This window comes from Megascapheus bottae, chromosome 6 (genome assembly GCF_031878675.1).
Source record: "Megascapheus bottae isolate mThoBot1 chromosome 6, mThoBot2.hap1, whole genome shotgun sequence".
In the NCBI taxonomy this organism is placed as follows: Eukaryota; Metazoa; Chordata; class Mammalia; order Rodentia; family Geomyidae; genus Megascapheus; species Megascapheus bottae.
In genome coordinates this window covers 19,555,333-19,842,070 of record NC_143514.1, presented here as the reverse complement: position 1 = coordinate 19,842,070, position 286,738 = coordinate 19,555,333, and the positions used below count along the sequence as shown (strand labels likewise).

General features: G+C 46.4%; 6 protein-coding genes, 1 non-coding gene and 1 pseudogene across 12 annotated transcripts in view; 2 read left to right on the top strand and 6 right to left on the bottom strand.

Moving 5' to 3' along the window:
* Window positions 1-3,503, bottom strand: part of Rbm15 (RNA binding motif protein 15) — an 8,201-nt gene extending 4,698 nt beyond the window's left edge. The window contains exon 1 of one of the 2 annotated variants that reach the window (XM_090334388.1): window positions 1-3,503. This exon is cut by the window's left edge and continues 367 nt beyond it. In XM_090334388.1, the coding sequence (XP_090190514.1) occupies window positions 1-2,501 (2,501 nt within the window). In that variant the 5' untranslated portion in view covers window positions 2,502-3,503. The other variant, XM_090334387.1, reaches the window with a different exon arrangement.
* An 8,956-nt stretch (window positions 3,504-12,459) lies between these two features.
* On the bottom strand, window positions 12,460-12,566 carry LOC150061483 (U6 spliceosomal RNA). Its single transcript, XR_016536082.1, has one exon. It is a non-coding gene; the product is annotated as a U6 spliceosomal RNA (small nuclear RNA).
* A 58,455-nt stretch (window positions 12,567-71,021) lies between these two features.
* On the bottom strand, window positions 71,022-71,414 carry LOC150061482 (transmembrane protein 126A-like). The gene has a single exon (XM_090333961.1). The coding sequence runs from the start codon at window positions 71,397-71,399 to the stop codon at window positions 71,022-71,024; it is 378 nt and encodes a 125-aa protein (XP_090190087.1). The 5' UTR covers window positions 71,400-71,414.
* A 35,302-nt stretch (window positions 71,415-106,716) lies between these two features.
* On the bottom strand, window positions 106,717-129,562 carry Kcnc4 (potassium voltage-gated channel subfamily C member 4). 3 transcript variants are annotated; one of them, XM_090334390.1, is made up of 4 exons: window positions 128,532-129,555; window positions 117,167-118,103; window positions 114,565-114,768; window positions 106,717-107,855 (listed from the first exon to the last, which is right to left on the bottom strand). In XM_090334390.1, exons 1-4 carry the CDS (start codon window positions 129,222-129,224, stop codon window positions 107,794-107,796), a joined length of 1,896 nt encoding a protein of 631 aa, XP_090190516.1. In that variant the 5' UTR covers window positions 129,225-129,555; the 3' UTR covers window positions 106,717-107,793. The 3 variants fall into 3 exon arrangements, with proteins under 3 accessions (XP_090190516.1, XP_090190517.1, XP_090190518.1); XM_090334391.1 differs by having other exon boundaries at window positions 107,779-107,917; XM_090334392.1 differs by lacking the exon at window positions 106,717-107,855 and adding an exon at window positions 111,241-112,393 and having other exon boundaries at window positions 128,532-129,562.
* Window positions 129,563-142,322: 12,760 nt separating this feature from the next.
* Window positions 142,323-190,191, bottom strand: Slc6a17 (solute carrier family 6 member 17). Of its 3 annotated transcripts, none has more exons than XM_090334384.1 (12): window positions 189,791-190,191; window positions 172,722-173,097; window positions 166,895-167,052; window positions 164,714-164,840; window positions 163,839-164,020; window positions 161,819-161,929; window positions 151,856-152,097; window positions 151,407-151,599; window positions 150,361-150,553; window positions 149,527-149,686; window positions 146,428-146,590; window positions 142,323-146,004 (listed from the first exon to the last, which is right to left on the bottom strand). In XM_090334384.1, the coding sequence occupies exons 2-12, from the start codon at window positions 173,008-173,010 to the stop codon at window positions 145,636-145,638; spliced, it is 2,187 nt and encodes a 728-aa protein (XP_090190510.1). In that variant the 5' UTR covers window positions 173,011-173,097; window positions 189,791-190,191; the 3' UTR covers window positions 142,323-145,635. The 3 variants fall into 3 exon arrangements, with proteins under 3 accessions (XP_090190510.1, XP_090190512.1, XP_090190511.1); XM_090334386.1 differs by lacking the exon at window positions 189,791-190,191 and adding an exon at window positions 175,802-176,036; XM_090334385.1 differs by lacking the exon at window positions 189,791-190,191 and adding an exon at window positions 175,808-176,036.
* A 44-nt stretch (window positions 190,192-190,235) lies between these two features.
* Ubl4b (ubiquitin like 4B) lies at window positions 190,236-228,566 on the bottom strand. Its single transcript, XM_090333960.1, has 3 exons — window positions 228,388-228,566; window positions 227,967-228,263; window positions 190,236-190,285 (listed from the first exon to the last, which is right to left on the bottom strand). Exons 1-3 carry the CDS (start codon window positions 228,398-228,400, stop codon window positions 190,236-190,238), a joined length of 360 nt encoding a protein of 119 aa, XP_090190086.1. The 5' UTR covers window positions 228,401-228,566.
* Window positions 198,276-198,392, top strand: LOC150061479 (U6atac minor spliceosomal RNA; annotated as a pseudogene).
* Window positions 228,567-272,218: 43,652 nt separating the features above from the next.
* On the top strand, window positions 272,219-283,118 carry Alx3 (ALX homeobox 3). The gene is made up of 4 exons (XM_090333691.1): window positions 272,219-272,495; window positions 277,699-278,018; window positions 282,142-282,270; window positions 282,810-283,118. The coding sequence occupies exons 1-4, from the start codon at window positions 272,219-272,221 to the stop codon at window positions 283,116-283,118; spliced, it is 1,035 nt and encodes a 344-aa protein (XP_090189817.1).
* Window positions 283,119-286,738: the final 3,620 nt, after the last annotated feature.

Sequence of the window (286,738 nt, the reverse complement as noted above, 5' to 3'; positions counted from 1 at the left end):
CGTTGAGTGATCTTGAGCTGGGCCACTTTGCCTCCAGTTGAACCCTCCACAAGAAGACTGCTAGCCACTTGGAGGTCACCCTGCAACAGATGCATATTTGAAGGAAAGTTGCTGTTCTTCAGAAGAAGCATGCCTTGCCAGGCCAAACAGAGTTTGGGAGAAGCTGCTGCCACAGGAGCTGTTCCACCATCCTGTTTCTGGGATGGTGACTTAAGCTTTGATGAAGCACTGCTGGCACTGGGTGCATTCCCATCGGACCGATCTTCTTTTTTCAGAGGGCTTTTTCCCTCAGTGGGAGCAGCTGTCCGGTGCTTCCTATCCCGTTCAGCTGATGCAGAGTTTTTACGATCTCGCTTATCACCTTGGCCCTTCTCTAAACTACTTCGTTTGTCTCTGATTGGAGAGGGCCTTTCCAGGAGAAGAAGACGGGAAGACCTATCATTGTCACTGTTGTAACGGTCCCGGCTACTGCTCAGTTCTGGACTGCGATCAGGAGAAGGCGCACAGTGCCGTTTCCGTGGCCGGTCACTCTCAGGGGACCTATCCAGGTGCCGTCCTCCACTCTCCTCAGGTAGCCGTCGCTTCCTAGGCTGGTCTCGGCTGCTGGGCAGATCTCGGTCACCTCGGTCCCGGTCCAAGGACCAGCCATCCCGCCTTCGATCCAAGCTATCCAGTGGTTCATAAGCAGTAACAGCAGCAGCTGCAGTCCGAGTACTGCGTTCTCGGACTGGTGGTGGAGGTGGCACCCAATCAGAATCAGAATAAAGGTCCCTATCACGATCTCTGTAGAGTAAGGGGGGTGTCCTATCCCGTGCACCCCTCAAAGGGTCAGGAGCCCGATGCCCAAAAGCATCTGTCACCAGTTCATAATGAGTTAAGGGCAAAGGCTGCAGATATTGCTGCTGGTAACGATGCTCTGTGTCTGCAAAATCTACTCTAAGGCGACGATCAGGGCCACCAAGTGGGAACCCTCGCATATGGGTCCAGGCAGCATGAGCTGCATCCAGGCTTTCATACTGGATATATGCCCAACTATCACCTTTTCGGTAATCTATGGTGCGTATGGTGCCAAATCGGTCGAATTCTCGTGCCAGAGCAGCAACAGGTACCCAAGGTCCCAGGCCACCGACCCAGAGGCGGGTAGTGGGTGTAGCTTTCCCGTAACCAATTTTGATCGGATTCCGAATTATAATTTTGCCAGACATTGCTAATTTGGCTCGGTGAGACATGTCTAGGTTCTCAAATTTGAGAAAGCCATAGGTACTGGTCTGGCCTCGAGAAGGCCTCTTGATGTCTACTTCTGTGATGACTCCAAAGCGATCAAAAGCCCTTCTAAGATCACTCTCTGTCACAGTGATGTCCAAGTTGCCCAAGAAAAGCGTCCGGTTAGCACGCTGATCGTCCTCGGGTGAAATCTCATCCACTTCTCGGAAAGGAGCGGCACCTGCTCCAGCTCCCACCCTTGGCTCAAGGCTGTACGCTGGGCGCACTCTCTCATAGAACGCATAATCCCGTTCTCTCTCCAGTTCCCGGGGCAAAGGCGGCGGAGGTGGAGGAGGTAGGCGACCAAGAGCCAACTGCTGCAACCGGTAGTCTCTGTATCCCAGAGCGGCGCCACCGGGGGAAAGCGATCGCTGGCCTCCACCCCCGGGCGGGTGCCGGTGACCACCTACGGAGGCCCCGACCACGCTGGCCGACGGAGGGTACGAATCTTTGTCTAACGGGGAGCGGCTGCGACGCCGGCTCACGTACACGGCCTCTATCTTCAGAGGCCGATCGTAGAGCACCAGGCGGCCTCTGGCATGCTTGGCCGCCCGCGCGTCCTCTGACCGCCGGAAGTTCACAAAGGCTACCCGCTCGTCCCCGCTGCCAGAACCCGAGAGATGACTGATTTTCACACTCACATCACCGAACCGTTTGAACTCGTGGAACAGCCCGTCCTCCACCGCCTCGTCGCTCAGCTGGGACCCCAGCTCGCTGATCTTCAGGGTCTTGTATTCCGCGCCGTCCCCGCCGCCGGGGACCGAGGAGGCGGCCCCAGAAGAACGTGACTCCCCGCCTCCACCCCGGGAGCTGCTGCGCGACTCGCCCCCGCCCGAGGAATTTTTGGTGCTTGGGGAGCTGTAACTGTGCAAGCGGCTACTGGAGCTGCCCCCGCCAGTGTCGTACTCGCGGCTGCCGCCTCGACTGCTGGATTTGTCGAGGTGAAGGCTCCGCCGCGACCCGCCGCCGCTGTCGGTCTTCCCGCTGCTGCTCCCATTGCTGCCGCCGGAGCCCCCTAACTTCTTGCTGCGCTCCCCGCGGGAAGTCGAGTCCTCACCGCCGCGGGAACGCTTGGGCTTGACTGGAGAGCGCTCTTTTCCCTTCATGGTTGCGGGTTGCCGGAGGTAGTCTCCGCGGAGCTGACTAACCCGCCGCCCCGCGCTCGTTTCACACAGCGGAACCGCACGCCGCCATCTTGGACTCCGCCGCGGCAAAGGATCCCGCCCCGCCGATCTCATTGGTCTACTCGCTCACTTTTCTACAGTCTCATTGGGAAAACTGTTTGTCCGTCTTCACATCTCCCCGCGCTCCAGGAAGGCGCCCGCCCAGTCACTGTTATTGGGTTCCCAACGCCCCGGTCAGAGTACCTCATTGGTCGTAGTCGTTGTCTATCTTAACGGTTCCTCGCGCCAGGCCGTAGCTCCGCCCCCGGCACTCTACAGTCACCTGACTCAGAGTCTAGAGGCGTTGATTGGACAAGAAGTCTGCCCTGTAACGGTACTCCTTACGCGGTGTACGCGGCGGTCCCGCCTCCTCCTCCCTTTCACTGGCATGTGACCCCCCGTCCTTTAACCTATTACTTGGGAAGCTGGGTCATCCGTTCCGTCGGGTTTTTCTTCTTCTGAGAACTAGGCTCCTATCAATGTCCCGAGAGACAAAAGAGCACGCTCTCTCTTTCGACCCCTACCTTCCAACTTCTCCGGCGGCTGACGGAAGTTTAAATCTGATTGGACACTGGAGATGGAATTGATAGGCTGAAAGCCCTGTCCGTCACTCCCTTAAAGGAATAGGTGCAGACCCTGAGGAGGCTGAAGGTGAAAGACTAGAACGCGCGCCCGCGAAGCGACGTCACTGGAGTGTCGCGAGATGGTGACGGCCCGCCTCCCCGCGCTTTCCGCGTTCTCTCAAACAAGTGTCGGGCCTGGCGGCGCCCTTGGCGCTGCTTCTCGGTCCTCCGAGCCGGGAACTTCCGAGCTTCCTGGTCGTTCTGCCGGCGCCGAACAATGGGCCGAACCTCTGACTGCAGGGGTCGGAGGTTCCCTCAGGCAACCGTCCCGGACACCATCTTGGCTCCTGTGGGCGCTGCGTAACCGCCTGAGAAAGCTCCACCCCTGCGCGAGGAAGTGCGGCCCGGCCGCGGTTTTCTAGGGCCGGCCGCGGAGGAGGGTTCAGGGTTCACCGCCCCCGGGGTCAACTGACGCCCGGGGCGGAGCAGGCCGGAAGCCCCGAGAGCTCCGGAAGAGGCGCCGCGGAGCAAGGCAGCGCTTTAGCGAGGGTACCCGACCCCCGCGAGTCGGGGGTCCCGGAGGGCTCCCGGGACCCGAGTGGGCGGCAGGCTTGCAGATCGGTGTGGATCTTGTATTCGGTAAAATGCCCACGCCATCTCATCCGGCTGCGTGTTTCAACTATGTAATTTTTATAAAAAAACAAAAACAAGCGAGCTTTTCTCCTCAAAGATAAGTCACTTTTCTCTGTGGTTCCCGGTGCTTCCTAGCGACCGTACTTAATTAACTTTGGAATTCAGTGGTGCCGCCACCCTGCCCCCTCCTAGGAGTCCTTCCGTCATTATCCGTTAGAAAGCAACTTTTGTTCTTCCCAAAGACCTTAATTTTGTCAGACATGTACCTGTTTCCAGGTGCTGGTGACACTGGATAGACCCATGTGGCCCACGTGCTGGCTCTTCACGTGAAGGCCTATAGGCTTTCTGCCGGCCTCCCAAGTACGAGCCACATCACCACATCGTCCCCGATCTAGTCTGTAGTCGAGGATGACAGGTGTTTTAAAACCTGATATTTTTCAAGGAAACAATACTCCCAAACTGAAATCTAAATTTGAAAAAAAAATTTTAGTTCTTTCAATATGTTCAGCTCACTTATCACACTTTATTTTTTTTAATTAATTTATTTATTTGCCAGTCCTGGGCTTGAGCTCAGGGCCTGAGCACTGTCCTTGGACTTTCTCAAGGCCAGAGCTCTACTACTTGAGCCTCTGCACCACTTCCAGCTTTTTTTCTATGTATGTGGTACCTAGGGCTCAAACCCGGGTCTTCATGCATGCTAGACAAGCACTTTAACCACTAGGCCAAACTCCCGGCCCCTGTATTTGAAAATTTTTAAGATTGAAAGTAACAACTTCCTTACCTTTGACTGAGCCAGCCTTTATGTTGATACAGACCAGATATATAATTCTAAGGATGAAGATGTTGGCGTTTTATCTCTTGATTAGATCAAAGAAACCTGAAAGAAGCCCATTATGTAAAGTATAAAAAGCCCAACCTTTGTAATATGCACACATCTTTATTGTCTTAAATGTAGCTACTAAAACTTAGTGTCAGTGGCTTATACCTGTATTCTTCGCTACTCAAGAGGCTGAGATCTGGGGTATCACAATTTGAAGCTATCCTCAACAGGAAAGTCCAAGAGACTATTTCCAAATAACCAGCAAAACACTGGGCTAAAGGTGTGGCTAATGGTAGGATCTCAGCTGTGAGTAAGCAATTTTGAGGGAAAGAGTTCAAGCCCCAGACTGGGGATGAAAAAAGAAAGGTGATCATAATAATGTATATAATTGATTACAGCTTTTTCACATGTGTCATATATATATGACACGTGTAAAAACCACTATATATATATATATATATATAATACACACACACACTTTTAAAAATATTTTATTTCCTTTTTTTTTTTTTTTTTTTTTTTTTGCCAGTCCTGATCTTGAACTTAGGGCCTGGGCACTATCCTTGGGCTTTCTCAAGGCTAGAGCTCTACCACTTGAGTCACAGCACCATTTCTGGCTTTTTTTTTTCCTATGTATATGGTCCGGGGGAATTGAACCCAGGTCTTCCTGCAAGCTAGGCAAGCACTCTACCACTAGGCTAAACTCCCGGCCCTTAAAATATTTTAATAAGAAATTTCCCTGATGAATATCTGTGAAATTGCTAGGATGAATTTCAGGAGAGAAGCTCGAATCTGAGAAGAAGGGCTTTTTAAATTTTTTGTGTGACTCCTGGGCCTTGAACTGAGTGCCTACCAGGCCTGGGTGCTATCTGAGCCACCTGAGTCAGTGTAAGTTACTTGAAGTTAAGATCCTCCAGCCCAAGCTGGCTTCAAACCTTAATCCTTAGATCTCAGCCTCCTGAGTGGCTGGATTGTAGGCCTGAGACACTGGTGCAGGGTGGACATTTTATTTTTGGCCTTGCTATTATTCTTTTTAAGGCATAGAATTTTTTAGCTTAGTGTCTTTTGGGAAAAATGTTTAAAAAATACAGAAGCAAGAGCTTAATTATAAGTGACTGTTATTATTTATGTATTATGCTTTTCTCTCTTGTATTGTCCTTTGGTTAAGCTCATATTGTTACAGGATCCCACTTTGTTACCTGGTATATTATATACATATTTACTTGCTTATTTGAAATAGGAGGGGAAAATGAAGGGAGGGGGTGTGGGGAGGGAAATGGAGACAAAAACATGAGAAGGGATATCAATGTGTGAGAAGTAATGCACCTTCTACCTGGTGAATATAACTATGACCCCTCTATACATTAAAATTAAAAAAGTATTTTAAAAAACGCAGAAGCCAAATAAGATAAAGAACTCAAGTACCCAAAAACTAGTTTCAACAGTTATCAGATGTCAATATTTTTTCATCTACCTTCTTCCCAGTCCCCTGCTTCATTAGTGTATTACAGGCTTACCTAATGCATATCTTGCCTTAGGCACAGAACCTGCCTTTTTTCCAGAGTTCTGGTTCCTTTTAGGGATACATTATATTGAGAAATAAAGATCTGGATGCTAAGAAATAAAGGGAGAGTGCTCACACACACACACACACAATTTGTAAAAGCACAGAAGGAGAAGCTCTACAAGGTCTAAAGGTTATGTAAATACTACACAAATTAAACAAATTGAGCCTTTATCTGATTACTCCTGGTAACAGCCAATCCAGATGAACTTGAGTATAGAGCTTTTTATTTCCCCCCTAAACTGACTTGTGAAGGTAACTCACTGGTCCAAGGAAAAAGTAAGGACCCAGTCACTGTAATTTTCCAAACCTCATGTTAGGGATTTGAGGGAGCACAATACTGAGGAAGAGAATTTGAAGAGCTGAACTGGTACTAGTATTTGTGGCACTGCTTGAGGCACACCAAATTTGGTGGCTGATTATTTGGAAACCTAACTGAAGCTACTGCTTATAGTTGGCAGCAGTGAAAAGGCTTGCCTGAGAGGACTAGTATCTTGCCTGGAGCCAAGGGGACTGGTAAATTTAATGACAAAAGCTCCTTAACCAGTAACCATGTCAAAATGTACTCTAATAAGTGTCTTGTCCAGGCCAAAACAGAATAATAAAATATTGATAACACATGCTCCTTAAAATTATGTTCTTTTAGTTTTGCTAGTACTTGACTTTAAACAAATGTTAACTAAAGTAGCAAACTATACAGGATTTATGCTACAATGAAAATGGGTGTTTGTTTTTTCAGTTGGTGAGTTTAAAGCATGAGTTGTTTAAAAGATTGTGGCAGCCTGTATTTACACAGGCTTTTAAAAGTGACTATGGTTTGGGAAGCCAGGGCTTTGAACCCATCTTTGGATATTGGTAATGGAGTTGTTGAGATGTAATTCAAGTTTTCATCTTGTCTCCTTGTAGTTAGGAATTGTGAAAGTAGTTAACTTGGCTGAGATCTTTTAGTAGATATAAAAACAGAGTAAATCCAGGCCCTGATGGCTCACATCTATAATCCTAGCCACTTAGGTATCTGAGAGTTAAGGATCATAGTTCTAAACCAGCTCAGGCCAGGAAAGTCTAAGACTTACATAAAAATTTCAGAAAGTTGAAAGTGGAAGGCCGAGAGTTTGGCCTAGTGGTAGAGTGCTTGCCTAGCATGCACGAAGGCCTGGGTTCGATTCCTTGGTACCGCATGCATAGAAAAAAGCTGGAAGTGGTGCTGTGGCTCAAGTGGTAGAGTTCTAGCCTTGAGAAAAGTTCAAAGACAATGCTCTGGCTCTGAATTCAAGCCCCACAACTAGCAAAAAAAAAAAAATTGAAAGTGGTAGAGCACTAGCCTTGAGCAAAAGAGCTGAGGAACAACACCCAGGCCCTGAATATAAGCACCAAGATCTCCCTGCCCCATGCCCCGTGGCCCCTCACACACACATACACACACACATGGATCAGTACACTGCAGGGTCTATTGATAGCTTAACTCTATGTGTGTGTATATGGGTGTGTTGATAGTTTAATTTTCTCTGTGTGTGGGTCTATTGATAGCTTAACTCTGTGTGTTTTATGTGTGGGTGTAGGTGTAGGTGTAAGTATAGGAGCGCACAGACTGGTCCTATGCTTTAGCTCAGTGCCTGGAGCTCGACCCTGAGATCTTTTGCTCCAGGCTAGCTGTGTACCACTTGAGCCACAGCTCTACTCCTGATTTGTTTTTTGTTTTTTGTTTTTTAATAATTTACTTTCTTTGTATTATAGAGATGATGTACAGAGGGATTACACATTGCATGAGTCAGGTAATTAGTGTATTTCCTTTTCTACTGTGTCTTCTGTCCTCTCATTGTCTCTCAGTCCCTCTGTCTCTGCCTAGGAGTTGTATAGTTCATTTTTATCAATGTCGAGTAATTGAGCATCACCACTGCACTTTTTCACCCTTTTCCCCTCAAGTTCTGTACCCTCCCCCAACCCTTCTGAAAATGTATACTTGAATACATAAGGTAAAGAAGTTGAAATCATGAAAAATATTTTTAAAAAGCAGTCTCATTTCCATATCTTGGGATTCATTTTATTATGTATATTATATAAATGTGAAGAAGCATTTACTCATTGTGCCTTTGTGTTTCTCTCCTAAGAGTATCTTTTTTTTTTTTTTGGTCTCGCTGTGCTTGAGTATCTAGATTCCTGTATAATTTATCATATCGTGGTGCATTTTACATCTAATTTCCACATTGGAGAGAACATAGACTGTTTGTCTCACTTTACATGATTTGTTCTTTGTCCATCCATTTACCTGTAAATAACATTATTTTATTCTTTCTCATGGCTGTGTAAAATTCCGGTGTGTATAGGTACCACATTTTTTGGATCCTCTCATCTATTGTGGGGTATCTGGGCTGTTTCCATATCCTGGCCATTGTGAATAGTGTGACGTTGAACATGGATGTGCAGGTATCCTTATCATATCCCAGCTCACAACATTCAGGGTAGATGCTCAGGACTAGTATGGGTCACGGGGAAGGTCTATGTGTCGTCTTCCGAGGAACGTCCATTGTGGTTATACTAGTTCACATTCCATTCTTACCAGCAGTGCAGTATACTCCTCGTTTTTTGGTAGCTAATTAAAAATAAAGAGTTTCAAAGTTTCCTGCCTGGGCTGGTTTCAAACTGTGATCCTCAGCTCTCATTCTCTTGAGTAGCTAGGACTACAGGACTACTGGCAGCTGCTATCTTTCCTTTTAGTGTTCTGCCAAAAACCAAGAAATAGTGTTAGGGGAGCACTGCCATAGGCCATTTAGACAACAGTGTTAGTCCTTTGGAGCTGTACAGTTCAAAGACCCTAAAGACATGGCCAAGTAACAACTTGCTTTCTCTATGAAGCATTTTTTCTACCTCCTTTAAAATCAATTCTAGACTAAAAGGAAAAGGAATAAAACTGCACAATTAAAAAAAAAAAAAGCTGGGCACTGGCCCTATGTTTTAGCCCCAGGGCAGGCACTAAAAAAAAGCAATATGCCCTCATTCTTCATAGGTTTTTTTGTTTGTACAGTATATCCTCAATGTATACAATTATTATTATAGTATTTATCTTTGGAGCTAGAGCTGTCTGATTTTCTGACAGATGTGAAAAGAGCTAAAACTTAAAGTTGAATATTTTTCTTATAATAATTGATTAATTTTTTTCTTTTCTTCATGGGGCTTGAACTCTGGCCTGGGTGCTGTCCCTGAGCTCTTCAGCTCAAGGCTGCCTCCCTACCCCTTGAGCCACAGCCCCACTTCATGTTTTCTAGTGATTAATTGGAAATAAGAAACTCACAGCTTTGCTTTGTATTGCCGGGGATGACTTTGAACTGTGACCCTAGATCTCAGCTTTCTGAGTAGTTAGCATTACAGGTGTGAGCTATCACACCTGGCTTTTCCCCGCCCTGTTTTATCACTGTTCATAAAGTGAGTGGTATCCTGACAGTGAGATTTCTTTTGTTTAGCATTCAGAAAGTTACCTGTGAGTATATATTAACTTCCTAAAATAGTAAACAATAACCTAGGACCCCAGTTTGCATTTAAAAGTGACATTTGTAGTCTGTGGGTTGTTTTTGCTTTAAAAAAATCAGATTAAGTTATAATATACCAAAAAGTTTGCCCATTACAAGTGCATAACATGGTGGTCTTTAGTATACTTGCCGAGTTCTGCATATGGTTCCTGCTTTGATATTGCTATAGAAAGCACTGTCATAATTTCTTTATGACTAAACTGTAATATCTATTCAAATTTTTAGATACATATAAGGAAGTGATTAAGAACACAGACTCAGTGCTGAAGATGTGACTCTAACAGTAGATCAATTGACTAGCAAGTTCAAAGCTCTGAGTTCAAACCCCACCCAGCACTGGGAGAAAAAAAAAGCACAAACTCTTAAGATAAGCCAGTCCAGTCTAGATTAAAGCGTGGCTTTTTTGTGGCTTTGGAAGAGTAACTATTATCCCCTTATTGTTTTAATTTTCTCATCTATAAAGGGGGGATAATCATAGAATCTTCTCAGAAGAATTAGATGGGGTAACAGGTACAAGTTGCTTAAAAACTTCCACATGGAGGCTGGGAGTTTGGTCTAGTGATAGAGTGCTTGCTCTATCATGCACAAAGACCTGGGTTTGATTCCTTGTACCACATACCTAGAAAAAAGCCAGAAGATGTGCTGTGGCTCAAGTGGTAGAGCTCTAGCCTTGAGAAAGCTCAAGGACAGTGCCCTGACCCTGAGCTCAAAGACTGGCACCAAAAAAAAAAAAAAAAAGAAAAGAAAAAGAAAAATTAGCCAGGCATGGTGGCTCACACCTGCAATCCTAGCTACTGAAGAGGCTGAGACCTGAGGATCAAGGTTCAAAGCCAGCTCAGGCACAAAACGACCTGAGGCTTATTTCCAGTTAACCTCTAGAAAACCGGAAATGGGGCTTTGCTCAAGGGTAGGGAGGTAGCCTTTAGCTGAAGAGTCAAGGTCCAGGGGTAGGGTGGTAGCCTTGAGCTGAAGAGCTCAGGAACAGTTCCCAAGCCAAGTTCAAGCCCCATGGCCCCCCCCCAAAAAAAGAATTAACATGTATGTACAACGGCTGGCTGTGTGGCACATGTGGTAGAGATTCGGTATATTAAGCATAAAATCTTTTTTTTCAGTTATGGGGCTTTGAACTGAAGGTCTGAGCACTGTCTCTGAGCTTTTTCTGCTCAAGTCTAGCCCCTTACCTCTTTGAGCCATGCTGCTATTTTCAGTTTTCTGGTGGCTAATTGGAGAAGAGTCTAACTTTTCTGCCTGTTTTGGCTTGAAACCAAGTTTTTTGTACCCAGAACTTTTGTGTTCAAGACTAGAATTCTAGCCCTTTAAGCATTTCCATTTTGGTAGTTAACTGGAGATAAGAGTCTCAGGGACTTCCTACGGTGGGCAGGTTTTGAACCGCAATCCTCAGATCTCAGCTCCTGAGATCTAATATTACAGGCATGAGCCACTGGCTCCCCACCTTAAGTTGATTTTTAATGAACAGAAATTTATTTTTTAAAAGGTTGGCTTTGTTAACCATTTGTAGTTAGCAATTTTTATATTTTAAGATGTTCTAATCACTTCACCCAGCCAATAGTATTCACTAATATTAAAGTTTTATTCTTTCTTTTAAATTTTATAGACAATTCATCAAAATCTTATGAACAGCTATCTGTGAATGGAGTTTATTTAAATCTATGAGTTAATTTAGAAAAAAATATTAAGACTTTCTGTGAATGGGAATCTTTTTATTTAATTAGGGTTCAATTCCCTTCAACAAATTTTACTTTGAGAATTCTTCCATGTCTTTTCTAATATTAAAATTTGTTATCATTCTGAATTATACAAATTGTGAAAAGGTTATACTATAGCTGTTTGAACCTTACATATTTAATTTTGCTTGTAATTTATTGTAGGATTTACTTCCCCAAAAATATTTGTTATAGCTAGATTGGTAAAGAATATTTGAGAACTGTAGCACTGTAGCTTACATAAATATCCAAAGTTATTTATTTGCCTTTGTAGAATTTCAGAGAAAAGACCAAGCACCAAAAGCTATTGGGATAAGTTCAGATGCTGAAGTTAAACTGGAAAGGGAGCTCAGTTGGGCCATCTATGGTCCTAGGTACTGAAAAGACTGAAAGCTGAGGATGGAGGATGGAAGCCAGTCCAAGTAGAGAAGTCCATAAGACACTATCTCCAGTTAACCACCCAAAAAATAGAAGTGGAGGTGTTGCTCAAGTCATGCAGCAACAGCTTTGCGTGAAAAGGCTAAGGGACAATGTCCAGGCCCTAAGTTGAAGCCCCAATATTCACACATACACATACACATACATACACACACACCCCACTAGGAAAAGGAAAGACAACCAACTTTGATGATATAGAATGCCATGCATTTAATTTATTCTTGTCTGCTTTATAGATGGTTTGGGGAAATGAACAGTTTTTTATTTTGCTGGAACAGAAACTGAACTACAATGGTAGTTCCTGCTGTTACTGTTGCCCTTCTTTTATAATAGTTTGTTACTACCATTAGTGATGTCATTTCAAGTTATGCTTTGAGTTTGTTAGTACTTTGAAATTGAGCCAATTGCTAAATTTTCTTATTTATGTTGATTTAGTACAATATAAGTAATACTATATATACTTATCACATAAATACTATATATACATATATATTGATTCCTGTTTTGTTTTTTTTTTTTGCCAGTCCTGGGCCTTGAACACTGGGCCTGGACACTGCCCTTGGGCTTTCTCAAGGCTAGAGCTCTACCAGTTGAGCCACAACACCGTTTCTGGCTTTTTTTTTTTTTAATGTATGTGGTACCGAGGAATCAAACTCCAATCTTCATGCATGCCAAGCAAGCACTCTACCACTAGGCTAACTCCCAGCCCTCCTGTTTCTTTTTTATGTAGACAATTACTTAGCACTGTTTCTTCTTTTTCTTTTTTTTAAAATATGGAACACTTCACAAATTTGCATGTCATCCTTGTGCAGAGGCCATGCTAACCTTCTCTGTATCATTCCAGTTTTAGTATATGTGCTGCCAAAGCAAGCACAACAGTCTTTCTAGGCAATCACTACTACATGGCCACATCTATAGCCTTATCTTTTCTAATCTTTATTATTTTGTTTTTGTTGTCTTATTTTGCTACCTAGAACATTTAATACAGTGATAGAGTGACAGTAAACTCTCTTATATTATTCCTGGTTTTAATGTTTCTCCATGTAAGAAGTGTTTACTGTACTTTATTATTATTATTGTTATTGTTGGGGTGATGTATAAGGGGTTACAGTTACATTCATCAGGTAGTGGATATATTACTTTTTTTATTCTTACATTTAGTGAAATTCAATTCATTCCTACTACATTGGGAAGTTTTTAATTATAGATGGATATTGAATTTATTTCAAAGTAAAGGAAGCCAAAGGGACAATACCAATAAAATCAGTGCATGTTGCATATTATATTACTTGGTGAAAAATGCTGTGAAAGACAATAATAAGACAACTAGTGAAATGTTAAGATACATTGTGCATTCATTACTAGTGATATACCAGTAATATAGTTCCTGGTTTTGATAATTAAAACTGAGGTTATGAAAACAATGCCTTTGATCATAGAAATTAAACTGAAACATTTAAGAGTAAAGGGATATCTCCAACTTTAACATGTTCAGAAAAGTGTCAGGAAACAGATCATTTCCTACCATTTTGTTCCCACTGATCCTTATGCTACTTTACAATCTATTATGACTTTTCAAGTGCTAGCTATTATACGCATCCACTTAGCCAAAATGGAAGAATGAGGAACAACAGCATACCCTCTTTATTATTTGTTTTTTTAAACAGCTCTCAATATGTAGCTGACAGACTGGCTTCAACCTCTTCCTCCTGAGTGCTGGAATTGTAGGTGTGTGCCACCATACCCTCTTCTTCTTCTTCTTTTTTTTTTTAATTTTTTTAATTGTAATTAGTAAAAGGGTTACATGATATTTGCCAGATAGAAGGTGCATTAATTCACATACATTGATACCCTTTCACATGTCTTGGTACCCATTTCCCTCCCCCCCCACACACTCCCACCCTTCTTCTTCTTTTTTTTTGGTTAGTCATGGGGCTTGAACTCTGAGCTTGGGTGCTAACCCTGTACTCTTCAGCTCAAGGCTACTGACCTACCCCTGGGCCTGGTGTTGTCCCTGAGCTCTTCAGCTCAAGACTACTACTCTATCCCTTGAGCCACAGCCACTCTTCCCTGTTTTCTAATGATTAATTGGAGATAAGAGTCTCACAGACTTTAGTGCTCAGACTGGCATTGAACCATGATTCTCAGATCTCAGCCTCCTGAGTAGTTAGGATCACAGGCATAAGCCACCACGCCTGACATCCTCTTCCTTTTAAGACACCAGTTGGAAGTAACAATCCCAAATTCCATTTATATATCGATCGACATTGACCATACTTAGCTACAGGGGAAGCTAAGAGGTATATTCCTTATTTTAGTACAACTGAAAAACATTAGTCTTACTTGTAAGAAAAGAAGGAAGAAAGTTATTAGGCCACTCAGTCTCTTCATGTCTACTTACTGGGTTAATTACATAACATGGTGCACATAAACTCACTGCATTTAGTAGGATTCTATTATGTCATTTCCTCACTTATATTATCTTATTTCTTCCTTATAAAAATATATGATTATGGGCCGGAAGCGTAGCCTAATGCTGGAGTGCTCACCTAGCACACACAAATCCCTGGGTTCAATTCCTTGAATTGAAGAAAAAGCCAGAAGTAGTGCTGTGGCTCAAGTGGCAGAGCGCTAGTCTTAAGTAAAAAATTTTCAAAGACCACACCCAGGCCCTGAGTTCAAGCCCTAGGACTAGCCAAAAAAATAGATAGATAGGTAGATAGGTAGGTCGATAGGTAGGTAGGTAGGTAGATAGATAGATAGATAGCTAGCTAGATAGATAGATAGATAGATAGATAGATAGATAGATAGATAGATAGATAGATAGATAGATAGAGGGGCTGGAGTATGGCCTAGGTGTAGAGTGCTTGCCTAGCATGCACAAATCTCTAGATTCAATTCATTGGTACCACATACACAGAAATGCCAGAAGTGGTGCTGTAGCTCAAGTAGTAGAGTACTATTCTTGAGAAAACTTGAGGATAGTGCATAGGTCTTGAGTTCAAGCCCCAGGATTGGCAAATGTGTGTGTGTGTGTGTGTGTGTGTGTGTGTGTGTGTGTGTGTGTGTGTGTGTGTGAATGATTAGGCCAAATATTTTGTGTCTTGCTTTGTTTTGAAATAGGAATTTGCTGTATTACCCAGGTTAGTCTTGAAGTTCTGGGTGCCATTGATCCTTTGCGTTGGCCTCCCAAAGGCTGGATCTGCAGGTTTAAGCCACCATGTCAACTCTATTATGATTGCTTTAATTGCAGATTAGGAAACTAAGACTGAGAATCTACATATGGTTGCAGGTGTTGGAATTTGTTTCTTCAATTTGTTTTCAGAGGCAGTAGAGTCATAAAGAATGCAACATTCTGGAGTCCTCTATTTTTTAGTCAACATCTACCCTCTAATTCTGTGTTCTGTGATTTTTCTAGTCAGGTGTGTAAACCTGTAAGACATGGGACAAAATCCTACTCTACTTACCACCGCCATGGGACAATTGCCATTTTGTCCTGTATGAGCCAGGTTGTTGGAAATGGGAAGGCTCTGAAACAAATAGTTTGCCTGAGTGAATTGAGCTAAGAGCCGACCACCTCCTCCTCACCCCAAACCTGTTAGGTACAGGGGGAGATTTCTAGTGTAGTAGACGGATGTCTGGGAGGTATGACAGAGCCTATTCTGTGTAGAACAGCTGCATTCTACACAGAAGGACTTGATATGCACACAAGAGAATGGGCTCTTTTCTGCATCTCTACCTACCATCACTGTATGCTAAGTGATATCACCCTGAAACTTCTGCCTTTCAAACAGTTCACCTGGGTCCACTTTGGCTCACATCCAATGAGTTCTACACACAGCAGTGTGAATGACATTTCCAAAACACATTGGCTCTCAAATGCAGACAAAACACCAGGCCCTTCTCATAGGGTCCTGTGAGGCATGGCCTCTGCTCCCAGTGAAGCCTCACATCATCCCAGGGCTTTTGTCCTGTCTTCACATGGTCCCTGAGCATTTCCCAGTTAAGGGCAAATGCTCTTCTCTGCTCTCATTATCATATGACCCCTCCTCATATCAGTTCTGGGCCACCTTCCCTGGAGCCTTCCCTGACCAAACTGAAGCCCCATTATTGATGTTCTTATTTGACAATGGCTTGTGCCTTCCTTAACTGTACTTGACACAAATGTAATTTTACATTTGCTGTCATTATTTGACTTCCAGTTTAATGTCTTTGATTCATGTCTATCTCATGCTAAATCTCAAAGGGTAAGATCTGTATATCTGATTAAGATATTTTATCCTAAAGTCCTCCACACACTGCCAGGCAATTACTTGGCACGTAAAATTTTTTATACTTTTTAATATCGAGAATTGAATCCAGGGCCTCATATGTGCTAGGCAAGTGCTCTAGCACATCAGTTACACTCCCTAACCCTTTTTGTGTGTATGTACTAGCCCTGGGACTTGATTTTGGGGCCTGAGCACTGTCACTGAGCTTTTGTGCTCAAGGTTAGTGCTCTGCCACTTGAGCCACAGCTTTACTTCCAGCATTTTGGTGGGGAGATAAAAATCTCATGGACTTTTCTGTTACAGCTGGTTTTGAACCACAATCCTCAAATCTCAGCCTCCTAATTAGCTAAGATTACACATACGAGGCACCAGTGCCTGGCACCGTAACCCTTTTGTTTTAATTGCTTTGTTTTTGAGACATGGCTCATTCACTACTTTTGGCCTGGGCTGGCCTCAAACTCAGGATACCCTTGCCTCTACCTCTGAAGTAACTGAAATTGTAGGGATGTTTCATTAGGATGTTTCCCTATCCCATAAAATGAATGTTAAAAGAAAGTCAAATGAGTTTAGAAAATACTTCATACCATTTCATTCATAAATCCTTTGGGCATCTGTCCAAATAAAAATTTTTAGAAAATTCAGCAGTAAAGATACCTCCAACTCATTTAACCACAGAATACAAACTAGAATTCCCCAGAACATTCTCTGAGCACTATTTCTATCCACTGGACATTCCAGCAGACCATGGAAATGTATCTGGAAGTAGTATGTGGCAAGAAAGGTTTTCTTGAAAAGGATGGAGCTATAGCTCAAATGGTAGAGCACCAGCCTTGAGCAAAACAGTTAAGAGACAGAGCTCATGCACTGAGTTTAAGCCCCAGTATCATACAAGAAAAAAAAGTGAAATATAGCCACAAATACAAACAAGCTGTACAAGTGGGAGCTGCTGCATGAGCTGAAGATGTGATCTGCTTAGTGTCCTGCCTAGCAAATAGTTGCTCAGTTAATGTATATAGGGAGAAGGTAGCTGAGACGAATAACCCTCTACTTTTCTAGTAGTCTCATCTTTTCATAGAAAGGATATTATATGGTACGATCTAAATTCCAAAATGTTGTTAAGCTTTAGTAGCTGTTGTATGGGACATTTTAGCTAACTAGGTGGTGAGCACTATGACATAATAAACCTTAAGGGTTCAAAGGCATTTACCCAGTAACTAGATTTTATCAGGAACCAGAGCAAATACTGATCTTCATTTGTTGGCTTTGTGATAGACATTTTGTCAATTGCTGTTTATTCTAAGATTTAATATTAACTACTCTTTTGTCAAATCCAGTGTTTCTTTCTAATTTCTTTGATCTTTTGCTACCCTTCATGTGTGTGTGTGTGTGTGTGTGTGTGTGTGTGTGTGTGTGTGTGTGTGTGTTTGTGCTTGAATTCTGGGTCTCATGCTCAGTTTTTCTTTTCATGTTTGGCACTCTACTTCTTGAGCCATGCTTCTAGTTCGTTTGTGCTTTTTTTTTCTTTTTTTCTTTCTATTTTTGTTTGTTGTTGTTGGATGTAAGGCTTGAACTCTGGGCCTGGACATTGTGCCTGAGCTCTTCAGCTCAAGGCTAGCATTCTAACACTTGATCCAGACACCACTTCTGGTTTTCTGTTGGTTAATAGTTCAGGTCCTATTGTGCCCAGGCTGGCTTTGAACCTTGATCCTCAGATCTCAGCCTCCTGAGTAGCTAGAATTACAGGCGTGAGCCACCAGCATCCAGCTTTTTTTTTTTCCTGAAAGCGTGTTTAACACTACCTCCTAATTCTCTTTGCCTTTGTTTTTATGATCTGTGTTTTCAATTTAATTTCATTCCAACCAGTATTTATTGGTCATCTGCCATGTGCCAGACACTGGGCTATCATCATTCATTTATTAACTCATTCATCAACATTAATTGAGTTCCTACTGGATCTTGGGCACTGTGCCAGTCCCTGGGATACAAAGATGGGCAAGCAAGTCCCCTCACGTAAAAACTGGAAGCCTGGCAAACCACATCCTGGAGTGGTGAGGTGATGATGTGAGCTGAACCTAAAGCCTTGGCCCTTAGAGAAAGAAGCAGCTACTTCTCCACAGGGGAGTGATACATCACAAAGCATGGTGCTTGGCACATGCTGAATCTTTAGCAAATGTTTATCAAAGGAACAAAAAACGCTTCCAAGCAAAGAAAATAGCACAGAAAAGATCTTCAGGGAGTCCTTGGTAGCTAAATATTGGATTTCAACCCACTATTGATGGGAATGATATTTGTCTGACACTCATTTTTTCTGATGTTACTATTTCATTTACAAGTTTTGTGCACAAGTACAATACTTAGAGTATTTATAGATTCCATTTATTTTAATTCCACATCTGGCCTTTTGGAAATAAGAGTCTCATGGACTTTCCTACCCAAGCTAGCATTGAACTACAGCCTTCAGATTTCAGCTTCTTGAGTAGCTAGGATTACAGGTATGAGCCCATGCCTGGGATGGGTTCATATAAATAGCATTAGAAATGGCATTGTCTTCAGAGGGTGGTGACATTTTTTGTTTTTAATTTTAAAAAAGGGGGGGTAAGCTATTGGGTTATGAATGAATCCTAAAGTTTACGGTTTCTTAACTAGTTTTAGAATCAAAGTCACCTGAGAATCTGATTTTGAAAGCAAATTCTTAGGCCCCACTTGTATCGGCCAGAGTTCTCTGGAGAAAACAGAACCAAAAGGAGAATGCCACATGGTATGTTTTTGTTTTTGTTTTTACCACATGGTATGTATGGTATACCATATCACATGCAAGAATATTATTTTATAGAGTTGGGTCAGGCCAGGTGTAATGATCTCAGTTCTTTAGGAGGCTGAGACAGGAAGCCCAGGGCTTCATACATACGAGGTAAGCACTCTACCACCAAGCCACATTCCCATACCACTTTTCAACTCCCCTAAGCTTATCTTTCTCATAGATTCTTCCCTGCTTTGGAGAGAAAGCATTCCCCAGTGTACTGCCAAACACCACCACAGGGGTAGCTTCAGGTGGGTGACCTAGCTCTGAAGACTAATTGTGGGGACCCATCTTCCCTTGAGTTGCAAGCAAAGTTCCTGCCACCTCTGGGGTGTCTGAAATTTAGCTATAGCCTCTGCAATCATAACACATTAGAAATAAAGCATTTTGGGGCTTTTCCTTAAGTGGAAAGTTTTACGTGGTTTTTATATTTAGAGTTTTGTTTCTCCCTCTGGGCAAATTTTATAAATAACCATTGGGAATGCTGAACAGAATTCAATTTCCATATTGATTCTGTTTCTCTTTTCATGTAAAAAACATCAATTTTATATTGTGTGACCTTTCTTCCTGAAGGCTTATAGAATTAGATAATGTAAATAGACATGTTTGCAGGGAAAAGGAACCAAAGGTGTGGAAACAATACAAGCAATAATTTATTTAGAATGAAGTGAAATTCCATATTATATCTTTGATTTTCCTTTACTTTTCTGCCTTTTTTTCTTCTTACATGCTAAGCAATTGCTCTGCCACTGAGGTGTCCTTCCCTTTCTCTATTACATTTGAAGATAAATACAAATTTGTTTCAATATACTAATCTTCCATTGTAAAAGTTTCAAACTATGCTAGTTAATATCAATGAAACATGTTCTGTGTGTTCAGCATTAGCCTAAGGCACTTCATACATTATGTCTTTTACATCTTACTTTAACCTTGGAAATAGACATTATTATTAACTCATTTTATAGAGGAGGAGCTGCAGCTTTCAGAAATTAACTAACATCCCAAGTATCATTCTGCCTCCACAGGGCTTCTAACAGATGTGATGTCTGTCTGCTTGCAACACTGACACACCATAGCATGTAGGAAGGCCATTTTTATAAGGGAGAGCCTGCCCCATAAGGGTCTGGGATCAGTAAGGATATATCATATCACCTCACAGTAGAGAAACACTTTTCATCCTCTTTGTCAAGAGGATTCTCTACCTAAGTAGTTTTTCTCTACCTAAGGATCCTCTTGCAGGAAATCTGAATTAAGTACTGAACTTCTGAGTAGAATTTGAGTCCATGTCCTTTCTTTACACTCAGAAATAATCTTAGAAGCCAGGCACGGTGGCTCAGGCCTGTAATCCTAGCTACTCAGGAAGCTGAGACCTGAGGATCATGGTTCAAAGCCAGCCCAGGCACTAAAGACCACAAGGCTCTTATCTCCAATTAATCACTAGAAAAGGGGATGTGGTGCTGTGGCTCAAGGGGTAGAGTGGTAGCCTTGAGCTGAAGAGCTTAGGGAACAGTGCCCAGGCCCAGAGTTCACGCAACATGACCCACCAAAAAAAAAATCTTCGAAAAATATTTTCATTCTTTTCTGATATACTACCATCAGTCTAGGAAAATGCTGGTCAAGAGCATTCTGAACTTTTCCTGCATAGCAGTGCTTGTAGTGTAGGACTATATATTGCTATGACTATTAGCCTAGCATCTCTGCCTCACCAAATTGTCAGGTTCTTTCAGGGCAGAAGAACCAGCAAACCAGGACCTCATATAATGACTAACACCAGACACCTGCCAGGATGCTGTGGCAGGTACCATTTCATCCTGAGAAAATGCTGTCACAAGCCATGAAAGAAACCTTTAAAGATTTTTCAATGCACAATTTCAGTAATTTTTTAGGGCAATGGCTGACTCTCCAATGTAGTTAAGAATATTTGTCCAAACATGCAATTCTCAATGAGATTGTACCAAGCTAAAATGGTTATTCACAGTAAAGGACATTGTCACTAGGCTAAAGACAGCCTACAGATTGGAAAGAGGGGCTTTATCAGCTATACATTAGACAAGGGTCCAAAATATACAAGGAGCTCAAACTAAAACTCCTTCCAAACCAATAAATCAATAAATGGAAAAAGGAGCTAAATAGAGTCTTCTCAGAAGAAGTAGAAGTGCCAATAAACATATAAGAAAATGCTTAATATCCCTTGCCATAAAAAGTCACTGAGAATGCAACCTGGCGATTCCATCTCACCTCAGTAAGACTGTCCAACATGGAAAATACAAACAGTAACAAATGATGGTGGCAATGGGAGAAAAAAGGGACCCATTACACTGCTGGTAGGAATATAAATGAGTACAACCATTCTGGAAGGCAGACTGGAGATTCTATACATAGAACTATCCAGTGATATCCAGTATCCAGTGATACTGCTCTGCCCAGAATATTACATATTGGAACAGTGAAGACACTACATCAACTTCATTGCTGCATTATTCACGATAGCTAAGTTATGGAACAGCCTAGATAACCTACAGTGAATGAGTGGATCAAGAAAATGTGGTACATATAGACCATCGAATTTTATCTATCAGGAGTAAATTTTCATATGTTAAGTGAAGTAAGTCAGACTTAGACAAATGGCATGTATTTTTTCTCATATATGGAAGCTAGATCTAAAATAGAAACATCCATGACAACATAAACAGGGTTTTATTCATACACATACAGACTGATAAAAGGTGCTATATTCCTCACCTTAGGAGAGGAATCCAAAAATGTAACTCCTCTGAACAACTAATGAACTGGTTAGCAAAATGAATACCAGGAAATGGAAAAATATTGTGAGGAATAGTCAAGGGGAGAGGCCCACAGGAAAACAGGAAGAGAGAGTGAGCAAATGGCAGTCATAATGTTTAATGCACATTATATAAAAAAATGAGCTGTTTAATTTGGGGCAGGGATGTGAGGGGAATCGTGGATGGAATGGGGAATAATGAAAGCAGTAATATTGATTGAGGTACACTGTACTTGTAACCTGACTTATGGAAGTGTGACTCCTTTGTACAACCACTTAATAATAAAAAATGGGAGGAAAAAAGAATATGTTTCCTGAAGTTAGAGGGGCTGACTCTCATCCTCTACTTGCATCACTCAAGTATTGGTAGCTGTCAAGTATTTGAACCTTAATATGTTTCCTATGAGGGAATGGGGCCAATACTAATGTCAAAATAACTATGAAAAATTAAATGCATAACAGATACTTTCAGAATCAGATCTGGTGCATGGAAATCTTTCATATATGTTGACTGATTATCAGGGTGATACTAAACCTACAGGTTTGCAGTACATTTGTATTGTCCCTTAGATAAGTAGAGGCCAAGTGGAAAGTTATGTGGGCCCTAGATCCCTGCTATCCAGTATCCTGAAAAGACAGAAGAGAACCCCTGCTCCCCAATGTCCTTCATGTGAAGCAGTGTACCCCCAGCCTTGGGAAGCAGGGAGTTCTAAGTCACTAAGGAAGACTCCAGCTTGCTTAGCAGCCAGAAATAGCCATCTTGTTCAGAGAAACTGTGACTCCACTAGAAGTCATTCAGAGGCTATATCAGTTTCTCTCTCCTCTACTTTACTCCCTCTCCTTTTCCAGCAGATTCCAGGACCCCTCCTTTATGTGTTTTACCCTCCAGAGTTTGCCCTAGTCATTTCAAACAGCTACAGGTCCAGATTTAATTTAAAAAATTTGCTTTTCTAACATTACAAAAACATTAACTCTGAAATGGAAACCCAATGAGATAAATGTTAGTTGCATCTCCATTTTATGGATGATGAAAGTAGAGAGGAGGAAATGCTGAACCCATTACTGGTCCATCGTGGGAAATAGCAGAGCCAGATTATGCGATGGCTTCTGAGCCCTTGACCATCACACCAGGTTGCTTTGGAGGAACGTTCTGTACTCACATCCCTGAAGAACTCTTCAGACGACTGAGAGGAATGGAGAAATCTCAACAAAGATGTATACAGGAACCCAGGCAAGAATGAGAAGCTGTGGTGCAGCCGGTACGAGTTAGCTCCAGCAAGGGTTAGAGGGTTGCGTGAGGTTTTGATTTATTAACCTGGAAAGTGGGAATCATGATTATCCCAACAATAAAATACAATAAATAATAATTGACTATACCTTATATAGTGTTGTTTTGTTTGTTTTTTGAGAAAGGATCTCATTTATCCCTGGCTCACCATCCTTCCTGCTTCTGTTCCCAAGTGCCAGAATTACAGGAGTGTAACACTATGCTAGACTATATAGACTCTGTTTGAATATTAAATTAAAACATAGAAAGCTTCTACTCAGAACAGTGTCTGGCATATAGTTAGTACTCAGTTCTTTTTCTCTGCCTTTTTGTTTGTGTGTGTGTGTGTGTGTTTTCCTTTTGTTTCTTTCCCTCCTGATGCAGAAGCAGCAGTGCTTTTGCAGTAAAAATGATAGCCTTGGAGTTAATCAGGTATGAGTGCCCATAGTTTTTTTCTTCCTATATAATCACAAGTGAAGTATTTTCTCTTTTACTCTTTAATTTTTTTAGGTTAGGCGGGAAGTATTTTTTTGTAACCTCACTTTCCTCCTATCCTAAAGGCCTTTCTCAGTTCTGTTACCTAGGACTTTCCTAGATCCATGTTTGCCTTTCGGAAGAGCTTCAGAACAGTGACACCTTTTACCTTTTAGAATTCCACCCCTGGAGGGTCATTCTGTGGATCTTCCAGGCCTTTTTAGGTTTTCTTGACCTCCTGTTAAGATAAAATGGCAGGAAGTAGAGGGCCTGATATGCTTGGGGCCACAGAAGCCCTAAAGATGTGACTGTGTACATCAAAGAGCTATGTCAGAGTGCATAGGTCAGACTTCTGAGCCATCATCTAAGTGCCAAGAACCAAAGCCAGTGATCATGTCAAGGGGTAGATTGAGGGTCAAGAAGAAAGGAAGAGTGTTACTTTAAACATAGCCCAGGAAAGTGAAAAACATGCCTAGTAGAAAGTATAGGCTCTGTCACTGGAGGTAATCAGAGAGGGACATGAATGTTCATTTAAAAGAATGTGCTAGAGGAAACTATAAAGGGATGGTGGCAGGTAAGAGTTCATCTGGCCTGAGCATTCCTAAGAGTTCATCTTAGGAATGCTGCAGATAGTGAGGGAAAGGAGAGGAGATGCCTGCAGGAAAACAAGGAGGCTGATGGGATACTGAGGGAAGTTCCCGTCTCCTTGGCCATGTTAGGCCTCAGAGCCTTGGAACGGAACATGATCCACTCACCCTCTTAGTTTATTTAGCAAAGGTCTGAGAGAATTCCTGCAGCAGAACTAGGTGAACTGCCTGCACTGGAGAGCCTTCTGCCTAGGGACCAGCAGAGGGCAGAAAAGACACGCCATTATCAAGCCCTGCATAGCTCAAGCTGAACTTCCCTGCAAGGGAAACTGGGTCACTTGGTCCTGCCAAGCGGCAAACATGGGGTGGGAATGGGAAGTAGATTGAGTCTCTCTGAAGGCCTGTGAAACCCACTTGCCACCTATCAGGACTCTCAGAGGCCTCAGTGTCTGGGCTGACAGTAGTCACCCCTGTCTGCTGAAAGAAAGGTAATTTGTTTTGCGAGAGGGCCTCTTTATGTAGTCTAGGCTGACAAGAAACATGAGATCATCCTGCTCCAGCCTCCTGTGTGCTAGGACTACAGGAATGCACGTGCTACTGTTGTTCCATTGAGATTGATAACAGGAGATGCCTCAGGGTTGGGGAGAGAAGACAGCAAAGGGTTTCAGGGAGCTGGGCATAACTCAGGCCAAGTTTTAGAGAAAGGGGAGGGCTGGGGAGGGCTGGGGAGGGCTGTACCACTGAGGAAATCAGTAACCTTCACAAGGAAGAGTTCAGAGCTTTCTTTTTTTGCCAGTCCCAGCCCATTGTCTATGGGCTTTCTCAAGGCTAGAGTTCTACCACTTGAGCCACAGCACCACTTCCAGCTTTTTTTTTTTCTATGTATGTGGTACCGAGTCTTCGTGCATGCTAGGCAAGCACTCTACCACTAGGCCAAACTCCCAGCCCCCAGAGTTTGCTGGGCTAAGATCTCCATTTGGGAAGTAGGAAAAGACCAAGTGGCTGACTGTTATTCATGGGTAAATGCTAGATTTGATTCCTTAGTGGTTGAGAGGCAGGTCTATAGTCAGATGTGTGTGTGTGTGTGTGTGTGTGTGTGTGTGTGTGTGTGTGTGTGCTGGTACTGAGGTTTGAATTTAGGAGGTCCTGGGTACTGTACTTCAGTTGTTTTTGTTGGTCTTGTTTTTCTTTTCTTTTTCTTTGGGGGGGGGAGGCTTGAACTCAGGGCCTGAGCACTGTTCTTGAGCTTTACCACTTGAGCCACGGCACCACTTCCAGCTTTTTCAATGTATGTGGTAGTGAGGAATCGAACCTAGGCCTTCACGCATGTTGTTGTTTTGTTTCCTGTTTTTTGTTCAAGGCTGGTGCTCTGCCACTTAAGCCATAGCTCTACTTTAAGCTTTTTGCTGTTTAATAGACAAAAGTCATGGACTTTCCTGCCAAGACTGTCTTTGAATGGTGATCCTCAGATCTTGGTCTCCTGAGTAGCTAGGATTACAGGTATGAAGTACCAGTGCCATGCCAGATTTGCTTTTGGTTCTGTTCTTCTGCCATCTAGATAGACTTCATAGGACCTTGGCTCACTCATTTTTCATATTTTCTTTTCCTTTTCTACAAACTGATGGAACTGTTCGTGAAGCTAAGTAGCTCAATCTGGAATAACATCCGAGGCAGATAGTTTCTGAGCAGGGCTTTGAGGATGCCCCCTGCACTGCTAGAAGGGACAGAGAAGTTCTTCTGCTAGAACACACAAGCCTCCCCCAAGCCTCTCTCTAGTCAGCTCCACTATCCCCTTCTACAGAGAGATGTAAGGGCAGCATATATCTCTGCTCCTCAAGTCATTGCCCTCAGAAGACCACAGTAATAAGGCAAAGAAACTTTCCCTTTGTTGCTGGCATCTTCCTCTGGGACTATTTGGAGAAAGTGACAGCATTCCTACAGTAAGCTACCCCAGCCTAGGAGACTTATGGCTTATTTTATAAAGCAATATTTTAAGCACCAGGAATGTAAATAGAGAAAGGGACAGAAATGCGATCTCAACAGGCCAACAGGTTTTATTTGATTCACCCTGGGAAGGGGGACCATGTTTCCTTCAGCCAGGCCGAGGAAGAAATGGTGTGCTTCCCTTACAACTGAGATCTCTTTTTGTTTGGCAGAGAGAGTGCAGTCAGTGGGGCAGGAGTCTGGGAGGTAAGCAGGATGGGAACAGGGGAAGTGGATCCTTGTGCAGAGATGGAATCTTACCTTGAGTTATAGGGAATGGTTAGTTTTTATATTTAGCATCTGTTTTGAAGCAAAGATAGCAGCAAACAGAGGGTCTCCATTCAAAAGGTCTACAGTGAGGGCAATTCTAGCATAGGGCTTTCAGGGAAGCTGTATGACATTATCCTAGTTGCTAGTTGGGCCTTAGTACTTCTCTGAACTGTGTAAGATTGAACATGCTGATTTTTAGTCTTAAAGGTCCTGCATTCACTAAGGCTCTCTGCCCCAGGGTGGAGAGCCAGACCCTTTGTTCTCTGGGTTGCAGTCTAGGCCTAACACACCCCAGCAGTTAAGGAAGCCAGTGGGTCCTGATGACTCACATCTGTAATCCAAGTTACTCGAGAGGCTCAGATCTGTGGATTTAGGTTGAAAGCCTGGGGAGATAGGAAAGTTTGTGTGATTTTTATCTCCAATTAACCATCAAAAAGTCAGAAGTGGAGCTCTAACCTTGAGCAAAAAAAGCTCATAAATAGTGCCCAGGCCCTGACTTCAAGGCCCAGTACCAGAAAACACACACACACACACACACACACACACACACACACACACACACACAGTTAAGGAAGCGGACCTTTGATGGATTCTGGCCCACATCTTAGAGGCCATAGGGAAGCCCCTGGTTTGGATGCTAAGAAGGGCCAAGCATTAGAAACTTTGACATTTTTTTTGGCATATGATTCCAGCCAAGGTTTTTCAGGCAAGGATGAGAACAAACAGCAGTGGGTTTAGCAAAAGTGGTGAAAAACAGCCTGGAGCTCACATTCTGTGGCCTTTTTGAAATCTGTCTCAGCTACCTGGGAAAAGATAAAGTCCTGAAAGGAAACAATGGTCTAGGACCCCAGGGGAGTTTTCCCTTTGAAAAGGTCTGGGTAAGGAATGGATTTTTTGTATTATGGGAAAGTATTGTCTGGAAAAAGCTCCATAGGGAAAACGAGCAGGGGCAGGAACAGGTACCCCATCACTAAGTCAGTCAATAAGCAATGATTCAGCATCTGACCATGTATGGCACTGAGAAACAGCTGTAGTGTTATTAGCAGAGAATTCAGACTGGGATGGCTAAGAGTACTTGTTTACACAGTGTAGACCCCACCTGAATGGGAAGGGGCTGGAGACAGAAGGACTCACTCCCACATGACTGCAAGGGCCCCCAGAGGTGTCCCCAGAGCTCTTTTCTAACAGTCCAGGGAAGGGTCTGTTTTCTTCCCTTATACAGGGAGCTCTGTAACAGCATCTAAATGCCTGGCTACCACTGATTCTGACTCACTGAATCTCATGACCTCTCCATCAGTGGAGGCTGGTGTGACTTACGATCATCCTTGTTTGGAGACATAAGACAGAAGCAGGCAGAAGTGCCTACCCAGGGTCATCTACCTTCTGAGGCTTGGAGCTGACATAAGATCTATGTCCATCTACCTTCGAATCCAGTGTCCATTCCAACAAGATGTAGAATCCCAGTGTCTTCCAATTGCCTCAAAACAAAGAGAAACAACACTCCTACCTCCCTTCATAGAAAAGGGACAGATTTGGGTAAGAATCAAGGCACATTCAGGAATGTCCTGGTTATCTATCCCACTGTAAGCAGGAAAGCAGCCCTATTCACAGGATGTCAGGCAAAAGCCCAAAGGCTCTTAGAGTCCCTAAGTCTTCTCTTCCCATAATACTTTAGTTTGGGACCTGCTATCCTTTGAGATCCCCTGATCTTGATGCCTCCATTTCCAGTTAGGGACTCCACTCCAGGACTTCTTGGTGACTCATGCAGAAGCAAGATCCTGGCCTTGCTTAGGCAGTCAGAGCCACACAATTCTGGTGAAGGCTTCTCAGTAACCAGATGACCTTGAACAAATTTTTGAACCCTCTGGGTCTAGACTCCTTCATTAAAGGAAAAAAAAACCCCACAACCAACAGCATCAAACAAAACTTCACTTTGAGATTTGAATTGTGTTAACTCATGTGAACCCACCTAACTATGAAAAAAAATTCAATAAATGTTATTTTTCATGGTATAGAAACAGGGGTTTCATTACAGGGAAAAAATTATGAGACAGATTTAAAAAATAGAACAAAACCTGATCCTTAAACATATGCCAGTTGTACTTGATCCATTACTTGCATGTATTATTTCAATTGGTCTTTCTCCTCCTGGGAGGCATGTAACATGTTTCTCCCACTTTGCAGAGGAAATTAAGGCCCTGAAATATTAGCATCCCACCCAACAACAAGATGCTCACAGCTTAAGGGCTGAACATCTAAGGTACTCTCCAATAATTTCTGCTTTCCAGTGGTGCTTTCCCTTCCCTAAAATGAGCTCTGAGGTAACACAGGCTGGCTTCAAACTCACCATCTCCTGCCTTAACTCATAGGTGCTGAAATAACAAGCATGGCACCATTCTACCTGGCTCCCCTCTTAGAATTTGTTCTGAAAAAGAAAGGATGTCTTGCAGGAGAGTTTTATATCTCTTGGGCTAATAGTTACTCATTTTCCTAAGTGCTCAGAACACTATGATTATATATATTCCTTCCACTTTTCTTGTATTATATGTCTGTCTTCTACAGCAGGCAGATGCTCTTAGAGGGCATATGCTTGTCCTATTTTTTCCCTGTCTCCTTCTCCCTACATAATTATTACAGGGCTTTTAATCAATACCTGTTGACCCTGAAGTATGCATTAAGCTGAATGAGTAAAGTGTAACAGACCAGATTAGAATTCTTTTTATGTATTTATTTATTATTATTTTTTGTCAGTCATGGGGCTTGAACTCTGGGCCTGGGCACTGTCTCAAGGTTAGCGCTCTACCACTTAGAGCCACAGTGCCACTTTTGGTTTTCTGGTGGTTAATTGGAGATAAAAACTCTCACAGACTGTTGTGCCCAGGCTGGCTTTGAACCTCAGCTCCCAGATCTCAGCTTCCTGAGTAACTAAGTTTATAGGCATACATCACCGGTGCTGGCTCCTTCAGTTTTCTTTTCTTTTCATTTCTTTTCTTTAATGAATGGGAAGGGCCCAGATTCAGACCCTGAGCTCTTGTCTAACAGCCCAAGGATGAGTCTGTTTTCTTCCCTTAGGCAGAGAACTCTGGAACAGAAATGCCTGGCTACCATTGTTTCTATGAAGTTGTGGTGACGCATTGAATCTAATGACCTCTCTATGGTCAGTGGAACTACTCACTCTCCTGAGTAGCTAGGATCACAAGTGTGAGCCACCAGTGCCTAGGCAGACTTGAAATTGATTCTCCAACTCTAGGCAAGTTACTCAACCTCTCTGGTTGTTGTCCTTCAGCTTTGTCACTAGGAAATGAGATGCTAGTATCCATTAACAGGAGGATATTAGAAAAAAAATGAAATGAAATGAAAAATGCGTGCATAGCATTTGCACCATACCTGACACATATTACATATCTAGTCAATGCTGTATGTCCTCACACTCTAGAGTGGGAAGACTGGACAAGGTAGATGGCCATGATAAAAAAAAGAGGTAGTCCCAAGGAGTTGGAGGAAAAAAGGGCACTGGAAGGATGAGACTTGCTTACATCTTAGAGGATGGTAGAACAAAGATAGATTTTTTTTTTTTTAGAAAAAAAAAGAGTTATTTTTAGGAAAGTTCAGTAATGTGGAACAGAGCCAATAAAATGAGTGTAAGTCTGCTGGGACAAGGAGAAGGCTGGTTAGAATCAAGATAAGCTTGGAACAGAGACTCTGTCCAGAATAAAAGAAGAGACCTAGAAAAGAGACTCCACCCCAAGAAAAACACAAGAGGTAGAGAGTGGGCAGGGGGTAGCTGGAAGGATGACATTACAGTCTAGGGTGGCTGTGGAAGGAGCAATAACTGCCTGGATCCAAAAAGAAAATCTGAAAGCCAAAAAGGATGAATAATCCAGACATTGGGCTCAAGGCGGGAGGCAGCTGTTCATTTGTGGCTTGATGAGCACTTGACTAAGCCTCTTAGCTACTTTAAGAAGCCACTTCTCATGCAGTTTGGCCTGAGCTGTCTTTCTCTAGGGCACATGCCTTGCTGAAGACCTCGCCTAGAAGGACCATAAAGTAATGCAAGCAGGAGGAACATATCCTCAGGTTCCCGTGAGGCAGCAGGAAGGTGTTGAAGACAAAATAGGGAAGGACTTGAGTCAGGTGTGCCCTAGGCTCCTTTGGCAAATCAAGAGACTTTTTTTTTTTCTGAGTATGAAGCTGATCTCTGTAAATTAAATCAAAATTTTCTGGTACAAGGATTTCTGTTAGCAAACCATGCAGTTAAAATGGCCAAGATTAGCTGAGCACTGATGGTTCGCACCTGTAATCCCAGCTACTTATTAGGCTGAGATCTGAGGATCAGGGTTTGAAGCCAACCAGGGCAGGAAAGCCTATATGACTTAATCTCCAATTAACTACCAAATAGTAAGACGTAGAGCTGTAGAGTACCAGCCTTGAGTGAAAAAGCTAAGGGACAGTGCTCAGACAATGAGTTCAAGTCCCCAGTACTGGGGGGCAGGGGCATCAAAGTTAGGCCCCTCTTTGAAACAGGAGGTTGGTCTTTAAATCTAGAGTCTCTCTTCTCTGGCCATCTTTTGGCTTCCTTCTCCACAAGCAACAGAAGCTGATGTGTGCCCAGTGGCAGGAGCCAAGCCACTAACAAGACGGCAGGGGCAGAGATGGTCTTTCTGGCCAGATCTGACTGAGATTGTCCAAAGCAATTTGTAGACTAACTTGAAAGGTGAAATGGACCAGGAAGTAGCCAAAGAAACTGAAGTTCCTTCACCCAGAGAGCCTTATGGCAAAAGAGCACTGCTTATCAACTAGAAATAAGAGTGGAAGCCAGGAGTTGAAGGGAACACGTCTGGCTGTGTGATGAGGGGTAGCAGATGTGAGTACATACTGTCTCCTGCCAAGCACTCCAGTGCAGGTCCCGGTGGGTGTGGTAGGGTTCTGATCTACTCAGTCATGTGCGAACCTAGGTAGCCATGTTTTGCATCTCCAACAAAGGATGTCATAAGATTCAATACCCAGCGGACAGAAAAAGAATGTGGAGATTATGCCTGGAAGTGGTGCACATCATCTTACATTCCACTGATAAGAGCTCATCCCAAAGAATACATCTAAACTGCAAAAAAAATGCTGGGAAAGGAAGCCTAGCTGAATGCTAGAAGGTGAAATGGACTTGTTGACCAATCATCAATCTCCATCACATGCTTAATATATACAGGGAATTTGATGATGAAGGACTAGGAAGAGGATCTAGAGAAACAGATTGAGACAACAAGGAGGGCTTGGAACAGCATCTCCGGGGGGGGGGGGGGGGCCGCATTTCTGTTGCCCACTTCCTGATTTTAAGTCCAGGGTATGTGAGAGGAGACATATGGTAGGACGAGGCCAGTGAGAATAAGCTTGGAGAACTAGAAGAATGGAGAAGCTCTTGGCTCAGTGCTCTGGAGGCCTAGAGAATGTTCTAAAGAGGCTGGGGGAGGTCAAGTTAAGATATGGGAGTGATGGGGGTGTGGTCGTTCTGGTATAAGGAACTTTAGGTCAAGCTCTGCAACATCTATGGGAAATTGTTCTGGATCCCATCTTTGTGGGAAGGGTTGGAGACTCAGATCGTACAAGGAAAGGCCTAGAGAAGGAAGGAGAGATCTTCAGGAGAACAGGGAAATGGAGGTGTGGCTTAATTCTTAGGAGGCATCTTCTGCAGGGATGGGAATCTAGCCGCAATGCCCAGTGTAAAACCTACTAGCCACATGAGGCTACTGAGCACTTGAGAACGGAATTTTAAATTGTATTCATTTTAATTAATATGAGCTGCCCATGGCTAGTGGCACCACACTGGACAGCACTGGCACTCTTTCAACCCAGTAGAAGGTGGCAGACTGGCAGAGCTGAATCTTCTTTAACTGTTATTGTTCCTTGGCCCTCAGCTCCCTCCCACCTGAGCCATGTAGGTGAGTCTTAGAGGATGGTGGTCTGGTTTTACCCTCTGGTTGGGGAAGGCTTTGGTGTCTGGGATTCTCACGTCTCGCTGTGGACCTTTCAGGGAACCAGTGTGGCACTGGGAAGAGATTGGTCAGAGCACTGGATAGCCATGAAATCAAATCTTCATAGGCCTTGTTCTAGACCTCTGATGGGGGCTGGAATGCCTGGTCTCAAGGTATTGGGACTTACTTGCTGCTTCTCTGTTGGTAGGACAGTTTGAGCCATTGAGGTCTGCCTGACATGGTAGCATTCGCAAAGATGCTCAGGGGAAAAGTGGCGGCTCGAGGATAGGAAACATAATTGCATCTGTCACTCCCCTGTTTTGTGCCCAGACTATCTAATGCCACTGAGCTGCTCTGTGCCCAGACTGTCTAAATGACAAATGCTTTGATGTCCGCTGTCCTCATGCCCCCTTTCCCTGACTTCATTTTCAAGCTAGAATATACCCTCACCTGGTTAGATCAGCTAAACCAGCTCTGCTGAGAAGCCCATTTGAGGAAGAACATTATCAACAGACATGATTATCTCTTTTTGTGTGTCTGAGGGCTCTCAGGCTGTGGCTGCCTTGTCAGTACTCCAGAGTCAACACCCAAGTCCCTGGAGCTTACCCTTAAGACTCCCTCTTGTCTATCTCTTAGCCTAAATACCAAGTTAGAGGGCAGAATCCTGCTGATTGCTTTCCCTCCTCTCTCACTTCAGTTCTCTGTCTTCTCTCTCTCTTTTCCAGTTTCTTCCCCTCCAGGGAAAGCTGCCTTTTATCCTCTTTGCAGGAGCCAAAGTTGACTGGTCTAGAAACAGTTTTGGGGGGACGGTAAAAGGGAGTTTACAGAAGAGAGACAGAATACACTGTACCTATGGATTTGAGTCCAGGTAGGATCTCTCTTGCTTCCTGCCACCATTTTCAGGGTCAGCCTTTCGTCAAGTCCAGGCTTTGCTTCCAGCTTAGGCTGCCTGAATCCCAACCAAAGCTCCATGTCCTGACTCTGCTCTCATCAGATCATCTAAGCCTTCTGAGCACAGGCACCAGAGAGCCCCTTCTGAAGAGCAGAGCTAATGGTATCTTGCTCTATGTGATAACATGGCTACATGTTCTCAGTGGCTCATGAATGGAGGCTTAGCATAACAGAGGCCTGTCCCAGTCTCTTCCTTTTCTCCAGCTCAGCCAGAGCATTGGCTGGGTGCTTATTTTGCCCTGCTCTTCACTCGTGGGGCATTAATGAGCCTTGAGAGGTCTAGTCTCTGGGTAGAGCCAAAGCAATCGTGAGATGCCTTTAAGTCCACCTGCCTCTCTTATGCTTTAAAAATGCCTTATCCTCAACTGGAAGTTTGGCCTAGTGGTAGAGTGCTTGCCTAGTATGCAGGAAGCTCTGGGTTCAATTCCTTGGTACCACATACTCTGAAAAAGCCAGAAGAGGTGCTGTGGCTCAAGTGGCAGAGAACTAGTATTGAGCAAAACATGTCTAAGAACAGTGCTCAGGCCTTAAGTTCAAGCCCCAGGACTGGCAAAAAAAATTGCCTTATCCTGTGTCATTGTCCCAATCTGCTCAACTACTACCTATGTAAAATGTTCCTCCTCTCCTCAGTGCCAGATAGAAGAGTTATGACAAGTCCATTTAAGATTCTGCCACAAAGCACCTGTACGGATTTTTATAATTTTAGTTTGTTTATTGGTCCCAAATCCCATGCCCTCATCCCCCCAACCCCAGGCACCCTTTGGGCTTACTCAGAGTAGCCAAATGAATGGCCAGTTGAATGAAGCCAACCCTGACCACTAGCTAGGGAGGCTTGCTCCCACCTGAGGTCAGAGGAGAGAACGAATGCAGGACCCACAGGAGATAGGTTATGAAGCTCTCTTGCTTCACCACTTCTGCCACGAAGGCTGATGTTTTCCTCATGTGGCTCTACCTTCCACCTTCGTCTCCCTAAAAGGCAAATCTCCAGGTGCAACCAGAGCAGGCTTTCTCATAGACACCTAGTTATTGGGTGATAAATCCTCCACACTCAGGTCCCAAGATGAAGCCGACCTCACGTTTGGGTATCTTTGCTCTTCTTGTTTTATTCTTGATGATTTCTGATCTACGAAGCAGCGACGAAGCAGCGCACAGAACAGTCTCGGGGATGACTGGTGTGAGCCGCTTCTTCCCACTCACTGTGCCCTTTTCTGAGTCTGGACTTCGCCTCCCATCTCTGGACTGCACTCTTGGGACCTGCTTCCCACAGCCTCCACCATCCCGGTGATCAGCCCAGACTTCTTATTCATGGATGCTCCTTCTGTGCAGGGCTTTGGCGGTAGCTGCTCCTCCACCCCTCTGCCAGGCCCAGCCAAGCCTCCTCCTCCACACCTGATGGCATACCTGGCTGGGTTCTCAGCCTCTCTTGGAATTGTCTACAGCTTTGGCTCCAAGCTGGGTTGTCACAACCCCTCCTCCACTTCTTGGAAGGAATACCCATGGTGCCTTGCCACCCAAGTCCTTTTGTCTCTCTTTGTCCCCTTTCTGAGGTATCTCCGAAGGTACTTGCTGATGTCTTCTTGTCTTTCAGCAGTAAACCACACTTGACCTTCTCCAGCCTGGACTGTGGGGGTGTATTTTCCCTCCCTCAATTGTGTGGTGTATTCCTTAAGAGCAGTCTTGGGCTAAGTACAGCTTTGTGCCTCCCACATTCTCCGCATTCTCTCACAGGCCTTGCCCATGGTAAATTTTAATGTCTCATTATTGATCACTCACAAGTGGAGGCTCATTAGGGGGTTTGTGAGGCTTCCATTAGGCAGTAGAATTTGGGTTCTCTTTCATTAGGACAATGTTTCCCCAAGTGCATTGTATGGGTTGCAGGATAGTAATAGGTGTTGTAAGATATCATTCCATGGTCAACTGAAAAGCATTCTTGGAGCTCTAATAGATGCCCATGGGTCAGGGACAACAATCCCATGGGTCTCAGACAGTTCTCAGACATTTACTTGGCTTAGGTAAAGGATAGGAGGCCACAAATTAAGGTAAAAGCTAGGCTGTACCAACCTCATGAAGATCATTCAATCAGTGTATTCCTGAACCCAACAGCCACACTTTCCAGATAGAAAGTCTAAGTCAGCTATACAGACTTTGTCCCCCAAAGGGAACTTCCTAAGGGAGGAAATGGATTCAGCAAAGGAACTCCCTTTAAGAACAAACACAATGCCTCATGGAATTGATGCTTCTAGGAGCCAAGGTTGGTAAATATATCCTGAAGGTACACCCTTGTGCATCCTCAGGAAGGCCACATCACTTGCCATCATCAGTGTCATGCGCTCTTTGGATCTAGTTGTGGAGAAGTCACTCCCATCCTGTGAGACTCCATCTGTACTGTGGATGTCATGCCATATGCACTGAGGATTCAGCACTGTCAGTAACTTAGAGGCAAGTATCTATCTCTGAAATGGGAATACATACTTCACAAAAACACTGACAGGTTGAAGTGGAAATGTGTGTTAAAGTAATTGTGTAAACCCATCACCCTGACATCTATTTTCTGAAGCTACGCATTGTGGCTTTCCATAAAGAACTAGGACCTATAGAAGACAGTAGTCAGAGCATGGCACTTTCTATACTTTATTGAATGCATTCCTCATAATGTTTCTTACCAAAGAAAGCTCAGATTTAGAAGTTAGAGGATTTGCCCAACTTTATACAATCACAAGAGCAGTTGAAAAATGTGAACTCAAGCCATATCTGAAGCTCACAGTCCATGATTTTTAATATCAAAAGTAAGAAGAATGGCGTGCACTGGTGGTTCACACCTGTAATCCTAGCTACTCAGGAAGCTGACATCTGGCGATCACAGTTTGAAGCCAACCCCTGGTGGGAAAGTCCATGAGACTTTTATCTCCAACTAATCACCATAAAGCTGTGACTTAAAGGGTAGAATGAATGCTAGCCTTGAGCAAAAATGGTCAGAGATAGTACCAAGACCCTGAGTTCAAGCCCCAAGATGGGCACCAAAAGAAAAAAGAAATAAGTGAGTAAAGAGTTCAGTCCCCAAACAAAACAGAATTAAAGCCTACCTCACATGCAAAAGCAAACAAATAGAAAAGTTACTGGTTCAAGGCCATGCTATTCTATGTAATAAGGATTAGCAATGTTAATGTTAATCTTTGAAATTAAAAGCGGTAATTCAATGTTACAAGAACTACATCCAAAGATAGACCTATAAGTTACTGGTGGAGCAAGTCCTTTCCCTGCCTGTTTTTCATTTTCCTCCTCCAGAGCATAGGGGAAATTGCCACCTATTTCCCAAGGCTGTTGCAAGAAGAAAATTGACCTAGAATATGCAAAAGCAGTTACAACAGTGTCTGGCTCTTGGCAGACACTCAATAAGTGGAGCTGAATGAGATGCTTTGTAGTTTATAATCTAACAATGACACACATGAGCATACTGCAGATATTCTGATGTCTTACAACTAAATCTAATATGGGTAGAGATGTTCATACTCATTTTCATAATCATATTTTAACAATCAGGTGTTAAATTCAGGGCAGGTGTAGATGTGATAATCCAGAAGTTAAGAAGACAGATGTGGAGCCACACAGCCTGGGTCAGTCATTTACCAACCCCTATCGATCCATAGTTGGAGGACCTGTCTACAAGTTCACTGTCACTCTCCAGGCACCCACTGGGACACACCCTCAGAAGAGAAGTACACTGTTTCATTCAATTCACTGTGAGGCCCCCTCTAGCTTAGATAGGTAATAGGCCTGGGGTACTAGGATAAGGAGGCAGCAAGAAGGCAAACTTGAGCCTGTAAAGAGGGGCTACCCCCTCCTCTCCTAGCTCTGGCATCTGGGGTCTAACCAATATTGTCAAAGAAGGACCCCCAGATATCTTCAGTATCTGACCCACTCAAGGAAATGACTAGTGGAGCACTCCCCCCACCCCCCCGTCATTTCTTGCCCTTGTCTTTCAGTCTCTCTCCAGCTCCCTTCCATTGACATTCAACATGTGGGCCATTCTTCCGGGAGGCTACTTGGCTCAGCTATCCAAGCTAGGGTTTGGGGAATGATCAGACCTGATTTCAAATATACACTCTGCCAATTACTGTCTGTGTTTTGCTGGCCTCAGTCACTAACCTCTCAGGATATCAGCTTCCAATATTACTAATGTCACTATTCTAATTTGACTAATTACACTAAATTGTTAAAAACTGATGTGAGCTAATTATGTTACGTATTCAATGGGGCCTAACACATACTAAGTGTTCATGGAATTGTCATTGGGAGGGACAAAGTGTCATATATAATCGTGCTGTTTATTCTCCATCTTGTTTTCATCTACCTAAAAGCCAGTCAGAGTTACACCAAGGCCTGAGGCTTCCCTGGAGAGGGGAGGAACTTGAGGAGCCCTTCCCATTGTCTGGATGGCCTGGAAAACTAGGGTCATAAATTAGTGTCCAGAATTCCCACATGCCTGTGCTGGACAAGAGTGATTGGGCAGACTGAGCCACCATCTTGCCTTAACCCACTCTGAGCAAACTATCTCTTCTTCCCATTCTTACTTGTCTGATTGGAGAAAGAGACAGAACAAACAAACAAAAATACTGTACGAATGCTAGCAGAAGCAATCAATAAGAACAACATTTGTGGAACCATTTCTATCTATGCCTGGAATGTTGCATGCCCATTGATTTAGTTCATTATCACAGTCCCCAAAGAGAGGTTCTATCCCTGCTTTATAGATGAAGAAACTAAGACTGACAAATCCAAAAGCTTACCCAAGAACCCATGGTTAACATGGAAGGGATTTGACATTTGTCTGAGTGCATACCCCACCTACTGTGAACTCAACATTTTTTTTTTTTTTTTGTTTGCCAGTCTTGGGCTTGAGCTCAGGGTCTGAGCACTGTCCTTGTTTTTTTCTCAAGGCTAGAGCTCTACTACTTGAGCCTCCACACCACTTCCGGCTTTTTCTAAGTATGTGGTACCAAGGAATCGAACCTGGGTCTTCGTGCTTGCTAGGCAAGCACTCCACCACTAGGCCAAACTCCCGGCCCTGAACTCCACATTTCACTGGGTGCTTTTACTGAAACCATTTCTTTTCCATGTAACATTATTCTCATAACATTATGAGAAGAGCATTCTCTTCTCACCATTAAGAAACAAAGTTAAAGAGGACAGGTATCTTGTTAAGGTCAGCTGCTACCTGTAGAGCCAGGTCTGGACTCCTAACTTGTCCATTTCCTCCTTCTCATTCTGTATCAGCACTTCAAGTCAGCAGAGTACACAAGGTAGACACTGAAGGGAAGGGAAACCTTCATAAACCTATTGTGCACTTGTCACTTTCCCATAAAATGTCTCTTTAAAAGCCAGGCTCAGTGACTCACGCCTGTAATCCTAGCTACTTGGAAGGTTGAGATCTGTGGATCAAGGTTCAAAGCCAGCCTGGGCACTAAAGACTGTGAGACTCCTATTTCTACTTAATGACTAGAAAACCGGAAGTGGCACTGTGGCTCAAGGGGTAACCTTGAGCTAAGGAGCTCAGGGACAACAACCAGGCCCAGGAGTAGGGCAGTAGCATTAAGCTGGAGTGCTCAGGGACAGTGCCCAGGCCCAGAGTTCAAGCCCCATGACAGATGACAAAAAAAAAAAGTCTTAGTAAACCATTCCACCAAGAAGGTATAAAAATGAGCCCCAAGCTGGGAGGGGGGGTGGAATTAGGCTCAGAAAAGTGATTTGGCCAAGATCACCTATCTAGTTATCAGTAAATGCAAGATTCATACCATATGAATATACTAGCTTGTGAAGACTTACTCTTTCTATTGGGTTGACCATCTACAATATTCCATCTGCTGGCTTTGTGGTTTTGTTTTGCTCCCAGGCAAAGTCCATCTCCCATCCCAGGATCTACTTTTCTGTCTTCTCTGTCATCCAGTAGATGGATCTCCATAGAGGGTATCCCTCTCTTGTTCTCTGACTTCCAGTTTGAATTAGGTTAACAGGAAGGTGCTGCAGGGTACCAAAGGCCATAAGAGAAGGTCAGGGTACTTGTTCTACTCCATCCTCTGCCCTGCTTTGATTCTAGAACTACAGCTCTTCCAGTTAGTTCCTTGTATGGCTCCAACTCTGACTGAGTCCTAAGAACATTTCATCCACTCTTTTCTTAGTGGACATAGCCACTTGCTACCATGATGACCTAGATGTCTCAACATTTCTTGTGATTCCCTTTAGCCTTGCTGGATTCTGCCAATGGCCCTTTTGTCCAGTTGTCCATAGCCTACTATCACAAAGCTTCTGAACATCTGTCAGGGTTGCCCCTCTTGCAGCGACTTGAAAGACTAAATGGCTTCATTGTTGGTCAGATTGCTTTCCCACACATCCTTCAAATTAATTAGTAGATAGGCAGGACAGTAGCCAAAGAAGGACTTGAGGCTGGTTCTTGGTTTTGTCTCTGCCTCTGTACATCTGGAATTGTAATTTGGAGCCGTTCAATCTCTGCAAGTTTAATGCCCCCAACTTCAATATGTGGATCCACTAGAGAGTCTCTCTGCCCTCTCCCAACCCTTACACCGGGCCTGTGAACTGACCCCAGAGAGGGCAAGAGATCTGCTCTTCCCACACAGCAGTGCAGTGATATAAAACTTAATTCCTGGATCATAAGCCAATTGCTGTTTCTGTGCTTTGCTCTGGAGGGTTTCTTTCACAACTCAATAAATATTTTATCAGTGATGACTCAATACAATCTCCCCTCCCCATACAATGTCAGACAGCCTAGAAGCTCTCACTGATCTTTGACATTTTCAAAACATTGACAGCTCATATCCTCTCTGCTCTCATCTGCCCCTGGATTGTTTTTATTCCACCCAGGATAGCTAGCTAGAAACCTTTCTGTTCCTAGATCTGAATGCAAAAAAGCTGAGGGAAGGGAGAATAAAAGTTTCCCAGGGAAGGCAAGAGCAGCCACCTTTCCTGTCTGTATAAATACCAAGAGAAGATGAATGTGAGGCTTTTAGAGATGAGCTGCTTGCTTGGAGAGAAACACCTTCATTGATTAAATACATAATTTGTTCTGGAAAACATGATCTTGGAAGTAGCTCTTAGCTGCTCTTCACACTGGCTATGAAAGTTAAACTGCCTCCTGCCCCACTCCCTGCTCCCCTACTTGACAAATCAGAGGAAAGACCAGTAGGAGAAGAGAAAGTAGATCTGAGAGACTGTAGGCAGAACAGAACATATGAGGATGGGGTCAGGGATTCTATGTACAGAAAGAAACCTTGCTACCTTAGCACCTGGCCATGTTTCCCATTTAAATTTTAGGAAAGAATATCTTGAAGGTGAAGAGAACTCTAGACCCAGCTCTCTAGAAGCTCAGCTAGCAAACTATAAGAGAAAGTTATAGCCAGACCCAGACCAAAGGGAGCAGCACAGACCAATCAGTGTTGGCCCTCAGTCAGGAAAGGAGGGGTGTTCTGCAGGATGTGGGGAGGGCAGGGCCTTGAAGAGAAGCTGCTGCAGAGAGCAAATGGGGTGAAACGAATGGGGGAGCAGAGCCTCTGCATTGAAGAGGATGAGGCATTGTTTGCCCATTTTCCTTTGGGCTTTTGCTATTTAATTGAGTAATTTCTGGCCCCAGGGCAACTCAGAATTTCTCTGGCTTGCACTAGAGATGCCATTTAATTGCTTCAAAAATCTGCTTTGAATTTTTTTTGCTGTTTTTGTTTTCTTTCCTTTTTTTGTTCTGTTTATATGCCTTTGAAGTGTAAGGGGGGGTTCCAGAAATGGAGGGACAAAGGATGAAGAAATGCAGCCATGGTACTCACTAGACACTATGTAGAAACTTCACTATGTAACTTGTGGATGGTGATGGGAGGGGAAGGGGAGACATTGTCCAAAATATACTTTACCTGACTTATATAACTGTAACTCCTCTGTACATCACTTTCATAATAACAATAAAAATTAAAAACTGCTATAAATAGAAGAAAAAAGCTAAAGGAGAATGCTCTGGCTCTGAGTTCAAATCCAGTACTGGTCAACCCACAAATAATTTCTAAGCTCTGACTACAAGCACACACACACACACACACACACACACACACACACACACACGCGCGCGCGCGCGCGCGCGCACGCACGCACAGGAGACACGAGAGACACGAGAGAGAGAGAGAGAGAGAGAGAGAGAGAGAGAGAGAGAGAGAGAGAGAGAGAGAGAGAGAGGTGGGGGGAGGTGGTCTCTTGCTAGGACGACAATAAAAATCCCTTTTGAAGGGGGAGGGTGGAGGGATCAGTGTGAGCTCAGAGCTTGGGTGTTATCCCTGAGCTCTTTACTCAAGGGATACCATTCTACCCCTTTGAAACACAGCTCCACTTCTAGTTTTTTGGTGGCTTGTTGGAGATAGGAGTCTCAGAGACTTTCCTGCCCAAGGCTGGCTTTGAACCACAACTCTCAGATCTCAGCCTCCTAAGTAGCTGGGATTACAGGAGTGAGCTACCAGGGACTGGTAGCAATATTCTTACTTGGAATCTTCCAGCCCACTTTTTTTTTTTTTTTTTAACAAAAGAGTAAAGATAGGGCCGGGAGTTTGGCCTAGTGGTTAAGGTGCTTGCCTAGCATGCATGAAGACCCGGGTTCGATTCCTCAGTACCACATACATAGAAAAAAGCCAGAAGTGGTGCTGAGGCTCAAGTGGTAGAGCTCTAGCCTTGAGAAAGTCCAAGGACAGTGCTCAGGCCCTGAGCTTAAGCCCAGGACTGGCAATAGATAAATAAATAAATAAAATAAAACATATATATAAAAAAAAGAGTAAAGATAACATCTAAGCAGGCCACTGCTACAGGGACCACTGACTGTTCAGTCTGAGATTTCCAGACTGAAAAACATCCTATTTGTGTGTCTAAAACTCTTGAGATACCATCTAGGCTCGTTGTGATTCTTAGAAAGGGCTTTTTGACTCTTTAAAGAACTCTTCAGAACTCTTCATCAATTTAGGGCAGCCCAAGAGCCCCTCTCTGAACAAAGTTTCTAAAGTAAATATATATAAGAATATAAAGGAAATAATTTAATTTGGAATAGTTACCAATTTTTAAATAATTACAGCATAATATGTTTTGTTACTATTGAGTATCATAACCTAGCTTCAGATCTAAGAATTACTGTAAGTTTTGAAGAAGTAAACATATGCTATCTAAACAAATCAGGTTCTGGGGGCTGGGAGTTTGGCATAGTGGTAGAGTGCTTGCCTAGCATGCATGAAGACCCGGGTTCGATTCCTTGGTTCCACATATATAGAAAGAAAAGCCAGAAGTAGTGCTGAGGCTCAATTGGTAGAGCTCTATCCTTGAAAAAGTCCAAGGACAGTGCTCAGGCCCTGAGCTCAAGCCGAGGACTGGCAAAAAAAAAAAAAAAAAAAAAAAAAAAAAGCTAAGTTTTAGAGGATCACGGTTTGAAGATAAGTTATCAGAAAATCTGAAAAATTCCATTTCCAAAATAACTACTAAAATTCTGGGCTGGGAGAAATGTTAGAGCAAGCAAGCTAAGCAAGGGTGAAGCCCTGAGGTCAAGCCCCAGTACTAGCCCCCAATACATACATACATGCATACATGCATACATGCATACATACATACATCTGTAGTATCATGAAAATATGCATGATATCTATACCTGTGACAAAATGGCAAATATTGCTAATACCACTCGTAACCTGTGGCTAGTATCCAAAATGGAAGGATGTAAGTTAGTGGTTAGTGTAATATTGTTCCTCATTCAGGCTCATGGATTCAGGTTAAAAAGTCTCTGCCCTAGGTGGGTGCTTCTCAAACCCATATGTATATAAATCATATGGGATTATAGAATTGGGGCAAAATGCCACTGGTAGTTCAATACGATGAGATAGAGCTGAGGCACTACATTGTTAACAAGTTTGGCCTTGGCTGTGAGTCCCTGGGACAGGGTACACTCAGAAGGAAGGCTCTGGAATTGTCACCACCCAGAACCACTGTGGGCTTGACCCGTGAAGGAGTGGCCAACATGACCTTCATAGTTAAGTATTGGTCGCAAGGCTGTCCCCAGTGTGATTCCAGAAGATGCAAACACTGCCTTGGAATGAATTCTTCCCATGAAACTGCAGGGAGCCTGCAATCCCTTTAATGCTTCAGTTGGAGCCTGAACATAAGACCTTTCCTTCTGCCTGGCAGAATCCAGTCTGGGCAAGTTAGATAAGACTTGCCTCAAGGTTTAGAAATAATAGAGGGGAAAATAATCATGCACACTGAAAAATAAGACCACAGAACATGATTTCAGGATATCTTACCTACTTGGTGATGGGTAGGCGCTTGAGTCCCCTCTTGGGCAAGACCTTAGATGTGAGACCCCTGGCAAGAGGCAGTAACCAATGTCAGAAACAGCCCTGAGGGAAGATTTGTCTCTGGGAATCTTTGAGACAAATGCAAAGATGCTCAGATTCCTCATCATTGCTGGGTTTTAGAAGCCTAAGACTTGTTTTATTGTTTTCAGAGTAGGGTGAGTGAGTGTGTGTGTGTGTGTGTGTGTGTGTGTGTGTGTGTGTGTGTGTGAGAGAGAGAGAGAGAGAGAGAGAGAGAGAGAGAGAGAGAGACAGAAAGAGACAGAAAGAGACAGAAAGAGAGAGACAGACAGACAGAGAGTAAATTGTATGCATACCAGTTTGAACTCAGGGCCAGAGCACTCTCCCTTAGCTTTTTGTTCAAGGTTGATGCTCTGCCCCTTGAGCCACACCTCCACTTCCAGCTTTTTGCTGGTTCATTGGATATAAGAGTCTCTCTGATTTGTTTAAAGCCCAGGCTGGTTTTCAACCTCTATCCTCAGATTTCAGCCTCCTGAGTTGCTAGGATTACAGGTGTGAGCCACTGGTCCCCAGTTATTTTGTTTTATTAGTGGTACTAGGGATCAAATTCAGGGCCTCATCAAGGTAGGCCAGCATTCTAACACTGAGCCACATCCCCAGCCAAGGAGGTCTGAGAGATGGCAGATCTGTTCACCACTTCTATTCCTTTTCCTAATTCCGAGTAGCAGTTGCTGTCCTAGCATGCATCTTCCAAAAGGTCACATCTTATCTGCCTCCCAAGGTCCTGTCTGAATATTTGGTTTGTCCTTATTAAAGGTTATTTTGACACTAGTCACTCTGTTGAATTGGACATTTTCCCTTCACCAACCCACCACCCATACATTACAACCTTAACTCATAATCATTGCTCATTCCCAGTCCTGGGACATGAACTCAGGGCCTAAGCACTGTCCTTGGGCTTTTCTCAAGGCCAGTGTTCTACCACTTAAGCCACAGCACCACTTCTGGCTTTTTCTGCGTATATGTTACCAAGGAATCGAACCTGGATCTTCATGCATGCTAGGCAAGCACTCTACCACTAGGCCAAACTCCCAGCCCCTTTAACTCACAATCTTATTTGAATACAGCACACTAAATTGAACAGTCCACAGACCCAGTGACTATGTGAAACATGTACAGTGAAAGGGGGTTTAAGCTGTGTCAAACTTGATTCAGCACTTGAAATCTATACATCCTTGGAGCTTGAGTAGGGGCGTGATTCTTTGGTCACTAGACCTGTGTTCCATCAGTACTATGTATAAGCTACATGACCTTACAGGATTTTATTTCTTTCTAAGACTCGAAGTGCTAATCTGTAAAAGGGGGGTAATAAAGAGGCTCTACCTCATAAGATTGTTGTATATTAAATAAGATGACACCTGGTATTAGTATTCTGACTGGACATAGGACAATTGTAATGTTAGCTTCACTGCCCATGGTAGAGTTTTAGTTTCAACTATCTGGCGATGGTAGGACAAATCTATAATTCCAGTACTCAGGAGGCTAAAGCAGGAGGATGGATAACTCAAGGCCGGCCTGGGCTCTGCAGCCCTATATAGGAAAATGTTGTCTAAAAAATAAAATCACTTCTATCCCGGTGAGTACAATGCTTATCGCATGGTAGATACTTAGTAAACACTTTTTTTTTTTTTTTTTGTGGGTCATGGGGCTTGAACTCTGGGCCTGGACGCTGTCCCTGAGCTCTTCAGCTCAAAGTTACTGCCCTGCTCCTGGAGCCACAGCCCCACTTCCCCTTTTTTTAGTGATTAATTGGAGATAAGAGTCTCATGTTCTTTAGTGCCCGGACTGGCTTTGAGCCAAGATCCTCAGATCTCAGCCTCCTGAGAAGCTAGGATTATGGATGTAAGCCATCCCACCTGGCAGTAAACACTGCTTAAATAAATGAATTCATGAAGAATGGTGAAATAAGCTCATAATCTAATACTAGGGAGGCTGAAAAAGAAGAATTATGAGTTCAAGTACAGCCTGGGATATACAATGAGTTTAAAGCCAGCCTATAAACCATAGCAAAATTCTACCTGAAGAGGAAAGAAAAAGAAAAGGAAGAGGAAGAGGAGGAGGAGGAGGAGGAGGAGGAGGAGGAGGAGGAGGAGGAGGCAGGAGGTGCAGTGTGGGTCATGTTTTCAAACCTACCAACTTGGGTGGTTTAGGTGCTTCCAGAAGAGCAGGGTGGGGGAATATATATATATTTGTGTGTGTGTGTGTATGTGTGTGTGTGTGTGTGTGTGTGTGTGTGTGTGTGTGTGATAGGGCCTGGGTCTTGTCCCTGAGCTCTTCAGCTCAAGACTACCACCCTACCCTTGAGCCAAGCCCCACTTCCCATTTTCTAGAGGTTAACTGGAGATAAGAGTCCCAGGTCCTTTTGTGCCTGGGCTGGCTTTGAACCTTGATCCTTAGATTTCAGCTTCCTGAGTAGCTAGGATTACAGGTGTGAGCCACCGCATCTGGCTAGGGAAAAAATATATATTTTTTAAGTTTGCAAGGTATTTTTCCCTTCTCAACCAATAGCTGAATATGAAGGCTACATGGGAGGCTGAGATGAAGAGGATCACAGTTCTAGGCCATCCCAGGGGAAAAGGTTTGAAGAAGCTAGGTGTGGTGGCAGGAGGCTAAGGCAGGAAGCATGAACTAGGAGAACTACAGTGAAGTTAAAGGCCTGAGCAAAGATCAAGGTTCAGCCACAAAATAATAATGTAGAAAGGGAGTGGAGGAGTGGCTTAGTAGATGGGTTCCTGCCTAGCAAGCTCAAAGCCCTAAGTTCTAGCCCAATACAAAAAAAATAAATAAAAGGCCCAGTAAAAATATTCCTTTTAAGTTCCTGGTGACATTCATTCACTGCTAGGAAGCCATAGTCCAGTCTGAGCTACGACTGAGATGTGACACTTGACAATCTTTGTTGATCTTCACATTTTTTCCTGTGTGATAGTCATCAGTACTCCCAGCTAATCCCAAAGAAACCAAGGCTCATCAGATTTAGTGATTTCTCCAAGGAAGCCCAGCTAGCAAGTAGCTGACAGCCTCCATATGCACCCTGAAGCAGCATTAGAATCCAGTTTGGGATCATGTGGCTGACTTACCACTTTTAAAAGAACACTGTGTACCTACAAAGCTACAGAAAAAAAAATTCCCAGAATTTTGAACTCATCATTTTCAAGAAAGTCAAGCAGCTAAGAATTAATGAATGATGGATACACTTAGCCATTTATAGAAAAGACCTCTAAACTATGGTTTAGAAATGCATACTGTAGAGACTTTGAAAGACCCAAGTGGAAAATAGGTGACCAAATTCAGCTAGAAAGAACTGTGAGCCAATCAATAGTTCCTGACCTGACTGAAGGTTATGGGAACCAAAGGTCTGTGGTCTGCTAGAGTGAGTCCAGCCACGGCTGGGCTCTGGAGGTCAAGTTCATTACGACTTGCCATTCCATGACATAATGTCCCTTTATTCTGGGTTCACTAAGCAACCTTCAGATTAATAGCTTTCTGCCAAAAAGATACCTGCTAGTATATGTCACCCATTCTATTTTTCTCTTGTGTTTTCTTGGTTCAGTAACTGTAAGTCAATACCTCTTGAACCTGAACAACTACAAGCTTGCTTTTAAATCCAATATCTGGAACTGTAAAGCCAGGTAAGGACCATCCTCTGATCTATATACAGCAACCTTGTGAAGTAGCCTTTACTAGGAGAGGCACCCGCCTGCCACCTCCACCCCTAACAAATGTCAGGACTGAGATCCTCTTGTCCTTCGTTTTCTGTGTACAGTCTCTGGCTGAACAGGTTTACAAAGCAGAGACAGAGTTCAGGCTTCTGCCAAAGCCAAAAGAGATCCAAATAAAGCAAGCTCATTGGAAGAGACTATATTGCAGCATTCAAGGCAGAGGAAAGACAACAAAAGCCCAATTTCCCCACTTGTGATCAAATGTGAACCTTGCTAATTCCACAAAAGAGAAGGAAGCAGTGAAGCGGAAACCACATTTTTAGACTTCAGGAATGCTAAGAAATGTCTGGCCACTCAACCCCATATGCCAAATAAAGAGGCATGATGAAGGGCAGAGAAAGGAAATTTATTACATGGTAGGTACAGGTAGACAGAGCTTCAACACATCTTCACTCATTCTCAAAGGTGCAGACATTGTCTTCAGGTTAAACAGGGAGAATTGGGGGCAGTGATTGAGAATCTCAGGTCACAGGTGTCTGGCCTGATTGACCTTTTAGCTCAGTCTTTGTCCTCAGAAGAGTTCTGGAGAAGTTGTTGCTTTATTACTGGAACAGAACAGAAACAAGGTGGTTTCCTTTGCTTCTGTTTTGGCTGTTTCCTTTAAGATGGTAGGAAGAGGGCATTGCTTGTTTATAGCAGTTTGCCTTGCACACAGATAGTTATCTGAATTTTCCCTTCTCTCCTATACACAATGTGATTGCAAAGGGTCTGCTGCAGAGAATAGCACAGATCAAAAGGGACAGATACAAAGTCGGGAGACTTAATTAATTCACAGGACTCAGAGATATTTTTGTGTATGCCAGTCCTGAGGTTTGAACTCAGTACCTAGACATCTTCCAGCATTTCTTTTTGCTCAAGGCTAATGCTCTATCACTTGAGCCACAGCTCCACTTCTGGCTTTCTAGGTAGTTTATTGGAGCTCAAATTGGCTTTGATCCTCAGATCTCAGCCTCTTGAGTACCTGGGATTATAGGCCTGAACCACCAATGCCTGGCTTCCAGGGATTTTTAAGTTGCCTCTTATAATACAACATGTAGACTTGAAGTTTATGACCATTCAGGATTCAGAAACATGGAGATTGTCTCTCTTTGAGCATTAAGAGCAGTACTAAAGCTTCCAGATCCCCTCAGGGAATGCCATTTTTCTTTTATGACTCTCATTTTTTGTTGTTGCAGCTTGAACTCAGGGCCTAGGTACTATACCTGAGCTTTTACACCCAATGTTAGTACTCTACAGCTTTGAGCCACGGCCCCACTCTGGTCTTCTGGTGGTTAATTGGAGATAAGAGTCTTACAGACTTTGCTGCCCCGGCTGGCTTCGAACTACAATTCTAAGATCTCAGCCTCCTGAGTAGGATTACAGGTGTGAGCCACCAGCACCTGGCTCTCCTTCCATTCCACCCCTCTTCCCCCCCCCCCCCCGCCTCCACTCCCCCCCACTGGGATCTAGAAAATGATTGAGATAATTTACTATTTAATGTGGGCAGATGGCTTAATTAAGCTAAATTGAAAGGCACTCACAGCAGTTGTAAGTGGTGAACCTACTCTGGGTGGGACCTTGTGAGTCACATGCAGAAGTGTCCTTATCTTCTGTGTCAAATCTCCAGGATGAACAATGGTCCATTTCCTTGCTTGGGAATTCAGAATCCTGAGCCTTCCAACAGATTTCAGCCTCCTGAAATTAGTTAGGATTATAGGAGTGATCCACTAGAACCTAGCTAGAACCCAGAAACTCAATATTGTGGGTTTTTAAAAAAATATCATAAAGGTGATGTACAGTTATATAAGTCAGTTAAAGAGTACATTTCTTCTCCAATTAATCACTAGAAAACCAGGAGTGGCGCTGTGGCTCAAGGGGTAGGGCTGTAGCCTTGAGCTGAACAGTTGAGGGACAGTGCCCAAGCCCAAGTTCAAGCCCCACAATGGACAAAAAAAAAAAAAAAAAAAGAGTACATTTTCTTTTTGGACAATGGCAACCCTTTCCTAGCTGTTTCCCAATTTTTCCTTCCCACACTCACCCACAAGTTGTATAGCTCATTTCCACAGCTGCATTTGTTCAGCCTTTGTCCCTCCATTTCTGTGCCTGCCCTTATACTCCCAAAGACGTATAAGCAAACAAAAAGAACAGAAAAAAAGAAAGAAAATGAAAATTTAAAAAACCCTCTTGTTTTCATTTTCTAGAGTTCATTTCAATAAACATTATTTTGGATTATCAGATGCACATAGGCATTGCGCCTTTCTCTAATGCTGTGTTTTTTAATCTGAGACTAAAGGACAGAAGACCTGAGGGGCTAGTGATGCTAATGCAAGGCCTAGAGGCTAAATGTCTGCAAATGTGAAGTTCTCGTGTCCAAGGACAAGAATAAGAAACAATTCACCTTTTCTCTGCCTGTTTTTTGGCTGTGTTCTTTTGTTCTCTCCAGATCCTCCTCAAAATGATGTGCCTAGCCCCATGAGAGCTGGTCTTCCCCAGTCCATTGATTCTCATATCAGTTTCCTCTGGGAATGACTCACTCACCTGGAAAGAATGCTTTATCAGTTCAGCATGTATTTTTGAATCTTAGCAAGTTGATACCCAAAATTATTGTCACAATAGGCCAATAAGTCTCTGATGCTATAATTCCTAGCTCAGGAGGCTGAGATGTGAGGATAGTGGTTCTGAGCCAGTCTGGGCAAAAAACAAACAAACAAACAGTCCTTAAGACTCTTATCTCCAATTAGCCAGCAAAAAGCCAGAAGCAGAGATATGGTTCAAGTGGTAGAGTTGTGAAAATAAAGAAAAGCCCTGAGTTCAACCTAGTACTAGCAAAACAAACAAAATCAATGGATTTATAAACAGAGTGATGGATAGAATCCCTACACAAAAAGGCAGGACAACCAATTAAATATGTACTTCTGATAAGCAAATAATTTCTCTTCCTTCCTTTCTTCCTCCCTTCCTCTTTTCCCTCCCTCTCCCCCCCCCTCACTTTTTGTACCAATCCTGAGACTTGAACTCAGGGCCTAGGCACTGTTTCTGAGTTTTTTTGTTTGTTTAAAACTAGAGTTCTATCACTGGAGCCACAGCTCCACTTCCATCTTTTTTGGTAGTTAATTGGAGATGAGGGTCCCACAAGCTTTTCTGCCTGAAATGACTTCGAACCATGATCCTCAAATCTCAGCCTCCAGAGTAGCTAGGATTATGGGCATGAGCCAATGGCACCCTGCCCAATAATTTCTTTTTTTTTTTTTGCCAGTCCTTGGCTTGAGCTCAGGGCCTGAGCACTGTCCTTGGATTTTTCTCAAAGCTAGACCTCTAGCACTTGAGCCTCAGCATCACTTCTGGCTTTTTTCTAAGTATGTGGTACCCAGGAATCAAACCCTGGTCTTCGTGCATGCTAGGCAAGCACGCTACCACTAGGCCAAACTCACGGCCCCAAATAATTTCTTAGTATAAATATGTTCTATATTTTTATTTGCTAAAAGTGGCAATCTTAACCTTAGGAGAATCAGCCAGCAGAGGGGAAGGAGAGTCCACTGGGAGATACAGATCATTAGATAGCAGATCATGGAGAAGGCATGGAAGAACTGGATGCTGAGGTCAACAGCATACTACTTGTTTCTGCTGGCCCTCAGCTTCTCCCACTGATATTCCTTCCCTTGAGCCTTCTCTCTCCTCCAATCTGGCTGCAGCCACCAAGCACAAATACTCTTGCCCTTTCTACTGGAAGGGCTTATGAGTACCAGCTTTAGAGGTACTAGCTGAGCTTAATCACTCCCTAGCTGTGTATATGGGTATATAATTATCCACTCTGTGCCTTTATTTCTGGGACATGGGGGACAAAATAGAACTAACCCATTGTGATCTTCTAGTGGGTTAATGTTTACAAAGCTAGTTGGAACAAAAGGCTCACTAAATGATAGCTTAAAATTTTCTAAAGCTCTTTAATCACCACAGGAAACTAGGTAACTAATAATAAAGATTAATAAATGTGAGGAAGTGACACATGTACTAGATTTTTTCAAAGCTTTTGCAGTCATTAGTTCCTTTTAGAAATAACAGAAAGCATCAGTCTTACATTCTCCTTTTGTACCAAAGATTGGCACTCACTAAGTCACCTGTCCTTCAAATTTCTCTCTCCCCAGGATTACCTTATGCAGCAATAGTCCAGATGGCAAGTTATGAATTACAGTCTATCCATCTCCTGGAGCCAAAAAGGAACTGCAACTCCCAGGGAGACCACAAGCAAGAGGCTTTTTATTCAGTCAACAAATTGCCATCATGCCTCTGTTGTGAACATTGACAATAGACTTATGAATGAAATAGAACTTGCCTTCCTGGAACCAATCTGGCTGAAGCTCTCATTGGTTTTTCCAATCCCTGCTGTCTTCACTTGCATGGTTCAGAGACTGGAGTAGTAAATTGGTTAAAATTCAAATGGCAACTCTGATCAATTAGAAGTGGCTAAATAAATTTCAGCATTCAGAAAGAAAAGAAAAACATTCAGCATTCAGCTATGCTCTAGTTTAGTGAGAAAAGTGTTGTGATTGATTAGTGATGTCTGCCATGGTTACAGGAAGGAGGAAGAGTACTAGATGTCTCATGAATGATGATTGAGTCTTTTCTTGCATTCCACATCCTTGAATAAAAGAACACAGCTTGAATCGCAAAGTTCTCCTTGGGACCAAGAGTGAATCTAAAGAGGGGTAGTGCAAAGCGGAGTCCTCAGCTCTGGGGGAGGTGATTCTTCAGAACCAGCAGGCCTAAGACTCAATGGAATAAATAAATGGACAAGAAACCATGAAGGAGCATTGCAGCTGGCCCCTGAAAAGCTTGGCTTACAGAGGAGGACAGGGTCCATCAGGGTAATAAGAGAAACCAAAAGCTCAATGATGAGTGATAATCTAGCCAGATAACAGAGCCAGGCCATTATGGACTCTGTCCCTGATTCCATCAAGCTGCTCTAACTGGGAATGTCTCCCTTTGTGGTGGATGTTTTACAGAACCCAGGGATGACAGATAAGATGGCAGAGATGCACCTGAGTCTGCTTGGCTTGGGGAGTAAGCTCAGGAAGCAGACATAGATGCAGGATGTCCTCCTGATAGAAAAAACAAGTTCACTGGGTGTTTTCATCAAAATTCAATGATCTCAATTATGTAAACTCCCCTGAGTTTGTAACACTCATGTGAGGGGCTAATACCCATAGTTTGAAGGAAATTTATACTCCAGGGATCATATACTCCAGGATGTCTCAGCCTTGGCACAACTTGACATATTAAGGCAATTTTTGTTGTTGTTGTTGTTGCTGTCAGTCACAGGGCTTGAACTCAGAGGCTGGGCGCCATCCCTGAGTTCTTTTGCTCAAGGATAGCACTGTAGCACTTCGAGCCACAGCCCCACTTCCTGGTGCTTCAGTAGAGATAAGACTCTCATGGGCTTTGCTGCCTGGACTGGCTTTGAACTTTGGTCCTCAGATCTCAGCCTTCTGAGTAGCTAGGATTGTAGATGTGAGGCATCAGTGCCTGACATGCAAGTATTGTTTTTCTTGCTAGAGTACTTACGGCTTGTGCATCATAGGTTGTTGAAGCAGTATCCATAAATGTTAGCAGTACTGTACCCTCACATTGTTATAACAAAATATCTACAGATGCTGCCAAGTGTCCTTAGAGGGCTAAGTCACCCCCAGTTGAAAGCCACCGACTCAAATTATTACAGTGTATGGATGAAGAAATTGAGATCCAGAAAGGTGACCTGCCCATGGGATATGTAGCTAGTAAAGCATGTAGCCTTCACTGGGATCTGATAGCTCACACTGTAATCCTAGCTACTAAGGAGACTGAGATCAGAGGATCAAAGCCAGGCAGACAGGAAAAGCTGTGAGACTCTATCTCCAATTAACTACCAGAAAACTGAAAGTAAAGCTGTGGCTCAAAATGGTAAAAGTGCTAGTCTTTAGCAAAAAGAACTCAGGGACAGAGCCAAGACCCTGAGTTCAAGCCCTACAGCCAACCAAAAAAAAAAAAAAAAAAAAAAAAAAGAATAGCCTTCCCTGCAGATTTCTATAAACACACACACACACACACACACACACACACACACACACACACACACACACAGAGTGGGGTTGTTTATTTTTTTTGACTTGGGTGCTTTCCCTTAGCTCTTTTTTTTTTTTTTTTTTTTTGCTCAAGGTGACTGGTCTATCACTTCGAGTCACAGTTCCACTTTCATTTTTCTTGTGGCTAACTGGAGATAAGAGTCTCACAGATTTTCTTACCAAACTGGCTTCAAACTGCAATTCTTAGATCTCAGCTTCCTGAGTAGCTCGGATTACATGCATGAACTGTTAGTGCCCAGCATACACAGTGTCTTATAACCATACACCTAGTGCCCTCATATAACTTATAGGATAGCTATAGAAAAGCTTTCAGAGTTTGAGGAAGAGGAGGATTCCATTTAGTTAGAAGAGGTCTATTCTCTTTCCTCGTGATTCTGAGTCTAGGACCTTTCATAATATTTCTTCCCACTCAGAACTCACCAGAATCTGCTTTGTTTTGTTTTTGTTATTTACTTATATACTTAATTACAGTGATACTGTGGTTTGAACTTAGGGCCTTCCACTTGCTAGGCAGGTGCTCTCCCATTTGAGCTATGCCCCAACCTTTTTTTGTTTTGTTTTGTTTTAGCTATTTTTCAGGCAGGGTCACATGATGCTGGCCTCAAATTGTGATTCTCTTACCTATGCTTTCCTTCATAGCTGGGTATGTTCCACCATACCTAATTTACTGACTGAAATTAGTATCACTGACTTTTTGCCCAGGCTAGCCCTGAACAGCTGTCCTTTTAATAGCTGTTTCCTGAGTAGTGGGGATTACAAATGTGAGCCAAATCTGACTAGCCTCTTAGAATCTAATTCAGAATAATATACTGGGCTTTGAAGGAGGAAACTCTAACTCTCAGCTCCCACAACAGTGCTGCTAACCCAAAAAGTATTGAGAAATAGAATATCTGCATGCCCTCCTCTTTCCCTCTTAAGCTGGCATAAAAACCAGCACCCAGCTATGCTAGCTTGAATATCATACTTTATAGGTCTTCAAGAGACCTTGAAGAGAACAAAGGACCTAAATTCCATCCAGAGAGGAAGAATTTCAAGGTTAGTAAGAGATGAGCTCTCTTAGGGGTAGATAAGGAACTGAATGAGAAATGTTGTGGGCTGTCCATTTCACCAATAAAAAATTTTTATTTTCTTTTTCCCTCAAAAAAAGTAGTACCCCATTGTTAATTTGTTACATCCTAGAGTTGCCCATGGCATTCAAAGTGGCACAGAGAATTGTATTACATTGCTATTACCTTTCTAATGCAGGCATCAAGATCTGCTCCCACATTTCTTTCTGTTTCACATTTCTAACTAAAGCAATTTCAAAGATGTTTTGTCAGCCCTGGACATTTATGTTTTCTTTCTGGACTTTACTTAAAATATTGCCCCTATCAAGTGAGCCTAAGTCCATGTGGTTACTAAAATGCTAAAAGGAGTTGGCTAAATTTAGATCCTGCCAGAGTGTGGGGTGGTAGGTAGCACTGAAAGCAGAGACTTTGGAGGAAAAAGATAGCCAGTAATTCAATAAAACTCAAGTCTCTTGCCAGATAGTGGTGGCTCCTAGCTATTCAGGAGACTGAGATCTGAGACTCATAGTTCAAAGCCAGCCTGGGTAGGAAAAGTCCACGAGATTCTTATCTCCAATTAACTACCCCCCCCCCCAAAAAAAGCCTAGTGTGGTGGCTTACACCTGTAATCGTAGCTACTCAGGAGACTGAGATCTGAGGATCGTGGTTCAAAGCCAGCCCAGGCACTAAAGTCCATGAGACTCTTATCTCCAGTTAACCACCAGAAAATGTGCTAACCTTGATTGAAAAAACTCAAGGTTGAATTCTGATTCAAGCCCCAGAACACTGTCCTCCCTCTCTCCCTGCTCCCTACCCTCCCCCAAAATAAACAAACTTTATGTCTCTTGTTAACTAAAGCCAGATGGGCTACCTTGGTAAATATGTACAACCCAAGCCATGGAGGAAAACTGCGGGTTACCAGTGCACTTTTGCAGTTTTCCTTGCAGTTTCGTGTGTGTCAATCATTGGCTTGCTTTCGGCATGGTGACAGGATGCATTGCTCCTGCAGGAGATATTAAGCTGTTGGAGCTGTTAGAACACTTGTTTCTATGATGCGCTGAATACAAAGTGACCTGCTCTCTCTGCTGAAGATGATGCTCTTGCATTTAGATGTGGGGTAGAACTCACTCATGCTGACTCGCCTCCTGAGGTTTGGGAGCTGTAGCAGGACTGTTATCAGAAATGTTTCTCAAGCAACCTGGAATCAGATAGTATTGAGGCAGAGTGTGGGAATAAAATAAAAGGCTCCTTTTTGCTTTTGTTTGGATTTTTTGGGAGGGTTCTAGACTGGTATTCAAACTCAGTATCTGATGCTTTCACTCATTGGCCAGTACTCTACTAACTGAGCCATGCTTCCAACACTTAGATTGTTTTTTGCTAGTCCTGGGGTTTGAACTCAGGGCCTGGGCACTGTCTTTGAGCTTTCTGAAAGCTAACGCTCTATCCCCTGAGACACAGAACCACACCAGGCTTTTTTTGTGTAGGTGGTTCTGAGGAATTGGACCCAGGGCTTTCTGCATGCATACTAGACAAGCACTCTACCACTAGACCACACTCTCAGGTCCTAGATTTTTTTTTAAACTGTTTTTTGTTTGTCTTTTCCTTTTTGTTATTGGGGATCAAACCCAGGACATTGCACCTGAGAGGCAAGCGCTTTGCCAGTGATCTACATTCCAGCCCCAGTTTTTGCTTTTAATGATCAGAGGCAGGTGCTTGCAATCTCTTCTCTTGAAGAGTTCTGGCCAAGGCAGATCCAGGCACTGGACTAGAATAGGAACTGGCCAGGGCTCCTTTTCCATTTTCATATTTCTGGTTTGTGGGGAGTGGGAGGAGGGGCATGAGTACTGGAACACTCAAGGCCCCATACACTCTTGCTTGGCGTCTTCATTCAAGGCTGGCGCTCTACCACCTGAGCTACACATTCACTTTCAGCCTTTTGCCTGATTAATTGGACATAAGAGTGTAATGAACTTTTCTGCCCTAGCTGCCTTGAAACTGTGACCCTCAGATCTCAGCCTCCTGAGTAGCTAGGATTATGGATATGAGCCACCAGCACCAGGCTAAGTCTAGCTAATTTTTTTCATTATATTCAAAGTGCCAGGCTTAGCACTAGTTTCAGGAGAGGAAAAGAAAGAATTAACCCAGATCCCTGTGCTCTCTTCATCTCTGAGAGGAGCTTGACACAGAGCTAGGTAACTTTCACAGAATGCAGGCTAACATGAAGTCTTTGTCACAGAACCAACAGAGTGCTGCAGTGGTAGTGTTTCAGGCTGGGTTATAGCTTAGTGGCAAAGCACTTGACTAGCAAGTACATGTCCTGGGTTTGATCCTCAACACAAAAAAATCCCTCAAATTTTCCATTTCCTCAGCACCAAGCCCTGGGTTAAACCCATGTTTGGGCACAATCAATTTATGAACAAGTAAAGAACCCACCTGAGCCAGGTGCCTGTAATCCTAGTTTCTTAGGAGGCTGAGATCTAAGGATCACAGTTCAAAGCCAGCCAAACAAGAGCTTCATCTTATGTGATTGTTGTTGTTAATGTACTATGTAATTTCTCTTCTCTTTTTTTTGCCCTTTGCTTAATCTCATATTGTTACTGTATCTGACTTTGTTACCTGGTATATTATATATACCTTTATTTGTTTATTTGAAATAGGAAAGAGAATGGGGGGAAAACAAGATGATTGGGAGGGGGTGGGGGGAGGGAAATGAGGACAAAAACATGAGAAGGGGTATCAATATGTGAGAAGTAATACACCCAATACCTGGTGAATGTAACTGTAACCCCTCTATACATTACCCCGACAATAAAAAAAATTAAATTAAAAAAAAACTAAACCCAGCCAAGGCAGGAAAATCAGTGAGACCCTTATCTCCAGTTAACCAGCAGAAAACTGAAAGTAGAGGTAAGGATCAAGTGTAGAGCTCCAGCCTTGAGTAGAAAAGCTCTGAGTTCAAGCCCCATTATTGGCACAAAAACAAAGCACAAAACGAAACAATGGAAGGAATACAGGTCACTTTCTTGCTAAGGACCATGCCAAGTCAGTGAAAGATACTTCCTAGTTCTCACTAGATGTCCTCTTTTGACGGCCCTGCTCATTTTCTCCAGGAAGCTAGATCTGTAATGGCAAGGGTGCTGATTTCCTCCTTTCTCTCCAGGCTCAACTTAATGGTCTTTCGTTCTGCCAAGGCCAATCATCATGGGAATTGGAGAGACTTAGAAAGACATCACCACCAGCTCCAGGGTTTTCCCTCAGAGATTTGAGAGCAACCATTCTTATAATACATGAAATCAGATTACATGAAGATAAAGGCATTTAGGATGGATTTACTGGATGCAAAGGACAGAGAGGCACTCATGCCAACCAAAAGAAAGGATGCATGTATTGTAAGGCTAAAAGGCAGCTCATGGGAAGAAAAATACATCTGAGTCTCTCAGGAATTGAGTCCGGAAAGTATGATCTGTCCAGGCTTCAGATTCTGTCTGTCTCTGTTTCTTTTCTCTTCTTCTCTTCTCTTCTCTTCTCTTCCTCTCTCTCTCTCTCTCTCTCTCTCTCTCTCTCTCTCTCTCTCTCTCTCTCTCTCTCTCTCTCTCTTCCTCCCTCCCTCCCTCCCTCTCCTTCTCAATTTTGAGATATTCAGTTTCCCCTTCATAATAATAATGAATGAACTGCCATGAATGTAAGTAGCTAAATCTTGCATCTCATCAAAAATGGCACAATTGAGTGACTATAGCATTCTATGGAAAAAATATCTGTGTGTGTGTGTGTGTGTGTGTGTGTGTGTGTGTGTGTGTGTGAATCATGGGGCTTGAATTCAGGGCCTGGACACTGTCTCTGAGTTTATTCCACTCAAGGCTGGTGCTCTACCACTTCCAGTTGTCTAGTGGGTAAATAAGAGTCTCAGGGACTTTCCTGTCCTAGCTAGCTTCAAACCTTGATCCTCAGATCTCAGCCTCCCAAGAAGCTAGGTTTATGGGCTTGAGTCACGGGCACTGGCTGTTTGTTGCTTTTGTTGACTCAAGGTCTGGCTATGTATCCCTGGCTAGATTCTTCTTGATCTTCTGGATGACTCCTTCTCTGTCTTAAAGTATCTTTGAGTACAGGGAGACTTCAGTTCACTTTATGAGTACACCTTGATCAAGGTCACCTTCTGTCATTCTTCCCCAATGGACACTTCTGATCTTCCTATCTCTGCCTCCCAAGTACTGGACTAACAGAATACACCACCACTATATCCAGCTAGAAAATTGTTATTGGCCTTATTGTTAAAATTTTCTGGCTTCAGCTGGGTGCAGAGGCTCATGCCTGTAATTCAAGCTACTTAGGAGGCTGAGATCTGAGGATCACAGTTCAAAGCCAGCCCAGGCACTAAAGAACATGAGACTCTTATCTCCAATTAATCACTAGAAAATGGGAAGTGGGGCTTAGGTTCCAGGCGAAGGGTGATAGCCTTGAGCTGAAGAGCTCAAGGACAAGACCCGGACCCAGGCCCAGGGTTAGGGTTGGTAGTGTTTGAGCTGAAGAGCTCAGGAACAGTGTCAGGCCCAGAGTTCAGGTCCCAGGACCCACAAAAACAAATTCTGGCTTCATAACCATATACATTCCCTTTGAAATGACCTCTTTTACCTTATTGATTTTGTTTCTCTGGGGCCTTCATGGTGTCTTCTTTATTTACATGCCTGGGTCATTATTCTCTCTGCAGTTTGCTCCAGATACCTCTCTGCTTCCTAATAACTTCTAGTCACGTTGTGTGAGCAAAGCTTCCTCTAACACCAGCTACCTCCCAAAGTCACTGGACAGCTAGCAGCAAGAGGAAAGATTTCTCAAGCATTTGGGGGACAGACTTCTCACCCCCAGGTTCCAACTCACTTCTACCAAACACTACACTACAAACAACCCTGAGGCTGGGTGCTAGTGACTCTTTCCTTTAATCCTAGCTACTCAGGAGGCTGAGATCTGAGAATTCCTATTCTCAATTAGTTTAGACCAGAAAGTCTGTGAGATTCTTATCTCTATTCAAGTAACCGCCCCCCCCCCCGAAAAAAAGCCAGAAGTGAAGGTATGGCTCAAGTGGTAGAGTGCTAGCCTTGAACACAAAGGCTCAGGGGCAATGCCCAGGCCTCAAGTTCAAGTGCCAAGACTGGCACAAGAAAGAAGGAAAAAAAGAAAGGAAAGGAGGAAGGAAGGGAGGAAGAGAAGGAGGAAGGGAGGGAGGGAAAAAAAGGAAAGAAAAATGAAACAACCCTGTATGATTATCTACTTCCTGAAAAAAAAAATGAGCCTAACCATTTCCAGAAACAGCTAGCACACTTTTTGTTGGAATGAGCTCCTAGAGGAGGAGAAAATTGTTCACTGGCAATGAACTTGCAGGCTGAAACCCCTGGCTAGGAGCTATACAAGAGCAAGTATTTTGGATAGGGATGAATCAGTCCAAACAGATCTGGGCTTAAGCAAGCCTTACTCCCCATTTTTAGCTTTTTGCTCTTTAAGATATGTTTTCTAGACTGGAATCTCCTGAGATGCTGCCAGGATTCTTGATTCAGAATTGTTCAATATAAAGGCCTAGAGATCTGAGCTACTGCTTTTTTTTCTGCTACTAACCAGCTATGTGACCAGAAGCAACTATCTTGCACACTAAAGGCTTTAAATCTCTCTCTGGAAAATAAAAGTTTGAGATTTAAATGATTGCCAATGTTCTCGCTTGAGCTTTCATCCCCTCACCTTTACCCCACTGGCCACACTATAAGGTTCAGCCATCTTCACCTCTGTGAGTAGATACCTGAGACTCAAAACTATCCCTCTGCTGAAAGTCTGTTCTTCCCCATACCCCCATCTCTTTCCCCCTCTTTCTTTCTCTTTGCCCAATTCCTCCAGGGCCTGGGTGGCCCTTGGATCTTGCCAAACATAGAGAAACTACCCTTGACTCTCGAGTACTTCACTGTTTTGTTTTACATTTTTAATTGTTATTAGAAAGGTTAAATACAGAGGGATTGCAGTTACGTAAGTCAGGTAATTAATACATTTATTTTTGAACACTTCTTCCATTACTGTCTTCCAGTTTTCTCCTCCTGTCCCCATACTTCATTGTTTTCTCTTTAAAATTTTTTTTCTGATTATTTTCTACCAAACTCTGTTCTTCTACAGATTTGATCTAACTGGACTTGGTGTAAGTGGAAGGGGCTGAGTCCTCAGTTTCTTCAGAACTGTTGTCCTCGGCAATGCTCCAGGGTTTTGCGAGCCTTCCAGGAAAGATCTCCTGTGATGCTCTCCGTGTCTTAGCTTTGGTTTAAACCTTCCAGATGGAAGTGACTGTGTTTTATTACAGTTCTTTCTGTCCTTGTACCTCAACAGTCTCTTGGACATACATACCTGGGAGCATGGGATCCAGTAGCTGACACTGGAGGTAGAAAGCCCAGTCTATATTGGTTATTCCTGAAGGAATAAGGCTCATGCAGAAGGCAGCAGTGTAACAGAAAGGGATCGAGGGAGTCTGAGGAAAACATAACTCTAAAAAGGAGGTAGAAGTCAGGTACCAGTGGTCTATACTTGCAATCCAGATTTAACTGTAGAGCTGTGGCTCAGAGTTGTAGCACTAGCCTTGAGCAACATAGCACAAGGATAGCATCCAGGCCCTGGGTTCAAGCTTAATAAACGAAAAAAATTTTTTAATTGTAAAAACTTGGGCACAAATACTCCTATACTCTAGAAACTGACTTTTTCCTTTCTTCTTCACTCTTTCCCTTCCTTTCTCCTTTCCTCCCTTTCTTAGTCTGCCCACCCTTTTCTCTTTCTTCCCTTCACATATGTGGCAAAGATTTATCACTTATCTACCAAATATATTCTGTGTAGATGATACAGAAATGAGCCCAATTCCTGCCTTCATTGACTAACCCTAGGCGGAAAGAAAAATAAAAATAAATCATTAAAGCATCATGGACTAAGACATGAGAAAGGGTATCAATGTATGTGAAGTAATGCATCTTCTATCTGGTGAATATAATGTAACCCTTCTATTAATTACAATAAAAATATATGAAAAAAAGCATCATGGAGTGCATCTTTACAATATCAATGTCCAGTACTGAAAGGAGGAAGAGCAAAGTGGGTCATTCATACCTTGCTGGTAGAAATGCAAAATAAAGGAAGCCACTTGTGAAATCATCTTGGCAGTTTTCTTAGCAGCTAAATATAAACTTACCTTACAACTCAGAAATCTTTGGTATTTTCCCAGAAGAAACGAAAATATATACCCACATAAAAACTACTATAGGAGTGTTTACAACAGCTTTAATCATCATTGCTCTAAAGTGGAAACAATTCACATGTCCTTCACCTGGTGAAAGTATGTTTATGGCATGTTTATATTTTGGAATAAGTACCTAGTCATTAAAGAGAGTAGATTTACAATATATTATACAATGTGGCCAGGGGCCAGTGCTTCATGCCTATAATCCTAGCTACTCAGGCGGCTGATATCTGAGGATTGCAATTTGAAACCAGTCAGGACAGGAAAGTTTGTGTGATACTTATCTCCCATTAACCATCAGAAAATTAGAAATGTCACTGTGGCTCAAAGTGATAGAGAACAGAAAAGCTCAGGCCTTGAATTCAAGTCCTACAACCAACCAAAAACATACGGAAATTTTCCAAAGTATCATACTGAGTAAAAAAAAAAGCCAGACTTGGATTCAATTTATGTGTCAGTCTAGGAAAGGCAAAAAACAGAGGTGGGAATAATGAAACCGACTGGAACCAGTGGCTGTGAGAAGCTGGGCTTAAAGAAAGTGAGTTACTCAAAGATGCATGAAAGAAACTTCTAGGTAATGAGTTTTTTCTATTCCTTGCTAAAGTGGTTATTAAATAATGTTGTGTGCTTATCAAAACCTGAGAATTGTATTTCCCAAAGGCTGTGCTTAGGACTATGTTTATGTAGAAGCTGGGAATATGAGGAAGGATGTATAGATTCAAGGACATGGAGAGAACAGAGGAATAAAGACGAGCCCTTAATCACCCTCATTGTGTGTGTGTGTGTGTGTGTGTGTGTGTGTGCGCGCATTCGTGCCTACATGCTAATGCAGCACTGAGGCAGAAATGTACTTCCTCTAAGTGTACGGCTTGCTTCAAGAAAAACCCCTAGACAGTAACTGCAGTATAAATAGCAAACAAGCAAACACAATGTTCTTCTGCATGAGAATGGAGAGAGTTATTGGCCTAAGCAGCTGAGGGTCCAGCACCTGCACTCAGGGCCCGATTTCTCTTTGCTGCTCTCAGAGCTCCCAGAAACCAAGTGCTCTGTTCCTGGGCAGACATAGTTGTGTGAGCCAAATGCAGCCAAACTAGGGGATGTTCCTCAAGGACCGAGGTCCTGCCTCTTGCTAAAAGGAACTAGCCACCTCTGGGGCTGCTGCAGGCCCCATGGCAGAAGCTGTTTCCTTAGCAAGCTAAAGTGAGAAAAGTGGGGGGCGTTAGGATGACAAGGGGACATCAAAAGGAATTGCTGGTACTAGGCACTGCTGGTAGCTCACGCCTATAATACTAGCTCTACTAAGGAGACTGAGATCTGAGGATCTCAGTTTGAAACTAGCGTGGACAGGAAAGGCTGTGAGACCATTATCTCCAATTAACTACCAAAAAACGGGAAGTAGAGTTATGACCCAAGGGGCACAATGCACGCATTGAGTGAAAAAGCTAAGGGATAGCATTTCAGACCTCTGGGACACATACACACCATTACCAACCACAGAAGACTGTTTCCAGAGTCTCCAAAGAGCTTCGAGAGTTTTGTAGAAATATTTGTTTCTCCACATGAGGAACATGATATTCTGTGGGCAGCCATGCTGCAGCCCTCCAGGGTAGCATCTCAGTCTTCTGACTCTGACCCCCCCACCCCACCCCAACAAGGAACCTCTGGAGCCAGCCCTAACTCTGTCTAGCTACTACTGGTACTTAATGCTCTCTGTGAGAAAGAATCCAGGACCTGATATGTCCTTCTCTCTCCCTGGGCCTCTCCTGGAGCTCTGAGTGAGTACCTCTTTAGGGTTCTAGAACAAACTCTCTCACTTCAAGTGGGAAATGATGACTCCTTGAGCTCTGTCCCCAAACCACAGAAGTATGCTGTAACTCAAGAAACTCCAGCAGCCTAGACAAGAATGCAGAATGGCCTTCTTCAGTGATGCATGGGCTCAGGGAATGTTTTGGGTAGTCTTGTCTGACATGTTTTTCTTTTTCTTTTTCTTTTTTTCTTTTTGGATTCCTGACACCACTGTCTTGATACCACTCTCTCTTGACAGTCTATGATCTGACGTTAGATGATGCCCTTGAGCTGGTGTGTGTGTGTGTGTGTGTGTGTGTGTGCACTGGTACTAGGGCTTGAACTCTGGGCCATAGCAATGTCCCTTAGGTTTTTCACTTGAGGCTGGCACTTGAGTGAAAAAGCTGAGTCACAGCTCTACCTCCAGCTTTTTGGTAGTTAATGGGAGATAAGTGCCCCAGAACTTGGGATAGTGATTTATTTATGGTTGCTGCTGCTACAGACCTAGGGAGACTTGGAATTCTACCATTCACTCACTTGCTAAATAAACTATTTTCTAAGGTTTTCGAGCTAGCACAGACTTTTCCTCCCCTGGGGATTTTCAGAGTAGTAGGTTCTAAGGAAAAGAAACTACTGGGCTAGGTTCTGGTAGCTCACGCCTGTAAACCTAGCCTCTCAGGAGGCTGAGATCTGAGGATCACAGTTTGAAGCCAGCCCAGGCAGGAGAGTCCATGAGACTCTTATCTCTAACTAACTACCAGAATTCTGGGAATGGCACTGTGGTTCAAAGTGGTAGAGCACTACTACCTTGAATAGAAAAAGCTCAGGGACAGTATGTAGGCCCTGAGTTTAAGTCTCATGACCAACCAAAAAAAGAAAGAAAGAAAGAAAGAAAGAAAGAAAGAAAGAAAGAAAGAAAGAAAGTTCTTGTATAGCATGGATAAATTTTGTTTGAAACAGTCTCATTAGGAAGCCTAGATTGCTGTCAAATTTTTGATCCTTCTGCTTTAGCCGTAGCCTTAGAATGCAAGGATTGCAGGTATGCAATCCTACACTTGGCTCTAACAATACATCTGGTTTTGAACTTTTTCTTCTTTCCTTCTTTCTTCCTCTCTTCCTCCTCCTCACCTTTTTTTTCCTTTATGTGAAGAAGTAAAGGTGTGGGGGCGGTGGGGGTGGAGGACAGAACAGCCCCAATAAGCCAGTTTGGTAAGTATACTGATTATGTCTAAGTGAGGGCCCTTGGGGAACAACAAATACAGGCAGAAGCTTTCTCAGAGCTTCCCTTATCTGACTAAAGACAGACTCCCCCCAAAGGAAGACAGTTTTCATGAGTCCCTTTCCAGGGAATTTCACCCACCAGAGAAAATTAATTGCAACACGGGAGAAAAGCCTGACAGCCTACCATGCCCCACAGGTTTTGTCACATGCAATCACCTATTCTCCCAGGTGTCACTCATCTCTCTTACTGTCCCCTCCATGATCCCCTGCACATCCCATCCACATTCCTGATGAGGATCAGAGGTTTGTAGGTCTCACTGGGATTTAGATAGTCACTTTTCTTTCCTGTGACATCCTTGTGCCTATAACAAATATGTGTATCTCTTCCCCTGCTTATCTGTCTACTCCTTATATTTTATAGACTCAATTAGAAAATCCTCAGAGAGCGGAGGGAAATTTTCATTTACATATGTATAGTCCCTTCTAGAATTCTAGCCTATCTCAATGCAATATGGCAAAGAGATTTGCCTTGTTTTTCTATTTGACTGTGGGAAAGGGAAAGCTTTGTACTCAGAAGGAGAGATAACCCCCCAGAGGGAAAGGGGTCACTATAACAGGCCCTCCTCCAAACAGACCCCCCACACACCCAAAGCTTGGAAGAGTTGGATTTTCTTTTCCTGACCTAGAGCTTGAATTCTGGGCCTGGGCACTGTCCCTGAATTTTTGTACTCAAAGCTAATGCTCTACCACTTGAGCCACAGCTCCACTTCCAGCTTTCTTTGTGATTAATTGGAGATAAGAGTCTCATGGATTTTCCTACCAGACTTGGCTTTGAACTGCAACCCTCACATTTCAGCCCCCTAAGTAGCAAGGATTACAAGCATGAAACACCAGTGCCTGGCTAGATTTTATTTTTGCAAGAAAGTTTGGCCCAGTGGTAGAGTGTTTGCCTAGCATGCATGAAGACCCGGGTTCGATTCCTTGGTACCACATACATAGAAAAAAAGCTGGAAGTGGTGCTGAGGCTCAAGTGGTAGAGCTCTAGCCTTGAGAAAGCCCAAGGATAGTGCTCAGGCCCTGAGCTCAAGCCCAGGACTGGCAAAAAAAAAAAAAAAAAAAAAAGAAACTATTACCTATTAAGCCAGAATTTATTCCAAAGTAGTCTTCCTATTGCAAGACTGGTACTTCCACCATGTAAAGCGAATTTTGTGTCTGCCAGCCACCGACATGAAAACATGAAATACCCCTTCTAACCTAAGCCTCCTTTATAAAAAATTCACTTTGAATTCTAGAAATAACCATGGGTTATTTCTGGGGTTTTTAGATGGCCCTGCTTGAAGTGGCCCACATAGTTCTGGGCGTCTATCTGTCTGTACTGCCCAGCCACACTCCTCCTTACCCTTAGTAATCCTTTCTGGTCCAAGGATGCCAAGACAATATCCGTCATTCTATCTCTAGCAGCAACCTTAGATGGCCAAGGAAATGTCACTCTTAGAAAATAAACAGCCCTAATATTAGCCTAGACGTGTGGAGATGTTTCTTTAGCAGGTGTAGTTTAAAAAAAACCCAAAATTTAAAATCTCATGTACTTTTTAAAGTTTGCCTCATGCACAAAATCTCCCAGGATGTCACTCAGTGTCTTTTGGCTCAGAACAGCTGTTATTATAGTAACTCTTACCCAAGGGATAAGGCAGGATCCAGTCCTCAATTCCCTCATGGTAGCCAACTGTCACCAAAACAAATTGAGCAACTGCACCCCAATTCACCTTCCATGTCCCCTCTGAAAGGTGCAGACAGATCACCACACCGGCTCCAGATGTCACATGGTCATGGATGTGCATTTTTTCTGAAGGAGGTCAATGGGCAGTGTGTTGTTCATGGAGCTCTGTGCTTTGGTCTAGTTCTTACAGATTTGATGGTCAGATAGAAATAGCAGGACATTTTTGTGACAGGCACATGTCATAGTGTCAGACTGTGCAGGTAAGTTGGAAAACCAGCCCTCAGAGGAAGAAGGGCCCAGAGTGAACTGAGATAATTGCCAGAATCTAGGGAAGAAAGGAGGCCTGAGTGGGATCCAAACTTGGACCTCAAATAAGTAGGGAAGAGAAGGGTTTCTGGAACAGAGTTGGGACATCAGGTGACAAGGTTGATAGAGGTCAGATAAAACAGAAGCACATGTTTATTGCAAAGGAGACAGAACTCATTCTGTGGCCTTCAGGAGCCCAAAGTAGATGAAGAAATAGACTTCCCAGTGGTAGGATCCAAGATACAGGAGAAAAGGAAGCATGTGGCATCCCTGACTGTGGATTCACTTTCACAAGTGACAGAGTCTGCAGAATGAAAAGATCTATGTTAGGACCTGTGTGGTAAGGCAGAGCCTGGGATGGGGAGAGGCATAGACAGAATAGGAAACTTACTCAACTTCCACAGAATCAAGAAACTAAATGTAGCTGGACACTAGTGGCTTATGCCTAGCTATTCAGGAGGCTGAGATCTGAGGATCATAATTTGAGCCAGCCTGGGCAGAAAATTTATGAGACTCATATTGCCACCCAAACTACCAGAAAAAGCTGGAAATGGAGCTGTGGCTCAAGTGGTATAACTATAGCCTTGAGCAAAAGAAGCTCAAGGACAGCATTCAGGCCCTGAGTTCAAGTCCCAGGATTGGTACCAAAAGAAAAAGAAAAAAGAAAAGAAACTAAATGCATCCACTCGGGTAGGGAGTCCACAATAGAAAGAATCACTGTATGTGTGTATATGGGGGTGGCTGTACTGGGACTTAGACTCAGCTTTTTTTGCTCAAGGTTGGTACTGTGCTACTATTGCTGTACCTCCACTTCTGGCTTTCCAGTAGTTAATTAAAGACTCATGAACTTTCCTGCCCAGGTTGTCTTCAAAGAATTGCACTTGTGTGTCAACAGCTCCCAGCTTAAGAATAACTCTTTTGAGACAGTTTTGATTTGATTTGGCTTAGCTGGAAGTGACAGAGCTCTGAGCCAAGCAAGTGTGAGGATATGAGTTCAAACCAGCGGTACTGTTAAATTGTTTTGAAAAAGGGTAATATAGAAAATATGAAGCCAGCCAGTGGTGGCTCACGCCTGTAATCCTCGCTACTCTGGAAGCTGAGATCTGAGAATCATGGTTCAAAGGAAGCCCAGGCACTAAAGACCATGAGACTCTTATCTCCGATTAATCACTAGAAAATGGGAAGTGGGGCTGTGGCTCCAGGGATGAGGTGGTAGCCTTGAGCTGAAGAGATCAGGGACTATGCCCAGGTCCAGAGTTCAAGCCCCATGAACTACATGTGCGTGTGCATGTGCACACGAGAGCATGAGGTCACACACACACACACACACACACACAGACACACACACACACACACACACACACACACACACACACACAAAACAAGATAAAAGAAAAAAGAAGAAAATATGAAGCCAGTTCATTTTAAAGACTGTATAAAATGCCTAACTACTGGGGAAGCTGAGACCTGGAAAATTGTGGCCGGAGGCCAGTACAGTCAGAAAAGTTATGTTACTCCATTTCCAATTAAGCAACAAAATTCTAGACTACAGGCATGGCCCAAGTGATAGAGCATTATCTGCGAGTAAGTAAGCTGAAGGGATGCTTGAGGCCCTAAGTTCTTCAAGCCCTAATAATGGCATGGAATTTTTTTTAAAAAATGAATGAAAGAGAGAGAGAGAAAGAAAGATTAAATAGCATTCATTTTACTAGTTTATTCAAGTTATGTACATATCCATATCAGGATGAAGAGAAATTCAAACCTATTATAAAACTCCAGCACATTTTAAGACAAAAATATAGCAACATGAGACAAAAATACAATGTAAACTGGGAGAGAGAGAGAGAGAGAGAAGGCCCCAAAAGAAATATGCTCTTTACGTATGTAACTGTAACCCCTCTGTACATCACATTTATAAAAACAACCTTAAAAATACAATATAGATTTTAAGTGTGTGTGTGTGTGTGTGTGTGTGTGTGTGTGCGCATGCGTACGTGCGCTGGGATTGGGGCTTGAGTTTAGGGCCTGGTCGATGTCCAATAGCTCTTTTGCTCAAGGCTAGCACTCTATCACTTTGAGCCACAGTTCCACTTCTAGTTTTCTGGTGGTTAATTAGCCTTTCCTGCCCTGGCTGGCTTTGAACCATAATTCTCAGATCTCAACCTTTTGAGTAGCTAGGATTACAGGCATGAGCTACCAGACTGGTAGTTCATAACTTGCTTTTATTTATATTTCCTGAAAGAATGAATGCAATTGTTGAAGCTTCTAGTCAAAGAACAACTTAAGGAGTCAGGACATTTGTCCCTCTTGTTTTCAAGGATGTAGCTTCAAGTCTTTTGGGTAGTAGTTAAGTATGACAAGAGGGTATCCAATGTTTTTCTTTGTTTGCTTATGGATTTGTGTAATCATTGAAGCTAAAAGTTATTGATTTATAGTTTAAAAAAATCTCCTGAAGCGAGGTGCCAGTGGTTCATGCCTGTAATCCTTGCTTCTTAGGAGGCTGAGATCTGAGGATTGTAGTTCAAAGCCAGCCCGGGCAGGAAAGTGGAGCTGTGACTCAAGTGGTAGAAAAGTGCTAGCCTGAGGGGGAAAAAAAAGCCAAAGGGTAGCACTCAGGCCCTGATTTCAAGCTCCAAGACCAGCACACACAAAAAAGCTCCTGATCTTTGCATTTGTGTACTAGAATGCTGAGATACACTATTTGATCTTGTCTTTTAAGTGTTTATCTTTTAAAATTTTTATAGGATGGCATAAAGTCATAGCAACTCCTCATCTAAAAGTTTTTAAAACAAGACAGAAAATTTTATTTTGAACTCTTTAAATGTTCAGGTATAAGGGATTTGCAGATAAAATAGTCCCTTGATATTCAAGGAGCATTAGTTCCAGGACCTTCTTTGAGGTACCAAAAAAATCTGTAGATGTTCAAGTCTCTTCTAAAAAATGGTATAGCTATTGCATATAACCTACATATATTGTCTCATATACTTTAACCTAATATATCACTTCCATCTAACACAATATAAATGCTACATAAATACTCCTACTCTATTGTTCAAGGAATTCAGGAGAGGAAAATGTCTGTGCACATTCAGTACAGATGCAACTATAGTTCTAACCACATTTTTCATCCATGATTGGCTAGATCTGAGGATACAGAACACAGAGATACAGAAGGCTGATTGTATTACAAGCAGTGCTTTGGGCAAAATTATAGAATAATGGAAACATCCATTCAAATATGTGCTTTCAACTGTGCTTTAGTTTAATTTGACTTTTTCAAGGTCAGTGAAGTATTACCTTTATCGTAAAGGATAGGTTAGGACAGTTACTTAAAAATATCTGACAGCCATTTGTTATTATAGCGAGGTACAGTAAGAATGGCACCCTTGTCTTTTTTTTTCTTTTTCTTTTTAAATGTGTTCTGGTCTTAGGGAACTCAGCATACATGTTGTACTCTAGCTTTTTTGCTCAAGGCTGGCACTCTACCACGTGTGCCACAGTATCATGGACTTTTCTGTCTGGGCTAGCTTTTAATCTCAATTTTCAGATCTCATCCCTGGTTATGTATGATTATAGGTATAAGCTACTGGTAGCTAACTCCTCATCATTTTTTTTTAATGAGAAAAAGATGTAACTTGGGGCCAGGGGTATGGCCTAGTGGTAGAGTGTCTAACTAACATGCACGAAGCCCTAAGTTTGATTCCTCAGTACCACATACACACAAAAAGCTGGAAGTGGTGCTGTGGCTCCAGTGGTAGAGTGTCAGCCTTGAGAAAGTCCAAGGACAGTGCCTATACCCTGAGTTCAAGCCCCAGGACTGGCAAAAAAAGAAAAAAGAAAAAGATGTAACTTATCTTTCATGTTAATCCATCTTTTAAGTACTTGGCCAGGAGAAAATAAGTGAACTGCCCTATAAATGTAAAGATCTTTTTGGTTACTCCATATTCCAATACAAAGTACTATAAAAACTCTTTTATCTTTTAAGGCTCTTATTTTTATAAAACAAACTTTGTCAATGTCATCATGGCATTTTGTGCATGGCTGCCTTTAACGTCTTGGCTACCCAGAGGATGAATATCAAATGGGTCTCATGTGTGTAACCACAGGAGGTCCCTCTTTTTATTTCCTATAAGGCATTTTTATTAAAGAAGTCATTTATTTTTCACCCACACTTTCCCTTTAGCAGCTCTAGAATAGCTCTCTCTCATATATGTCAGTAAAATCTAGCAAAATTACATTACCTGATGTATTAGAAATTACTATATTTTTAATTGAATATATAGCATATTGTTTATAAGGCATACTCTGTCTTAATATTCATTTATTAAAATTTTCGACCATATTTTTCATGCATCTTTCAATAACATCTGCTAACAAAAGATTGCATCTTGTATTGTCATATAATTTTTTTTTAGTTTTCACCAATTTATTTTATTTGTTCTAAGTCATTTGTAGGTCAGGTTCAGGTAACTGAAGAGCCTTTATGAGTAGCTTATATTGTCTAGATCCAAGGTGTGCTGCAAATGCAGTCTGAAGTAAAATGGGAAAGAGCATCTTTCTAAAGATGGGCTTAGAAATCCTGATCCAGTAAGTTAAGAAATTTGCTGTATCTGGTAGCACTGTTGATCCATACCTGGCTGCTAGACCACCATTCATAGGAATAGCCAAGAAAATAGGGTACAGACTACCCACAATGAAACCAACCAGTCCACCCCGTGTCACAGTACAGGTTTCACAACTCAGATCACCTGTAATCAAAGATAAACTGACAAAACCTTTGTAAGAAAAATTAGCTGTCACAAATGGGATCACTGCCATTGGTAAGCCAGATGCCACAGGAGCCTATCTGTTTCCGCAAGTTGGTCAATTTTTCTGGTTATGATATCAAAAATTAAGTTTTCCTTGATAGTATCATCTGGTTTATGATTTTCCATCTTGAGCCTCCCAACAGCCGGCTCATGGTTTCCTCCTGGGCCACAGGGGTCTACTATAACCTTGGCTCCTCTGGCCTGGGCGCAGCCATCTTTGGCTGACATGTGACTCTTGTCATATTATTTTTTATGTATTATTTCAGCCACTTTTCATGGTAGTAAAAGCTGATGCTTCCCTAACCGATATGTGGCTTTCTGTGCTTAACAATTAATAAGAAACACCAAAAGATTCTTCTATGCTTATTGTTACACTTAATAAAATGTTTTTAATTACTGAATTAAGCATTATAATGACTTAAACATCAATGAAAAATTAAGAACATTTATCTTCATGGTCTGGATGTTTAATTTTTAAATATCCTACTAATTGGAAAGCTTTATTGTATCGTTCACTAATATTTCAAAGCCAATACTCTTAGGACAAGAACCTTCATTAGCAGTAATAAATGTCAACCATATTTCAGGAAATTATCTTGAAAGTGCTGGATTTTTTTTGTCAACTTCTTTTCCAATCCCATTAGATGACTGTTGGTCTTTTTCTTACAAGATATGTTACGAAAATCTTATAAAACTTGATAAAGAACTTAAAAAGGAAAAAAAAACGCATTCTAGGTATTTTCTTATCACCAAGCCATATTTCTTTGCAAGTATCTTATAAATACATTTATTCCTACTGTGGAGATTACACAGACTCATAGTAAGAACTCAAAAATATTGATAGGACTGAGGGTGTAGCTGAGTGACCATGTCCTGCCTAGTGTGCACAGGCCCTGGATTCAATTCCAACATGACAAAGCACCACCAACACCAGTTGAATTGAGGAGCATCTAGTAGAGGATACATTTATCACATTCTCTTTACAAAGATCTTTCAGACCCCAACGGGCCAGGTTCTAAAACCAACATGGCCATCTGGGCAGAACATCCTGTTGTGTGTGGGAGAAGAGTCTGCCCCTGGATGTGGAAGGAGCAAGTTCTCTAGTCTTAGGAACTCGGCATCCAAGATGCATTTTCCTGAGAGCCATATTCTCTTGTGAGAGGAGGAAATAAATATACTCCAGGGAACTTCATCCTTCCTGTTCCCCAAAGGGATGCAGTCAAACAACTTAAGGAAGCGCTCAGCCCATCAGAGATGTACACCCTGTCTACTGAGAACTCTGCTGGGAAAATCCAGCCTCAATTTCTTTTCCTAGTGAACGAGTAAGTGGACTCAAAACCAAGTCAGGCTCCATTCCAAAGCAAGTGCACCTGAGAAAAAGCCAAGATGGACCCTGCACGTAGATTGGCAAGTTTACCACAAGTTATTCATTCGGGCCATCTTTAGATATCAGTTAGGCCAGATTATGTGATTCTCATTAACCGAGACCCAACCCCTGTAGCTTACCAAATGGGGATTTTGTTTTTTATTTTCACATAAGAAGTCAAGAGGTAGTTTAGGGACATAGTCAAGAAAGTCACAAAGAGCCAGGCACCAGTAGATTACACTTGCAATCCTAGCTTCTTAGGAGGCTGAGATCTGAGAACCCAGGTTGGACTTGCTCTTTGACCTACTTGCATACTCCAATGTGCCTGTGACTCATATCACAGCCTTGGAGGAAAGTGTAGGCTGAGCTTCAGCAAGGAGACGTGGGAGTGAGTGGTAGCCCCAGCTTGAGGGAGGGCACTGGATTCCCTTTCCACAGGGAGGCTGGGGACAGCGGAGGTGCTGCTGCGAGAGGCAACTTAAAAGAGCTTATTACTGGGTCCGGGGAATTAACTCAAAAGTCATCCAGCTTTGTATCTTTGCCCTTTTATCTAAAGCTATTCCCTGCTGCAATCCGTTTACAATCCCCTTGTCCAGAAGGAGAGAGAGAGAGAGAGAGAGAGAGAGAGAGAGAGAGAGAGAGAGAGAGAGAGAGAGAGGAAGAGGATTCAGTTAACCATCTTGTGTGGAAGGCAAACTGCCCTTCAGACAAGCAATACCTTCTTTATCATCTTAAAGAAAACATTCTGAAACTCAGGAGACCACCTTGTTCCTGTTCCTGTAATAATGAAGTAATTACAGCTTCTCCAGAACTGCTCCATGAACAAAGGTCACACACTTGTGACCTGGGACTGTTCAAATTATGCATATCTTTCTCCTCGATTCTCCCTATTTAACCTGAAGCCAATGCCTGCACCCCTGTAGATGGACTCAAGTGCTGTCCTCCCATGGCTGCCATATAATTACTCTCCTTTCTCTGACTTTACCCTGTCTCTTTCTTTGGCATATGGGAGAGAGTGGCCATACCTAACTTGAGACTCCTGGACTTTGAGCTTGGGGTCTCAAAGCCTGGTTTCCGCGGGGCTGTGCCTGAGGAATGAATTCCTCCATCTTCTAGGGGAACTTGTCACTTTTGCCCAGGGCCCTTCCTGGTAGTCACATGGTCTGTAGATTTTTTTCCAAAATGAGTTGAATTGAGACTCATTTAGACTTTGGACAGACCTAGGGACCACCTATGTGCACGATGCTCCCCTCTCCCATTGCCAAGCCCATATAGCACATGCAAAAGCTTTAGAAAGTACCAAAACCATTTTGGGGGTCTCTCTCCCTCCCTCCCTCCCTCTCCCTTCCTCCCTCCCTCTCTCTCTCTCTCTCTCTCTCTCTCCCTCCCTCCCTCCCTCCCTCCCCCCCCCTCTTCTTTCTTGTGCCAGTCCTGGAGCGCTAACTCTGGGCCTGGGCACTATCTCTTTTTGCTCAAGGCTAGTGCTCTGCCACCTGAGCCACACTTCTACCTCTGGCTTTTTGGTGGTTAATCAGAGATAAGAATCTCATTGACTTTCCTGGCTGGGCTGACTGAACCACAATCTTCAGCATTCAGCCTCCTGCGTAGCTAGGATTATTGGCATGAGCCACTGGCATTTGGCTAAAAAGTATCAAAAACTCTTAAGACACAGGAAGCATAAATCTTCCATAAATCTTATGAGATGTTTATGGATAAAGATGTATAAATGAGAGCCCTATACAGGGCCTAGCAAAGTGCCTGGGGCAGAGACTACTATTCTCTCTCAGTATTGTTCTCTAGTTCCTCCTCTATCTGGGTTTTATTTAGGATTGCAATATGGCCATACAAAAAAACAATACTTCCTCAGTATTTCCTTTGTAAGCAGTAAAAGCCAATGAGTTGTAAGTAGAGCTTACACTTTCAGAAGGGACTCTTAAAAAGAAGTAGGCAGCAGACAGGGCAGACATTCATGTTCTTCTGGTCCTTTTCCCACTTTTCCTACATTGAATGTGGATGTGAATGTTAGACCAGCAACATCCTGGTCATTTTAGGATTAAAAAGACAGTAATTCTGAAAGGAAGAAGAAATCTGCTTCCCCGATGACTTAGTACATCTGTCCTCCCAGACCTGCAATAGCTGCCTCTGGACTTTTTATTTTATGTCTTTCTTTTTGTACTGGGGATTGAACCCATGGCATTGCACTTGCTAGGCAAGCGCTTTGCCACTGAGCTACATCCCAGCCCTGGCTTTTTTTTTTTTTTTTTAAAGGTCAGACCAGAACTGGGTCTTGAACTGAAGGCCAGGGCACTAACATTTAACTCTTTTGTTCAAGGCTCATGTTCTACCACTTGACTTGCACCTCTGTTTCTGGCTTCTTGGTGGTTAATTGTATCTAAGAATCGTATGGACTTTTCTGTCCTTACTGATTTCAAACCTTGGTCCTCAAACCTCAGCCTCTTGAGTAGGTAGGAAGACTGTGTAAACCATTAGCCCCAGCTCAATTTTTTTTTTTCCAGTCCTGGGCTTGAGCTCAGGGCCCGAGCACTGTCTTTGGACTTTCTCAAGACTAGAACTCTACCACTTGAGCCTCAGCACCACTTCTGGCTTTTTTTTTTCTATGTATGTGGTATCGAGGAATCAAACCCGGGTCTTCATACATGCTAGGCAAGCACTCAACCACTAGGCCAAACTCCTGGTCCCCAGCTCAATTTTTTTGATGAGAGAAAATAGTTTGTTTAATCCTCTGAATTGGGTTTCTTTAGCAACTACAAGTGTAATGTTCAGCTGATCTAAGTGTAGAATAAATGCCTCTAAAGTATATTCTAATGGTCTAATTCCTCTGAACAACTAATGAACAGTTTAACAAAATGAATACCAGGAAGGTGAAACGTGTTTTGTTGGGAGAGTGAGGGAGGAGCCCTGGAATTGAGAGAGGAAGAGTGGGCAAATATAGGCCTTATATCCAATGTCTATTATCTAAAAGTCAAACTATGTAACTTTAAGGGTAAGGATAGGATTAGAAAGCTAGGGAAGAATGATAGAAGGGTAGCATTGATCAGGACGTATTGCATGCATAACCTGACTTGCTGAATTGAAACCCCTTTGTACAACTACTTTAAAAATAAAGAAAGAATCCAGGTGCCAGGAGTGCAGCCTAGTGGCATAGTGCTTGCCTAGCATGCATGAAATCCAGGGTTCGATTCCTTGGTACTGAATACCCAGAAAAAGCTGGAAATGGAACTGTGGCTCAAGTAGCAGAACACTAGCCTTGAGCTAGGGATAATGCTAAGGCCCTGAGTTCAAGCCCCAGGACTAGCAAAATAAATAAATAAATAAATGTTTTAGGGTAAGAGAGCTGGGCCACGAGAAGAAAAATGCAAAGGAAGCTGGGAGTGGTGGCTCACGCCTGTAATCCTAGCTACAAGATTCAAAGCCAGCCAGGGCACAAAAGAACCTGAGCCCCTTATCTTCAATTAACCACTGGAAAAATGGGAAATGGGGCTTGGCTCAAGGGTAGGGTTGTAGCCTTGAGCAGAAGAGCTCAGGGACAGTGCCCAGGCCAAGTTCAAGCCCCATGACCACCCCCCCCCCGCCCCACCACACACACAAATGCAAATGATCCTAGTCCTGTTATCCCACCAAGTCCCTAAACAACAGGGTCCTGTGCTTTCTGTACACTTGGGTTTATTTTCTGTGAAATGTGAGAATCTGATTAAACACTCTGTCTCTGGACTAGACAGCCTGGGTATGTTCTGGCTCCATCTCTTATGAGCTCTGTAACTGTATGTGAGCCATGAGGCCTCTTAGAGCCTGGGATATTTTATCTCAGATGTTTAGCTATTAGGCACACAGGAATAACAGGGATAAAATTAAACAGTCCTACAGTGCTACCAAAGAAATGTTTCTTACAGTAATTCTGGGGTGACCTGGCCTTCCACATAAGCTTGTGTTCCAGGGACCTCTATGACAAAAAAAGAAGCCCTGATGCCTTCTTCCTCCTGCAACTTTTAGACTGTCTTGGATAACCGAAGCCTTGTAGAAAAGGAAATGATAAGGAGAAAAGCAAGCCAGTCATGTAGTAGGCATGACAGAGAAATAGACTCAATCCCTTCCACAAGGCAGTTGTAGACCATATTCTGTAACTTCGGACTAACCCCTTTTAAGGGTAGCAGGGTATTCTGCCACCATTTACCTTCAGGGCAGGAAGCTATGTCTATCCAAGTGCTCCTAAACTCTGATTGGCCCCAAGCTCTACCTGTGCCTTTGCTTCCTAACAGAAAGTTCGGTTGTCCTGGCACTCAATCTCCATGGCAACCTTGCTTTTGAGACACTGAATGGAAACTGCTGGCATGGGGAGGCCAGTAGCAGAATACTGATTTGCTTGGGTGTCTGTAACAACGACTGCATCTCAATACCTTTCCAGATACCCAAAGAGCTAAAAATACACCCAGCTCTGTCTAGGGCTCCCCAGCCAAGCTAAGCATCCTAAAGTACCTCTGTGCTGACTTTGGCCTGCTAATATTAGGATCCTTGGCAGCTTGGAATCAAGGGACATGGAATGGGGCTTGAATGCAAAATTACAGAACTCCTGTCTGCAGGGATGCATTGGGGAGAAGTGGAGAGGAGGGAAAGAACTTCCACAGGAAACAGTGGGGCATGGCAGGGTAATCATCAGAAAAAACATTGAACCCCAACTCCTTGCAAAGCTTCAGGGATTTTGATAATCCAGCTCAGTTCATTTAGGCATCTATTCATTTGCTTATTCAATAAACATGTATTAAGCACCTACTCTTTTCCAGGTTCTGTGCCAGGCACTGGAGTTAGAGGTGTGAAAAATGAGCAAGCATGTTTATTGCTCTTATCAGAACGCATAGAAAATCTGAAGTGTGCTTAAGAGTCAGAAAATATCGTGTATCTATCTGGGGTTTCTTCTCTGCTATGTTACTGAACTACTTCAAGTTAAAGATCGTGTTACTTATAACCCTGGCACCATTTCTAGGATTTCATAGGTAGTGAGCTAAGATGGGACTGAATGGAATGGCCCTGAGTCTCCAGCTGTGGCCTGTTCTATCCTAGTGCTGCAGCTTCTCTGTGGGCTTTGGCTGGCTCTGCAAAGTGCATGCTCAGGCTATGAGGCACTGGGTTCAGGATAGACGAGGTGAATGCTCTACTCACACCTGCTAAGGGGGCTCAATACAAAGTGACAGATGGAATTAATTCCTAGTCTCCTTGGCAGGATACACCATCCTCCCTCTACTCATCATCTTCTTCCCGTAATCGCTGCACATGTCATTCAATTAATTTGCATTTCCCAGAGCAGAAGGCTGTATAGAGTCTAAAGCTGAGAGTCCATGCCAGGGCTGTTCTCAAAAAGCAGGTACCACATACTTGGCTCCATTCACAGCTCCAACCCTAGCCTCTTCCACAAGCAGATAAAAAAATGGAATATGACCCCAATTCTTTGGGATTGTACTTGGGCATGAAGTCATATTTGGCAGGTAACTAAGCATAAGTGAGGCCACAATGAGCCTCAAGGTATCAGGAACTGTAGCTGGAAGGTGGTCTAGGATCAGAGCTGAGCTCCTGGATAACTTCCAGCTCATTCTCAGTCTGGTTGAGAATGAGAACAATTCCATGCGACTTAATCCTCTCTTCTGGCAAGGCACCTCCAAAAATGCCTGCAGGAGGCAGGGTGCCCACAGCACCAGAATGGTTTCTGGTTCCTTCAGGATCCCTGTGGCCGAAACAACAGTGACTTTATTTTCTTATTCTGCCCTATTTCCTCCAGCAAGTGTAGCAGTAGCAGACCTCATGATTTTCCTTTCTCTTCCTGCTGGAGACAAGATCCTGGAGCTGCTGGGGCTTTCCCTGTAACAGATCATCACCTGCTTTCAGTGCTAGCCAGCTGCATGGTCATAGGGTGGGGCAGGGGCTTTGTAGGCCCTTAAAATAGCTAAGGTTATTGGCTTGAGGCTATACCCTTTGGGGGATACTGACAGAGTCTTCTCTTGACCAGGCTTCAGCCTGGATAGGTGCTGGATGTTGTGTGTGTGTGTGTGTGTGTGTGTGTGTGTGTGTGTGTGTGTGTGTGTGTGTATCAGTCCAGGGGTTTTAACTCAGGACCTGTTTGCTGTCTCTAAGTGTTTTCACTCAAGGCTAGGGCTCTCCATTCTGGCTTTTTCATAGACTTTCCTAGATAGGCTGGCTTTGAAACACAAATCCTCAGATCTCAGCCTCCTAAAACTGGATTACAGGCATGAGCCATTAGTGCCAGGCTTGATATTGGACTTCTTTATTTAAAGACTTTACCTGAGATTTTTTCCCCTACCCCTTCCTCTGACTTGAGCAGCCTCAGCAAGTCTGGTAGCTGGACCCCTACTCATGGCTCCGAGGAGGAAGAAAAGTAGGGGAAAATCATCTGACTGAGGCATGTTCTGAAAAACAATTGTATGTCAGTGAAAGCGTCTTGTGCTCAATATAGAAATCAGGTCCTAGAGCTGGGCACCACTGACTCAAGCCTGTAACCTTAGCTCCTCAGGAGGCTGAGATCTTGAGGATTGTGGTTCATAATCAGTCCAGGCAGTAAAGTCCATGAGATTCCTATCTCCAATTAATCTCTAAAAAGCCAGAAGTGGTTTCATGACTCAAATGGTAAAGCATCAGTCCGGAGGGGAAAAAGCTAAGGAACAGTACCTAGGCTTGGAGTTCTAGTCAGTACCATCACACACACACACACACACACACACGTAATTTCTTTTAAACTTTTTTTTAAAGAATTTATTAATGTTGATTTTTTACATCATATTTTAAATAACAAGTTTAGCAAACAAGTGTTCAAGGAGGGAATCTCTATTTACACTCACTGGGACTTAGTATTTAGAACTTAATCAAAATTAGGCTAAGGGTTTATATGTCATAGAAACATAGTAATTTAAGAAATAAAACATTATGTCTATAGAGTCATAGGTTTTTATGTCTATATAGTTATGTTTATATTTCCATTACCATGTCCATAGCTTTGGGTATGCAGTTATTGAGTCCTCGCTCTTGTACTCTTTGGATTTAATAGCCACGTATTAGGGATACATGCGCCTTTTGTTCCTTAGGTCTTGACTTGTCTCACTCAACAACTTTTTTTTTTTTTTAAGAGCAGTCAGGTTTCTGGTTCTGTCTTTCCCTAAGCAGCTAGTCACCTTAGCTACAGCACTAGTAGTCCCTTGGAACAGGATTTTCACAAGATTTTCAGAGAAGCCCATTAGAACAGTAGACATTTAGCACTTTTGTAACACATGGCTGTGTGGCTGTCTCTAAGCTAGATGCTGTAGAAGGAAGGGAAGTGATGACTTCATTCTGAAGAAGCTTATATTCCAGAATCTATATTTCAAGGCTTGTGTTGGATACTTTTGTTTAGCTGTGACCAAAATGCTTCAGAGCAAAACTTAAAGAAATTAGTTTAGTTTGGCTCACGGTTTTAGAGGGCTCAGCCCATGTTTGCTTGGCCCATGCTCTCAGGTAGAATATCATGGCAATGGGAACTTATGGTAGAGGAGATTCTTCATCTCATGGTGGGCAGGAAGCAGAAAGCAGGGACGGTGGGAAAACAACATGTAACTTTTGAAATCATGCTTTCTCCGACTTCCTTCCTCCAGTCCTTCCTCCAGGAGGCCCTGCCTCCTGAAGTCTCCACAATTTCCCCAGATACTACTACCCTCTGGGAACCAAGTGTTTAACACAGCCTGTAAGTGACATATTCATATTCAAATCGTAACAGGGATGTAATCAGGAGACTGAAATCCGAAGATCACAGTTCAAAACCAATTCAGGTAGCTAAGCCTATGCTTTTGTTTTTGTTTTCCCTCCTCCCTCACTGCCCCACCCCCAGTCTTGAAGCTTGAACTCAGGGCCTGGGTGCTATTCTCTGAACCTCTTTGTGTTGAAGGCTAGTGCTCCACCACTTTAGCCATAGCAATACTTACACTTTTCCTGAATAGTTTATTGGAGATAAGAGTCTCACAGACTTTCTTGGTTGGGCTGTATTTGAGCCATGATCCTCAGATCTCGGCTTCCTGTGTAGCTAGGATTACAGGTATGAGCCATGGGTGCCCACTTCTGTGAAATTCTTATCTCCGCTAAACGATCAAAAAAAGCCAGTAGTAAAGCTATGGCTTAAGTGGTAAAGTACTAGTCTTGAGCAAAAGAAGCTCAGTGACTAGTCCCTGAGTTCAAGCACCAGAGCTAGCATCAAAAACAAATCTACAAATAACTATTAAAGTAAAAAGGTCATTTCTGATTGTCATCCTTTGGGAAAGCCATGAGTGGGCAGGAACAAGGTGTGCACACATGAAACAAAACCATAAGCACATTATGATCAAGAAGCCAAAGTTGGGGAAAGAGAGCAAGTTTATGATCAGCATGGCTCAGAGTATTTGTTCAGACTTCGTGGAGGAAGCCCCTGTGAGCTAGACTATAGACATACACAGTCATGAGTTACTTAATATTTCTACCAATGAAAGATTACACATATGTTAGCAGCCCCATAGGTTATATTATCTAGTGACATCACAGCCACCTTTGTCTGTAAGAACATCATTTTCTCACCAATCAAAAGCTGGTAAAATACTTAGAAGACGTCAATGTTGCCAGGCCTATTCTAGGTCCAGGTCACCATGCTGCAGCTCATTGGCTGCCTAACACAGCAAATTTCCTTTCCTGAGCTCCATATTTCTCATCTTTAGAATGGGGACATCACTTCCTTCAGAGGTCTGCTGGATTGATGAAATCAAGTATATAAAACACTTGGCACAGGATGAATATGGCCCTAAGCCAGAACCACTCTAGGGAGTCAGGGTACTGAGCAGAGAAGTAGAGCTTGAGCTGGTCCATCTACCCTGTTCTTGTAACCAAGGAGAACATTTGGAGCTGATCCAACCAGAAAAGTCCCAACTGTGCCAAGAAGGGAGAGTCCAGAGAGGACAAAGCCTTCCCACCCTTGCCCTCCTCGCAGCCTCCAGCTGGTAAGTGAAGCAGGCCCAAGCCCAGCCTGGCATGGCAGCCTCTCATTTCCCAAAGCCCAAGTGATCAATTGAATAGCTATAAGCAAGGTACAGAGGCCACTAAGAGATGATCTGCTCCAGCAGCCAGGGATGCACTGTGAACCTCATTTCCTTGATGGAAGAACAAAGAAATCATTTTTGGTGGATTTATTTTTCCTTCAGGCACACTGAGTCACAGAATCTGGACATCCTCCTCCAGACATAAAGCCTCTGAGCAACTCAAGTCACCCCTGTCAATGCTCAGTATAGTAAACACTCTGGCGTTGCAAGGCCACCTTGAGCACCTTGATTAAGAGTGGGGGTGGGATGTGGTGGACAGCACAAGCCGAGGTGACTCAGAGCTTGCCCCCACCCTTGCTCCTGGGGCCAGTCTTCAGAAGAGTTACGTGGAGCGGTAGACAGCTCATCGTCGTGGGCTGGATCTCACAATTTGCTTTGTGTGAGACCTTTGGGCCAGTGTAGCCAGGGGGCAGCCTGGTTAAGTAAGAAACTGGATCAAAAGCAGAAGCACTGTGGTCAAACCTCATCTGCTTTAAGGATTAACTGGGAAGCCAGGAAGAGGCTTTACCCTTGGATGCTTTGGGTTTCTTGGCCTGTAGGAATTACTGTTCCCATACTCTCATTGTAGAGGATAGACGAGCACACCCTCCGAGTCAATGCTGTCCATCGACTCCTTACACAGCATCATGAGCAGCTAAGTCACTTCGGTGCCTCCTTCCCTCTCAGATGCATAACTCAAAATGTGTCCTCTAAGAACATTTTAATTCTGCCTCCTTAGGCTACACAGTTTATGCTCTTGGTCCATGGAGCTTGAAACCCTCTAAACAGCTCTGAACTAAGCTGTTGTAGCTCCCTGTCCAACACCACACAAGGAAACAGCTTGGCTCAGAGCTCTTTAGAGGGTTTCAAGCTTCATGGGTCAAGAACACGAGTCCTCCCATGGAAGTCCTGCAGAGACCCTGGGCAGTGGGTGTCCTGCAGGCACTCGCTCCTCTCCTACCCAGTGGGTCTAGGCAGCTGCTGTGCAGGATTGGTTCTATGTGCCTCCAGCCCTACCTCCTCTATCTGCTCCGCAGCCCTTGTCTTGTTCTCCATTGCTGACGTCAAAGGCTATAGCCTGCAGAAGGGGAAGCCAGGATTCCTGGCAATCCAGGGGCTTAGCTTTAGGAGCAGCCATCTGCTTCCTTATCCCTTGGGCTTGGCTGGGCCTCCTCTGCTATTACCAACCCTCTTCTCTCAGGGAAACTTTCCTGGCAGGATGCTATGTCTAAACATCCGGAAGTCAGCCGAGGGTTTGTTCTTTCTTCTTTCTATTTAGGTGCCTCCTTTGGTTTTTCCCTCTAAACAATTCCCAGATGCATCTGCGGGATGAATGAGTAAACGGAGGACTCCCGATTGGCAGTGCTGAAGGTGTCAAAAGCAAATCTAATAAATCCTTGAGGATTTGCTGTTTGTTTGTTGTTGTTTTGTTTTGAACTGGCTTTGAGATTTGAACTCAGAGCCTAGGCACTGCCGCTGAGCCTTTTTGTTCAAAACTTCACTCCACCACTTGAGCCACAGCTCCACTTCCCACTTTTCTTTTTTTTTTAATTAACTGGAATAAGAATTTCCTGGTCTTTCTTGCTCAAGCTGACTTTGAATCTCAATGCTTCCTGAGTAACTAGGATTCGCAATTTACCTGCCTCTAGTCCTTAAATGCTCGGATTACAGAATTCACGACTATGTCTGGGTAGGTCTGGATTTCCAATCCACATTTCTTTCAGCCTGAGAAAAGAGGGAGTGATAGCTTATTTTTGTCCTACCCTTAAGCCAACTATAAGGGCATATTTTTACACATCTCTCCAATTCTATCACTTTTCTTGAGAGGTACTGTAAGAGGTACTTAAAGGATGCTTTTGTTGAAGAGCACTGATTACTTACTCAGGCCCATGAATTAGCTGAAAGCAGGAGAAAAACTTGGCATCTCTGCCTCCATTTTGCATGTGTCTTTGCTCTACACCACGCTCTCTACCATGACTTTGCAATCACTTCGGGTTTCCAGAAGAATAGGACTGATGGAAGACATCTTGGTGACAGGGAACAAAACTAGCTCTAAGATACAATAGAGACACTTTACATGTGCCAAAGCCACCAGGCAACAATAACTTGTTTATTCTGTTGAAACTAGGCTTTTAGACCCCACACCCAAATTGCAGGAGTCTCACCTTAGATTCAGCTACTTACCCCCATATACCAATTAAAGAGACACGGTAAAGGGCAGAGAAAGATTTATTATATAGCAGCCATGGGAAGAGAATTTCTTCGTGGGTATAGACATAGGTTAACAAGGGAGAATTGGGAACTGGGGGTAACAAGAAAGGTGTTCACATTTAAAACAGTTCCAACAGTCCCAAGTCATAAGTATGGTATGCTTGGCCATAAGCTCAGCCTTCTTTCCCCCGCCTCCCTCTTCTTTGTTGTTTTGTATAGGTACTGGGGCTTGAACTCAGGGCTCATGTTCTGTCTTGCAGTTTTTTTTCTCTCAAGGCTGGTATTCAACCACTTAAGCCACAGCTCCACCTCCAGGTTATTTGAGGTTGTTGATTGGAGATAAAAAGTGTTACATATTTCCTTGCCCAAGCTAACTGGGAACAGTTATCATCAAATCTCTGCCTCATGAGTAACTAGGATCACAGGAATAATCCAGCATCTGCTTAAGCTCAGTTCTACAGCTCTGGAAAAGTTCCAGAAAAATTGAGATTGCTTCCTGCTTCAAGATAAGGATATAGTATTACCATCTTGAGGGGCAATTGGCCTTTTGCAACAAAATGTTTATCAGTGAATTCAGTCTTTCTTGGATTCTAAAGTGATAATAAAGTGACTGAAAGAGGGAGAGACTCAGATCAAAGAACTCAGATTCAGAGAGGGGTTGGGAGGCCTGGGGGCTCAACTTTTAGTAAATTCACACACAGGTCCAGCAAAAAAATCTTTTTTTTTTCTTTTTTTATTCTTGTTCTGATCTCAGGGTCTGGGCAATGTCTTTGAGCTTTTTTGCTCAAGACTAGAACTCTATCACTTGAGCCACAGCTTCATTTTTCTGCTCTTTTGAGTAATTAATTGGAGATAAGAGTCTCTTGGACTTTCCTACCCAGGCTGGCTTTGAACCTCAATCCTCAGATCTCAGCCTCCTGAGTAGATAGGATTACAGGCTTGAGCCACCCTTTTTCAGTTGCCTCTTACACTGTAACAGTGACAACAACTTGTGTCACAAACTCCGAAAACAGGGACTAAGATAATAGTCTGGTAGGCCCAACCAATGCCTGGAACGCTTATCTTTCACCCCTCCCCCAATTCCAAATCTATCTTAGTGTAGGAGATCGGCTAAAGAACTGTTTTCTCAAGAGCTGCAATGTAATGAATCTTCCTCTTTGCTCTTCACTGTGCCTGTTTATTTAGAACATAAGGGTGAATAGCAGGCCCTGATAAGTGGAGCTCCAGTAGTGTGAGGCTAGTAAGGTTAGCTACAGGAAATCATGCTGAATCTCCTAGGCATGCCTTGGGAAACACCCATGAACTCTATCTCCTCCCCGTGCCTGCTATGGCCACCCCTTCTGGCGGGATAATTGATAGTCAGGATTTTTGTTTTTGTGGGTTTTTTTTTGGGGGGGGGCCAATTCTGGGGCTTGAACTCAGGGCCTGGGCACTGTTCTTGGGCACCTTGGCTCAAGGCTAGTACTCTGCCACTTGAGCCACGGCACCCTTTCCTTCCTTCCTTCCTTCCTTCCTTCCTTCCTTCCCTCCCTCCTTGCTCTCTCTTGTTCTCCCCCCCTCCTTCCCTCCCTCCCTCTCTTTTGTGGTCATAGGGCTTAAACTCAGGGCCTGGGCATTGTCCTTAAGCTCTTTTACTTAAGGGCTCCATTACTTTGATCCATAGCACCACTTACGTTTTTCTGGAGTTAACTGATGATAAGAGTCTCGTAGACTTTCCTGCCTGGGCTGGCTTTGAACCATGACCCTCAGATCCCACCCTCCTGAGTACCACAGGTATGAGCCACCCATGCCTGGCTGCCATAGTTCTTTCTAATAAACTTCCCTACCCCTTTCACTGCATTCATACTTGGTTTGAGTTATTCTCTTGCAAGATGTGGGGACTGAGGTTGTTTAGTTGTCTAAATTTCCTAGTTATATATTTGGTGAATTGGTCAGGAAATTAGGCTTTTTCTGGCTTGGACTCTTCAAGTGATTACTAGAGCTCAAGCCTACCATTTCCCTTAACAATGTTTGTCTTTCTCTCTCGGTGCCCCCGCTCTCTCTCTTTCTCTCTGTTAAAACTCCTTGCTTTTCCACTTTATTTTTGTGTGCATGACTTCAAACAATTTTTATTGGAGACATCAAGAATGTGGAATGTGAGATCTTCACCTCTGAGACCATCCCACCATTAACACCAGGAGGGTCGAAAAATTCCAATGTTACCACCACAAATACGGCTCAGGCTTGGGCACTGGCACCCAAGATCCCATCTAACTTATTCTGAACAGCTCAACAGCCTGGTATTCTACTGCTTATGAAGTTGGGAAGGGTAATCCTTCCTCTTTTTCTTTTTTGTTGTTCCTATCTTCCCTAGTGTCATTGATTGAATGATTCATTCTTTGATCCATCTCTTGCAGAGCAGCAGGGCTGATAGGCACAAGCTGAACAAAGGGCTTGTTATGAACTGTATCCTGTGAGCAAGTCTATAAAGCAATAGGGCAAAATGCAGGGCTACCAGACTGGGAAAATACAGAGCCCCCTCCTACAGTGTAGCTGGGCCCAAGCTCTATTAGGGATGGCAGCCTGGCTACAGGGAGAAGGAAGGTTGCCCTCACACCCCAGCAGGAGCACTGATTGAGAACTAGCAGCAAAACTATTTCATTAAGCATGAAAAAAGAGGAAGTGGTGGCACATTCCTGTCAACCACTAATTCCCACCCCCCACCAAGGTGTTAATTGTTCGGGAAGGAAAGTGTTAGTTTATAATAGCCTCAAGGTGGGATCCTGCTCCTAGAGAACTATTTGTTTTCATTGTCTTTTTTTTTTTTTTTTTTTTGTCTCTTGATTCTGCCTTCTGTCTGCTGGGATTACCAAGATTGGCTGGACATCTAGCAGACCTAGATTCAAAACCTGCAACTTGTCACTATTTGGAAGGCTGAGGCAGTCACTTAAGTTCAGAAAGTTCACTTTCCAGGGGCCGGGAGTTTGGCCTAGTGGTTAAAGTGCTTGCCTAGAATGCATGAAGACCCAGGTTCAATTCCTCGGTACCACATACATAGAAAAAAGCCAGAAGTGGTGCTGAGGCTCAAGTGGTAGAGCTCTAGCCTTGAGAAAGTCCAAGGACAGTGCTCAGGCCCTGAGCTCAAGCCCAGGACTGGCAGAAAAAAAAAAAAAAAAGAAAGTTCACTTTCCATAAAATAGAGACATTAATGTCCACCCTAGGATTGTTGTGTGGATTAAAGTAAACATCTGGAAAGGGCCCATCTCAAAATATGTATTCAGACCTGCTGCATCTATGTAAAAAAAAAATTAACAAAGATCACAAGACCCAAATTCCACTGCTAGATACATATCCCCAAAAGTGAGAACAGGGATTCAAATACATATTTGTCTACTCATATTTAGAGCAGCATTGTCTACAAAGCAAAAGGTGGAAGCCTCCATCAATGGATAAATGTGGTATTAACTGGGCACCAGTATGACCCTAGCTATTTAGGAAGCTGAGATCTGAGGAACTAGATTTGAAGCTACCCAGGGCAGGAAAGTTAGTGAGACTCTTATTTCCAATTAACCACCAAAATGTTCAAATGGTAGATTGCCAGCCTTAAGCTAAGGGACAGCACTCAGGCCCTGAGTTCAAGCCCTAGGACTAGCACAAAAAATAAAATGTGGTATAAAGTTATAACTGAGTGTTTTTGGTCTTAAAAAAAGAAGACAATTCTAATACATGGAGTCTGTTTGAACCTTCAGGACATTATGCTAATTGAAGTAAACAGGTCACAAAAAATATATATTGTACAATTTTACCTATATGAGGAGCTTACAAAAGCCAAATTCAGGAAGATTCAGAGTGCTGGTAGGCAAGACCTGAGAGGAGGGGCATTAGAGTTTTATGTTGTGTGTGTGTGTGTGTGTGTGTGTATGTGTGTGTGTGTGTGTGTGTGTTCCTAGGCTTGAACTCAGAACCTGGGTCCTGTCTCTGAACTTTTTTTTTTCTCTCTCAAGGCTCTCAAGTAGAGCCACAGCAAGCCTTAGATCTCAGATCTCAGTAGATAGGATTATAGGCATGAGCTACCCGCACCCAGCTGGGAGTTCAAGTTACTGTTTGGAAGATGAAGAGTTTTGAAAATAAATGGTGGTGATGATTGCACAATGTGAATGTACTTAATGTCACTGGTACACTAAAATAATTAGTACAGTAAATCTGTGTTTTGTATATTTTACTACAATTAAAAACAAGAAAGTTGATCACTGGTAGCTCAGGCCTATAATTCTAGCTACTCAAGAGGTTGAGATCTGAGGATAGTGGTTCAAAACCAGCCCAGCCAGGAAAGTCTGTGAGACTTTTTTTTTCCCCCAGAGCTGAGGACCGAACTCAGGGTCTTGCACTGGCCAGGCAAGTGCTCTTTCTCTGAGTTAAATTCCCAACTTTTTATCTCCAATTAATGATTCTGTGGCCCAAAGTGGTAGCATGCTACCCAGGCCCCCAGTTCACACCCCATGACTGACCTAAATAAATAAATAATAAATAAATGGTGTTTTTTATTATCTTCTTCAAGCAGGAAAGGACTATCAACTTGTCTTTAGGAAAGTGGACGAAGGAAAACTTGCTGTGATCCTTCTTAAAGGATGCCAGCCCCGAGCTGGCAGCCGATCAGACTCCTAGAGGGGGGATTGATTAACAATCTGGTCTAGATATCTATATATCAAGCTCATTGGAAGGAGCTGGCTGTGGTGCTGAGCTGGGCAGACGGAGTGGGAGGCTGATTGTATCTATACTCACTGCTCACCAGGCAAGGTGCTAACCAGATGCTGGGCATACAAATGAAAGTTTCTGTCCTCGAGGAATTTGCAGCCACCTTTTACCCTCAGTTACCAGCCAACCAGCCTTCACTGTGGACATGGCCAAGAGAAGAAAGAAGAGGAGCTTGCAATTATCAGCCAGAGATCAGGACCAAGAAAGATTTGTTCAGGGCCCCTAGAAGACCTGACTCTTGAGGCTAATGCAAATATTTTCTTACCAATAGGAATGCCCCTGTGTTCAGCCCTTGATGAGCTGTCAGATTTGGCTGCCAGAATCGTCACTGCACTGGAGTTGCCAAGGCAGGACTGGGAGCCCTGTCTGGGACACCACTTCAGAAAGGATTGCTTTGGTTAACATCTCCTTGGCATCACTGGCTCCAAGAACTGGGGTCACCCAAAGAATCTGAGTTTCTGAAGATGGATCTCATCTTTCCCTTCCTTCCTTCCTTCATTTGCTTATGAATGTTTGCATGCATGTGTATATGTATGTGTGTATGCAGGTATGTGCCCAGTACTGGGACTTGAACTTAAGGCCTTGTACTTTTTGTTCAAGGCTGGCACTCTACCACTTGAGCCATACCTCCACTTCTGGATGTTTGATTGTTAATTGAAGATAAGAATTCCATGGGCCTTTCTGCCTCTCCTGGCTTTGAACCATGATCCACAGATCTCAGCGTCTTGAGCAGTTAGGATTACAGTTGTGAGCCACTAGTGTCTGGTTAGTCTCATCTTCCTTATATCTTCCACCACCAAGCCTGCAGCTGGTAGGGATCCCATTTGAAATATGGATGACAGTACAAACATAAGGTCCTGATTCCAAACAAGTGCTTTTTATTCACTCAACATTTATTGAACCCCTGCTTTAAACTAGCAAATTAATAATTTAGTTTTCATTTCCAAACTGGATAGGAGACAGAAATCTAAGTGTAATTTCAAAAAAAATCAAGATATGAGCTTCATATAGATAAATTATGAGCATGAGTTAAGGGATTTTTTGTTGTTGTTGTTGAATTTGTTAAACAACAAGGGAATCAATAAGAAAATAAGTTTGACTCAAAAAACAGTTGAGGAACTAAGGTTTAAAGAATAGACATAACAAGCAAGGCATGGCGGCTCATGCCTATAACCCTAGCTACTCAGGCTGAGATCAGGGATCTTGGTTGAAAGCCAGCCCAGACACTAAAGAATGCGAGACTCTTATTGCCAATTAATGACTAGAAAATGGAAGTAGGGCTGTGGCTCAAGGGGTAAGGCGGTAGCCTTCAGCTGAAGAGCTCAGGGACAACACCCAGGCCCAGGGGTAGGGCAGAGGCCATGAGCTGAAGAGTTTAGGGACAGCTCCCAGGTCCAGAGTTCAAGCCCCATGACTCACACACACATACACACACAAAAATAGAATGGACATAGCAAGCTGCCATGGTGATGCATGTCCATAATCTTAGCTATAGAAAAGGAGGTAGAAATAGGACCCTATCTGGAAAACAAACTAAAAGCAAAATGGCTGGGAGTATGGCACAAGTGGTATAGTGATTTCCTAGCAAGTCTGAGACCCTTAGTTGTTCAATCCATAGTACTATCCCAATCTCCCTTTCCCCTACAAAAAAAAGTTAGATACACTCCCCCCCCCAAAAAAAAAGAGCCAACCACTCGTAGCTCACCTATAATCCTAGCTACTCAGGAGGCTGAGATCTGAAGATTACCATTTGAAACCATCTTGGGCATCAGACTCTTATCCCCAATTAATCACCAGAAAATTGGAAGTGACACTGTGGTTCAAAGTGGTAGAGCACCAGCCTTAAGCAGGAAAAGCTCAGGAACAGCACCCAGGTCGTGAGTTCAAACCCCACAACCTGTACTACCACCATCAACAAAAACAGATAGGCAAGAAAACTGGGGTTATCTTTTGAACTGGACAGAAATCACCTGATCTCTATCAGACCCAACAAACAAACAATAAAAGTACAACTTAATATAACTTCAGAATCTGGGATCCTAATAGAAACAACTGCCAAGAACCAATGGCTCATTCTGGTAACCTTTAACTACTCAGGAGACTGAGATCTGAGGATCATAGTTCAAAGCCAGCCCAAACAGTAAAGTCCATGAGACTCTTATTTCCAACTAACCACCAAAAAGCTAAAGGTGCAGCTGTGATTCAAGCATTAGAGAGCTAACCTTGAGGAAGAAAGAAAAAAGTAGCTCAGGGACAGCACCCAGACCCTGAGTTCAAGCCTCAGGACCAATATACATAATGACAAAACTAATAACAGTGGATGATGCTTTCTAGAGCAGCAGTTTATAGGAATGGGCAAATATATGGTCCAAGAATCATGTAAGCCCAAGACTCATCTAAGGACCACAAAATCATTCAGTATGTGATGGGACAGACCCATGTTTCTCATATGCTTCTCATTGGCTAACCGTGGCCCATTTGCCACTATCAATTAACTTTGTATGGCCTTTGAGTGATATCAAAACTTCCAATAGCCTTTGGCAGTAGAAAGATTCTTTACCCCTGCTAGGTATATAGCACGAGCCATGTGTGTACTTTCATTGCTTCTAGCCATATAAAGAAAAAATCTAACAGACAAAATTAATTTTAATAGTATACGTTAACCCAACTGTCTGCATTGAGTGTTCAATATCTAGGAATTGCAGTTCCAGAGAATTAAATAATCTTAGTGGAAATTCCAAATGAATATAAAGGAACATTGTCCTCTCTTGACCTCATCTCTACTTTAGTGCATCCTTCCTAACATGTCCATATAGGTCCCCGTAGATCTAGCTGGCTAAGGCTACAAGGAAATTTAGTTCATACTGTGACCCATAATGGAATTTGCACAATGCAGTTGAGCAAACCTTCTAGTGAGATGAATGCTCTTGAGAAGGCATGTCCAGTTCTGTTCAGATGGGAAGGAGAAGTATATCAGAAAAGACTGTTGAGGATAAATAGGGCACTAGACAGAGGAAGTAGAGAAATGATATCCCAAGCACAAGGACATGTGAGCCCTAAACAGGAAAAGGTACAAATTCAAAGAATACTGATATGGCTGGACACCAGTGGCTCATACATAGAATCTTAGTGACTCAGGAAGCTGAGATCTGAGGACTGCTGTTCAAAGTCAACCCAGACAGGAGACCTCATAATATTCTTTTTGTTGTTGCTGGTTGGCTGTAAGGCTTGAACTCAGGGCCTGACCACAGTCCCTGAGCTTTTTTGCTCAAGACTCTACCTCGTTGAGCCAGAACGCCACTTCCAGTTTTCTAGTGGTTAATTGGAGATAAGGGTCTCATGGTCTTTCTTGCCTGGGCTGGCTTTGAACCACAATCCTCAGATCTCAGCCTTCTGAGTAGCTAAGTTTACAGAGGAGAGTCACCAGCACCTGGCATCGTTAGACTCTTATTTCTGATTAACCACCAAAAAAAGCTGGGAGTGGAGTTGTACCTAGATTCAAGCCCTAAATTCAAGCCCAAGGACTGGCATAGAAAAAGCAATTACTGATGTGAGTGTGTTTTTTTAGAATAAGATGTGTGAGAAGGGAGAACCGGAGACCAGCTGAGGCTGGAAGTCAGGCTGGGGACCAGATGTATCTGGTGATTCACCTCATTTGCATGTAGAAATAAATGGGAATGACCACCACACAGGGTGATTGCAGGACACTCTCTCGGTGGTGTTTCTCCCATTAGCTAACTCCTTCCAGGAGCTGTGAGGCCCATGGCTGGTAGAATGCTCCAACTCCCTGCCCTCTCATTACCCCAGTTGTGAATGGGAAGGGAGTTTGTGTCATGGTTGGTAGCTAAAAATATTTTCTGGACATCAAGTGACAGAGGTGATGCCCAGATCTAGGATGAAGAAAGCATTGATGGGGGGGACAAGTGGTTTCTGAGGTCATGACAGAATAAAGTCCCCTGGGATCTAAGGAGACGGATGAGGTATGGATTGGTGGCTTAGTACCCGATACTCTGACAGATTTTGGGTCAGACTTATGTGAGATAAGAGAAGCCCAGCCTGGCATTAACTCAGACACTGGTCAAGTGAGGCAAGAAAGGGCACAACTGAACTATTTTCATGCCCATCATCTGGATAGAGATAAGAGCTGGCTTTGATTTCTCTTGCCCTTTATATCCAGAAAGAAAAAGAGTCCTCGGCAAGCATTCTCTAAGATGCTGGTCTAAGACTTCTGCAAGCAGCAGGGCAAACTAGAGAAGGTAAGGGTGAAGCAGAACCAGAGTACAAAGCCCTCAGAACTACTCTGAAGCATCCTTTGCGATCTCCTAACCCATCAAGTTCAGGAAGAGGAAACTGCCTTGTTTTACTTCAAGTTTCTAATCCTTTCAAAAACACACAAGCTTCTCGGGTTTTTTATTGTTTGTTTCTGGGTTGTTTTTTTTTTTCCAGTCTTGGGGTTTGAACTCAGGGCCTGGGCACTGTTCCTGAGCTTGCTCAAGGCTAGAATTCTACCACCTGAGCTTCAGCACCTCTTCTGGCTTTTTCTTTATATAGTACTGAGGAACTGAACCCAGGGCATCATGCATGACAGGCAAACACTCTACCACTAAACCACATTCCCAGTCTACAACAAGCTTATCTATCTACTAGCCCAAAGCTGCTGGGAAGGGGAGTTGGCAGTGTAGGGAAGTGATTTCAGAATGTTCTGCAAGTAAATCCACATCTCTGGCTGGTACATACATGAATGTGTGTATAGTAAGGGCTAAGAGGTCTTCTATCATCTCCACTCCCAGAGAGATTCCCTTCCCTCCCCGCTCTCCCCTCCCTCCCCATGCTGAGGCTTGAATTCAGTGCCTGGGCCTGGCTGCTGTTCCTTAGCACTATTTGCTCAAGGTTGGTACTCTAAAACTTGGGCCACAGCTCCACTCCTGGCTTTTTTTTTTTCTCTAGTTAATTGGAGATAAGAGTCTTATGGACATTTCTGCCAGGGCTGGATTCAAGCTGTGATCTTCAGATCTCACCCTCCTGAGTAGCTAAGGCTGGCAGGTTTTTAAGTCACCAGTCTGGGAGGCAGCAGACTGAGGCTTCTGTTCACAGTTGGAGCTTTATCTTCACCATATGTAGACCTAACCACCCAGCAGAAACAGGGGAGTTCTGATGTAATCTCCTTGGAAATAAGGCTTCACCCTGCTTCTACTGCTACACGTTTTTCCCCCCATAAAGGAATCACTGCTGATCTTCGTGTGAATGCTTTGTGATGACAGGGAGAGGAGAGAAAACCAGCGCCTGGAGCAGCAGCGGCCACTGAGTTGGAACTCAGGGAATGGAGCCAGGCCTGCCAGCTTCCAGCCCTGTGTTGAGAAATGAGCTTCACAAAATGTCAAATAGTTGGTTAAAGCCCAAATCCAGGGTGATAGCCAGCTATGTTTGAAATATCAGATACAAGTTGCATTGCCTCTGCCGTGTAAGCCACAAGCCACCAGCACTTACTCTGAGACTTCTGGCAGCTTACTCCATGTCCTTCCATCTCGTGCCAGACCTAAACCACCCACCCCAAACCTCAGTGGAGGAGGAGGCTGTGGGTGACTAGACTTTCTCCTCAGTTTGGATTTGCTCAAATCTAAATCAAATTCATCCATAAAAGAAGGGAGGAACCAAGGACATGAAGCTTTAAGAAGCATCAGGTACTGAGTTCAATAGGACCTCATCTGAGCCTATAAGAACCTGTAACGGTAGACTGCATTATAAACAGTTAAAGCTTGGCCAAGCTAAGCCAGTTTCCAAAGATTCTCCAGCCAGACTAGAGCTCAGGACTCCCAGTTCCTGTTTATATTCAGCCTCAAATATAGCCAACCTGATCACTGGAAAATCAATGATGGGTCAAAAGCCCATGGTGAGAACTTCTCATCAGCTCTGACTGAAAAGCAGCAGTCAGGACTGGCCAGCTCCAGCTGTCTTCTTCATAGCCCATGCAGGCCTAATGGCTAACTTCTCACTGAAAGTTCTTTATAGGATAGTACAGTGGAGATGAACACCTCCAAGTCTCTGAGGAAACTCCGGATCCCACCCCCCGGAGAAAGTACATTTACATAGATACATATATAATCATGGTTACAACTGGAGGAAGTTCATAGATTCTGAGAGCCGGTAAATTCTTGTGGAAGATCTCCAGCGGACTTGCGTAGAGAAAGAGAGAATATTAGTGGAAGGAAATGCCACTGGTCAAGCTGAGCAGGAAGATAAGTGCACAGAGTCACTTGGACCAGGGACCTGTGCAAAGCTCAGGAGCCCTGGAACCTTCCAGGGTAAAGCATGTTGGTATCACGTGAGATCACTCAAAGGCCCATGAAGCTCTGGAGGCCAGAGAGAGGCAATGTCCTCGACCAGCCCTGACCCATTCTGGATCTAGGGTTTGCCCTTATAAGGGAGGGAGTACACCACTCCACAGCCCACCTGCCTATATCTCCATTGAGACTTTGTTCCCTGAAACCAGAATAAAAATTCAGACAGGTCTTGATTTTTTATTTTGTGCACATAGTGGGGCTTGAACTCTGAGTTCTGTCCCTGAGCTTTCTTTGCCCAAGGCTGGCACTCTACTACTTCTAGCTTTTTGGTGGTTAACTGGAGATGAGTCTCACAGACGTTTCTGTCTAGACTGGCTTCATATCACAATCCTTAGATCTCAGTCTCCTGAGTAGCTTATAGGCATGAGCCACTGATACCCAACATAGTCTTGTTCTTAACCTTTCAACCTGCCCTAGACAGGTGGCATCAGGCGTCAGCCAGCCAGTTTAAAATAATGATTGCATAAGGAAAACATTCTCAGAAAGAGAAGTTTTAGCAATCCATGTTACACTGGTGGACATATCTTCCAGCTGACCACCTCCTGAGGTGAAGTGATCCAGTCTCCCTGGAATTGTCACCTCTGTGGTTCTTTCACACACTCGCTCAGCAGACACCCAAACACAGCCTGTAGGATTTGCCCAGCTGTTCTATTTCCAGCTGGTCAAGTTCATTTTAGGCCCCACAGCCTTGGCCCTCCAAGGCAGAGCTCCTCCTTTTGCTCATGCCTTTCCATTCTTTTTCTTATACTCTTCCTGTTCCTCTCTCTCCCCCATTCTTCCCTTCTCTTCCACCCCACTCCTGTTTCCTCTCTTCCTCCTCTTGAAACTCCTGTTGGGTTAGTCAGCTTCCTGTCACTACAACAAAAAACTGGACAAATCAACTTAAAAGGAAGAAATAAACCAGGTGCCAATGGCTCATACCTATAATTATCTGTTACCCAAGAGGCTGAGATCTGAGGATTTCAGTTGAAAGCCAGCCAGGGTAGGAGAGTCCATGTGATTCTTACCTTCAATTCAGCACCAAAAAAATAATAAAAAAAAATCCAGAAGCAGAACTAAAGCTCAAATGGTAGAGCACAAGCCTTGAGCCAAAAAAATCTCAGGGTCAGTGGTCAGGTCCTGAGTGCAAGCCCTAGTACCAGCAAACACACACACACACACACACACACACACACACACACACACACACACACACGTCAGGAGTTCCTGGAACTTCCTGCTGTGGATGTCAGGTCTGTCACTACCCTTGGCTGGTTTTCTAGCTACACATTGGTCTAGAGTGTGAACCTTAGCCAGTTGCCACTGGCCAGATAGTGTTTGAAATGTTCCACTGCCGTCCATTTCTTTTGACAAGATCTATAGGAGATGTATGATTAATCCCACAGAGGCAGGACCAGACTCAGAGACATTCAGTCATTTGTCCAAGGTCACACAGTTCACGATCAAGTCAGTGGCAGTCTAAATCAGCTGTCCGTGGGCAGTTGTTGAGTGAGCCTCCAGCTTCTACTGCACTTATGTCTAGTCATAGAGCCAGTGGTAGGAACACAGGGCCAGAGCCAGCCAAAATGCATTCAGGCCCAAGTCAGCCAGTGAAATCTACCAGCAGCTCCAGTCAACTTCTCTGTGCCTTGCTTTTCCTCTCTGCAAATGCAACGATGAAAAGAGTCCTGACCTACTAGGATCTTACCACAGATTGATCTATGTTTGAACACTTAGACCTGCCCTAAATCCTCACTCAGAGATAGCCTCTGTGACATAAGGCACCTGTTCTCTGACTCTGCACACCACCCAAGTGTCTGGGAGAGACCAGAAGAATGTGATCTCCCCGTCACCTCAGGGACCACTGTAGAGGCGTAGAGCACCAGGCAGCCACCGGCTCATTTAATGTTTGCACCATTCTCCCTATTTCTCAGTGCGTAGGCTGAACTCTTGTAATGTCATGGACCTGGCCTGAACCCCGATGGGGATCCATGCTTCTCCTTCTCTAACTCACTTGTATTATAGGAATTTTGTTCAGGAGCATAAACTAGTACCTACCCAGTACTGGGAGAGCTGGGAATGGCATGAAGCTCACAGATCACCCTTCACAGGGAAGAAAAGGGCCCAGGACCACAGACCCTTGGCTTTACCTAGTTGATTCTAGTGCAAGTCTGAAGCCAGAATGAAAGGCTCAGCTGTTTGGACCTGGGAGAACTGAGGCAGGGGCCCAGGGGCTATGAATAAATAATAGGTGGAAACTTGGTGGGGGTAAAAGAAGAGAAAGGATCTTTTAGACATGGGTGACTTCTAATTTCACTTTTGTGTTGTATTTGTTGTTTTTACAATACTGGGGATCAAACCCAAGACTTCATGCATGTTAGACAAGTATTTTACCACTGAGCTACTTCCCTAGACCCTGAATTTGCTTTATCAGTGCAGGCCAGAATTCCTCATACAGCCCTATCCTCTAGCATGACTTGCAAGAAAACTGCCCACCCCTACAACACTACTGGACATTGGTGACTCACAGGCTGAGATCTGAGGATCATGGTTCAAAGCCAGCTCAGGCAGGAGAGTCAGTGAGATTGGCTGTAGCTCAAGCAGTAGAGTGCTAACCTTGAGCACAAAAGCTCAGGCACAGTGTCCAGGGCTTGAATTCAAGTCCCAGGACTGACAAAATAATAATAATAATAATAATAATAATAATAATAATTGTTAAATAAATAATTTTTAAAATTTATCCTGCTTAGAGAGCCCTGATATTAGGACTTCTGTAACAGAAAATAAGGTTTTCATTCTGTAAATTGACAGGACTTGCAAGCTTATCTATTGGGAAATAAAACAGATTTTTGTTGTTGTTAATGATATACAGATTAGAAGATAAAGCGAAGAGAGCAGAAAAATCTTTGAAGTGTGGTGGGGGTGGGAGGGCAGGGAGGCACAGAAAGTAGGTAGTCCTTAAAAGGAGGCACCTGACTGGAGTAGGAAAGTTTGAGAAATAAGAGACTAAATCATAGTGATCAACATTTCATTCAGCTTGTCATAATCCTGCCCTGAGGTCCAGAGGGAGAATGGTCACCGAGGAACGTTTCTACCTCCCCAGTTCTCTCCCCATCCAGCCCCAGGAACTTTGGGAGGCTAGTTGCATCTCTAGTAGGATCCTAAGAGAAATGAGATCCCTAGCTGATTTGCTTTGGGTACAAACAGAATTGCTTCCTCAGGGAGAGGGAGGTGTTACAGCCACACTGGAATGTCAGGTGTGGGGGAGGGACTGCATGACTACGATTCCCTTTGCCAGGGCTACTCCATGCACCCAGGTAATTGACGGACCAGCAGTGGCCTGAGGAGGACAAAGGACTCCAGCAGCAGCTTCTCCTGGGTGGTGGTGGTGGCCGTGGCACACCTCCATTCTCCATGACAACTGGGGAGCCGCCACAGCCACCCCAGGGAAGCCACCATGGCAACAGCCACAGAGGAGAAGCTAGGAGCCTCTGAGCCTCTTGGCCTCCTGGGCTTGCCTTGTGGTCTTCCCCAGGGCTGGGCCTGGGCCACAGGGAGAGGAGACAGAAGTCCAGATCTCTCCATCTCAGCCTGCCAGACCTCTAGGTCCCAGAACCTCAAGGGAAGTACACTGGATAAAGAATTTGAAGTTGTAACTGGGCCTAAGGCCTATATATGATGGCTAGAGGAGAGAGGGACTAATGGGTAGCCAGAACAGATAAGAAAGCCTGCTAAGAAATCCTGGTCTCGGATCCGGAAGACACATCCATAGCTCCAGAGTCTGTGAGTCAGAATTCAGAACGCCCCTCGAGGCAGAGGGCCTAGGAGCCTTGCTGTCCCACCTGAGACCTGAGCAACTGGGGAAAGAATAGAAGGGGTGTTAGTGGAACTGACTAGGGGTGGATATGGGCCAAGGCAATGGACTCCCCCAAGTTCCTCCTAACTACTCCACAGCCTCGGCTCCCACCCTCCTTCCTTTCATTAACTCCTTCCTCCTTCCTTCCTTTTCCTCCATCCTTCTTTACCACCATTTCTCCATTCACTGAAACTTTTCACTGAGCATTTACTATGCATGGAGTGTGAAGCCAGGCCCTGAAAGAGGAGCCAGGATGAGTCAGCACCCTTACCCTTGAGCAGCCTGCAAGGGGGAGGAGGGGGAATGTGACAAGAACCAAAAAAAGACCAGATGGAAATGGTGAGTTCTGTAGAGGAGAGAGGAAGAACTGTGCGACTCTTTCTCCCCCCTCCCCTTCCCTCTCTCTCTCTGCCTTGCTCATTATTCTGACAGTTTTTCAGGCCGGAAATACATAATGTAAAGAGAAGAGCTTCCACATTGTTCCCCAAGGACTCCCAGGAATGCCCTAGAAGCGAAGTGTACAAGCCAGCTGGAAGCATCTTGAGAGGGGTAAGAAAGGACTGAGTTCAGTTGCTCTGGGCCAGGCCTACCCTCTGCCCAGTCACTCATTCATAAAATATGGACAAATGGATTGAGTGGCTAGCACTGTGCTAGGTCCAAGCAATTCACAAAGAAGATAGCAATAAACAAGCAGACATACTACAAGGAAAGCCAGCAGGCTGTGATGATAGGAAATGTTAGGTCCTGTTAGAGTCCAGGAGCAGTTTCCATCCTCTCAGACCTTTGAAGAGTAAAAAGGCAGAAAAGTGTTTAAAGTAAATGAGTAAGTTTATTTGAAGGTGAATGGAGAGGCATGAAGGAAAGTAGACAAAATCAGCAGACTCTCCTCCAAGTGAGGAGGAAACCTCCCTATCACCGCATGAGGCAAAGTCCAAGGCTTGTTCCTGCTGGATATTTGGCCCTTAGGCTTCTTCTTCTTGGGGTACGTACCTTTGGTTTGACTTATTAAACAGTGGTCACTCTGGTCACTCTCATCTCCAAATAACCATGCCCTGCTAGCCCCCCCCCAAAAAGGGGGGGGAAAGTTAAAATGGATGCTGGTGGCTCATGCCTGTAATCGTAGCTACTCTGGAGGCCAAGATCATGATTCAAAGCTAGATCAGGCAGGTAAGTCTGTGAAACTCTTGTCTCCAATTAACCACCAAAGAACTAGAAGTAGAGCCGTGTCTCAGGGACAATGCCCAGACCCTGAGTTCAAGTCCTAGGACCTACCAAAAAGAAAAAGAAACAGAAAAAGCTAGAAGTAGAGCTGTTGCTCAAATGGTAGAAAGAGGTAGCTAGCCTTGAGCAGGACAGTTAAGGAACAATGCCAAGAATCTGTATCTAAAGTTCTGTACTGGACCAAAAGCTAAAACAAACAAAACAACAATAACAAACAAACGAACAAACAAACCCAAAAGCTAAGCTAAGAGAATGGGCTAGAGGGAGGGAATAGAAAAGCATTTGCAAAAGTAGTCAGGGGTACTGAGCTAAAGAGCTGACAGCTAAAGGGAAAACCAGCTGCAGGAAGGTCTGGAATCTGTGGAGGCTGATAGGGCTCTCAGGCCCCCTGAGGAGTTGGGACTTTATTGCAAATGCATTGGGAAAGCACCACTCAGAGTTTTAAGCAACGGCAACCTGATCCAGGGTCCATTTTAAGCAGCTCTCTGGTGGTTGGGTGGAGACTTGGTGATGGAAGTGCAGAGGGGATTCTGGGAGGAAACTCTTGTATGTCTGGTGTGTGTGTGTGTGTGTGTGTGTGTGTGTGTGTAGAATGGAACTTCGCTGATGGAGAAAAGAAAGCCAATGAATATTTGAAGTTTACTTCAGAGCCAGGAATGTTGAACTGGTAACTGAGCTGGCAAAAAAAGAATATAAAAAAGGATGGGGAGGGTTCCCTCACCATGGACAATGCATACTTTCAGACAGGTGCAGTTTTTCCAAAAATTGCTCCAAGGCAGGGACTTCCAAAAATGGCCTTGGGATGCATGTGTATTAGGTAGACCATGGAGGTGGCTTCGGGTTGTGAAAACAATGCAGATTCCAAACAGGTCAGCTGACCAGCATTGGGGTATGAGAACAATGCAGATTCCCATCAGTAGCCCAGGTGAAGAGGAGCAGAAGGATGAAAGCAGGGGACAAGCCACCATGGTGGGCCCAGGCAGGCAGAGGTGGTGAGCATGGCCAGTGGAGGGCTTGTGTCTTTGGGCCAACTATTCTATACACCAAGCAAACAGGGCAACACCTGGAATGGGGGAGAAACTGTGTGTGTGCTTGTGGGAGGAATGAATGAAGCTGACAGGAGATCTGTAGAGTAGAACAAGATATGTGGGTGTCACCAGGCCCTAGAAATGTTGATAAGAGTTGGCATGGCTGAGGTTACCCCAGGATGAGCAAATGGAGAAAGGGAACCCCACCCACCAGCAGTAACCAGGGATTGCTGCATTAGGAAGCAGGCAATGTAACTCAGCCATAAGAAGGCCCAAGCTCTTTCAGATTATGCGGCCTCAGCATGGTCTAGGCAGGTAGGCAGAGACTTGAGTGGGATAATTGCAATGGAAGCATCCATGAGAGAGCCAGGTTCCCAGAGTTCCTGGCAGCCCTCTGCAGGGAGGCATCCTGTCCTGGTTTGGGTGTGGTGACTGCATCCCCAGAGGACTCAGCCAGCTTGTGGATGGATTCAAGAGTGAAATCTTCCACCCAGATCCTGGGAGGGGAGGGGCTGATTCACATGGAAATGTGAGCCCAGCTCATGCCTGTAATGCTAGCCTAGCTACTCTGGAAATTGAGATCTGAGGACTAAGGTTCAAAGCCCAAACAGACAATTTCCAATTAACCAGCAAATCACTAGAATAGAGGTGTGGCTCAAGTAGTAGAGTGCTGGCCTTGAATGGAACAAGCTATGCAAGACTACAAAGCCCTGAGTATGACATTGAGAGAGAAAGGGAGAGAGAGGGAGAGAAATGAAGAGAGATAGACTTAAGCCCAGGGTGCCAGTCACTGTAGACTGGAAGTGTCACAGATGTCCTTTTGTCCTGCTCTACATCTGTGATGGGTAGGCAGGAGAATGAGTCTAGCATGGAATTCTACTCTGGTGTTAAGGAATTTGGAAAATTCCCTTTGGAAATTGAGTTCATGTAAGCCTGCTTGGAAGTTCTAGGTTCTGGTTTCTAGATCTGCCTTCATCATTTTTTTTTTCCAGTTCTGGGCTTGATCTCAGGACCTGAGCACTGTCCTTAGACATTTCTCAAGGCTAGAGCTCTACCACTTGAGCCTCAGCACCACTTCTGTTTTTTTCTATGTATGTGATATGGACGAATCGAACCTGGATCTTCGTGCATGCTAGGTGGCAGGCACTCTACCACTAGGCCAAACTCCTGGCTCCATCACTAACTGGATATGTGATACCAGAAGAGCCAGTGCTTCATGGGAGGAGGTCTGCTGGTGGTGGTGGTGGTCATGGAACTTACTCAGAGCTTAAGCATTGTCCCTGAGCTCTGTTGCTCAAGGCTAGTGCTCTACCACATTGAACCACAGATTCACTACTTCTACCACCTTTTATGCTCAGCAGAAATTCTTCCCACAAACCTCTGTCTTAGCATGCTGCTGCTATCTCTCCAAACACATCCAGGGACGGGTGTTTCCCATGCCCAGTTCACTTTGGTAGTTTGTTAGAAAGCTTCTCCGTTTCTAAAGGCCTGGTGGACCACACCCGACGACCACAGTGCCACCTCCAGACAGTGTAATGGTGAGGGGACCTCCTTGTTGATTTGATATGGGCTGTATCCCAACATCTTGCATGAAATTTGCACTAGCAAAGAAAGCAATTAAGTTCTTTATTTGAACCCAATTTAGATGTCCAAAATCCCTCCCTCCCTCCCCCCCTCCCTTCCTTCCTCCCTTTCCAGACCTGGGGCTTGAACTCAGGGCCTGTGAACTATCCCTTAGCTTTTTTTCCCTCAAGGTTGTCATGCTACCACTTGAGTCACAGCTCTACTTCTGGCTTTTTGGTGGCTAACTGGAGAAAAGAGTCTCATGGACTCCCTTGTCTGAACTGGCTTTTAATTGTGATCCTCAGATCTCTGCCTCCTGAGTAGCTAGAATTACAGCCATGAGCCACCAGTTCCCAACTAGATGACATTTCTATCAGAATCAAAACCCTCTCCCCATGGCTTCCTTTATATACTTGAAGATGGAGATCAGGTTTCTACCCAGTCTTCTCCAGCTTCTTTGGTCCTCCAACAACTTGGTTTCTAGACTAGTCCTGCCTGGCCCGTATTCTGTGTGTCAGAGAATGAATTCAGTGGCATTGTACTGAATGTCAACAACTGTTCATTAATGGCACCTAAGACATTCCGTGTGTGTGTGTGTGTGTGTGTGTGTGTGTGTGTGTGTGTGTGTGTGTGTAATGCTTCAGGGGAGGCACATACATATCAAAGAATGGGTTAAATTGCTCACTTCTTCTAGCCCTGATTTTTTTAAATCTATATGAGAGAAGAAACGCTTTTGCTGTAAGAATCAATTGAGTGAAAAATGAAGAACATTAAAAGCACAAATTCCCATTATAGAGTTTATGCCTTTCGATTCTTGTTCAGTTTAGACACTGGTCAGGCTTGATTCACAGAGTCAGATGATGTGGGTCTGAATCCCAGCTTCGTCACTGACTGGTTGTGTAGCTTTGGAGAAATGGTCTGCAATGCTGTGGTGCATTTTTTCCCATTAGAAAACAAAGATGAAAACCAATTCGTTCATGTTATTTGGAATGTACTCTCTCTGCATTAAATGTATCGTCTGAAATTTATTGTATATACTGGTTATTTGGACTTATCCCCACTTTTACTCCTTCCAATGGAGATAAGGGCTTCACTGAAATGAGGCTAATTTATAGCACTGGTTTTGGAAAATAAGGCATCACACAAAAACGGGGCGCTCCTCCCATTCCCCCACGTTTACGACAATGACTGTGTGCTCAGCAGTGACTGCAAGCTTTGTTGGAACTAACTCACTTCATTACCCAGCAGCTCTGCAGGGCAGATGCTATTGTGCCTCTCTTTTTAAAGATGACGAAGGGCGGTTCAGTAAGGTTAAACATCACTCGGCGCAAGCGGCTCATGTCTAGCTACTCTGGAAGTTGACATCTGAGGATGCCATTTGGAAACTTGCCCGAGCAGACAATATGGGGAGACTCTTATCTCCCACTAAACACCAAGAAGCCAGCAGTGAATGTACAGCTGAAGGGTTAAGAGTGCTGACCGTGAGCAAAAACTAAGAGAGAGGGCCAGGAGCATGGCCTAGTGGAAGCATCCTCACCTAGCATGCATGAAGCCCTTGGTTTGATTCCCTGGAACCACATACACAGAAAAAGCCAGAAGTGGTGCTGTGGCTCAAGTGGCAGAATTCTAGCCTTGAGCAAAAAGTGTCCAAGGACAGTGCCCAGGCCTTGAGTTCAAGCCCCAGGACTGGCAAGAGAGGGGGGGGGGGAGGGAGAGAAGAGAAAAAGAGAGGGAGAGAGAGAGACAGAGACAGAGACAGAGAGAGAGAGAGAGAGAGAGAGAGAGAGAGAGAGAGAGAGAGAGAGAGAGAGAGAGAGAGAGAGAGAGAGAGAAAGAGAGAGAGAGAGAGAGAGAAAGAGAGAGAGACCCCTTTGCTTTCAGTTCAAGTCCCAGTACTAGCACAAGAAAGAAAGGAAGTGGGGGAGGGAAGGAAGAAAGGAAGAAAAGGGAAGGAAAGAGAAGGGAAAAGGAAGATTAAGGAAAGGTTAAACACCATAACTAGACAGTGATGGAGCTATCCCAGAAGTGAAGGTGTGGCTCAAGTGGCAGAGCGCCAGCCTTGAGTGAAAAAGCCAAGCAAGACTACAAGGTCCTGAGTTCAAGCTCTAGTGCTAGCACACACACACACACACACACACACACACACACATATGATCCTGAACACCAGTGTCCTTTTTTTACATGGTTCCCCAATTTGGACCCAACTTCAGCTCAGCCCAGCAAAACCTGAGCACAGCTTCCTTGAGAGCAAGGCTGCTGTCTCTGGGAGGAGAGGTGGGTGACCCCCTCTCTTCTCACCCAGCTCTGTCTTTGTCCTCTCCAATGATCTGAGGTTGATGCTTCCCCCTTCCACTTGGCCTCCAGTATCCCCCAGGCTGTTTGCTGGAGTCTCAGCCCCTAACCATGAAATGATTCCACACTTATCTACGAAAAAGCAAAGAAGAATAACAACAACAACAAAATAAAAACAACCAACCATTTTGGATGTGGGCTCTGATGCGTAATATCATTAGGGATCCAGCAGTGCATCCCATCCCATTATCGCCTGGCTGAGCCAGCCTAGCTGCAAATGGCTTTCTTCTGGGAGGGGGGAGCACAGCCCTATCTGCCCTCCAGTTGGAGGAGAGATTTTATCTGTAATTGACAACTGGCTGCCTGCCACCACCCTGCCTCTGCTGCTGGCTCAGGCTCCCAACTGGTTTTCCACTGTTGAGTTCAGTAACAGGCATCCCATTGCTTTTTCTCTCTCTGCAGAAGGCCCTGTGGTCCTCGTGCTACTCTTGTGTGCTCCCTAGATGGCTCTGGGTGTGCTTGTGGACCAAATTTGTGTGACTAGACATGGAGATCTGAGAAATCTGTGGAGAAAAACCTGAGAGCTGCAGGCCAGGGCAAGGAGGAAACTGACCCTTATTGTACAGCCGTTGCACATCACGTACACACCACAGGGCCCTATTCTCACAATGCTTCCAGAATAGGTATTATCCAAATCCCCTCAAGGGACTGTCTCAGCCAGAAAATGGCAGATAAAGACAAAGCAGAGGCTCGTGTGACTCAGTTTATGCCCGTAGTAAGAGCAAGGAAGAAGGTAACAAAGAGGCGAGACCAACCTGTAGCTATATCATTTGTAATACTTACTGCAAAATGCAACTGCAGGGCCTCTGTTCAATGATGATCCACCTCACAGCGGCCACAGCTGAGCTCCGGACCCTTCTGGGCTTCCCTGCTCCTAAGTCCACAGTGTGTGGCTTCTAGGTGAGTGGGAGGACAGTGAAGGTACTGAGAAGTGGCTGACATCCAATCTGGATGCAGGGGTGTTCACTCCCCATCTGTAAGTAGTCCCTCATCAGTGGGTGCCCTTGGCTCACACCTATAATTCTATTACTCAGGAGCATCACCAGTCCCGGGGAAGGAAATCAAATGCTTATCTCAAAAGCCAGAAGTGGAACTGTGGCTCAAGGGACAGTACCAAGGCCCTGAATTCAAGCCCCAGTACCATCACGCACACATACATGCGTGTGCACGCGCATGCACGCACACACACACACACACAAATCATGCCAGGAGTCCCACATTGATCTTGGTCTATCAGCCACTGAACGATTTCAGTGGCGGGCCTCCCCAGGGCTATGGCCCTCTTAGAAACAGCAAGCTCTCCATTGACCTCCCTGAACAAGGATGGCTTCTTCTGTGTCATGGTGTTCAGGCTGCAGCAATGGAGATCGGAACACTGCCCAAGAGCTTTGTTACTGCCTTGGACAGCTCGTGATCACTGAGCATTTGTCTTGAGGAGTTCAGTGCTGGGAAGAACCATGTGGATTCCCAGTGGGGTAGGATTAGGTCCAGGTGTGTTGTGCTGCTCAGGTGTAACAGGACGGAGGTCCCCACAGCCCCTGAGCCCGAAAGGAGACAGACACTTCCACAGAGGAGCAGCAGGACACTCGAATGTCTTTATTGGGGCTCGAGCACAGCATGACAATTGAAGGCATGCAGACAGGGCGGCAGAGCCCAGCCTAGGCGTGCCTGAGACACACATGAAGTACAGCTTTAGAAAAGGACTGACCAACACCAAGGAGGAGTAGGGAAGGAAGAGTGGGGAAGGAGGCCGAGGGAGGGGCAGAGGCCAAGGCTGAAGGGGTCACCTGGCCTCTGCTATTGCACTCATCCTCTGGCTACTGGCCAGGAAGTACAGTATTGCAACTGGTCTCCTCTCACCCAAGGCATCCCCTTCTCAGACCCCTGAGCCAGATGGGCAGACAGACCCCTTCCCTGCCCGTCTGCCCAGCAGCATCTTTGAAAACATATGACAAGGGAGACAGAAAAAAAAGGTCAAAGGTGAAAATAACAAAATGCCCTCCTCTGCCAAGGGCACAGATCAGGAGATGTTGAAAGGAGTGGTTGGGCTACACAGGAGCCCCCGGAAGTCCCCCCACAACTGGAGTGTGGGGTGGGAGGTAGAATCCCAATCTGGAGTAGGGTTGGGCTAGTGAAGCAATGACCAGGAGGTGAGGATGGGTGGGAGGAAGTCTCACCTTCAACAGATTCCAATAGGCCATCTGCTGGCAGGGGAAACACCCCCAGAGAGAGTCGTCTGGGAACTACCCTGCGGAATGGGCAGTTCCCAGGGGCACTTTTTCTGGGATATTCCACACATACAGTCAGAAGAAATGAGGGATCTGGGAAAGAGAGGAGGATGGGAAACAGGGCAGGGAGAGGGCTTGGGGAGACAAAGCCTAACACAGAAGACAGACCACCAGCAGCACGTGCACTACACACAGGAGTATAGTATGTATGAATATAGATACTATATGTGCATATATAGCTCTTCAATGTACAGTAGAACAGAACTCAGATGGCTCTGGGCCCCGAGGGTCACACAGGAGCTTTTCCACCAGTCTGGTATACAAACAGGGATATAGGAGTCTCTCAGCAAAATGATTCATGTCTGGGTTCCAGAGTTTCCCTATGTATCTGGCTTTCTGTCTGTCTGTCTGTCTCTCTCACGTTGACGCGGCTTTAAGAGAGGGTGAGGACTTCAGCCTGGGCATAGTTGGACGAGAGGGCGTCTTGGCAGGTCTCTGTGTTTAAAGAGCACAGGTGTGAGACACTGGGACGCACGCTTTCGGTTCAACATTGCCTTCTGGGAGGGGAGCAAAGAGTTCAAAAGCAAAAGAAAGGGAGAAACAAAGAAAAAGATGTTAGAAGGAAACCAGCTGCTGACCTGCAGACCGAGAGCTAAGGAACAGGCCAAGAACAGAGTTGAAGGCATAGGGATCCCAAGGCTAAGAGGCAAGAAGAGCAAAGATGGGTCAGGGAGTGGGGTTGGCCCTTCATCACCCCTCTACCAATTAAGCCTGGGGATAAGGGGTCAAGCAACCACTCCCTCCAGGAACAATGAGCTTCCGGGGTCTTCAGAGTTCCAGTATAGTGGGGAAAGGGACCATAACTAACTCTGCAGAGCAGGAAGGCAGCAGGGAAAACTGATGTGACCTTTGGTTCCTAAGTCAGGATCCCAGCTGAACCTTCAGACAAACATCTCCATCTTTCTCCACCATCCTGGGCTATTCCATTATCCCAGGTGGCTGGTGGAGAAGTTTTTGGAGCTCAAAGTCATATCATGACCAGTCCTACCCTCAGTGTGGCAGAAAGAGTTTCAGCAGATGGAGGGCATGAAGCCTTAGGAGAGAAGGCTGGAAAATAGCTTCTGACAGAGCAACCCAAGCCTGCAGGGTTCTTACTGGTACTTCTCTGCTTGGGTTAGGAAATTGACCTAAAAGTGTGGGTGTGGGTTTCAACCTCTTCAGGCCTGTGTTAGGATATAATCTGGGAAGATACTGTGTTTGTGATCCTGCACGGGGATCATCCAATTGAGCTTCCAGACCTCATAGCTTCTGCCCTAGAGTCTCCAGCCATGCTGAAAAGCCTGTTATAGTGTTCTCATCTCAGAGTCATACTGTCCATATCCTTAATACTAGGGGTCTCAGCCACCTCCTTAAACACTGCCCCTTGGTCTGCTAGTGTTCTGAAGCCATACGTACCTCCTAGAGGAAATAAGAGCTCCTCCATTTTTGTGCTAATACTGGAGTTTGAACTCAAGGTCTCATGCTCTTGTTTGGCTTTTTCTGCTCAAGCCTGGAGCTCTATTAATTTACTTCCAGATTTTTGCTGGTTAGTTGATGAGTCTCTTGGATTTGTCTTCTCAGGTTGGTTTCCAACCATGATCCTCAGATCTCAGCCTCTTGAATAACTAGGATTACAGGTGTGAGCCACTGGCACCTGGCTAGAACCCCATTTCTGAAGACAAGCAGAGAGAGCAGTGCTCTTACACTCTCTACTAGAGACCTGTTTGTGCAGCTTCAAAAATACCCAGCCACTGGCCCCCATTCCTAGGGGAAGGGGACAGTCACTGCACTACCATAACTACTAGATCCCAAGATTCTCTGGGGTGAGAAGGGCTTTAGGGGACTTTTTCACTGACATTCATGGGGCTTTCAGAGATTTGAGGATGTTCTTCCTGGAAGACTTTTATCTTACCTTAGAATCTTTATCTATATCACCTACCAGGGTTGGGCCAAAGGTTTCAAAGGGTGACTCTTGCCAGGGTAACAGAAACTCTACTCTCAGGTATTCTACGGAGGGCAGTTCTGGCTCAATGGTGCTTCAAGACTCCATGTTCTTTAGTCAGGTGCCAGTGGCTCAAGTCTGTCATTCTAACTACTCAGGATGCTGAGATCTGAGAATTGTGGTTTGAAGCCAGTCCAGAGACTTAAGCCCATAAGACTTAATCTCCCAGACCCTGGGTTCAACCCCCAGGACTGGCACAAAAAATGTCTAGGTTCTTGGCAAGTACTTGGCCTCTCCTTCCCCCTTGTCAGCCTGGCTGTAGCCTGAACGATATCTTCCCCTCTGATGGAACCTCAGAGCAACTCTTCTCAGAAATCTGGAACTGCAAAGCAGCCTCTGGAGTTTCCCAGCCCTGGGACAGATTGGAAGATGCTAACTTCTCCCACTTATAACATGCCTGTGCTCTGGAGGAAGAAACCAAGTCCCAGCTGTGGAAAATGTTTCTAAAAGCCAAAGTAATAGGTGCAAATCCAAGTCCAGGATGAGAAAAAGCACTCAGGTCTGGGTAGGAGAGACTCTTCTTCTAAGAAGGGCTGCCCACGGCCTGGGTAGGCCCAAGGCTTGGGCAGGTAGCCGCCCCCAAGCTTCTAAGACTCAACCCTTTCTAAGCTCCCCCCTAATTGGGTCCTGTCTCTCTCTCCTCTGAAGCAGGTGGGGTTGGGGGAGTGTGGGAGTCTCCCCCAGGCACTAGGGGCTCCAGCCTGGCACTGCTGCACTGTGTTGCCCAGGGACATCTGTGCCCCCCACAGGGGTGCTATGAGCATGCCCATCCCTGTAGGAGGGAAGCGGGGAGGAGGCGGTGGGTGCCGTGGAAACTTGGGCTCCTGACAACTTGAGGGCTGCCTCCGAAATAGCTGTCTTAGCTCCCCGAACCAGAACGGTATGTCAGAGAAAAATAACCGTGGTACCCATATGAAACCGGACACCTGGCTCAGCATGTCCCCATCAGACCCCAGACCCTCCATGCCAGCAGCCCAGGGGCAGGGCTGCACTTGCCGTGAGAGTGCTGGGCTCTGTCTTTGCCCCGAGTGGGAGGGGGAAGGGATCGGTTTCTCTACCCTGTCTCTTCAAGGGCCTGTCCCTGCTGAAGGTTGGTCCCAGGGATGTCCCTGCACTCCCTGTCAATCTAATGGGTCACTTCATCCTGACAGCAAGTGACAGGCAGCCTCACAAACCACAGTAGGACTGGTATCCTTTCTAGAGGGCTAGCCAGCATCTGCTCAGGGCTGCTAGATGCACTAAAATTATGAAGATACCACACCCTAACCCCAGGATACAATCTGATCTTTCTCCCCCAGCCACCTTTTGAGGTAAGCTACAGATTTCCCAGCCTCCTGCCAGATCCCTAAAGCTGTCTTGCCAGGCCTATCTTTGCTACTCTGGAGGGAGCAGATATGGACTTTCCTTAGTCACTCCCTCCACCAAGTTGCATAATCTGACTCTAAAAATTGCCAGACGCAGGGCTCTGCTGTCAGGTCTAATTCCCATCAGGTGCAATAGGAAATGTCTTGGCTTGAGGCCTGTTTTCCTCTTCCTAGGTCCTAGGCAGAGGAAGGGGCTTGCTGGGGGAGGGGGGGCTAGCTAGCAGGTGTGCGCCTCCCTAGGATTGACAGCAGCAGGTGCAGGCAGGATGGCTTCTGTCGCCTCACTTCCCCTCAGCTGTCCCTGTGCAAGGTGTACCCCTGCTCACTCAATGACTCACAAACCTGTTGTGCTCCCAGGCTCGTTAGGTAAATGAATACACTTAATTATAGAAATTAGATGAGTCCCCATTCTGGCAGGAATACAGAGCAGAGGCTGGGTGGGAGTGGCAGGTGACTCAGAGGCAGGGCTGGGAATCTGAGGGACCAGGAGAGGGAGCAAATTGTCACAGAAGCAGAGGAAGCAGAATAGAGATGGCTGTGGCACAGGGTGCAGATGATATGCTGGGTGGGCCATTGAATCTGGGCACAGGGCCCCTGGAAAAGAGAGCTCCCCTGCACCAAGACAGCCTGCTCCAGGGCTTAAAAGCCTAAGGAGCCTCCATCTGCAACCTAGGCCAAAGCTGGAAAATACCAAGCGCCCCTGCTCACAAGCAACACTGCTCAGGGACCCTAATCTCCTGAGGAAACAAACCCCCTTATTCCAGCAGAGAATGCTCCACACGACAGCCTTGTTCTTTGCTGTTCGCATTGTGGGATGGACAGACAGACAGACAGACATGCTGTTTGCTTACTTGTTAAAGGCCACTGGAATGGAAATGCATAATTAAAAAAATTAACCTAGGTTGGACACCAGTGGCTCATCTGAGGATAACGGTCCAAAGCCAGCCCAGGCAGGACAGTTTGTGTGACTCTTCTCTCCAATTAACCCATAAAAAGCCAGGAGTAGAGCTGTGATGCAAGTGGTAGAATGCAAGTCTTGAGTGAATAAAGCCAAGGAACAATGGCCAGGCCCTGAGTTCAAGTCCCCATTTGGGTACAAAAAAAATAGTAATTAATGTAGGCATAGCTCCCTGGTAAGGCTAAGTGGTTCCAGATATAGCATGTACTATCCATCAGCCATGAGATCTGAGGAAGCAGAGCCCAGATATACACATCCTAAATGTATAGCCTCAGAAGAGATCAGCTAGATGGAAGGCATGGTAGGAGGCATCTCAGTAATCTCCCCTTGTGTCCAGGCTATACTGCTAAGCATATTGGGGAGCTGGGTGCTGTGTAGGAGAGGCTTCAGGGCCTGAACACTCCTTGACTGCCACTTCTCCCCTTGCTTCTCTTCCAGCCCCAGGATGGATAGGTAACTGTGTGTGCTTGGAGTGTATATCCTTGTGCCCAGAGGCACAGCTAAGGGGCTGAGTGGCCAGGAGGGGGGCTGGTGAGGGAGTGGAAGGGATGGGAGAGTAGGAGCTTTCTTGGAGGGTAGGGCGAGCTGTACCGCGATGCCAGTGGAGACAGCCCCAGACTGGTTCCAGCCGCTCCAGCTATGTTGTTTAGACTCCGGGACTTTTCACAGCCTTAGTGAAGAAAAGGCACATGGGTCAGAAGGGCATGGCTCCTTCAGAGCAGCTCCACGGCACATTTCAGGGGAATCTAGCAGGATAATCAGCTCAAATGGAGGGATCTGCCTCCTCCTGGGAGAGGTTCCCTCGTTCTTCCTGGCCTCTCGGTCTCCTGGGTTTCTGAGGACAAATTCTAGGACCAACAGCCAAATTGATCTTTGTCCTGGCCCCAAGCTAACTTCTCCTCCGGCTCCTCCATGACCCAGCTGCACAAAGACACCTCTCCCCAGCTTCCAGAACCCTCTTCTCCACACTAAGAAGTCCCAATTTAGAACCCTCCACCTTCCTCCCAGAAGCTGATACTCTGTTGCATGGGCAGCTACAGGTTAATGAAGGGGTCAAGGCCAATGGTTTCATGAATCCAGACCGATTCTCTCCTGGTCCAACATGTAGCTGTGTAAAGAGAGGCGCAGCATTGTATGATGTGGAGAAAGTTGTTGAATGCGCACTGGGAGTTTGGCGATGTTAATTGCCACACTTGCTTAGCAGGGCCTGTTTCCCAGCAACCCACCTGTTCCCTCTCGAAGGTCACTCTAATTGGCTGAGTTACATGCTTGTTGCCAAGAAGCAGTGTGGAGGCATCTTGAAAATAGAGCAGTTGGGCCTCACAGCACCCCAGAGAGACAGGGTGGGATGCAGCCTCCATTGCCCAGTGCACGTGTACCCACTTTTCACAGTTGAGGCTGTTCCCAGTGCACTGGGGTTTTTTTAACTTAGAAACGCACACTTCTACTTCCATGGATCCCCTCAGCACAGAGAGGGAAGTAGGGCACTGGCCCTGCTTGCTCAAGTTCTCTAAGGGAATGGGATTCTTTCCCCCTACGTTTGAGGCTGTCCATTTACCAGAGTCCAGCCAGAGCCAGGCTGGATGATGTAGTGCACTGCATATTTGAAGCAGAAGATGGGAGAAGAGGGCACTTCCCAGGCCTGAGGATTGGGGTACAGGAGTGACAAGTGAGTTATGAGTTCTGATTGTTCTCCATCTGCAGCCATTTGTCTGGGAACTCTGGGCTGTCTCCTTCCAGATGTCACATTGCCGATCCCTCTTCTGCCACCCAAGACACATGTGCTAGATGTACAACATCAGGGCCTGGCAAAGTCTGGGAGGCCTGGGGATCTCGTAGGAATGGCGATACTTAGAAAGCCTGAGAAGATGCCTTGGGAGCCCACCTGGGCAGCCAGATGACATCTACAGGGGCCAGAGGCATCATACGCTCGTTGCAGCCCCTGTCACTGCCTCACTGAACCTGGTCTCTGTCTGGGGTATAGAAGAGTGGGAAGTAGAGGGTGAGAACCAGTTGGTTAAGAAGGAGCCAGAGAGCTAGGGATGAATTTTGTTTTAGGAAGGGAATTAAGGGAGGATGTTTAGCAAGGTTAGGTCACAGGAGCAGGTAAGAAAGATAAACATGAGCAGAAACCAGAGAAAACTATCTGGTCTCAAGACCACTGGCCCTTGATCATTTTATCCTCTCTTCTGGGCCAGGAGTCCCTGGCTCCGCAGCCTAACTTGTTCCCTGTCCCCATAGTGGGCTCAAGGCCTGATGTTAGAATTTTCCCCTTCCTCAACAGAGGAGGAAGATGCTGGTCCCCAACTCTCCAGATTCCTTCAGAAGGACTACCACGTCTTAGGTACTTGCAGACCTGGGCTCCAGGTCTCCAGTGCAGGGTAGGAGGGATGGGGCCTTGTATAGGCTCTCTGAAGACCTGGGGTCTGGTATTTCCTAGGACTATTGCCTTAGGGAAGGAAATGCCTCTTATTCAGGAGATGTAAGGTGAGGATGGCAGTGAACTTGTGGCCTAGTCTCAGAGGCAGTGAAGGTGATAAAGATGGAGGGGAGGGACTAGGCCCCTGGCCTAGTGTCTCCTCAAACTTCCCTAGCACTGATCTTCCCTGTCAACACTTTGGGGAGAGGGAGGGCGCTAAGGATTCTTTTGAGATTCTGGAAGCTTTTCTAATCTAGAGACTGGAAGATCAGAGTACCAGTTCTAAAAGCGGGGGTGCATCCAAGGCAGAGGAGAAGGTGGCCATGGGCTCAGGGAAGGGGGGGACCTCAAGTTCTTTGGAGAGGGTTGAGGATTCTCAGCTTTGTGGGAGCTCCCCACTTTCCCAGCCTGGGGAACCATACCTTTTCGGACACTGCCATCAGCACAGGCATAGTCCCCAGCACTGAGCAGGAAGCAGGCGGCTGCTTTCTTGTTTCTGTCCCGTGTGCCAGAGCGTCGCAGGGCCCGGCGCTCCTCAGGGGTGGGGGCAGAGGCCAGGGGCTGGGTGAGGCCAGCTCCCTCCTCATCAGACAGCACCGCATTAGCATCACCATTCTGCTTAGAGTCTGAAGGGCAGACAGAAAAGAGGCTGAGAGGGCTGTTGTAGGGCCCACCTGGGGTCTCTCAGATCCCAGACCCAGGGTTCCTTCTCCAACCTGAGGATGGGGCCTAGGGTCACTGAGAGGGAGCAGGCCTGTGTCTAGGACAGGGGCCAATGGCAGGCAGGATGCTGTGCTTGCTTCTTAAAAAAAATTTTTTTTTTTTGACCTGAGGGCCAGGAATGCAGCCTAGTGGTAAAATGCTTACCTAGTATGCACGAAGCCCTGGGTTCAATTCCTTGGTATCACATACACAGAACAAGCTGGAAGGGGTGCTGTGTCTCAAGTGGTAGCATGTTAGCCTTGAGAAAGCCCAAGAACAATGCCCAGGCTCTGCATTCAAGCCCTCAGATTGGCATTTTTTTTTGTAACTCAGGATCTTGTGCTGTACCTTGACTATTTTGATCAAGACTAGCATTCTACCACTTGAGACACAACCCCCCTTCCAGCTTTTTGGCAGTTAACTGGAGAGAAAAGTCTCACAGACTTTTCTGCCCCAGCTGGCTTTGAACTGCAATCCTCAGACCTCAGCCTCTTGAGTAACCAGGATTGTAGGTGTGAGCCACCAATACTTGGCTATGCTTGCTTCTGAACATGGCTTCTTTCCCAGTCTAGGCCTGGTCTATAGAAAATTCCCTGGACTTGAAGCATAGCACAGACACCCCATAGCTAGACTCCTCACACCAGCATGCTGAGGACGCACCAGGGGATCAGACCAAGGCAGGTGGCAGGTAGACCCAGCTTCCCCTGGGTCTGGCTCAGTCTGGCTCTGTGTCAGAAGGAAGGAAGAGGAGGCATCACGAGGGTCCCACTGCACCACCTAGAGTGTGTGTTCTGTTCACCAGGCAGCTAGGACCAAGGTTCTCTGCCCAGAGATTCCAGTGTCAAGGAGTCACTTGGGAAGAAGCTCAGATCTGGCTCCCCAGGGCAGCACTGTCAACCCTCACCCTTTGCCTCTGTCAAGCAGCTGCGTGCTAATGCTAGAGTGAGGCGGTGGAGTAGTTGGTCACAAGATGGTGGCTCTGACAGCAAGCAGCCAGGCAGGCTAAGCACAGGGATGACAGTGCCTCAGGGATGTATGCATTGAAGAGTGCACCCAACTTCTGCATTGAACATGGGGGTCTGAACGGACTTCAGAGGACGGAAAGGATTGCCTGGGATAGTTATGTTCACGGATCAGGAAGCGGTGGGAAGAGAAACCCTGGGAGTGGGGAAGGACCCGGGAAGGGTGAATACCCTGGGAAGGGGGTGGTCCCAGCAGGAATTATGGGCACAGGCCAAGAAACCAGGTGAGTGTCCTGACTCAGGCGGCTCCCAAGGACTACACCCAGTTTGTCCCAGAGCCTAGCTAGGTGTTGCTGCCTCAGTCTCTTGTTCCAGCCCAGTGCTGCTAGTCTAGTTTCCAGCAGTCCTCCAACAGGGCACTGCGCTCTTTCCAGGAGTCCAGCCCATTTGAACACTAGTGTCTTCTACCTTCTGGTCTATCCTGCATTGCTGGGAAAGGAGCCGATTTCCTTTTCCATCTCCTAATCCAGTAAGCTTTTCTTTTCCAGGAAAAGTTTCCATGCTTAGGATCTCCCTTTCAGGGATGCAGACATCAGTTTTGTCTGTCTTCCTCCCTTCCCAAAACTGTCTGGACCATCCTTTCTTGGTTCCTTTCCATGCATGTCAAACCCTGAGCCCAGGACTCACTCTGGCTTGTGCTGAACAGAAGGCAACCACCCACTGCTGTTACGTTATCACATTTATTGTGCCCAGAGACACCAGACGAGATGATTGGGAAAGAGGTGATTCATGTGTTGATGCACCTTGGAGGAACAGCTGCCCTGCTCTCTGGCTAATGGCAGTGCTCAGCTTTTGTAAAGCGATTTTAACTTCTCAAAGTGCTTCACTCATTTGGGTCTCACCAGTCTTGGGCTAGGGTACAGATATGGCATTCCTACCTTACAGGAAGTCTATGCTCAGAGAGGAAATGACCCACCCGTCTGGGGACTCAAGGCACAGAGTCCTCCCAGGTTTCTAACACAGAGCACCACACATGCCCATCCGTGTAGAGCCTGCGCTGCAGGGAATACTCTATAGACCACAGACTCTGAATGTCCAGAAAGCCACAAGGTAAGGTTTATTTCAATATCTGCCCTCCTAAAGGCACTTTTCTTTTTTGGTGGCACTGGGGTTTGAGCTCAGGGGCTGACTCAACACTTGCCAGACAGGCTCTCTTCTGCGGAGCCATACCTACAGCACATTTTATATGGAGGCCACTCTAATAAACCCCAGCACCAAATGTTCCAAGGCTGAAGTTCACTGAGGGGGCTCCCTGGGCCACTGAGGGAAAAGGGGTCCTCCTCCCCCAAGCCCTACTCACCTGCTCTTTTCCTCTCCAGCACGCCCTCTTCCCGGGCAGGGGGGCTGGTGTCACTGTAGGTGCTGTCCCGGGGCGAAGTCTCCTCTGATTTGCAGTAGATGGGAGACTCGAGCTGGGCTGGCCGGGGCACGTGTTTCTTCCGTTTCTTGGGCAGCTTCTGCTTGGCCATGGCTAGGGAGTAGTACATGCCGAAATTGTTGACAATGACAGGCACGGGCATGGCTATGGTCAGCACCCCTGCCAATGCGCACAGCGCCCCCACCAGCATGCCAGACCACGTCTTGGGGCACATGTCCCCGTAGCCCAGCGTCGTCATGGTGACCACGGCCCACCAGAAGCCGATGGGGATGTTCTTGAAATCAGTGTGGTCGTTGCCCCGTGGGTCGGAGGGCCTGGCCCCTATGCGCTCTGCATAGTAGATCATGGTGGCAAAGATGAGCACGCCCAAAGCCAGGAAGATGATGAGCAGCAGGAACTCGTTGGTGCTGGCGCGGAGCGTGTGGCCTAGCACACGCAGCCCCACAAAGTGACGCGTGAGCTTGAAGATCCGCAGGATGCGCACGAAGCGCACGACGCGCAGGAAGCCCAGCACGTCGCGGGCTGCCTTGGACGACAGGCCGCTGAGTCCCACCTCCAGGTAGAAGGGCAGGATGGCCACAAAGTCGATGATGTTGAGCAGGTTCTTGACAAAGTCCAGGGTGTCTGGACAGCACACGATGCGCACCAGAAACTCCAACGTGAACCACAGCACGCACACGCCCTCGATGTAGGTCAGAATGGGCTCTGTCTCCACCTCCCGGCGGAAGCGCACGCTGGTGACATTCCCCACCCGGTGGATTTCAGTGACGTTGCGGTCAATGTTGAAGGCCTCATGGGTCTCCAGGCAGAAGGTGGTGATGGAGACCAGGATGAAGAAGAGAGAGGCAAAGGCCACGACCTGTGGGTCAGGGAGGAGAGTTTAGGGAAGCTGTCAAGACAAGGGTGGATGGACAAGAATCTCCATTCGTGGAGAGTAAGCACCGCGGCTACCCACCAGGCAGTCTTTCAGACTAGCGCTGGGATTAGGAATTAGGGGCCCTCCCTGGAGGAGTGTGGGGATTTAAAGCATGAACTCAGGGCCTGGCACAGCCCCTGAGCTTTTTTGCTCAATGCTAGTCCTCCAGTACTTGAACCACAGCTCTATTTCCAGCTTTTTGATGCATAATTGGAGATAGAGTCTCTAGGTCTTTCCTGCCTGGGCTAGCTTTGAACCATGATCTTCAGATCTCAGCCTGAGTAGCTAGGATTAAAGGTGTGAGCCATTGGCTACCTCCTTAGGGGAGTTTTAATATACCTGTGTGGATGTTCTAGAGCAGTAGTTCCTATCTTCACAGAGTGCATAGAAGACAGAGGCTGCCCTTGGCTGGAAGCCATATGTCAAGGAATAACAGCTGGCCCTTTCTTCAGTAGTTCTGCCAACCTTAGCCTCGTTCCTGTTTCAAGGCTTCTTAAACCTTGATGGGCTACAAATCAGCTGAAAAGTCATTGCAAAGCTATTTCATCTCCAGGGATAGGGCCTGCAATCCTACCTTTCTCAGGAGCTCTGAGGCTGAAGCTGCATCGACTGACCAAGGCTAACATAAGCAGCCTCTAAGAGAGTAGATCCTCAAAGCAAGGGCACCAGATCCCTGGAAACTGGTTATGCAGATTTCAAGACCCACCCAAACTAGCGGAAAAAAATGCCAGAGGTAAAGATCTTAGCAATCCACTTTAGTACCCCTACTCTGGCAATCCTGACACCCCAATTCAAGACCCACTGTTTTCAGGGATGTTCACAGGCAAGGCCTGCTTTCTGCTAGCTAAGCCAAATAACCGCAATTCCAGCTATGGCCTACCTAGTGTGTGCCTGATGACTGTGTAGATGGTAAGGAAGTCTGTGAAAGGACAACCTGCCATATGGCCTGTGACAGAGTGGCCTGCCCAGTGCAGCTACCCTTGCCCTTCCTGGAAATGGACACTGAGCTCTACAGAAAAATGAACTGTGCCCATCAGGATCACTGTGGCTGTGACAGAGCCCAATAGCTGCTGTTGGAATTATGACAGCGGCACTTGGTAGAGGAACAGCCAGGCTTAAGTGTCCAATCATTATGAATGGAGATGAGATGCATGTGTAATAACACCAATTACGGAGCCTTCATCTGTTATTCATGCCATGCCATTCAGCTCAGTGCTGCCCTGTGGCTGGGGTCTTATCTCCTTCCCTGGCTATATTGCTCATTCTGCTTGGGTGTGGCTAGGCATCCTGAGCAGGTGACTAGGGCTAAATGAGTGGGGGGGGGGGATGAAAAAGGTCTTGTGTTCATTTTTTGCAAACTCCAGGTTTGCTCTGCCAGGATTTCCATCCAGCTACAGGCAGCTAGCTGTCTTTCTCAGAGGTTTTCATCCTGAGGAGTCTGTACCGAGAGGGGGAGGGGCAGTCTGTTCTTAGGACTGTAAAACACCAATGGTGAGCACAGGGCAATTAGACAAAGATGACAAGCAGCACCACCTCTAGGGCCTTTGGAGCTGGGCAAGTCCAAGGAGGGAACTTTGAGCACAGACATTCATCAGCTGTCATTCTGTACCGGATACTGTTAGGCACTCTGTATGCACCATCACTTTAGGAGGCAAATCCTATCATCTCATTTTATACTAGAGAGATTGAGGATCAGGCAGGTTATATATGTCTCTGATCACACTGCCTGAGAGAGATAGAAACCACAATAGAACTGAAAACTGACTTCAAAGTCTATACATTCCTTTCCTACCACTGTCTTCACCATCTTCTGGGCAAGGCTGTTTTCCAGGCCCAGGAATACTGGTTCTGAATGATCTAGCCCTCCTGTCAACTCCCTTATGCCTGCTATTTCATCTTGTGTACCTTGGACTTACAACAGATCCCTCACCTCTCACTGTGATATTTCTCTTTCACTTGAGATGGATGTGTTGATCAGAAAGAGCCTGGAAAAGAGGGAAGGGTCCATAGACAGATACACTCCCTACTTTAAAGCTCTGTGTGCAACCCATCCCGCCTGTTTCTCCCCACTAAGGGAAGTTTCCAGTGTCCTTGCTTGCCTCACAAGCCAAGCCAATACAGGTTGACAAGGCAATGGGCAAATGGTGCCAGCTTCTGGCTCTCCTCAGCCTTCAGAGATGAACTGGCAAAAACACTGCTGGTAGTCAGTGATGCTGGTGTGTGTGGGAGGGGGGTATAGTGACCCTGACTCCATCACCTTCCCCAAGAAGCACAAGGGGCTGGGGAAGGGTCAGGGGCAGCTAGGAAGCACTGGAAGTGCATTCTCTCAGGGACAGTTAGCTAGGAGAGTTGCCCCACCTGGGAGCCTGAGCCTGGGGTTAATTAGTTATGTGGAAAAACAAGTTCAGGAAGAGCTGCCAAGGGGTGAGTGAGCACAGGGAGCAGAGCCGGGCACCTATATAGTTGTCTGCCTTGGCTGCCACTGCCTGGGCTTCTGCAGTAGGCAAAAATACTCTTTAAAACTCAAGAGGCACAGACCACTCTCCTGAGGAGCACTCTCTCACTTAAGGTTTTTTGTTTTGTTTTGTTAATTCTTTATGGTGGTACTGGGGCTTGAACTGAGGGTCTGGGAGCTGTCCCTTAATTTTTTTCCATCAAGACATGCTCTGCGACTTGAGTCACAAATCCACTTCTGGCTTGGTGGTGGTTAATCAAAGATAAGAGACCCAAGAACTTACCTGCCTATGTTGGCTTAGTCTCTTGAATAGGTGGTATTAGAGGTGAGATCTACCAGTGTTGGCTTTATATCTTGTTTTTGTGAAAACAGCTGTCCAGTATATTACCCAAGGTTACAGGTTCCCTGCAGGGCGTATGGCCTATATTATTCCTCTTCCCTGAAGCATTCCCCAAGCTGCATTTTCCCTAAGTGGCTAACCTGCATGTGTTGGTGCCTTCTCAGGAGCAAGAACACTACTTTCTTTTTTTACAAAGCCATAGTTGGGGGCTTCCCTGGATAAAAGAGGCTCAGGAAGTAACTGTTGCAATGTCATCCTATAAGGGGGCTGAGCTTGTGCTTGAGCCTTAGCCCCACAAGACCACCTGGGCTAGCAAGGACATCTGAGCTCCCTGTCCCTCAGCCCAACTGAGGGCAGAAGACAGCTAAGGAGCTCTGGGCTAGAAGCCTTGGCTTGATGAGAGCAGTGAGGTTCCACTGCCTCAGTTTCTGACCCTGGTACTACGCTTAACTAGACAGAAAAGTGATGCTTTGTGCTTTTCCACAGTGGAAGCTGCCAGCTCTTTCCATGACACCAAGACACAGGCCATGAATCTTGCTAGAAACCCAAATGTTCAAACAGAAAAAAAAAAACCCAAATGTGACCTGGCTCTCCCACAGCCAGCTCCTCTTCTGTCCTAAGTACCTTCTTCAACAGGCCCTGGGAGGGCTTGCCTGTCAGGACAGCACTTCTCCCAGCAGGCCCTATGGCTGTTGGCTCATGCCAGTACCGCTTCCAAAGGCTTAGGTGTTTCCGTTAGTAGACAAGCTCTCCTGCCAGCTTCCTTCACCATTCTCTCTTCAAGCCTGTCCTGAGCTAGGTACTCATACCTACTCAGGAGGCTAAAATCTAAGGATCACAGTTCGAAGCTAGCCCAGACAGGAAAGTCCATGAGACTCCTGCCTGTAATTAATCACCAAAAACCTAGAAATGGAGGTGTGATTCAAGTTGTAGGGTGTCAGCTTTGGATGTAAAAGCTAAGGGACAGTATCCAGGTCCTGAATTCAAGCCCTAGTTCAAGCACACACGTACACACGCACACAGACACACACAGACACACAGACACATAGACACACAGACACACACACACACACACACACCTTGTCTTTGGATCAAGAAGAGGTCATACTTTGGATTCAAATCTAGTTCTTCTACTAATCTGGGTTATAAAATGGAAAACCAAGCACCTACATGTCACAGTGTTGGGAAGGGCAGGAAGCATCCCAAACCTGTTTGCAGAACACTGTTCCTAATTAAACCAGTAAAAATACATAGCTTGTCAGAAAGTACAAGAGTTATGGGAAAATATCAGAGAGATGAGGTATGACATAGAAGAGAAAATTCAAATAGGATGGTCAGGTAAGGACACGAGGACAAGGTGATCAGAGCCCTGAAGGAGGGAGGGAGGGAGTCCCAGAAAAAGCCTTCAGAATTCCTGAGATAGAAGGAGCAGACAGGGTAAGGCCTTAAGACTACAGTGTGCATGGTGGGTTAGAGGGGATGAGGGTAGGAACTACTTTCCATGGCTGGTTGATTTGAAGAGTAAATGATTCTTGTGAAACTCAGCACAGAGCTAAGAGTGTCTCAGAAATCTGGCACTGGCTGAGTGAGGGGAAGAGGTGACAGACACCAATCATTGGGAACTGAATACAACCACTGGGGACTAGGGAGAGGAGCCTAAGGAAGGAGGGCCAAGGAGACAGATGGACAGATAAACATAAGGAGACTCATACCCAAAAACCTATATTAAGGATGAAGTGTAGGAGAAGGGAAAATTGAGAACACAGCCAAAGCGTGCAGAGGAAGATCCATGGTGATGGGTGAGGGGCTGAGCCTCCCTCCTCTGGAAGTGAGATCCTCATACTCAAGTAGTGCTGGGAAGGGAGCAGGGCATCTTGGAATATGAGGCAGGTAAAGAGACAGGGCCTGTGGAAGAAGGTATCTTTCTGTTATCCCTGGATGCCGGGTGACCACCTGCACTGAGGCTCAGAACCTAGCATCAGCAGTCCCCCCGCTCCCTTAGGAATAAACCTGAATCCTCTCAGTCTGATCTTCGGATTCCAGCATCCACAGCCAATCTCTCCCTAGGCTCAGCCTCTGTGAAGCCATCACTGGGGCCTCCTAAAGCTCTACCCAAGATTACTATCTGGGAACCACTTATCAAGTCAAGTGGCATTCCTGATTATTACGCCTCCATGTCCCATTGCAAATCTAACTCTGATTGGCCTCCTGGCCAGGCAATTTCCCTTTCTCTGACACTTAAGAGTTTGACATCACCCATATCAGAAATATATGTACATATATTCCAGAGAGCCAAGACATTATCCTACAAGACCTAAACAGTTCAACTTCCATTTTCTCCGATAATCTATCTCCCCCTATTTCCACACGGAGGTAAAATTTATCATTCCTTCCCTCAACTCATACTGAACTTTTGAATGACTATCATGGCAACTCTTGTGACCATCTAATATTATTTCTTATTCCTATTTCTTCTTCTTCCTCCTCTTCCTCAGCTTTTTTCTCCTCCTCCACCCCCCTCTCTATCTGTCTGTTTGTACTCGGGTTTGAACTCAGGGTCTGCAGGTTGTCCCTTAGCTTTTTTGCTCAAGAGATACCAAGCCAAAAGTTGAGGCTGACATCTGAAGATTGTAGTTAAAAGCCAGCCTGGACAGGAAAGTCCATGAGATTCTTATCTCCAGTTAACTACCAGAAAACCAGACATGGCTCAAAATGGTAGAGTACTGGCTTTGAGCAAAAAGCTCAGGAACAATGCCTAGACCCTGAGTTCAAGCCCCAGGACTAAAAAGAGAGGGTGAGGGGTGGGAGGAGGATGACAGGGAGGGAGGGAGGGAGGGAGGGGGAGGAGAGAGAGAGAGAGACAGAGAGAGAGAGAGAGAGAGAGAGAGAGAGAGAGAGAGAGAGAGAGAGAGAGAGAGAGAGAGAGAGAGAGAGAAAACTCTGAATCATCATTACATTCTAGAACCCACAGCCTGAATGACCAGGGCTGGGATTGACAAAAGTGTTTTACACACATGGTCCTAAGACGTCTGCAGCTCACCAGGGTGGATGGAGCCCCTGCCAGGGACTGGGTAGCCCTCCCACAACTTGAAAGACACCTCAACAGGGAGCTGGGCCAGGATCATAGCACACCATTCATGCACAGGGACCAAGGATGACATAAATGTTCCATGGCCAGCATCCAGGCTGGCCTTGTCTGTGGCAGAGGTGAAGGGTATAAGAAGCTTTCTCTTCCCGAGACCCAATCGCCTGCCTACTCCTGCCTGCTCTTCTCCCTACTCTCCAAAATAGCCCAAGTTTATCCACCCCATTCCACACCCCACCCAAATGGTGACAAATAGAAACACCTCATCATCCAGAGCCAAGATGTTCAGAGGCAAATGTTGTTCTGTTCAGAATGAGAAAGAAAAACACCAAAGAGAACCAGGAGGGAACAGCTTGCCTGAGGCAGGATCTACAGAGAAGCCCTAGCCTTTTGCCTGGCCCTCTTCCGCTTCTGAGGAAGCAAGTGGACAACCCACCCAGAGTAGAATAGCACTGCTCTCCTGGGCTCATAGTACCAGTCACCCTAGCTCAGAGGGCACAGCCTATTGTGGCCATTGAACTGTGGATCCTCAGGCAATTCCAAACCCAGAGAAGCAAGAAGATCTTCAGAAGCAGGTAGGCAGGAAGACCTCTTCACTGCCTTCCTAGAAGACCTTGTTTTTGTCCCTCTGCCAGGGCTTGGGGAAACCTCACTCCTTGCTTTTTTTTCTCTTATGTAAGTCTCCCAAGTGAGAAAGAGGGGGGCTCACACCAAAACAATTCCAGGAGGAGAAGCAAAGGAAGGGATTTGAGGAGGGAGCAGGAAGAAGCTCCCTCATGGCTTGATAGCCACTGAGCTCCATGGAAGCCAGAGGCCCTCTCTGCATTGGAACTACAGGAGGCAGAGTAGGAACACAGATGTGGACTTAGGAGACTTGGGTTTGAATCCTTATTGTCCCACCAACTGTTCCACCTGGGGTAAGCTTCTCTGGGCCTCCGTCTCTGGTAATCCCTGCTACCCCTGGGTGAAGAGGTAACACAAAGAAGCACAGGCCAAGCATATCCTCACACTGACTCTTGTGCAGGGAGAAACCCAATCCTCACCACCCTCCCTCAGCAGCAGTAGGGGATGCTGTGGGTCACCTTCATTCAGAAGAGAGGGACCATGGGGAAAAATCCATCCCACAGACCGATTTAGCAAAAGAGAAAGACTATGCTCCCCCCCAAAACAGCCAAGAGCAGTTAAGGCTAATCCAGTCTGAGAAAATGGAAGGAGCCAGGAGGCCAGGCCCCATTCATTAGGCCTTGGTCTGCTCTCAGAAAAGGAAGGTGTGATTCTGCCAAGCACAGTGGCTCAGCTACTCAAGAGGCTGAGATCTGAGGATAAAGGTTCAGAGCCAGCCCGGACACTGAAGTAAGAGAGACTTATCTCCAATTAACCACTAGAAAATGGGAAGTAGCACTGTGGCTCCAGGGATAGAGTAGTAGCCTTGAGCTGAAGAGCTTAGGGACAACGCCCAGGCCCAGAGTTCCAGCCCCACGAAGGAGGAGGAGAAGGAGGAAGAGGAGGAAGAGGAGGAAGAGGAGGAGGAGGAAGGTGAGATTCTATAGCTTTCTGTGCTGTGCCAAGTCTTTCCTGGTTCCCCACAGGCTGTAGAGTCACCTTGGGGAGCACTCACTCTGCTCATCTTCATCAGGAAGATGGGGACAGGACCAGCCTGTCCCTAACTCAGGCACAGCGAGCGGAGCAGAGGTGAGCAACCTGACCAAGAGTCCGTCTGAACATAACAGCTACCATGGGCCAGTCTGGTAGCTAGGCAACAGGCTCTCCTAATCAGCTCATCTCACTTTCCATCTGTGTCTTTTTTGCTCTTGTCATAATGCACTACTCAAATGACCCAGCTGTTGTTTAGAAAGAGATGCTCTAGGGGCAGAGTGCAACTTCTCTGCCCTCATGCATACTCCTAGAGGACATCCCAAGTTCACTGCTCTGTGGGGCTACAGATCCTTTCCAGGGAGACAGTGGTGGTGAGTGAAAGAAGGTCTGCACATAGAACCAAAGAAAGGATGATGTGTGTGTGTAAGTGTGTGTGTGTGCATAGCTCCTGAGCCCCCTGCATAGCACTGCGCCCTCAGGCCTGAAGAAGTACCAGAGCAAGAATTCCTTCTGATGTTCTCATCTGTTCCTGGGTTTTCTGATGTGATCCACAGGAGGTTCAGAACCTCAGAACTCCATGCAGGCCACAGCAAGAAACTAGCCACCTTGCCATCCTGCAAGGAGCTTTGTTCCTGGGGCGGGTACATGACGATCACAGGGGCAAGAGCTTGTAGGTCAGGGAGCTCTGACTTTGAGAACTCACCATTGTCTAGAGGTGTGATCTCAGGACAAGTATTTGTCTACTCAGAACTTCAATCTGTTCAGTGGGAGCGACAGCCTTAAATGGATGATAGAGTTAAGATTAGTATAATGTATGTATCCATATGGGTTGCTCAATGGATAGTACTTAGAAATACTTTAAAATTGTATTCTTGCTGGGCACTAGTAGCTCACAACTGTAATCCTGAGATCTTAGGATCGTGGTTTGAAGCCAGCCCTGAGAGAAAAAACAAAAAGTCTGTGAGGCTCTGATTTCCAATTAACCACCAAAAACAGGAAGTGGAACTGTGGCAGAAGTGAAGCACTGGTTCAATGATAGAGTACTACCCTTGAGCAAACGCTCAGGGACAGTGCCCTGAGTTCAAGCCTGGTGACTGACACTGAAAAGGGGGGATTGGAGGGATGTGGGGGAGGGAGGGATTCAGAGAAGAGAAAATAAACACATTAGGAGAAAAATCTCTTGTAATTACAGAGGAAAGAAGCCAAGGGGTAAGTAGCCCCAAAGACTTCAGGATGGGTAGAAGTTCAGCCTAGCTTCCCTAAGCACTGCTCTCCTGTCTTTTTGGCTTACCCTCTTTCTCTTTGTCTGTGAGGCTGACTCTACCTCTTCCCCACTCCTCAACTTTAAGAATCTCAATGGTCTACATGTGTCTCTCTCTCTCCTACTGCAGCCAAGAGCCAACACTAGCAGAGTTAGCAAACTGCATGAGAAGCAGTTTACTAAGGGGCATTACTGCACCCTTACCTTCTGAACTGGTCTCAGCTGGAAAGAAAACAAGGCAGTGGGGAGCACCTGAAAAGGATCTCTACCTTCTAGTCCCAGGTCTACCTGTAATCTCAGCCAGGCCTGGCTATGATCCCTGAGACCTCCAGTTCTCCCTTCTCTTCCCGGCAGGCCCTGGTTTGGCCTTTATGTCAGTCTAGCCCCATTCTCTTCTGTTTGGGACTGGGATGAAGCTGGGCCCAGGGGTGTTTGGGGGAAGGAAGCACTCAGGTTTGTGAATAAGACAACAGAGGGTACCAGCAGTACCCATCAGCTTTAGCTTCCCAGCATAGAGCAGGCCCCAGACCACATATATCACAGTTCTTTCCTGCAGACTCAGCCAGGGCTTGAAGCTACAGCCACAAGGTTTTCTTTTGTAAAGAATGTAAAACCTCCTTCGGGATTTTAACTGTCCAAACCTAACTAGGTGTGTGACTTCTCCCCATTCCACCACCCCCTTCCATTTACAGGGTTTAAGAGAAGCTTAATTTAGGGAGGGTAGAGGCGAACTCAGGTTTTGCCTAAATCAACCTGTACTTCCCCTCCCCCCCCCTACACCCATTTCTGGCAGTAACCTGAACAAGGGCTTTCTGGGAAGCCACTCTAAGAGACAGTAGGAAGGAGCTACAACAAATCTGGTATCACCATGAGGAAGCCTGGGGCTGGCCACTGCCCAGAGAGCCTGACCGGCTACTCTTCTAGGCCCTTCCAGTCTTAGCATTCCCCCATCCCAGCAAACGCCAGGCCATGTCAGGTGTGTTGGAGGCCTCCAGGCATGGCCTATTCTCTAAAATGCATAAATGCTAGCATGAATAACTGTTGGCAGGATGTAAATGGGGTGGCACAACATGGAAGGATCTAACACACACACGTTCCTTCCTTTAGCCTCACCCTGGCAAAAGGCCAGACTCCACCTTTCCAGGTCGGTGGCCCTGAGGAGTGCTGCTGAAGATGGGGTGTTGATCAAAGGAGCTGGAAAAGCCAAACTGGGGCCAGCCCATTCACTGGAGGGGTGGGGGGGTGGGGGGGAATGCGACAGATCAGGCAGCTGGGATTGAGTCCAAGTAGTAAGTCAAGTGTGTGCAATCTCCTGATGGAGCATGCAGGGGAGGAGTGTGCAATTCCCTAGAGGGTCCTGAAGGGAGCTGGAAAGAAGGCAGGGTGGCCTGCGATGGTAAGTCAGTCTTCCACTTGCCCTGCCCTGCCCTACCCTGCCCTACCCACCACTGCCAGCACCCCTGGGAGACAAGAGAGGGGAGAGAGGGAAGAAGGGGGGAAGGGGGAGAGGGAGGAGAAGGGGCAGAGGGGGGAGGGGAGAATGGGAAGAGAGAGAGAGAGAGAGAGAGAGAGAGAGACAGACAGACAGACAGACAGACAGACACAGACACCCGGGCTCCAGCCCTGCCACTCACCCTGGCCGCCCGCGAGGAGTAGGGGTCCTCAAAGAGAGCCCACATGCGGGGCTGCCAACCACGGCAGCCCCCGGACCCAGAGCCAGGCCCCGCGCCTCCCTCGTGGGGGCCCAAGCGCTGCAGGGCCAGCTCCCGCTCCTCGTCGCCGGCCTCGTCATTGGGCCCCGCGCCGCCGCCGCCTCCGTCCGGACTCTCGAAGATGTCGAGCGCCTCCTCGGCGTCTCGGTGCTGCCGGTAGGTCATCCAGCAGCAGGGCTCCACGTCGGTCTCGTCGATGCCCCAGAAGGTGAGCTCCTCCTCGAAGAGCGGCCCGCACACGTCGGCCGGGCAATGCAGCTTGCCGGTGCGGTAGTAGTTGAGCACGTAGGCGAAGACGCCCGGGTGCCGATCGAAAAAGAACTCGCAGCCCCCTCCTCCTCCTCCTCCTCCCGCTCCGCCGCCGCCGCTGCCCGCGCCGCCGCCATCCGAGTCCGGCCGGCCCCCGCCGTCGGGATCGGCCAGCCAGGCCAGCCGGGTGCCCGGGAGGGTGCGCAGGGTGCTGCGGTAGGTCTCATGTCGCGTGCCGCCCACGTTGATGATGATCTTCTCCGACGCCTCGCCCTTGGCCATCTCCTCCTTCAGACATGTTTTGGACGGAGGCTTGTTCCCCGACTTGCGCCCGCGGTAGGAGGAGACACACACCGAGCTGATCATAAGAAGCGCTGCGGGGCTCCGGCTTGGGGCGGCCGCTGCCCTCCAAACACCCTTCCCGAGGAGGCAGCGTCAGGCGGGGGAGGGGGAGGAGAGGAGGAGGAGGAGGCCGGAGGCGGCGGCGGCCCCCTCTGCGGCGCGGCCCTGCCCCTGCCTCCCCCCCGCGGGGCGCCGAGCGGGAGGAGTTGGGTTTCCCGGGTGCACAGGTGGTTGGGATTTGGGGAGGCAGCGCCGGGGAGGGAGGCAGGGGGAGGAGGCGAGAGCGGAGGACTCGAGCGAGGGCCCCGGGGAGGTAGAGGCACGCCAATGCACGCCGCCGGGTTGAGATTAAGGGCACTCGAGGCTGGGGACACGCCCCCCCAGCCCCCCCAGAAGATGGAGAGGTGCGCGGCCCGGGGGGTCGGCGGCGCACGCTTGCACTCACACGGGCCGCCTTCGGGCTCCCAGACCGCGCCGAGCCGGGGAGCGGCGGCGGAGGGGCAGCAACAAGTCCTCCCCGCGGCTGCCGGGGCCGGGCCGACGCTCTCACAGCAGCCGCAGCTCCGCGGGCCCGGGCTGCGTGCGGTCAACACGAGGAGGCGGCGGCGGCATGTGGCCTCGTCCCCCCATTCATAAATCCAGCGCTGGGCACGGATGGCGGGCGGGGCTGAGCGGAGCGAGGAGGACCCGCGGGCCCGGGCTGCGGAGGGCGAGGCGGCAGCAGGAAAACAAGCGCGCCCGCAGAGCGAGCCCGAGTCCTGCGTCCACGGCCGGGAGCTGCGCCGGACTGGGCGCCGCGCTGCGGGGGCCGCGCCGGGGCGGGGGGGAGCCTCAGACGGGGCGTCCTGCGCGGCGCCGAGCCGGGGAGGCGGGGCTGCTCCGGGGAGCTGGGCACAGGGCGCTGGCCAAGGAGTCCTCGGGGCGGCGGCCGAGCGGCCAAGGACACCTGCAGGCTTCCACAGCGGCGCGGGGCGGGAGTCTCAGCGCAGCGCTCCGGCGCCGGGTTCCTGCGATCTGGCGGCGCTGGGAGCCGCGCCATCCACGCGTCTGCCCATCTCCGGGCTGGCCGCCGGCCTTGGCTCTCGGCAGAGGGCCGGCGGGAGGTGGCCTGGGGAAGAGGATGGCTGGCCGCCGCTGCTGGGACTCCGGGGGTTGGTTCTGCGTCTCTCGCTCTCTCCCGCGATCGCTCGGGTGGCGCCTTTTCCTCGCGGCCCCGTTTGGCCTGGGCGCGCCCTCCGCCGGGCGGGGTGGGCGGGGCGCAGCGCGGGGCCGACCCGGCACGCTGCGGGGCCCGGGCAGACCGAGCTCAGCCTTCCTCCGTGCAGCAGATCCCGGTCCAGGCGCGTAACCCCCTAGCCGCCAGTGCCCAGCCTAGCGCGCCGCCCCTGCGCGCCTCCGTTAGTATCCCCTCCCTCCCCCTCGGTCCCTCTCCCCGCCTCTCCCGAGCTGCGGCTCCTCCCACTGCAGCCCGGGGGACACCCGAGGGCTCCAGACCCCTAACCTCTAACCTCCGCCCGCCTCATCTTGCAGAACCTGTCTTCCTTTCCTCACCATCGTATATGTTGCCTTTCACTGCGGCTGATTGGAGGCCAAGATGGAAGAGAGGGGAAAGAGAGGCTGCCCTCTCCTGCCCCACACCACCTTGTCCCTATCCGAGCCCTAGGAAGCTCCTTGGCTCTTTCAGATCTCGGTTGGCCTTCCACCACCTCAGCCACACTTTCAATGAAGCATTTTTGCTGGTAAACTGGAGACAAGGTCTTATGGACTTTTCTGCCTGGTCTAGCTTGAAACCTTGATCCTCATGTCTCAGCAGCTGCCTCAGTAGCTAAGGATTACAGGCAAGAGCTACTAGTTCCCCCAACCCCTGCCCCTTTCATTCTTCATGCCCAGTCACCGCAATTCCCATCATGGAACGGGGACCAGCTGGCCTTGGGCAGAGAAGTGGCTTCTGATCTGAGTGGAGAAATGTGGAGTGGTTGGTGGCCTTGAAGATCATTAGGTTGCAGCGCTGGTCCATGAGAGGGCACACAGAAAGTGCCAGGGCCTGCCTTGTGACCATCACCCCCTGTTCCACGCCTTGCCACTTTGCCTGGGGTCTGCTTCCTCTCCTCTCCCCTCTCTAACCCTGATCACCTACCGGCTACACTGTACTTTTTCATCTTGATAGGTCCCGCAAGTGCCTGCCTCTGAGAATCTGTTTGCTGAGTGACTGAGAAGCTGCTACATCCAAAGCATTAGGCACCAACTGGACTTTGCTGGCCTCATCCCAAGACCAATTTCCAGATTCATTTGTTTTTATTTGTTTTAAACTCAGAACCTCTCTTACCTCTTTAATTAAAATCTCCATCCCTCCCCTCCTAGAAGTCTGACTGGGTTATATAAGGAGGATTTTAGGGCAGACATGTGATAGACACCCTTCCTTAAACACCTGTGTGCCATACCACTTCCTGGTTAGCCATTATGTAGCTATACTGGCTGGAAAGGGGCTTTCATGTATCCTCCCACAGTTTAAGGCCTAGTTCAAATGCAAAGGATTATTTTGGGGGCTGGGGAGATGTACGTACTAGAACTGGGGCCTGAACTCAGGGCCTGACACATTCCCTTACCTTTTTCTGCTCAAAGCTAGCACTCTATTACATGAGCCACATGTCTACTTCCAGCAAAGGATTTTTATAAGCAGAAGTCTTGTCAGTTAGGTCATAAACCCAAACATGACTATGAGTCTTGATGATCTGTACTAATATGTAGAGATATGTGCCATCCTAAAATGAACACACATTGGCAAACATCTTCTTGGTGCCCAATTCCCCCTCTCCTCAAACCTGATGTCTGCATTTTAGAGTTTAGCTGGCTTTGAGTTTGCTGCAGCAAAAACAAATATTCCTAATATGTCTGAGAAGATACAGGACTGGCTAGGGCTCAAAGGAGGAAAAGAAACTGAAAAAGATTAAAGAATGAACTAATAATGCCTTTAAAGTTGGCTCTTGACCATGTCCTGACAAGCACCTTGGAATCTCTCTCCTCTTTCCATTCTTCAGCTGGTTGACTACAGTCATTCTGAGAAAAAGGAAAAATTTCTGGGGGTGGATGAGTGAGAGCAACCATCCCACACCTGATCTATCTATCCACTCAATAAATACTGAATGCCTAGAATCTTCCAGAAGTTGCTCCAGGCACTGGACATCCCTGTGTGAATGAAAGAGCTCTTTCCCCTAGAGAACCTCTGTCCCCATTCTGTGGTACTGGTGGGTGGTGATGAGCACCTGGGGAGATGGTCGAAAGAGAATTCTTCCAGGGAAAAAGGAGGCCAGGAGGGAAGAGAAAGATGGGAAAGCTGGCATGGGAGTAGGGGAAGCCAGGACCAGCTGAAGAAAGCAGGCATCCTGATACAGGAGAACTGCTGGCCAACTCCCAGAATTGGGAGCTCAATCTCAGGCCCAGGGCCTGCAGAGAAAGCTTTGAGACTCACTGTAGATCTTCTTCTGCATCTCTGGACTTTTCTGTTAGTCACTGCTGGCATTATGGGATTTACTCCATCAGCTCTGTGTCTATATTCATATTACTCCTCTCAAAAACATGGAATTCATCTTAGGGGAGGAACACAAAGGCACAATGCCCGTGTGCCTCTGATCATATAGAATAATATTTATCGAAATGAACTCAGAAATGGGACAAGAGGTTTTTTCTTTGTTTTTGTTTCCTTTTTGTCTTGTTTATCTGTCTTTAGGAGGCTCCCAGGGGTACAGAAATGGAAAAAGGAAAGGGGGTAAATAATTGCGGCAGTGGCACTCACTAGAAACTATGTTAAAAATGAACCATACAATTTGTGTGTGGGTTCTGGAGGGAAAAACTGGGAGAAAGTAAGAGAAGGGGTGACTGTTCAAAAAGAAATGCCAGGCACGGTAGCTCATGCCTGTAATCCTAGCTACTCAGGAGGCTGAGATCTGAGGATCAAGGTTCAAAGCTAGCTCGAGCACAAAAGGACCTGAGACTCTTATCTCCAATTAACCTCTAGAAAATGGGAAATAGGGCTTGGCTCAAGGGTAGAGGGGTAGCTGTGAGCTGAAGAGCTCAGGGACAACACCCAAGCCCAGAATTCAAGCCATGAACCACAAAAAAAAAGAAAAAAAATGTATTTGTTACCTGACTTATGTAACCCCTTTGTGCATCACCTTTATAATAGCAATTTTAAAAATTAAAAAAGGGAAAAAACAAAATTCAGAACACAGAGCCCAGAAATTTGAGAGGGGATCTCTACCTGATCGCAGTATGCCTGCCTACTATAGAAGGGTACTGCCCCCTGGTGGTGCTAGGACAACTTGGCTCTGGACTTCTCCCACTCTCGGTTCCAGGCTGTGATGTTGACTAGAAAGGGAGCTGCTGTTGGGTGGGGCAAGCCAGAGGGGAGTGTTGGGCTAGTTCAGGGCTGCCCAGTGATTCTAGAACATCATGTGTTATCCTAGACTAATGCTCTCATCAGGAGCTCTGCCTGTTCTCTCTCCCTTTTCATTCCTCAATCCGTTGATAGTTAGCTGGGTGCTGGTGACAACCTCTCAGAAGCAAGGTGAGCACTCGTAGCACAGGCCTATTGTTGAGCTACTGGTGAGGCTGAAATCTGAGGATCTCAATTTAAACAAACGTAACTTCAGTTAACTAGCAAAAAAGCTGCAAGTGGAGCCGGGAGTTTGGCCTAGTGCTAGACTGCTTGCCTAGCATGCATGAAGACCCGGGTTCGATTCCTTGGTACCACATACATAGAAAAAAGCTGGAGGTGGTGGTGAGGCTCAAGTGGTAGAGCTCTAGCCTTGAGAAAGTCCAAGGACAGTGCTCAGGCCCTGAGCTCAAGCCCAGAACTGGCAAAAAAAAAAAAAGAGCTGTAAGTGAGGTGTTTTTTGAGGGGTACAATGGCAACTTGGAGCAGATAAAGCTATGTGAGAGCATAAGCCCGGAGTTCAAACCCCAGTACCAGGTCCACACATGTGTACATGCATGCGTACACACACACACACACACACCTTGGTAGCTGCCAGGTTGAAGCAAGACTTGAGCCAGAGTTGGAAATTCCTATTTCCCAAATCCTTCCCCATTTTTATCTTCACCCTCCCTGCAGAGTACCCTGTATCTTCTGGCAGTACTCAAGAGGAGGTGACTGGGAAGCAGTTCACACTATGATTTCTCTTAGTGGATTTTCTTCATCAGGATTAGGGGCCTTGCCAGAGAACAGGGAAAGGACATTTGATTCCAGAAAGACAGGCTCTTGTAATCTTCTAAAGTCTCTCAAAGGAAGCCCTTGCCTTCTAGATTGCGAGGCTTTTACCGAAGCAATGAGCCTAAAACTAATATCCCAGCCATTTTGAAGGCCCCTGAAGCCGTCCCAGCAATAGAGTCATCAGCACTCAGTGAACCGAGCTCAGAGTTAGTTTAATAGCAATACAACGGCTACCCTAAACCTTTTGGCTGATAGAGAGCAGCCCCGACCTTCAGTGGGGCTGAGCTTTGAAACACCACCCGCAAGTGGTGGACGTCACCTTGTGACGTCACCACAGGCAATAACCACAAGGACGAAACCACACGCAGGTGGTCGAGCAGGTTAAGCATTATTACAAAAACAAAAACAATTTGGCAGCAAAGTCTGCCAGATTATTACAAAAATGGAAGCTTTTTATATTTCCTTCTCTATTGGGATTTGTATGGGTTCAGCCTCTTTGGGTGTGATTCTCCTTTCTCTTTCCTTCACTTGTTTTGAGGGGCTACAGATCAAGGAGTAAGCTCCATGGGTGACCCAGAAAGGTTACATCTACTGGTACTCACACCTCTCCCTTTTGGTATTTTAGCTTCAGTCAGGGACCAACTCTTTCTCCTTCACATCCAGGCCAAGAAGCCAGCATCTTTTCCCAGCATTCCCTGAACCCTCTCAGCCCAGCAAATTGAATTGCTTTCTCTGATATCATCGCCAGGCAGCAAGGAATAGGCTTTTTCCTTCATGGGTTGAAGAAAGCAAGGGTGGGCAAGAGAAGGCTGGGAGCCTCTGTTTGCTCAACAGCTCATTTTATCCTCCCACTCCCACCCCCAGGCAGCCTGCAAAGACTCACATGCTCCAAATCAAATGTGGATTCTTCCCAGAAGGGCTCTGGGGAGAATCGAGCTTAAGAGCACAGCACAGCGTGACCCAGGTATTGTTGAAGTCAACTACAATGGCTCTGACTGAGGGTTAAAGGTAGGGCTGTGGCTGTGAAAATCTCAGTGAAGTATTTGGGGGGCTCTAAGAAGTCCAAAGATGGCTTTTGATGGCCTAGTTCCTCAAGGGACTAGAAGGATATAGATCATGATCTCAGGCCAATCCAGGACTCAGCACCTCATATACCCGTAGACCTGGGCGAGGAGGGACCTGGGTGCTCATTTCTTTGAGGGATTCTAGATCAGGCAGCTGCAAAGAACCTGGAAGGCAGAATAACCACCCAGACTGAGCCAAAGGCAGAGATGTAAGTGGAGGCTCATGTGGCCTCCACATACAGTAAAGGGACTCATGGAAAGCATAGGACCCAGTCAGTTGGACTCCTCCAAAAGCTCAAGGCTGCTGGGCTGGGGGTCTGCAGAGCACCCCATCTCTTCTACATGTTAATGCAGAGCTTGGCTGGCAACATTCCTTGGCACTCAGCATTTCTCCATCTAGAAAAGTAGATTCCACCCACCCGGGCTTAATTCCAGCAAAACTGGTTCATCCCATTAGAGTAGTTAATCAGTCCTAATGGGCTCCATTCCCTCCACCAGTGTCCTAGGGAACAGGGAAGCAGCTGTGTGGAGAGGCAGGCCAAACTCAGGACTCTCCTGGGTAGACACAAAGCCCAAGGACCCTTCCCTGCTTGACTTGGCCCTGGAGATAGGGAAGAGATCCAGAATGCTGCCAGCCAAGACCCTGGAAGCCCGAGGACAGACCTCCACGGACTCTTTCTGCTCTGCAGCTGGCCCTGTGCCTGCCATGGCACAATCTATTGTTGTTGTTATGTAGTTGTACAAAGGGATTATGATTCCATAAGTAAGATTATCAGTACAATGCTTCTTGGTCAAAGTCACCCCTTCCTTCATTCTCCCCCAGTTTCTCCCTCCCATACCTACCCTCAAGTTACATAGTCTAGTCTTTACATAATGTAAATGAAAATGACTATATTTGCTCAATTTCCTCCCTCCTTTCGGGTGCCCTTCCCCACCTCTTTGCCCATCCCCCAAAGCATATTTCCATTTCCTGGCATTCATTTTGATAAACAGTACATTCATTGTTCAGAGGAGTCATGTTTTTGGATTATTCTCCTACGAATACCATCCTATAGTCAATTTGTTATGTATAAATGCATTGATCCCAGTATATGTTAACATTCATGTTTGTATAAGGATACGGCATAATCTTTTCTTTTTTTTTGGGGGGGGGTTGTTTTTGTGGGGCTTGAACTCAGCATCTGAACACTGTCCTTGAGCTGTTTTGCTTAAGGCTAGCGTTCCACCACTTTGAGTCATATTTCCACTTGCAGGTTTTTCTGTTGGTTAATTGGAGAGACGATCTCAGCCTCCTGAATAGCTGAATAGGATTACAGGAGTCAGTCACCAGCACCTGACAATAACATACTCTTAATAATGGTTGGTTTGCTGTTGCATGAGACACACTCTGTCCATCTCCCAAGTTTATTTTCAATGATCCAGCATGCCTGCCATTGGTATTAAGAAAACTCCAAGTCACATCATGACTGCTGCATAAAGCAGAGACACCTGCCCGATCTGAGCCTTTTAAAAATAAAACCCCATGTCAGGTGCCAGTTGTGCATACATGTAAGCCTAGCTACTCAGGAAGCTGAAGATTACAGTTTGAAGCCAACCTGGACAGGAAAGTCTGTGAGTCTCTTTTCTCCAGTGAAACACTAGAAAACCAGAAGGGAAGCTGTGGCTCAAGTGGTACAGTACAATCCTTAAGCAAAAACGCTAAGGGATGCTGGGTGCCTCTGCCTCATGCCTATAATCTTAGCCACTCAGAAGGCTGAGACCTGAAGATCCGGGTTCAAAGCTAACCCAGGCAGGAAAGTCCCCATGAGACTCTTATCTCCAATTAAGCACTTAAAAACTGGAAGTGGGGCTGTGGCTTAAAGTGAGTACTACCCTTGAGCTCAGGGACTGCCACTGGCAAGGCCCTGAGTTCAACCGACAAAAAACAAAAAAAGCAGCTAAGGGACAGCATCCAAGCCCTGGTCACAAATTAGTTAATAAATTAATAGGAATAAAATAAACCCTTCTGGCTGGACACCAATGTTTCATGCCTATAAACCTAACTACTTAGGAGGCTGAGATATGAGAATCATCATTCAAGTCAGGCCTGGAAGGGCTGGCTTATCTCCAGTTAGTAACCAAAAAGCTGGTAGTGGAGCTGTAACTCCAGTTGTATTGTGCTAACCCTGAGCGAGAGTTTAGGGATAGTGCCTAGGCCTTGAATTCAAGCCCTCAGGCCTGCACACACACAAAAATAAAAGACCTTGAGTTTTGTTTGTTTGCTTTTTGTATATCAGCTGTTTTGTTGCTATTACACAAAAAAATCTAATACAGAAAATTGGTTCCAGAGAATTGGGGTTCAGCAGCCTTTGGAACTGACCTGGGAGAGTAAGTGGGAAGAGTTTGGAGGTGCAGGCTAGAAAAGTCCTAGCATGCTGTTTGCTCAGTTTAATGGGTGGGTCTGTGGAGCTCAGGAGACTAGAATGCTGATAGGAATGCAGACCATGCAGACTGCCCATGAAATTTCAGATGGGAACAGTACTGCACTGGGAAACGGAATAGAGGCCGTTCATGTTTCATTCTAGCAAAGAACTTGTCTATATTTTGTCCACATCCTGAGACTTTGTGGAGGCAGAGTTTAAAGACTAATTAATCTGCTGGAGGAAATTTCAAGATAATGCAGCAATTGCGTTGTGTCATGGTTGCATGGTTGTTGCTAACTGAAGTGAGAATTAGAAGAAGAAAAAAAGCAGAAAGACTAAAAACTTCCAGTTAAGTCAGAAAATCCCAGTGTAAAGTTGGGGAAATGTTTTACTTGGTGCCATTGTATCTTAGAAATATATAATGTTCTCTTTAATTTTATAGGTCATCCAGAGCTAAAATTTTTTTTTGCCAGTCCTGGGCTTGAGCTCAGGGTATGAGCACTGTCCTTGGACTCTACTTCCAGCTTTTTTCTATGTATGTGGTACTGAGGAATCGAACCCGGGTCTTATAAGTACAGCGCGCTAACCGATTGTGCAACTGGAGCTCCAGAACCCAGGTCTTCGAGCATGCTAGACAAGTACTCTACCACTAGGCCAAACTCCTGGCCCTAAAAAAAATTTTGAGCAGGGTGCTGGTGGCTCATTCCTGTAATCCTAGTTACTCAGTCACTGAGATGTGAAGATTACACTTCAAAGCCAGCCTCACCAGGAAAGCCTGTAAGATTCTTACCTCCAATTAATCACACCCAAAAAGCCTGGAGTGGAGCTCAAGTGGTTGAGAACTAGGCTTAAGCACAAAAGCTCAGGGACAGTGCCCAAACCAAATTTAGGGGCTCCTGGAGATGGACTAAATGTATTTCTTATGATGAGATAGCCCGGAGCATGGTGGGGGCAGGAATGGAATGCTAGCGTTTGAATATGAAGGATTTCCCACAGGCCCATGGGCGCTAGCTGTTGACTCCACTTTGGGACTAGATGGAGGAACTGGGGCCCAGAGGACTATTTCTCAAGGTTATAACTTGTCCCTTGACCTTTCTTCTCTCTCTGCTTCCTGGTCCATTACAGGGTGGACAGCCTGTGTGCTATGCACTCCTGCACCATTATACTCTGCCTCCTTACAGCCCAGAAGCATGCAACCAAGTGACCAGGAACAGATCCCTCTGAAACTGTAAGCAAAGTAAGTCATTCCTCCTTCTTCAGCTGTCCTCTCAGGAATTTTGACCACAGCCAGGGAAAGCCAACTAACTCCAACAGTTCTTATTCAGAGACCCTCGTGTGGCTGCACTTGCATGCCAATGGAGATGCCAACATCCGAAGCTCAGTTGTTCTCAATGTTTCATATGGTGTGTTGACATGGCTGGCAGTTGACACTGACTGACTGCTAGCTGGGGGCTCAGCTAAACTTTTCAACTCCAGTACCTGCAAGCACAGCCTCTAGAAAGGCAGCTGAAGAGTGGTTAGACTTCTTACATAAAAATTGGCTTTCCCCAGACTCAGTATCCCTAGAACACTAAATGCAAGGTCAAAGCTCTTGCTAACTCAGCTTTGAAGCCATATAGCCTCACTGCTGCCATCTTGTGCCATTCAGAAGAGCCATGTGTTTATGTAGAATCAAGTGGAGAGGCATAAGTTACATCGCCTGGTGAAAACAGTCAGGCCCTGGCGGCTCACACCTGTCATCTTAATTGCTTAGAAGGCTGAGATTGAAAATCAGGGTTCAAAAGCTAGGCTGAGAAGGAAAGTCCATGAGATTCTTGTCTGATTAACTAGCAAGCAACCGGAACTGAAGCTGTGGCTCAAGTGGCAGAGTCTTCAGCAGAAAAACCTAAGGGACAGCATTCAGGCCCTGAGTTCAAGCCTTAGCATTCCCATAAAAATAAATAAATAAATAAGCAAGCTCTAGGAGGCTGTCTGGCTCATTGCATGGCTGATGAAAAGATGGGACCTTTGGAGTAAAACAGACTCATGAGCTCAACCAGGGTAACAAGAGAGAAGGTAATATATTTAATGAACACCTGCTACATTCCTATACAGAAATAATCCTTATATTCTAGCAACAGCAGCTCATTTATCCCTTACAACATCTCCTCAGGGAAAATATTTTATTGATATCTTCCTTTTACAGATTAGAAAATGCAGGGTTGTGTTGCCCAGGGTAAGTGACAGACTCATGGTTCAAATGACCAAAATGACCGCATGTCACTGAGGTGTGAAGCAGAAGCAGCTGTCGTTCATATCTTCCTGCATGCCCTTCTCATCTCCCTCCCGTGCACTTCCTCCATCACCACCTCTCAGAACTGAGCTGCTGGCATGTCCTCAGGGAAAAGCTTCCACACAGATGTCAGTGATGGCTGAGGAAGACTCTAGAATAGGTTCATTAACTGGACAGCCACAATTCCCTCCTTCCAATCAACACACCAAGTCAGTGTGTCCTCCCTTAGTTCTGGAAAACTGTGACTCACAAAAATGTAGTGGAGGTGATATTGTGTTATTTCTAGGCCGAGGCCTTAAGAAACCAGTGGTGGTGGTGGCTGCTGCTGCTGCTGCTGCTTCTTCTTTCTTCTTCTTCTTCTTCTTCTTCTTCTTCTTCTTCTTCTTCTTCTTCTTCTTCTTCTTCTTCTTCTTCTTCTTCCTCCTCCTCCTCCTCCTCCTCCCTCTCTCCCTCTCTCTGTCTCCTCTTCTCCCTCCCTCTCTTCCCCCCTCCCTCTCTCTTTATCTTTCTCTCACTTAGTCTTTCCTCCTCTTCCCACTCAGTGTTGATATTGGAGCTTGAAGTCAGGTTCTCAAGCTCTTGCTTAGCTTTTTCACTCCAGGCTGATGCTCTACCATTTGAGCCACACCTCCATTTTTAGCTTTTTGTTGGCAAATTGGAGATAAAAATCTCATGGACTTTTCTGCCTAGGCTGGCTTTGAACCACAGTCCTCAGATATTTTCTCTTTCAATCTGTTACTATTATCTGATAAATTTGGACATTTAAATAGAGTGGTTAAGTAATTTACCCAAAGTCTCGTAGTTGAACTTGTACTTGGGGAGTCTGACTCCAGAGCTCCCCACTGAAGCCTTTTGTTATGCTGTGTCTCAGAGGGTCCATGTGCTCTTGCTTGGAGACTTCGCTTTTCAACCATAAACATTACCTTCTGCCAAAGAATGACTTAAAAAAAATAGTACTGGAGCAGTTTGGTAAGTGACAAGACTTGGAGTCACAGGTCAGGACAAAACAGCAAAACTCAGGACAACGGGGCTAATTTGCTTATCTTCTGGCATCTATGGAAGGGTCTGAAATGTTTGTTCAGTGAATAACCCTCGAAGGAGTGAAAGAGTGGAAGAGGGTGGGAATGGGGTGGGGCACTGAGATCTGTATAGAAAGGGTTTTCTGCCATCTGCAGGCTGTGCCTGGAACAACACTTTCCTCTAGGTAGCAAGGGAAAAAAATTAAATTAAAAAAAAATAAAACCCGAAAGAATCCTTCGGGGTCCTTGGTTGTGTCTGAGAACACACAGCGTGTAGCATCCTTCCAGACTGGAATGGGATGAGGGCGGGAGTGGCGATTCCCCCGGATCCAGGCATACTGACTGCCTCTTTTGGAGGTAGGCAGGAAGTAGGGCTGTTGTCAATTCTACTTTTATGGCGCTTAGCACTCAGTAGGTGCTTAACCAATAAATATTTATGATTGAAATTTGCAAAAGTAAGTGGCATCGTATCTTAGACTTCATCTGTAATAGATAGCCACCCAGAAGTGAAGGGTGAGTCTCAGAACTTAGAACATGGACTTGCATCTGCCAGCTCCCCGCCTCTTCCCGGACCCCATCACCGAGGCTTCTGCCTCTCCTTGCACACGCTCAGACCTCTAGACGCCAGTGCTTTCAGCATAATATCCAGGCAGGCCAGGGATGCTCCCTGCACAGCCCTGAAAGAGACTAGCACTCGCCATCTTTGCATCGGACAGGGACTCATTCTCCTCACCTGGAAAAATCCAGACCAGAAATATCTGAGAGAACTGTTGTAGGGATCTCAGTCAGTCAGTACCTTCAGGAGTCCAGAACAAGCTTTTGCCCCGAAGTCTTGCTCAGGATTTTTGCCTCACCCTATCTATCATCATCTCTTCTCAATGCCAACAGTGGGTAAGAAATGCAGAAGGAGCTAGGCACTAGTATATACCTATAACCCTAGATCTTACTCAGGAGAGCTGAAATCCAACTATCATGGTTTGAAGCCAGCCTTGGGCAGAAAAGTCCATGAGACTCCTATTTCCAGCAAAAAAAGAGTAGAGGTATAGCTCAAGTAATAATAGTATCGTCCTTGAGTGGAAGCTCAATTTCCCAATCTCTGATTTCAAGCCCCAGTATCAACACAATAAAAAGAAAAGAAAAAAAATGCAAGAGAATATGTGGTAAGAACAGACACTTTATTGTACACCTGGGCTGGAAAGGAAGGAAGGAGTGGCCCTGGGGAGGAATGACAATGCCTCATCCCTCCCCTGGGCAGAGGGGTCCTGGACCCAGGGATCTGACCAGCCATGGGGATTTGAACTTCTGAATTTGTACCAGGATTGGAAGTGACTGCCTGGTGTGTGTGCTTGGGTCTGTACAAAGCAGGGATTTCTGTGAGGAGGGACCCTGGGTCCTCCTTTCTCAGCTTCAGTCACTAGGCGCCATGAAGAGGCCACAGCGTCCACATTTTAGGGCCTAGAGGAGGGACCCAGGAGTGTGCAGGGTATCACGCACATTGCAACTTGTTCAGTCTCACTTCTTTTTCACAGTGGGGAGGACTCTAGCGAGGAATGTGAAGCTGTGAGGATGGGCAGAAGAAAACCCCTGCCTGATAATACTGTAGGCCTGCGTGGGCCCTGGAGCCCCCAGCCTGGTGACCCACGCAGGCTGACTCAGGGGGCCTCTTTCTACTAAGCATGCAGCAGCCCCTGCAGATTTATTGCTGTAGGGCAGAAGCCAACCACACCTATCTTACCTTGCTTGCCCCACCTGTCCATCCCTCATCTGGGCTTCAGATTCCATGGTACCTCAGTAGAGAGGGTGGAAGGCTCCCCGAGCAAGAAGCTAGTAATTGAGGTTGAGGACAGAGAGGGTAGGGAACGCTTCCAGGCATTCCCCTCCCCTGCCCCAAATCTCTATTCAGCCCCCAGAGCAGTGGAAGTGGGGGTCCTGAACTGGGACTTGGGGGCCTGTCCCATCTCTTTCCTGCAGTGAAGCTGGACTGGGGCCTAGCTTTCCAGGTGACCCTACCTGTCCTTGATGGCCTGTGAAGGCAGCAAGGGTTTCAAAGTACTAGGACAGCTGTTCCTTTCTGAACAGTGAGAACCATCTCAAGGACAGGTGTAGGACAAAGGTGCTATATGAAGCCATGCTGAGATAGCCAGTACTTTTCCTGCCCCAAGAGCCTGTGACCACAGTGGGGAATGCTAACTGTTGGCTAGGAAATTAATTTTGGAGGACTTCCCTCTCCCCAAGGCCCTCCTTCTCACAAGAGGTGTAAAGATGATGAATCACCAGCAAGACACATGCCTTACCCATAAAGCTGAGGAGAGGGAAGAGGGGTAGCCTGGGCTTCCGGAAGGTGAGAGAAAACACTGGGAGGGCCACAAGTCAGCACCCTACATGTACTCATACTCCTGTATATACACACACACACACACACACACACACACACACACACACACACACAACTTTGAGCCCTACAAACACAATAAAGACAGCCAGGACAGGCCTGGCTTACAGCAAAAGGCTACAATGAACACTACTGAGCCCACGACAAAGCAGACAGCCCCAGCTCAGCCCCCTCTTGCAGACTCAAAGGCTGAGGCTTTAGCCCAGCCACGCTACAAAATTAAAAATATATCAAATATACAATGAAAATAGATCTGTACAGCACTGAGGATGAAAATAGTCCACCAGCCACAGTATAATATTGGGTTTGTCATTTCACAGCATTTACACCCACATATACAGATTGAATGTACAATAGAAATAGCAGAGAGAGAAGAGGATAGATAGTGGAGTCTTCTCCTGGGGCCTGGTTTCCCTGCTGCTAATTCTGCTTAGGACTGGGCATGGGGCCAGGTAGAAGGTTTTGTTAGGTGAGGCGGGGGGGGGGTTAATGCTGATGATAGGTTGCTATGCCCCCAAAGCTCATCCCTTTGGGGAGATCCGGGCTCCTCTCACACACTGGAATAGGTGGGATTGGGAGAGCTAGAAATAGAGGCATGGGGCCAGGCTAGCTGGAGGAATGCCCCTCCCCTGCCTACAGAGGAAGGTAAGCAGAGGACCCATGTAAAGAAGGGGACCTGAGCCTCTTCTGTTCCTCCTAGTACTAACAGCAGTTGTGGGGGAAGTCATTAAAATGACTCAGGACCCTCCACGAAGGTGCCCCAGGCCTGCTTCTGCCCTGCAAATCGGAGCTCTCAAAGATGGAATAAGCCTTCTATCCATCCATCTATCCACCCACCCATTCATCCACAGACACTTAGTCTCTGGTCAGGTCCTGCATTCTGAGAATAGTCCCTATTTGGGGAGAGGTGTTGAAGGTGGGAGCTAGGGAAGGGGAGGTGCCACCATCCAGTGCATCTCATGTAGGACAGAGGCTCTGCCCTGCAGCACTATGTGTGATACAGCCCGCCATGGGTGTGTGTGTGTGTGTGTGTGTGTGTGTGTGTGTGTGTGTATCAGAGAGAGTGAATGGCAGCTCAGAGGAGCATTGAAATAACCTGTCTCTCCCCAGAAACAAGATTGCCTGCTGAAGAGCCCCTGAACTCCTAAGGGAGAATCCATCATTAGGGAGAAAATGAGACCCCAGGTAGGGGAGGGGAAGTGTGCTTCACTTGTGCTCCAAACCATGGAGATTGTGCTGGGAACTGTCAAGTTGTGCTCTGGAAACCTTGCCTTGCAATGTCCTCTTCTCTCTTGAGGAAACAAGCAAAGACCACCACCCTGGGCTCCAGACTAGGTGAAAGGGGACCAGGAGATCCTAAACCCTTAGTGTAGATGGGACAATTTGTGACCTAGCTGTTGTCTTTCCAGGTTGGATGAAGAAACATACCTTTGCCACCCCAATAAGGGCAATGACACCCAAAGATCCCTCCTAAAGCCAGGAGGCAAGGAGCCCCCCTTGGCAGCCAAGATGGATACTCAAGCCAAAGGGTTCCACCTACCACACCAGACAGAATTAGGAAGCTTCTATATACCTCCTGCCATGTCTGAGCCCCGAGTGCTGGCACATGGCTTTCCCCACCTCACCAGGTAGCCTCCTGGCTCAGAGGCCGGCCAGTCTGGGTTGGGTGGTGCCCCTCATCACGATCATGTGACCAATCAAGGGGATGGACTGTCCTCAGATCTAGGAACTGTAGGTGGCAGGTTACAGGAGGGTAGGGCGACTCCTAAAGTGGCCACTTCAACTCCTTCCCTATCGGGAATCCCGGCTTGTGGATTGTTCTGGTAACATGGCTGCAATTTGGTGAGAGGTTCTCAAGGGTGAGATGTAGGGTGAAACAGAGTTGTCCCCAGCCTCCTGCTCAAAATGAGGGAGAGGAGTGCTGGGACTGGGGTGGAGGATGAGGCAGGATGGACCCTCTGTCCTCGGCAGAGGGCCTGGCCTGGGTCTGATGGCCACCATGGAGGAAGAGGGCAGGCCCAGACAGATGGGCAGGGTGGGCGGGCATGGGGGAAAATGGGCAGGATGGGGGCAGTGGTCACAGCTCTGACTCAGGGGTGCTGGCCAGGAGGTAGCCGCTTCCATAGCGTCCATTGGGGTTGCTGCTGGTCTCCAGGGGCGATGTGCTGCCGGGTCCCAGATAGGAGCGGTGGGTGGGCATGGGAGAGGGCGCCTCACTGGGCACCTTGCTAAGGATAAAGCGGGTCTCGTCGTTCTCTTCCAGGTTCGAGATGTCCTTCATCATGCGGCCCTTCTTGTAGGACACGGAGAGGGTGTTGGAGCCATCGGACAGCAGGTGGAAGTGTCTCAAGATGAACACCACGGGAATGGGCAGGGTTGCCACGACGATGAGGGTGACCAGGAGTGCCATGGCCCAGTTAGGAAAATACAGGTAGCGCTCTGCAGCCTGAGAGGGTGGGGTGGTAAACACTGGACACTGCTCCCCACCAGGCCTGTGAGACAGCCTCTTCCCGTCCTCACCCACAAGCTGCCCCTCCTCTCCCCTCCCGCCACCCTAGCCAGGCACCAGCAGAGGGCGCAATCGCCAGGGGCACTACTGGACTTGAACTCACCATCTTGGTTTGGGTGTCTCAGTCACCTCCATAGACATGGAGAGAAACTGAAGATTAGAAAGACCGGGACAAAAGTGCTCATCCCGTTTGTACCATAGGGATAATGCCACTGCCCAGGGTCAGTGTACAGATGACAGGCTTGCTACTGCATAGGACAGGGCCTGGCACCGAGTTGCTGCCCTATAAAAGTTTAGCCTGTTGAATTAAAGGCCTGAGAAGGTGTAGGTGTCCCTGGGGCTCCAGTGTCTGGCACTTACCTCCTCCTTGATCCAGGCACTGTAGCCCGGGGGTGTCACCCCCAGCTGGATGACGCTGGCTGTGGTGAGCACGGCCATGCAGAGAGGCGACACGAACTTCCACATGTAGAAATAGAAGCGGTAGGGTTGGAATCCCAGCATCTCTGTCAGCTCCTGCATGAACCTGCCGGACACAGCAGAGAGGACCTTCACCACGCCGACCCCTCCCCAACACCTCTTCTAGAAAGCCTTCAGGGACTAGCTCCTAGGCTGTTCTAGTCCATTCTATGCTATTCTAATCTAGTCTTATTTTGTGCAAGCACTGGAGTTTTAACTCAGGGCCTTCTCTAACTTGGCTTTTTCTCTCAAGTCTGACACTCTACCACTTAAGTCACACCTCCACTTCTGGCTTTTTGCTGATAAATTAGAGATAAGTTTCATACATGTTCCTGCTTGCGCTGACTTTGAACCATGATCCCCAGATCTCAGCCCTTCCGGTAGCTAGGATTACAAGTATGAGCCACCAGCACTCTTTCTAGGTTTTTCCTTCAAGGCTGATGCTCTACTATATTCTATTTTGTTTTGTTTTATTGTGCTAGTACTGGGGCTTGAACTCAGGACCTGGGCATTGCCCCTTGTCTTTTCACTCAAGGCCGAGGTGGTACCACTTAAGTCACACCTTTTTTAGTGATTAATTGGAGACAAAAGTTTCTCTGATTTTTTTTCTACCTGGGATGGCTCCAAACCTCTCAGCTGTCTGAGTAGCTAGGTTTACAAATGTGAACCAGTTACCCCAGTTCCTCCTAAGCACCTTCAGTGCTCATGGTGTGAGGCCCGGCTGGACTCCTGGAGTCTCCGTTTACCTCACACCAAGTTTCATTCAAGGATATGATACAGCCCAGCAGACCTGCCCTGCACACTTCACAGGGGTGGACAGGCACTAGAGGGCTCCCATTCACTGGAGCACACATGCATGGCTCTCGCCTCCCCCTGGTGGAGAAGATGCAGCAGTGCACCTCCTTAGCATCCAGTTTCTCACCTCAGAGTCTAAAATTGCTAGAAATATAAAGAGGCAGGAAAGTATAAGATTTTTTTTATCTCCAACTAAACACCAGAAAATCAGAAGTGGAACTGTGGCTCAAAGTGGTAGAGCATTACTCTTAAGCACCAATGCTCTGGGACAGCACCCAGGTTCTGAGTTCAAGCCCAATGACCAATAACAACAACAAAAAATGATACTCAGCCAGACACCAGTGTCTGTCTCACACTTGTAATCCTAGCTACTCAGGAGGTTAAGATCTGAAGATTGTGGTTCAAAGCCCAGACAGGAAAATGTGAGATTCTCATCTCCAATCAACCAGCAAAAAGCTGAAAGCAGAGCTGTGACTTAAATACTAGAGTGCAAAAGCCTTGAGCAAAAAAGCCAAAGGACAAAGCTCAGGCCCTGGATTCAAGTCCCAGTATTGGTATACACATATTAAAGAAGGTATTCTGAGAGTGGAATGGGGTGGAGTCCTTTATACCCAGAGTTAAAACCCCTATAGCAGTGTCTTCTAGCCCTGGTTCATAGGTCAGACACAGGGGAGTCCCCTTTTCTTATGTTAATGGCTCCTGTGAGAGTGCTCCAATTCTAAGACTAGATATCTAAGACTAGTGTCAGGACTCACTGGACATCCCTGGCATTGCTGAGCACAAGTACAGAGTGGCCACAGGCCATGCTGAGCTGAGATGAGCTAGAGGAAAGAGCTTCTTCCTGGAGCTTTGTGGGGACACAGATTTATCCTTAAAGGAGGGATGAGGCTGAACCCCAATAATAAGGGAGGTCCAGCCTTAGGTCAGGCCATAAGACCAGACCCTTTCTCATCACTGAATCATCTTACCTGCCTGGCTCCAAACCTGGGGGCTAATCCACCCTTTGAAATGTAGCCACCAAGGTTTACAAGTTATTTACACTTTTTTTTTTGGCCAGTCCGGGGTCTTGAACTCAGGGCCTAAGCACTGTCCTTGGACACTTTCTGCTCAAGGCTAGCACTCTGACCCTTGAGCCACAGTACCACTTCTGGCTTTTTCTGTGTATGCGGTACTGAGGAACTGAACTCAGGGCTTCGTACATGCTAGGTCAGCATTCTACCAGTAGGCTACACTCCTGGTAGAGTGTAGGTGGGTCATGGGGCTTGAACTTAGGGCCTGCGTTGTCCCTAAGCTCTTCAGCTCAAGGCTACCACCCTACCCCTTGAGCCACAGTACCACTTCCCATTTTTTAATGATTAATTCGAGACTTTAGTGCTGGGACTGGCTTTGAACTGCAGTCCTCAGATCTCAGCCTCCTGAGTAGCTAGGATTACAGGTGTGAGCCACCACATCTGGCTAAAATTGTTTTTATTTTGTATTTCTGGCATTTTTGGTAGTTTATTGGAGATAAGGGTCTCACAAACTTTCCTGCCTAGGCTAGCTTAGAACCACCATGTCAATCTCAGCCTCAGTAGCTAGGATTACAGGTGGAAGCCACTGGTACCTGACTATTCTTTTTTTTTTTTTTTTTTTTTTGTGGATCATGGGGCTTGAATTTGGCCTGGGTATTGTCCCTGAGCTCTTCAGCTCAAGGCTACCACCCTACTTGAGCCAAGCCCCATTTCCTGTTTTCTAGAGGTTAATTGGAGATAAGAATCTCAGGTCCTTTTGTGCCTGGGCTGGTTTTGAACCTTGATCCTCAGAACTCAGCCTCCTGAGTAGCTAGCATTACAGGTGTGAGCTTCCACGCCTGGCTGCACTTGACTGTTCTATAAGTTCTTAAAGGCAAGGAATCCTGGAGTTCTCACCAAATGCTTAATAAGTTGAACTGGATTCTGGAGATTTGGTGTCTAGAATGGAGGCCAAGGATTTTTTTAAGACAATTTATTCTGGAACTAGGACTTGAACCCGGACTGGTAGGTCCTCAACATATTTTCTTTTACCAGCTAATGGCTTAGGTCAGTCATTGTCTCTTTCTAGGCCTCAGTTTCCTCGAGTCTATGGTCTATTACCAATTCACAGGCAGGTCTAGAACACAGGCCACTCCTGGAAGTCATAGGAGAACAGAGCCCTCCTCCTGCCCCACCCCTCTCCCCACGGATCCCTTACTTCTTGGTTCCGTAGATCCAGGCCACAGCAATGTTCTCAAGGATGACAATGACGGTGAGTGGCAGGGTTGCCGAGTAGTCATCAAACATGGTGACAAAGTAGTTTCCGGAGCGCTGGACGAACAACAGCCCCACGAAGAATGCAAAGACACAGCAGCCCACTACAGAGAGCCAGGAGGCCGGTGTAGGGGCAAAGGTACAGGGCAGGTGGGGCCCCTCCCGTCAAACCACTCCTCCAACAGGCGGGCATTCCTCCCTCCCTTGGGGACAGCTCTACAGGAGGGTGCTCAGTCTGGGTTGTGAGCTTCCCTCCAGGTAGGAGGGGTTCTTAAAGAAGGCCTAGATTGTCCTTTGTCCCTCATCCCTGGCTCAACTCCACTGAATTACTGTATTGAACTGAAATGATGACTTGATTATTCTCTGGATCCCTGTCTCTACCTCCGCTTCCCCACTGAGAACCATAAGATACTCCCTCTCTTAGGATAAAAGTGAGAAGGTGTTCTGCACAGGGCTCAAGGACCCTGCACTTAGTAGGGTCCGAGGGAACTGTGGCTGGGGATAAGGAGCCAGTGCTGAGAGAGGGCACCTCTGCCCAAGATGAGCCCACAGGGCCTCCGCCAGAAGGGCAAGCGAACCCAGAAATAGGCCTACCTCCTGACTCGGATTTCACTCTAGTTTCCAAGCAGCTTTCTCCTCCTGGCTGTGTCTATGTTAGGTGGCCCGGGGTCATAGACAGGACCCGGCTATGTTCCCGGAGAGAAGGCAGAGCCTTCTGGAAATGGGCTTCTGAATGACCCGATCTTTCCAGTCCACCGGCCTGTCCCGCTCGTCTTACCTGTGAACATCTCCTTGGGCACCTTGAAGGTGTCGATGATGGGCGTGGTGATGCCCGCCATGGTTCCGATCATGCTGCCCAGGCCCAGGTTGATGAGCATCAGGAAGAACATGACAGACCAGAACGGGGAGGCAGGGAAGTGAGTCATGGCCTCTGTGAAGGCGATGAAGGCCAGGCCTGTGCCCTGTACAGACTGAGGGTACAGTGGAGAGTGAGGGTTCAAATCACCCATGCTTCCTTCCCTCTGCCCTTGGGGATTTGGGGACTCACTGTTCTTGTTTCCTAGAGACCCCTAGCCCCAGCCTGGATCCCCAACCTGTTGGCTGGGATTCCATGGGTCCTGCTTACAGGGCATCTGGCCAAACCACACGCTGCCTTACACGTTGTCCTGTGATTTCAAAGGAGCATTCACCTCTGCGAGAGTGTACTTCGTACTTGCTGCCATTTGGACTCAGTCAAGATATTGTAGGGAAAAATCTGCTGTAATTCTAGTTTTATTCAGAGGAGCAGGCCACACCAAAGAGGTTGCAGAGTGTTTGTAGAACACAGAAAGGAGAGGCTCTTAATACTGCTGCTAACGCAGGAAAGAAGCCAGACGATAGGCTCCTAAATTGAGCCCCTTGGCTATTTTTATTTTCTGTACCAGTACTGAAGCTCGACTCAGGGCCTTGAACTCTCCCTTGGCTTTCTCATTCAAGGCTGGTATTCTACCACTTGAACCATACCTCTACTTTTAGCTTATTGCTGCTTAATTGGGGATGAGTGTCTCAAATTATTCTGCAAGAACAAATACTATGCAAGTTCCCTCAAGAAACAGGGAAGTCACCCACATCGACTGTGTCTGAGATTGGCATGCGTGCCTCGGCCCTGGTCTGGTTAAGCAACTTCATGGCCAGGGTTTTGCTGACATGTCCTCATTGCTCTCCCTGTGTGGATGCACAGCAGGTCTTCCCATGACATAAACCAGTGGGCTTTCTGAAGCCAAGTTCCAGCCACCCTGCCTGTCTCTGGGCTCTGGCCTCTGGGTAGAGCAGCCTGCCTCACACCTTGTCCAGCTCATCCTCCAGGAGGCACGCGTCCAGGCCCAGGGCTGAGAAGTGCTCTTCCTTCACCGTCATGATGACGTTATACATCTCCGCGTAGTCCTTGGTGGTCAGGTGTGAGAAGTTGACATGGGGTGGAATGAGATCCCGGCTTAGGACATTGGAGTTGAGGTACCCAAGGATTTTCTCGGCATTCCTGCAGCACAATGGGGAGAGGGGATGGGTTGAAGGCAGGCTGGGACTCTGCAGTCCCTCCAGGCACCCATGCAGGAACCCCATGGGCCACTGCCACATCTCTGCACCTGTTCTATGACCAGAGCTGGGGATACAAAGTGCAAAGCACCAATGTCAAAACACAGGTGATCTCAGTCCTGTTGCCCCGCACATCCCACATGCCCGCTCCTGGTGAGGTGGGCTGGCGACAGAGGGACCCCAGGGGACGGGACACCTACTCGACCACACATTTCTCATTCATGATGTTGGCCTTGAAGCCCAGCACAGCAAACACCACCAGGGTAGCCAACACAGAAGTGAAGAAATTGATGAAGGACACCAAGGCGGCGTCAAAGTGGCAGTTGTTGTCCTGCTTGTTGTAGCTGGAGAAGGCGATGACACCACCAAAGCCCAGCCCCAAGGCGAAGAAGACCTGCGTGGCTGCCTCACGCCACACCTGCGGATCCAGCATCTTGTCCAGCTGTGTGGGAGAGCCACGGCAGGGGAAGAGAGACACACGGAGATAGGAATTATACTTGGAGCTGGACACTGGCAGTTCATCCTTATAACCTATCAGGGAGCTCAGTGGGGGATCCCAGTTCAAAGCTAATCTAGGCAGGAAAGTCCGTGAGACCATTATTTCCACTGAACTACCAAAAAGCTGGAAGTAGAGCTGTGGCTCAAGTGGTAGAGCACCAGCCTTGAACAAAAAAGTTAATGGATAGCATCCAGACTCTGAGTTCAAGTCCCAGGACAAGAAAAATTATAGTCAGGTATTCTGGGTGTCCCCACACCCCTTTTCCCACACCCTCAGTAGAGATCAGGGGCAGCATGGCATCATAATAAGCAGCTGTGGGTTGAACGACCCAGGACAATCCACCAAATTCATCTGAGCCTTAGTTTCCCCAAATGCAAAACACAGATGTAAATTTCAGAGGACTGTTACGGAGGCCTAGTAAAATAAAAAAATTTAAAGAGCCAAGTGCTTGCATAGTAAATGCTGTTTAGTTCCTGTCATTGCTTATTATGGAATGTCAGACTAAAGAACATGACCAAGGTGAGGCCAAGTGGGTATATCCTACACAAGTCTAGGGAGTGCCATTCACTTAGACTAGCCTTGAGCAAAGGAGCTCAGGGACAGCATCCAGGCCCTGAGTTCATGCCCCACTACTGACAAAAAAAAAGAAAGCAAAAGAAAAGGAAGGACTCTTGGGTGATTGTGCATTTTAGCAAGTTCAATAAAGACTGGGGCACCAGTAGCTCATAGCTATAATCCTAGCTACTCAGAAGGTTGAGATCTCCGGATCACAGTTTAAAGCCAGCCCAGGTCAAAAAAAAAAAAGTCTGTGGAACTTGTATCTCCAATTTCTAACCAGAAAACAAACAAACAAATGGAGCTGTAGTTCCAGTGTGCGAGTGCCAGCCTTAAGTAAAAAAGCTAAGAGCTCTGGGTACCAGCCTCACTACCAGCACCTACATACACAAAGAAGTGTCAACTCGAGATGATCCCCTATCCAGAGTTAGGGTGCCCACATCTTTTCCAGACATGAGGACACAATTTCAAGAGGAAAGATGGGAATCAGCTCTCCCTATCCAGTGCCACAGCCCTCCTCCTAAGACCGCCATGGCATCTTTCCATTCTATGGCACAGTGGCTGAGTCACTCTTGCATCGAGGGAACAAGGTGTTTCTCAGCCTGTGACTCATGGACATGAAGATGCTTCTCAATCCACAAGCAGTTGCTGAGCCCCAGCAGAGCCGACGTGACAATAGCACACACACGTTTGCTCCGGCACCTGCCAGCACAGAGCCAGACAGGCTATGAGACACCAGATGGCACCGGAGTGCCGCATTTGTGCTACCCAAGAACAATGTCACCTTCACAACAAACGAGGACATCCAATGGTTCTGTGTGTCCACAGCAGTCCTGCAAGCTCCCCTGACTACCTGTACAGAGTGCATTCCTCCACCCCCACCTCACAGCTGTGGAAACAGCTGCTGCACCAGGAGCTGGGCTCTGAACCAGATCGCCTGGGTTCTTCTGGTCCCAAGTTCAGCCTGTCCTCTTCCTCTTGCCAAGAAGTCATGGCCCCAGTGGTGGGAGTCAAGAAGTTCTACCATCTGGGTGCCAGTGGCTCACACCTTGTAACCCTAGCTACCCAGAAGGCTCAGATTTGAAGATCACAATTCAAAGGATCCCAGGGAAGGATCCATGAGACTCTTACCTCCAATTAACCACCAAAAAGGCAGAAGTGGTAGTGTGCCTCAAGTGATAGAGCACCAGCCTTTCAGTGAGATAGCTAAGAGACAGTGCCCGGGCTCAGAGTTCAAGGCCCAGTACCAACACACACACACACACACACACACACACACACACACACACACACATTCTACCACCAAGCTCTATTCTTTGGCCTCTGGAACTTGCTGGGACCAGAGTTAACAGAACCAGTGGTCTGTCAATTCCTTCGCTTTACCTATGGAGCCCAGATACTCACTTCCCTTCTCCAGATTTAGCCATACTCTGGCATCCTGTGTAAGCCTCCAGAGGCGTTGACGAGAATACAACATCTATATATTACCATATACACACACAAACACATGTTCATGCATATTCCTTTCACTGTACTGTCTACATGAGAACTGTCCATGGCTTGTCCTCAGCTGTAATACTTTCTCAGTATGCCCTGAGCTCCTAGCAGTCTGCCCTATTTGCTTCTACCACTCTCAGCCTTGTTGCACAGCTTGCTCACTCACCCTGTGAAATGGCATAATGCAAACACCTGCCTGTGTTATGGTCATTAAGTGGTTTGAGTGAGTTAATTAATGTATGCATCAAAACACTATCCACCTCACTGATCCAGGTGCCAGTGAAAGTGTGGCTTCAGAATAGAATACCGACTTTGAGCAGAAAAAGCAAAGGGACAGTGTGCAAGCCCTGAGTTCAAGCTCCAGTACTGGCACAAATAGACAAACAAAACTTCTCACTTCCTTCACTGCTGAGAAGGAGGAAAAAATAAGGAGAGGCCTCTGGTCATTAGACCCCTCCTGATTGCCCCTTACTGGCCAGCATCACATAGAGGGCTGCCTTCCTGCTGAAGTGCAGGCTCCTGCTTTTAGCTAAGACCAACCACTCCACATGAGCTCTCAGTCTCTTCCTGTTGCTGTCTCCCCATTTGGGGATTTTTAAACATACACAATCAATGAGTGTGTGTGTGTGTGTGTGTGTGTGTGTGTGTGTGTGTGTGTGTGTGTGAGAGAGAGAGATACTGGGGCTTGAACTCAAGGCCAGTGAACCCTCACTTTGCTTAAGGCTAGTACTTTGCCACTTGAGCCACACCTCCATTTCCAGCTTTTTCCTGGTTAACTGGAGGTAAAAATCTAACAAGCTTTTTTTTGGCCTAAGCTGGCTTTGAATCCTGACCCTTAAATCTCAACTTCCTGAGTAGCTAGGATTACTGGTGTAAGCTACTAGCACCTAGAAAAATGACTTCCTTCCTTCCTTCCTCCCTTCCTTCTTACTTTCTTTTTCTTCCTTTCCTTTCCTTTCGTTTCTTTTGTTCCAGTCCTAGAACTTGATCTCAGGGCCTGATCACTGTCCCTAAGCTTTCTTGCTCAAAATTATCATGATACCACTTGAGTCATAGCTGTACTTCTATCCTTTTAATGATTAGAGTGTCTCATGGAGTTTCTTGTCTAGTCTGACTTCAAACTGATTCCCAGATCTCAGCCTCCTGAGTAACTAGGATTACAGGCAAGAGCCACCAGTTTAATAATTCTTAATATAGCATATAGAGGTACCAGTTATCAAAATAAATTTAGAACCTCTTCACTTCAAAAGGAAGCCCATTAACATTCATGCCCCAGGTCTCTTCAACACTCTCTCAAGTCTAGCCCTAAGCAAACACTCATCTATTCTCTGTCTCTAAGGATTTGCCTGTTTTGTGCATTTCATACAGTTGTAATTTTACCCAGTGTGGGTTTTAGGATCTGACTTCTTTCACTTGCTTAATGCTCTCAAGGGCTTTTCATATTGAAGCATGCATCAGTACTTTATTCCTACTTAGGGCTGGATAATATTCCATTTTATGGACATACTGCCTTTGATTTATCCATTCATCCGTGGATAGACATTTGGTTGCTTCTGCTTTGGGGCCACTGAGCTATTCTGTCATGACTTTTCATATTCAAATGAATGTTTGTGTCCACATATGTTTTCAGTTCTCTTGGCTATAGGCCTGGAAGCAGAGTTATTGCATCATAGGCTAACTCAGTTTAAGCTTCTGAAAAGCATCAGGCTGTTTTCCAAGGCTACTGAACCATTTTAAACCAGTGTGTGCTGGACTCGCACACAAAATTCTGATAAAGACCCTCAACCTCACAGTCCTCTCCACTTACCACCTCACTTCCACTTTCTGTTTCTCCTTATTGTCTCTGATTCCTCACCTCGTGTTTCCCTTGAAACCCATTACTATTAAATTTTTGTCCCCAGTACTCTACCAAAACAGCTTCGTTAAGATCTCCAGAGATACCTTGCTGTCCAATGATCCTTCATTTTTTTAGTCTTCATCACCTGGCCATTCTTCAAAGGATTTTCTCCAATCTGTCTCTCTCAATAGAGTCCACTCTCTTCCCTTCCTCCTCTTCCACCAGTTCTCCCCCCACCCAATTCCTGTTTCCTGACAGTGCCCATCCTCCAGGTGATGATAAAGCAATCTACAGCCTGTAATTCCATTGCCCTGGCCTCTCTGATCTGTACTCCAAACTCCTGTCCAGTACCTGCTAGTACCTCCTCCCACCTGATGTTTAAAATCTGCTGTACCCAAAGCAATCCTCCTGGTGTCCTGTCCCCATCATCATCCTCCCTCATCTCTCTAAATATCAACCCCAGCCAGTTACTCAGGTCAGAGACCTTGGAGTCACCTTTGATTCCACTCCTCCTTCCATATCTCACATCCAACTAACAGCAAACCCTATTGCCTGTTTCCTGAGTAGATTTTCAACCCAACCACCTTTCATTACCTCCGTCACCACCTAGGCTCACTTCTAGTCATTGCTTACCTGGATGTCCCCCTCAGCAGGTCTCCACCCTCCCTATATCATCTGAGATTCAGATTACTTGCTCCTGGCACCATTGGAACCATTCCTTTTGGCCAGTTAGTTGGAGGTAAGAATCTCTCAGATCTCCCTGCTCTGCCTTAATTCTCAGATCTCAGCCTCCTGAGCCACTAGGATTACAGGTGTGAGCCACTGGTGCCCAGCTTGATGTTGGAAAGCTTTATAGTGAGTGGAGACCTCCACTTCTCCTACAGGAGTTCTGAGATGCCCTGATCAAAACTATCCTTGGGGCAGGTGCCCATGTGGGGGGGTTGTGGGATTCGGATTCTGGGCCTGGGCGCTGTCCCTGATCCCTTCAGCTCAAGGCTACCACCCTACCCCTTGAGCCACAGCACCACTTCTGGTTTTCTAGTGATCAATTGGAGATAAGAGTCTCATGGACTTTAGCGTCCAGGCTGGCTTTGAACCTTGATCCTCAGGTCTCAGCCTCCTAAATAGCTAGGATTACAGGTGTGTGAGCCACTGCACCTGGCCAGATCTTAGATCTTGAAGCCAGTTCTAGCAGGAAAAGCCACGAGACTCAACTCTAACCACCAAAAAGTGAGAAGCGAAGGTGTAGAAAGGGGCAGTTCTTAGTGACCTGGCAGTCTATGCACTATTCTAGAAGAAGAACCTGAAGTGGCTTTCGGCCCTGGTTTGAAGCAGCCAGGACTCTGGCATGCTGCTCTGTCTGAAGTGGATTGCTGGACTGTTGTTTCTGAGAGTGGGCTCTTCCTTTCTGCAAGTGACCTGGCAGATTTGAGAACAGGACAGGGAACCTGTGAGAAAGTGAGGTGACACTGTCCAAAAGGAAAGCTACTCTTTGACTCATGTAACTGTGACCCCTCTATGTTTAGCATTTCAAATAAAAGTGATGCCAACAACAGAAAACAAGAATCTCACCCCAGTGGGTGTCACTTGGCTCAAGCAAACAGAGGCACAGACTGTTCCAGGGCCCTTGCTGGAGGAATTAGTTCTCTGAGACCCTTCCTGCTTCTTCTCCCTGCTCAATACAGCCTTCAGGACGAGGGCAGGAGCTGTTCCACAGAACTGCTCAATGGACTTGGTGTGAAGACCAGACCTTCAAATTCCAGACCTATAGACCGGAATCACATAGGCTGGAGACTACACTGTGCTGGCTTTTGTTATTGTTGTTGTTATGGTTGTGGGGTTTGAACTCTGGACTTTGGGTACTCTCCCTGAGTTCTTTCACTCAAAGCTAGTGCTCTACCACTTTGAGCCACAGAGCCACTTCCAGTTTTGAGTAGTTAATTGGAGTTAAGTCTCATGGACTTTGAACCAGGCCTTTGAAACATGATACTCAGATCTCAGCCTTCTGAGTCACTAAGTTTATAGGCATGAGCCACCAGCACCTGGCTTCTGTGCTGGTTTTTTTGAAGGAAATGACTCCTTTAGAATCTTCTGGGTCTGATACTGGCCACTGCAAATGCTAAGATGGATTCCCATGGCTTCCTAAACATGGAGGAAAAGGTCTGAGAAGGATGCAATGACTTCTGTTTAGAGCCCACATCAGTCATTCCGTAGCCATCTGAATGGTAAAAATGAAGCCTGACAAACGTAGAGCAACACAGACTCTCGTGTGCTGGTGGGAGTCATAATGGCTACAACCACGATGGAGGACATTTTGACTGAAGATATGTCTACCCGGGGGGACAGAAATCTTGTTATTAAACATGAATACCCTCGAAGAACTCGTGTACATGAAGATCTGTGTAATGTTTCTTATAATCTTGTTAGCCACGCTGAAAACTAGAAACTACTTAAATTGTAATCAACTAGAGAATGAATAAGTAAATTTTAGTTTAGTCCTATAGTGCAATATAATACGGCAATGAATAATCAATACAGGTGAGTCTCAAAAGATAGGACAAGCAAAACTGAAAGCAAATCACATGAAGACCATAATATGAATCATTTAGGGTAAGTTTAAGAATATGCACAAATGGTATTTATGGAAACACATGTATGTAGAATGGATTTCAGAGAATGTATTAGTAAGATAAATTCTAAATTCAGGAAAGTGTTGGCTATGGTATGAATGTTGATGTCTTCCTAAATTCAAATCTTGAAACCTAACACCCAATTCAATAATACTAAGACTTGATGCCTCTGAACCAGGCACTAGTGGATTCTGCCCGCAATCTTTGGTACTCAGGTGACTGATATATGAGGATCCCAGCTCAAAACTAGCCTAGGCAAAAAAAGTATATGAAACATCTCCAATTAACCATCAAAAAGATAGAAATGGGGGCCAGGAGTTTGGCATAGTGGTAGAGTACTTGCCTAGCATGCACGAAGACCTGGGTTCGATTCCTCGGAACCACATACATAGAAAAAAGCTGGAAGTGGTGCTGAGGCTCAAGGGGTAGAGCCTTGAGAAAGTCCAAGGACAGTGCTCAGCCCCTGAGCTCAAGCCAAGGTCTGGCAAAAAAAAAAAAAAAGATAGAAATGGAGCTTGGTTCAGGTGGTAATGTTGCCAGCCTTGAATAACAAGCTAAGGATCAGTGGCCAGACCCTGAGTTCAAGCCCCAGTACTGGCACAAAGAAAAAAAAAGTGTGGGGGGGAATGGACATATTATGTTATATGATAGAAGTACGTTAAAAATACATATGGAAATAGCATAACGAAACCCACAAAATAAACTAGACAAAAGAGTGAGGAGTGAGGAGAGGAGTTTATAAAAAGTAACGTAAATGGGTAAATTTGACCAAAGCACATTATATGCATGTATATCACAATGAAACTCCTTGTACAAATAGTTTGTGCTATTTTTATTATAATTATAAAGGTGATGTACATAGTGGTTACAGTTTCATAAAAGTACATTTCATGCTTTTAAAAAATAGCAGATGTAGCTATCCACCAGTGGATCACGCCTGTAATTTTAGCTACACAGGAGGCTGAGATCTGAGGACCACGGTTTGAAGCCAGCCCAGAGAGAGAAGTCCATAAGGCTCTATTTACAAAAAAAAAAAAAACCTGGACTGGAACTGTGGTTCAAGCGGTAGAGTGTCAGAGTAATGAGCACAAAAAGAGCTGAGTGTGAGGCCTTGAGTTCAAGCCTGGGTACCAACACACACACACACACTAACCTTTTTCCAGTAAAAAAAAAAATACATATCTAATAATATGAGACTTTTTAAAGGAAAGAATATTACAGATGTCATTTAAGTGCCTGTATAAACTAATTGTCTCTAATTTCATTTCTAACCTTCCCCAAGACAGCTAGTTCATTCAGTCCTAGTTCACTTGACTTTTTACTCCTGCTACTATGACCAAAACAAAACAAAACCCCTAATCTAGGTAATTTGTTAGCAATAAAACTTTATTGCTCACAGTTCTGGAATCTGGAAAGGTCAAGGCAAAGGAATCAGCAGATCCCATACCTATAAACAGATCCTGTATATCATTCCCTTCTTTAAAGATGGCGTTTTCTCTCCCCAACTCTTCATGTGGTAGATGAAGCCAAGGGCCTCCTTGACTTCTTTTATAAAGACACTAACCCCATTCATGAGGATGAAAAAAGACAGCTCAAGTTTAAACCCTGAGCTTAAGCCGCCAATACAGGCATAAAAACATACAAAGATGGCTTTCTTCTCCTGATCTTTGACCTTACAGAAACCAGGCTGGTAGTTTGTCTTCTCCATCCAATATGATATGTGATCACCTCTTTGAGGATTCCCATTCGGCCTCGGGAGACGCACCGCATGCCCCCACAAAGAAGGCCTTTGTGGTGCTGTAGTAAAGATCTTAGAAGTGCAATCCCAGTATGTGTAGTGCCAGTTTGTGCACTGTCTGGTGACTGTGGGGTGATGCAGCAGAGCCTGGGAGTCAGGAGGGACTGAGGGGCAGGGGAGGATTTCACTCTATCGGATCTGGATTTGTCTCTCTATGGCATTCTGTGTGAAATACCTGTGTGTACATGCGCATGAGTGCAAGGTGCCACTATTGAACACTAAGGCCTCAGGTCTTGCTGAGTCCCAGCAAGGCTCTGCTAGAGCTTGCATCAGCTGGCATTCAGAGATACTTCTCAGCCTGACCAGCTGCGATTGCTAAGGCACACTGCTTAAGTCATTCTGCATTTGAAATTCTCATGCCCGCTGTGACTAGACTGATGGAGTGACAAGGCGGCAGGGTGGAGGACAGACCACCTTCAGGAAAACGCTTTACATCGTCAGGATCCTGCATCTCAGAAATCTCAATGAAATGAGAACTGACATCTGGCTCCACTCTTTGGAGGCTAAGAGGACTAAGTGGGGGGTGGGTGGACGAGTTCTGTCCTCCCTTAGTTTAAGGTTTCCCTGGTGGTGGGGTGGGAAAGTCTTCTCTGAGGCATCTTTTTGGTTTCCACCATCACAGATCCACAATGTGAGGAAAGCTCCCATAACTGAATGAAGCTCAAGTCCTTACCTTGTCCTAGCCAAACCAATTCTCCACCACGCTCTCACATCTGTGCAAGGGCATGCTTTCCCACACTCTTGCTCATGACTTCCCTTGGTTACAAAGTCCTCTTAGATCTCACCAAAATCCTCTCTACAGCCCATGGCTCATTTCAGATGTTACTTCCTAACCCAAAGATTATCCTGATTTTACCCAAACTGATAGAGTACCCTTCTCCTTGGAAATTCTTTGTTTTTTTTGGGGGGGGGGTTATTTTTTTGTTTTGTTTTATTTGTGTGTGTGTGTGTGTGTGTGTGTGTGTGTGTGTGTGTGTGTGTGGTCCTGGGACTTGAAGTCAGGGCACGGTCTCTGAGCTTCTGTTTGCTCAAGGCCAGTGCTCTGCCACTTGAGTCACTTGAGTCACTTGAGTCTGCCTTTTTCTGAATAGTTTATTGGAGATGAGAGTCTCCTAGACTTTCCTGACTGGGCTGGCTTTGAACTGTGATCCTCAAATCTCAGCCTCCTGAGTAGCTAGGATTACATGCATGTGCTATCAGTGTCCTGCATCTCCTGGGAATTCCAAGGGCAAAGCCCTGGAATCCTTCCAGTTCAACACACAGCAGGTGCTTTGCATATGTGTTCATTTGCACTGACCAGGCCAGTGGAGCTGTGTTCCTCAGCACACAGGAGTCCCAAACACTTACCTTAGGAGTAAACATGTGTAGGATACCATCGACTGCCCCTCGCAGCAACAGACCCCGGACCAGGAAGCAGGCCAGCACCACATAGGGGAAGAGAGAGCTGAAATACATCACCTGCAGAAATGACAGGGACCCACTGTCAGGCAGAGCCCCTCTGACAGCAAGCATCCCCCTCCCTGCTTACAGCTGGGACCCAGGAGCCTCCTCTGATATCAGGAGGCACAAAGCAGAGCCCCAGAGCCCCTGGGCACAGGGCCAAACCCACCACCCATCTTGGCTCTAAGCCCAGGCAGAAACAGGAGCTGGGTAAGCTGAAATCCACATGGCTGTGTCTGGGGTTTGTTTGCCTCTCAAGAACTGGGGCCCAAGTGAGTGGTCCTCACCCCTAGGATTGCTGATAGATGAGGAAAGACTGAGTTTTCTCTCTTCATCCTCCTTCCTCATCTTCCCAAGTCCCCTGACCTGAGAGAAACTGTCAAGGACATCTCCTGCTCTTAGAACTTTCACAGATGACATCCAGAAAGCTAGACAGAGCTCCCAAGAAGAAGACCTAGCTCTTGGCCATTGCCAATGGTATGTACTTTTCTATTACACGTAAATCTTGTACATTTCCCCTGCCCTGGCACATGAGCATACACAAAGGACATGCCCACGGAACATCATCAGCAATGAAACGAGTGCTCGGGGAAGCAAGGGTGATACAAAGACTAAGAGGGCACATGTACAGAGTTGACGATTTACTAGCCATGTGGCTAGCCTTAGGACATTTATCTGGTCTCTAGTGTCTTTATATCCCATCTCTGAAAAGGGCAGTAATTCCTAACTCTTAAGAACATTAAGGACCAACTGTCCTCATACATGTAGCAATAATGATGAGTGTCATGAAGTGCCAGCTACTATTTTGGCATTTTGAGAGGGAGGAAGTCAGTAGCTGGGGTGATGATATACCCTTTCCAGACCTCCCTACCAGGCTTCTAGGTTCAGCTTTGAGACTGATCAGAGGCATGTTAGATGAGGTACCTTTCCTTCCCTAGGCCTCCGTTTCCTTATGAGTCAAATGAATAGATGATGTTGTGAGATACCTGATATCCTTTCCATTGCTGTTAGTCCATAAATATTGGTAAATGGCAAATAAAAAATAGCCTCAAAGCTGGGTACAGTGGCTCATGCAGGTAATCCTAGCTACTCAGGAGGATGAGATCTGAGGATCACAGTTCAAAGCCAGCCCTGGCACAAAAGACCCTGAGACTCTTATCTCCAATTAATCTCTAGGAAAATGGGAAGTGGGACTGTGGCTCCAGGGATAGGGCAGTAGCCTTGAGCTGACGAGCTCAGGGACAGCGCCCAAGCCCACAGTTCAAGCCCCAAGACCCCCCACCACACACACACACACACACACACACACACACACACACACACAAATTAGCCTCAAGTTAAGTGCCAGTGGCTCAAGCCTATACTTCTAGCTCTGTTCAGAAAGCTGAAGTCTGATGATCATGGTTCAAAACCAGTCCAGGCAGGAAAGTCTGTGAGAGTCTTCAATTAATCACCAAGAAGATGGAAGTAGAGAAGTGGCTTAAGTAATAAAGTGTCATCCTTCAGCCTTGAATAAAAAGTTAAGGGACAGTAACTAGGTCCTGAGTTCAAACCCTAGTACCAGCAAATACGCACATACACATCTGTGCATATACACACAAAGCCCCACTTTGAAGTGGTGTGGATTACTGGTAAAAGTGTAGGATGTACAAGGATGTTGACACCCTTGGAAACTGGACTGCTGAATAGCTACCTTGAGGGGACTCTGAGGCCTACCACTTGGCATCATACCCCCTCCCTGCTCAAAAAGCCCTTCAACTGTACACAAAGCAAGCTTCTGCCAAAAACTGCGTAGAGTAACCTGCTAGGAAACTGGGGAAAGTGGAATCCAGATAGACTTCACTGGGTCAATATGTCAGACCAAGGCTGCAGGAAGGCCCTGATTCAATGATCTGGAATGCTCAGCTCCTGCCTTCCCTGAACTCACCTTGCCTGAAGACTGGATGCCTTTGACGACAGCCATCCCCACAATGCTCCAGGCCACCAGGAGGCACAACGTCATCTTCCAGTTGAGGCCCCCACTCTCTGAGATGGAGTTGGAGATGTCCAAGGCCTCTCGGTACCAGAAGTACGTGGTGGCTGAACTCTTCTCACACTCTGCTTCCACCACTGAAACCGCAGCAAAGGCCACCCCACGTGGGTGTGTGGGTGCAAGTGACTGAAGGTGGGCAACCAGAGGGGTGGTATGAAGTGATCTGGCAGGCCCTGAGGAATCCTGGGGCCTGGGAAGCTTCAGGGCACACCGACCTGCCTAAATTGCAATCTGTGCTCCCTCCCTCTCATGTCCACTCAGGGAAGGTAAAGAAAAGGTGGGCTGATTGGCCTAAAAGGCACTGGGGGAGAAGGTCTTCAGCTAGGATCCAGACCTGGACTTTCATCCCAAATAATTGGTTAAATGATAATTTGAACATAGAAAAATGGCTTTTCCACCTCTGCTTTCCCATCTGTGAAAGTGGACTGATCACCCTGCCCTTTGCAGGACAAGTATGCAACTACTACGATTATTTTCAGATTCACAGTATTAGGATAACACATAAGATAGTCCATTACAACTAGACTAAAGCCATACTTTCTAGAATTTTACCTACACTCATTTTATTCAGTCTCATAAAAACCCTATAGGCTAGATTAAAAAGGGATCATTTGCCCTGGGGAGGAAAAATACAGATCAGGGTAGTAAGTGACTTGTCCAAGGTGACACAGTGAGCTGAGGACTTCCCAAATCTGGGCCTGTTAGACTCCGTTCTGGGGCAGGGTTGACTGGAATCCCCAGTCGGGGTTTTTCAGGGGGCCCATACTTGCCTGCTGTGGTCCCATTCCTGATGACAGGGCATTCACTCCAGGGTAGTGGGTACTGGAAGGACTTGAAGAAGTAGAAGATACTCCATCCAATGATCACATTATAATACAGCCCAACAAAGAGGCAGACCTGAAGATAAAGGCCCAGCACAGCATCACCAAGGCTGCAGGCAATGCTACCTGGGCCCCACACTCCAACCAAGGACCCCAGCACAGCCCAACAAGAATCCAGATGCCTGGCCCAGGGACGAAGATAAGGATGAGGTGAAACAGTCGAGGGCCTGCTCCAGTGCTCCATTCATCTGCCATTCCAGCAATCCACAAAGGAATTCTTGCAATATGAACATTTTCTCCTGTAAGCAATGTGCTCTTAAAAACTTAATCCATTCCAGTTCAACATTCCTCTGAAACACTTGAAGCCCCTCCCATCATTTCCTGATGATGAACTCTAGTTAAAGATATTTTCCAGAACCAGGGAAGTACATCCAGCATTTACCCTTACCAACAGCGGCACTAGAGGACTGTGTGCATTTTTTTGGTCAGTTGTGGGACTTGAACTCTGGGCCTAGATGCTGTCTCCGAGCTCTTCAGCTCAAGGCTACCGCCTTACCCCTTGAGCCACAGGGCCACTTCTAGTGTTCTAGTGGTTAATTGAAGAGTCTCACGGACTATAGTGCACAGAGTGGCTTTGAACTGCAATCCTAAGATCTCAGCCTTCTGAGTAACTAGGATTGTAGGCGTGAGCCACTGAACCCAACCTGAGTACACTTTGAGATTTTTTTTTGCCAGTCCTGGGCCTTGAACTCAGTGCCTGAGCACTGTCCCTGGGCTTTCCTCAAGGCTAATGCTTTACCACTTGAGTCACAGAACCACTTCCGGGGTTTTTCTATGTATGTGATACCAAGGAATCAAACTCGGGTGTTCGTGCATGCTAGGCAAACACTCTACCACTAGGCCAAACTACCGGTCCCACTTTGAGATTTTTTTTTTATAGATAACTAGTTTCCTATGTCCTCCCTATGCTCAGGACACTATTCTGACTGTTTTGTTTTATTTTGTGCCAGTATTGGAGTTTGAACTCAAAACATTGAGCTTGAGTTCTGACTTACATTTTTGCCCAAGGCTGGCACTCTATCCCTTGAGCCACAGCTCCACCTCTGGTTTATTGCTTGTTCACTGGAGATAAGACTCTTACAGACTTTTCTGCCCAGGCTGGCTTTGAACCTCAATCCTCAGCTCTTAGTCTTCTGAGTAGCTAGGATTACAGGTGTGAACCACCAGCATTGGACTACTGTTTTGACTCTGGGACTGTTAGCAGCTCATCTTTAGAAAGACATGGCTTTTCACTTCTTGGACAGCCAATAACTCATTTGGGAGAATTTTACTTGAAATAGGAATCAGGAGCTTTGGTGAAAATTCTGCCCATGTTTTATGAACAGCCATAGTAGATGCTTCCAGGTTGTAGTGAGATTTGCTGCTTAACCTGAGAGTCAGATCCCCTTGTTTAACACGAGCCACTGCAGCACCTGTGTGCCCAATAGAGGACAGTGTTTATCCCATTGGGCTTGCAAGGACATTGTGTCCTCCCTTAGAGCTCTCAGCATGGGCCCCTCTGTGACCTTGTAGATGAACCTGGAAGTTTAATGGAGTTCCATCCAGGATCTGTAATGATGTTCTATCTTCCAAAATTTCAAGAGTAGACACTCAGGCTTGTGTGTCACTTCCAATGGCTCATCTGTACAGCATGAATTCAAGGGGAGCCTCAGGATTGCCATTCCCTGAGCATCTGATTTGCTAATTGGAACACTTTTTGCCCATGGAAAGGGAAGGACCACTCCTGTGGGCTTCGGATGGCTAATAAGCAGAAATGCATATCTGAAATGGTCCCTATGTCCCCAGAGAACCCTGGCCGGGATTTCACAGGTCCTTGTTTATGATCATACCCTAACTTTTCCTCTTTTGCGCCACCTTCACATAGCACTGCTGTTTCAATGTGCCTGAGACAATGTTCAATTTAGGAAATATAGTGACTGGGGCCCTGATACCCCAACTGAAAGCAATTCTCATGTGAAGGTTCCTGGTCCAGGACTCTGGCTGGGAACCTCTCCCTCCTCCCAGTACCTGAGATTGACCCCCCTGCCTCCCACCTAGTGCCTGCCGCCCTTTCCCAAGCCCAGGACTCACAATACAGCTGGAAAAGCCGATGCCCCCCAGGCGGGGACACACGTAGTGCCACACTCCGATGCTGCCACGACGGATCCTTTGGCCCACAGCCAGCTCCAGAAAGAAAAGGGGGATGCCAATGATGATCAGAAGCACCAGGTAAGGCACCAGGTAGGCACCTGTGGGGAAAGAGGAAGGAGTCAGCAAGGGTTGAGAGCATGGTGACAAAGTAAGGGAATTGCTGGCAGCATTGTCCTGAAGCTCCTGCCACATCTCAAATCTTCTGTACATTGTCGCCAGTCCTGGGGCTCCTCTATGAGGATGAACCTTCACCATGTTCTTCACCTTGACTCCCCTGACCTGAAAGGCTAAGGGAGGGACAACAGACTGTGTGTGTCATTGCTTTCCACTGACACGCTCAGCACAGAAACAGACACCATGCTGCCACCTTGAATCCACGTGTCAAAATCACAAGCAGACACTCTGTGGACACCTGTCCACATGTCTTCCACCGGCAGGACAGCAGCCCCAGACAGTGAGGGTGCTGCTCATTGGTCCCCAGGGGCCCAGCCCCCCAGTGATCCAATCTGTTGTTGTCCGAGCAACAGCTACCATAGCACACTGGGCAGCTCTGAGAAAGAAGATATTGGAAGCTCTCCAGAGAGAGACGCTGTGAGCAGCATCACCATCAATCCAGGGCTAATTGAGAGGAACGGGGGAGAAATTAGCTGTTGAGGAAAGCATGGTTGGAAGTATCATACAGGATGGAGAGGGGCTCACCAAAGATTCCCGATGACAAATGAATCTTGCTGTCCTCAACCTAACTGCAGACAAGCCTCAATTCCAAGTGACAAGGCATTTAGCAGGAGAATTAAAGCCATGTCTGGATATGGACGAGTGCGCCTTGTTGAGAGCTGTGCCAATACCCAGTCCTGTAAAGCAGCCTTGTCAGCCAGGCCTGGCTGTCAAACAGTGTCTGGCCAGCCACAGCCACCAGGGCCCTCAAACCTTCAGACCAAACATCACAGTGACTATTCTCCAAAGCTCCTCCACCATACTGGCTCTGCCTCCACCCCCAGTCAGAATCCCATATGCTCCCTCATAATGCCCACTCTGGTAGTGAACACTGGGTATAAAACCTGGCACTTGGCAACAGTCAGCTGTTTACTGTGGGTCTCCTCTGGGCCAGGCCTAAGCTTGGCGGGATGCTGGAGTGACAGAAGGCACAGAGATCAGCCTAGAGAGGAGCTTGCGGTCTGCTGGAGAGGCAGCAATCTGAGAATCTCATGGGCAACATCACGTGTGTGCACATCTACACACACAGCCCCAACTGAGCACATAACACATGCTGCAGGAGCAGCCAGGTACAATAAAGCCAATCAGGAAATCCCTATGGGAGGCAGCACACCAAACCTCCCATAGCAGCATCTAACTCATCACCCCCCCACACACACACACACACAGGTTCAACGTATCACCAGCCATGAGCTCCATTCTAGTGCTTCAAGGAGGAAGGGCAGAAAGGATAGCAGACGTGGATCCCATTCTTGGTCCCAGGTCCAGTGAAACAACCTGCTACAGGACAAAAGGAGGCAGGGCCTTTGGTTTTGTATTTTGCCCCAGTGACCTCTGGGTAGAGCAAGATATACAGGGAGATGGATTTCAAGGTGTGGGCAAAGTAAGTTAGAAATTTTTTTGTCAGTGGTAGGGGCTTGAACTCAGAGACTGGGCACTGTTCCTGAGCTCTTTTACTCAAGGCTAATGCTCCATCACTTCAAGGCACAGATCCACGTCTGTTGTGTTGTGGGTTTTTTTTTTTGCCAGACCTGGGCTTGGGCTCAGGGCCTGAGCACTGTCCTTGGACTTTTCTCAAGGCCAGAGTTCTACCACTTGAGCCTCAGCACCACTTCTAGATATTTTTCTATGTATGTGGTACCGAGGAATCGAACCTGGGTCTTTGTGCATGCTAGGCAAGCAGTCTACCACTAGGCCAACTCCCAGCCCTCCACATCTGTTTTTTTCTGGTGCATAATTGTTGAAAATCAGTCTCACAGACTTTCCTGGCCTGGTTGGCTTTGAACCATAATTCTCAAATCTTAGCCTCCTGAGTAGCTAGGATTATCAGCATGAGAACTAGAAGTTTAGATCTTCTATGGATGCTTTTCTCCAAGAACTAGGGAAAGCCTCCAAAAGTGAACCATGACAAGGACCAGAGACCAGCCTCACATGCCTCATTTCTGTCCACTCCAGCCCTGTCCACCCCAACCCTCTGCAGCCAGGTCACAGGGCACGGATCTGTCGATAGTTTTCTCAGCTGTGTTTAGGCTTGGTTGAGCAGAATGCTCAAATTATTAGGCGCAGTCTAGATGAGTAGAATTTGTGGTTCACCAGAGATACTTTTAGACATCAATCTTGGTTGAAATCATTTGGAAATGATTTCTTCCATCTTAGAAAATTCAACCTGGATCACAACTGGATTTCCTTTGATGTTCTCAGCAGTTTTCAGGAGGTTCAGGTCTGAACAGCTTGAAACACTGTTCATGGTATTTGGAAATTAAGCAAGATGAAACCATAGGCAAGAATTTTTGGGGTTCTCTGATGTTCACTGGATCTCTCACTATACATATCTTAGTCTATAGCCTGTGCCTCACTTTTGACAAATTTTGAGTTTATTCCTGGTGTTAAAAAAATATCCAGCCCTGGTCCTTTCAGAGATGGATTGGGAAGGATGAAAGATTGAAATCCTGGAGTCAGTATCCTGGCTCTGCCACTAACTGTGGTGTAGGGCAAATTACGTGTTCTCTGTGTGCTGTTATTTTGTCATCCGCACAAAGGATGAAAACAGCCTGGTGCTGGTGGCTCATGCTTGTCATCCTAGCTCCTCAGGCACCTGAAGATCTAAGACCTGAGGTCTGCCAATTTGAGCAGGAAATCTGTGAGATTTTTACCTCCAATTAACCACCAGAAAACCGGAAGTGGTGTTGTGACTCAAAGTGAGAGAATGTTATTCTTGAATACAAAGAGCTCAGGGACCATGGCCAGGCCCTGAGTTTGAGCCCTATGACTGACAAAATTTTTTTTAAAGGATGAAACACATAAAGCACTCTATGAAATTGCTGATATTTTACCATCTTGACTTTACAGAATTGCCAGTTTATGTGTCTTCACTCTGTACCTGTTCTGAAGAAAAAATTAATTACTGCCAAAAGGCAGAGTAAGCAACAATAGCTCCTGATCTTCATGTGTGCACACGTGTACATGTGTGTGAACATATGTGCATGCATATATATGTTTATGTGCACAAAAACCAAAGAGACTTTGGTTCAGCACCAAGTCTCAAGGCAGAACTGATCATTTAAGTTAGTAAGGACAATGTGAGCCAAGTCAGAGAAGCCCACTTTTAATCTCTGTACTCAAGAGGCTGAGGCAGGAGGATTCAGAGTTCAAAACCAACCAGGACTACATAATAAAACCTTGTTTCAAAAAAACAAAACATGCCAGGTGCAGTGGCTCATGCCTGTAATCCTAGCTACTCGGCGAGGAGGCTGAGATCTAAGCATCATGGTTCAAAGCCAGCCCTGGTACTAAAGAATGTGAGACTCTTATCTCCAATTAATCACTAGAAAAGGGGAAGGGAGGGCTGTGGTTCAAGGGGTAGCGCAGTAGCCTTGAGCTGAAGAGCTCAGGGACAATGCCCAGGCCCAGAGTTCAAGCGCCATGACTGGAAAAACAAAAACAAAACCAAAAAACCCACAACTGAGTATGATGGCTCAAGTATGTCATCCTAGCTACTTGGGAGGCAGAAACTGGGTGATCAAAATGTGAGACCAGCCTGGACATAAATGTTCAAGAAATTCCATCTCAATGAATGCTTGGATGTGTTAGCATGAGCCTGTTATCCCAGCTATAGGGGAACCACAATAGCTGGGCTCAGTAGCACGCACGTGCCATCACCAGTGACACATAGAAGCAGACGTAGGAGGATCATAGTCCAGGTCAGTGTTGACATCAAATAAGACCTTACTTCAAAAACAACACATGCATAAAGGGACTAGAGGCATGGCTCAAGTATAGGGCCCTTGTCTAGTAAGCACGAGGCCCTGGGTTCATCTCCAGTACAAAACAACAGGAAAAAATACCCCAATTAACAGAAAGGTCAAAGTTAGAAGTTCCCAACTAAGTCCCCAGATACCACGAGCCCGCCAAACCATTTGGGTGCTTCAAGCTCTTCTCAGCATCCCTCCGAGCATTAAGAATGCTTTGAAACTGTCTTATATTAATATGATGACTATGCCATGTTTTAGAGTATTTTATGTAAAGTGACCATATGGTAAAGACATTATACAAGGGAGGAAAGAAGAAGTTTCTTATCCCACAGGCCTAATTATCCTACCTGCTGTGGACACACACACTCTGCCTTTCAATAAAAATTGGGAAGAATGAAGAATGAGAAGGCCCCCAAAGTCTGTTTCTTTTCTTTTCTTTTCTTTTACCTAGGCTTGCACTCGGAAGCTCAAGTTCTCACTTGTTTTTGTTGTTGTTGTTGTTGTTCAAGACTGGCTCTCTAACACTTGAGTCACACTTCTATTTCTGACTTTTTGCTGCTTAATTGGAGATAAGAGTCATAAACTTTTCTGCCTGGGCTGGCTTTGAACCATAGTCCTGAGATCTCAGACTCCTAAGTAGTTAGGATTACAGATGTGAGCCATCGGTATCTGGCTTAAGTTTGTCTTCTGAACTAAACTATGTCCTAGAAGGGAGGGAAAGGTTTCTGAATGGGGCTGCAGTTTTTGAAGAGGCTACATGATGGAAATCCTTTAAAGCACAGGGGAAACAGCTAGGTTAAAACGCCTGCAAAGCTGTGGCGACCCAGGAGTCTGGAGCATGGTGGTCCCGTGGGCAAGAAACCCCAAAGCCTTTAAGCTCTCTACTAGCTGGTTTTGCTTAGGAACAGAAACTGGGCTTGGCAATGTTTCCAGACTACAGAGGTTTCTTTTTTCATTTTCAGTAAGTTATCCCATGGTTTCAAAGCAGGCTGCTTTGGGAAAATTCTAATACCAGTGTGTGTGTGTGTGTGTGTGTGTGTGTGTGTGTGTGTGTGTGTGTGTGTGTGTGTGTGTGTGTGTGTGTGTGTGTGTGTGTGTGTGTGTGTGTGTGTGTGTGTGTGTGTGTGTGTGTGTGTGTGTGTTATTGACATGTACTCCAAAGCAGAACATGTCCTCCCTACTGGGAGGCAGTGAGTGTGGAATGAAGTACCTGAGCTGGGAGCAGGCTCTCCAGTTCATCCTAACTCTGTCTTTAGCTGAAACTTGGGTCACCAAGTAAGTTAACCATGACCTTGAGTAAGTCATTGAACAAATCTGTGCCTAGATTTTGCACTAAAGGGGGACCATGATAACTCATTCCATATGAAGTTGGTTTTGGTTGCTCCGAGGTGTTCAGCTATCAGAAGTTTCAGATACTCAAAGCTGTTACTCTTTAAGTGCTTACAACAGTCCTTGGCCCCTAGTAAGCATCTGATAATAATGGCCAACAGTTGCTCTTTTCTCTAATATCTGGTGGTAAAAGTAAAGCTCATTAAATCCTTCTTGCTATCCTGTAGGGAGAAAATCACGATGATTCTCAATTTACAGAAACACAGAGAAGTTGAGCAGCTTGTACTAGATGTCAGGGGTGACCAGTCAGCTTGGGATCAGCACCCAGGCAGTCTGGGGCCTGAGCCCTTGGATCTCAGCTGACTCCCCTATCTGCAAGGGCTCTGGTTGTTCCTTCAGCAAACAGGTTCTCCTTGCCCCCCTCAGCCTGGATCATTTTCAGAGAACTCTAGTGTAACATGGCTTCCTCTTACCTCCTCCATTTTTCTGGCACAGGTAGGGGAATCTCCAGATGTTACCAAGGCCCACAGAGAAGCCAATCTGGGCCAGGATGTACTGAAGCTTGCTATTCCAGGCTGGCCGGTCCTCTGCATCCAGCTCCTCCTCCACTGCCCCCTTCTGTTTAGCACCTGTCTCTCCAGCCACATTCAGGACGCTCTGCTTATAATCCACAGGCTCCTCCAGGGCCAGCAGGTCCGCCACCGACTCGGTGACATGCTCATTGCTGTGCTCTCGCTGGGTCACTTTGCTGTTCTTCGGCATGGGTGCCACCGGGGCTGTGCAGCCCTGCTCCCCAGCACACAGAGAAGGTGGGGCTCTGCTGCCGTTAGCTTCTTCTCATCCAGGGACCTGTGCAACCAGGTGATCAGGAGAATATTAGCTAACCTTACCAACGCAGGGCCATGGGGAGACTAAATTGAACAGAACCCAAATCAAGTCCCCAACACTCCCTTAAGGCTGGTCAGGAGTCTCAGATGTGCTTTCTGTCCCCAATAGAGGCCCTGCAGAGGAGCTCAAGGCCTACACCACATATGTCCAGGGATCTTATCTGAGCACTATAAGCAAGATCCCAAACAGGCAGCTCCAGACACCAAAACCCAAACAGGGTTGTCCATCCAACATGGCTTTCTTTCATACTGCAGTGTTCAAGCTCTTTAGAGGTCCTCTCCATCTTCTCTTTGCAGAGTAGCCATGACTGTGGCTGAAAGCCATAGCGCTTGTATTCTAGTTAGCTAAAACTACCTGGTTGGACCCTGGGAAGCCAGACTCTGCCTTCTCAGGGGTCTTTCTAGTCAAACTGCAGCCTCTGGAGGCTGTCATGTCATGTCATGTTTCAATACATATGTTGACAATGTCATGTTTGAGAATTATTTATTTGAACATAGTTCTCTGCTTATTGTTTCCTTATTGTGAGAGCTTTCAAATCCCTTCATTGGAGTTTTTTTAATACAGAGTATATTATTATTATCTACAGTTATTATCTTCAATCTCACTGTATCTTACAACCCACTGAGCAACCTGTTCCCATCCCTAACTTCCCCTACTCTCCCACGTGTCTGGTCCAAACCGTTCTACTCTCAACTTCTAAGAGAGGAAACTTTTAGATTCACATGTGAATGAGATTGCTACAGGACACCATTTTTCTGGGCCTAGCTTATTAGGCAATATAGTGATGTCTAGTTTCCTATCTGTTGTCACAATACCACAACTTCATTCTCTTTTTTTTTAATAGCTGAACAATGTGCTATATTCTTTAAATAGAAATTCTTCGTGCTAATTCAATGGAATCAAATGATCAAACATGCACACACACAAAAGTCGTGGGTGCAGTGATGTATGCCTATAATCCCAACTACATGGGAAGCAGATGTAGGAGGAAGTCTAAGGCCAGCCTGGTCAAAAGCAGGAGATACTATCTGAGAACAAGTTAAAAGCAAGACTGAGGCACCCTGATTTCAATCCCTTTTCCCTTCACTCCCCTGACTCTCAGGCCCCTCTGACCTACAGAATCATTTCCTGCATCTTTACAGGATCCCTGGATAAGTCAAAAGGACATCAGAATGTATCCTTCCCACCAAGAAAAGCTCTAGGGGAGCCTCTGATACAGCTACCACAGCCTCTTCATTTCCCAGGGCAGGAGTGGCTAAGCAAGCTCAGCTAAGGATTCTGGCACCAAAGACCTAGAAGTGTCTGCTCCTTGCCAACAATTCCCAGGTCATTGCTCAGCAGTGACATTATCTGAGGGCCACTGCAGCCAAGAGCTGGTTGTCCATCCTTCATCGACATTTTTACAGCAGATAATGTCTGAGCAACACGGTCGGGGGAGGCAGAACCCTCCCCTGCTACTGCCAGTCCTCATTTATCTTTTCTGATTTTTCTTAAAGAAACAAAGCACCAAGAAAACAAGTCCTTTGAAGAACCTGAAAATTCTGTTACGTTTCAAAGCGCCTCCTCATTAAGGGGAGGATTGAGGATTTAAAATTAAACACCCTCCCTCAACCCCGCCTGCCTGTAGTTACCCTGCATCTTTCTAGGGATGTAAATTAGCTAACTCTGCAATTACTTTATTAAGAGAATGAGCTGTCTCTGGCAGCTGGGCTCAGTTTGTTCTTCTTAAAAAATATAACACCTGAACAGCACAGGCCAAGTTGCTGTGCAGCCAATGGGTCCAAGGTCACTCTTTCTACTGAGCTTGACCCAGACCTTCTGACTCATTCTAACAAGCATCTGGCCTTTGAGAGGACCTGACTGTTACACATATGTTAAAGCTGCAAGGCCCCTAGATGGGTACCCATGCCCATATCAGTATATGGGAGCCACTAGCCTTCTCCAGACCAGGCCAGGGACCACCCAAGCAGGTGACACCTCTCTCCCTTCCTCATTCAAGGACAGCAGTCAAACTAGGTAATAGTGGCTCATGCCTATAATCCTAGTTACTCAGGAGCCTGAAATTTGAGGATCATGGTTTGATTTGAAGCCAGCCCCAGCAAAAATTCCCATGACTCTTTTTTCCAATTAACCACCAAAAAAGCTAGAAATGGTTCAAGTGGTAAAGAACTATATTTGAGCAATAAAGCTCAGGGGCAGTGCCCAGGCCCTGAGTCAAGCACCAAGACCTACGCGCGCGCGCGCGCGCGCGCGCGCACACACACACACACACACACACACACACACACACACACACACACACACACACACGGGCAGCAGTGAATCTTTTGCAACTACCCCTTCCCACCCAAGAACAAGATTCCAGGGCCAGCTGGATATGGTAGTGCATGCTTATAATCCCAGCACTCAGAAGGGTGAGGTAGGAAATCAGGAGTTTGAGGGCAGCCTGGGCCTGTCTCCAAAAAAAATAGCAAGACCCTGACTCAAAAAAATTGATAATTTTTTTAAAGGACCCCAGTGTATTGGGTCTTTGGAAGAACTGGACAGCCTGCCTAAAAGACTTTAGAATTCCCCAGAAGGACTTCTCTGTTGGGACCCCAACATGAGTCAGTGGCTCAGCATCACATTGTGTCCTGCAGGGCACCAAGGGTGCTTTAGCCTTTACCTTTACCTGGGAGGCTGCTGAACTGCCTCGATACAAAAATAAAGGAGTTATGTAATGGAGAGGTCTGTGTTGTGGCTTGGTTGTCAGGATGAGTCCTCCAATCCCAGCAGGTCCCTGACCCCATAGATCTCAAATAGGGAAAAGAGCAATGGCAGCTTGTCTAGGTAATTCACACTGAGAGCTTTTACTAAAGACTAGGGCCGAGGAGAACGACTGAGGTCTCTCTAAGGACTATAGGCACTGTGTTGGGAGGGAAGGGGAGGCTGGACTCAGAGATTCTCTAGAGCTATTGTGTTCACAATGGGATTGGATCATAATAGTCTGTGATGCATTAGGTCTGATTTACTGATCATCAAATCACAAATGGGGTAAGCCAGGAAGAAATCCCACCAGTCTACAGAATCCATCTTGAAAGTAACCAATTAGAACACATTTCTCCCCAAATAGATTATAGTTCAACAACAATAGATTATTGGTCACCAACTTGAGAAAAAGCTAGGATTATGTGTGTGTGTGTATGTGTGTGTCTGTTGATACGGAGGCTTGAACTCAAGGCCTGGATGCTGTCTCTTAGCTTTTAAGCTTAAGGTTGGTGCTCTACCATTTGAAACACAGCTCCACTTCTGACTTTTTGCTGGTTAATTGAAGAGTCTCATAGACTTTCCTGCCCTGGCTGCCTTTGAACCTTGACCCTCAGATCTCAGCCTCCTGAGCAGCTAGTATTACAAGGGTGAACCCCGGCTCCTAGCCTAGGACGGATTTTTTTTTTTTTGCCAGTCCTGGGCTTGGGCTCAGGGCCTGAGCACTGTCCTTGGTCTTTCTCAAGGCTAGAGCTCTACCACTTGAGCCTCAGCACCACTTCCAGCTTTTTGCTACGTATGTGGGGTACCGAGGAATTGAACCCGGGTCTTCGTGCATGCTAGGCAAGCACTCTACCACTAGGCCAAACTCCCGCCCCCCCTAGGATGGATTTTTAAAGCAACATTTTTTTTAGAATGGTATATTGGTGAAAGTATTTTTTATTAAAGAATTTATTAACATTGATTTTTTTACATCATAGTTCAACTGACGTAATTAACAAACAAGTATTCAAGAAGGGAATCTCTGGCACTTAGATTTTAGAACATAATTAAAATTAGGCTGAGGGTTTGTATGTCATAGATACATATTAATCTATGTGATAAAACATTATGTCTATAGAGTCATAGATTTTTATGTCTATGTAGTTGTGTTTATATTTCCAATACCATGTCCATAGCATTGGATACTCAAATATTGAGTCCTCGCTCTTGTACTGTTTGGATCTAATAGCCACATATTAAGGATACCATGCACCTTTGTTCCTTTGGTCTTGACTTGTCTTGCTCAACATGATTCGTAAAGCAATATTTTTTTTAAGATGGACTCACAGACAAAACTACTGCACATCTTGTGAGAACTCAGGATAGACCACCTACAGCAGCAGCCTGGAAAACTACAAGGCCATGTGCTGTGTGGCATAAGCTTCTTCTTCTCCCCCAATGTCAATGACAGCATGTAGGTATCTTGCATGCTGCATGCTTATAGGACCAGGGCCAGGAGCTCCTGTGCACACAGCTCTGCAGGATGCAAACAGTTGATATGAACCTGAAAACTGAAGGGCTGGGCTATACCACATCTGGAGAGCTCTGGGCTCAGTGATTATGGTGTCAGCAGAGTCAGATTCTGAATGACGTAAAATCTGAGTGATCCTAAGAATTGCCCAACTCAAACATTTTCATTTGATATATGTGGAAACTGAGGAAGACACACACAGAGAGAGAGAGAGAGAGAGAGAGAGAGAGAGAGAGAGAGAGAGAGAGAGAGAGAGAGAGAGAGAGAGAGAGAGAGAGCGAGCGCTACTCCAGTCCCTCTTAAGACCTTAGCCAGAATATCATCCAGAGTCTCATTCACTGAGTGGCCCAGCAGAGTCAGGGTATATAAGGAGAAGGCAGTGTGTGGGAGGAGTGTATGGAAAGGCTATAAGGTTACGCCTGGGTTAGTAAGCAATTCATTCACTTACTCACCTGATGTGCATTTTCTGAATGTCCCCTATATACAGGATCTGTTCTAAGGGACAGTGAGTAAAATAGGCCGTGTGCCTCATCTCCAGAAGTTCACTTAAATGTGAACAGAATGGAGACAGACACAAACACAGAGAGACACAGAGACAGAGGGGTGAGAGGAGAGGGTGAGAAGTGTGGTAGGGAGAGTGTTCTGGTAGCTCTTAGAGTGAAGGGGCCAGCCACTGGAGGCCTTGGCCACATTCTAGCTATATGGCTCAATTTAACAACAGTCCCTTCTCCCAGGAAGGCTGCTAGGAGCCAGTAAGCTGCTGGGAGAGAAGAACCTGGCTCAGACCTCCCCGTATACAAAGGACCCAAGTGGTAGCTGCTATGGCCTGGAGACCTAGAATTATTTACCAATATACCAAATATGTACATTTTCAAATTTCTATTCTGTCAAATCCCTTCTTTCTCATCATGGAGTTCAAAGTGGGATGGAGGTAGGCAGGAGGAAGAATGTTGGCTCACCTTAAAAATGTCTATCTTCAGCCGGGAGTTTGGCCTAGTGGTAGAGTGCTTTCCTAGCATGCATGAAGACCTGAGTTCAATTCCTCAGTACCATATACATAGAAAAAGCCAGAAGTGGTGTGGTGGATCAAGTGGTAGAGTGCTAGCCTTTAGAAAACCCAAGAACAGTACTCAGGCCCTGAGTTCAATACCCAGGTCGGGCAAAAAAAAAAAAATGTCTATCTTGCCAAGCACTGGTGGCTTGCTCCAATAATCCTAGCTACTCGGGAGTCTGGGATCTGCGGATCATGTTTTGAAGCCAGCCTTAGAAAGAAAGCCTGAGACTCTTATCTCCAATTAACCATCAAAAAGCCAGAAGTAGAAGTATGGCTCAAGTGGTAGAACTCCAGCCACGAGTGACAAAAAGCTAAGGGATAGCACCCACTCCAAGTTCAAGCCTAATAGTGGCACATACATCTCACATCACACAGGTCTGCTTGTGCGCTCTATCATCCTATAGGTTGAATGGGCCTTGTAAAGTGCAGGTGGTAGCAAGGAATAAGCTGAAATAACCCTCCTGCTCCCCGTTCCTCAAGCCACGCTTCTGTGTGGACTCCACAAGCTAGTGAAAGACCAGCTTTTGGACCAGGACTGGAAATCCAAACTCTATTCTGCCAGTGATCACTAGGACAAAAATCAGGACCAGATAAGGACCTGGAAGGGGAGATTCCTCTCTGCCTTGCCTCAGAATCCTTAGAGCCAACTGTGATCCAGGCATCAACCAACTGTACAAACTTGTATGCCTGCCTTAACTGCCCTGTGCCTCAGTTTCCCCATGTGTAAATGGGTGGATCTGAGTGACTTCCAAGGCCCCTTTCAGCTGCAGTATATATCCAGTTTATGGCTGCGACCCTCTCCTGGCACTAGGTGCAGCAAGCAGGCTTTGTAGGCAGTCTTTCCTGCCACCCTGTCAGCTGAGAGGCTGCTGGGGCACCACCAAGGGAGGTGTTGACAGCCATCTCAGCCGTACTCTAATTATCCCCCGGTAGTAGCTGGGGTGCGTTGTAAAGTTGCTTTCACAAGCCGTGTGTCAGACGATGAAGCTACATGGTACTTTCTGAAAGGAATGCCTCGATTGCTTTAAAACACAATGGCGAGAGGGGCTCAAGTGCTGAGCAAGTCTGGGTGCCATCTTGTCACTTAGCAACCCAGGCGGCTCACAGCTCAGAATAGCTCATGGGAGAGAATCAGGACTGAGCGGTGAACTGTGAATCTTCCTTAAAATGAGAGGGGGAAAAAAATAGAACGACTAGGAGAAAGACAGGTAAAAATATCTCCGGCCAGAGTGCTGACAGCTCTACAACAATTTTTCAGACACAGCATCAAAAAATTAGCTTAGGAGGGAGAGGTGGCTGCTCTCACCTTGAGATGAGGACATGCCTGGATTCCCTAACTCTTAGCTTCTGGAGATGAAGGAGCCATTCTGAAATGTTGAAGCCAACCCCTCTGAGCACCCACCTCTGTTTCTGGGGTGTCTTGTGCCCGGAAGATTGTATCGGATCATTGGAAGAACAAACTCCCCAGAGGAGCTGAGTGGAAAAGCTACCATCTTCAGGAAAGCAAGGCATCATTATAGACTCCACAGCAGCCATCTCTGAGGTGTACTCAACTCTACTACCCCTGGGTCTGCAGCTCTGGGAACAGCACTGTAATCTGACCATCAGAAAGAGAAACTTTTGTACTGTGGTTTAAAGGTCCAGTTCAAGAAAATTTGGAAGTTTCCAGTGCTAGTGACTCATGCCTATTATCCTAGCGACTTAGGAAACTGAGATCTGAGCGTCTTCATTCAAAGCCCCACTCCTAGAGCTTGAACTGAGGGTCTGAGCACTGTCCTTGAACTTTCTCAAGGCTAACACTCGACCTTTGAGCCACATCACCACTTCAGGCAGCATGCACGCTAGGCAAGCATTCTACCGCTAGGCTATACTCCTAGTCCCCCTTGTGACTTTTATCTCCAATGAACCACCTAAAAAATCCAGATGTGGATGTGGAGGTGTGGCTCAGCTGGTAGGTGCTACCCTTGCACAAGAGAGCTAAGGGGACAGCACCCAGACCCAGAGTTCAAGCCCCAGTGCTAGAACAAAACAACAATGCTTAAACCCCAACTGACATCTTCCTGTGTGACACGGGAGGCAGATGAGAAAAGTGAGCCAGCTGAACAGAGAGCCTCCGGGACCACCAGAACCCTGCATGTCTTGGCTGGGGCTCTAGTTAGCCATGGACAGCTCTCCATGCATTTGGGGAGGGTCCCAGCCTCTAGAAACCAGAGTTCTGTTCCTTACTAATTCCCTTTTCACAGGCTTGCTGAGTTTACATTGTGTTCTCCCACTTCATTTCTCAGTTTACTAGGACAAGAACAAATTCTGTATAGTTCTATTATATGTGCTCAATAAACAAGATATGCATAAAATGAATGAATTCCTATTTTTTTAAAAAAAAGCTAATGCATTTAAACACCTCAAAGTATCTACATTCTAAGATATTTTCCAACTTGTAATTTGTCCTATTTTGTGATGTAATATTTGGTTTTTATATGCCTGTGTGTGTGCCTATACTGGAGCTTGAGCTTAGGGCTCATGCCAGAGCATGGCTTTTTTTCCATTCAAGGCTAGTACTCTACCACTTGAGCTACACTGCCATTTCTGACTTTTTAGTAAGTCGACAAGTGTCTCATAGACTTTTCTGCTTGGGCTGGCTTCAAACTGTGATCCTCAGATCTCAGCCTCCTGAGTAGTTAGGATTATAGGCACGAGCCACTGGCATCTGGCTTGTAATTGTCTAGTCCTTAGAATATGTCCTAAAGATCAGTCAAGAGATAGTTTAAAAGCTAAAGTTCACCAAGAAAGAAGCTTGGCTATCATTCAGTGGCTTCCTGCCTCTTTTAAAGAAGTCTATATTTGTATTCTGCCTTGCTTACCTTATAGATAGGATCCATCTTTTTCTCAGAGAAATGAACTGGGTGGGCACAACCAAGCTCAGGGCATGCCAGGGGACTGGGGGGACAGTTCCCAACAACAAATCAGTCCAACGAGCCAATAGAACCTTCTGCAGCCTCCTCTCATCTTCCTGTCCTGTTGCCCAGTATGTTCTCTGCAGTGGGTATTTTTTTCATAGTCAGGAGGAAAAAGCAGCAGGAAAAGGGGCAGATGGTCCAGAAGGGGAGGAACTGGCACTGGAAAACATGGGTGTGGCCAGTGCAAACAAGAGCCTTTGCTTCCATGTCGCTATCTCATTAGAGAAAAAAAATGCATGCTCAGTACGTCAGCCAAGGTCGCACAGTGCCCCCACCCCCATGCATTCAATCTTGTGCTAGAATGAAGTGTTGATGCTCTGCTGGGAACTTCCAAGGGCAGAGTAGCATGTAGCTATGATCATCATAACAACACGATGTAGCAATGATCATGACAACAGCACACAGGACATACCGGATGAACAGCACTTCCTGCAGCAGCCTCTCTGCTCAGAGACTGACTGACACAATCTTCTTCAACCTCTCTAATAATTAGAATGGGAAAGTAAGTTCCACTGTTATTCCCACCTTGCGAATGAGGAAATGGAGACTCCAAGGAAGTGATCCATTGCCTACATTTCACTGAACTCAAGATCTATGATGCTGGTACTTTTGTTGAATTTACCCTTTAGGTAGGATCAGTGGAAGGTTCTCACTTGAGTAACATCACCCCTACCTCAGACTATTTGGCATTTGCTATGGCCATTGATGTTACATTATATCCTTGTTTTCAGATGCAATGTACAGAAGCATGTATTTTCAAATCCATCTAACGAGGTAACCAGTCCCTGAGCACAAAGTCAATACCAAGGCCCCGAATCTGCACTGACATGGCCTACCTCTGGATCCTGGTGTTATTGTAGAAAGATCTCATGGCATTTAGAGCTAAGAAAACCTCAAATTGAGGCGCCCTGCTCTGTCACTTACCAGCAGTGAACAGTAAGTTTGGAAAAGAATGTAAACTCTCAGTTTCAGTTTTTTAGAGCTGGCAAGTCCAAAACCCATTAGTGTAAGTCCTCTTCAGATGACACAATGGGGGGACTGGGCTAAACCAGGCACATCTATCCATGGTCCCACAATTTCCTGCGACTGATGAAGATCAATCACATAGAAGCCCAAAGACTCAGCAGGCTGACAGGAAAGGCAAGTGCTTAGTACTCAAAATGTTCTCGCTGTCCTTTTGAGCTGGAAGCAGAATGGAGCCCAGAGTTATGTAAATCAGAGGCACTGCTAGAATAGGGCATTTCAAACATTCCCCTTCCCTCTGCTCCTTCCTTCCTTTCCTTCAACATATATATTCAGCCCTTTTTTTTTGCCAGTCCTGTGGCTTGAACTCAGGGCCTGAACATTGTCCTTGGGCTTTCCTCAAAGCTAGTGCTTTACCACGTGAGCCTCAGCACCACTTCCAGTTTTTCTATGCATGTGGTACCAAGGAATTGAACCTGGGTCTTCATGCATGCTAGGCAAGCATTCTACCACAGCCAAACTCCCAGCTGTCTGTCTGGCCAGACAGACCCAGAGCACATAGTCCCAGACCCTGTTCTGGGACAGCAGAAAGCAGAATAACCTATTCCTATCCCATAGGTTCATATTCTCGTGCAGAGGGGAAAATAAATATGATATATATATATATACATATATATATAACAGAGATTGAAGGGATGTAGTAGGGCATGAGTGTGAGGAGGCAGAGAGGAGTTAAGAAAGCACCTGCAAGGGCTAGGGGTGTAGCTCATTAGCAGAGTGTTTTCCTAGCATTCTGGGTTAAGTCATTAGTACAGTAAGAAAAGAAAGATAATAAGATGACAGAATTATTTGAGCAGAGTGAGACAACGAGCCATGTTGGGAATGCATTTGAAGAAAAGAAGGTGAAAGAGAAAGTGCAAAGGCCCTAGGGCAGGTCGTGCATACTTGATGAGTGCCAGGAACAGAAAAGGCATGATGTTTTGGATTTTGAAGAGAGGCAGAAATGGATGAAGGGCATCCTAAGTTTCAGATAGTAGGGGAGCCAAGAGAGTCATTAAAAGAAAAGAGAGAAAAAACTAAAAATCAGATGTGAAAACATCTAAAGATCTAATGCCTTTCTGCATGTAAAAAGGGCCAAAGATGGTGACAGATGGAGCCTCAAAGCATCTGCCCAGATCCTCTGACCTGGATTTTCTTAAAGCCACTATTCTTTTTTCATTTCATCCCAAAGAGTCACAGAAAGGACCAAGGGTGTCCAATTACCTGAATTACTAATGGGCTTCTGAAGAGCACTTAATGCAATTGTGACTGAGAACCCCATCATTACAGTCCCCACATGATGTCTCTTTCCTGAGGACCAAATGGAGCTGTGACACTTCCGCTGCAGCACTCAACATAGCTTTGCAGGGGACTGGGCAGGACAGCCCTTCTCCTGGGAGCAAGTCACTACAAACACCCACTGCAAGTTACATACCCTCCTAACCACCTGAGGTAAAATGTAATCTTCATGTTAGGGGTAAAGAAGCCTAGCCTAAGAGACCCTAATGTCTGTGTACAAGAAGGCACAGACATGATGTGTAAGAAGAGAGATTCTAATTGTTACCTGTGGTTTTCCCTTTTTTCTTCCTTTTGTGTATGGGGGGGGCTTAAACTCAGGGTCTTGCACTCTCCCTTGGCTTTTTCTCTCAAGGCTGGCACTTGACCATTTGAGCCACGCCTCTACTTCCCTATATTTTTCTGGTTAACTGGAGATAAGTCTCTCAGATTCGTTTGCTCAGACTAGCTCCATAACATGATCCTCAGATCTCAGCCTTCTGGGTAGCTAAGATTACAGGCATGAACTTTTGGCATTCAGCCCTATATTCTTTCTTCAATCTTTTATATATCTTAATGCTCACAGAAAATAGTCTGGCATGTTTAAGTAAGTGGAGGAGGCTGCACTACTACACCAGCTATTCCTAGGGATGCAGGCATCATAGTTTCTGGACTATAGGCTACCCTTTCCATACTGGTGGCAATGTGTCTCACCTAACAAGTCAGCGGTAGAACAAGCCCATCTACACTACCACTTCCCCATGATCAAGTTTCCTCCATTAGCTGGGTCTTTTTCTGAGAGAAACAATCTAATGTCACATAGAGCACTGGTCAAACAGATTGCTTCTGGCTATTCTAAGCAGTCTCCAAGTTATTATGAGCAGCTGATCATTTGGGTACTGGGGCAGGACCACGGACAGCACTGATCAGCCATTCTGGGAGTCAGCCCGCTGGCTACTCAGCACAGGAGCATCTGCCCACCTTTCCCAAGGCAGCTTCCTGTCCTGCAAACAGTTTAAGTGGGGTTTAACAACCACAGGCTTCCAAGAGTCGTATAAATAGAAGCTAGATATCAGTAGCTCAGGTCTGTAATTGTAGCTACTCAGGAAGCTGAGATCTGAGGATCCAGCCCAGGCAGAAAAAAGTCTGTGAAACTTTTTCCTCCAATCAATTAGCAAAAAGCCAGAAAGGGGTGGGGATTGGGGGAGAAAGGTGGCTCAGGTGATTGAGCACTAGCTTTGAATGAAAAAGACAAGGAATGGTGCCAGTGCTCTGAGTTCAAATACCAAAAAAAGTTTTAGGGAAAAAAAAAATGCAACCAGCAGCAGTTGGGGGTGTGAACCAATGAATTCTATTCGTAAACATAAAGAATGAGCAGAATCCAGCAGATGCTGCAATTAACTCAGCAATTAGAAATGATGGGATAGAGCACTAGGCTACTGTCTTCAGATGAACTGGTAGAGGGGCCCTGGGAGGCAGCATGGCAGCTGGGAGGGACAGGTGCAGATGCTGAGATGAGCCCAAGGTGAGGATCCAGAGCATTTCCTCCCTGGCTCTTGATGGATCCTACTGCCACTCTACAAGAGCCAATGAACAGCAGGACTTTAAGCCTCAACTCCCAGGTTAGGGACTATGGCCACATAAGACTCACTCTACCCAGACTTATTCTCTGAGACTGAGCATGAGAATCATTTAGTACAGTTATTCACGCTGCATCTGAGCTTATGTTCTCACGTGTGAGTTTTCTGTACACAATGAATATCTAATTATGCCTTTTAAAATAACTACATTTGCTCATAGATGAATGCCTCAATAAAACAATTTGCTCATGAGAGGAAAAGTGAATTACCAATGTATTGGATTTCCACAAAATGGCAGCTCCTGAAGCAAGGGTTTCTGGGAACTCCTTTTTGTCCTCTTGGGGTAGGGGAGTATTCATTCTTCTATTCCAGTTACTCTCACAAGAACTTCTCCACTGAGATCTCAGTTGGTTTAGAAGTAGCAGGCGGGTTAGGATTACATGGGGCATGGGGTCACTTCCTCTAGGGATTAAGTGATTGACAGAAGGAATAGACAGACAGCAGGAAGAATCAGATGTCACATTTCCCGGAACAGTGGCTCCCTATGGCTGGGGAAATCAGTTCTCCATGGGGGCAGGATCAGGAAGCAGGCAGCACCCATCTGAGCAGCCCCACCAGTAGCGCTGTAAATAACCTTGGTAACTATGTTAGCAGTTTTTCTCTAGGGTCTGGGGCTTCATCAGAAACTGCTGCAGATTGCTGGCACATTGTCCAGCAGAGAAACCTGACACATCTAAGCTCCTATCAGTGCCCGGCTGTCCCTGATTCTGCAGACACAGATATCCTCAGGCACCATCCAACTTGCTCTGACCCTTCTCTTCCTGCTTCAGTCAACAACTCCTAACTGGGCAAACTTGAAGGGAATGAAGTCGAGGGTGGTAAATGTCAGGAAGAAAAAGACAAAAACTGGACAATAGAGCATCAAGACAGGGCCTGGGATCTCTGGCTGGATCCTGATCCACATGGAACCAAATAGCACATTCCCCAAACATTGAAAGTTTGATTCTGTTCCTTCTCTATCCATTTTCCATTACTGGAGGCCTACTTCCCCTTTCTCGGGACACCAGCCTGAAAAACAACCTAGACGTTTAGCCAAGTTCATTCTATAAAAGCCTAGATTGTTGGCAAACATTTTCTAAGAACGTATTATGGAAATACATCACACCACATAGTGAAGATCATGAAGTTTGGAATCTGACAGAACAGAGTACTGATTCTCAAGTTGCTACTCTCTTACCTGTGTGACCATGAGCAAATTATTTAACCTCTCTGAACCTCAAATTCTATATGGATTACAGTATCTGTCCTCTGGGATTGTAGTGAAGATTAAACAAGACGGTCTGTGAATAAAGCACTTAGAAGCTCACTAAAGCCTCAATAAAAAGTTGGATATTTTTATTGTATGCTAAGCATGACATAAGCCCCTCTAACCCAGAACTGCATTCACTTCTGTTACAAGTATACACAAAAGACATTGCCCTTAGAGCACTGTACAACTGGACTTCTGACCTCTGGCAGCTTAGGATACTGGTCAGGGAAGACTGGTGTAGAGTTGTGATGTCAGGGTGTGGTTTTATTGTTGTGGTTGCCATCCTGGTGTTCCAGATGTTTGGAATTGAGAATTTCTTGAAATCCAGCCTGAAAGCGAGTGATAACTCAGTCCTTGTCTAAGAGAAAAACTCTGATCCACTTTCCCTTAAATGCTGCTGATGCTTATCTTAGCAGTTTTAAAGGGCTAAATGATGAACTGTCGTGCAGCAGCAAAGCTAGATGGGAGAGGAGTATGGTAGGAGGAGGGGCAGATACACGGAAGAGAGGTGCTGCTCTAGAATCCTCTCACCTCTCTCTCTACCACCTCTGAAATGTACTCCCAGATGCAATGCGGAGGGCATTCACTCTAGAGTGAATGTGACCACACACACACACACACACACACACACACACACACACACTTCCAGTAGCAGTCTGGCCTCATCCTTGCTGCATTTAGGGATATTCTTATTTCTTTCATTCTTGGGGTACACACACTTGAGTTCAGCCCCAAGACTAGACACATAACAAGACACTCAGGAACTTTCAGGGAAGTAAAAGGCCCACTCAATTCTTCCCTTTCCTCTCCAGGAAAGGCCAGCCCTGCCTTTCCTGAACATTTCTCTTATAACTGTCAACTCTGTTATGGATAGGATGGGGGGGGAGGGCAAAACCTGTTCAAAGAGAAAAGATTCTGAAATCTACCCAGCAGGTTCCACAGCTTTGGACAGGCCATAGTCACAAATAATTCCAAAGATTCAAGGTCTTTGCAGGTGGCTGTGGGCAACCCCACCCCAACAATAGTCCTGCTCCTGCTTAGCCTTCCCCAACCAGAGTCTCAAGAGGAGGCTCAAGCAAATTAATCACATGGGAACTTTCATTGGCTCCTACAACCCCTTTTATAGTCTGAAGCAGGGCATAAAAAGTGTCTTTGGTTAAGACACTTTGGTTAAGAGAAGAAATGGGGGGAGGGGTCTATTATCTAGTGGCACCTGTTACATTCTCAACACTAGACCTAAAATAAGCCTGAGGAAATGGTATCCTCACCTTACAACCAAGAAGCTCCAGAAGTGTTATAAGTTGCCTGAGGGCACCCTGCTGTCACGTGGCAGAGCACTAGGCCTAGGAGTGACCACTCTCTAGATTGCCCTTCAATACTACCCCAACCCCCACCATCTGGTTCTGCTCACCTTCCCTATGAAGTCAGAGCTCCCAGGCTCGTCAACAGCAGACACACAGTCTAAGCTCTACTCTGAAGACTCTTGACCACCTCTGATTAGTAACCCTAAACCCTTCAGGCTCTGGCCATTCCTGTTCACAAGGCCTGCTAAAGAACTCCGTTGAACTCACAAACAGCTGACACACGACTCTGCATGTGACTCAGGCTGAACAAACTCCAATCAGAGCTGGTGGGCACGATTTGCCTCCTGCACTGAGTCACCCTGAACTGCAGAGAGTCACTGAAATTCAACCACCTACTTAGCCACAGCTGATCCATTAGAGAAAAGGCCAGCAGAGGAGTTAGAGCTTCTGACAGTCCCGGGGATGGGCTGTGCCCAAGGACAACCTGGTATGACCTCAAAGTCCTTCCCAGCCAGAAGATGGACCCACCTGGATAATGTAAGCACAGGGCCAAGCACAAGAAACCCCACTGGACTTTCCACACACTCTGACCTTCTCCAGATGTCAGAACGCCCAGTGCAGCTTTAGTGAGACATGCAAGTTCTGCTTGAATTTTTATAAAGCCATTACAGGATCTTCTCACTTCTTCAAAGTCACAATAACAAGGCCAAGGTCTTTAAAAGAATTTTCCTTCTCTTCATCCTCTTCATTGCTCCAACCCAACCCCCACATCTGCCTCTCATGCCCAAATGAACTGTCCTCTAAAGAGTGCTCTGATTAGAAATTACTTAATCCAAATAGGCCATTATATATGATCTATAGGCCACAGATCACCTAGACATACATATATATGATACCGATCCTCAATATAGATATGTGCTTATATATATGAGTGATTAACATCATATAGAATATGTAAACACACATACCTGTATCTACATGGAAAGATATTTAGAGAGACAGCATGTGAGTGACAAAGAAATGAATCAAATGTAAGAAAAAAAAACAGTCGACTGCCACTCGACCCTGTAAGGTGAGTGGCCTCAAAACTTTGGAACTTGGACCCTTGATGGGGCAGTTTAGGCCTTGAAAGGAAGCATCCGGCTTCCTTAGCAGGCAGCCGCGCCCCTCGGGGAGCTGGCACCCCGCCCCTCCCCCTCCGGGCACCGTCAGCGTGGCTTTCGAGCTCAGTGCGCACAGGTATGAATATAAATGTGGCGGCGGCCTCTCTCCCCAGCGGTGGCCCTTGTGGAGCACACTGCACCCGAGCAAGTCCCCGATCTCTTCGCAAATGGACTTCCCTAAAGAGAGAAGGAGCTCTGCCCTATCTCTGAATTGGAGAGGGACCTGCCTCCGGACTGGAAATAAAATATTCATATCGGGCTTGGGCGATCTGTTTCTCTTGCCAATGTTACTGTCAAGGTCATGGGCCTGAGGCCGAGTGTGTGGGGCTGGGGTCCCTGACCGGCACTGGGGGCTCCCCGTGGAACTGCGCCCTGGGCGCACGTTTCCAAGCAGCGGGAGCCAGGAGGGGCGGGAGGGCCTCCTCCCCAGTCCTCCGCGGGCGTTGCCTCTGCAGCTCTGCCCGTTACCTCCGGAGTTCTGGGACCCTTCTGAGCCCCAGAGGCCGAAGTCCATATCCAGCCAGTGCGTGAGCTGCTCCGCACTCTGGATGTGCCTAACTGGCACAACCCCACAGCTCGGTCGCCAAGCAACCGGGAGAGGAGCGGCGGAAGGAGCCCCGCGCCGTGCAGGATCGGGCTGGTACCGGGGGAGCGCGGCCTCGCACCTCGTCCTTAGGCCTCCCTGGCCGGGCGGCACAGAGTTGCTGTGGCTGGCCCAGCGAAGCCAAAGCGAGGCATGGCTAGCGACTCACCTGTCCCGTGTGGGCCGTCGCGCGGACTCGGCCCTGAACTCCAGCCGAGTAGTTGTGATCCCCGACGGGCGGCGGGCGCACAGTCCCTCGCAGGGCAGTCGGAGAGTAGCGGTGAGCGGCCCTGGCCGGGGCTGGGGGACCCCGGAGCTGCGCGCTGGCGCACGCGACTCCGATCGCCGCCTTCCTCCCCGGTCCGCCAGTCCCAGTCCTGCGCCCGCCCGCCTCGAGCTCCGGGGCTCTGGGGAAATGGCCTGGAGGCCCGGGTTTCACGGCGGAGCGCGCGCGGAGACGCGAAGGCTGGGGCCGAGTGCCACCTCCCTGCGCCCGGGCCGCGCCGGCTCTGCGGAGCGGAACGGAACGGAGCTGGGCGGAGCGCGGGCACACACGGTTCCCTCGCTTTCCGAAAGGCCACCCTGGCGGCGGGGCGCCGTGACGCAGGCTTGACTCACACGCGGGCCCGCGTCAGTGCGAGGCTCTCGGGCCGCGAGCGAGGCTCTGATGGCACACGCAGGCGGAGGGCACGATTGGGAGGGAGGGGGTAGCTAGGACGCAGCCGCTTGGAGGCCCTGGTCAGGGGACCTGTCCCCTCAGGCTCTCATCAGGGCTTCTGTCTTCCGAAGGAAATTGGGTCCCCGTAGCCAAAGACCTCCTGAGCCCCAGGCCTCTCTTTACAGGCCCCCTTCTTTCAATCCTCCTTCAGGAACTCAATCTCTTCCAGAGAGATTGCTGGACCCTTCCACCTCCATGCCTGAGTTGCCTCGGCTTGCTTTCCTTGGGCTGCCTTTTTACACGGCTGACCTTCCTTCACTGTACCCTGCAAGGCCACCCCGGGTCTACCTCAGCTCTTCAGTGCATCCTTGTCTGTGGGTTGGTACTGTGTGACGGGGGCTGCAGAAGCTGATGAGAAATCAGAAGAGAGGACAAGCCCTCTGGGAGAGATAGAAAGGGTTGCCCAGGTAGTCACAAAGAACCAGAAAGGCTGAAGAGCAGACAAGTAAAACGTCGAGGACAGCTCTGACTGAGCTCTGAGCAGGTGCTGTCCTCAAAGGACAAGGAGACAGAAGTTGGGGAAGGGCAGCCCTTGTGGAGTGGACCCAGTGTCCCAGGCATAGACACAAGAGAATGCAAAAGATGTGCCTGGGAACCATGGCTGGAGGGGGGGGGGGGGGCAGTTGGGCTCCTGCACAGAGAGGCAGACACTGCTCTGCCTCCAGCTGAGACAGCTGTTTGGGAGGAGTGGAGTGAATTCTCTGCACCGAGGTGAGGAATGGAGGATGTAATGGTCTCAGTTATGCCAGAGAAAGGCCACAGACTGTCTCTGAGAACTGGTCAGGATCTGAGGTTTCATTCTTACCAACCACCAAGTTAGCCTGCCACACAGATGTTGGAAGAACACATGAGTTCCCAGGGCCAGAGTCACAGGACTCTGTGAGAGTCACTGCTCCTCAGACACAGGAGGCATTATACAATTCACATTCAAAACCCTTTCTCTTAATTCCCAAGTTTTAGTCCAGGGACACTGGACTAGAATCCTGGTGATAGTCATACACACCAAGGAACTTCAAGCTTAGAAAATCCCACTCATTTCTAATGGTCTGCAAAGCAAATCTGCCTATCATTTGACCCAGGTAAAATCTTTCTTATACAGACAGCAGACAAAACTGCCTCCACTGGAAGGAGATACTATCTCTGTCATTTCCTAAGCAGTTTGCCACAACTTGAGGCAAAAAAAAAAAAAAAGCCTGTGCCTGTGCCTAATGAGAGGGTTGAGGATACTGGATATCCAGTGACATGTATTTCTCACTAGACATTTCCTTCAGGCAACAAAGATCTAGTAAGCCTAGGGTTTAGACAGTGCTGTATCCCTGAGGATATGGAAGAACTCAAGATAGATTGTGACCCTGGCCTTTATGAAGTTTGTATTCTGGTGGACCTAACCCAGAGATGCAGAGCCAGGGACAGGTGCAAGGAAGGAAGGAACAAGGGATGCAGGAGATGTGACAGAAGTGACCAATTGCTGTTCACATGGTGTGGAGAGGACAGACAGCCTCCTCAGATAAAGTCAGTTTTAAGGCAAGGGAGCTTGCAGGTGGTATGGTTCTGGGTAGGGAAAGTACTCTGGAATCTAGCAAACTGACATTTTCATGTGGACTGTCCTTACCTGGAGATAGTGTATAAGTTATATAACCCATCTGAGACTCAGTCTCCACTCCTGTAAAATGAATGAGTATTTTTAAAAACCCAGTATTGCATGTGATTAATAAATAATTATTAGTACTAATAGTAGTATTCGTGACCAAAACAGGGAATCTAGCAAGAGGAATCTAGCGTTTGGGGAAAAGGTAAGGAGAGCATGAATTTGAGACATAAAGTAGGAAGGTGATAAGCAAATATCCTTACCTCTCTAGCTTCCCATCCTGTCCCTCCACCAAAAGTCTAAATCTTTTTTTTTTGTTTTTTTGCCAATCCTGGACCTTGAACTCAGGACCTGCGCACTATCCTTGGGCTTTCTCAAGGCTAGAGCTCTACCATTCAAGCCACAGCACCACTTCTGGCTTTTTTCTATGTATGTGGTACCAAGGCACCAAACTTGCACGAAAGTGTATGCTAGGCAAGCATTCTACTTCTAGGTCAAACTCCTGGCCCCAGAAGTCTCAACCTTGAATGAATACAATATCTAGTTTCCATGAATAAAGTTCTCTAGAGAAAACTAGTATGAATCAGCCTTCATGGTCACCAACTTCCTGTGGGGTCTTTATGCCTTCCTGTGACTCTCTAGTCAACTTACTTCCTCTCTGCTATCAAGAAAACTCCAGCCTTCTCTACAATCCTTAAGCTTTCTTCTTACAACCCCACTACACTCTCCTGGCCTTCCACTGAGAATTACGCCAGCCCCCATCTGCGCGCGCATGAGCACCTTGCTCTCTCCTTCTTCCCCCTGAGACTGCAGGGGAGAGTTTCTTCTCCACTTCCCACCTAGCATGTGGACCCCAAGGCCCATAGTGCCTTAAAATCTCAATCAATGTCAGCTCTTCCAAGCTCTCCTGGCTCCTAAGACTTTCTACAATTCACTTTCTACTAGATCCTTCTCTGTAGTTGTTTAAGCATCTTCAAAGGCTTAAAAAGTCATCAGGCTCTTCCCTTCACACTCTTATTTCTCCCCAAACTCTCTGTCACTTTTTGCTCACCCTAATTTCACTCTTCAGTCCACTCTGCTCCAAGATGGCTCTCAACAATACCTCTGTGTCACTCTAACCCCATGGGACATTTTCCATTCCTCATCTTGCTGAGCTCTCTGTAATGAATGTCTTGGATACTTTTCTATCCTTCCAATACTCTCTTCTTTCCTTTTCCAGGAGACATTACTCCTGATCTCCTCCTGCCCTCTGGCGTGTCCTCAGTTTCCCCTACTAATCTTTACATGCTGACTTTCAATCCTGACTCTACATAATTTGGCTGTATGGATGCATTTACATGTCCATCTCCATCCCACGTGGTCTGCTGAGCTCCACATACTCAGCTTCTCTCTGTACCTGTCCATTTGGGTCACTCAAAGCACAAGCTCGATGTTCAAAGACCTACCCTGAAAAACCTCATCAAGCTTGCAGCATTTTATCCACACTTTAAGCCTGTGTGGGTAAAACAAGGTCCTTGTCTCCAGCCGCGTCTGTCACTCTCTTCCCATGGCGTTCTTGCTGCCCACTCACTTCAGCAGCCTCCTCTCAGCAGTTCCCACTTTCTCCCACACCTTCCTGGCTTGGGCTTCAGCCCATATGCCCTATCTGCCAGGAACTCATTTTGTCCTCTCTTCCTTTCCTCTCACTTCCTGTCTACTCACCTCCATTGAAGAAAAATTAGATCAACTGCGGAGAAGGATTAGATCAACTTCCTCTCTTCCTTTTCTCTCACTTCCTGTCTATTCACTTCCATTGGTCTCCTGACCGTGGAGAAGAATTAGGTCAACTTCCCACATGGTCAACTTCCCACGTGGACATCTTCCCACCCCTACCCTTTGTGAATGCATGCAAAGGACACATTTTTCACCAGAGACCATGTCTATCCTCAGTACCTGGTATATACAACAATGAATATTTTCTGAAAGAACAGTTAATGTGTTTAGAAAGGTGCATACAGAGTGAGGGAAAGGGTGACGTTGTCCAAAAAGAAAGGTACTCCCCTGACTTATGAAACTGCAACTTTTATAACTAAAATATTTTGGGAAATGAAATGTGGCCAGAAAACCAGCAAAGTAGGATAGGGATAGATTCAGAAGCCATGACCACTTAGGAAGTAGGGAAAGGTGACAGGCTGAACAGGAAATGTGAAGAAGACTGGGTGCTGGTGGCTCACACCTGTAATACTAGATACTCAAGAGACTGAGATCTGGGGATCACAGTTCAAATCCAGCCCAGGCAAACAAATCCAAGAGACTCTAATCTCCAACTAACCAACAAAACGCTGGAAGTAGAGCTATGGCTCAAGTGGTAGAGCTCCAGCCTTGAGTGAAAAGGTTTAATGAGAGCTTGAGGTAGGCCCTGAGCTCAAGCCTCGATACGCTCTACAGAAACTTGGTGGGAAGTGCTTACCTCTAAAGGATAGGGCAGGAGGGGACAGCATAAAATATGGAAAGGAGGAATCATAGGTGAGAGGCTAATGTGTCACAGAAGAAAGTTTCAAGAGACACAGATAGTCCACAGGATCAAGATCTGTAAGGAAGTAAGATAGTGGAGGCTAAGGGACAGTGTCTAGGCCCTGAATCCAAGCCCTCCCTAGTCCTGGCCCAAAATAATTGAAATGAATAAAAATAAATAAATGAATAAAGAAGACATGTTCTCTTACCTGTCTTTCTTAACTTTCTACCTGCTTTCCTAAGGAGACACTGAAGTGATTCTCCCGTTTCTCTCTCTATAAAACCTGAGGGCTAGGCATTAGTCAGTGGCTCCCATTGGTAATCCTAGCTACTCCCAGAGGCTGAGGTCTGAGGGCTGGTTCAAAGCAGCCCAAGCAGAAAAAGTCTGTGAGACTCTAAATCTCCAGTTAACCAGCAAAAATCTGGACATGTGGCTCAAGTGGCAGAGTGCCATCCTTGAATGAAAAAGCCAAGGGAGAAACTGAAGCCATAAGTTCAAGCCTCAGTGCTCACATAACAAACAAGAGAGCTCCAAACTCCCAGGTTAAAGAGTAAGATGTAGGAGGAAGTGGTAGCCATGACTTTTCTCAGGACACATGGAACATCCCAAGTTGTAGTGAGCCAACATTGCCTTTGCATTTTTGAGAGTTTCTGTTTGTATGTGTATATGTGATTTGGGAGCTAAACCCAAGGCCTTGAGCTTATCAGGCAAGCTCTTTACTAGATGAGCCATGCCTTTGTTTCTAAGTAGCATAAATACACAAATGCTGAAATATAATCTTCCCTTTATTCTGAATGTCACAATTACTTGATTTCCCCCAGTGTGGATATTCTAAAACATGGAGTCCAAATTCCTTGACAATGGTTCCTTCAAGAAGTTAAATCTATATCACTTACCTTTCACTCTTGGTTCTGTGGCTGATTATGAGAGATCATCCTATTACACCTGTGTTTCTACATAGGCCACAAAACAATGGTAGCTTCCATTGTCTCTTTCCTGAGATCTTCCTTTAGAACCTAACCTCTTTCTGAGAGAAGCCCCAGGCAGACTGTTGAGAGATTGCATGAGAAAAAGTGAGACTCCTAACCCCAACCCTAACTGATTTCCCGACCTCCAGCCATCTCCATGGTCTGGATCCCCTCAGTACCCACTTGCTACGAACCTGAGAGCCCCTTCTCTTCCCACTTAGACACTAAATGGAGTGCCTGTAGAAATGACCATAATAGCCGGGCACAGTGGCTCATGCCTGTAATCCTAACTACTCAGGAGGCTGAGATCTGAGGATAGAGGTTCAAAGCCAGCCAGAGCACTAAAGTCCATGAGACTCTTATCTTCAATCAACCACTAGGAAACCAGAAGTGGGGCTGTGGCTCTAGGGGTAGGGTGGTAGCCTTGTGCTGAACAGCTCAGGGCCAGCACCCAGGCCCAGAATTTAAGCCCTGTTACCAACAAAAAAATAAATAAAGAGAGGAGAGAGAGAGAAAAGAAATGACCATAATAATTGTCCCCCTTTCATAGGATGCTGAGATGTCCATGGATTTTCCCATGTACCACATTCGTTACAGCTGTTGGCACATAGTAAGGCCCCAATACATGTGAAAGGCTGCTTCTGTGGAGGTGAAGAAGATCAAGGTGAAGATGAAGATGATGTTACAGTGAAGAGTGGGGTCTAGGATCTGGAGAAAAAGGCACTTCAGACCAGAGCTTTTCTTTTTCTTTTTGTCAAAGTACTGGGGCTTAAAACTCAGGGCCAGGGTGCTATTCGTTAGTGATTTTTGCTCAAGACTGGAACTTTATCACTTGAGCTACACCTCTGGATATAAAAGAAGATAAATGTTTCTCAAATCAGTGGAAAGGGATTTTGTTAGCCTCAAAGAGTTTCTGTTTCAGTCAAGCCTTACTCTATGATACTGCTTAGAAAAAGTATAAAAATTAACTATCTCTGCCTCTGTATTTTTAATCTCTGTCTTTGTATAATTCCTAGTTACATTATTATTGATATGAAAAAAAACCAAATTTGTTACTTATTAAAAGTTTTTTTTTTCCTTTAAACTAAGTAGCAATGGGACATGGCAGGTAAAATGGTGTTAGGTTTCTGTCACCATAACAAATACCTGGAATAAGCAACTTTAAAGACAATTTCTTTTTGACTTAGTATGGGAGGTTGGGTTTCAGTTTGCCTGATTACTTTGGGCTGGTGCAGCAAATGAAGAAGAATTGAGGAGAAAGACAATGAGGGAGGGGTGAGAGGCCCGGGAGGAATAGAAAGGGGCTTCTTAATTACTTCCTGCCACCTCTACCTCAGCTTCCTCCATGACTCACACAAACTTCTGAATGGCTTTGTTCCTCATCTCCTTAGCAACGGGCAAGGACATTGTGCCTGGTGATGACAAAGATGAATGGATATGGTTCTTCACAGGAGCAAGAAGTACCACACAAATATATGTCAGCCTGTTTTGCCCAAACTCTGAAAGCAGTCTTTCCTTCTTGGAATTTAGTGGCAAAGAACATGGCCTCTGAACAAGTGACTCTACAGAACCCTCTGAAGCAGTGACAGGGTCTACCAAAATTAAACACATCCATGGATAAACATCCAGTGCCAAAATCAAGATAGTCATTCAAAAGGGGTGACTTTAAGTGACCCTTCATTGTACACAAGGCAGTCTGATAATGGCCAGGTAAAATTAGGGTCTAGTCTACCTTGACAAGTGACCTTTAACAGATCATTGGATGTCTCTGAACTTCAGATTATTAATACAAAAAAGGGACCTAATAACCTGCTATCTAATCTAATGTGATTGCTAGGATCATGTGAGATGAAATTGCAGAAAGTCAAGTCAGTTCTGGGGGATGTACATTTATTAGCTCATTAAATCACTAAATAGCCATCTGCCCTGGGAATTCTAAAGTATAATGTAGTTGCTTCCCTTGAAGGCTGAAAGTTTCACTTGAAAATATTTTACAACTTAAAATTCTAAGTCAGTGACATAAATGGATATCAAATATCAACATATTATAATTGTATAACTTCTAAATATACAACCATTAGCAAGAAGGTGCAAGAAATGACTCAGTTACAATAACAACATTTTTAAACACACACAAAAAATTGAAAATAAACCATAAAAGATGTGTAGAAAATGGATGTGAAGAAAGATTCCATATGTTACTCAGATATTAAAGAAATTTTAAAGTTAAAAAAGTGACATGTTCTTTGGCAGACCTGTTTGTGGAAGATAAACACAATGGCATGTTAATTCTTTCTAAGAATTATTCTTATTAATCTCTGAGAATCTACACTCATTAATTAAGAACTGAAAAATAACTCTGGTCAGGTGCTAATGGCTCAGACCTGTAATCCTAGCTACTCAGGAGGCTAAGATCTGACCAAGGATTGCAATTCAAAGCCAGCCCAGAAAAGAAAGTCCCTGAGATCCTTACCTCCAATTAAAACCAGAAGTGGAGCTGTGGCTCAAAGTGGTAGAGCCCCAGCCTTGACCAAACAAAGCTCAGTGACAGCACCCAGGCCAAGTTCAACCGCCACAATTGAAAAAATAAAAATAAAAATTCTGGTATAAGGACTCAAGTAGAATCCCCACCCACTATCAAAAAATAAACAGTGAAAATAATAAAAGTTTTCCTTTCTTCTCTTTAACTGGACAAGCTGATTCTGAGCTTCACACAGAAAAGAAGCAAAAATAGGGCAATAATGAAAGGAAAGATTACTCAGTATTATATGAAGAATTAGCGCAGTAAGTAAGAAGGTGTTCCAAAGCTATACATTTGAAGTACTGTGGCCCTAGTCATGAGAACTGCATGAAACAAAGCACAAAGTTCAGAAATGAATTCAGATAGTGTTGTATGAAAGGAGGATAGCACTCCCCTCGACAAGAAGGAAGAGGTCCCAGGGCCTGACAACACACTTACAGTTGATGCATCACCACCTGCTTTGTGGCATTTAACTATATTTTACAAATCATGGGTATAGACAGAAGGGAAAAATACAAACTAGTGGTATTGAAGAAAAACAAAAACATTTAATAACATAATCAGAGGAAACTTTCCCAACCTCAAGAAAGAGGTCATCTGTGTGGAAAAGGCAAAAAGAAAACAAGCAAGATCAGAGAACATCCCAAGACACCTTATAGTTAAAACACTAAACATACAAATACAGATGTTGAAAGTTATGAAAAGGTATAAATAGTGGCAAACCTATTGGAATAACAGATTTTTCAACACAAACTTGAAGTCTAAGGAGAGCATGGAAGGAACATAATTCAATCTCTGAAAGATGGCAATTTTCAGCCTAGGCTAATGTAGCTAGCAAATCCATCCTTCATAATTGATGGAGAAATAAAAACCTTCTATGATAAACAAAGCTAATGGAATTCATGACTAAATAAACCAGTACTGGAAACAAAAGATGCTTTAAGGAATCCTACCCACCAAAGGAAAAAAAATCAAAAACAGGAAATAATACTTTCTACAAGATGAGATTTGCAAAATAGGAATAGGAAAGAGAAATTATCATAAAAACAACAAAATGACAGGAAATACAACATGCCTTCAATAGTAATATCAAATATAAATGATTTCAACTTCCCTGTAAAAACAGAATGGAAACATAAAAAGCAAAACCCAACCATTTCTTGCCTACAAGAAACGTATCTTACTGACAAAGACAAATAGAGGTGTGGGTTGAAAGGAGGGAAAAAGTTTTTCCAATCCAATGAACACAGAAATAAATGCAGATAAAAAATCATTTAGAATGTGTTAATTCTTTTAAATAAGTAAAATCCTGGTGCCAATGGCATGGACATATCATCTTTACTCCTGGAGAGGATGAGATAAGGAGGATTGTGGTTCAAAGGCCAGGCCTGGTTTTTTAAAAAAAAAGAAAGAAAGAAAGAAAGAAAGAAAGATCCTATCTCAAAATAAAAAGCCGGGCATGGTGAAGTACATATAATTCTAGTTATGTCAACAAATTGTATCCCAGGCTTCCCCCCCACACCCCCGCCAAAAAAAATCCTAATCTCAAAAATAATCAGAATAATCAGAGCAAAAAAGCATTGTCAAAGGGGACTGGAGCTATGGCTCAAGTGGTAGAGCAGGTGCCTAGCATATGTGAGGTCTTGAGTTTAAATCATAGTACTTCCAAAATACTGAGTAGCTATAGATCCTGTGTGTGAGTGTGTGTGTGCACCAGTCTTGGGGCTTGAACTCAGAGCCTGTGCATTGTCCATGAACTTTTTCTGCTCCAGGCTAATACGCTACCACTTAAGCCACAGTTTCACGTCAGGCCTTTGGGTGATTAATTGGAGATAAGAGTCTCATGGGTTTTCCTTCCCTTTCCTCAGATCTTAGCCTCATAAGCAGGTAATGTAAGAAAAGAAAAAGAGCAAAAAGGATTAGACTTAACAGACCAACAGGTTTTATTTGGTAGGAAAGCCTGGGAAAGGCAACCAAATCTCCTCAGCCCAACTGAAGGGGAAATGGCACTCCCGCCCTTAAAACTAGTATCTCTTTAAATATTAAGCTGAAAAAGTGAAGTCAGGTGGGGAAGATGGAAGTAAGGGCAAAATGGAGACAGGGTGGGCAAGCAATGCTATTTGGGCTGAAGACTTTCAAGGTATCAACAGTATCTCTGTTCACCAAGGGTATCTGCATCAGATGTGGCCTGGGACGCAGGCTCTCTTCCAAAATTGCTGGGTGCATTTGTTCAGGGGGTAGGGGAGAAGAGATGATTTAATGAGGTCAGCAGCCAAGACAATTCTAAGATCAGATAAGTTCTAAGGTCAGGAGAAAAAGTAAGTGCTTTCCGTTTAAGCTATTTTCCATCAGGTAGGATTACAGACATGAGCCACCTACACCTGACTTGAGATAGTTCTTTTTTTTCTTTTTGATACAGGTCCTGGGGCTTGAACTCAGAGCTCAAGCATTGTCCCTGAGCTTTTGTGCTCAAAGATCGTGCTGTTCCTCTAGATCCACAGTTCCACTTCCCAGTTGCTCGTGGTTAATTGGAGATAAGAGTCGAACTGGGCTGGCTCTGAACTGTAATCCTCAGATCTCAGCCTCCTGAATAGCTAGAATTGCTGGTGTGAGCCACCAGACCCAGCCTGAGATAGTTAATAAATTATATTGGTTTGCTCATCTGAGATAAAGTAAATTTGAATGTGTATGCTACTCCTCTATCAACAAAAATTATAGATGTATCAATATTGATGAATGTAAACATTTAAGCCCCAGCAGCACATCAAAAGCAGGACTTAAAGGGATATTTATAGACCTAAATAGATCTATTAGAAAAGAAGAAAGGTTGAAAATCAATGAGCCAAGCAACCATTTCAAAACCTTACAAGAAGTACAAAATGAAACCAAATAATGTAAAAGAAAGGAAATTGTAAAGACAGTATAGAGATTAGTGACATAGGAAAGCAAACTTATAGTAAAAGAGTTCTCAAAGTCAGGCATTTGTCTTTTGAAAAGTCCAATTATTATTTTAAGTATAATTTTATTATTAAGGTGTTGCACGGCGGGATAATCCTTCCATAAGTTAGATAATGCATACATTTGGTTTTTAGAATGTTACCCCTTCCTTTGTTTTCCCCCAAAAGTCCAATTAATTTTAATGAAACTATGAAAGCAGTATAAGAAAACATGGACGGGACTGTTCTCATATTGAGTGGGTTGAGTAGGGAAGTCCTTTCCAAGGGTGACATAATGGCTGGCTTCTCATTTGCCTCATTCTATTTTATTGTTCTCAAAAAAAAAAATCACTTGTCACCATCTGGCATTCCTGTTTAATTACTTGCAGGAAAAGCAAAGTAGATGAAAACTGTATGCTTAGCACAAAGAGACATCCTGACACAGGGTAGGTACCTCAATATAGCCACTGATCTATTATTAAAGATAATGGTGTGAGCTGTACACTTGTGACACATGGCTATGATCCTAGCTACTCTGGAGGCCAAGATCTGAGGACAGAAGTTCAAAGCCAATCTGGACAGAAAAGTCTGTGAGACTCTTATCTCCAATTAACCAGCAAAAAGCTGGAAGTAGTACTCTGACTCAGGTAGTAGAGCACCAGCCTTGTGTGAAAAAGCCAAATGAGAGCATGAAGCCCTGAACTCAAGCCCTAATACCAGCATACATACACAAAATTGACAGTGGTGTATGTATGGGAGAGATACTTTCAATATATGAAGAGTTCTTCAGAATAATTTTAAAACTAGAAGAAGATGTTAATTGGTAAGCTCATGGAAATTAAAATATAAGTAGCTTTTACATATGTAAAAAAGATGTTCTGTTTCATTTGTAATAGGAGAATGCAAATTGAAAAATCATCATACACTATTTTTACCTATTATGTTGGCATTTAAAAAATGCCACACATGTAAGTAATGGGAGAAAATTAAATGATAAATCTCAAACAAAGGTAATTAGACAATCTTTATTAGAAGAACACTAACTGGTTGTCCATTAGGCCATTTCTATAAAAAAATATGAAAGCATATATTCATTTTATGTGTTGAAAGACATTCATTTAGAAAAAAAGATGCTCCTTGAGCAGTATTTGTACTAGAAAAATAGGAAACAATTTAAATATCCATCAACAAGGAGCAGTTTAAATAATTTACGGTACTTCCTTGCAATGAAACTCTGAAGTCATAAAAACAAACAAGCCTGTTCTATATGTTCTGATCTGGAAATGTCTCCAAGATGTGCCATTAAATGAAAAAAGGATGCAGACCAGTGTGAAGTGGGTGTGGCCGTCTATGTGTGCTTGTCGAGGCATAGATGCTTCTGGGATGACATGTACGAGATCGCTCACTGTGCACGCTCCTAGGGTCAAGCACTGCATGATTAGGGGCAGGCCCTAAAGAAAGATTTGCTCTTTAGCATCCACTTTTGGAGGGTTTTTTTTCCCCACTGCAGCCCTATCTGTTCCTATGTGTTTACAAGATCTCTAGAGAGTTAGCCCCCATAACTGGCCTCCTCTGCTCCAGGGACTGAGAGCTGGAGGACTGAGAGAAGCTTTACTGGACTTCTTCCATTTTGTTTGAATAAGATAGCAAAATGAGGCAGGTGCTAGTGGCTCACAACTGTAATTCTAGCTACTCAGGAGGCTAGGAAGTGAGGATCAAGACTCAAAGCCAAATCCAGGCAGAAAGGCATCAACTAACTAGCAAATTGCTGGGAGCGGAAGTATGACTCAAGTGGTGGAACACAATTCAGTGGTCTCATAGGACTCCGGGACAGTGCCCGGGCTCAAACCCAAGCACTGACACATGCACATGGCACATGCACACACACACACACACACACACACACACACACACACACACACACACACACAGCAAAATGTGGAGGAAGCATAATTCAGCAATAAAGTACCTGCCAGGCAAGTGTGAGGCCCTCAGTTCAAACTCCACAGTGCTGCCAAAAAATAATCATAACAAAATACATTTCCTGTGCTCTTCCACACTTTGTCTCCTCCCCTCTCCTCAGCTGCTGTCTCCCCTCGATCTTCTCCATCTGGGAACAGCCTGTCACTCTCCTCACAGGACACAGTATGAAGAACCTGGTCTTAGATCCCAGTTGCTCAGTCTGAACCTGAGCTTCCTGGCTATCATCTATGCTGGGAGGTAGGGGTGAGGTGGGGGGTAACAGCCTCTGTGGAGCTGGAGTGGTGTGGACTAAATGAGACAATGTATGAAGAAACGATTCCGTAAACAACAGTTACTGCAAACTGGCTTTTCTACAAGGTGGATACAATACGCGGGAAGGGCGGGGCGTGAACTGGTCCCTACCAACTCTTGAACTCAGATGCATGTTCCCTCCCTTTAGCAGCTACATCAGAAGTTTTCAGGAAAACAGAAACAACTGTGTTTTCTAATATTTGTTGAGAGCGGCCAGGGTGTTGCTCTGTGTGTACCTGGGGAGATGGAGGAGGATGTTTCAAATGCTCAGGCGCCCAGCATCTTAGGGCCCCAGACTCCAGCTTGAGAGAAAGCAGCTTTTAATGTACACAGAAGGAGGGGGGTTGGCTGCTCTAGTAGGACCAGTGACAGCCAGGATCGGGGTGGGAGGATGAGCCAGGAGATAATGGAAGGGGAGGGGGGCGTGTCTGTGCCACCAGATACAGGGAGGGAGGGAGGGAGCATCAAAGACGAAACCGCCTCATCTTGTGGTTTCAGAACCAAAGTCAAATATAGCCCCATTTTCCATAAAAGCACTAGCCACTGCTTCTATAAATACCTCAGCCAGTTTTCCGGGGTTCTCATGTGACTTTAATGCCTACCTCGGCTGTGGGGATCTGTTGCCATGGTGATCAGCCCTGTGACCAACCACTCTTCATTCATAGCAGGTTGCAGCGTCCTGGATGAAGGATGAAGTATTGCAGGGGAGCAGAGGGAGAGTCGAGGAGAGGAAGAACAGGGATTAACAATGAAGAAGGACAGAATTCCACTGGGGAGGGTCGGGTAGGGGAGACTGCAGAGCTCTCTAGCTTTACTGCAGGGACAGTCTGGTTTGGCAGAATTATTGATCTCCCTGCTGTCAGGGGAGAAACATTTTTGCTTGAGAAACAAGACATTTTTGCCTTGGAAGTAAAGGAACCAAAGATTCAGAGCTAGAAATGCCTCAACAGTCCTCTAGGCTAGTTCCCTTGTTCCAGTGAAGAACAAGACCCAGAAAGGTAGGGTGACTAGTCCAAGGTCACTCATTAAGTCAGTTGCAAAACAGGGGCAAGAACTAGGCTGTGTGCTGTGGACTGATTTCCCTCCATCTAAGGAGAGTGCAGCTCTGGAGCAGGGTCTTCTGTGGTCAGGTACATAGGTCTAATTGTGGCTCTGATAAGCTTCAGCTATTGCTGCTCCCAGGTTACTGCACCTGGCTGGAGTCATGGAGCCTCTCTGGGAGGAGAAAACAGAGCTTATTTAGTCTGCACCAAAGTCAGTGTGGCTCCTTGGCTGATAAAGCGGAGTAGAGAATGGCTAATAAATCATACAAGCTGCTGCATTGTTGAGAAAAAGCCAGATGTTGGACTTAGTTATGGGTTTGTTTTTTTTTCTGGTACTGAAGCTTGATCTCAGGACCTTACCCTCTCACTTGGCTACTTTTGCTCAGTGTTGGCATTCTATTTCTTTTTTATTTATTTTTGCCAGTCCTGGGGCTTGAACTCAGGGCATGAACGGTCATTTGGCTTTCTCAAGGCTAGAGCTCTACCACTTGAGTCACAGCACCACTTCTGGCTTTTTCTGTGTTTGCGGTACTGAGGAATGGAACTGGGGTCTTCATGCATGCTAGGCAAGCACTCTACTACTAGGCTAAACTCCCAGCCTCTTGTACTCTATTTCTTAAGCCATGATTCCATTTCAGGTCTTTGGCTGGTTAAGTGGAGATAAGAATCTTACTGACTTTTCTGCCCAGGCTGGCTTCAAACTGTGATTCTAGGTGTGAAAAACCAGCACCTAAGTTGGAAAATCTGCCTCCATCAAGCAGAATCCTTCAAATACTTCCAAGTTCTGCTCTTCTCCACTCAGATGCAAAGAATAAGGAATCAATACTTCCTGCTTTCACAGTTTCTGGACTTAGGTGCCTGTGGGTTAGTAAACAAAAGAGACTCTAATTAAACCATATGCTGTTCTCCACGAAGTGTTCAGGACTGGAAGTGGGGTACACCTTAAAGTCAGGAGAGGAAATGGTCACAAGCAAAAACCAGTGGCTCACACTTGTAATCTTAGCTACTCAGGAAGCTGAGATGCGAGGATCACAGTTCAAAGTCTGAGTAGGAAAATCCATGAGACTCTTTTTTTCTGATTAACTGCCAAAAAGCCAGAAGTAGAGCTGTGACTCAACTGGTAGAGTACCATCCTTGAATAAAAACAGCTCAAGGACAGTTCCCAGGCCCTGAGCTCAAGCCCAAGGACTGGCACAAAAAGAGAGGGAGAGAAGAAGAGAGAAAGGGAGGGCAAGAAGGAGAGAGAAAGAGAAGGGGGGTGGGAAAGACTCATATTCTCTGTGCACTGGATAGGGCAGGAGCTGAGCAACTGGGGTCAGGTCTGACAGAGGTGGTGGCCAAGGACACCACAGAGGTGGTGATAGGACAGCTACTGACCACACATATGATTCAAATGACCCAATTGCCTTCAGCAACAGCACTGAAAGTCTGGAAGGAGATGGATTCAGGAATAGCAAAGAAATACTGAATAGAAAGAGTCTCAGAACAAACACACACATCACAGGATGTAGAGGAAGGGAAGACCCAAGAGAGCTTCCAGGCCCTCCCTCCAGGACTCTCCCAAATCCAGCCCTTCCTGGGCTCTACCTCTTCTGCCTGAAAGGTCCTCCCACTTGTCTCCTTTCATCCACAGGCTTTCTTTCACCCAGTCTCATGGACTTTCCTGTGGCTTTGAACTTCAATCCTCAGATCTCAGGCTCCTGAGAGCAAGGATTTGCAGGCATATGTTACTGAGAGGCACATTTAAATGTGGCAGGCCTGTCTTACATTCCCATGTGTGCTTTCTCTTTGCACCATCCTAAGTGTGCCTGGACATCCTCTCATGCTACTCCTTATACCACCATGAAAACATACCATTGTGATCCCCATTTCACAAAGCCAGAGCTTGAATAGGTGAAGAAATTTGTCCAGCATGACATAAACAAGAAACAAGCCTGAGATTTGATCCCAGACCCATGTGGGAGCCGTCCTACACCCATGTAGAGTCCATGCTCATGATTCCTTGGTATGTTATACAAAGTAAGAAACAAAGGAAGCAGCACTGTGGCCCAAGTGGTAGAGCACTAGCTTTGAGCTGAAGAGCTCAGGGACAATGCCCAGACCCAGAGCTCAAGCCCCACAACCGGCCAAAAAAAAAATGTTTGAAACACGTTTGGAGCCAGGAGTTTGGCTTAGTCGTAGAGGGCCTGTGTTAGAGTCCTCGGTACCACATACAGAAGTGGTGTTGTGGCTCAAGGGGTAGAGCTCTAGCCTTGAGGAAGCCCAAGGACAGTGTCCAAGCCTGGAGTTCAAGACAGGAAGGAAGGAAGGAAGGAAAGAAGGAAGGAAGGAAGGCAGGCAGGCAGGCAGACAAAGAAAGAGAGAGGGAGGGAGGAAGGGAGGAAGGGAGGAAGGGAGGAAGGGAGGAAGGGAGGAAGGGAGGAAGGAAGGAAAGAATGAAGAAAGAAAAGAAGGAAGAAAGGGAGGAGTGGTTTCTCCTCCATTTCTCCCAGGTAATAGTTCAAGATCAAAGTCCATTCTACAGAGGAAGAAGGACAAACCAGAAAGTATATTAGTTGGCTTTTCAATAGCAAAGCTTACAGTGGAGAGGTTTACTGTGGCTCAAAGCTTTAAAGCTTCCAATTTATTATTTGTCAGACCTATTGCTTTGGACCTATGGCAAAGTAGAATGTGCTGGAGAAAAACCACTCGCTGCATCAACAGGGAGAAAAAGAGGAAGCAGAAGAAGGAGGAGAAGGAGAAGAGAAAGAGGGGAGGAGGAGGAGGGAGAAGAGGGAAAAGGGGAAGAAGAGGGAGAAGAGAAGAAAGAAGAGGAGGAAGAGGCAAAGTCCCATAATGCCCTTCAAGGACACACTTTCAATGACCTGAAAACTTCTCTACTTCTTCAATCTCCACCTCTTCCAGTATTGACTCCCTAGGTCAGAAACTTTAACACCGGGCCTTTGTGGGGACATTTAAGGACCCATACTATAGCAAGAACTATTAAATGCCCAGGCATCAGCGGTACACACCTGTAATCCTAGCTACTCAGGCTGAGATCTGAGGATTGTGGTTCAAAGCCAGCCCTGGCACTAAAGTCCATGAGACTCTTATCTCCTATTAACCACCAAAAAACTGGAAGTGGCACTGTGGCTCAAGTGGTAGAGCTCAGGGACAGCATCCAGGCCTAGAGTTCAAACCTCATGACCTATAGAAGAAGGAGGAGGGGAGAGGGGAGGAAGAGGGGGAGGAGAAGTAGGAAGGGGAGGAAGAAGGGGAGGAGGGGGGAGGAGGAGGAGAACGGGAAGGAGAAGGAGGAGAAGGTGGGGGAGAGGGAGGAGGAGGAGGAGGAGGAGGAGGAGGAGGAGAAGGAGGAGGAGAAGGAGGAGGAGGAGGAGAAGGAGGAGGAGGAGGAGGAGGAGAAGGAGGAGGAGGAGGAGGAGGAGGAGGAGGAAGAGAAGGAGAAGGAGAAGGAGAAGGAGAAGGAGAAGGAGAGGAAGAGGAAGAGGAAGAGGAAGGAGAAGGAGAAGGAGAAGAAGAAGAAGAAGAAGAAGAAGAAGAAGAAGAAGAAGAAGAAGAAGAAGAAGAGGAGGAGGAGGAAGAAGAGGAAGAAGAGGAAGAAGAAAGAGGGAGAGGGAGAGGGAGGAGGAGGGGGAGGAGGAGGAGGAAGAGGAGGAGAATAATTATTAAATGACTTCCCAAGGCTGCAAACCACCTGATCTAAGAGATTTTAATACCAGTTCTTCACTTTCTCCCTGGCTCCTTGCTGCCTGTGGCTGTGATTCCTAAGATGGAGATGCTAGGACTTGTGGGAGTTTGACCGAGAACTTGGCCATATGCCTCAGCCTGAGCCCAGAAAGCTTCCAACCATGGAAGAATTTGCTTTGAAGACAAAGGATGATTCCTGGCAAGGAGAGATGTTCCTATTTCTACTCCAGACAAATGAGAGGCTGCCACCGATTCCATGATAAATCTTTTTGCTAAAGATGATACATCACTTTGGGCTGGTTATATGCACAGAATCTTTGGACATTGTACAAGTCAATTACTGAGACCAAGTCTTCAGCTCTGAGCAGAGATATTTTCATCGAGTGGCTGTAAAGGAGCCAGAACCTCCCAGAGATCCAGCTGGGAAGCTGTTTCACTTTGTGTTTGATGTGTGATGGAGGGATTGCCCCAATGTCCCAGGGAAAGGTTACCCTTCCCATCACAATGGCCTCCATCCTGCTTCAGAGACCTTCTCCTGAGGTCACCAGAAAGTGGCCAGCTAAGGAGATTTAGAATCCCTAGCCTAATACACTCTCACTCTCAATTCTCAAGGAATTTTCTGTTCCAGACCAAATTGGGCCTTGCTTCTGCAGCAAGCACTGTGTCCTCCCCAAAGCCCAACTGTGTCCTTACTAGAGCTCCAAACACCTCCAGGTCATCACTCCTGCCCCTCTCAAATCAAAAAGAATGCTTCTAAGCCAGGAAATCAGGCGTCACCCCTCCAACACCCAAACCCTCACCACCATCTTCCAAACTCTCACATGAAGCACATGGCCTATCCTCCTGAAACCAGGGGTTTTGAATGCAATGTGTTTGCTGCTCCTCTGGCCCAAGTGTGGCATTCTACGCCTTGAATCAGACCAGATCCTATCAAGAATCTTGTGGTCTTTCCAGGATAAGGAAACAAAAGCCATATAATGAATGATTTGTTGTCCTTAATGTACTATGTTATCTCTCATCTCTTTTGCCATCCCTTGGTTATCTCATATTGTTACAATATCTCATCTTGTTATCTGATATATTTTATATGTGCTTAATTGGTTATTTGAAATTGGATAGGGAAGGGGGAAATCAAGATGAGCTGAGGGAGGGAGGAGGGAAATGGGGACCATGTCATGAGAAAGGGTACCAATGTTTGTGAAGTTATGCACCTTCTCTCTGGTGAATATAATGTAACCCTTCTATTAATCACAATTAAAAAAATATTTCAAAAAAATAATCTTGTGGTCTTGCCTCCTGGCTAGATAGCTTGGGAAATCCTTAATCTACTCTTTAACTTTCCCCACCTGAAAGTGTGTCCATGGTCTACCTAGTTTCAAAACACTAAGGTTCAGATAGTGGGAGTAGGGGATTCCAGAAAGGTATTTGGAGCAGAAGATGAGGGGGTGGGTGCTAAGAAATAGGGAGGCAAGAGAGAAAATGGTGAGGGCAGGGGTTGAAAGATATAAGAGTTTGAATGTCATGCTAAAAATGCTTAGATTTAATTTTAAAGGGAATGGTCAAATCTGGTGGGAAAATGTGAAGCATGGAAAAAGAGCTGCCAGATTTAGCAAATAGGAATGCCAGATACCCATTTAAATTGGAATTGAAATTGGCCAGCCTGTGTTTTATCTGGCTGCTTTGCCTGGGAATAATAGAAAAAAAAGTTCTCTGGGCATTGAGGGAAGAATTTGTTTCAGGGATAGAAAGGACATTTTGGAAGGTATTATATTCTAGGCAGGAATAATAAAAGCTATTATTTACTTAAAACTCATTTTTGCCCAGTGATTTTTATAGATTTACTTACTTTTCACAATAAGCCCATAAAACACAGCCTGTGAAACTACAGAGGCTTTAACATAGAGAGGTTAAGAAACTTGTCCCAGGTCACATAGCCAGCTATGAGCAGACCAAAGTTTGGAATCCAAAGCCCTTGTGCGTAAAGCCCATGCTGTCATGCTGCCATATCTGGAGGTGAGGAGGAAGGTCAGGATGCAGTACTGATGGGACCTGAGTGACAGAGCTCTGTGAAAGCCTCAGCCCACTATTCAGGGGCTGAACTCTGGCAGACAGAGAAGAAAGGAAGCTAAAGAATCCACTGGATTTCAATGACACAATTTCAGATTTTTAGATTTACTACAGAAAGGGGTTGATAGAAGAAACAGCCCTCCTTCAGCATCAATCCAACAACAGGGCTTTATGCCCCAATCTATCCTCTACCTCCTTCCTCCATAGCCAATCCCTTATTCCACAGGTGATGGGAGATTGTTTTTTTCTGGCACTGGGACTTGAACGCAGGGCCTAGGTGCTCTGTCCTTTACGTTTTTCAGTCAAGGCTGGCACTCGACCACCTGATCCACAGCTCTACTTTCTGCTGGTTAACTGGACATAAGAGTCTCACAGATTTTCTCCCCAGGCTGGTTTTGAACCTCAAGCTTCAGGTCTGACTCCTGAGAAACTAGGATTACTGGTATGAACCTGTGACTTTTAAACCACAGGACAGGCCAGAGGTGGCAAAGAGAAAACACAGAGAGAGAGGGTGGGGGGAATGGACAGTAGGTAATTATTGTACTAGACAGGGCAGTCTTTGTGGTTATGGGCACAAAGGCACAATGAACACACAGAACACTGATCCTCAAGGTAATTTGGAAGTACCACTGTGGTGATGGTGGTGACAGGGCTGTGGCTGAGGAAGGGCTGCTGCCTGGTGTAGGTGGTGCTCAGCAGAGCAAGCACAGGGTGATACTTGGTCCCTCATGGTGACAGTGGGGTCTGAGGAAAGTGGTGCTTAGCCCAGGATGGACCGTACTGCTTAAGAATCAAACAATGAGGAAAGGAAGCCCGGTAGGGCTAATGATTATCCTGGAATCACACAAGAAAGGGGGAGATCCAGGTGGGAAATGGTCTCTTGACTGTCTGGGAGGTAGCACCGATGGAGCCCTCATCAAGGCTGAAAGAGAAGATGAGGCTAGAGTCACTTGGTCACGAGCTAGTATCTGAGGATCACTGGGGGAGGCAAAGGCACTGAGCTCTGCAAGGAGATGAGAGTGAGTGGGAAGCTGAGGGCAGGCCCAGCACAGCCCGCCCTTCCATCCCCTTCCTCTCCTTCCCCTCCCTCTGAAGGCTTGGGGGCAGAGTCTGTTCTGGGAGCATCTGGAGAGACCAGGCTGGAGACGAACGTGCCAGCTCGCATGACAGTCAGCCTGGCTAGCTCCTGGGGCCCCTGCCTCTCCCCCCACCCCACCCCACCCCCATTCTGGGGTTTGGATCATCCCCTCGCACAGCTGCACCCCCGCTCCACTCCGTGGGACCAGCTCACTGGACTTGTCTCCTGTGGCCCCCACCAAGGGCCATCCCCACGCGACCCACCCACCGCACTCCCCCCCCCCCCCCCGATCAGACAGCGGAGAGACGGGGAGAGGCCCCACCAAGGGACGGGAGGCTGCAGCTCCTGCCAGCCTGGAAATGTACAAAGCCCATCCCTCGGGACCAAGCAGGAGCCTGACGTCAAACCAAGGCTGAAAATACAGTCTGCAAAGTCACGCGGTGTCCGTGCTAGACCAGCCTCCCCCCCCAGCCCGAGACGGGGGGGGGGGGAGCCGCGGGGAGGCGCGTACACCCCGGTTCTCCCAGGCTCCGCGCAGCAGGGGTGGGGCTGTGAACCTCCAGAATCCCTGCTGAGAGCGATCTTGGGTTCCTCCCCCCCCCCATTTCCCTTTCGGTTGCCCCCTTGACAGGGACACCTGCAAACCAGCCTCCTTCCTCCGCCTGCCCCCCTGAGAGCAGCCAAGGTGGACTCAGCTGTCCAGGACTTCTCCAAGCCACAGTGTGCTGAGGACTCAGCTTCCCAGACCTCGCTGGGAAAGCCCAGAGGACTCAGGAGTCTGACAGATGGAAGCTACTAATCTAGGCTCAAAGAGGGGGGTGAGAATAGAGACAGCCCCAAACATAGGCCACAGTTGGTACAGCCATAGCTCGATGCCAGGACAAGCGTGCCTAAACACTCTGCTCTTAGCACAGATCTTGTCACTTTGAATCGGAAACAAGATGACACCTGAGCTGCACTGCTTGCATCAAGGTACCTGTCACCCCTTGCCATCCACCATCCGAGGAGACTGCTTCCCATTGCATTTTCTCTAGAGCCTCACCTTTTTTTTGGGGGGGGGGTGGAGGAAGGGGTAGAATATTGGCCCTGGGACTTGAACTCAGAGTCTGGGCACCGTCCCTGAGCTTTTGTTGTTGTTCAAGGCTAGTTAGTGTTCTACCATTTGAGCCACAACTGCACTTTCAGATTTTTTTTTTCCTGGTGGTTAATTGGAGATAAGTCGCATGGGTTTACTGCTCAGGTTGCCTTTGAACCACCATCCTCAGATCTCAGACTGAGTAGCTAGAATCACAGGCGCGATGATTCTACCCTTTGAAGGGTCTTGTTAAGTCACCCCTTTAATCTAGGATCTGGTCCCCATTATCTTCCAACCTAATATACGTTGCGTTCTGCCCATTTCTTTCTGTTCCAGACTCAGCATGTCACCTTTCATACATTACCTCAGGGCCTTGACACCTTTTCTCCTATCTGAAATCACACACACACACACACACACACACACATTTTTCCAACCCTTTTTGTTCTGCCACCCTAGCCAGGGCTGTGGGTGGTATCCATAGATGTGGGATGCACAAGAGGACATACAGAACAACAATCCTGTAGGTATTTGGGAGCTCACCAACAGCGGTGGTGACTGGACTGTGAGGGAGGGACAGCGCCACATTAACTGATATCAGTGTGTTTATCGGTATCGTCCCTACTGGAATGTAAGCTCAATGAGGGTAGGAACTAATAGTCACTCTTCTAATTCCCACTTCCCTTGTTAATATCCTGTATTTCAAATTCTGAAATACAGAGATAACTATTATTGAGACATCTTATATGGGAAGAGAATGAGAAAGGGAAAGAAAACCAAAAAGTTGGATTAGCCCATACAGTGGTTCAGCTGCTTGGAAGGCTGTGACTTGAAGATGGAGGTTCAGAGCCAGCCCAGGCAAAGCTGAGATTGCTCTTCTGTGCTAAGAGCCTGAAAAGTGTATGAATACATTTCCCAGACTCTTTTGCAGCTAGAGTCCACAAAGGATCCAGTTTCACCAAGGAAATTTCTGTGTAAGACTTGTGTTTAGGACATAATTAGAAGACAGTAGAGGCTATCTTTCCAATAAACCAGCAAAAAGCTAGAAATGGAGGTATGGCTCCAGTTATAGAATGGCAGCCTAGAATGGGAAGAATAAGCAAGAGCAAGAGCCCTGAGTTCAAGTCCCAGTAACAACAACAACAAAAAAAAAGCTTAGTGGGAGAAAATATATGCATGCACATAATCATACAGAGATGTGTATGATTACTTTCTGCTCCCTCTCTCCAACCCACATCTTATGGCTCTCAGCTGATGGTGGGGTAGGCCTTTGAGCTTGTAGGAGGGTGGGGTGGGGGGCCAGGGTACAGGATACATGGTGGTACTTCCAACAATATTTATTGAAAAAAAATTGGGAAAACTTAGTCCATGTGTGTCTTCCTGTATCAAAGGAAGAAGGGAGAAGCCACACAGCCAGAATAAACTGCTCTTTTATAGTTTTACTCCCAAATAAAGAATGCAATTTCCACTCTGACCAGGGAAGCTTTTCTTGTCAGTTTTGTATTTGTCAGGCACTGTGGCCTATGGCATCACTCCAGCTGATGAGGAACTCGTATTTTTTTCAGACCTCCCCGCCCTGCACTTTCCCCAATCTGTGGAGGTCTCTTGAGGCTGGCTGAGGGAAGGAAGGGCCACTGGAGGCCTCACACAGAGAAAGTTGGAAGGCCTCTCTTGTACCCTGCACAAACTTCCTGCCTTGTTACCTCCCTTTGCTAGCACTTTCCAATGCTGTTTCCAGTGCCTCTAATGAGGCCCAGGAGACCCTAAGGGACTACCCCCAGGTTCCTGCTGGTACTCTGAGAGGTCCCAGTCTTCCTCCGGCTCAGAGCACCTGCCTCTGCAGAGGATTCCCAGGAAGGCTGGGAGTCTGTGTATTGCTCAGGGCAACCAGGCACAGCTGGGAAAGCCAATTGTAAACCAGGGGTCCAGCATCAATCCTGAATCAGCCACCCAGCCCGAGGGAGGACTCTTACACTAGGACCTCCAGGAAAGTAGGAAAGGGGTCTATCCACTCATACCCCATCCCTCCTTAATTCTCAGCTTAGGATGGCCCAAAAGCAGCACTTGAGGCCCAAGTGCTGAACTCATGTAAAGCAGCTGAAGCTAGGGGTGGCTCATTCTGAGTGGTTGAGATGTGAAGATCACAGTTTGAAGCCAGCCAGGACAAGAAAGCCCATAACACTCTTAGCTCCAGCCTGGGAGTTTGGCCTAGTGGTTGAGTGCATATCTAGCATTCACAAAGACCTGGGTTCAATTCCTTGGTTCCATATACATAGAAAAAGCCAAAACTGGTGCTGTGGCTCAAGCTGTAGAGCTCTGGCCTTGAGAAAGCCCAAGGACACTGCTCAGGCCCTGAGTTCAAGCTCAGGGTCTGGCAAAAAAAAAAATTAAAAGAGCCAGGCGCAGTGGTTCACGACTATAATCCTAGCTACTCAGGAGGCTGAGATCTGAGGATCAAGGTTCAAAGTCAGCGAGGGCACAAAAGAATTTGAGACTCTTATCTCCAACTAACCTCTAGAAAATGGGAAGTGGAGCTTGGCTCATAGATAGGGCAGTAGCCTTGAGCTGAAGAGCTCAGGGACAGCACCCAGGAGGAGTACAGCTCCATCACACACACACACACACACACACACACACACACACACACACACACACAAAAGACTCTTAGCTCCAATTAGCTAACATAAGTTGGAGCTGGTGGTGTGGCTCTTATGGTGGAGCACTAGCATTGAGTGGAAAAGCTAAGGGGCAGTACCTAGGCCCTGAGTTCAAATCCCATTGCAGGGGAAGGGAAGAGAAAGAAAGGGAAGGGAGAAAGAAAAGTAGCATGGAGTCTCCTCAACCTCTATATATGTCCCCAGGTACAGGGAGATTTTCTTAAAGACAGAGAAGGGAAAGGAAGTGAGGGAGTGAGGGAAGAAAAAAAGTAGGGTGGTAGAAATAGGGAGATAAGGAAAAATGGGGATGGGAGACACTGACATTACTTTCCTGGAGGAAGAGGCAAGGAAGAAAGAGGAGAGGAAGACAGTGAGATTGCTCTTCTGTGCTAGAGCCTGAAGAGTGTATAAATACATTTCCCAAACTCCTTTGCAGCTAGAGTCCACATAGGACTCAGTTTCCCTAAGAAAATTTCTGTCTAAACCTTGTGGGGAGGGGATAGTTAGAAGACAACCGAGGGGCTAGGAGTTTGGCCTAGTGGTAGAGTGCGTGCCTAGCATGCGTGAAGACCTGGGTTCAATTCCTTGGTACCACATACATAGAAAAAAGTCGAGTGGTGCCAAGGCTCAAGTGGTAGAGCTCTAGGTTTCAGAGGAAGAGAAGAAGAAGGAGGAGGAGGAGGAGGAAGAGGAGGACGACGACGACAACTGAGTGAGGCTAAGGGGGATTAAGTCTCCTGGACCAACTATGAGATGTTTCTAGGTAACTGGACAGCAGGACAGTATTTCCACAGGTCTGTCTTGTGGGAAACTCAGGCATTTCTCCAAGCTGTGACCTTCCAAGACTGTACAAAATACCTAATGTTATTTAATGAATTCCTTTCCATGTAAATGGGAGCTGTTGTCCCCAATTTAGAATAGTACTTCATAGCACAAGAGATTCTCGGTGAGAACCTCCTAAAGGTAATGAGAATCTGGGACTGGCTTTGTGAATACGCTGCCTTTTGAGATCACAGAGGGCCTGGTCAACATCAGAAACAGCAGACAGCTCATCCTGAACAGTTATGTGGCATCTGAGGCCACCACATAAATGTTACTGGAGGTACTGGCAGAGTGAGCAGCTCCTAAAGACATTCTTTTTTTAAATTTCTTTTTTTTATAGTGTGTTATGAAGGATTTCAAAAAGCACAAAAATAATGTAGCCTGATCAACCCCCAGGCACCCATCTTCACCCAGTTTCCACGTTCCACACTACCATTCCAGCCTTACTGCAGCTGGCTGTGGCCCACTTCACTGTTTTTCTGAAGAAAATTGAATCCATCACTTGTATGCATTTCTAAGGAATTACAGTTTTGTTTCTTTTTGTGCTGATACCAGAGCTTGAAATCAGGGCCTTGTGTTCTTCTTGCTTAACTTTTTTTGTTGTTGTTGGTCGTGGGGCTTGGACTCTGGGCCTGGACACTGCCCTTGATCTCTTGAGCTCAAGGCTATTACCCTACCCCTTGAGCCATAGCTCCACTTCCAGTTATCTGGTGGTTAATTGGAGATAAGAGTCTCTTGGTCTTTAGTGCTGGGGCTGGCTTTGAACCATGATCTTCAGATCTCCTGAGTAGCTAGGATTACAGGTATGAGCCACTAGCATCTGGTTCTAATGGATGATTTTTGAAAAACACAACCATAATACTACCACTTCATGTTTTTAAAAATTGACACAATTCTTCAATACTATCAGATATCCAGTGTGTATACAAGTTTTTTAGTTATCTTGGCTTTTTAAGAACAGTGAGATGCTGAAACATAAGAATCAGGATTCAAGCCAGCCTGGGCAGTAAAGTCCATGAAACTCTTGTCAGCAATTAACCACCAATGAGTCAGAAGTGGATCTGTGGCTCCAGTGGTAAAGATCAGTTTTGATTTAAAAAAAAAAAGAAAAAGTTAAGTTTGATTTTAATTATATTCTAAAACTTATGTGCCAGTGATTGTATATAGAGATTCCTTTCTTGAATACTTTGTTAAACATGCCATTTGAAATATGATGTAAAAAAATCAGTGTTAATAAAATCTTTTAATAAAAAATCATATAAAAAGAAAAAAAAGCTAAGACACAGGGGCTGGGAGTTTGGCCTAGTGGTAGAGTGCTCCCCTAGCATGCATGAAGCCCTGGATTTGATTCCTCAGTACCACATACACAGATAAGGCTGAAAGTAGCTCTGTGGTTCAAGTGGCAGGGTGCTAGCATTGGGCAAAAAGTGTCCAAGGACAGTGCCCAGGCCCTGAGTTCAAGCCCTAGGACTGGCAAAAAAAAAAAAGGAAGAAGAAGAAGCTAAGAGACAGTACCAAGACCCTAAGTTTAAGCTCTACTACAGAAACACACACACAACCAGCTTATTCAAATATATGTTTCCAGAACTCCTTTTCAGCTAAAGTTCCATTGCATCTTAACTTCTCCAAAGCAGACATGCTACATGTGACTTATATGTTAAACAGGACAGATGAGCAGTGGCTCTTCGGGGTGTTATTGGGCACATTGATGTTCCCTGGGGCATCTACCTGTGATGGGGACTCTGTGTCCTCATTTCTGGAACCACAGGACTATGCAGCAGATGGGGTGTCAGTGGCATGTCTTGGCCACAGTGCTCTAGTTAAGTGTCCAAACTTGGCTTCCCAGAAATCCTGAAACCCATTACCTCCTTGCAATGGATTTTTTTTTTTGGTAGTGGGGCTTGAACTCTGACTGGGCCTGAGCACTATCCCTAAACTCCTCACCTCAAGGCTAGCACTCTATCCCTGAAGCTACAGCACCAATTCCACTTTTCTGGTGGTTAATTGGAGATGAGTCTCATGGACTTCCATCGTGGGGTGGCTTTGAAATGTGATCCTCAGATCTCAGCCTCCTGAATAGCTAGGATTATACACGTGAGCCACTGATGCCCAGCTACGAGGGATTCATTTGTGCATAGACTGGTCAGAATGGATTCTGTTGGCTGCAATAAAGAGTGTGTGTGATGAAAATAAACCTTAATTCTGCATCCCACTTTAGAGCTGACAAGGCACTGGCATTGCCATTACCTGTGGGTATCTACATGATTTTGCAGGAGTTTCATTGTCCTTATTTAACATATGATCTCCTAGAGGGCCAAAGAGAACCAAGGGGCCAACCCAAAGTCTTACGAGGCTTCAGATTCCATGCAAATTCAGAGACTACTGTTCCCTTGAGGAAGGCCTTCCTTCATATCCCAGGGAGATATGCTGTTAACCCACAAATAGGAGATAAGGCTAAGGTGGACAGGCAATCAGGCAGCACAGAGAGATGTAATCTGGAAAAAGACTCCCCTCTCTCTGGACTTAAGATGACCTGCCCACCTCAAGCTCCCCTGCCCAGTGGGTCAGATATAGGTCTGTCCTGGAGCCCAGTATCTCTCCCTTTAGCAACAGGAGAGTGCTGCAGTGTAACTAGAAAGAAAAACACAAGCTGCCTACCTGGAGCCCTGCCCTGATTCAGCCACCTTAGCCCCATGGCATTTCTTGTTAAAAAAAGAAGAATTTATTAACATTGATTTTTACATCATATTTCAAATGACGTGTTTAACAAACAAGTATTCAAGACCATGGCATTTCTTGGTGTGGGTATGTAGAAGGGGGTGTGCTTAAAATTGGTCAAGGAACTAGAGTAAAGGGCTTCAGGAGATAGAATACTCTAGCTTCTCCAGCACAATACTGTCCAAGATTAAGAAGCTGCAGTTGCCAGGCCTGGTGGCTCATACCTGTAATCCTAGCTATTCAGGAGGCTGAGAACTGAAGATAGCGTTTCAAAGCTAGCCTGGGCAGGAAAATTCATTAGGTTCTTATCTCCAATTAAGCAGCAAAAAGCCAGAACTAGAGGTGTGGCTTCAGTGGTAGGGTATCAGCCCTGAATGAAGAGCCCAAGACCCTTAATTCAAGCCCCAGTACAGACAGGCACAATAGAAGAAGAAGAGGAGGAGGAGGAGAAGGAGGAGGAGGAGGAGGAGGAGGAGGAGGAGGAGGAGGAGGAGGAGGAGGAGGAGGAGGAGGAGGAGGAGGAAGAGGAGGAGGTTGCAGTGGCCTGAAGTTGTCTGGATGGCAGGAGACAGCAGGGGACCCCAAGAGCTTCCATCCTGCCCCTTCTGAGGGACAGGCATTTTGATCCTGGGGTCTGAGACTCATAAATAACTTCCTAGGCTATGACATCCAGTGATGGCTGGCTGGCAAGGCAGACAGGGCAGCAGACCTGGCCCACTGCAGTGGGCTATGACAGGTTTACAGCCTGGAGGCCCGCAGTAGTTACCTTGATTTATTACCTTTCTGCAATGGCAGTGGGAGCCGCCAAAGGCTGCCAGTGAGCCCTTAAATCACTGCCCTGGGAAAGGCTGTTGAAGGGAGTGGGTAGGAGCCCGCCTGGAGGCTGGAGCTTCCTCTGGCTCCTCAGGTTACAGTCTTTTCTAGAGGGGGATTTACAATCCCAGACCCCAGCAGAGCTTCTTTCTCACACACACACACACACACACACACACACACACACACACACACACACGCATGTGCGCCAAGAGCCAGGAGCTGAACCAAGAGAATGCAGGTGCCCAGTGCCAGTTTGGCTGGCCTAGGCAGAGCCACATGGAGAACAAGCAGGAACCCTATACTGAACACAGGTGCTCAGTCACTGTGTGAGTACCTGGCTGGGCTGTCCCCATCCCTGCCTGCATGCCCATCTGCAAGCAAGGCCCCTCTAGTGCAGTTCATTGTGCCCTTTCTCAGGAGATGTGCCTTGTCTGTTCGGCAACATATATTAGCAAAAAGTGCATGCCTGCAACTCCATGCCGCTGTACTCTAGTGTCAGGCTGCCTCTACGTTCCTCTGAATTAGTCTGGGAGAGGAACATATCGAAAGGAGTGGGCTGCTGGTCCCTGTTTATGCCTGCTCACAGGGTAAGTCTGGGACATTAAGTGAGAAAGAGAATATGCAGGATGGCAAGGAGAAGAGCCACTGGCTGTGGTGATGGGTTATCCAAAGGCAGCCAGGCACCTGGGGCTCATATCTGTAATTCTAGCTACTAAGGAAGTGGATATTAGAAGGATCACAGATCTTGTCTAACCCAGGCAAAAATGTTCATGAGAGCACATCTCAACCAGTAACTGGGCTCGGCGGTATGTGCCTGTCACTCTCACACTCCAGAGACTGAGATTTGGAGGATCAAGGTTCCAAAGCCAGCCTAGGTAACACACACACACACACACACACACACACACACACACACACACACACACACACCCAGAAATCACCTCAACAGAAAAATGCTGTACATGGCAGCACATGCCTGTAATTCCCAACAGTAGTGCAAAGTGTAAAAATGGGATGATCTTTGTATGGCATGCCTGAACAAAAAGCAAGACCTTTTGAGCTCAAAAATAACCATACCTGGGCCGGGAGTTTGGCCTAGTGGTTAAAGTGCTTGCCTAGCATGCATGAAGACCCGGGTTCGATTCCTCGGTACCACATACATAGAAAAAAGCCGGAAGTGGTGCTGAGGCTCAAGTGGTAGAGCTCTAGCCTTGAGAAAGTCCAAGGACAGTGCTCAGGCCCTGAGCTCAAGCCCAGGACTGGCAAAAAAAAAAAAAAAAAAAATAACCATGCCTGTAATCCTAGCTGCTCAAGAGGCTAAGATCTGAGGATTAAAGTTCAAAGGCTCTGATCACCAATTCACCAGGCAAAAGCAGGAAGTAGAGGTGTGCTCAAGTAATAGGGCTAAGGAACAACACCCAAGCCTGAGTTCAAGCCTCAGTACTGGCCCCCTACAACAATAAAGGCTGGAGTCATGGCCCAAGAGAACTACAGTAAAGCTCTGAGTTCAAAAGAAAGAGGAAAAGAAAGAAGGAAAGAAGGAAGGGAGGGAGGGAAGAAGTGAGGAAGAGACAACTCATGTTGACTGGAAAAGATGGGAGCTACAAAAAAGATGGGAGCTAAAAGAGGGTGGGCAGGGGTGAGTGGGAAGAGATATAAAGCAGAGATGATAGATAGATAGATAGATAGATAGATAGATAGATAGATAGATAAAAGAAAGCATCCAGTTGTCTGTACAGTGCAGCCAAACTGGGCCCAAATATGGTGAGGGATCATGATGAGGAAGATGTGCATGTGGTAGAGAAGCAGAAAGGACAGGGAGGGGAGGAAGGTGATCTGGGAGGGGAGCAGTAGGTTCCCCACAGCAGCCAGTGGGGAACACCATATGCTCAGAGGGCACCCGGACCTGGGCTTGGCACTTATACCACTGTAGCAACCTCCATGAACGACAGCTGGCTCAGCAGCAGGACCCATGGCAGCTCCTCTACCATAGGCTGGCAGCCATCCAATCCTAGCCCAGAGTACAAGGGAGCATAGGGCAAGTAAGGCAAATGTTGGAGTGTTCCATTAGCACATGAATAGGGGGCTCCACCCTCAGACGTGTGTGAGCTGATATGTGTGCAAGTACCTGGAAAAGCCTCATCAGCACTGATGCCCAAATGTGTGCACACATGTGGCATCACCATGTGTCTGAACACCTCCTCGTGGACTCATGGACACTTTTGTACTGATCACGCCATGCACCATTTTAAGAGGTTTAAGTTGGTCTTGTCACCTCTTCCTGTAACCCTAGCAGCTCCTCAGCTTGATTCTGCAAGTCTTCCCCTATCTGTCCTTCAATTTGCACAGTAGGATTGTCTGACAAGTTACTGGGGTAGGATGGGTTAGCTCAGCCCCAGAAATCTGAGCCCTGAAACACAAGATCTTGTCCTTTTGATGCTGACAATGGTATTGGGCCACAGTACACACCTCCCTGTGGGTCTCAGATATTGGAGTGTGCCTGTGTGTTTGACTGTGCCCTTTGGGGTATGCCTGTTTCCAAAAGTCAAAGCTACAAAACGCAGATTGTGTGGCCAGGAGTTTGGCCTAGTGGTACAGTGCTTGCCTAGCATGCATGAAGACCCAGCTTTGATTCCTTGATACATAGAAAAGGCCAGACGTGGTGCTGTGGCTCAAATGGTAGAGCTCTAGCCTTGAGAAAGCCCAGGGACAGTGCTCAGGCCATGAGTTCAAGCCCTACAACTGGCAAAAAAAAAAAAAAAAGTTCAGATTGTGGGTATGCTGAGCCAAGTAACAAATCGCCAGATATGACATGTGGACCCCTCTAGAGGTCAGGAAAAATCCCCCAGATGCTCCCCTGACTGTGGCCTCACCCAATTCCCATCCTTCACCAGTTCAAACACAGCCACTGCCATGAAGCCTCCTGGAGACATAGTGGGCAGTGGCCACTTTCTTTCTCTGTGCTGCCAAAGCCCTGGGCTGAACAGAACACTGTAGTTGGTTCATTATCAATGACTTCATACATGCAAAAGTATACAGCAACACAGCCAGTACTTTCTGCTGTGAGGAAACTCCATTTCACCAAACCTCCTGATACCTACATTTTTGTATAACTTTCCCATTTGAGTACAGAAAGAACCTGTGACTTTCTTCTGATAAGATCTGGTCTTGGTGATGGGATTTTGCACCCATAATTAATTACATTACTTTGAATAGAACTTGGTCTTGCCCACTGTCTTGTTCTACAGATTGTCCTGATAAAGCCAGGCACTGGTAGCTCACACCTATAATCCTAGCAACTCAGAAGGCTGAGATCGGAGAATCAGAATTTGAAGCCAGCCCCAGCTGTAACGTCCATGAGACTCTTATCTCCAACAAACTGCTCAGAAAAGGCCAAACGTGGTGCTGTGGCTCAAGTGGTAGAATGCTAGCCTCGAGAAAACAAATTGTCCTTATAGGCTTAGTAAGAGGTCATGTCAGAAAAGCAAGTCCCTCGGTCCTACAACAGCGTGAACTCTGTCAACAACCGTCACTGGGTTTAGAAGTAGATGCTTTCCCTATCCAGCCTGCAGATAAGAACACAACCCAGTCAGTGCCTTCACTACCTGAGAGTCTAAGCCGCAGACACTAAACTACTGAACTATGAGATAATGTGTGTTAGGCTGTTCAAATCGCAGTTATTTCTTCTGCTGTAATAGAAAACTAATACCTATGTACATACCACTTGATATATCTTTCCTCAATTGCATTTCTCTTCTTACCAAGCAAATGTTTCTTAATATTCTCCTAGGCAAGTATTCTTCAATAGCACCTGCATTAATGCTTTGAATGATTTCAAGCTTTTTTCCTCTTTTTGGTGATAGGAGGTTGGAACTCAACATCTCATACGAATTAAGCCAGTGTTCTACAAGTTGAGCCATACTCCAGCTCATCTAGTTTTAGTTGTTATTTTTCCAGGCTAGGCTATCATGTTTCTACCCAGGGCTGACTTTGGATTGTAATCTTACCATCTCTGTCTTCTGAGTAGCTGAAATTATACGCTTATACTACCATGCCCAACCTGCTTCATACTTTCTTTATAATTTGGTAGCAACCTAACCTGACATCTCACCCCTGCTCATCCCTAACAAGTTCTTGTCAGCCTAGGACATCAGCAGTTCATGTCTGTGACTTAATGCCAACCAACATAGAACTTTAGCACCATAAGGTCCTTTGAAAATCCATTAAGAAAGTGGAAGAAGGGGTGACATTGTCCAAAAAGAAATGTATTCATTACTTGACTTATAAAATAGTAACTCCTCTGTACACCACCTTAATAATAATCATAAAATTATATTCTTAAAGATTCATTTAGTCTCTTCTATCTTTCAATGAAAAGAGTCTTTTCCAGAGAAAAGAAACAACTTGGGGGCAGGGAGTTTGGCCTAGTGGTAGAATGCTCGCCTAGCATGGGTTTGATTCCTCCATACCAGATACAAAGAAAAGCTGGAAGTGGTGCTGTGGCTCAAGTGGCAGAGCACTAGCCTTGAGGAAAAAGCCCAAGGACAGTGCTCAGGCCCTGAGTTCAAGCCCCAGAACTGGCAAAAAAAAGAAAAAGAAAAAGAAACAACTTTCTCAAACTCTAGGCAAATAAGAGAGACAAAATGGATCCCAGGCCTTCACCTAGCTCAGGGCTATCCACGCTGAACATCAGCTATCATACTTATTCAGGTCTTGGCCCAATCCTTCCATACTACACTGAGATCCTATTAGCCAGAAGAAGGTCATATTCAAAGTTACATCACACAAAAACTTGGATGCTAGGAGGTGGAGCTCAAAGAGGAAGGAGGGAAGAAGGCTCCTCCTGGCTTCTCCACTCCAGTCAGTAGGTGTCATTACATTCTGTATGTTCTTTGGCCATTATGTGTTTTTGTCAAATTGGTCTTGATAAGAAAGTCTAGACAGAACCCTTCTGAGCATCTGTTTATCCCAGCACTGTTTCTCCCAGCTATATACACACACACACACACACACACACACACACACACACACACACACACACACATATCCAACCATATACAGATATATCCAACCAGACATATATATTATATATATATATATATATATTAGCACTGAATCCAGGAGAGCTTACAACATTTATTATGGCCTTTCCCACACTGATATTTTTCATTTTGAAAAAAAATAAATGCTGTGTTCAAGTTCACTAAGTCCCAGATGTGACATGGAAGCTGAGCATTCCACCCTCATCCCTCAGTCCCCTAATGGAACCTCTCTTCACACATGGGAGGTGCCCTGGGGCCTGCCAGTCCCATCTGGTACCCATCCATTTCCATAGTGTTGCCACGACTTCCCTCAGGCATCTCACTGGGGCTGCTGGCTTCTCTGAGGAAGCACAGCCTTGCCCTCCGCTTTCTTTCATCCATGCCCCCTTTCCTCAGTTTAAAACAGCTGGAAGCTTTCTAAGGCAATGTCTCACTTAATCCTGAACAAGGAGGGGTGAAAGCAGACAGGACTGTGGCTTGCTTCTAAAATCAGACACCCAGTGTCTCCAGAGCCCTGAAAACCTATAAGCGTCTTCTTATAAGCATGTAAGTCTATAGAGAGTTTTTACCCCCAGGAAAGCATTCCCTGCTCAGTCATTTAGAACTAGTAGAAAGCAGTCGGGAATGGTGGCATATTCCAGTAGTGCCAACACACAGGAGGCTGAGATAGGAAGATCTAGAGTTTGAGCCCAGCCTGGGCTACAAAGCAACACATAGAGATCTACGAACAAAGCAATGTATCTCTCAATCATATCCCAACTAGGGGTTTCCGACAAGCCTCACCTGCTCACCATACTATTCTCTGGAGATGGCATAGAGTATCTACTCTCTGCTTAGGAGACGAGAGGCCTCATCTATCAACCCAAGTGCCTGCACATAGTAGGAGGCATGTGGGCTAGATGTTGGTATCCCTCCCCAACTCCAAATTCATATGTTGAAACTTTCCTTAGTGTGACAGCATTAAGAGGTGGGTCTTTGGGAGCACTGGTGGCTCACGCCTGCAACACTAGCAATTCAGGAGGCTGGGATCTGAGGATTGCAAGTTCAAAACCTGCCAGGGCAAAAAAGTCTATGAGACCCTTATCTCCAATTAACCAGCAGAAAGCCAGAAGTGGAAGTATTGCTCAATGGAAAGGTACCAGCCTTAAAAAAGCTGAAGGAACAAAGTCCTGAGTTCAAGCCTCTGTACCAGCACACACACACACAAATAAATAAAAAAGAGGTAGGTCTTAGCAAAAGTGATCAAGTCATAGGGCTCTACTATCAGGATCAGGATTTGCCCTTATAAAAGAGATGGAAGGGAGAATGTCTGCTATCTCCCCTGTGAAGACACACAGAAGGCATCAACAAAGAGGAACGGGTTCTTCCAACACACTCAATTTGGTGGCAGCTTGATCTTGGCTCTCCTAGACTCCAGAATTGTAAGCAGTGCATTTCTGCTATTTACGAAAGGTATTTTGTTACAATTGCTCACACAGACTAATACCGATACCCATAAATAAAGGACTGATAAAAATGGTATATGAGGGGCTGGGAAGGTGGCTTAGTGGTAGAGTACTTGCTTAGCATTCCTGAAGCCCTGGGTTCAAATTCCTTGGTACCAAATAATCAAAGGTGGCATATAAACTACACTATACCTGTTTCCACCTCAAAGGCTTTGGTCAGGGTCCATCAGGGTGTTAGTCTGCAGATAATGGAGGGGGCCAGGATGAGGTGCCTAACTTCTCTGTGAACTGGAAACCCTGGCTGGCCTGAGATGCCTCCTATTTGGGCATCATTGTCATCTGTAGGGACATATATGCCCTTCTATGGTAGGGAAAGGATGCTGGTAAGAGCTATCTGCCCAAGACTTCAAATTAAAAAAGAACATTGACCCCTATTCCGATTGTCCCCACCCCCCAGGAGGCAAAGCAGAGAAGGGAACAGAGATTCTCAAGCTGAGTCACTGGCTTGAAATAAGCTGAGAGTCTTCATAGAATGGAGACCCATGGACTAAGGTTCTCCATACCTACTAGGATTTTTTAGGAGCTTTAGTTCTTAGTATACACCCTCTGTCTTCCCTGTTACTAGGTGATCCAATAGAGCACAAAATTTATCACCCTATAAGGAGGAGCTCTAGGTTGCACAAAATCATCTCAGGAGAAGTGACAAACCCATACAAGCGTATTCCTTGTCTTGGGTGCCCAGGTTTCCAGGGGAGGGGACAGGGCAGGGTGGCCCTGGAGAAGGACAGTCAGCAGTGGAAGAACTGACACTTTTCTTCTTTTGATTTGGAACTTGAGAACTCTCCCTGCCCTGCTGGAGAGAAGCAGCAGGGAGGTTGCCTGCCCCGGTCCACTCCCTTGGCCAACCCTGACAGTGCCTCTAGCCAGAGAAAACAAAAGACTTCCCTGCCCTTCATGCCAGCCTCCCTCAGCAAAAGGAATAAAATGGACCACTTATTTTTATCACTCACAGATTTCCTGGGAAATGGGCTATTAGTTCCCCTAATGTAAAGATAATAGGCTTGTCCCCCCTGGCAAATGGCACTGTCCCAGCACAAATACACACTCATAATGCTGCCAGGACTGCCTGAGTGATGCTGAAGGGCCCAGGAGCAGGAGTGGGACCTGCACTGGAACCCTGGAGCTTCCTGGACTCAACCTCACCCCTGGGTGCCAAGTCCTTGGACAGTCTTGTGCAAATGATAGGGGATTTTATGCTCAAAACCACTTGAGGGTCCAGGAGTTTGGCCTACTGGTACAGTGCTTGCCTAGCATGCACAAAAACCCAGGTTCAATTCCTCAGTACTACATACATATAAAAAGTGGAAGTGGTACTGTGGCTCAAGTAGAAGAGCTCTACACTAGAAAAAGCCCAAGGACAGTGCTTAGGCCGTGAGTTCAAACCCAGGACTAGTTAAAAAAAAAAACACTTGAGCCATAGCTCCAATCCCAGTTACTCAGGAGGCTGAGATTTGATGATCACAATTCAAGGCTAGCCCAGGCAGGAAAGCACATGAGGCTTTTACTCCAATTAACCACCAAAAATCCAGAAGTAGTTGAGTTAAAAAAAAAAAAACTAAGGGGCATTGCCCAAGACCTGAGTTCAAGTCCCAGTAAACATGCACACATGCACGCACGCGCATACATGCACACACATAGTCCAAGGGCTTGGTACTACCTGATGATCGGCCAGGAGCAATGGGGTACGATTCTATTCATATTGCCTAAAGCCCTTCTAAAGGTATAGCTATGCCTCTGAAAGCCTCAGGCCTAGCTCATAGTAGGCCCTCCCCGCAACTCCTTCCTCTGCTGCGCTTGTTCCTGAAACTGTGGAAGGTAATGCAGAAGGACAGCAGGGACAGCCTGACCTAGAGGACAGGGGACCACTTCCCTGACATCCTCTTCTCTCAGTCATTAGAGGCTGAGCGTATGTGCCTAGGTCTAAGGATAAGGACTGTCTTGCTGTCCTGAAAAAAAAAAAAGGGCTTTGTCTAGAGCCACAGAGATTCTGGGACTTGCTTGGACGGAGTTGCACTATCCAAGATGGAGACACAGCCTTCGACTGTCCCTTCCGGCTGCTTTAGGCCATCAGAACTCATCTAGGAGATAGGGATGGAGGTAGGTTCGTTATGAATTTCAAAAGGAGGACACAAGCTTAACTAAGGGACAGAGGGACTCTCCAGCTACTTCGAAGGCTCAAAAAGAAGGACAAATGCATCTTAACAGTTATGTAAAAGTCACCAGAAAACATGAAAGGTCAGGTCAGAATTTTAGGGCTAGGCTGTTTATTGATGAACCTCACGTGCGTCCACCTCCTCCTCCTGCTCCTCCTCCACCTCCTGCTCTTCCTCCTCCACCTCCATCTCCTCCTTCTCCTTTCTGCTGAATCTCTGAAACCCCATCCTGGGGCTCCTCAGCAGGCTTCATGGACTGCTGCTCTGCCAAGAGACAGCACGCAAGCTGTTCCAGGGCCTCCAGGCTCAGCTGTTGCAGACGCTCCTCGTGCTCCTGCCTCAGCAGTTGCAATATTGCCTTGGCATCCTGGGGCCTGAAATGTTTGGCTAGGATCTGATCCAGCTGGTGCCACAAGGGCTGGGGCTTCTCCAAGCGCTTCATGGTGATGTTGGTGGAAGCATTGGGCGGGATGCTGTAGTCTGAAAGACACTTACCATTAGCCAAGAGCTGGCCACAGAACAGCAGATACTGCTGCTTCTTAGGCACCTACTGCTCCTCAGACACTAACTTCTTTAGCATAGCCACACTCTCTTTCCCTGATACCTTCAGGCTGCATCTCCGGTCTAAGAGGAGCTTAGCAGTGAGGAACATGAGGCCAGGGAGGAATCAGGAGGGATCCATGTTCTGGGAACTGCCTTGAAGTTTGGCTCAGGAGAAGGTAACTCTAGTATATACTGGCCAAGGAAACCAATGGCCCAGCCCAGGTGGGCAGCTACTGGCTAGTGTCCAGTGATGTCACAATGTGGTCAGAGAGTTCATCTCTAGAAGGGGCAGGGCAGTGTGTAGGCATGGAACATCCATCCTCCCTGAGAAGAATGAAGGGAGAGGAGAAAAACAAAAGGGGCCAGGAAAGAAAATGTAGGACTGGAAGAAAGAAAAGTGGGGATAACAAGTTGAAAAGAACAAGCTGGTAAAGGAAATGACACCTGGGCATTAGGTATCTACTCTGTACCAGGAACTGCACCCAAAGAGAACCTGAAGTTTTCAGACCAGTGACAGCTAATTTTGATCCAGGGACTTTCTGTCAGTTGCTTCCTAAACCATCCTTGTTGCTTCCTGGAAGCAGAAACTGGCATGGGATTTGGCTACAAGTATGTAGGTGATCCAGGAGGCACCACAGAGAGAGTAAGGAAAGGAGATGAGGGAGGAAATGAGAAAGGCCTACACCCATGAGCAAGCTGCCAGCAACCCAGAGCCGTGCCTCCTTGAGAAGCTCTGACCCTGGGCTTGTGTGAATCCATGTCACCTCTCTGGCTCTCCTGGTCTCCAGATGTACAGAATATGCCCAGTGACCTGGGAAAAGCCTTGGGCAGGGATGTATATGTTTCTGCAGTCAAAGTTATAATGCCTTTATGAATATGCATGCTTACGTCATTTCTCACCTATTGCTTGAGTGTGGGGGGTGCATGGTGAGGGGGTGGAAGAAGAAGAGGGAGGCAGAAAGAATATTGGAATTTGATGCTAATGGCTCACACCTGTAATTCTAGCAATTCAGGAGGCTGAGATCTGAGAAACCAATATGGGCTGGATTATACATGAGAGACTGTTATCTCCAATTAACCATCAAAAGTCATAATAAGCTATAAGCTGGTCCTGGTGCTTGAACTCCCCCTGGGTTCTGTTCCTGAGCTTTTCTGCTCAAGGCTAGAGCCCTGCCGCTTGAGCCACGCCTCCATTCCTGGCTTTTGGGTGGTTAATTGGACATAAGAGTCTCCTGGACTTTCCTGCTATTCAAAGTATAATCCTCAAGTCTCAGCCTCCTTAGAAGCTGGGATCACAGGCATGAGCCACGAGCACCAAGCTTCCCAGTGTTGTTTTATTTCATCAGCATGACCTTCAAGGTGGGCACTGCCGTGATGTGACCTGCCAAAGGAGAAAGTAGGTACTGGGCTTAATCCTACAATAAGCAGGAACACAGAGCTGTGTCTTCCCTATAGCCTTCTGAACCCACATCTGCTCATGTGCCAGGTACAAGACAGATGCCACTTCAGAGGTGAATAAGGGACAGGACCCTGGCTGGTCTTCTGCTGGATTAGCATTTCACACTGCGTTTGGCGGTTTTCAGTGTAACCTGTCTCATGGAAGGCAGAGAGGAGGGCCTCTGTTTAGAAGAGAACAAGCTTGCAGAAGAGTGGGATAACATCCCACAGCAGATGGGCTGATTTCATCGGGAATCCTATCAAGCCTCCCCAATATTCTGTGCTCATGTACTATGCTCACCTTCCCCTCTGCCACGCCTCCCTCCTACCTGACCACCTTGTGTTTTCCCACCAATCTGAACACAGGACCCAGGCTCTCACCTCCCTCCACCTGTGGCTCTGAACTTGTGGCTCTTCTCTTTCATCGAGCCCACTTCCTTGGGTCACATTCATTCATGCCATAGTCACGGGAGCTTCCTAAAATTAAAATCGTGTCACTCAGATGAGTAGCACCATTTTTTTTTACCAGTCCTGGGGCATGAACTAAGGACCTTGGTGCTGTCTCTATGCTTTTTTGCTCAAGGCTAACACATCTGAGCCACAGTTCCACTTCCATTTGTTGTTGTTTGTTTGTTTGTGTGGTTAGAGATAAGAATCCCCAAGATTTTCCTACTGGGGCTAGATTTGAACCACAATCCTCAGATCCCAGCCTCCTGAATAGCTAAGATGACAGGCATGAGCCACCAGCACCCAGCACATCACCACTTGGGGATCATAAATAGCCCCCACTCCAGGCACACCAACCTGCTCGTGCCTCTGCATGTCTGTCCCGTTTGATTTCTCCCATCTCATTCTTCGAAATTCTGCTGTAAAATCATCGCCATACATAACAACATGTGAAGAATTTTATGTATCTACATACAAACTCACGGAAGAATGGTATACTTAGAGGAAGACTTTAATAGTGTGATTCCTCTGAACAATGAACAAACGGTTTAACAAAATGAATACCAGGAAGCAGAAACATGTATGATGAGGGGGCAATGAGAGGGGGGCACACAAATGGAGGGAGGAAAGATGAGAAAAATGTAGCCATTATACTCAACGCACATTATGTAAAAGTTGAACTATGTAACTTTAGAGTAGGCGTGGAGGAGGAAAGATTCAAAGATGCAAACCTGATTTATGGAAATGAAATGTCTTTGGACATCTACTTAAATTTCGAGAGAGAGAGAGAGAGAGAGAGACAGAGACAGAGACAGAGACAGAGACAGAGACAGAGACAGAGAGAAAGACAGAGATCCTGTTGCTATGGGCTCTGGTGGTTCATACCTGCAATCCTAGCTACTTAGGGCTTAGATCTGAGGATCATGACTCAAAGCCAGTCCAGGCAGCAAAGTCTGTGAGATTCTTGTCTCCAATTAACCACCAGGAAACTGGAAGTGGCACTGTGGCTAAAAGACTGGAGTGCTATCCTTGAGCTTTTCAAGAATAGCACTAAGGCCTGAAGTTCAAGACCCATGATCACAAAAACAACAAAAACCAACCCCTGGTGCTAGTGACTCATGCCTGTAATTCTAGATACTTAGGAGGCTGAGATTGATGGATAGAGGTTTGACTTAATCTCCAATCAACTAAAAAAGTCAGAAGTAGATCTGTGGCTCAAGTGGTAGAGTACAAGCCTTGAGCAAAAAAGCCCAGGGAGGGCCAGGAGTTTGGCCTACTGGTAGAGTGCTTGCCTCACATGCATGAAGATCAGGGTTCGATTCCTCGGTCCCACGTACATAAAAAAGCCAGAAGTGGTGCTGTAACTCAAGTGGCAGAGTGCTGGCCTTGAAGAAAAAGCCCAAGGATAGTGCTCAGGCCCTGAGTTCAAGCTCCAGGACTGAGGGAAAAAAAAAAAAACAGAGACAGCACCTAGACCCTAAGTTCAAGCCCCAGGGTCAGCATAGACATATGTATAAAAATTTACCCTCATCATGAAGCCTTCTCTTTTCCCAGTCCTTAGAAGAGGTAACCCAATCAATCCATCTTTGTGCACAGCAATGGCTGGAATACACTTGTATCAACGCTTCTACTCAATCCTATCCCTCTCAGAGGCAGGGACTGAGTCTCATCCAGCTATAGATCCCCTGCCTCTAGAGGGAGCCTGGCGCCACACTTTGAACACACAACTGACAAAGGTTCAATTTAGATGTGCAGAGCCCTGTCAGAGCAGGTTAGACCCAGTACCACAGGTTGTGGAAACATATAAGCCAATGTACAACCTCTCTCACCCTACCTTCTCCCCTGGAGAGATGAAAATCCAAAAATACATAAAAAGAGAAATCAGAAAATGATTCCAATCTTTACCAAAGGATTTTCTATAGTATATCTTTAAATATCCAACCTCCTCAGTGTATTTAAAATAAGATTTAATTTGAATATATACACACAGTGGTGGACTAGACCAGGAAATTCCATGATGGAGATGCAGAGCTTCTGTACAGAGGGAGAAGATGGAACAGGGAGGTTTCTCTGGGGCCATTTCCAGTGCTTCCAATGCTTGAAGGACACACCCTGTGGTAAACAAGCCATTGGATAGAGAGGATAGGGTCATCCTGAATGAGTTGCTGGATCAGACCTCACTTAGGCTTCCTAGAAGGAGGAGTTTGAGTAGTCTTCTCTAGGGCACAGAAGAAAATAGGACAAGGGGGGAAATGGCCTCTAATTTCTCCCCAGGCCATAGATCTTCTAATTAAAGAAGAGCATGAAGCAAGATGAAGCCAGCTGTCTGCCTCCAGTCTATACCCCACAAAACATGTGGCTAGTGAAGTTCCTCTCACCTAACTAGGCCTCCTTCTGTCCCTTAGAATATCTACACACCTGGGCCTCTCCCTGACATACCATCTACTGAGCTGGGCCTTTCTCCTCACACCAGCTAAGCCCTCCTTATACACCACTTGCCCAACCACCAGCTATCCAGACACTGGAAGCCTATGAAGTATATGTTTTGGGCTCATAGAAGCACATGAGAGATGGGCCCAGATGACTCTCACCTGTCATCCTAGCTACTTAGGAAGCTGACAGTCAGGGAAGTCGAATGCTTATGAGATTCCTATTTCTAATTAACCACCTAAAGGATAGAAGCAGAGGTGTCACTCATGTGAGCCAGCCTTGAGCAAAAAAGCTAAGGGACAGTGTCAAGCCCCCAGGTTCAAGCCCCAGTACTAGAAGAAACAACAAAAATGGAAGAAAGAAAAAGTAAAAAGCATGAGCCACGGGCCAGGCTTCTTCTCTCCATGGCCAATGACCACATGCAAGCCATTGACCTATAGTAGGCTTTGAGGCCACATCTACACTTTCCCAACCAAGCTGTCTGGTCTAGGGATCGCCAGTTAGTGTTCAGAAACTGTGAAGATAGATGCATATGAATTAGTAGTGTCCAGAGAAGCTGAGAGAAATAGCTATTACTCAACCCCTGCCTCTGAGCCCTGGAGTCCCAACTACACTCCCAAGAGAAGCACCTTGCTGGACCATCAAATTGTATTTGGAGCTTGCAAGTTTCCTAAGTTTCCCCAATATAATTGTTTGTCTTCATTATGCAATTAACAGGAGAAAATAACATTATGTAATCAGAGCATGCAATCTGACAATGACTGCCATCATTAGCGGAGAAGACTGTCTGGAATGAGTGAGTCTGTGACTTGAGGGAAAGGAAGGAATATGTGCAGAAGGCATGAGCAGTTACAGACTTGGATCTCTCTCAAAAACTAATGTCATTTGAAAAATGATGAAAAAGTCAGTGTTAATAAAATCGTTCAATAAAAAGAATTTCACTTGGGTACAAATGGCTCACGCCTATAATCCTAGCTACTCAGGAGGCTGAGATCTGAGGATCAAAGCTTGAAGCCAGCCCTGGCAGGAAAGTCCATGAGATTCTTCAATGAACCACCAAAAGGCTAGAAGAGGAGCTGTGGCTCAAGTGGTACAGAGCCAGCCTCACTAGGAACCTGACTCAGTGTCTAATAAATGGGTAAATGGGGTGAAATAGCCCTTTGGAACAGGCCTTGTGAGCTCCTGGCACACTTTGCAAAGCTCTGATAGGGTTGCCTGAACATCACAGTGTACTTCCCAAAATAAAAGCCAAAAGTCTAGCTACTGGCCTCGGACCTGTCTTGTCTGAATCTCATTTTGTTTTTCTTTCTAATGGGATCACTGCCCCAAGCTCTTTCACAGAGTTGCAGCTCAAACCAGATCAGGCTCCCTGGAATCTAATACAGCGCCTAACACATAGAGATATTAAATGCAGGATTTAATTTATAAATGCAAATAGAAGTTCCTACTCTCACATACTTAATTGTCAGAGAAAGTCTATTTGTACAGTGATGCCTAAAATAAGACTGCCCAGAGTCCCTGCCTGCACAGGTAGCCAGCAGAGTTAGCTGCAGTTAGTCCTGGACAGGGGAAGGCAGGGGCAGCCAAGAGGGCTCCAGGCTGGGGAGTTTATGGCCACTCCCTGGGGCTGAGTGAAAGGCTCATTAGGAAGTTGAGTTATGGTCTCTACCCATCTCACTCCCTAGAAAGTTCTCAAGTTATTGAACTTGAATGATGTCAGGCTGGCCTTGTAGGCAAAACCTGCCAGAAAGGGAAAAGCAAGACAGACATGGAAACAGCAGGGAGGGCAAGAAGGACAGCATGTAAGAAAGCCAGTGACCCTCAGCAGGGAGACCAGGGAGGGAGATGGAGGGAAAGAACAGAGCAGAGGAGCAGCATGAGGGGAGAAGTAAGGAAAGAAAAGAAGCAAGGGAAGGACAGTTCATGCGAAGTATAATAAACACCCCTGCAGGCTACCCGTATGAGAACATGTTCCTTTTCCCCTCTTTTGTGGAGTCTGGTAAAAGTTCATGGGAAAGGGTGGGCAAAGAGAGCAGAATTTATCCTGGAAGTGTTTATCCCAGAAAGACTGAGAGCCTGCAACTGCAGCATTATGCTCTCCGCTGCCTCCACTCTCCAGAAGCCCCTGCCCAACAGTAAACATTGGCCTTTCCTATGTCACTTCGTGTGGCTGTCACCAGGAACTCTGCCTTTGAGGAGGCTCAAAATTGAACAGGTAGCTCTTTTTCATATATTTTTATTCCAATTAATAGAAGGGTTACATTATATTCACCAGATAGAAGATGCATTACTTCACATACATTGATACCCTTTCTCCTCTCTTGGTCCCCATTTCCCTCCCCCCACCCCCACCCTCATCTTGTTTCCCCCGCCTCCCATATTGAACAGGTAGCTCTTTACAGAATTAGAACAGACCTTGGACCACAGGAGCCCAGGAACCCTAAGTTACCATCTCAAACCTGCTCACTCATGTGCTCTCTCTTTCCTCTGTTTCCTCTCTCTCTCTCCCTCATCTCCCTCCCTCTTCCCTTCTCCCTTTCTTCCTCTTTCCCTCCCTCCCTTGGTCCCTTGTGCTCTCCTCTCTCCTCACCCCCCCCTCCTTTGTGTGTGTGTGTGTGTGTGTGTGTGTGTGTGTGTGTGTGTGTGTGTGTGTGTGTGTGAACTGAGGGCCTCATATACTCTCACTGGGCTTTTTCACTCAAGGATGACATAATAGCACTTGAACCACATCTCCATTTCTGGATTTTTGCTGGTTAACTGGAGCTAAGAGTCTCTCAGATCTATCTGCCCAGGCTGGCTTCAAACCTCCATCTTCAGATCTCAGCCTCCTGAGTAGCTAGAATTATAGGCATGAACCATCAGCAACCACCACCAGATCAGCATCTGTCCAGGTCTCTGTTATCCCCAGAGCCCTAGAGAAGTCAAACTCTTTAACTGTAGCCACTCCTAAGCAATGGCACTGGAAGCGAGCAACACTCCCACCTTCTGGAAAAATGAGGATGTAGCATGCTGTGACCACTAGATGTCACTAGTGACCTCCCTGGCCAGCTCCTGGTGCTGCTGCTAACTAAGCAGGCCTGTGCCTTGAGCACACAGGACTCTTGCTCTAGATCTCAAGGGGAAGTCAGCCCTCTCCTCCACAGATTGCTTTCCATCCCCTGCCCAGCCATTGCCAGCTATGCTTGAGGCACAGACATCAAGGCATACCGTGAGCATCGGTGCTAGGCCGGGTACAGAGGTCCTGGAGCTGAGGCAGCCCCTGGTGTGAATGGTGACCCAACTAAGGATGTTTCAACTGACCAGCACAGGGCTATCTCCCCCACCCTTCTGCTTGCTGGACTGACAGAGGTAATTTATTGTAGTCTGTAGCCCTGGTACTGTGTCACATACTGAACACTCGAAGCAGTTTAGCATAATTATAACACCTCAAGGAACCAAGATTCAGCAGGACAGACAAAAGGGAATGAGGGGCAGACTCAGATTTCCTGAATCTGGAACTAGTCATTCATCCATAAGCCTACATCTATCTACATAGGCTCCACAAATATTCCTTGCACATTAAATGTGTGCCAGGCATTTGTACTACGACCCTAGGGAGTCAGTTCTGCGCAGCAGATTTTCCATGAACAAGATTGTGAGTGCTCAGACTAGAATTGGATCTGGCAGGTGGAACCCCAGAGGAGCATGGAAACAGGGAGAGGAATTGCTTTCCTCTTCACTAGTAGCAGGAGGCACAGGTGTGAGAAGCCAGGTCCAGGAAGGGAACTTAGGCAGGACAGTCAGCTTCTTGGGGTCCTTCTATGCTGGCTAGAGGGACTGACTGTGAAAACCTCTCTTCTAGACAAACAAGAGTAGGAAAGCCCTCCAGGAGCTGTGGTGGCCCCACACAGCCGGGTCTTTGAGGACACATAGGAAGCTGCTTTTCCTCATTTGGGGGCAGGGGACAGGGAGCAAGTTGTTGAAGAGCCTGGGCAGGTAAGGTCGGGGCCTGGTGGCATGGACCAGGCCAAGCATCTGGGGCAAATCATTTTTCACTGGGATAGGTGCCTTCTAACTCACCACATGTGAGGAACACAGCTCTTCTTTGAGTTCTTTTCAACAGGCTTCCTGGAAAAATCTATCATCTTGTCATAGATGCAGCCATAAGAAGAAAGAGTTTTATGTAACTTTTTAAATTAGCATACATTAGTTGTACATGGGAAGTTGTGCAGTGACATTCCCACACATGTAAACAATGTACCTCCACCAATCTCACCCCTTCTTCTGCTTTCCCCCATCCTACCTCTCCTTCCTAAAGCTATTTCAACCCGTTTCATTATGCTATTCTCTTATACACAAGTAAACTACATCTACCATGTTCAAACTCTTCCACCTGCTTGGTTAGCCCTCGAAGAAGAAAGACTTAGTCACATCTAAAGCAGGGTGAGTGAGACATCCTGGCTCAGGCAGAATGATGGCTAACTACAGAGACTTAACTGAGGACCTAGCGTTAGCAACTCCCCTACTCCCACCCTGAAATTGGCTTTGATGAATGTTCCCCTCCCTCCCTCCAAGGTGACTATTCTTTGAAGGTTGTGTCATCAACCTAAGTGACAAGGCTCATTCACGAAGCAGCAGAGATAAGAAGTGATACTTTATAAACAAAGGAAAAGCTGGGCCAATGGGTCACACCTATAATCCTAGCTACTCAGGAGGCTGAGATCTGTGGATCACAATTTGAAGCCAAATCAGGCAGGAAAGTCCAAGAGACTCAACTCCAATTAACCATCAAAAAGCCAGAAGTGGAGCTATGGCTCAAGTGGTAGAGGGCTAAGCCATGAGCACAAAAGGTTAAGATACAGCACCTAGGCCCTGAATTCAAGTCCCAAGACTCATGGCCCCCCCCCAAAAAAAATTGCTATCCTCTGCCTCTACACCCAAGCAGTGAGAAAGTTTCTGTCCCAAGTCCTCACACAGCTTCATAGTGGCTGGGTATCTTTATGAATGGAAATCCCTGTTAAATTTTCAGATGACCACTGAGTTCTGTGTCACTCAATGGCCCATAGTTTTAACCAAAACACTTGCTGTAGTTGATGCTGTCTATGGCTGAGAACCAAATGACAATCTGAGGTCCTCAATCTGTGGAGACATCAGAAGACAGGAAACCACCCAGGGTCAAACTTCATGAAAGGATTAGCCAAGGATTGTCATACCCACGTGGGCATTTGTATTTAAGGATAGACCTGCTTCTAAATTAAGCAGCCAGAACTGAGACTTTAAGTTCCAGCAATATCTGAATAATTGCATCCTCTTAAGGTAACCCCTTGCCAAAAGTAGATGTACAATAAATACTTGAGAAGGTTGGATGGAGAACAAGGGTAAGCTGGACACTGGTATCTCACACCTATAACCCTACCTACTCAGGAGGCTGAGATCTGAAGATCATGGTTCAAAACCAGCCTTAGCAGGAAAGTCTGAGAGATTCTCTTATCTTCAATTTTCTAGCAAAAAGCCAGTAGAGAAGGAGTGGCTGCCAGCCTTGAGCAATAATGCTAAGGCACAATGTCCAGGACCTGAATTCAAACTCCAGTACTAACACACACACACACACACACACACACACACACACACACACACACACAGAGTGATCTGTAACTAGACTGAGACCCCCTGGGTTGTGATTTTCAGAGGGAAAAGGCTGCTGAAAGAGCAAAAAGCTAGCACCTGGAGGGGTGTCTTGCTAATTGCCAGCCCATTGGAGAGAGGTTTTTCACACCCATAGATGCTAGAGAGAATGCCCTCCAGGAGAGGAACTGGCCCCACACCCAGGGAAGTGTGGCAAAATGGCCATGGGGAGCCATGTGTGGGGAGTGGTCCCCAAGGCCCCAGCCAAGTTTCTGGGCCCCAGATGAAAAGTGAATCACTGGTTCCCCCTGGAGGGGAGTAGTCAGTCACCCTGTAAAAGTTTATTTTTATACATGTCTGATCTATTTCACATCCGCTCAGATATTTTGACACATATACAGGAAATGTAACTCTCCCCCATATGGCAGTGTTTGGTTGGCCGGACCTGGGGAAACTCAATAGGGTCACAAGGGAGCAGAGGGGGATAGCAGCATCAGGGAAAAATGCCAGAGGCCTGAGGCCCCATGGGCACCTGGGGCCAGTGGGGGTGGGGACAGAGGTCACAGTGAGGTCAATGCAGAAATCCTCCAGTTTGGTCAGACAGCCCCAGCACCCTAGGCCCAGGAGGCTGAGTGTGGCTCTGATGGCTGCCTCCCCAGGCAGGATGGGCTGAGGATGAAGGAACCTCAAAAGAGGGCAGCCAAGGGGACAAGTCTGTTTGACAGACAAGACAGGCCTCAGAGGTCAAGCATACCCACAAAGCTCAAACACAGCCAAGGCGCAAAGACGACAGGAAGATGACACAAGAGACAGGCAAAAAGCTGTATGTAGACTGGGCACTACCTAATTGGAGCCCCCCCGCCACCACACACCTAATTACCAAACTGCTGCAAGTCATTTTCCTCATTTATAAATTGAGGTTCCTTAATAGAGGGTGAATAATTTCTAAATGTATTTTGAAACAGGATGGATATGGATTAAAACAGGTTGTTTGCAACAATGAAAACTGAACAAAGAAACCTGTTAAATTGATTTTGGGGAAGTGGGCAAGGAGGGGAAGAGAAGAATGATAGAGGGGGTGAGATGGATTAGAACATATTGTAAACATGTGTGGAAATGTAACAATGAACTCTTCCTCTGCAAAACTAATGTATGCTAAAATAAATAAACAAATAAATTGGGGTTCCTGTTACCCATCTGGGTAATTGGGAAGAGGTTAGTCAGGAAGCTTAAATGAGACTGTGCATACTCCTTTTCCTTCCAATTAAGAAGAGACTGGCAAATCCTAAACTATAAAAGGAGAAAGGAGGATACCAGTGTCTTCCACAGGACTGTGGGAAGATGCAAGAAGACTGTATAGGAGAATTACCTACATGGAGCTTGCATTCTCCAGGAGGCTCTCATGTGAACATCAGCTGCTTCTCTCATTAAGTTCTGTTCAATAGGCATCAAGCTCACAATCTGGAAGAAACTACAGATCTGTTTTTGTTTTGTTTTTGGAAGGATTTTTGGAGGCCGAGTGGTACTAAGGTTTGAACTGAGAGCCTCACCCTCACTCAGTTTGCTTGCTCAGCTGATGCTCTGACATTTGAACCATACCTCTAGCCCTACTTTCTTATTTTATTTTTTTATTGTCAGAGTAATGTTACAGTTACATTCGCCAGACAGTAGGTACATTACTTCTCACACACTGATACCCTTCTCATGTTTTTGTCCTCATTTCCCTCCTTCCACACCCTCCCAATCATCTTGATTCCCCCTTCCCTTTCCTATTTCAAGTAAACAAATGTATATATTATATACCAGGTAACAAAGTCAGTTACAATAACAATATGAGATTAACCAAAGGGCAACAAAAGAGAAGAGAAATAATAGTACATTAAGAACAACAATCACACAAGATAAAACTCCTTTCCACATCCTAGAGACCCTTTCATTTAGCCTCATCCCTTGTGACTTTATGTATCTAGGTTTTGTGTTGTTGTAATCTTCTGCTAAGAGAGTCCCAGATGTGTACTAATTATTACAAATGAGGGAAACCATTGCGCCTATGTTCCTTTGGGTCTGGCTTACTTCATTTAATATGATTTTTTCCAAGTCTTTCCATTTCCTTACAAATGGGGCGATGTCATTCTTTCTGATGGCAGCATAGAATTCCGTTGTGTATAAGTACCACATCTTCTTGGTCCAATCATCTATTGAGTTAGCCCTACTTTTTGTTAGTCATTTTACAGGTGGAATCTTCACTACTTTTCTACCAGGGATGGCTTAAACCAAGTTCCTCTGGATCTCAGCATCCTGAGTAGCTAGAATTACAGGTATGAGCCACTGGGCACCAGACTAACCCATGAATTTTTGTGTGTTATTTGTTTTTGGTAAAAGTGATAGGGCTGGGTGCCAGTGGCTTCTGCCTGTAATTCTAGCTATTCAAGACATCAAGATCTGAGGTTCAAGGTTCAAAATTTATCCAAGCAGACAAATCTGAGAGACTCTTCAACCAAACAGCCAAATTCCAGAAGTAGAACACTGGCTTAAGTGACAGAGTGTCAACCTTGAGCAGAATGAGAGCCCCTAAGTTCAATCCTCAGTATCAGCGGGTGCACACGCACACGCACACACACACACACACACACACACACACGCACACACACACACACACACACACGAATAAAGAGATAAGAAAGTTTATTGGGAAAGAATTCCTTCCTTACACTGAAAATGGGTTATCTCTAGGATGACAATGATTTTCACTCCAGCACAAGTTTTATTGAAGTGTAAAAGGTTTGGAGTCTACATCCTTTAAAATGACAGGCCTATAACTGTGGGAGTAAGATGGGGTGGGAAAGCCTGGCTGGGCAGCCTGCTCCCTCCACATTAGTGTGGAGGGGTTTTCTCAGTCCACTTGCTGAGCCCACCTCTCTCCAGAAGCAAATCCTGGAGCTAATGGTTTCTAGAGGAGATGACATATCCATTTTAAGTCACAGACATCAAATCCCTACATGCTGTCACCAGAAGGTGAATCAATAGTCACCTACTCAAGAGCAGTGATGGACAGATACTCCCTGGAATGTCTTGGTGCTGGTATGGAATACAACGTGCAGGCAGGGTTGGCATAGAGCAATCTCTGCCATGAAGCATTTGCAATGTGAATGCATGCACTAAATGCACAGAGGCAGCCTGGCTTCCTTCCCTCAGCTACGGACACTGTCAGTTTTGATTCTTGTTGCCTTGTCACACTTCTGCTCCAGGGACCTGATTCATGATCTTCAAATAACAAGGACCAAGCCAAGAGCCAGTGGCTCATATCTAATTACTCATAGGCTGAAGATTGTGGTTCAAAGCCATCCAGAGCAAGAAGGTCTATCAGTCTCTCTCTCCAATTTGCCACCAACATCTCAAAGAAAGCCACCATTAGTGGCTCATGCCTTCAACCTCAGGAGGATTCCTCCTTGAAGTAAGCCAACCCAGGCAGGAAAGTCCATGAGATTCTGATCTCTAATAAACTACTCAGAAAAAGCCAAAGGTAGCACTGTGGCTCAAATGATAGAGTCTTAGCCTTTAGCAAAAAGAAGCTCAGGGTCAGACAGAGCTCAGGCTCTAAGTTCAAGCCCCAGGCAAAAAAAAAAAAAAAGCTGAAAGTAGTGTTGTGGCTCAAATGATAGAGTACCAGCCTTGAGTGAAAAAGGCTGAGGAAAAGCATGAGGCCCTGAGTTCAAGCCCTAGTCCAGAAAAATAACAGGACCAGCCTCAAGTCCTGTTTACTTGTGGGAGTATGACAGCCAAGATGTTTCTAGGCCCTCCCTTCCTCCTTCCTTTAGAAGTCAGAATGTCAGTGAGTGGACGCTATACTTGGCCCCACTGATTCCCCATCTCCCCCCACCCACCACCCATAAATCCTGGCGACACAACAGGAAGGCCCTTTAACTAGCACATAAAAGTGCTTTGGGCTTTCAAAGGCCTGTGCTCTGTGTTTACAGGGAGCCTAAGCTTTTTACAGGCCATTTCCAGGCCCCTTCCCCTGACTTGCTGGTTTATCTTGGTCTCTAGTTGTTGTTTGGAAAATCGGCACAGTCCAAGCCATGTGATCATGGGGCTCAGAAGGCGTTTAAGAGACCACTGAAGAAGACAATGATGACTAAGCACAGACTGGCTGAGCATTCACCCACCCTGTGGCCCAGGCCACCTTGCTAGGGTCACTGTCTGACTCATCCTCTATCCTTCTGGTGGGACATAGAATAGGGACCTGCTAAAGTTTTGCTTATCTGCTGGCTGATTTGCAACCACAGAAGCTGAGATTTGGAAGGGGCCCAGGAAACACCTTCATAGGAATAGTAAGGGCCCTGTCCTGACATGTACTGGGGACATCTAAAAGTCACAAGGCAAGCCTCATGACTAAGATCAAATAATGGGTCCTGAGCATCTTTGGAGCCCCAGAAGGCTGTGTCCTTGGAGTTCTATGATGGTGGAGCCCAGACTTTTTGACATCTTGTCCTCTGATCCTAGCTGGTCCATTAGCCTTTTGTAGGGATCACGGCATTAAGTACGGGAGCAGAGACCTTAAAGGACAACTTCCTTCCTAGTTCCCTGGGGACCTGGAAAGAAAGGCCAGGGAAAAGTCTACCCCAAGACAAACAGCTTGGGGTGAAGATGTGGCTCAAGCAGTAGAATGCCTGTCATAGCAAGCACAGTGATCTGAGCAAACCCCACGACCAGAAATAAATAGATAAATAAATGACAGCTCTTCATCATCCACTCCTCCCTATTCTTAACTGTCCATGGAGTGTGGCACCATTTTTTTTTTGCCAAAAGTCATTTGGATATTTATAAGATTATTTTCATGCCATACGAAATTAGCAGTATTTTCAGATGACCATGGGAAGCTGACAAGAAACATATATAGACATACACATATCTTGTCATGTACCAATGATTTCCTAGACCTCATACAGTCCCAAGGTCAGACATTTGACACCTCTGGGCCTACTAATCATCTATAGAAGCCCAGGCTTCTCCCTTCATTCTTCCTTCCTCATATCCCCCAGTCTCGTCCTATTATCTGAACCATTATAGAGACAATTCAAAATGATTCTTACCCTTTTTTCTCCCCTTGGCTTTTTCTCTCTTTTCATTTGATTTATATTCCTTTCTTTCTTGGACAAGGTTGTCTCTTCAGAGATCTCTTCTAAAATGAAATCACATTAATTTAAGCAAGTATGAGGCACTGTCATATTTGTTATTGCACTTAAACCCCACACCCATTCTCTATGGCTGAGTTTATTCACATTTTACAAGCACAGAAACTGAGGCTTAGGCAATAGACCCAGTTTGCCTAATACCAGACAACATTAATAACAGCAGTAATAATCCAGAGTCCCTATAAGGACCTCAGGTGTGGCTCAAATGATAGAATTCTTGCCTAGCAAGGATAAAGTCCTGAGTTCTAGTCCCCAGTACTAGCTGGCACCAGTATCTCACACCTGTAATCCTAGCTACTCAGGAGATTGAAATCTGAGGATTGTGATTTGAAGACAGCCTGGGCAGAAAAATTCCATAAGACTCAATTTCAAGTAACTAGCAAAAAGCCAGAAGTAGAGTTGAGGATTAAGTTGTAGCACACCGGCCTTAAATGAAAAGGCTAGCAAGAGTATGAGGCCTGGGGCTCAAGCTCAGGTATATGTATATAACATATATATATATATGTATATATATATATATAAAATATATGTCCTGTGCGTGTGCATGCATGTGTACCTGTACTGTTCCAGGATATGCTTGGAACACAGAACACACCCTATGGTAGCAGTATGCAGTGACTGAATGTAGCATAAGACATAACTTAGAAATTGGTATATTTCATATGGCTATATTGGATGAGGCTAAGCAAAATGAACTCCAAGATATGGAAACAACAGGTTTATCTCTGTGAGTATTGTTCTTAATGTACTACATGAAATTATTTCTTTTCTCTTTTTTCCTCCTTATGGTTTATCTCATGTTGTTACTGTATCTGACTTTGGTATCTGGTATATTGTATACTGTTTACTTGAAATATGGAAGGGAAGGGGGAAAACAAGATGATTGGGAGGAGGTGGGGGAGGGAAAGTGGAAAGAAAAACCATGGGAAGGGGTATCAATGTTCAAGAAGTAATGTACCCACTGCCTGATGAATGTAACTGTAACCCCTGACAATAAAAATACAACTAAAAAAAAGAAACTGGTGCATTTACCACAGTCTACACTATATGGTTCCTGTCAGTGTCCATATTCTAAGCATATCTTTTCTCACAATAATCCTTTAAGTCAATCCTACTTCTGTTCCCATGTTACAACTGATGAAACTGAGGTGTAAAGAGATTAAGCAACTTGCCCACAGCGGCACAACTAACTAGTGACAATATTCAGACCTAGTCACTTGGACTTCAGAATATAACACCATGGCAGGAACACCCTTTACCCCTTTCTGGACCTTCCACCCAAAGTTCAGGATGAGAAGCATAAGTTCGGGTCTGAAAGCCAGAAAAGCTCCAAATCTGCCCTGAAAGCTCCAAAACCAAGGATTGGAGGGACGTCACAGGAAAGGCTCACCCGAGACAAAAGATCCTGTCTTGTTTCCAGACTGGAGAGAATAAAGGCCTCTATTGGGAACCTTCCCCTCCCCCAGCTGACTGTTTCTGGAAAAGTCTGTTGCCTTTCCTTCTGGGAAGGCCCCAAAGAACTTCTGACCTACTGCTCCCTTCCTTTTCCTGGGTGCAGCAGCAGAATTCTGCCCAAGAAGGGTGCATCACCAGTGCCCACTAGCTTCCCCACACACACACTTGGGTCTCAGCCTGTCCAGCCACTGGGGATTTCTCAGTAGGTACCTAGTCCTGGTTCCCTACCCCCTCCTGGCATGGCAAAGAATGCGCTTCTGTCATCCTATCCTCCCTCCCCAGCCCTAGCCCAGCACAGAATTGGATTAAGAACAAAAATACATGCTGTGTTTGTTTTAATCAGCTTCAAGACACGGGGGCTTCTAAAGGGGAGGAGATCGGCTGGAGCTGGCCCCAGGGCAAGCAGGCTGGGCGGTGATGCCATCCTGGGGTCAGGAGCACACAGCTCAGAGAGAGCATCTGCAGGTCAGATACCGGGCAGATAAGGGGCCAGGGAGGATGAAAAGGATGTGAGGAGGGAGGAAGGAGACAGGCTTTCCTGAAAGTCAATGGCCAGGACTGCCCCCAATCCTCCTCCTGTGAGACAGGAGGAATGGTAGTGGGTTAGGGAAGTGACCATAGCAGACTGAGGGCGCCCCCTAGAGTACAGAAGAGGTAACCTGGAGTCATTTTTCCAGAGGAAGGGCTTCCTCCTGGCCTCTGAATGAAGGGCAGTGAGATGGAAAAGAAGGAAGAGCAACATATTCTCTATGCACCAGGTACTGATGCATCACACCTGTAATCCTAGATATTCCAGGATAGCCCATGAGATTCTTATATCCAATTAACCATCATGAAGTTGGAAATGAAGCTGTGGCTTAAGTAGTAGAGTGCTATCTTTGGGTGTAAAAAGTTATGGGACAGGGGGCCGGGAGTTTGGCTAGTGGTAGAATGCTTGCCTAGCATGCACAAAGGCCCAGGTTCGATTCCTTGGTACCACATACATACAAAAAAGTCGGAATGGTGCTGAGGCTCAAGTGGTAGAGCTCTAGCCTTGAGAAAGTCCAAGGACAGTGCTCAGGCCCTGAGCTCAAACCCAGGACTGGCCAAAAAAAAAAGTTATGGGACAGAACCCAGGCCCTGAGTTTAAACCCTAGTACCAGCATACACACATACAAAAGAATATTCTCTAACCTCAGTGGTGGAAGGACTCCCTCTTACGGTGCCAGGGCTACCACAGAAACCAATCAGCAGTATCCAGACTTAGCTCCATGACTATATGTACCTAAGGAGACAGGAGCTTATTAGGTAGAAGATGAAGGATTTTGTGGACAACAGAAGGGTTTGGGTTATGTTGAAGGATAAGGGACTAGCAAGGGAAAATCTGGGAGGAAAGTATCTCCCTGGGCAAATAAGTGGTTCGATAAAGAGCAAGAAGCTATAGAGTTCAGAGAAAGGGCTCTGAAACCACAGCCAGGAAACAGGATCCTGGTGTGACACACTGCCAATTTACTGGTTACATGCCCACTCTAGGCCTCAGTCTCCACATTTGTAAGATAGAGCCATAGAGGTGCTCTGAGATCCTGAGACATCTAGCAACTCCCTTTAGGGAATTTCCTATGGCCATACAGCTGTGTACTTGCTACATAAAGTCCCTCCATTAGTCCACTGAAGGGCCCAGACTGGATCAGATACTGGCCCAAGATTTTTCAGCCAGTGACAGTCAAAGGTGATATAAAGAAGATACCTGATTAGTGCCCCAATCTCAGAGCGAGGGGTGGAGGGGGATAGTGGGGACCAATTGCCTTTTGCTAGTGCACAAGTCAGAACATTTGGATGGAAACAATAATGTCTGATAACATATTGCAGCTCGGAGACCCTTCCCAGCTTCTCCAACTCTCTTACCAGCACCAGGAGAAGGGTCTGAATATGACCCCATGCACCCATCTCTGCTCCAACCTGACTCTAAGTCTTAGCTATTCATGAGACTGAAATCTGAGGATCATCGTTCAAAGCCACTCTGGACCAAAAAGCTTGTGATCCATATCTTCAATGAACCACTAAAAACAAAAGCAGATATGGAGATATGGTTAGAGTGATAAGAGTACCAGCCTTGAATGAAAAAGCCAAATGAGAACTAGAGGTCCTAACTTCATACCCTAGAATTAGCACATAGAAAAATTCAAATCTGGCCTGGGATTGTATCCTTGTGGTAGAGTGCTTGCCTAGCATGCCCAAAGCCCTGGGTTCGATTCCTGGATACCACATACACTGGAAGTGGTGCTGTAGCTTAAATGGCAAAGCACTAGCCTTAAGAGAATGTGTCAAAGGACAGTGCTCAGGCCCTGAGTTCAAGCCCCAGGACTGGCAAAAAAAAATTCAAATCTATGGGGAGGGGAGGAAATGGGAACAAAAACATAGAAGGGATATCAATGTGTGAGAAGTAATGTACCCCCTATCTGGCGAATATAACTGTAACCCCACTATACATTGAAATAAAAAATTATAAATCTACATCCATCCCTCAATTGTAATTATTAATTAGTTCATAAAGTCTCTACTTTTGAAATAAGCTACACTATCTAATTGGTAACATTCTTACTCAGCTGGATGGGCCCCATCCAGTGTGTGCATACTACACACACTTAATAAGTGTGCATTACAAACTTAGTTGGGGTTGCAGAGACGGGGATTGGAACACCTGAGATCTAGAACTCTGACACTGGAGCAGAGCTGGAGTAAGAAAGGAAGGGATATGCATACACTGCACTCTGAGTCCTCTGAGAAAAGAGACCAGTGGGTACTGGTACTGCAGCACAGCTGGAGGCCCAGAAAGTGCATTAAGACACCATAGGAATGAAGACAGGCAGATCATGGATGTTCCCAGCCTCCACCAGCAAAGACCAGTCCGGAGAAGTAGCCCTGAGGACCTGGGAATGTTGGAAGGAGAAAAGAGACACAAACTCCCCAACCCCTAGCCTTCTGGGCAGCTGAGCAGGTGAGTCCCACACAGATCCACCAACAAAGCAATCCAAAAATAGAAAGGTTGGATGGCTGCCATCATCCATGGGTCTGTGGGCAAAGATGTTTCTTGAATGCCAAAGCTAGATGCAAAGCGGAGGGAAGAGACTGAGGCCATTCCGCCTGTCCCCAAAACAGTACCCTCACACCACTATCCAGAGCAGGACAGGTACCAACTCCAGGTGTGGGTGGCTTTTTCCATCTATGGTCTGTTATGAAGTGGGAAAGAGAGGTATTTGCCAGAGTCCTTGGACACAAAGGAGTGGAAGAGACAGGAGAGCTATGGAGGAGGGGCAGTCTGCCTGGCTCTGCACAGTCTCAGCCCTACTCCCCAGACACCAAGGGACACCCGCTGCTCACACCATGGCATTGGGTTTCCCCTGGGCTGGCTCAGGCTCCTGTCACCAGGCCTGCCAGGAAATTACTGCTGACACCTGGGGAAGGGCCCCAGGACCAGGCACCTGGGCGGCTGGGCCTTGTAAAGTCTGAGCTTGTGAAGTTCCAAGTGGGTGCTAGCCAGAGCTGGAGCCAGGGAGAGTGCTGTAGGTCTGAGTGGGTCCTGGACACGCAGGGCTGAGCTCCTTAGTCTTCTTTGGGTTCTGCCCCTCCCAGCCTCTCCCCAGGAGGCTTGGAAGCCTCGTGCTTATGGCCAGCTTGGTTTCATGGGGCCCGCGAAGACAGTGGGGTAGTAGTAGTCCAGGGACAAAAGATCACAGCATATCTCTGCCCCAAAGGTTTACACACTTACCCCCTCAGCATCTGCTAGGCGAGAAGTCCGGAGTTCCCCAGCCTGGCCTGGACAAAAGTACACTCAGGGACTTCAGAAGCATTTGCCTGAAGATGGGCACTATCTTTCCTGGCCTGCTGTCACGGCAGGTCTGGGCACCTGCCTCTGGATCGCTATTCCATCCTTCTCTCTTGCTTCCATGATGTTTGATGGCTAGAGTATATTTGTCAAGATTAAAACATTCCTTGGCTTCCTGGTGCTTTGAAAAGACTTGAAGAGGAAATAGAGCTGTAGGTGGAATAGAGTACCAGCCTTGAGAAAAAAGGTAGGGGACCGTGCCTTTCAAGCTCCTGAAGCAACACAAAGAAGAAAAAGAAGGAAGATAAGGAGGAAGAAGAAGAAGAGGAGGCAGAGGAGGAAGAGGAAAAAAAGAGAGAGGAAGGAAGAAAGGGAGGGAGAGAGAGAGGGAGGGAGGGAAAATGAAAGGAAAGAACAACAACAAGGAGAGGACTTGAGAAACTGGGGAGAAGGCTGGGAGTGGGGAGGGTTCCTCAAACTGGAAATGAAGATATTGCACTGTGACTGGCCCATCTGGTTCTACGTGTGTGTGTGTGTGTGTGTGTGTGTGTGTGTGTGTGTGTGTGTGTGTGTGTGTAATAATGGTCACTAGTCTATAAATGCAGAGAAACACTTGTAGACAGAACCTCTGCATTGCACTTCTCCACGGATGAAAGTTCTCACTCATGGGGTAAGACCCCAGAGCTTTGATCCAGAACTAGGCTAGGCTAAGCCAACCTCGGCCAGCCCAGGCCAGGCACAAGCAGGAGGAAGGTCAGAGGTAGAAGCAGACTCCATGAAATGTGGAAAAGTGCCAAGGTCTGCTGGGAGGAAGTCGTGGAGGGTGGAGGGTGACCAGGTTTGGGCCTGGGGGTGGAGGTCATGATGCAGATGGAGCTGTTGGAGGGAGGTGATCGGCTGTGTGGTATGAGAGCAGGCAATGCGTTTCCAGTCAGAGGCCCTCAGAAGATGCTGGACAGCACCGGGCACCAGGCCAGTAGTAGCCCAGGGCATCTGATCTTAGCAGCTGACAGCAGCACTTCCCCCTACACAGGAGGAGGTGAAACATCCAGGAATATCTCGCATTCATGTCAACCACTGAAAACAAGAAACCACCCCACTGAGGGCTGGGAGTTTGGCCTAGTGGTAGAGTGCTTGCCTAGCATGCACGAAAACCCAGGTTCAATTCCTCAATACCACATACCCAGAAAAGTCCAGAAGTGGTGCTTGTGGCTCAAGCGTAGAGCTCTAGCCTTGAGAAAGCTTAAGGACAGTGCTCAGGCCCTGAGTCTAAGCCTCAGGACTGGCAAAGAGGAAGAAAGAAGAAAGAAGAAAGAAGAAAGAAGAAAGAAGAAAGAAGAAGAAGAAGAAGAAGAGGAAGAGGAGGAGGAGGAGGAGGAGGAGGAGGAGGAGGAGGAGGAGGAGGAGGAGGAGGAGGAGGAAGAAGAAGAAGAAGAAGAAAAGACACCAGTCGACGCATGCAGGTGTTAAAGACCTACCTCAGCCACCTCTGTGACAACATATAAGACCGTCTATCTCCATCTAGGAGACTCAACTAGGTATCCCAGAGCTGGGCAGGGGCAAATGGGAGTCTAGCTTGCTGAACCCAAATGTACTAGTACCAGACCATAAAATCATATTTTAATTTTTTTGCTTTTTATTTACTTAAGCAGAGCATTAACAAATAGATAAAAGAAAGATATTTAGGGGGAGGGAAATGGGGAGAAAAGCATGAGAAGGGGTGTCAATGTGTGAGAAGTAATGCACCTTCTATCTGGCAAATATAACTGTAACTCCTCTATACATTATAATAATAAAAAAGAAGGATATTTAAGTGGTGCTGTGGCTAATGTGGTAGGAGCACTAGCCTTGAGCTGAAGAGCTCAGGGACAGCACCCAGGCCCAGAGTTCAAGCCCCATGACAGACAAAAAAATAAAAAGATAGTGAAGCACTTTTTGAAAGGTTGAGAAAGGATAAAATTAAAGTGTCTTTTCTACTATCAACTTCAGTAATCAAAGTTAGACCAAGAGTTACCAAGGAGGTATGGGGTGCACTTATGAGGCTCCAGTTCCAGTCACATGCAGAGTTGGGTGCCTGGCAGTAGACACTTCGATTATACTTTTTTGAAGTAGAAATGGGAGGTTAAGCTTAGCAAGCAGGGGCTACCCTTCCTAGATCTCTTGCTATCTGTTCAATTTTGAACAGGTTACTTAGCCTCTCTGTGCCTCTCTTTTCTCGTCTCTAAAGTGAGGAAAAGAATTATGCTCTTAAGAGTTCTATGAGGAATTAACACATGAGAAACCTGCCAAACAATGTTAATCATTGCCATTAATATTCCAATCATTTCTAGTAGAAAATCTCCCCCCGCCCTCAATACTAGGGCTTAAACTCAGAGCCTAGGTACTGTCCCTTAGCTGTTTTGCTCAAGGCCAGCACTCTACCACATGAGCCATACCTCCACTTACAGCTTTTTGGTGGTTAATTGGAGATTAGAGTATCATGGACTTTCCTGCCCAGGCTGGATTTGAACTGAGATCCTCAGATCTCACCCTCCTATATAGCAAGGATTATAACCATGTGCCACCAGTGTCTAGCTCAGCTGATAATCTTTTTTTGTTTTATTTTTTGCCAGTCCTGGGCTTGAGCTCAGGGCCTGAGCACTGTCCTTGAACTTTCTTTTTTTCTTTTTTTTTTTTTTGCCAGTCCTGGGCTTCAGCTCAGGGCCTGAGTTCTGTCCTTGGGCTTTCTCAAGGTTAGAGCTCTACCACTTGAGCCTCTGCACCACTTCTGGCTTTTTTCTATATATGTGGTACCGAGGAATCAAACCCGGGTCTTCGTGCATGCTAGGCAAGCACTCTACCACTAGGCCAAACTCCCGGCCCTGTCCTTGGACTTTCTTAAGGCTAGAGCTCTACCACTTGAGCCACAGCACCACTTCTGGCCTTTTCTCTTTGTATGTGGTACCAAGGAGTCCAACCCAGGTCTTCGGGCATGCTAGGCTAGCACTTTACCACTAGGCTAAACTCCAGGCCACAGCTGATAATCTTATACTGACATATAAAACACTAATGCTGAAAAACAGGAAATGTTTTGTAGTATGAATTACATTGTCCAATCTGGCTTTTTTTATACCAAATTGTGCTTTGTTTGATTGCCATTATTCCATAAATACTTATCAAATCAAAGTTTCTAAAATTGTTCCAGACAGTGTAAGCCACATAGACAAAATTCCAGTCATAAATTTGTATTCTCAGGAAGGAGATAGTAAAAATCAATAAATAAATCTATAATTCGGTATCAACAAAGAAACACCAAACTGGATAAATATCAAATACTTAGGTATATCATATTGAAACTGCAGAAAAAATAGAAACAAAGAACATATCTTGAAAGGAACCAGAGTTGGAGGGACAATTCCTACAAAGGTACAAGGATCAAAAAATTACATGAGACTTCTCTTCAGAGGCAGTGAAAACAAGATGAGAGTGAATATTTGGTAAGATGGAAGGGTGGGGATCATGAACTTAGAATTCTGTATCCAGTGAAATGATCCCTCAAAAGTGAAGGAGAAATAATGACTAGTTCAGACAAACAATGTCAATAGTGATAAGAGCTATGAGGGAAAATAAAACAGGGTAAAGGGTAAGAGCGTGGGCGGGGGGGGGGAGGGCTGTTTCGGGGTGGTCTGGGGAGCTCACTAAGAAGCTGCTGAGCAGCCTGAAAGAGCCAGGCAGGCGTCATATGAGAATCAGAGACCAGGTGCTCTGGGCAGAGGGGACAACAAAAACAATGACTTTGGTAGTGGGGATAGATGGAGAGTCAGAGAAGTAGAGAAGCCCAAGTAGAAGATGTATACTAAGCCTGAGGAAGAGGGAAAGAAGGGCAAGGGGGGCAAGGCCCAGTCTGTAGGAGTTTGGATTTTGCTCTGAATGTGTCATCACAAGTGATGGCAAGATCTAGAGCCAAGGGGTGCTTTAATCTTTGAAAAGTCACTTGGGGTGCCAGGAGCTGGTGTGGCTTATGCCTGTAATCCTAGCTACTCAGGAGGCTGAGATGTGGGGATTAGGGTTCAAAGCCAGCCCAGGCAAGAAAGTCTAGAAGACTCTTATCTCAAATGAACTACCATAAAATCTGGAAGTGGAAATGTGGCTCAAATGGTAGAGCACCAACCTTGAATGAAAAAGCTGAGGGACAATCCCAGGCCCTTGGTTTAAGGCCCAGTATGGGTACAAGAAAAAGAAAGAGAAAAGAAAGAGAGGAGGGGGGCGGAGACAGACAGAGACAGAGACAGACAGAGACAGAGACAGAGACTACAGAATGATAGACCTGCCTGGGAACCATTCAGGGCTCACGGGCAGAACTTCAAATAAATCTGTCCTTTCCAGGGGCCGGGAGTTTGGCCTAGTGGTTAAAGTGCTTGCCTAGCATGCATGAAGACCCGGGTTCGATTCCTCGGTACCATATACATAGAAAAAAGCCAGAAGTGGTGCTGAGGCTCAAGTGGTACAGCTCTAGCCTTGAGAAAGTCCAAGGACAGTGCTCAGGCCCTGAGCTCAAGCCCAGGACTGGCAAAAAAAAAAAAAAAATTAAAATCTGTCCTTTCCAATCCTCTACCCCGTCTGATCATAAAGAACCCTTCAACTAATAGATGTATCTGGTCCATAAAGATGCAGCAAATGGGAAGGGACACCCCTTAACACTTTCAAACATTCCTATGAAGAAAAGAAAGCAAACCTGAGATGGAAGCCTTTTACAGGCAATCTTAGTTACAAGGTAGTCACTCTGTTACATCCTCATTGTATTTATTTTTATAGCTGTTCCTTGTTTATAGCAAGTGCTACTGGCGTTCCATTTATGGTAAGAATGTGAAATTTCCTTTCAAAATATATTTGTGTGTGTGTATGTGTGTGCAGCAGATTAGAGAAAGTGTCAATAATATATGTAAAACTCGCTATAACCAGAATCCTGACAATTCTACTTAATTAAAACCTAGAAGGAAAAAAAGAAATAACAAGATGAGCCCCAAGTCTCATCTTCATTTAAAAAGCTCATAGTCACTCAAAAATCCCAAGTTAAAGGGAGAGAAGTACCTTCCTTTACCTCCTGCAATGTTCCTCTCTTTCAGGCGCTTAGTCCCTGTGATGGGATTTCACCAGTGGGGACCATTCTCTGTTCCACTCTTACCATCCTTAAGCCACAACCTTCAAGTGGTTACCACTGACAACCTGCCGGTGTTCTAAATGCATGAAAAGCCTTCAAAACGAGCAATGATTAACAAGCAACCTCTTTGAATAAAAGCTTCCCCCATCATGCTCCTAACTCATGGGAGGGTAGCTTTGGACAATGATTCTGAATGGTTCGCATCTCAAAAACAGAGATGGGTTTTGGTAAGATAGTCAGCCAGTTCCTGGCCAAGGCTAGATGCCAGGGAATCTAGACGTTAGGCCCTGACCACCAGAGTTGGGGGTCTGCAGAATGGAGTCCCAGAGGATGAGACAGAATATAAACAGATGCAGGTTGTGCTGACCTTCTTGGGACTCCATAGGAGAGCCCACACTCCTTCTCTGGAGACCTTTTGGCCCAGTGATGTTATCCCAAAAGTAGGAAGTGTGGGTTCTGGGCTCTCAGCACCTCCTGCTGCAGCTGGGCTGAGAAAGGCACAGCTGTCTCGCCTGAGGCCATGTCTCTTGTGAAGGAGAAACATCCGGCCAATTCCATCAAGAATGTCACTCAAAACCCCGGTCAGAGATCAGCCAGCTCAGCCATCCTTCCCAGTTCCTTTTGTGTCCCCGGTAGCAGGCATTCGGATCATCCTCAGCCAGGTTGGGCAGAGTCCATGGGTCAGGTGCTATGTGACACCTTGCTGCTTCTCCTCCTAGAAGCTTTGGGCTGCTGGCCCACAACCTGAGTTGGAGCAGAGACATGGCCACGCAGGATGTGACCCAGGATGTGAGGACCCTCAGGCTCCACAAAGAGATATGCAGAGGTGAAAGGGCAAACCTGTTTCTAGTCTCCTTATCAGGAATGGCCGAGTGAAAGGGAAGTGGGCAGCCCTAGAGGTCAGGCTGACGGTGGGTCATGGCTAGGGCAGAGCCAGGCCCCTGAGACCTAAGAGAAGACACTGCTGGCAAGGAAGAAAGAGAAAGGAGAGGAACATGGGGGACCCAGAAAAGGAATGTCTTGGCAGAGTCCTATCCCTAGATGAGGAGCAGCTAGGATGACAAGACATCCAGGCATGCTAGGACTTAGGGGCCTCTAAGATCAAACTCTCCATTTCAAACTCAACGAGTACCCCTGGTTAGGGAAGTATCAGACACCTACCCCTCGTTCCAAGGTTTTTTTTTTTTTTTTTACTTCTTTATGCATTCAACAAGTATGCAATGCCTGCTACTTGCCAGACCTGCCGTTGAGGTAGTGGGAATTCAGCAATAAAAGGACAGACCTGTCCCTGACACCCCACAGCTTGGAGATCATATTCTACCAAGCCAGATGAGCGCTATAATCCTCCTTCTGCCTGTACAAGCAGCCATTCCCTAAGCCATTCCCACATCCATGGATGGTACCTAGCATAGACCCGGAGCAATAGCTTGGGCTGAGGCCTAAGACCCTGAAGGAAGCTGAGAAATGGATGCCTCACCATCCTGCCAGTACTCACAGGCTCTGACCTGCCCAATGCTGAAAACACCTCCCTGTGCACAGGACACAACTAATCTGTGAGTGGCTTTCTCCCTGGTCCAGCACAATGGGGCTGACCTGTCCTAACACATATACCATCCTCCTCATCCAGGGAGCCAGGGAGAGCTACAAGCCAGGTCTGTGGTATACCCCAGCTTCAGCGGAGGATGAATATCCCCTGAACAGATGAGTTAAGAGAGACCAGAGTGGACTGTTTTTCTCCTGAGAGATATTAACCTTGGACTCCACCTGCAGAGAGCCTGTAATATGTGGTCCAGGTGTGCCAGGGACATCTCTGGAAAGCAGAGCCAAGCCAAGGATTCTGGAGCTGAAGAAGCCAGTGGAGACCTTGGGAAGAGAATAAAGCAACTAGAACAGCAAAGATTGCTGGCTGGGTGAGGGGCAAGGAGATAACAGAAGAGGTTGGTGGGGATATGAGATATTCAGCTACAAATATGAGATTCCTTTGTGTACTGTAGAGGGCTCGCATCACATATTCATCTTGGGACTGTACACTTCTTTGTAGGTAGGAGCTATGCACACTCATCTTGGAATAGTCCAAGTGCTTAGAATGAACTCTCAGCAAGATGTGTTGCTGGCCCACACGGAGTGCAGCCTCACATTTGTGTTCTGTCTCCTGGTGGTAGTTAATCATATTACAACTCACAGGGTAAAAGGAAAGTAGCTCAAGTTGTGTCTGCGTCTCCATCTTTGGGGTTTGGCCTTGACATATTATTGGGATGGGCCCTTGAGTGCTCTAAGAAGGACTAGCACCTAGACATTCTCAACTAGCTGGGGAATGGGAGAAGACAACAGGATAAGGGAAGATCACTCCAGAGAACATGGCACCATAGATGAGCTGATGAATGCTCTATTAACAGGCCACAGACAGAGAAAGCATAGAGAGACTTGCAAGTCGTTCAGTAGTAGTAGCAGCAACCAAAGCAGCATTGAAACCTGGGTGTCCAGATTTGGTTTTATGCACACACACACAAACACACACACACACACACACACACACACACACACTTTACTGTAGCTATTTTTTCTGTTTTCTTGTTTGTTTCTGTTGTTTTGTTTTTGTTTTTGCACCAGAGCTCCCCAAAGGCCACTTCACCTGGACTCTCAGGACATACAAAACAGCACTGGTGTGGCTGAAGCAGAGGTGGGAATCAGAGCGGTGAGCTACCGCCTGTCACTACTCCAGCATCTCTGAGTCCTGCTTGGAATTCAGTAGGACAGCACTCTACATTGCAAGTGTGCAGACGGCAGACATGCATTGTTATCTCCCAGTGCCCAGCACATGCCTAGTCTGGCACCCTGTTTTAACAACTGTTGAATGTATTAAATGTATTAACTGAGAGAAACTTGTCCCAATACCACCTCCAAGGTCTGCTTCAGAAAGGAAAGCTTATTACAAAGTACCTCAATGCTCACCCCACCCCCCATCAGCCTATCACAGTGTCTAAAGATCTCCATCACCTAGAGATCTGTCTGACCCTGCCTTTCCTCCAGGATCCAGAATAATACTACTTCCTCCATGAAGCTTTCCCAGATGCTGCTTTGAACACTGCTGGGGCTTCATTATGACACCTCTCTCTTGCTGCTTCCACACCCACCTCATTTCCCTAAGACTGTCAATGCTGCATGTATCCAGACACAAGATTGGCTTGGCCGCGGCATGCATTTCAGTACCTTCGCAGAGTAATGTTCAATAAATTCTGGAAGAAGGAATGCTCTCCTGATGTTCCTGAGGATTTTGACTCTGGAAAGGCCTGATCTCATGCTCTAGGAGGGACTCCTGAAACTAATTTGACCTCCTATGACATTAAGTTTATTGGCTCTATAAACTGTCACCAAGCAGAGAGCACAGAAGGGGATCCAGGATAGGGAAGTTTGGGTGGAAAGGGGCCCACTGGTACCACAGCTGCATGCTAAGAACCAGTCCCTGAGTCCAGAGAAAGCATCAGAAAGTATGACTGAGCAAGAGCTGGAGGGAGGGGCTGCAAGAGCACAGACATCAGGGAGGAGTGTGCATTCTATGACACCGCCTCCCCATGCCTGTTTCCAGGGCCTGGCAAGCTGACACAGAGGGGACTGATTCCCTTTTCCTTCCCCTCAGAACATCTGGGGCTGCATCAGACATAAAGATCTGGTAAGGAAAATTGTTATGGAAATATGTAACCGTGAGACATTATCAAAGGCATCTTTAAAGTCCCCTTTCAACCCCAGCCTGGAGGAGGGGACTGGAAATTGGGAAACTGGGAGCCGATTGCAGGACCATCAAAGTGACCGAAATTCAATCCAATCTGCAGGTTTGAGGATGGCTAGCAGACCCCTGCCCTAGCCCAGAAGACTGCAAACCCAACTGTTTGAAAACCAAATCAATGGCATCAGATCCGGGTATGGGGCAAACTGTCGGTACCCACAAAGGCTTTCCTGGATTTCCCTTACACTGGAGAAACTTGAGAAGCAAGGCCCTGGGGTGGCAACCAGCTTCAAGGAAGGCTTCTGCCTTCTTCCCACCCCACCAGCCCCCAGGTTGAGCAAGGGCCCTTTGTCTCTGTAAACATATTTCTTCCTTTTTTTTAATGTAATCTTTTTGTAACTACTCATTCTTTTTCCAACCATCTATCTCCCTTCTCCTCCCATCTCTACTTCTTTTTCTAAGTTTTTTTTCTCTTTCTGGGCGCACTTTTACATTCTTTTTTTTTTTTTTTTTTTGTCCTTTTAGTTCTGTCTCTGTGAGTCTCTCTCTGTATCTCTGTCTGTCTGTCTGTCTGTCTGTCTCTCTCTCTCTCTCTCTGTCTCTCTCTGTCTCTCTCTGTCTGTCTCTCTCTTTCTCTCTCTCTCTCAGAAATAACTTTTCTTCTTCCTTGGCTTCTTTTTAACTTTTTTAAAAATATTTTTCTTTTTTCCTATTATCTGTGTGTGAGTGTCCTGTAACTTCAGACTATTGTAGAAATGAAGGTCCTCGTTAGCTGTTTAATTTACCAATGTGAGTCCACCTAGGACTTTTCTCCCAGTACTACCTCAAGCACTGCCCATTGCCTGGGTCTAACTGTGCCAGCACACCGAGGCACACTAGACATGTGTTTCTACCTACAATCAGTCTCTTCAGACACGGAAATTTATGTCAGGAGGGGTGGAATGCAGTACATAAAACTGATACAGGCAGAGAACGTCCACAATTTACAATTCCTTTAGATGGGGAGTGAGAGAAAGAGACTATAATCTTACTACTAATAAAATCCTCCATATTTATTCTCAAGATGTGTGTGTCTTCATTCACATTTCTCTGTGAGAAGGCTCTCTGTGAGATCGAAGGTTTATAATCAAGAAAGTCCAATTCGCCCCTGAACGGCTTTAAAGGAAATCACCCATTTTTGTCATTTATTTTAGAAGGGTCGTTTCGGGAAAACAAAAGAAGATACGTCCATATATTTATGGAAGCGTGGAAATGAGAAGAGAAAACGAAAGCACACGTTCCGTGATGGGAAGGCGCGGGAACCCACGCCGCCGGCGGCAGCGCTTGGCGAGCCCCACGGGGACCCCCCGACGCCAGCGACCACCGCGACCAACGGGCCGCGCCGCTGGCAGCTGGTGCAGCCCGCACCCCGTGCACCGCGCCGCCCGTCCGGCGGCGATCTGACCCCGGCGTCTCGCGCCCCGCCACCTCCAGCGCGGCTCCCCGCAGACCCGGCCGTGCGCCTGGCGCTCCGCGGGCTGCAGCAGGGAGACCAGGCCCCAAGTTCACGAGCACGGCGCGGGGCTCTGCCCGACCCGGGCTGCGGCGCTCCAGCCCTCGGCCCCGGCTGGGGAGAAGAACGTGCCCGGTGGCCACGGGTGGGACTCACCGGGCGCCCCAGAAGCCCGGGAAGAAACCAAGCGCCTGTTGCCTTTGATCTGATTTTATAGAGACTTGAAGTTGACATTCAACTTTGAATGCTTTTTATCTCTTTCAACCGCTTTCTTGTTCCCGTCTTTTTTTTTTTTTTTTTTTTTTGGAGGGGAGCGAGGCGAACGATCGCGGCTGAGGGCGAGGGTGCGCGGGAGGGACCCGGGCAGCCAGCGCCGTCGCCCCGCACCGCGGGCGCGAGGGTGCGGGAGCCACTGTAGGGGCCACCCCTTCCCCTCCGCCACACTCCCTCGCCGCACATACCTTTCCTTCTCCCGCTCACCGGCCCGGTCCCTCGCGCCGCAAACAGGGTGCGGGAGGCCCGCACAAAGGTTTGGTGACACCGTTGTGGCAGAAGGGACCCGGGGAGCCGGCCAGAGCTGCGCGCCCGCCCGGCCGCACGCCGGCCCTCCCTCCGCGCCCCCGCACCCGCTCCCAGACTCAATTACTTTCAGGTGTGGACCACTTCATAAAATAAATCTTCGGGGCCAGAGGCAATGTTTTAGGGGCCAGAATGGAAACAGCAGACTTCGAATTCATAAAGAAGGGACTTCCTTCAAGTGCCCTACGGCTTTGAAACCGCAGGGGAAAAAGAGGTTTAAGAAATAGCATTTCTTCCTAGGACTTTCGAGTAGGGAGGCCCGAAGAGACTTTCTCTTTGTCTATGTTTCTTTCTTTCTTTTTGTCTGGCCTTGACTCTGTCTCTTTCCTTCTCGGTGCCATGCACATCAGACCAGGATCAAGGATTGATTGATCACTGTTAATCTAGCTGGAGCCCCGGAGCCTAATCTGCAAAGCTGCCTCTCCCTCACCTCCTTTCTGCTTCTCCTTTGTCTGTCATCCCCTAGCCAGCATATTCTCTCTCTTCCTTTGAGAGTTCCAAAGCTAGTTTTGCAACACTCCGGGGAGACCCCAATGATCTCTAGAGCTTTGCGAAATGTTCAAAACGAAATAAATTTGAATCAACATGATTTATCTACAGGATGTAGACTCCTGATTAAGCAGGGAAACCCACGGAAGACTTCAGTAAACCCAACAAACCATCCCCAATATCACAGCTCGCAGAGATGAGAAAGAATAGCTTCAGGGCTCCCAGCGCAGAGACTTGGTTTGCTAAGTGCGGCTAGAAAAGGCTCTTGCTGAATAGCATCGCCCCCCCCCCAAGTCTGTCCTACACTGGGCTTCCTCCCCCCAACCTTTTGCCATCCATTTCCTTCCAGGCCTTTGGAAAGGGAAGGGAATAAATTTGTCTCTTACCAGTTTTAAATTCTTCAGCATGATGCAGTGAACCCTTGATAAGGAAAACTGGCTCCTTCACTGTTTGCTAGAAAATTCCCATTACATGGATTCTTTTGTTGTTTTTATTTCCCTAGGAATTTGAGCAAATATAAACTGCGCTGTCTCTGATGTTTTTGATCTTTTAGAAGAGTTACTTACCCCAAATTTTCATAGAGGACCCCATTCCTCCTCATACCACTGGATCTAGGAAATTGCCCTTCTCAGCTCAGCCAAGGCAAGCTCAAGGAGTGACCATAGGGCCACACTCCTGCTCTCACTCTCCCAGTGTCTGACAATACCTCATATGTTTGTACAGAGAACAAATCTGCTGAGAAACAGAGTTTCTCTGTTGGGAGAAAACACTCATGCAAGATTGGAAACATGCTGGGCCCACTGTGAGACACGGAAGGAGAAGTAGTTCTTCTCAGGAAGGCTGCAGAGGAGGCCTGTGGGCAAAATGAATCCAGCCATGTCCACCCTTACTTGGCCCACAAAGGAGGGAGGGATTTTTGACCAAAACATCTGCAGAGGAAATCATGGGGCTGGTGGTATTGTTACAAAGTGTCCAGGATTAAGGTGCTGTTGACTTATGGGATCAGTTAGGAGTTAGCAAGACCTATCTGTTTGGGCCTAGAGTCCAACAGGAAAGGGACATTGTAGCCACCAGGTTCCCTTCTCAGACCCTGAAATTTATAGCAATTAACGCTATTATTTAGGCCATAGAAACACTACTGATCTAAACAGCTTATTAGCTAGTGGAAAATATATAAACATATAACAATTGCCTCTAAGAAAAAAATTATTAAAATCTCCCCCCCATGTAATTTACAAAATTAATAGCTAAAGCCATATGACTGAGGGTGAGGGAAGCAACTGTGCCCTAGTTAGCTTGTGTTTTCTTGGCCAATAGCCTCCTTTCTGGGCCCCCAGTCCCTCATTTCTAAATAAAGATGAGTAAATCAGTGATTCTCACAATCATAGACAATATCAAAATCATCCAGAAAAAAAGAACTTGCTAAAATGAAGATGACTGGGCCCCACTCCCTGGGTTCCTAACTGAGATAGGTTTAGGGTGGGGCCAAATAGTTTGTGTAGTCATCAGATGGTGTTGCTGGTTCCTTAGGACCACACTTGGAGAAACTTTAGACTAAAGGATGGTCAAACACACATCCAGATAGACCTAACATTCCCTTCTACCCCACACCCTCACATTTCTCCATCATCTCCTGGTGAAGGCAGATGTTTTATTTGCTTGTTAAGTTTGTTGTTGGTGGTGGTGTTTTAATTTGTATCAGTACCAGGGCTGGAACTCAGGACCTGGTTGCTGTCCCTTAACTTTTTCACTCAAGGCTGGCACTGTACCGCTTGAGTCACAGCTCTACTTCTGGCTTTTTATAGCTTAATAAATAAGAGTCTGGTGGACTTTCCTGCCCAAGCTGACTTTGAATTGCTATCCTTAGATCTCAGCCTCCTGAGTAGCTAGGATTACAGGCATGAGTCACCATCACCCAACAGGAAGGCTGATGTTTTACAGCCAAGCTTGTACCCATTACCACATAAAATAAACCTTTCAGCTGCCCAACAAGAATTTCCCACTCTGCCCACTATGGACTTTTTGGTCACTGAATGTAGATAACTACAGTTTGAATTCTGCTTGGCTTGGCTGATTACAGGGACAGAATTTTCTAACAGTGCCAAATGCGGGTTTTCCTTTGTACCACGCAGGACTGGCCCTAATCCTAGCTAAATCCCAGGCAGGCCTATAGTGTAGACAGCTGCCTTCAGAAGGGCTGGCAACAGCCCAGAGCTCATCTCTGGGCTTTTCAATGCCAAACGTTTGCCACTTGCCCCAACACACACACACACACACACACACACACACACACACACACACACACACGTGGGCACACATGCTCATATGCACACACAGTTTGCCACACACAGAGGGCTCCCCCCAGTCAGGAGAACTCATTTTACTTTGATGTACCTCTCACTGCACATTTGTTTCAGCTCCTCTTCTGGAGCCACGGTCTTATTTATCTTCTTGGCATAGGTTCTTAGGATACTTCCATTCAGACAGCAGCAAAATCACTCAGCTCCACTGTTTTATGAAGTTTATCAAACAGCAAAATATCCGGTCTCTTTGTCCAATGGATCTGGTGTGAATGTGCCTACAGATCTGCCTTTCCCCAGACGTCCTGGGGTCCGTGTGTGGTTACAGATACCCTCCCTCCCCTGTAAGGACCCTGCAAAATGTTCCTCTCACTGCAAGAGGCAGGGCTCAGAGGCTTCTCTCAGAGAGTGCAACACCAACACAGAGTCCCCACAGGCACATGCTGTGTTCACACCTTACCAGAGAGCCCACATGTCACCCAGGCCCTCCACTGTACTCTCATCCAAACCTGGCTGGCAAAGTGCCCATCCAAAAGGCAGGACCTACTTCTAGACTCATCACTATTGTCTCATTCTCAAACTTTAGGACTTTTGAGGAGAACACCCCCTCCCCTGCAGGGGAAGTTCAGCCTTTTTTGTGCTCCTTTAAACAGACCAGGTGTTCCAGGTGTTTCATAATCGCCTGAGGGAAACAAAATGACCACAGGCTTGCCCCCTGCCAACTTCCCCCAGCATCCTGCTTGTTTGAAGCAGGCTGACTCCAGGGGCTGGGTTCTCCACTGCTCAACTACCTTTGGTCTTTCAGTGCAGCCCTTACTCTGTGAGGAATGAAGGCACCCTTTGCCAGCCCCCTCTCATTTGCCGAACAGTACATTCAGAGCTATAGCTTGGGTGGCACCAAAAACAAGATTCTCAAGCCTAAGAAGTCTACTGTGAGCCTCCCTCCTTCCACCCTCCCTCTGAGTTCCATGAATACTCTGGGGCTTTGCAGATGCCCTGACTCTGCAGTTTACAAGACACACTGTGGGAAGAGCCCCTTCGTGTGAAAATCTGGCTTGGAGATGCAAAATGTCCTCTCTGTGCCCTGTCTCCAAACATCCATCCTAGTTACTCAGGATGAGATCTGAGGATTGTGGTTTGAAGCCAGTCTGGGCAGAAAAATCTTTGAGACTCTTATCTCCAATTAACTGCCAAAAAGCTGGAAATAGGGGTGTGGCTCAAGTGGTAGAGCCCCTGTTTTGAGGGCCAAAAGCTAAGGTAAGGGACAATGTCCAGTTCCTAAAGTTGAAGCCCCAGCAAAGAAAGAACGAACGAAAGAACGAACGAACGAACGAAAGAAAGAAAGGAAAGAAAGAAAGAAGAAAGGAAGGGAGGGAGGGAGATCCAGCTAACCTTTCTAGTAATGCTACAATTTCGTGTTCCTTCCTGCTTTCTCAAACTGTTGCCCAATTCCTTCCTGCATACATGTGAACTGACACATGGAGCTTTGATCAGCTCTCAGTGCTGTGACCTTCCTAAGATTTTGCCTGCTGTGACAGCTCCATACCATGTTTATCATACCTTGTCTCCATTCCAGGGTTTCTTCAGTCTTCCCACACAGTTGTTTTGATACTTGCCTGCCAGGCACGCATGTCATATCACTCAGGCCTTCTTAACCCATCAATACAGCCACTACTGACTCAACACAGCATGGACACTTGAACTGAAGAATCAGAAACATGAGTTAGACCTGAGTAGCCTACAGCTACAGAGGTGTGGGAGCTTTTCTGAACCAGTCTATAGTATCCAGACTCAAAATTACCTCCCTGAGTCTCTAGCAACAGCCAATACCAATTCATCAGTCATGTGAGCAAGCCACTTAGAAGCAAATCCCCTTCAGAATGCTTTACCTGAAATGTAGATCAATATATTAGCAAAAAGAAAATAGTGCATATTTGCTCCTATATACAGAGTCTAGATTTATTTTTTGAAAGGTAGGAGAGAAGCCAGGTTTGTGCCTATAATCCTAGCTACTCAGGAAACTGAGACCTGAGGATCACAGTTTGAAGAAATCCAGGAAACTTCATGAGTCTCTTATTTCCAATTAACCAGCAAAAAGCCAGAAGTGGAATTGTGATTCAAGTGGTAAAGCACTAATCTTGAGTGACAAAGCCAAGTTCAAGTTCAAGTACCCAAGTTCAAGCTCTAGTACTGGCACAAAGGGGGGAAGAGGAAGGGAGATCAGTGAGAGGATAGGGGTAACAAGAGAAGGCAGTGAGATGACCAAAGTGTATTATATAAACACGACACATTATTTTGTATAATTAATACATGCCATTTTTTAAAAAGAATATAGGCTGGGAGTTTGGCCTAGTGGTAGGGTGCTTGCCTAGCGTGCACAAATACCTGGGTTCAATTCCTCTGTACCATATACGTAGAAAAAAGCTAGAAGTTGTGCTGTAGCTCAAGTGGAAGAGCTCTAGACTTGAGAAACTCCCAGGACAGTGCTCAGGCCCTGAGATCAAGGCCTAGGACTGGCAAAATAAAATAAAATAATAATAATAAAAGAATATTAGGTCTGGGAATGTAGCTTAGTGATAGATTGCTTGCCTCAGAATTACATAAATAGAAAAAGATGGAAGTGGTACTCTGGCTCAAGTGGTAGACTGCTAGCCTTGGGCAAAAGACAGGGATAGTACCCAGGCCCGGAGTTCAAGCCCCAGGACTAGTTAAAAAAAAAAAAAAAGAATACTGGGACTGGGAGTTTAGCCTAGTGGTAGAGTGCTTGCCTAGCATGCACGAAGATACCACATACATAGAAAAAAGCCGGAAATGGTGCTGAGGCTCAAGTGGTAGAGCTCTAGCCTTGAGAAAGTCCAAGGACAGTGCTCAGGCCCTGAGCTCAAGCCCAGGACTGGCAAAAAAAAAAAATACTAAGCCATGGCCAACATGAGTTGGGATTCTGAAAGAATCCAAGCTAGAACCACTCAAGCAAGCCACTCCTTTATCTTTGACCCACAGTAATTGACTATTGCTTGTAGTCACTATGCTTTGGGTTGTAACTAATAAAATAATTCAAATCTGTTTCTCCATTTGTGAAATCAGAATGTCAACAATGACTTTTATGATATCATAAAGAGTAAACGAGATGATAGATCTGCCTGGCACAAGGCAGGTGCTCTGTAAATAGTGGGTATCATTAATTAGTATCACTCCTCTACCTCTACTTCCTTCTCCAAGGCTCTTCTACACTCTGCCCAGATTTCCTCTCCATTCCTTGTAAAGTTCAGATCCAGTCTTCTTTTTTCCTCCATTCAGGGTAGAACCTGAATTTCTCAGTGTGTTCAGTGGTATGTGTTTGTTATTCCTTTGAAGGACCCCGAAATGTGATAATTACATACTTATTAGCTTTGTAAAACAACAAATATGAAATCTGCACTCTGGAACCAATGGATTTCCTGCTGAAATGAGTTCAAGGGGTGCCCTGGCCATCACACTCTGTGCAAAGTAAACAGCTGAGACAAATGGCCTCACAGAATGCCCCACCTGGCCCATATTGTGCCCTCTTCCCATCCATTCATTTCTCTTCCCCCACCTCAGCCTCTTAGAGAACACCTGCACATCCTTTGGTTCGCTTACTTTCTTTTGCTATCCATATTGGGGCTTGAATTCAGCATACTTGGATGCTGTCCCTTAGCTTTTCTCTCTCTCTCTCTCTCTCTCTCTCTCTCTCTCTCTCTCTCTCTCGCTCTCGCTCTCGCTCTCGCTCTCGCTCTCTCTCTCTCTCCAACCTGGCACCAAACCACTCTATCATACCTCTGTTTCTGGCTTTTTGCTCACCCATTAGAGGCAAGTGTCTTACAAACTTTTTTGCCAAGATAGGCTTTAGACCTCAGTCCTCAGATTTCGGCCTCAAGAGTAGCTAGAATTACAGGCATGAGCCACTGGCACCCAGCTCAGGATCCCATTGTTGTTATTTTTGTGTTGTCTTCATATCTGCCTGAGGGGTGTCAGTCCTGAGTCATTTCTTAGAGTAGGAGACGTCCAAAGATCTAGAGCTTCACCTTATTTCTTGTACCTGAAAACTTGCATCTGTGTTCAGCTGACACTACAGACTGGACTAATAATGCCTGTGAGGCCAGCCTTCTAATCCCTGCGGTGTCTGGATTCCGGTGTATTCTTCACCTTTGTCTCTTCCTCCTACCCCAACCTAACTAATAACTAATGAATCTGTGTTCTCCTCACTGGGCTTCCTTTCTCTCATCTGCAGACTGTTCTCTCTGAGATGCTCTCTTCCAGCCCTTCCAGACACCTTCATCTAAGTAATTCCCACTCAACTTTCTGGACTCAGATAGTCTATGAGCTCTATGAGTTGTTCCCGGTTATGAGTGAAGCTGTGTCCACAGCTAGAACAGGCACTCTTATAATCCTCACAGCTCCTTTTGTCTTCCCAACTCTACACAGCTCATATGATGTAAATGCCTATTCAATCCCTTCCTCTCCTGCTCATCTGGAGTCCATCTCCAGAGTAAGTGGTACTGTCTGGCTATAGTCTCTGTGAGGTCCTACAAACTGGCACCTACAGATATTCCACAAAGGTCTGATGAATATACAAATGCACAAAATGAATCAAAGTGTTCAAACTTCCCAGAAGTTGAAACATGACTTCTTTCTATCTTACACCAAGAATGAATTCATTAAAAGGAAAAACCCCATCCACAAATAGTGCCAGTGACTCAATCCTGTAACCCTCTATCTTATACCAGAAGGCTGAAATATATATAAGGATTAAGGCTGGAAGGCAGCATAGGCAGACAAGTATGTGAGAATCTTATCCGCAGCTTACCAACAAAATCCTAGAAGTGGAGGTGTGGCTCAAGTGGTAGAGTGCCAGCCTTTAGCCTTGAGCAAAAAAGCTAAGAGCCAGACCATGAATTTAAGACCTAGTACCAGTACACCCAGACCAAAAATCCTCAACATGCCATTGAACTCACTTATCTTTACTCAAATAAATCTGATAGTAGTGTCATCCCAGAGTTCAGCGACACACAGATTTAACTCTACCTCTCTACACCCTTTCTCCCACTCTATCCCTCCTTACTCCAACCTCAGCGAGGTCAATAAAGAGGAAAACAACAACAACAGGTTCCGGGTAAATTGAGGCCCAAGAAAAACACTAACTCAGTCAGTCTGGTAAATCTGGACCACAGTCTCCAATTTTCCAGTGGGGAAACTGAGGTTTAGCAGCGTTAAGTGGATTTCCCAGTGAATAATACAAAAATCAAGTTCCTAACTTCCCAACAAGTACACCCCACAGCCTAGGATTCAGCCTGAATTGCTGAAATCCTAGCAAAGGGTCCTGACTAGCCACAGAATAACCCTTAAAAAAAAATATCATGAGTGAAAAGCACCGGATCTGAAGGTTTATTTACCATTCCTTAGCCTGACCTTCCAGGAAGAATGTCACTAATGAGAAACAATCCACTTGGGCTTGCAAACCCTGAATTTTCATAGGGATCAATTTAGGATTCCAGCTTCTAAATCAGATCAGGTCAATGTTGACTCTCTTCCCTTCAGAGGGGGGCGGGGAAGCAACTGAGATTTTCCTGCCTGGAAGGAAGTTTTGTATATGTCAAACAAATCTCAGATCGGAGGTTACATTTGTGCCATTGTTGAGCCCCTTCTGGAAATCCAATGGGAAAAGAAGGAGAGTACTTTCCTTGGTATGTTGTAGGCTAAGGGAAGTGCAAAATGAAAGGGTGTCAGCTAGAACTGAGTTTCCCTAATTAAAGAATCCACCTTCCACTGGAGCCAGAAGCAGGAACTCTGTTCTGGAGACCAGATTCCATCTGGTGATTCATATCACAGAGACGGTTTGCTTCAGTGTGGATGAAGCAGTTCCCTTCTAGAAAAATACAAGTACCAAGCAGGTAGAGTTGGAATCTACCTTGCTCTTTTTGCTGCATTCTGGTGCCCACAAATAGCTGTCATCAGCAGGCCCACCTAGTAGATGACAAATTAAACAACCAGCCAATAATTTTCATTTCATTTAAAAAGTATCATTTTCATTTTAAAAGTAGTTTCTTTCAGCATATGCGCAGAGAGATTGTCCTCCTCCTCCTTGTTTTTCCTCCTCTTCCACTTTTGTCCTCCTCTTCCTCTCTTCTTCAGTACTGGGGTTTGAATTTAGGACCTTGCACTTGCTATGCAGGCTCTCAGATTCTCTGGCTCTCTACAACTTGAGCCATGCCTTCATCCCTTTTTGCTTTCATTGTTTTTTGGAATAGATTCTCTTGTATTTATTCCTGGACTTTCCTGGACCATAATCTTCCTATTTATGCTTCCCCCATAACATAAATGGGATAGCAGGCATATACCACTACACTCATTTTTCTGTTGATTGGAATGGGCATCTCTCAAACATTTGCCTGGGCTTGCTTCAAACACCTATCCTTCCATTCTCCATCTCCTAAATAGCTAGGATTACAAACATGACCCATCACACCTGCCTGAAAACCAGTGTTTCTAAAATTAAAAAAGAAGTTTCTTATCACATGACCTAGAATCCGCTGGAACATCTATTGGTGCATCTCTTAACCCTGCGCACAATGTTATCAGTGACAAATGCTATTGTAATGTAACTGGATATTAAACAGCATGAACAGTGAGCTCACAAAATCCCTTAAAACTCTGCCCTACATCTGAGCTGATCATAAAACCACTAAGGTGTTAGACACTGCTTCATTTTGTCTCAGCAGAAATCACCTCTCCCCAGACGCTACAGCTGGGTGCCACTTGGTGCTGTTAAAGGCTGCAGTGCAGCTCCTCTTAGACCTACTCTGCCCCCAAGCACTGCCTGGCCTCAACTACCATTTAAGGAAGAAACCTCAACCTTCCCACTGAGAAAACAAGCACATGCAGTGAAGGATTTCAATTTTATCATGTTCGAGGAAGGACTTGAGAATCCTATGGGGTTGGGCGGGGTGCAAGGGAGCTAGATCTGGTTCTGCTTCTAACTGGCTGTGTCCAACCTGAACGAATGACCCCATTCTGTGACCTCAAGTTCTTTCTCTGTAAAATAATGGTAAGACTGGGTGGCCAGGCCCTGAATTCAGGCACCAGGATACACACACACACACACACACACACACACACACACACCCCAGAGTTAATAAAGGTGCCTACCTCATAGGGTTGTTTTAAAGATTAAATAAATCAATGGGCATAGACTAAATGAGCAAATGTCCAGCATGCATTATTATGTACATGTACTTGTCTATAACAATGGAGGTTTCTCTGGCACAACAGGATCTGAGACTCTTATCTTCAATTAATCTCTAGAAAATGGGAAGTGGGGCTTGGCTCAAGGGTAAGGTGGTAGCCTTAAGCTGAAGAGCACAGAAACAGCACCCAGGTCGAGTTCAAGGCCCATGACCCACAAAAAAAAAAAAAAAAAAAAAAAAAATGGAGGCTTCTGTAGCACTCCATGATCTCCCAGGCTACCTCAGGAAAGTCTAGTAAATGGATGTTCTGTTGCTGCATTTTCTATACACTTGCTCCTCCAAGCTCCTCCCACACCAGATAAGAATAAAGGTATGAGTTTGTTGTCCTATTGGCATGAGAGACTTCTCTTGGCTCCAGGAGAGGCAATCACTTATATCCACGGAAATTGAATGTAGCTAAGCCTTCTTTGGTAAGGACATTGTAGCATAGAAATAGATACAATCACTCCATGTAAATTTCAGGAATTTCCTGCCTTGAGAAAGGGTGTTAAGTCCTAGGAGCAGCAGTGTCCTAGGTCTCTGCCCAGACTGTGATTGAAGTCTGGAATCAGACACTTTCTGTCAATTCAGTAATGGAATCCAGAAATCTAGGCTTCCATTTCTGGAGAAACCACCACTACCATTATCATTATCATCATTGTCTCTTAAATTAACACAGTACAGCAAAACATGAGTGTTTCTCAAATACCCCACGCCCATGTGCATGACATATTTTTATGATGAGGAAACCGAGGCACAGAAAATGAATTGCCTGAGGCAAAATATCCAGCATTTAATCTAGGCTGCCTTGTTCACTTGTTGGTGACATATTTTTCCTGTGTCATACTTTCATCCAAGCTGCCTGATAACTTTGTTGAACCCATGTTCTGAACTGACACACCCTCCTTGGAAGGCAACAATATCCAACTATTAATTATTGAAAAACTTTATTGATGATCCACACAAGTTGGTTGCTAGAGCTGGGACCTACTGGTCTCTGGAGACCGGATTCCTTGGTATGGCCAGAGGAAAAGCTTAATTTTGAGCTGAGCTACTACTCTCTAGCCTGGAAATATCAGCCCCAGGTGCTTCCATCCCTCTGCCCAGTGCACAATCTGTGCTTAGGGGCCTTAATGGCCATAATGCCTCCAATGTGGTGTTTAAACCAATAAGGCTGCAAAGAAGTCATGGTATGTTTAATAATGGCTTAATGACTCCTTGTGAGATGCAAGACTTCTGGTTCCTGTTTGGCCTTGATTTACAGCTCAACTCTGGCTGTGGACAGCCAAGAAACCCCCTCTAAGTCTCTAACGGAAGAGGGAGGTGTTCACACCAGGCCTCTTAGATTCCTTTAAAGATCGAGAATTCAAATGAAATACAAATGATGGTTGATTCCTCAGCCCTCTCACTAATCTCTGGGGGCACTGAGAATATAAATGTTTTAATCCAGACCCAACCACTCTCAATTCATTATAAATGAGCCTGGTCCTACGGCCTTCTGGTATTTCTTTCCAACTTTTTGGGAGGTTTTTGCTTTTAGGGTTTTTGGTTGTTGTTTCTCTCTTTTCAGTCATGCTAAGGTACACCTCCAATCCTATGTGTCTTTTGGGCAGGGGAAATTCATCTTTATGGTTCTATTCTTCATCTCCTCCAACAAGGTGAGCCTGAGGCAAGAGCCCAGGGGTCTGAGCTGCAAACAGTAGTGTTTCAGTGGGTCGCCCAATGCTCTGAAAGGCATTCACTCCATGCATGCAACTCGCTTCTATTGCATTTTTATCTGATCCATAGCCTGCTATGCTGGAGCCTGTTCTAGCCCGGGAGCCTCTCACTGTCTGTTCTGTCTTGCCTAGGCTCCCTAGTTGAGTCCCTGACCTCCACAGTCAGATGAGGAGGGGCCTGACATTCCAGGCCCCAAAGCTAATTACTGATAGCCTGCAGACTCAGGCTCTCCAGCCCCTACTCACAGCTTAGAACTGTTTTCACACAAGGTACCCAATAACTCCCGCGCAAGAGGCGGCTAGGGGATGAGCTTATTTCTCCCGGTTCCCAGCAAAAAGAGCCAAGGAAAAGGGCAGCCCAACCCCTGCGCCAGACTGATGTCAGAAGATCAGGCCTCCAAGAGTTTGCTGTGGGAGGAGATCTGCTCATTAACTCCACTCCCTCACCCCTCCAGGGACCCGGACCCGAGTTCAGGACTCTCGACGAAGCTCTGGGCGAGGGACTCACCCGGATAAGGTTCATAAAGGATCCCTGCCCTCCAACGGAGTTTATTCTCCTCCTCTCCTCCAACTGCCTTGGGACACCGGGCTCAGGGTGAATTGGGGGTTCCCGGACTCCGAGGAGTTAACCCGCGCGGGGGCGCACGTGACGTGGATAGTTCCAGCATTAAGTCAGAGGCGCAGCCCCCTCCTCTGCCCCCCGCCCCCCGCGGCGCGCGCCGCTCCCGGGGGCTCCGCGCCCCCGAGCCCAGGTCCCTCCCCCTTGGCGGGCGCTCGCAGGCCGGGCGGGTAGCGCGAGCCCCGGAGCCCCCGCGGCCTGTGCGCCCCAAGCCAGCATGGACCCTGAGCGCTGCGCGCCTTTCGCTGTGGGGCCCGCACCCGGTCCCTTCGCGGCCGCCGGAGACGAGGCTCCTGGCGCTCCGGGAACTCCCGACGCGGCGCCTCACCTGCATCCCGGGCCACCCCGAGGCCCGCGGCTACCCCGCTTTCCGGCCTGCGGGCCTCTGGAGCCCTACCTCCCGGAGCCGGCCAAGCCGCCCGCCAAGTACCTGCAGGACCTCGGGCCCGGCCCCGCGCTGAACGGCCGCCACTTCTACGAGGGCCCCGTGGAAGGTAATGAGCGGCGTGGCGTGGCGTGGCGTGGCGGGTAGCGTGCAGCCAGACCTTCTCCCCCTTCCCTACCCCGGCCCGCCCCGGCCTCTCTGCCTGCATCTCAGCTCTTAGCCCTTTTCGCCACCGTAACCTCGGAAGCCAGATGGCCGCTAGCCCGGGCCAGGCGAAGGCCAGTGCAGTGCGGGAGGCCGGATCGTCCGTGCCCCCGGCGGCAGGATCGGGAGGCGGGAGGCCCGGGGATGGTAAAGCTGCGACGACCGAGGGCACACTCGGAAAGGAGCGATCCGCGTTGGGCTGAAACGGCTACCGACCCAGAAACCTGGATTGGGCCGAGGGCCCGGGAGCCGCAGAGAGCCCGGACGCCGGGAGAGCCTTGCTCGGCTTTTGTGTCTGGCGCTCGTTGAAGGTGTCCAGGCTCCGCCTCGACCTGGAAAGGCCAAGCCGGCTTGAGCCGAAGGCTGCGGCCTGACCTGACCCGCCTCTCCTCCTCTGCTCCGGCCCGGCCTCAGCGGAAAGGGCGCTGCCTGGGCTTTAAGCGCTTGGGGAGAATGGCTGCGGAAGGTCCCGCAATCTTGAGGCCATTCTCAAGACTGAATAACTTAATTTCTCTTCATTTCTTAGACGAACCAGGCCTCCCCGTCGTTACACACGGGGACGGTCGTCCTTCGGGGAGCGTTGGCATCCCCCGCCCCCGCCCCAGAACGTCACCGCTGGGTGGTGGAATCCCGAGCTGCTGGGTCGTAGCGGGTGTCCTGGATGCTAAGGCCGGTGGGACCATGCCACGGTCCAGGAATGCGCCCGAATGCTGGGGCCTGGCAGGCTGGTCCGCCGCTCCACGGCACCTCTGCTCTGTGGGGGTCTCGGAGCCCACGCCCACCCTATCCCCGCTGCCACTCTTCACAGCGTGGGGGAGCGATGGGTCTGTGGAGATCCTGCCCGGCCCTGCCGCAGCCTGTGCCGGCCTGGCGTCTCTCAGGCTTCCACGAAGTGGCCGGGCAGCTCGGGTCTACGTGCAGCCGGGGTGTGGGAATGCGGAGGGGAGGGCGGGGAGGTGTGTGGGGGTCAGCGGAGGAAGTGAGCGGGTGCGCGGAGCTTCGTGTCTGTGCCCTTTGAAAGAAGCCCTCCTGATAAAAACCACAGTTGGAACTTAATGAGAAGCAGTTGGCCTGGCTCCTCTGATCCCTGCCAGACGCGGCGGCGCGCCGCGCTCACGGCACCTCGAGGGACAGGTACCGGCCTGGCTGAGCGCGGCGCGCGGGCACCACCCGCGCCCGGGCCCGCGGGGCTGCGGCCGGCGCCTGGTCCATCGCGGCTGCCTCGGGCTCCGCGAGCGCTGGGGAGGAACCCGGCGTCCGGGGATCCGACGGCGAGGACGTCCACCACAACGAAATGCGGAGTCAGAAAACCCCAAAGCATCCACAGTGACCAAAAAGTAGGGTGGGAAAGTAAACAGAACCGCGGAGCAGGGCGGACGGAACGAGAGGCCGACGGCCGTGGGCAAGCGGGGTCAGAGGAACGGGAGCGTAAATGAACAACGAAAAAGGGAGCCAACAGAAGCTTGGATCGGAGGAAGCGGGTACATGAGAGAAGAGAGGAAGGGGAGAAGGGACGGAATGAAGGGAGGCTCTAAAGAGAATACAATAAAATGAGGACTAATGAGATAAGAAAATTAAATTCACGCTCAGCCGACAAACCAAACGAAGAGATCCCGCCGGCGCTTGTCCCCCCGGGAAGCCCTGGCCGGGGTGCGGGGAGCTGGGGACGGCGACCCCGCGGCCCGGGCCACACCACGGACTTGGTGAGAAGTTGTCGTCAAAGAGAAAATATGCCTTATGCCCTTTTATTTTTTTAAGAAGACAATTCTATAACTTTTATTAATTTAAGAGGGGAACAACAAAAATTAATCATGTAAAAGAAAATCGAGTTTAGAAAAAGGAATTGTACCAATAAAGACCTGTGAGCGCGCCCCTGCGCCCCTTCTCCGGTGTGGTCTTGACCGAGGCGGAGCGGTTGCTGGCTCTGAAGCCCGGCGCAGTCCTCTCCGCCCCCCCCCCCCCCCCGGGCCCCACGCCAGCCACCCTTACCCCCTCTCTCGACCGGTGGCCGCTGTCAGGGCTCCCTCCTGGGAGCCACCCGTCTGGCTCCCCGGGGCTGGGCTCCCAGATCTTGACCACTGCTGGGGTTTGGTCCTTGAGGCGCGGCCGACAGCGAGTCGTCCTGAGCCTCCGCTGCGACCTCTAGGCCGAAGCTGGCACCTATTCCAGAAGAACCAAGACCCCGTCGGGGTTTTCCAGTTGGCACTTACGTCCACATCAGCTTCAGGTCTTGGACCAGGACTCCGGAACCCCGTCTCAAGGAACTCTGCAGCCCATTTAATGAACTGGGTATAGCGACAGGAAATGGATCAGAGCTGGGTTGTGGGGAGAGGGGAAAGCTGGGTGGTTGATCTTAACGCTTGCCACAATGGACGTGGCCTTTTGGGCAAGGGGGGCACGTAGCAGGCCCCCCTGGAGCGGTTCCTGCACAGTGGCTCTGAGCAGCATTGAATTGGAGATTTGGTAACCGCCCCCCCTCCGAACCACCTCACTCCCCGCACCCCACGCCTTGGTTTGCAAAGGTGTGAAGGAAGACGACTTAGGGGAGAGCACCATCCACGCGTTAAAACTCCTGGTTCCCGGCGTTCATTTCAGAACAGTGCTGCTGTGGTTCCAGATTGCGCCGGCCCAGGACACCCCAGGAGCTGAGCCTCGGCCTTACAAGACCCAACATCAGTACCGTCGCGCCACCATTACTGTCTGGACAGAGTTTAATGCCCCTTTCTCACTGCGCTAATGTTCTCTACTTAACATGGTTGCTTTTAAACTCCTGCTGGTTTCCGCCTCTGAGGTGCTAGGATTTTCTTCATTGCCATCCTCCATTGACCTCACTCTTCCTTTGGGGCTGGTCTTTCTGGACCTGTCTCCACTGGAAAAGGAGGGCATGCTGTCCTTCCTCTGGAGTCCTCTAGCCAGATCAAAGAAGTTCTGGGACAATGACAACTGTAGCCCCAGGAGTAGGTTTCTGGTCCTTTGAGCCGGATAGGTAGACATGGGAGGTGAGCAGGAGCCAGTAGGCATGGCCACTTGTGAGCAGCTGCTCTGAAAAATCTGCTGTGCTGCCCGCTTCCTCTTCATCCCTTGGCTCTGTCAGCTTGGCGACTCAGGATCCAGAAGACAAACCATGGGATCTCAAATGCCTGCACATCCTCTAGACAGGTTCTTACTGGGACCAAATATGGGGGATACTGAGGCAGAACTCTCTGTAATGTCAGTACTCTCGGAACCCCTGCCCTGAGTTCTTCCCACTTCTCCTTCCTTCGTTCTGTCTTTCTTTCTGATGTTTTTTCAATTTTGTGGGATTTTTTTTTTCCCCATCAGTGGTAGAGCTCAAACTCAGGGCCTGGGTGCTATCCCTGGGGTTTATTGCTCAAGGCTAGTGCTTTACCATTTGAACCACAGTGCCACTTCTGCTTTTCTGGTGGTTCATTGAAGAGTCTCATGGACTTTCTTGCCCGGGCAGGCTTTGAACTGTGATCCTCAGATTGCTGCCTCTTGAGTAGCCAGAATTACAGGCATGAGCCACCCATGCCAGGCTTTGATTCATCTTTCCTGATTCCTCCTTTCTAACAAATAGACTTTCCCTAGAACTAAAATGTGTTGGCCAGAAACAGAAGGCAGGGAGTGGAGCTGTTTTCCCCACTTGGTTCCACATGAGTCATAAAGGAGACCTGGCACCTGCACTGTCACTGTCGGCTGGGCATACTAAGAGGTCAGGCCCTGTCTGACTGCCCCAGGCCTCCAGGACTCACATGAGGAGCTTATTGCACAGCCTGGGTGGCCCTGGAGAGTCACTAACTACCTTCCATCTGAAAGATTCTTGCCCAGTTGGTCTTCCAGACAGGAGCTCATCTGCCCCAGATGCTAAAAAGCCCATCTCTCTGGTTGTACTCCACCCCACTACAGCTGTGATCTTGACACCAAGTCCCTGGGAAGAAACAAACTCTTGGTGCCAGCTAGCTAGGCCTCCTGAGAGCTAGGCCCCCCCACACACACTGGAGATGGGCCTGGGGCCAGAGAAAAGGCTGTGTGAGTCAGTGGGGCGTCTTTGTGGCGTCGAGGCTACATCCCAGTAGACTGTAGGGGAAGAATTTCATGGGGACACTGCTGGGGGTCCTTGCCAGAGGGAAAGGGCAGGGCCCTCAGGGTGACCTATTTTTCACCATGCCCTGTCAGTTGGTCTCATGGTGGGGTTCTGCCAAGCTTCCTGAATGAGGGTTAGCACGTCAGAGTGGGGCTGCTGGGAACTGTTCCCAGGCCACAATCACGCCCTCCCCTGCCTCTTAATCACAGGCCATGGAGGAGTAGTCAGGAACTCCTGAGCAGGGTGGGGCAGGCAGTGAATAAGTGGGCGAGGGGGCTGTTCCCCCATTGCGACACTAGTCTCCCTCTCTCCTGGGAGCACAACTGATCTGGGCCTCCACCTCTATGCTGAAGCTTGAGTCCTTGCCCAGACATCACAGTTGAAGAGGAATGAAGAGAGGCAGACCCTCTGGAATCTTTGTCTCTACTTGTCCTTTATACCCCACAGCTGGAGGATATGCTGTTGACCTGAGACTTTGGGTTCAGAGAAGGAGACACAGCCAAACCAACCAAAGGTGGTCTAGACATCTGTGTCCATTGCCTGCCTGGCCCCGGGAGCAGAGGCAGAAAGCTGAGGGCATGGGAACCGAGGCCTGCAGCCTCAGAAAAAGGGAGCACTTCCTGGCAGGGGTGGAAGATGTCAACCACCCCATTGTCACCCCCGCCCCCATTCTTAGCCCTGCCAGGGTGGCGGGCCCTGCTATGGCGCCAACCCTGGCACCTCCACACCCTCTAGGACACACCACCACAGAGCACTTCCCCGAAATGAACCCCCTTCTGGGCCCAGCAGATCCACCCAGACCACAGAGCACATGGTTCCCTAGGGCCCCCTCCCCAGCTGGAGGCTCAGCAGGCAGGCCTCTGAATGCCAAGCTCCCTTGGAGGGTGGCTGCCTGGGAGGAAGGGAAGGGAAGGGGAAGGAAGGGGGAGGCGGGGACTAGAGCGTCAGTGCTCTTCCCCTCCCTCCATTCCACCCACAAAACCCCCTGTTCTGTTTCCATCCTCCTTTTTGTTTTCCATTGCAGCTGAAGAGAAAGCCTCCAAAGCCGCCACCACCTTCTCTCAGCTGCCCTTGGACTGCCGAGGGGCTCCCAGAGACGGGCCCTCTACTTTGCAGGGCTCCCCAAGCCCCTGCTTGGTCAACCTACGTGTCCCCGTTTCCCCGGGACTCCCTGACTCCATGGAGTTGGCCAAGAACAAGAGCAAGAAACGTCGGAACCGCACGACCTTCAGCACGTTCCAGCTGGAAGAGTTGGAGAAAGTCTTCCAGAAAACCCACTACCCTGACGTGTATGCCCGTGAACAGCTGGCTCTGCGTACTGACCTGACTGAGGCCCGAGTACAGGTGAGGGCACTGTGGGCTCCAGGCTCTCTGGATGTCTTGGCCACTTGGGCCAGCGGCCAGACCCTAAAAAGGCTGGGAGATAGGACCCTGCTGTCTCACAGAGCTGCACGGCCCTCCTTCACCCTCCATGCCCAGCTTCACAGCAGCTGCAAGCTCTTATTAGAGTCCAGGCTGAGTTTCATCCATGGGTTCTGGGATCAAAGGACCTATCTGTGAGCCTTTTTTTTTTGGAGTGGGTCTGGTCCTGGGGCTTGAACTCAGGGTCCATGTGCTGTCCCTGAGCTTCTTTTGCTGAAGGATAGCACTGTACCACCTGAGAAACAGCTCCACTTCTGGATTTTATTTTTTATTTTTTGTACTTTACTAGAGATAAGAGTCTTGTGGGCTTTCCTGCCCAGACTAATTTTGAACCATGATTCTCAGGTCTAGGATTACAGATGTGACCAATCCTGAGATCAGAGAATCAATTTTGTCACTTACTAGCTAGTTGGCCAGGTGATTCTAGGGCATGTTATGGGACCCTATTTCCCATTGCAGGTAAAGGAAATGACAGTAGCAATTTAGTACCTTAAGAAGTACAGGTTTACCAGGTGCAGTAGTTCACGCCTGTAATCCTAGCTACTCAGGAGGCTGAGATCTGAGGATCAAGGTTCAAAGCCAACCTGGGCACAAAAGGACCTGAGTCTCTTATCTCCAATTAACCTCTAGAAAATGAAAGTGGGGCTGTGGCTCAAGGGGTAGGGTCGTAGCCTTAAACTGAAGAGCTCAGGGACAGCACTCAGACTCAGAGTTCAAGCCCCATGATCCACAAAAAAAGAAAGAAAGAAAGAAAGAAAGAAAGAAAGAAAGAAAGAAAGAAAGATCACAGGTTTGGCAGAATTTTGGAAGCAGTGAAGTGCCAAATATTCATCTAGAGGCCACATAGGGTAGAGTCTAATAAGGGGAAGAAAGGGTAGGAATATCCTGGGAAGGAAAGGAAGTCTGTGCTAAGTGTGTTGTAAGTGACAAATAACATGAATGTAAGCCAGGAGCTTGCTGCCCACACCTGTAATCCTAGCTACTCAGGAGGCTGAGAGCCGAGAATCATTGTTCAAAGCCAACCCAGTCAGGAAAGTCCATGAGACTCTTATCTGCACTAACCACACACACACACACACACACACACACACACACACAGAGTAGAGCTGTGGCTCAAGTGGTAGAGTACAAAGACACCCAGGGATAGAACCCAGACCCTGATTCAGGATCCAGGAAAAAACAAAACAAAAAACATGAATGTGGCAAGGGAGGCTGGGAAGGAGAGGAAAAAAGCTAAGTATGAGTCTGGCCCAAGAGGAATGTGGTCATTTGTGACCACCCAAGGGGCCAGGTGAGAAAGATGAGATTACTGCCCTGACAGAGAAGTCTACCTTTCTCACCTCAATACAGAAGAGGCTCAGTAAGGGCAAACCTCATGTTTATTTCACCCTTCACAGGGCCCTTCCAGAAGCTCTCTGAATGTGCTGGGGAGGGGCTAGCTCCAGAGCATATGGGCTTGGTAAACTAGTCTATAGAAGCCAAACACCATGGAGCAGAGGCCAGATAGCTGAAGCCAGAGAGGTTTGGACCATTTCCTCTGTTCTTCTGCTTCTCTGTTCTTCTACATGAGGTCCAAAGCAAGTTCTAGAACTCTTTCTCAAATTCCCCAGAGCTACTAAGTACGGGTGGCTCATACCTATAAATAATCTTAGCTACTCAAGAGGCTGAGATATGAGGACCAAGGTTCAATGCCAACCAGAGCAGGAAAGTCTGTGAGACACTTATCTCAAACTAATTAGCAAAAGCCCACTAGTGTAAGTGTGTGAAATGATGAGAGGCAACACTTAAAAAGCCAAGTAAGAGCTTGAGGCCATGAGTTCAGCCCCAGTACTAGCACAAAATTTTTTAAAAATGAAGAAATAAAAGATCTGTCAGGGTCCAAGTCATCAGAGTGAGAAACCTAACATTCAAGAAGACACCTCCAAACTACACAAAACTAGGGGAAGCCTGCCCAGGGAATCTTTGGAATAGCTCATTTTGTGGTAGGGTCTCAATAGCTCTTCTCTGTGGAAAGCTTTGGGGACAGAGGATGGCACACACATATTTCTCTTACTCTTTCTAGGCCTTTTCAACCCTGAAAGGGTATAGGGGTGGCCATGAAGCTCCCAGACCCAGTCTTGAAGTTTCCCCAACAATTGAGGCCCTAGAGGAGACATGTTTTCTGAGAGGAAGATGACAAACACCCAGAAACCCCATCCCATGAGGAGAAATAGTAAGACCACAACCCTGACATTGTTGAGGGCTGGTCTTTCAAAGCCCAGGCGGAAAGCCAGAGTGAGGACTCTAAAGGAAAATAGTGGTGACAGCCAAGTCATTTCCAGGAGATTATCTGATTGTTGGCTCCTGGCCTCTTCATATGCCCCAAAGGAAGAATGTAAAGATGGGAAATCTGGGCAGGTGCATGGCCATCCTTGACCTTGGCCAGGCCTGCTCTGAGATCTCTTAAACCTGGGGAAAAGGAGGCTAAGAGTGCCTATAGTTTCTTAACTGTCAGGGCCTTATCTTGACATGAGAGGGGTGACTACAGGGAGGGGTCGATGGGAGAGCTGGGGGATTTCACCCAGCCAGAACAGTTGGTGAACACACACACACACACACACACACACACACACACACTTGACATATGTGTAGCTTTTTCTGCTGTGATTCTTAGCTGGATCTCTGGAAAATCACAATTGTATTCAATGTTAGTTTGATACTAACATCTCTCCCAGAGCCACAACAATGGTTTTTTTGTTTGTTTTTTGTTTGTTTTTTGCCAGTTCTGGGGCTTGAACTCAGGGTCTGAGCACTGTTGTTGGGCTTTCTCAAGGCTAGTGCTCTACCACTTGAGCTGCAGCACCACTTCTAGTTTTTTCTGTGTATGTGGTACTAAGGAATCGAACCCAGGGCTTAGTGCATACTGGGCAAGCACTCAACCACTAGGCCATGCTCCCAACTCACAGAAATTGGAAGGTAGAAATATATACCACTAGGTACTGGTGGCTCATGCCTATAATCTTAGCTACTCAAGTGGCTGAGATCTGAAGATCATGGTTCAAAAACAACTCAGATAGGAAATTTCTTGAGACTTTTACCTCTAATTAAGCACCAAAAGGCCAGTGACTCAAAGTGGAGTGCTAGTCAGCCTTGAGAGAGAAAAAAGGAGCTCAGGGGCAACACCCTGAGATCAAGACCAGCCCAAAAAGAAAAAAAAAGCCACATACACCAATACAAATAAATAGAATAGTAGCAGGGATATGTTGGTCAACACAAACATCACACAGGTATACACAGATGATTGTGTCACCTGCCAAAAGATCACAAGTGAACAGTACAGATAGATTTCCAGAGACTTCAGAGAAGCAGAATATGGTGGGCAGTGAGAGAGGTCAGGCCTGCTGGAGGTATCCACACTGCATATGTGTTGGAGTGGTGAGTAGCAAAGGCAGGAAGGAACAAATTTGCAGAATGCCTCAAAGGCGAGCTGGGGTTGGAATTTAGAGGACAAGTAGGAGGAGCTGAGTGCTGTTTCCTGGCAGAGTATGAAGCTCTAGAGCAGGGCAAGGGCTAATCTCAAGGGGCTTAAGTTGAGGAGTGGGCTGTGGGCCAAGGGCTCCAGTGAATGAATGAATGAATGAATGTTTAAGCAGCACCAGCACTTGAGCAAGAACACCTTTATGCTTCCCCAGAGGCTGAAATGTGGGTGGATGGAAAAAGGCGAGGGAACTAGAATGTCAATGCCTATGCCCTGGGATCCTCAGATCCACAGCAGACAGTCCCAGGCAGGCTAGAGAGCTAGAAAGTGACTCAGACTGGGGAATAGCTGCAGGGAGCCCAAGGGGCCAGTAAACCACTCTGTGCTTTGGCCTCTCCCAGGCCCCTTCTTAGACTGTCCTACTCCAGAGAATAGTTGTATATTACAAGCCCCTTATAGCTTGGGATCCTCCAGTCTGGAGCCATTTACCATCCATCCCATTAGTGGACACAGCCATCAGCCTCTCCTCAGCAGATTCCACACTTCAGAACTGTCTAATACTCAGTAAACATCACCAATTGTCCCTAGGTCTGGTTCCAGAACCGCAGAGCCAAATGGCGGAAGCGTGAGCGTTATGGGAAGATGCAGGAGGGCCGGAACCCTTTTACTGCTGCCTATGATATCTCTGTGCTGCCTCGAACTGACAGCCACCCCCAGGTGAGACCCCAGCCCCTCCCTGAGCCAGTGCCTGACCATATCCCATAGGATTGCCAACAAGCATGTAAGTCTAGCTGGGTGGGTGGCTCACATCTTCATCTTAGTACTCAGCAAGCTGAGATCTGAGGATAATTATTCTATGGGACTCTTATCTCCAGTTAACCAGCAAAAGGCTGGAGGTGGAGCTGTAGCTCAAGTGGTAGATCACTAGCCTTGAGTGAAAAAATTTAAAGGACAGAACCCAGGCTCTGAATTCAAGCCCCAGCACTGGCATGAAAGAAAAAAAAAAAGTCAGTTCTGGTCCACAAAGACTTGGACCAATTCCTGGATCATCAGGACTCTGTGTGACCAAAGAAAGTTCCTCTTGGGTTGTGGTTGCTCCTGAATGCCAGTACTGGTGGTCAGAGGGGTAGGCCTGGGCTAAACAGCCATTTCTTGGAAAGTTTCTGAGGCCTCAAGGACAAAGAAAGAGCCACTGAGTAGATAGCCAGCACCTGGGGCAACTTGCTCATAAACCTACTTTTCCTCTCTCTTTTCAGCTACAGAATTCACTGTGGCCCAGTCCAGGGTCTGGGAGTCCAGGGGGTCCATGCCTTGTGTCTCCAGAGGGCATCCCCTCTCCATGTATGTCTCCATACTCCCACTCTCATGGGAATGTGGCTGGCTTCATGGGGGTGCCAGCTTCCCCAGCAGCCCATCCTGGCATCTACTCCATCCATGGCTTTCCTCCTGCCCTAGGGGGCCACAGCTTTGAGCCCTCCCCAGAAGGTGACTACAAGTCTCCAAGCCTAGTCTCACTCAGGGTGAAGCCCAAGGAGCCTCCCAGCCTGCTTAACTGGACCACGTGACAGTCCCATGGACACAGACTGCCTTCCCACCTGCTTTCTACTCCCAGCTGCTCCCTACCCACCACCAGGGAGCCCATCCCTCTGCCTCCAAGCTATAGGGAGGTGGGGGCTTCTGGGGGCCTAGGGAAACAGCTCGGACCTTCAGCCATCAGCAGGGAATAAGCTACAGGATCCCTTCTCCCACAATAGTTGGGGATGCCTGGGAGAAAGGGGACTGCAAAGCAAGCAGAACTCTCTTCCTGATACAGACTTGTGTTTCCTCATTCAAAGTTGGCTGGAGGAAAGGAGGCATGGTGCCTCAAGACTTTGCCCAAGTCCAGCTGTCATCTCTCATGTATTTGCCTCCTTACTCCAAGAATTCAGGAAAATGAGAGGAGGATACAGATTGAACTGAGAAGCTTTTTGCCACCTCTAATGGTGATGCTTCCCACCACCAGGAGGCATGCACCTATATTTGACACTGACAGGGACCTAGAAGGTGGAGGTCAGCATATTTTAAAATGTAGGTGTGGCTGGGCACTGATGGCTCATGTCTGTAATTCTAGCTACTCAGGAGACTGGGATCTGAGAATCACAGTTTAAATCCAGCCTAGGCAGAAAAGTCTGTGAGACTTATCTCCAATTAACCAGAAAAAAAATAAATAAAAAAGCCAGAAGTGGAGATGTGGCTTGGCTCAAGTAGAGTACCAGACTTGATCATAAAAGGCCCAGTTCACACACATGCACACACGCACACACACCATGAAGCAGGTATCCCCTATGCCAAGCATCCCTCATGCCTGCTCTGTACCCCATCTCCCCAAGTGTTATGGTGTCATCTCAAGAAAGGGAGCAGAAAGTCTTCCAGTAACCACCAAATATTTGGATTTGCTTCCATGGGATTAGGCTATCAGAGTTATGCCATGGAAACTCTATTGGATGTTTGTAAGAATAAAATACATTTCTACAGACTGTTGTACAGAGATCCTGACCCCATTTTTTTGGGGGGGGGAGTAAAGAGTACTAATTAAAAAGAAAAAAGGACGTAAGGCACTGGTGGCTCACACCTATAATCCTATCTACACAAGAGGTTGAGATCTGACATCTGAGGGTCACAGTTTGAAGCCAGATCGAAGCAATACTCTTAATTCCAATAAACCACCAAAAACCAGAAGTGGAGCTGTAGTTCAAAGGGGTAGCCTTGAGGTGTGAAAAAAAAAAAGCTTAAAGACAGCACCTAAGCCCCAAATTCAAGCCCCAGGACCAACACAAAAAAAGTTTGGTTAAGAAAAAAAAAAGTCAGGTATGGTGGCTCACACCTGTAATCCTAGCTACTCAGGAGGCTGAGATCTGAGGATCAAGGTTCAAAGTCATCTCAGGCAACACAAAGCCAAGAGACTTTTATCTCCAATTAATCAACAGAAAAGCAGGAAGTAGGGCAGTGGCTTCAGGGTAGGATGGTAGCCTTGAGGTGAAGAGCTCAGAGACAACACCCAGGGCACAGTTCAAGCCCCATGATACCCCCCCCCAAAAAATTGTACTGGCCAACATAGTAATAACATGGTGGGTTTTGTTTTTAATGCCAGGTAACTTTCTATCACCAGGACTTGGCACTCGGTTGCTTTATAGCTGGTCAGGGTCTAGGGTCCTGGATCATAGAGTAAGGTAGGCCTGCTGTACATCTCTCAAGGATGATGCATGCCATGCCTGGCCCTGTCACCCTCCCAAGACCTTTGTGGCTTCTGTGGGTGCTGAGAAGCTCAAGGGCTGGGCTGATTTGGCAGGGAAATACAGGAGTGGGAAGGGGAGTGAAAGAGCTAAGTTGTTGGCTGAACTAACAATGGATGGGAGACTGGAAGAGCAGGGAGTCCTTAGAGACTCTGAGTGTCTGTAAGCTAGGACCCCGGGTGCTGGGAGGGGAGGGAAGGGGAGGGCAGCTGCCTTTTCCCAGATGCCCCAGGAGCACAACTGAGCTGTGGGGCAGAGACAAAAGCCAGAACTCTTTCTTGTGGTTTCAGAGTATTACCCATTCTATCCTTCATCCCCACTTTCTGCCTTATCTCTGGAGCCTGGAAAGCAGGAGAAAAAAAAAAAAGTCAGGCTGGCCCTCCCACCCTCCCAGTAAACACAACCACATTGCTCAGAAGAATTTCAACTCAGCTACAGCCCAGCCACCCCCACCCCACGCCTCATCTTTCAGACACAGAGAAACCCAAGCACACAAAGACATGTCAGTGCTGTGCATATTCCCAGGCAGGGAGCAAGTCCCGCATCAGATCAGATTTCTGAGCCAAGAGGGTTGCTGTGATGCGGCCATGCACCCCCCCCCCCCCAGGAGTCACTCTTCCATTTCTTTTTGGCGGCTGCATTTTTCTCTGTCCAAACACTGGCAATATGGGACCTTCAGGAAGGTCAGATTCAGATACCAGTGGAACTCCCTCAGCTTCCACCTCAGAGCTTCCAATAGGTAGCTCCATTTATTGCTCCAAAATGGAAGGGGGCTCAAGCTCCATCTCTGACTTTAGGACTCACACCATTTCACTAAAAGGTTCTTCACCCAAGGAATGGTCAGCAAAGGTTTGGACTTTGTACCACACCCAAGTCAGAGATCCGCAGAGAGTTTTCTCCTAAAGGCTTCTGTTGAGGTTCTACTTTGTGCCAGTTATTGTTCTGTGCCAAACTGAGCAATGATCAAGAAAAGCTTGCCAGGCACTGGTGGCTCATACCTGTAAATAATCTTAGCTACTCAGGAGACGGAAATCTGAGGGTTGAGGTTCAAAGCCAACCTAGGTAAGAAAGGGCTGGGAGACTCTTATCTCCAACTAATCAGCTGAAAGTGGAACTGTGGCTCAAGTGTGAGAACTCCTGCCTTAAGTGAAAAAAGATAAAGGATAGCACCTAAGCTCTGAGTTCACGTCCAGTAAGTACTGAGTTCAAGTACTGGCATAAGAAAGGGGAACAAGGGAAGCATACTTCATCTCCTCTCATCTTAGAGAGAAAGAGAAGCTGAGACTCAAGCAAAAAAGCCAGAGTAAGGCTGAGGCAGAAGAAAATAAAGTTGAGCCCAAGATCAAGATAAGTGTTGTGGATGCATCAGGGACAAGAGGAGGCCTGTGATGGGGGTGAGGGAGAGTAGAAGCTGGGGGAAGGGTGCAGGGTGTCTAGAGACCAGCTACTGGCTCCCATCCAGGTTCATCTGCCCACAGCTCATATTTTTCTGTCCAGTGACAGCTAAATGAAGAGAAAGCTAACTTTACAACCGCCCACTTCACACATAATGAATATGAATGGGCATCCTGGAGCCTGTTCCTTGGGATTATCTGTGAGCTGACAGTCCGCCCACTGACTGGACCATCACAGCCAGCCTGTCCCCTGGCTCGGGCACGAGCAGCCCTTCACCTGCTTCCTATTAGCCATGCTCCCCTCCTCCCCTACACCTCTAGGTCTTCAGACACCCCTGCCCCCAGGCTCATTCAAGGTAACCTAGCACCTCAGCCTAGATCCTGTAGTTTTCCAGGGCCCCCTCCTGGTACCTCATCTTTAGAAGTTTCTGTGTTCAAAGTTTCCCTTGGCTGAAGCTCTCTCTGCTGCAGTGAGACCCACCCAAAGGTTCAAACCTTAGATCTTGATTATTGCTGGGG

Excerpts from the sequence above, each read along its gene's own strand:
- Alx3 (XM_090333691.1), top strand. The coding sequence starts at position 272,219 with ATGGACCCTGAGCGCTGCGCGCCTTTCGCTGTGGGGCCCGCACCCGGT. Across the intron at positions 272,496-277,698 it reads CTACGAGGGCCCCGTGGAAG|CTGAAGAGAAAGCCTCCAAA; the intron begins GTAATGAGCGGC and ends TTTCCATTGCAG. Across the intron at positions 282,271-282,809 it reads GAACTGACAGCCACCCCCAG|CTACAGAATTCACTGTGGCC; the intron begins GTGAGACCCCAG and ends CTCTCTTTTCAG.
- LOC150061482 (XM_090333961.1), bottom strand. The coding sequence starts at position 71,399 with ATGGCAGTGATCCCATTTGTGACAGCTAATTTTTCTTACAAAGGTTTT.
- Ubl4b (XM_090333960.1), bottom strand. Across the intron at positions 190,286-227,966 it reads AGGAGAAGGAGGAGATGGAG|AGCCTCGCTCGCGGCCCGAG; the intron begins GTGGAGGAGGAA and ends GTGTGCCATCAG.
- Kcnc4 (XM_090334392.1), bottom strand. The coding sequence starts at position 129,224 with ATGATCAGCTCGGTGTGTGTCTCCTCCTACCGCGGGCGCAAGTCGGGG. Across the intron at positions 118,104-128,531 it reads ACTCCTCGCGGGCGGCCAGG|GTCGTGGCCTTTGCCTCTCT; the intron begins GTGAGTGGCAGG and ends CCTGACCCACAG. Across the intron at positions 114,769-117,166 it reads GCTGGAGAGGAAAAGAGCAG|ACTCTAAGCAGAATGGTGAT; the intron begins GTGAGTAGGGCT and ends TCTGCCCTTCAG.
- Slc6a17 (XM_090334384.1), bottom strand. The coding sequence starts at position 173,010 with ATGCCGAAGAACAGCAAAGTGACCCAGCGAGAGCACAGCAATGAGCAT. Across the intron at positions 167,053-172,721 it reads GTGCCAGAAAAATGGAGGAG|GTGCCTACCTGGTGCCTTAC; the intron begins GTAAGAGGAAGC and ends CTTTCCCCACAG. Across the intron at positions 164,021-164,713 it reads CAGGAATGGGACCACAGCAG|TGGTGGAAGCAGAGTGTGAG; the intron begins GCAAGTATGGGC and ends CTGCGGTTTCAG.